This window comes from Pseudophryne corroboree, chromosome 10 (assembly GCF_028390025.1).
Source record: "Pseudophryne corroboree isolate aPseCor3 chromosome 10, aPseCor3.hap2, whole genome shotgun sequence".
Taxonomy (NCBI): Eukaryota; Metazoa; Chordata; class Amphibia; order Anura; family Myobatrachidae; genus Pseudophryne; species Pseudophryne corroboree.
This window is the reverse complement of record NC_086453.1, coordinates 9,641,315-9,887,186: the sequence shown is the minus strand read 5'-3', so window position 1 is coordinate 9,887,186 and position 245,872 is coordinate 9,641,315. Positions and strand designations below refer to the sequence as shown.

The 245,872-nt window shown below is 53.1% G+C and overlaps 2 protein-coding genes across 8 annotated transcripts; one reads left to right on the top strand and one right to left on the bottom strand.

Moving 5' to 3' along the window:
* Positions 1–28,971: 28,971 nt before the first annotated feature.
* MFAP2 (microfibril associated protein 2) lies at positions 28,972–60,245 on the top strand. The gene is given in 12 exon segments (XM_063943896.1): positions 28,972–29,055; positions 30,266–30,326; positions 30,329–30,346; positions 30,349–30,384; positions 41,146–41,205; positions 54,547–54,597; positions 54,752–54,778; positions 55,955–56,110; positions 58,061–58,099; positions 58,261–58,348; positions 58,570–58,643; positions 59,456–60,245. Coding segments are annotated over 12 exon segments (798 nt in total). The 3' UTR covers positions 59,560–60,245.
* Positions 60,246–66,269: 6,024 nt separating this feature from the next.
* On the bottom strand, positions 66,270–241,795 carry CROCC (ciliary rootlet coiled-coil, rootletin). 7 transcript variants are annotated; one of them, XM_063942095.1, is made up of 39 exons: positions 241,693–241,793; positions 222,248–222,389; positions 221,356–221,504; positions 149,085–149,165; positions 129,461–129,652; positions 127,810–127,893; positions 127,466–127,563; positions 126,644–126,809; positions 126,423–126,529; positions 125,914–126,141; positions 125,646–125,730; positions 116,755–116,859; positions 115,817–116,065; positions 115,450–115,649; positions 114,968–115,150; positions 113,532–113,676; positions 113,278–113,424; positions 109,258–109,488; positions 98,959–99,152; positions 86,445–86,572; positions 86,092–86,261; positions 85,765–85,944; positions 83,829–83,963; positions 83,208–83,351; positions 82,834–83,072; positions 81,879–82,038; positions 81,525–81,692; positions 81,054–81,438; positions 80,776–80,978; positions 80,500–80,620; positions 78,373–78,536; positions 77,956–78,171; positions 77,552–77,776; positions 77,315–77,464; positions 76,137–76,337; positions 75,879–76,010; positions 75,683–75,724; positions 69,619–69,798; positions 66,270–67,544 (listed from the first exon to the last, which is right to left on the bottom strand). In XM_063942095.1, the coding sequence occupies exons 1-39, from the start codon at positions 241,747–241,749 to the stop codon at positions 67,458–67,460; spliced, it is 6,273 nt and encodes a 2,090-aa protein (XP_063798165.1). In that variant the 5' UTR covers positions 241,750–241,793; the 3' UTR covers positions 66,270–67,457. The 7 variants fall into 7 exon arrangements, 6 of the variants coding, with proteins under 6 accessions (XP_063798165.1, XP_063798166.1, XP_063798169.1 ...); XM_063942096.1 differs by having other exon boundaries at positions 126,644–126,773; XM_063942099.1 differs by lacking the exon at positions 241,693–241,793 and adding an exon at positions 233,253–233,393.
* Positions 241,796–245,872: the final 4,077 nt, after the last annotated feature.

Here is a 245,872-nt window from a genome sequence, read left to right as displayed (position 1 = left end):
ACAGTTGCTGTAAGGGGGCAGCAACAACCGTAGCTAGGTGCATAACGCACACACACACACTGGTACTAGTAACACTGGCATACGTAGCAGAGCAAAGCCTAAATAATAGCATTGCAGATCAGTTACTGCCACCGAGACCTTAAGGTGTGTCCCTTCCTGGTAACCGGGCTGTGATCCCCTGCGCTTTGCTGTCTGCGTCCAATGGACGCACAATATAAGCTTCCTCTGCACACTTGAAGGCTGTGATCCCGGCCGAGGTACTTGATAACCATTTATTCCCAGAGGAGCTTAATCCTGTCACTCCGACCTCCTTGTGTTTTTTAATAATTGTCATTATAGCTCCCATGGCTATCCGCAAAGTTGGCACAAAGTTTACACTGAACGTGGGCGGAAGACTGCACTGGTAGATATCTTACTGCGCAGTAAGGCTACGTAGAGGCAGACTGTAATTGCAGCGTCCCATAGACTGCACAGATGGAGGTGAAATATTACTATTTTCGCTGTAGGTAAATGGTTGCACTCCGTCCTCTCTGTAGCCACAAATACACATTTTATTATTTTTCGCCCGGTGCTGGGCAGGCTCTGAAACCTCGCCTACAACGTGGGCAAAAAAGGTAATTTCTACATATAACCCTGAGTAGCGACACTGGAATTGTGTGTTTTTAGTTGTGATTATTTCTACGTTTTCTTCCTCGATGCAACGCGTTTAAGGACTGAAACCGTTGACGTCTCCGATATTTCTACGCCTGATAATGGTGACTGAGACCGCTGTACAATGCCGAGAAGTAAAATGTGGGTCTTTTTTTTTTTTTTTTTTGTAATGTAATTTCTTTTGTTTATATGTTAATGCTTTATATTTGTGTGGTCCTGCGGCAAATATGTGCATTTATTTGCACTTGGTGGGTTTAATTCCGCACAATCTCTCGCCTTAGTGAACCCGTGACCTGCACCCCCGTAGGAAGATCATCTTTATATGTTTTTTCTTAGACTTCTGCAGTAACCGGAGCAATCGGACACTTGGTCAGATTTACAACAGATCAGTGATAGGTTACTCTGTAGGTTACGGATCCTTTGCACTTATTGCTGTAGCATCTGTTACCAATGAACAATAGAAAGCACTTTACAGAGACGGTGCAGGTGTCTTAGTACCCAGAGCTGCAGAGATTAGTATCTCATTCAAACTACTGTATGTACTGCAATGTGAAAAGATATTTCTTGTAGTAAGTACTATTGGCCACTAGGTGGCGCTGTGTTGCGCGGTATAAACAGGGGCAAGTAATAGGTCTGTCCATAGTAAAGTGCACCCCTCTTCATTTATTTACCTGGCCGGATGCCTGTGTACTATTTGTATTACTTTTAGTTCTGGTTCTCTCTTTTTAATTAGTAATGAAACGCAAATTCAAGGGGAGGAGACAGATTCAGAAGCATTCTGGTAGTATAAAGATGGCCCAGTGACATTGTTACAGAGTGGATTTAGGAGGGAAATACTGTGAAATCTTTGTTGACAGTGTTTTTATATATATATATATATATATATATATATATATATATATATATATATATATATATATATGTTAGGGTGATTCAAAAGTTGCAGTACACCCTTTTGTTTCAAAAACTGTGCAGGAAATGGGAAAACTGAATACTCCAGTAAGGTATGGGTGAGGTGGGCTTTCTTTTAGGGTATGTACCGAACATGGGCGCCATCTTGAAATCGGCCATCTTGACTCAGAATTTGCTGAACAGTTTATTCGGTTTTCCCATTTCCTGCAGAGTTTTTGAAACAAAAGGGTGCACTGCGACTTTTGAATCGCCCTGTATATATGTGGGTGCTATAGGCCTAATCGGTGATTGGCCTGAGTAATGGAGAATGGGGTTTAGTGGGTGCCATCCTTCACAGCGCAGAAGATAATGGTGCTGTTACATAGACATCTCTACTATCGTCAAAGCAAGTGTCACAGTTTTATGGTGGGCTACGCCTCTTAGTACATGTGGCCCCCACCAGTGACCTCCATGATATAATAACGCCTGACGTATTGCTTTGCATGATAAAATACTAGATGAGCCTTTGTCACGAGGCGCAGAAAAACATTATTATGAAAATAATCTATGAAATGATTTCTAGTAAAGCTTCGGGGACTGACATGCCAAAGATGGGGCACCGGGGGATCGTGTCTCTCAATAAAATTATATTTTTACCTTGCATTTTCCTGTGTGGTGTTTTTGGAGCGACAATGCTGCGTGGCTGTCCGGCGCTGCGGACTTTGAGACGCCGTGTAAATAAATGATGGACTCTGTTGGTTATACTTATTGTGCAGCTTGTGTTAGCAATAGCTTTTATTAAATATATACAACGGACAGTCTGCTGGATGCTAGATGTTCATGATGCTGCAGTACATTCTCCTCGTCACTAGGTGGCACTGCGTCGCTTGTAGCTTCATTTATTGCAGGTGACTTCTATCTGCGCAGACAGTAACAGCCATGGACAGACTCTGCAAATATATTATACCCAGAATTTAGAATTTACTATGCACAGTGTGCTGGCCAGCTGAGCTTGCAATCTACAGCATTATTAGTTGGAGACAAATACTGTATGTCTCTATAATCGCCACCACCTCGGCTTGGTAAATATAATATATTTTGTATACCTTTGTATTCTGTTCTGATTTAGTGATCTGGTAATACTGCAGAACACCAACTATCAGAGCTGCAAGTAGCAGAACATGATGTAAAGGAACCAAATAAAAATGAGTTTCAGCCGTGTGATAAATACTTTATATTCTATTGTACAGTCCAGTGTTTTGTTTCCTTATTTCCGTGTTCATTAATCAGCGTTCTGCAGTATATTATAATGTGTGATACAATGTTTGTAGCCTCCTGCCTGGCCCGGTGTGTTGGGGCCAGGACATATTTGCAGAGCAGAGCTGGCAATGAAGCACAGTGAGTTCCCTCAAAACATGGGTGTAATTGGGCCTTGGCTTATTGTGTCCCGACGTGGCGTGATAATTGATGGGAGGTGTGATAGAATGTTGCAGTGAGGGACCTGGGAATCAGGGCAGAGAATACTTGATGCAGGATTAATAAGTATTTATGGGGGAGGGAGGGGGGGGGGGGGCGGGGGGGAACACTCTCGATTATCAGATGTGAAGGAGTGGGGTGACTGAATGTGGTCCTGGATGATTACTGGGGTTCTGCACCATGAAGAACATTTATACACTTGTGGCACCACTGTGTTGATGGAGCCACAAGTCCTGGATGGGCCATTATGTCTCTTACTAGGACCATATCTGAGCATGGTACTGCTGTACGTTAGACGTCCATGACTACAGAGTGTGAAACTCCATCCATGTTCTAGACGCCTGGACATCTATTCTTTACACGGTTTTTAGTACAGAATTGTAAATGATGACCATATATCGTCATTATACTCTAAATGGTGATAGAGTATATCTCTCGGTAGAACACTGGATAACCTCTTCTGGCCCATGGACCGTCACTTGGGCAACCTCTTCCCAGAGTGAATGTCTAAAGTCACAAAAAGATCTAAAAATACAAAGTTCAATAAAGGAAGAAAAAATAATAGAGGCAATACTGTTCTGCCACAATAGGCCGGGGCACCAGGCACATCCATTCAGGAGATCAGGGGCAAAAGGCCAGAAGATAAGTTGGAGGAGAAATGGACCAGACTGAACCCTGGAGAAACCCACCAGGTGCAAGAAGAGGACTGGCCAAGACCCCATGAAAAGCGTATGAGATATAGGTTCTTCGAGACCCCCCATAAGGGTTGTTCGGGGTTCTGGTCCATCTTCCGTCCACCGTAAACTTGTTCCCTCTCTCCGTCTAGGGTTTTCCCCGTGTTTGTTTCTCTCCGTATTGATTTGTTCCGAAGCGTTTCTGTAGGAACATTCTTCCTGTACCAGATTCTGAGAAGAGGTTCAGCGAGTCTAATATTGAAGGAATCCGATCAGTCAACAGACAACAGCAGAAGGTAAAGTTGGATTTTCAGGTCCCCTCATCTGGTGTGGAACGCGCTAATAAAAGATAGATTAAATAATTTTCTGCAACGGGGTACACTGGTATTCCACAGGGAATAACATCGGGGTGTAGAGTTGGATCTTGATCTGAGGCACCAACAGGCTAAAGCTTTGACTGTTCCCAGGATGCCTTGCACCGCCTCCTCTATAACCCCGCCTCCAGGCACTGGAGCTCAGTTTGTACGTTGGTGCCTGCAGTGCAGGCAGCTAACAGGGAGGGCTGCGCTAGGCAGCCCTAAAAAGAGCTTTTTTGAAGAAAGAAGACTACAAGGGCCGCAGCACAGGCACTAGATGCTATATGTCAGTCTGACATATCGTGCTGCGGCTCCCTCACCTCCCCTCGGCAGCGCTGTATACTCCCACGCCCTGGTTGCCGGGTACTTACAGCGGAGGCGCTCCGGCTTCGTCAGGCACACACCCGCCACTGCTCTCCAGGATCGCGTGGCGGCAAGTCCAGGGAGGAGGTAAGAGGGTCCCCCAGGCGGGACCCGCTGAAATCTCGATCCGGTGCGGTCCCCGGAGACGGACCGCGTTACTGGCGTGGACACTGTGGCCGTGCAGGGACCCCACTATATCCACCAGGGCAAGGGACACATGTCGGATTTACTAAAATCCGTTTATTACAGGCTCCATAGTACCCGGTGGTGAAGTCCAGCAATGGGATAAGGCGCTGACCTGTAGCCCCTCCCCCAGCCCCTGGGCGCCATTTAGAGTAAATGTTCCCGCCCTGGAGCTGAATCTCTCTCTCTCCCTCACTCCCTGTCAGCGTTTGGGCGCCATTACACACAGCTGCGCTGATTCTGGGACTGCTGGGCACGGTCTCTAAAGCCGCCTGCATGTCAGCGCTGTTTATTTACAGGACACTTACTGTAAGTATTCTACATGTCGTTTAGACAGCATTAGTTAAGAACAAGTGCATTACTACAGGGATATTTAGTACAAGTATCCTGTAATATACATCCAGTGTTACTGTGCATTGTTATATCTGTATACATATATAGCTTTTCTTAGTATTGCTGGTCCAGTGCAGTTTTATTGTTGTTTGACATAATTTCTGCATTGTGCATGTGACTGTGTGTGTTTATAGCTGCTGTGTGGTTCTTATTCCGTGTATCTCACACACATTGCTAACCCTATATTCTTTACCCTGAAGGGGCCAGGTGCGTCAGGGTTATATATATATATATATATATATATATATATATATATATATCTGTGTAACCCGGCACTCGCCCGCTCACCACTGGCATTAACTTGCTCCCGTGCCTGTCAAAAACCCGGGGTTTGAAGCCCGCAATACAGTATCGTAGATAGGCGGCACTTGAAGACTTTTAAACTTGCAAAACGTGCTTTTAATGCAGTGCTGTCAAAATCACATCAACAGTTTCGGGGTCGCAGCCCCTTCGTCAGGATAACAATACATACAAACAATTAGTGTTTAAATACCTTAATCCACACCAGTCCTCCTCGCTGCCTCCAATCACGCTGCCCGGTTTCTGGTCATGTCCACCAGGAAGTGACACACACCTTGGTCCGACCAGCACACGTGTTTGGGCTGAAACAAGAGGTTGCCATAGAAACCACTCTGTTAATATCAAACATGTACAATAAATACACTGTAAATAATGTATAATAAAAAATAATAAGTAGTAAGTATAGCACAACTGCATGTATCTAAACCACTAGAGATCATATAAAGCTTACGTAAATAAAAATAGTTTTTCTGAATTGTTTTTAAATATTTTGAATATTTTAAATAAACGTGGGACAATGTTAGATGCTAATTAATATGAGCTAAAAACGTTTATTTAAAATATTCAAAATATTTAAAAACAATTCAGAAAAACTATTTTTATTCACGCAAGCTTTATATGATCTCTAGTGGTAAATATACATGCAGTTGTGCTATACTTACTACTTATTATTTTTTATTTTTTATTATACATTATTTACAGTGTATTTATTGTACATGTTTGATATTAACAGAGTGGTTTCTATGGCAACCTCTTGTTTCAGCCCCAACACGTGTGCTGGTCGGGTGGTCTTCTGTTTGCCGGCGGTCGGGCTCCCGGCGCTCAGTATACCGGCGCCGGGAGCCCGACAGCCGGCATACTGACACTTATTTTCCCTCGTGGGGGTCCACGACCCCCATAGAGGGAGAATAAAATAGTGTGGCGCGCGTAGCGAGCCCGCAAGGGGCTCATTTGCGCTCGCCAAGCTGTCGGTAAGCCGGCGGTCGGGCTCCCGGCGCCGGGATGCTGGTCGCCGGGAGCCCGACCGCCGGCCAGCCGTAGTGAACCCGTGCTGGTCGGACCAAGGTGTGTGTCACTTCCTGGTGGACATGACCGGAAACCGGGCAGCGTGATTGGAGGCAGCGAGGAGGACTGGTGTGGATTAAGGTATTTAAACACTAATTGTTTGTATGTATTGTTATCCTGACGAAGGGGCTGCGACCCCGAAACTGTTGATGTGATTTTGACAGCACTGCATTAAAGCACGTTTTGCAAGTTTAAAAGTCTTCAAGTACCGCCTATCTTCGATAATATAAATATATATATATTATACATTCGGGGGAAAAACGGCGTCACTCCAGGTCTTAGAGTGCTAATGGTGTATTTCAAATTTTCATCACGGAAACCAACGTTTCGGGGCCCGTAGCCCCTTTGTCAAGGGCTACGGGCCCCGAAACGTTGGTTTCCGTGATGAAAATTTGAAATACACCATTAGCACCCTAAGACCTGGAGTGACGCCGTTTTTTTCCGAATGCGTATCCATGCCAGCCCGGAGGGCACCCAGGCAATTTAAAGCTGCAGGGCCAGGAGTGCCGGGCACCCTGCCAGATATTTATATATATATATATATATATATATATATATACATACACACTGCTCAAAAAAATAAAGGGAACACTAAAATAACACATCCTAGATCTGAATGAATGAAATATTCTTATTAAATACTTTGTTCTTTACATAGTTGAATGTGCTGACAACAAAGTCACACAAAAATTATCAATGGAAATCACATTTATTAACCCATGGAGGTCTGGATTTGGAGTCACCCTCAAAATTAAAAACACATTACAGGCTGATCCAACTTTGATGTAATGTCCTTAAAACTAGTCAAAATGAGGCTCAGTAGTGTGTGTGGCCTCCACGTGCCTGTATGACCTCCCTACAATGCCTGGGCTTGCTCCTGATGAGGTGGCGGATGGTCTCCTGAGGGATCTCCTCCCAGACCTGGACTAAAGCATCCGCCAACTCCTGGACAGTCTGTGGTGCAACGTGGCGTTGATGGATGGAGCGAGACATGATGTCCCAGATGTGCTCAATTGGATTCAGGTCTGCGGAACGGGCGGGCCAGTCCATAGCATCAATGCCTTCATCTAGCAGGAACTGCTGACACACTCCAGCCACATGAGGTCTAGCATTGTCTTGCATTAGGAGGAACCCAGGGCCAACCGCACCAGCATATGGTCTCACAACGGGTCTGAGGATCTCATCTCGGTACCTAATGGCAGTCAGGCTACCTCTGGCGAGCACATGGAGGGCTGTGCGGCCCCCCAAAGAAATGCTACCCCACACCATTACTGACCCACTGCCAAACCGGTCATGCTGGAGGATGTTGCAGTCAGCAGAACATTCTCCTTGGCGTCTCCAGACTCTGTCACTTCTGTCACATGTGCTCAGTGAGAACCTGCTTTCATCTGTGAAGAGCACAGGGCGCCAGTAGCGAATTTGGCAATCTTGGTGTTATCTGGCAAATGCCAAACGTCCTGCACGGTGTTGGGCTGTAAGCACAAGCCCCACCTGTGGACGTCGGGCCCTCATACCACCCTCATGGAGTCTGTTTCTGATCGTTTGAGTAGACACATGCACATTTGTGGCTTGCTGCAGGTCATTTTGCAGGGCTCTGGCAGTGTTCCTCCTGTTCCTCCTTGCACAAAGGCGGAGGTAGCGGTCCTGCTGCTGGGTTGTTGCCCTCCTACGGTCTCCTCCGTGTCTCCTGATGTACTGGCCTGTCTCCTGGTAGCGCCTCCATGCTCTGGACACTACGCTGACAGACACAGCAAACCTTCTTGCCACAGCTCGCATTGATGTGCCATCCTGGATGAGCTGCACTACCTGAGCCACTTGTGTGGGTTGTAGACTCCGTCTCATGCTACCAATAGAGTGAAAGCACCGCCAGCTTTCAAAAGTGACCAAAACATCAGCCAGAAAGCATAGGAGCTGAGAAGTGGTCTGTGGTCACCACCTGCAGAACAACTCCTTTATTGGGGGTGTCTTGCTAATTGCCTATAATTTACACCTGTTGTCTATGCCATTTGCACAACAGCATGTGACATTGATTGTCAATCAGTGTTGCTTCCTAAGTGGGCAGTTTGATTTCACAGAAGTGTGATTGACTTGGAGTTACATTGTGTTGTTTAAGTGTTCCCTTTATTTTTTTGAGCAGTGTGTGTATATATATATATATATATATATATATGTTTATGTTTCACAGGATGTACTACATTGGTATTTTTCTCTTTGTGCCTCAGTCACCATATACCACTTAAATCTTCTGTTTGTGTGCTGCATCCGCGGTCACACTCCTAAGGGGTTTTCTGTCCGGTACCGTGTCTGGCTATATTGTACTGTTACGCCTTAGGGCTACGTTTACATATAATGTCTGCTACTAAAGGCAGGAAATCCGTGGCTGATCCTGCATCATGCAGTGCGGACGCAGAGGATTTATCTGATGAAAATTCTCCAACTGAGGGACCAAGTACCGGGGGTTATATACCTCCCCAGTCAGCCTGTAGCACCGGTGGCACACCAAGAACCACCTTGGTCTGCTTTTTCTAATCTGCTGACTATGCTAGTAACGAGACTTGCGCCCCCTGTGGGACCTCCTGTGCCATTACAGCCACATGTTGTCCCTGCAGTGAATCCGCCATGGGCAGATACTCTCGACTCAGTTACAGCAGCTAAATCGGTCTTTGGTCAAACAAAACTCTAACCCTCGACCCGTAAAACCAAACTGTCATCTAAGCGGGCTATTACCTCCTCACAATCCACGCATGTTACAGACACTTCAGGATGAAGATGGCGTATACACTGACCCCACAGACACTGATGCAGATGCTTCTGATGGGGAATTGTTTCACAGGTGGATGTTCCTGACGTGTTGGAGGCTATCAGGCTGATTCTTCAAATTGAGGATGAATCCGTACCTCCGGATACGTCTAAGAAACCTGATAAAATCAAACGTCAGAAGGTCACTAAATTAGTTTTGCCACATTCTGATCTTTTAGTCGACATACGTCAGGAATCCTGGGAGTCTCCAGGAAAGAAATTTGCCCTGTCTAAAAAGATGCGAGCTCGTTATCCCCTCGCTGCAGAGATAAGTAAGAGTTGGGAAACGCCGCCACCGGTGGACTCGCATGTTGCGCGTCTGGTGGTGTCCTCTACTCTGCCTGTCACTACTGTCACCTCTCTGAACCGACGGATAAGCGTGTGGCAGGTTGCTTGAAGTCTATTTACACTCTCGCAGGTGCTGTGCATAGACCCACTATAGCGGCTTCTTGGGTTGCAAAGGCTTTTGAAGCCTGGGTTCAAGAAGTTGAAGCGGAGCTACCTTCTAATTTTTCTGATGATGCCAGAGAGTGTCTTTCATATATTATCACAGCCTCTCATTATATTCAGGAGGCGGCCTCTGATGCCGGTGTCTTGGCGGCCAAGGCGTCTACTACGTCTATTCTGGCTCGCCGGATTCTGTGGTTGCGGTCCTGGTCTGTGGATCTGGACTCTAAAAAGACCTTGGAGGTGATCCCCTTTAAGGGAGACATCCTTTTTGGGGAAGATTTGAACAAGATTGTTGCTGACTTCGCATCTGCTAAAACTGCCTGTCTGCCGAGTACTAACTCTTCGTTCTGGCCTTGGAGCCCATGGACTATATGGTATCCCTGGACATACAGGATGCTTACCTACATATCCCTATTGCCATTTAGCATCAGCAATACCTGCGGTTTGCTATTGGCAACCTACATTCTCAATTCCAGGCCTTGCCTTTTGGTCTGACCACGGCTCCGTAAATCTTCACCAAGGTCATGACGGTTATGACGGCCCTACTCCGCCGTCAGGGTATCAGGATCCTACCGTATGTGGACGATTTGTTGATCCTGGCGAACTCCCCAGAGGTTATCCTCCGTCATCTGGATCGGATTGTCCAATTCCTGCAATCCCACCGGTGGCTCATCAACTGGAAGAAGTCCTCGCTGGTCCCTGCTCAGAGCATGGTGCACCTGGGGGCATTGTTGGACACACTCTTGTCTCCAGAGAAGGTCCTGAAGCTTCAGGACAGGATAAGATGCTTCCTTTCTCGTCCACGAGTGTCGATACACTCAGCGATGCAAGTACTAGGCCTCATGGTGTCTGCTTTCGATAAGGTGGAGTATGCTCAGTTTCACTCTCGCCCTCTGCAGAAGCTAATCCTTGCCAAGTGGGACGGCCTGCCTCACCGAATCAGATCTCACATGATATCTTTGACTCCGGAGGTTCGTCTGTCACTGACCTGGTGGCTACAGGACCAACAATTAAGCAGGGGTCATCCCTTCTGGATCTCCAACTGGGTCCTTCTGACGACGGATGCCAATCTGCAGGGTTGGGGCGTGGTGTTGGAGCAACACTCTCTTCAGGGTCGGTGGACCTGGGAGGAATCGCTCCTCACGATAAATAATCTGGAGTTGCGGACAGTGTTCAATGCCCTGAAACTTGCTCTGCCTCTGTGTGACAGGACGATACCGTACGGAAGCACTCGCCGCTTGCCGCGTCCCGTTGACTGCGCACAGAATGGAAGGTCAAGCCGCACGAGGCCTGACCACATAGGGGATTCCCGCTTACCGTCAGTAACCGCCTGTTACTGACTCCACCCACTGCGCTGTGGGCGGGTTCTTGCTGCCACCACCAAACTCCTAACCTGCCGTGGCGTTTGGAACCACGGTTCTGCTCTGTATGTGCCGACGCACTGCTTTACCACACCTGTGTGGTGTCGACGAATCCCCACTAGCCACTTGCTAGGCCTCTACCGGTAGCTGGCGGAAGGCGGAGCTTGGAGACGTCAGGTGCTTCCCTGGACAGCCGGAGAACGGGGCTAGGTTTGGCCTAACCCTGTTGGTCACAAGATGAAGCAGTCTTCTTGAGGCAAAGGTGTTTTATTGCTCAAAAACCTTTAAAAGGGCTCCTCCCTATTGCTAGGGGCAACAGCATACAATTAAGATGTTTCAGCAGAAGATGTTACAATACACAACCTGGAGGCACGCAGGTCTCCTTTTTATGTCAGTTTTCCACACAGTACCACAGGGGGGTAAGCCCTCCCTGTCTTCTCCAACCAATCAGGTTATTTTACAAAATACCAATAAATTACATTTTACAAGGATATAAGTGCAATAAAACAATATCCTCCTTCCTGTCACCCAGACAACGTTTGGTATCAGATTAACATCACTGTTGATAAATTTATCACATATCTTCAAAATACAGATGTTTCTGGTCATTCACATCTCCAGGCAATCCCAGTGTTTAAGATTACAACAGGAATGGCTACAATACAAACAAACAGTCTTCCTTCCTACATCGGTCGTTCATATGTCAATTCCAAGCCCATAAACCCAATGATTAGCATCTCTCCTAAGGAACTTACACATCAAAAGGTATTGTCCTTCACACCTCTCTGATAGAACAGGGCCATTAGCATGCCACTTCCTATTTCCAGAGGATAAGAGATGCGTATTCAGACATCTATATTAACTGCATTTTTCCTTTAAATATACACCAAGCCTGTCTTGAATATAAAATAGATACAGTTAAACATGCATTCCTGCAATAGTGCACAGAGCACTACATATGACATGTTAAAAGTAAAACACATGATTCAACAAACTTTTAAACAGTCCGCAACATGGCGCTGGGCACGAGGGTTAACCCCTTCAGTGCCGCAGACGCCATTACACGTGTGGCTGGCTAGTCTCTCCGGCCACATTCCTTCCCCCCCATTCAAGCGGGTCAACCAGGGACCCATGTCCCAACGATTTGGGTCCTGGTCCCGCAGTCCCTTGTGTTGAAGGGGACGCTACCTAGGGTGTGTAGGCTCCGGCCTAGACAGTTCATCCATAGTGCAGTGGGCCTCTCTTCGTGGGTGCACAATGTTCAAATAGTCCACCTGAAGTCCAAGTTCAAGGCTCCACCACAAAAGTCTGTCCAATTCCCCCAAGGTAGGTTGCAGCCACCTAACAGGTAGGTGGTAAGTCACCACGGTGGGGGGCCGGTTACAAACAAGTGCCACCCACGGTGTCCCAACTGTGGCATACCCCACCTCCAACAATAGCAGTATACTGCTCAACCAGGCCACAGGGTGCTCCTGCCCATATGGCTCTTTCTGGCTCAGTACTGCTCCCAGTCCGTGCAGTGGCGCAATAGTTCGTAACACACAGTCCTGGTCAAAAATGTGCGCCATCAGCACTGGAGCGGGTACCCAAGCCTCCTTCAATGACTGGAATGCCAACTCGCAAGCGGGTGCAAAGTCCACTGACTTGGGAATGCCCTTCCTAGCCATCTCTGTCAAGGGGTTCACTACAGGACTAAAGTCAATGACAACATGTCCGTAGGGCCTTACAGGTTCTAAGGTCAGTACCGGTCTGGGTGATGTGGGTCGGGGACAGCCTCTGGTTGCCTCCACCCCCTCTGGGTTGGGCCTACCCCTGTCTCCTCCCACATGGTGCCCCAGGCACTGCACCTCCGTCATACCCATCTGGCAACTGTCTGCCCTAACTGTCAGACCTGCCCTCCCATCCTCCTCTGTCGACCTATGACTCGGGAAACCTACCCTGTCACCTAGGCCTACTCTTCCCTCCTCGTCCGCTACCTGTGCCACAGTGATGGCGGCCAGACCACCAGCCTCTGGATCCTGTGTGGCATCCACTACAGGGAGGCTGCGTGTCTTCCCCGATCTACGGTGCACAGGTAGGGGACCTGCTATGTCCACAGCAACTTGCTGCAAGGGTTCTCCTATGGGCAGAGGCCCAGAGACAACACAAACGCTGGAGTGCCCCGGCTGCCAACGCATGGCACCAGCCTTACAGTTGGTCTGGGCGTCATCCGACATTCCAGACCAGGGTAAGCTCTGTGTCAGGCACTTCAGGGTATGGTCTGTCTCCGGGTTACTGTCCAAAGGGGTTTCGCTGGCAACCGACACCGGTTGCGCAGGAACGTTCCCTGAGGGGACCAGTTGGACACATTCCCTATCTGGCCTATCCCCTCCCACTTTCCTGGCTACCCTGTACCTTAACCCTTCCCGCCAGGTCAACCTCCCCGCCCCAACCCTGTCAAGGCCGCTGCCAGAGTGGCGCCTCATGCCTTTCAGGGATGGGTCAGAGAGTTGAGCCTCCCTAAACTCCTGCCTGTGGCCCTCAATCTCTCCTAAATTGGGACACTCTACAGGGGGATCTAGGTGGGGACTACTAGGGTCAGTCTGGTAAGGGTCAGTCATGGAAAAGTCAGTGTGGTTTCTCATACTCACCGCCGGAGTTGGCAAACCACTTGGGTCAGGAGCATCATTGGGCACCCCCACAGGATCACACGAGCTGGAACCGACATCCTCTGCGTTGCTAGGGGACGTAGGCATACCAGAGGCAAAAGGCATGCGGGGTCGATGTACTAATCTAGCCGCTGTGATCTTTTCCTCTGGGCTGGTTGATGCTGTGGTTGGCTGTGCTGGCAGTTGTCTAGCAGCTGTAGTCTTTTCCTCTGGGCTGGGCTGTGCTGGAGTAGCTGATGTCAACGGTGGTTTTGGAACTTGACTCCGGGGAATGGCGCCAACAAACATAGTGACGATCCCACCACCCAGATCATTTCCTAGGACCACATCAGTTGGGAGACCATCCATGACGGCAACTTCTCGCAACTCTGGTCCAGCTCCCCAGTCCAGGTAGACTCTTGCCATGGGAACCGCTTTTTCTGTTCCTTCTGCCAGGGTGACCGTGGCAGTGCGACCCTGCAATACTGCAGCAGGATCTATGAGGTGGGGGCTCACCACAGTGATTGAGGCCCCAGAGTCTCTTAGGCCTTCTCCCTGCAGGGGTCCCACGTGGACTGGCTGCAGGTGCCTCCACATGTTGTGTAGGGGCTGTTTGGCCATGCAGGTGACTCTCTCCGCAGAGTGCACCTGTCTCTCGCCACACTCCATCGGACTGACTGGAGGGGGAACAGTCTCTGTAGGCTCATCTCCTCTCGTCAAACAAGCGAGCCGGGCTCCAGCACTCGGATTTGGGGCACGAGTCTGGGGTGCTTGGGATGCAGGACAGTTCATCCTCAGATGTCCGATTTTCCCACAGCCGTAGCACTTCTTCTCCAGTCGTGGCACCGATGATCTCTGATCAGTTGCAGGGACGCTGCGGTGCGGTTGCTGGCCAAGAGCACCCGGGTTGGAAGATGCTTGTCTTTGGGGGTGATGAGCTGAAGAGGGTGGTCCCCTTGGTGGTACAGTCTGTTGGAGCTGGCTGCTGGCGGGGCGCTTCTGCCCCCGTGGCCGAATTGCCACATATTTGTCGGCTAATTGGGCAGCCATTTTTAAGCTGGGTGGCTCCCGATCTAGCACCCACTCCTTCACTTCTTGGGCGCACCTGTGGTAGAACTGCTCCCTGCAGATCAGGTCAATCAGTGCGTCCCATGTAGTGGCTTCAGAATCCTTCACCCACTTCACCACGTACTGCCGCAGCTGGGTGGCGAACTGCTCATGGGTGCTGCTAGGATTCTTGGGCAAGTCTCTGAACTTCTTCCTGTAAGACTCTGGAGTGATGAAGAATCGCTGGAGGAGGGCCTTCGCGACTTCGTCGTAGTTCCCACAGTCCTCCGTCGCCACTCCTCGATAGGCCTCCAAGGCCTCTCCATGCAGAGTGGGCACAAGGTGTCTCACCCACTCTGACTTGGGTAGATCGTGTAGTTTACAAGTCCTTTCAAAAACTTGCAAATGTCCATCAATGTCCCCATCACTGTCTGCAAACTTGGCAAACTGAATACGTCCTGATCTGTGTACAACAGCTGACAACGGCTCCCGGGGTACCACGGCCTGTGGTGCCCGCTCCGCATGCCACATCCGAATGACAAGCATGCGTTCTTGCTCCGTTGCCCTTTCCCCCAATTCCGCTAGCCGATCTGCTAGGGTATCCGGGCCGCCCCCCCTGGGACGTTGGGATCCTGGCCCTGCTAGGGATTGCTGGGAAACATTGCTGCTGTGAGAGAGGGCGGGGCTTGTGGTTCTCACCGGTTCCTTACGAAGGTCCACCGTTGGGCCGTCCTCTGCGATGCTGACGCCGTCAGTGCTTTCCACCTCCGCCCGATGAGACTCCTCCGTGCTCCTGAGCGCCGCCTTCATGACGCTTCTGGACGCGTTGGAAGGGATATCCACACCCTTCTCCTGGCATACGATCTCCAGATCATCCTTGGACATTCCGCTGAATTCCGCCATCTTGTGCGTCCTCCTGCGCTGCAGTTACTCCTCTCCTGAGTAACTCGGCTTCTCCAATCGGGTGATGAAAAGCCGCCTGGGAATATCCCACCACTATGCCACCAATTTCTGTGACAGGACGATACCGTACGGAAGCACTCGCCGCTTGCCGCGTCCCGTTGACTGCGCACAGAATGGAAGGTCAAGCCGCACGAGGCCTGACCACATAGGGGATTCCCGCTTACCGTCAGTAACCGCCTGTTACTGACTCCACCCACTGCGCTGTGGGCGGGTTCTTGCTGCCACCACCAAACTCCTAACCTGCCGTGGCGTTTGGAACCACGGTTCTGCTCTGTATGTGCCGACGCACTGCTTTACCACACCTGTGTGGTGTCGACGAATCCCCACTAGCCACTTGCTAGGCCTCTACCGGTAGCTGGCGGAAGGCGGAGCTTGGAGACGTCAGGTGCTTCCCTGGACAGCCGGAGAACGGGGCTAGGTTTGGCCTAACCCTGTTGGTCACAAGATGAAGCAGTCTTCTTGAGGCAAAGGTGTTTTATTGCTCAAAAACCTTTAAAAGGGCTCCTCCCTATTGCTAGGGGCAACAGCATACAATTAAGATGTTTCAGCAGAAGATGTTACAATACACAACCTGGAGGCACGCAGGTCTCCTTTTTATGTCAGTTTTCCACACAGTACCACAGGGGGGTAAGCCCTCCCTGTCTTCTCCAACCAATCAGGTTATTTTACAAAATACCAATAAATTACATTTTACAAGGATATAAGTGCAATAAAACAATATCCTCCTTCCTGTCACCCAGACAACGTTTGGTATCAGATTAACATCACTGTTGATAAATTTATCACATATCTTCAAAATACAGATGTTTCTGGTCATTCACATCTCCAGGCAATCCCAGTGTTTAAGATTACAACAGGAATGGCTACAATACAAACAAACAGTCTTCCTTCCTACATCGGTCGTTCATATGTCAATTCCAAGCCCATAAACCCAATGATTAGCATCTCTCCTAAGGAACTTACACCTCAAAAGGTATTGTCCTTCACACCTCTCTGATAGAACAGGGCCATTAGCATGCCACTTCCTATTTCCAGAGGATAAGAGATGCGTATTCAGACATCTATATTAACTGCATTTTTCCTTTAAATATACACCAAGCCTGTCTTGAATATAAAATAGATACAGTTAAACATGCATTCCTGCAATAGTGCACAGAGCACTACATATGACATGTTAAAAGTAAAACACATGATTCAACAAACTTTTAAACAGTCCGCAACATGGCGCTGGGCACGAGGGTTAACCCCTTCAGTGCCGCAGACGCCATTACACGTGTGGCTGGCTAGTCTCTCCGGCCACACTCTGGTACAGAATAGGCCTGTTAAAGTACAGTCACACAACGCCACCACGGTAGCGTACATAAATCATCAAGGCGGCACGCGAAGCCACATGGCAATGATGGAAGTGTCAAAGATTCTTCGATGAGCGGAACGCCATCTGCCAGCCATATCGTCAGTGTTCATTCCGGGGGTTCTCAACTGGGAAACGGACTTCTTCAGTCGTCAGGACGTACACGCCGGAGAGTGGAGCCTTCATCCAGAAGTATTTCAACTCCTAGTGGACAAGTGGTGCCTACCAGATATAGACCTGATGGGGTCTCGGCACAATCACAAGGTTCCGGTCTTCGGAGCAAAAGCAAAGGATCCTCAAGCAGCTTTTGTGGACGCACTGGCAATTCCATGGATCTTTCGGCTGCCGTACGTGTTCCCTCTGGTGTCACTCCTGCCCAGGGTAATCGGGTAGTTCAAGCAAGAAGGAGGAATCCTATTTCTATTTGCTCCAGAGAGGCCCAGACGGCATTGGTTCTCAGACCTGCAGGGTCTCTCGATAGAGCTTCCCCTTCTACTTCCACAACGCCCAGACCTCCTAGTTCAGGGCCCCTGTGTCTACCAGTATTTGACTGACTGACTGGCTTTGATGGCGTGGCTCTTGAAGCTTCCGTCCTAAGGGCCAAAGGTTTTTCTGAGGCGGTCATTAAAACGATGTTGAAAAGCCATAAACAGGCTTCGGCTTGGATTTATTATAGAGTCTGGAATTCTTACTTCACCTGGTGTGCTGATAAGAATTATGATGCATACAAGTTCAGTACTGCCAAGCTTTTGGCGTTTCTGCAACAGGGCCTGGACTTAGGCCTCCGTCTGGCCTCCCTCAAGGTTCATATATCTGCCGTGGTGTGGTTTCAGAGAAAGATTGCGTCTCTGCCTGACGTTCATACCTTTATTCAGGGTGTTCTACGGATTCAACCTCCCTATGTCCCTCCTGTGGCTCCTTGGGATTTGTCGGTTGTTCTGGATGCCCTGCAAGAGTCTCCATTTGAACCTCTTGAGTCTGTGGACCTTAAATGGCTTACGCTTAAGGTCCTGTTTCTGCTGGCTATTGCCTCTGCTAGACGGGTTTCAGACTTGGGTGCCTTATCCTGTCAGTCACCGTTGTTATTTACCTAAGGTGGTGTCGTCTTTCTACCTTAACCAAGAGATTGTGGTTCCGGCCTTTATCTCTCATGGTTTGTACTCCAAAGAGGGGTCTTTGGATGTGGTACGGGCTCTCCGTATCTATGTGAAGAGAACCGCCTCCCTTGGGAGATCTGATTCTCTCTTTGTTCTCTTTGGTTTTCACAAACGTGGCTGGCCTGCGAATAAGACAGATGGATTAGAATGGTGATTGCACATGCTTATGTACAGGCTGGTCTTACAGCTCCTGCTACCATCAACGCCCATTCTACTCTGTCTGTTGGACCTTCTTGGGCTGCCCACCGTGGCGCGTCCCTAGAACAATTGTGCAAGGTGGCTACGTGGTCCTTAGTGAACACGTTCATTAGGTTCTATGCCTTCGATACTGCCGCTTCCCAGGATGCTTCCTTTGGACGCCGGGTTCTTGTACCCGCTACAGTGCGTCCGCTCCCATGAGGAACTGCTTTAGGACATCCCCGATGTTATTCCCTGTGGAGCCCAGTGTACCCCGCAGCAGAAAAGGAGATTTATGGTAAGAACTTACCTTTGTTAAATCTTTCTGCGAGGTACACTGGATTCCACAGGACGCCCACCCTGACGCACTTATCTTCTTTGGGTCTGTATGGCATTAGCCGCTGACACCTTCTCCTGTGGTGAGAGTGTGGTGTATGTGGCTACTAACCGTTGTCGTCTCTTTTCCTGCTACTGCATTGGGCTGGTTAACAAAACTGAGCTCCTGTGCACGGAGGTGGGGATATAGAGGAGGTGGTGCAAAGCATCCTGGGAACAGTCAAAGCTTTAGCCTGTTGGTGCTTCGGATCAAGATCCAACTCTACACCCCAATGTTATTCCCTGAAGAATCCAGTGTACCTCGCAGAAAGAGATTTAACAAAGGTAAGTTCTTACCATAAATCTCCTTTTATATAACCCTGCTAGGGCAGTAAGTGTCAAGACACGTTCTTATTAATATCAATTGAATATCCATTGTACAAAGCATACACAAGATAATAAATATATAATATGCATGTTCTTAAAAGATCATGTCACATATGTAGCCCTTAAGAATACTTCATCATGCTGAAAAAATACAGAAGATGTAGCCACACAGTATTGTCCATTTCAATGTTCTGATATGTTTCCTATAGAAAGTCCCAAATGTTATAATCTGTAGTGTGGAACTACAAGTCCCAGAAACACACCATCAGACCAGCAACTAAAAGAAGCCAGTCAATCCGGTTTAAATATAGGGTCCCAGGCCCGGCAGCCGGATTCTCTGGTAACTAAACTATTTACTTGCTGGTCTGATACATAGAAACCTAGGGGGTACATTTTCTAAGATGGGAGTTCTATTTAAGATGGGATGTTACCCATAGCAACCCATCACATTCCAGGTATTACCTTCTAGAAGGTGATAGGTAAATGAGAAGTAGAATGTGACTGGTTGCTATGGGTAACAGCCCATCTTAGTAAATTTACCCCCTAGAATCTGGCAGCAGGTGAGAACCACATGGCCCATCCATTCTGCCCCTTCGGGTACATTTAGGAGTTTGCATTTGGGTTATGAGGCCGGAGACCCAGCACACGTGGCCAAGATGGTGGCCACAGCACTCAAAAGGTCAATCCCCGTGCTGCAGCGCTGATGATTTGTTTCTGGGACTTTTAGTTCCATAATGCAGATTCTAACTTTCTGGACTCTCTGTATGAAACATATCAGAACTTTGAATTGTACAATCCTGTGAGGCTACATCTTCTATATTTTTTTTTTTCAGCATCATGAACTATTTTAAGGGCTACATATGTGAAATTATCTTTTAAGAACATGCATATTATACGTGTGTGTGTATATGTATATGTATATGTATATGTATATATATATATATATATATAGTTGGGATTGAAAGTTTGGGCACCCCAGGCAAAAATTCATTTTAATGTGCAAAAAGAAGCCAAGGAACGATGGAAAAATCTCCAAAAGGCATCAAATTACAGATTAGGCATTGTTATAACATGTCAAAAAAAGTTTGATTTTATTTCCATCATTTACACTTTCAAAAGAACAGAAAACAAAAAATGGTGTCTGCAAAAGTTTAGGCACCCTGCAGAGTTAATACCTTGTACTGCCCCCTTTGGACAGCTGAGACCAGGCAGTGTCATGGATTGTTCTCAATCATCGTCTGGAAAGACCAGGTGATGTCAATCTCAAAGGTTTTAAAAGCCCAGACTCATCTGACCTTACTCCAACAATCAGCACCATGGGTTCCTCTAAGCCAGGGGTGGGCAATTATTTCAGCTGAGGGGCCACTTGACACTTTCTTGTCACTTTCCGTGGGCCACGCATAAAATAGAAGCTTCCCCCCCCCCACGTGCCAAAAATATAGGGACGTGGCTTCGTGTGGAAGGGGCATGGCCAAAAAATAATACAGATTCATATTAGGCTACTCCATTATTCAAATTGCGCCACACAGTAGCGCCACTTACACACATTACACCGGGTAGAGCCCCTTTTACACACATTATGGCAGGTAGAGCCCCTTTTCCACACATTACAGCAGGCAGAGCCCCTTTTACACATTAACATTTTATTTGGGATAATCATTGCGCAGCAAGCAAATTATCCAGTGTCTTATGGCCCCTGGGGAAAGGTGTGACACAGTGATAGAACTCGGGGGGTGACACAGTGACAGAACACGGGGGGGTGACACAGTGACAGAACACGGGGGGAGGGGGGGTGACAGTGACAGAACACGGTGGGGGTGACACGGTGACAACACTGGGGTGACACAGTGACAAAACACGGGGGTGTGACAGTGACAGAACGCGGGGGGGTGACACAGTGACAGAACACTGGGGTGACACGGTGACAGAACACGGGGGGTGACAGAACACTGGGGTGTGACACAGTGACAGAACACGGGGGTGTGACACAGTGACAGAACACTGGGGTGTGACACAGTGACCGAACACGGTGGAGGTGACACAGTGACAGAAAACGGGGGGTGACAGAACACTGGGGTGACAGTGACAGAACACGGTGGGGGTGACACAGTGACAGAACACGGGGGGTGACACGGTGACAGAACACTGGGGTGACAGTGACAGAACACGGGGGGTGACAGAACACTGGGGTGTGACACAGTGACAGAACACGGTGGGGGTGACACAGTGACAGAACACGGGGGGTGACAGAACACGGGGGTGTGACACAGTGACAGAACACGGGGGGTGACACGGTGACAACACTGGGGTGACACAGTGACAGAACACGGTGGGGGTGACACAGTGACAGAACACGGGGGGTGACAGAACACTGGGGTGACGGTGACAGAACACTGGGGTGACGGTGACAGAACACGGGGGGTGACAGAACACTGGGGTGTGACACAGTGACAGAACACGGGGGGTGTGACACAGTGACAGAACACGGGGGGTGTGACAGTGACAGAAAACGGGGGGGGTGACACAGTGACAGAATACGGGGGGTGTGACACAGTGACAGAACACGGGGAGGTGACACAGTGACAGAACACGGGGAGGTGACAGTGACAGAACACGGGGGGTGTGACACAGTGACAGAACACGTGGGGTGACACGGTGACAGAACACGTGGGGTGACACGGTGAGAGAACACGGGGGTGACAGAACACTGGGGTGTGACACAGTGACAGAACACGGGGGTGTGACACAGTGACAACACTGGGGTGACAGTGACAGAACACGGTGGGGGTGACACAGTGACAGAACACGGTGGGGGTGACACAGTGACAGAACACGGGGGGTGACAGAACACTGGGGTGACGGTGACAGAACACGGGGGGTGACAGAACACTGGGGTGTGACACAGTGACAGAACACGGGGGGTGTGACACAGTGATAGAACATGGTGGAGGTGACACAGTGACAGAACACGGGGGGGGTGACACAGTGATAGAACATGGTGGAGGTGACACAGTGACAGAACACGGGGGGTGTGACACAGTGACAGAACACGGGGAGGTGACAGTGACAGAATACGGGGGGTGTGACACAGTGACAGAACACGGGGAGGTGACAGAACACGGGGGGTGTGACACGGTGACAGAACACGGGGGGTGTGACACGGTGACAGAACACGGGGGGTGTGACACGGTGACAGAACACGGGGGTGTGACACGGTGACAGAACACTGGGGTGACAGAACACGGGGGGGGGTGACACAGTGACAGAACACTGGGGTGACAGTGACAGAACACGGTGGGGGTGACACAGTGACAGAACACGGGGGGTGACAGAACACTGGGGTGACAGTGACAGAACACTGGGGTGACTGACAGAACACGGGGGGTGACAGAACACTGGGGTGACAGTGACAGAACACTGGGGTGACTGACAGAACACGGGGGGTGACAGAACACTGGGGTGACAGTGACAGAACACTGGGGTGACTGACAGAACACGGGGGGTGACAGAACACTGGGGTGACAGTGACAGAACACGGGGGGTGACAGAACACTGGGGTGACAGTGACAGAACACGGGGGGTGACAGAACACTGGGGTGACAGTGACAGAACACGGGGGGTGACAGAACACTGGGGTGACAGTGACAGAACACGGGGGGTGACAGAACACTGGGGTGACAGTGACAGAACACTGGGGGTGACAGAACACTGGGGTGACAGTGACAGAACACGGGGGGTGACAGAACACTGGGGTGACAGTGACAGAACACGGGGGGTGACAGAACACTGGGGTGACAGTGACAGAACACTGGGGGTGACAGAACACTGGGGTGACAGTGACAGAACACGGGGGGGTGACACGGTGACAGAACACTGGGGTGACAGTGACAGAACACGGGGGGGTGACAGAACACTGGGGTGACAGTGACAGAACACGGGGGGGGGGGGGTGACAGAACACTGGGGTGACAGTGACAGAACACGGGGGGGTGTCACTGTGACAGAACATGGGGGTGACACGGTGACAGTGACAGAACACAGGGGGGTGTCACTGTGACAGAACATGGGGGTGACATGGTGACAGAACACGGGAGGGTTTCTTTCACTCACTTTTCCCATGACTCACTGATCTGGCTGGCAGTGGCAGGAAGGATTGATCTGTAGTAGTCTGGCTCTTGTCCCGTGTAGCCCCGCCCCCTTAGGTCCCGTGTAACCACGCCCCCTCGTTGGCCCGTAGCTCCGCCCCTTTTTCGGCAGAACACAGCCGTTGTCACTGGGGACTCTGGAGGCGCCGTGCAGCAGCAGGGGAGATTGCATCGGCAGCTTGAAGGTACTGCAGAGCAATGACAAGCAGTCGGACCGCTTGTCATTGCTCGCTGGTGGGAGGCAGTGGGCCGGGCAGGATCGGTTTGCGGGCCGCATCCGGCCCGCGGGCCGTATTTTGCCCACCCCTACTCTAAGCAGTTGTGTAGAACACTGAAACTGAGAATAGTTGACGCTCACAAAGCAGGAGAAGGTTATAAGAAGATAGCAAAGCGTTATCAGATGCCCATATCCTCTGTTCGGAATGTAATTAAGAAATGGCAGTCATCCTGGACAGTCTGTGGTGCAACGTGGCGTTGGTGGATGGGGCGAGACATGATGTCCCAGATGTGCTCAATTGGATTCAGGTCTGGGGAACGGGCGGGCCAGTCCATAGCATCAATGCCTTCATCTTGCAGGAACTGCTGACACACTCCAGCCACATGAGGTCTAGCATTGTCTTGCATTAGGAGGAACCCAGGGCCAACCGCACCAGCATATGGTCTCACAAGAGGTCTGAGGATCTCATCTCGGTACCTAATGGCAGTCGGGCTACCTCTGGCGAGCACATGGAGGGCTGTGCGGCCCCCCAAAGAAATGCCACCCCACACCATTACTGACCCACTGCCAAACCGGTCATGCTGGAGGATGTTGCAGGCAGAACGTTCTCCTTGGCGTCTCCAGACTCTGTCACGTCTGTCACATGTGCTCAGTGAGAACCTGCTTTCATCTGTGAAGAGCACAGGGCTCCAGTGGCGAATTTGCCAATCTTGGTGTTCTCTGGCAAATGCCAAACGTCCTGCATGGTGTTGGGCTGTAAGCACAACCCCCACCTGTGGACGTCTGGCCCTCATACCACCCTCATGGAGTCTGTTTCTGATCATTTGAGTAGACACATGCACATTTGTAGCTTGCTGGAGGTCATTTTGCAGGGCTCTGGCAGTGCTCCTCCTGTTCCTCCTTGCACAAAGGCGGAGGTAGCGGTCCTGCTGCTGGGTTGTTGCCCTCCTACGGCCTCCTCCACGTCTCCTGATGTACTGGCCTGTCTCCTGGTAGCACCTCCATGCTCTGGACACTACGCTGACAGACACAGCAAACCTTGCCACAGCTCGCATTGATGTGCAATCCTGGATGAGCTGCACTACATGAGCCACTTGTGTGGGTTGTAGGGAGTAGGGAAGTCAATCCCGGGCAATTTTTTCAATCCCGGGTATCAGGATTGAAAAATGGTGAATCCCGGGATACCCGGGATTGGCTTTAGACTGTGTACGGCCGCCCCCCATGCCCCGCCCCTCCCGCCCTGCAGACATAAAAAAAACCTGTACCTGCACAGCCAGGTAGCGGGAGATGAGGAGCCGGCGGGTGAGTGTAGGGGAGCCGGGAGGAGGCAGCGGGTGAGTACAGGGTGAGCCGGGAGGAGGCGGCGGGTGAAGACCGCCGTACTTTCCGGCTTGGCGGCTGCTGAAAGCGCAGCGTGACCTCACAGTCACAGGTCACGCTGCGCAGGGGGAGACAGGAGGAGGGAGCCAGGCAGCGTCTGAGCGTCCTGAGGACGCTCAACGCTGATCCCTCAATCCCCGGTATTGGAGCCCGGCCGTTTTTGGGCCTAAATCCCGGGATCCCGCCGATCCTGATCCCGGGAATGGCCTCCCTAGTTGGGAGGTCATACAGGCACGTGGAGGCCACACACGCTACTGAGCCTCATTTTGACTTGTTTTAAGGACATTACATCAAAGTTGGATCAGCCCCATCAGTGGATCAGTGTGGATCAGTTGGATCAGTGTGTTTTTCCACTTTAATTTTGAGTGTGACTCCAAATCCAGACCTCCATGGGTTAATAAATTTGATTTCCATTGATCATTTTTGTGTGATTTTGTTGTTAGCACATTCAGCTATGTAAAGAACAAAGTATTTAATAAGAATATTTCATTCATTCAGATGTAGGATGTGTTATTTTAGTGTTCCCTTTAGGCTCCGGGCTCGGGAGCACACCGGGAGGATTCTGGGAGACGGAGAATTCCTCGCAGGGGACGCTGTAACTCAGGTATGTGAGAGGAAGGGGTGAGGGCGACTTTTCCCATCACCTGCCCGCCCGAAGGAAAATCCTGCTCCTGACAGCGCCACAGAAAGTCTCTGTGTCTCACAGTGACCTCGGCTGTCAATCAGGCAGAGGCGTTCGCGGCCAATGCAATCCGACGACATCGGCCGGACGCTCATGTGCAGGATGGGACCTGCAGCGTGTGCACTGGCGCTGTGAGCGGTTGTGAATGAGGCCTATTTCCCAGAATGCTATGGCGTAAAAAAATAAATCAAAATGCTTTTGCGCTAGTTTGGATTGTTTGCTGTTGCGGTTTTGTACGGTGCTTCTGCTTCTGGGTTGCATTTGATTTTAGCTTCATTCAGAGAGACGGTCTTGTAGCCGCTGACATGCTGAGACGTGTAACCGTGGATCAACACGTGCTCGCTGGATGACTGCGGCCCTCTATAGGAGATCACCCACGGTGCAAGGCTCGCCCACACACCCAACCTGGGGGCTCTCCATAGATCAGCCAGACAGCGGCTTCTGGGAGCCAGCAATCCACAACATGCAATGCCTTACTGGACCTAGTGACCCAGATCCCAAGTCATCAGTCACCAAAACCATGCCGCAAACCTGATCCCAGAGGACAATGATTGCAGAATTGTGTGTAAGCATCTCCCGCAGCATTGTACAGAGCAGTATAGCGACAACAGGTTTCCACAGGACTTAGAACTCCATGCAGAAGAGCTTGCAATCTAACTAATGCCTTCTGGAAGATTAGAGGACACTCGGATCGCATTCAGGTGGTCATTTCGAGCTGGTCGCTAGCTGCAGTTGTTCGCAGCGCAGCGATCAGGCTAAAAAACGGCTGTTATGCGCATGCGGCGCAATGCGCACGCGTGTCGTACGAGCACAACGAACAATGTAGTTTTGCACAGGGTCTAGCGATGCATTTCAGTCGCACTGGTGGCCGCAGCGTGATTGACATGAAGTGGGCGTTTCTGGGTGGCAACTGACCGTTTTCAGGGAGTGTTTGGAAAAACGCAGGCGTACCAGGAAAAACGCAGGCGTGGCTGCGCGAACGCTGGGTGGGTTTGTGACGTCAAATCCGGAACTGAACAGTCTGAAGTGATCGCAAGCGCTGAGTAGGTTTTGAGCTACTCTGAAACTGCACAAAAAAACTTTGTAGCCGCTCTGCACTTCTGCTAAGCTAAAATACACTCCCAGTGGGAGGCGGCATAGCGTTTGCACGGCTGCTAAAAACTGCTAGCGAGCGATCAACTCGGAATGACCACCTCAGTCATTTGTGATACTAGCGGATGTGGGTGATGGCCTCGGCGCATTGTCCAGCGCAATAGTGGTCGCCGCAGGGTGTTAAGATGATCTGAACGCGGGGTGCGCAGTCCTGCACATTGATTCCTATTTACAGCTATAGATTGGAACACGTGCACCCAAAATGTTTTGTCCGACGCCCTCATCTCATTTTACTTGATTGTTAGCAAGAATAGAATAAAAAGCAAATGCTGTAAAAATGAACAAACCTACACGGTGGAGTCACGTTATTATGACCAGCAGCTAATAGAGTAGCCGCCTGTTTTATACACACGTCTGGTAGCCCCCGGGATCATTGTGACGGAGGGCTGCTTCACTGTAGCGTGTCGGCCCTCACGCACCTTCATAGCCGACGTTCACCTCTCACATCACTGGCACGTGGTTCTCTGCAGTTTCCACGTCGGTTATTGGCAATGGCGCCATTTGTCCAGTCACGATACACCGTCACCGCAGCAGCACGTGGACAGGTCACACACTGCGCTGTGTCAGAGATACCGCCACCCTGTGCCCGAAAGCCAATAATCATCCCTTTCTACAACGCGGATAAATCGCCGCTTTTACCTATGACAGCAACGCGTGATATGTGTGCAGACGGCCTATCACCCACCTTATATATCCACCAAGCCAGCGCACGTCACGTGACGTACTTCATGGCCTGCGCGCTGCCGACGTCACGTGTAGGAGGTGGTCATAATAACGTGACTCCACCGTGTATATTTCACTGTTATTGCAGATCCTGGTATTAACGCCATCGTCCTCATTCTCTGTTTCACTGCCGATTACAGTATTTGGGTCAGATGTACTAAGCCTTGAAAAGTGATAAAGTGGAGAGTGATAAAGTAGCAGCCAATCAGCTCCTGTCTGACATGTTATAGGCTGCGTTTGAAAAATGACAGGAGCTGATTGGTTGGGCGTTTATCACTCTCCACGGCTTAGTACATCTGGCCCTTTGTGTCTCACTGTGGGTCCGGCCGCGGTACCTGAATGCAGTGTTTGCCCGGTTTTGGGTCATCCAGACGGGGCTCTGTCTCATTAATGCGTCTCTGTTTGTCTCGTAAGTTACCTGTGTCTGCTGGAGAGGGCGCCGCCTGTCAGACCACCTGCATCTACCTGCAGGACCCGACTTGTCTCCTCACCTTCCCCTGGGTAATCCTGCACGTTGCTGCAGGTCTGTGTTACCTGTGTCCCCTTCAAGTTTACTCAAGTTCATTGTAGTAAAAACATCCTTACACTCTGCCGGGGACTAAGCTGAGGGTTTCTACCTTCTGAGAGCGCTTCTGTCCCCGCAGTGTTGCTGTAGAAGGCCAATGAGACATTCCGCTACGTTTCACGATAATCTGGCCACTGGATGGCGCTGTGTATGGGAAGCCTGTGGTTGATATTTTGGTTGGCATTGACATAAGTTGATTATTAGCATCAGGTTCTTCTGCACCAGGGTAAATCACTTTTCAAACACAGCCTGTAACGTGACAGCTAGGAGCTGATTGGTGTGTACTTTATCTCTCTCTCCAAGGCTTAGTACATAAACCCGATAGAGTCTAGTTTGTTCCGCCATTTAATTAAGCCGCCTTATCGCTGTCTAGGGATGTTTCCTGTGTCTCGCTCCTGTTCCTATGGGCACAATGGGCCAACAATAGCTCAGACCATCGGATGATTTACAAATGATGGTGACATGCCTTTAAGTCATGTAACAATGGCGGCGATGCTGCAACAATTCATTGCTTCCTTCCGATGGTCATCCCTGTCTGCGTTAGTGGCGTGTGTTGGCGCAGTTGGAAGACGCCAGCGCATGTAACTCCCAATTTGCAGCTCTTTATAATCCGGAGATGACACAACTTTGAGAGGGGGTGTGGTCATGTTACAATGGGGGTGTGGTCATGGCACTTCATCCACAGTGAATGGGGCATTCATCTCCAGGGTTGACCAATGACTGCTCTGCCATCGATGATCAGTGGTTTAGAATAATCTGTTAGGGACCATCGATAACTGAGCCATTGGTGATTTAACCCTTCGCAGACTGTGGCCGGCATTAGCCTTAGGGACTCTGCCACCAAAGTACACTATAGTTGTTCTCCCACTGATAATAAAACTAGTTGCCATCGCTATCAGATCATCGATGGTTGATAATCATTGATGATCAATGGCCAACCCAATAATTGTCTCAACTCTCCGACGCGTGAGTGAAAGGTGGACGCAGGTCAGGATGGTGGAACAGAGCCCTTGCTTTGTGCCTGTCGCACCTCAGTAGGACATCATGCTGCGCCCAGGCCTATAGCGGTGATCTGTGGCCGGCGTACGTCCATGCTGAGACCGTAATTTCCTAATTGTATCCATGTTAATGCGTAGTCAGCGGCATAAGTGCTACATCCAGCAGCTTCTATCTGCACAGAGGATTGGGAGAGTTGAATCCAGGCAGGTCAGGTGACCTCACATCAGAGTCAGTACTTAGGGCTCCTCCGGGAGCAGGTACACTCCTGAGATTGCAGCAACTGCACTCTAATTACAGTAATGTGTTCTCTGAGCAATAATCTGCTCTCCGGGCAGAGATTGCCCCCTCGTCACAGTAAGTACAATGTAGGACTTGCTATGCAATGCGTCGGTAAGTACAATGTAATGTGTTGGTAAGTACAATGTAACAAGTCGGTAAGTACAATGTAATGCGTCGGTAAGTACAGTGTAACACGTCGGTAAGGGTTGGGTACAGAATCCCGACTGTCAGAATGCCGGCAGGGGGGCGAGCTCGCCACGTTGTGGCTTCGGTGGCTCACTTCGCTCACCACAGGTTCTATTCCCACTCCACGGGTGTCGTGGACACCCAGGCGTGGGAATAGCTGTGGCGGCGTTGCTGGCATTCTTCCGGCTGGGATTCCGGCGTCAGTATTTTGACCATCAGGATTCCGACTGCCAGGATTTCAACTACAGCCTGTCGGTAAGTACAGTGCAACGCGTCATGCAATGCGTCGGTAAGTACGGTGTAACGCGTTGGTAAGTAACATAGAAACCTAGAATTTGACGGCAGATAAGAACCACTTGGCCCATCTAGTCTGCCCATTTTTTTTTATCTTTAGGTAATCTCAACCCTTTTTGAACATTCATTCTTTGTAAGGATATTCATATGCCTATCCCAGTGTAGGTACAGTGTAGCGCGTCGGTAAGTACAGTGTAGCGCGTCGGTAAGTACAGTGTAGCGCGTCGGTAAGTACAGTGTAACGCGTCGGTAAGTACAGTGTAGCGCGTCGGTGAGTACAGTGTAATGCGTCGGTAAGTACGGTGTAGCGCATCGGTAAGTACGGTGTAACTCGTCGGTAAGTACAGTGTAACGCGTCGGTAAGTACAGTGTAATGCGTCAGTAAGTACAATGACTGAGTACATGACACTGTACATATTACACGCTTCTCCTCAGTTTATACCGGTTTATCTCCGGGGCTGTACACTGGGGGCCGCTGGAGTTGTGCAGAGGGGGAGATCCTGGTCCCTGTGTGTGTGCGGGGCGGGGCGGGGGGGGGGGGGTAATAGTTTGTGTGTATTCCCACTCCTCGTTCTCTCCCAGGGAATGAATAGTTAAATCCTCGGTGTGGGGCTGTGAGTGGCTGATGCCAGAGTGTAAGTGAAGCCTGTTTCTTTAGGACCCAGTGGAGCTGCTGAGCCTGGATGTAGGGATCTGTCCCCCTGTGAGAGCCTCAGACAGAGGACAGCAAGAGACTGCAAGACACATCCAGAGAGACAGCCGGGAGCCTGCATACTGGTGAGTGCAGGGTGCCCGCCGAGGAGCGCTGGGGGCCCTGTTACTGTATATATACTCTAGTTACTATATATATACTGTCCTGATTACACAGAACCTGTCTAATTCATTAGTGTCCTGTTTTAAAGGGATAGGGGGAGATGTACTAAGCCTCGGAGAGAGATAAAGTGGAGAGAGATAAAGTAGCAGCTGATCAGAGCCTTACTGTCATGTTACAGGCTGTGTGTCACAAGTGACAGGAGCTGATTGGCTGCTACTTTATCTCTCTCCCCCAGGCTTAGTACATCTGCCCCATAGCGTGTAACATGTGCCCATTATAGCCTATGGGGACTCTGCTATACATACTGTATATAGCAGCTGCTCTGTATATACCGCACTCCGGACACTTCTCCCTCATTTCTTCCTCTCTCTGGAAATTGTTCTAAGAATGAAAAATTACACAGCAAAGAAATGTTATCTACCCCGGGGGCCGCCACAAAGAAAGCGGAGTGTAGTACAGTGTGTGTGTGTGTGTGTGTGTGTGTGTGTGTGTGTAAATATATATAATGTGTGTGTGTGTGTATAAATATATATTTTGTGTGTGTGTGTAAATATATATAATGTGTGTGTGTGTGTGTGTGTGTGTGTGTGTGTATGTGTGTATGTATATATATATATATATATATATATTTGTATTGTAGAAATCTGCACTCCCAGCTATATCACAGTCACCCGTGGGGTGCTCCTCAAGGATGCCTATGTAGGTCATCCACATATACCAGGTTGTCTTCAAGACCCCAGTGAGGATCTCAAATAGAGGGCACTTACCAATTCATTTCCATAGAATAAAAGAATTTATTAGAACATTGAAGTCATCACATCCATGTCATGACATGTATGTGATGACTTCAATGTTCCAATAAATCCTTTTATTTTATGGAAATGAATTGGTGAGTGCCCTCTATTTGAGATCCTCACTGGAGTCTTGAAGACAACCTGGTGTGTGTATGTATATATGTATATATATGTATATATATATATATATATGTGTGTGTGTATGTGCTAACGTGTATGTATATATGTGTATTTGTAAATGTGAAAATATGTATGTCTATGTATGTGTATATACGTGTGTGTGTGTGTGTGTGTGTGTGTGTGTATATATATATATATATATATATATATATAATGTGTATATATGAGAGAGAGAGAGAGAGAGAGCAATAGATGTAGCTGGAGCACTGGCCATCCCAATGGGCACCTTCTCATTGCGGCTGCGCTTCCTGTAATTAGCGCCTCGGGCTGGCACAGTAGGTGGGTGTCCTGGCAGCAGATAGTGGGGTTTCTGGGACCCCTTCCCAGCAGTATTAGGGTAACCCTGTACCTGTATATATTTAGTATATTACACCCAGGCGATGAGGGGTTAATCTCCGCGTTACGCCTGTAATGTATGATGCGGTAGGTGCTCCTCTCTGATGTAATAACTGTATGAGGTAAGTGTGCGCGCAGACATTGGAATGGATCATTAGTCACACCCCCACTATATATTACATATATCCCTCTCCCGGTGCACCCCGTTTCTGTTGTGGCCCCTGAGCTTTGTGGGGCCCCTGGAGATGGAGCAGCGGGCTTTGTGTCTGCACAGCCGGCCGCAGGCTGGGAATGCAGACCTGGCTGAGGTAGGCACAGACAGAGGGAGGGGGGCCATACCCTGCACCCCTCCCGCCAGCCCATCAGTACCAGTAAGTAGATTGTAATTAGAGTGTTTGATTTTTGGCTGCAGCCCAGGACAAGAAACACAAACTTCTCCCAGATGGAAATGTATAAGAGGGGATTCAGGGGGGAGGATGGGAGTGGTGCCTGGAGGGGGGGCTGTCCTGTGCTTGGCTGGCTGTGGAGGAGTGGGTTAGAGGGGGGGGGGGGGGGGGGTATGCTGATGAATCCCAGATGTTTCCATACAGTATGAACAGAACAAAGGCATTCTTTATTTCATGAGTGTGCGGCTGTTCTGGGCTGATTGCTATCACAGCTGTACGTCACCTTTACCCTGGGAAACAGGGTGACAAACTGGCTTTATGGAGGGGCCCAAACAGCTGACAGGATTCCCAGCACCTAGCTATTTACCTCTGTGCAGCGCTCCCCTAATGGCATCCCTGTAACAGCTGGGGCAGGGGGTGTACACCCCGGGGGGGCTTCCTGGAGTGCGTGCCATGCAGACAGTTTATTATGGTAATACTTATAGTCCAGGTGATGGAATAATCACACTATGATGACATGTGAGGATAACTACACATCCCGCAGTGATCACAGTATGTACTATCATTGCACTATTAGCATTAAGTCTGTAAATATGGGAGATCTGCGCAGTACGTAGAATGTGACGGCAGATGAGAACCACTTGGCCCGTCTGGTCTGCCCTAAACACACGCACATGCAGACACTTTAGGGTTAATTTTTATCGGGAGACCATTAACCTACCAGTATATTTGTGGATTGTGGAAGGAAACCCACACAAGCACAGGGAGAATATACAAACTCCACACAGATAGGGCCGTGGTGGGAATGGAACCCGCAAGCTCAGTGCTGTGAGGCAGTAATGCTAACCATTACGCCATCCGTGCTGCCCCACAAAGCCAGACTCTACTGCGCTGGCAGAGAGGAGGAGGCCACACGGAGCCTGCACATGGGCCCTCTCCCCGGTTCCGGCCTACGTTCCCAGTGAAGCGATTGGTCCGGCGGCTGATGATGCAATGCACAGTGAATTATGTGATCGTGACAGTATACAGCGGGGGATTTGCTGTATACGAGGCTGTGTGCCGGGCCCAGAGGCCTCTAATGTTCCTATGAGTGATTTCTGTGTGGCCAGTGGGTCCATGCGTCATAGTGATGGGCGCTGCAGGGAGATATACGCTGAGCTGCCTCTGTGTGGATTGTTGGGGGAAATGGGGCGCTCATTGCTGACGACTGACCCCCAAAGGCTAAACAGGGCTACACTTGGCGGGACCACATAATCTGGTGCCCTGCTAGGGGTGGAGACTGCATTCAGGTGGGGTGCGATGCCAATGACACTTATTTGGATATGTGAAGCAAGCTGACATAAGCTGCCCTCTGGTGGGGCGAAGCTGAGGCCGGGGGGTCCTGAGCTCCGCTCTGACCAATCAGCACTTGCGTTAGACAAGACTTTGGTCATCTCTCGTACATACGTCACTGTACTCCTGGCTGCAACGTCCCATATAGACAAAGGCACGTAGGTGACAGACATGGCTGCACAGGTGTTGGACAATGGTCACCGCACATTTTTTGGGTCAACTAGGGGCATCATTGTGGCATGAGCGTAAGTTGTGGGTTCATTTTAATGTACAGTGATGGCGGGGACCGGTGGTGGGGAGTGCGCAGATCGCCGGGCCGCGACATTTGTCTCCCCAGTAGTCAATGGGGCGTAGAGGTGACTTTTCGCTCTTTGCACTAAGCGCAGTTTCAGGTGCATCCTCCAGCCTGGTGCAGATGGGTATTCCAGGGGTATCTCCGGGGAATGGGATGCGGCGGGCACCTGGATATACCCTGGGAAGGGCAACATGCCCCTTAGACATATAGAGAAGCGGGAAGGTTTGTGGCTCCTAATCTAGTTGTACATGAAGCCAATGGTGCTGCTGCAATTAGCATCTGGTATGCACAGCGCTGTGTACTATGCTGGGTCCCTACTGGACTGAATGTAACCGGATCTCGCTGTAACCGCGCTGTGTGTGGGGTGGGGGCTTTACTCCGCTGGCCGGATTATGGGGGCTGCGTACCAGAACTGGCCGATATCCAGCTCCCTCATAGTAACCCAAACTGCTGCATTCCTGCCTCATGTTATGTCTACTACCTGCTGACACGTGACCGGTAACAAGTCACACTGCTAGATTGTAAGCTCCTCTGTCTACACGCACTACTCGCTTATACCTCATCTCTCTATTCACTTATTACACCAGGCAGGAACAAAAGAATGGGTGTGGCCCCGCACCAGTCACATATGTTCAGAGTTGGAATAAAGAAAAAACCAGCGTTCGTGGGATAATGTGACTAGCTGTCCCTATTTGTGCTGCTGGCGGTGCACCATAAAGACAATGGCCCTCATTCCGAGTCGTTCGCTCGGTATATTTCATCGCATCGCAGTGAAATTCCGCTTAGTACGCATGCGCAATATTCGCACTGCGACTGCGCCAAGTAATTTAACAATGAAGATAGTATTTTTACTCACGGCTTTTTCTTCGCTCCGGCGATCGTAGTGTGATTGACAGGAAATGGGTGTTACTGGGCGGAAACACGGCGTTTCAGGGGCGTGTGGTTAAAAACGCTACCGTTTCCGGAAAAAACGCAGGAGTGGCCGGAGAAACGGAGGAGTGTCTGGGCGAACGCTGGGTGTGTTTATGACGTCAAACCAGGAACGACAAGCACTGAACTGATCGCAGATGCCGAGTAAGTCTGAAGCTACTCTGAAACTGCTAAGTAGTTTGTAATCGCAATATTGCGAATACATCGGTCGCAATTTTAAGAAGCTAAGATTCACTCCCAGTAGGCGGCGGCTTAGCGTGTGTAACTCTGCTAAAATCGCCTTGCGAGCGATCAACTCGGAATGAGGGCCAATGATCGTCATAGAGTACAAGCAAAGAGAAGAGAGAAGACTTTTTTGTTTGGCACACTCTTTAAAAAATAAATTAATATGTTGTGTTTACAAAGCATAAAACGTGGCGCTTAATAGGTTAATTTAAAATATAGTGCCTAATTCAGACCTGATCGCTCGCTAGCTATTTTTTGAAGCGCAGCGATCAGATAGTCGCCGCCCACAGGGTATTTTCGCTTTGCAAGTGTGCGATCGCATGTGCAGCCGAGTGGTACAAAAAAGTTTTGTGCAGTCTCTGCGCAGCCCAGGACTTACTCAGCCGCTGCGATCACTTCAGCCTGTCCGGGACCGCAATTGACCTCAGACACCCGCCCTGCAAACGCCTGGACACGCCTGCGTTTTTCCAACCACTCCATGAAAACGGTCAGTTGCCACCCACAGACGCCTTCTTCCTGTCAATCTCCTTGCGATCGGCTGTGCGAATGGATTCTTCGTTAAATACATCACTCAGTAACGATCCGCTTTATACCCGTACGACGCGCCTGCGCATTGCGGTGCATACATATGCGCAGTTCTGACCTGATCGCAGCGCAGCGAAAAAACCTAGCATGCGATCAGGTCTGAATGACCCCCCACAGTCTTCTTACAAATAATACGGGCTGATGAATATCAGTATGAGAGCGTACACGGCGGGTGGGGTGTAATGCATCTCTAAGGGTCTTAGCGTTAAATCTTGTAGGATCTTAACAATAGATTGAGCAATCTATTTCTCTTATTTAAATAATAGATGGCGGGAAAGTGATACAATAATTAAGGTCTTGCAGTACGTTAGACTGATAAGCGCAGCTGTGTTATGTGGTAAAGGTTAGAGTGTCCAGTACATGGATTTGCGATAACCAGCACATAAATCAAAGGAGTACCTTAAATAGATAAATAATAGCTCTGACCACGATCTCTGGATGGGAGGCAAGGTGGTGATCCTTTCCTACAGGTCAGTATTCAATGCCGCGTTCCCGACAATGCCAATCCAACTTACATTGTCAGAAACGGGGCAAAAACCTGTCTGGTTTGGCCGGGGTTCCGACAGCAAACGTGGATTCCGACAAACCACACGGTTTCCAGCAAGTCGGGAATTCCTGACTTGTCGGAAAAAAACAGCCGCCATTGAATAGGTCGGCACCCCTTCTGAACTAAACCTGTCGGAAACTGCCATCTTTCCGACAAGACGACAGCTTCCGACATTAATTGAATACACCCCTATATGTCTGTTGCCCAGAACTGGCTAAGGATGCAGAGAAGATAAAGATGAATCTGCCGTCAATGTTAGACTGGAGTGTCCAAAATGCTCCGACCTACTGCACCGGGTATTCCCAGATGGTCTTCCACCAGGTACTAGCTCGGCCCTTTACTGTATAGGGGGGTACACACGGAGAGATCTGACTAGATTGCTTAGAAGTTAAGCACGGATCTCTCCGTGTGTATGCCCCCCAGCGATATAGCGATGCGCGACCCTGCGCGTCACTATCGCCGGTGCTAGCTTGGCCTCAATCTAGCACATTGCTCATTTCACCGTTGGGTGAAATGAGCGCCCCCCCCCCCCCCCTTCCCTCCTCGCTCAGCACACATCTCTCCCCGTGTGTACTGGCCTTATGGCTACCAAGATCGGATGAGATTGGGCATATGCAGTATGACATGGTAGATCAGATGAGATTGGGCATATGCGGTATGGCGCGGTAGAAGATGGGATGAGATTGGGCGTATGCGGTATGGCGTGTTAGAAGATGGGATGAGATTGGGCGTATGCGGTATGTGGTGGTAGAAGATGGGATGAGATTGGGCGTATGCGGTATGGCGTGGTAGAAGATGGGATGAGATTGGGCATATGCGGTATGGGGTGCTAGAAGATGGGATGAGATTGGGCGTATGCAGTATGGCGTGGTAGAAGATGGGATGAGATTGGGCGTATGCGGTATGGCGTGGTAGAAGATGGGATGAGATTGGGCGTATGCGGTATGTGGTGGTAGAAGATGGGATGAGGTTGGGCGTATGCGGTATGGTGTGGTAGAAGATCAGATGAGATAGGGCGTATGCGGTATGGCGTGGTAGAAGATGGGATGAGATTGGGCGTATGTGGTATGGCGTGGTAGAAGATGGGATGAGATTGGGCGTATGCGGTATGGCGTGGTTAGAATGGGATGAGATTGGGCGTATGCGGTATGGCGTGGTAGAAGATGGGATGAGATTGGGCGTATGCGGTATGGCGTGGTAGAAGATGGGATGAGATTGGGCGTATGCGGTATGGGGTGGTAGAAGATGGGATGAGATTGGGCGTATGCGGTATGGTGTGGTAGAAGATGGGATGAGATTGGGCGTATGCGGTATGGCGTGGTAGAAGATGGGATGAGATTGGGCGTATGCGGTATGGCGCGGTAGAAGATCGGATGAGATCTGCTGTTGGTGTTAGGCAGTGAGTAGGAACCTAGCAGTTGGGTAACTGGCGTAGGTAAAGGAATTAGCTGGATCACCAATGAGAGTCCCAGAATTGGAGAAATTGTGGTGGGGAACCCCTATAGGTGTAATGAGTGGTTCCGGTTACAGCTCAAGGTAACAAGTACAGTGGGTTATGCTAACCAAAAACTGTATGATTGATAGTGTACCAGAATCTATGTAACACTACGGGTCAGTATACGGCAGGGCAGTCACTGTGTACCAGTACGGGTCAGTATACGGCAGGGCAGTCACTGTGTACCAGTACGGGTCAGTATACGGCAGGGCAGTCACTGTGTACCAGTACGGGTCAGTATACGGCAGTGCAGTCACTGTGTACCAGTACGGATCAGTATATGGCAGTGCAGTCACTATATACCAGTACGGGTCAGTATACAGTACCAGTACGGGTCAGTATATGGCAGTGCAGTCACTATGTACCAGTAAGGGTCAGTATACGGCAGTGCAGTCACTATGCACCAGTACGGGTCAGTATATGGCAGTGCAGTCACTATATACCAGTACGGGTCAGTATATGGCAGTGCAGTCACTATGTACCAGTAAGGGTCAGTATACGGCAGTGCAGTCACTATGCACCAGTACGGGTCAGTATATGGCAGTGCAGTCACTATATACCAGTACGGGTCAGTATACGGCAGTGCAGTCACTATGCACCAGTACGGGTCAGTATATGGCAGTGCAGTCACTATGTACCAGTACGGGTCAGTATACGGCAGTGCAGTCACTATGTACCAGTACGGGTCAGTATACGGCAGTGCAGTCACTATGTACCAGTATGGATCAGTATACGGCAGTGCTGTCACTGTGTACCAGTAGGGGTCACTATACGGCAGTGCAGTCATTGGGTAACAGTATATGGCAGTGCAGTCACTGTGTACCAGTACGGGTCAGTATACGGCAGAGCAGTCACTATATACCAGTACGGGTCGGTATATGGCAGTGCAGTCACTGTGTACCAGTACGGGTCAGTATACAGCAGAGCAGTCACTATATACCAGTACGAGTCAGTATATGGCAGCAGGGCTGCTGCAGAACCGGCTGCGCTCTCTCTGTATATCCAGCGGTCGCTGGGAGAGGCCGGGGATGCAGCCATGTGCACTGATTCTCCCCCACTGCCATTGGGCAACTTTCCCAGGTTCTCCGCACTTCAAAGAGAATTTGCCGGATTCTTTCCTTGAAATTAGAGAGCAATGTAAGGACAAGTGACGGGGATTATAATGTGTGAGACGATGGGGGGCATTGTGTGTAGCAGGGGGAATAGAAGACGCACTATAGCACCTCTCTGTGTTCCAGGCTGTGGGGGGCATTGTGTGTAGCAGGGGGAATAGAAGACGCACTATAGCACCTCTCTGTGTTCCAGGCTGTGGGGGGCATTGTGTGTAGCAGGGGGAATAGAAGACGCACTATAGCACCTCTCTGTGTTCCAGGCTGTGGGGGGCATTGTGTGCAGCAGGGGGAATAGAAGACGCACTATAGCACCTCTCTGTGTTCCAGGCTGTGGGGGGCATTGTGTGTAGCAGGGGGAATAGAAGACGCACTATTGCACCTCTCTGTGTTCCAGGCTGTGGGGAGCATTGTGTGTAGCAGGGGGAATAGAAGACGCACTATAGCACCTCTCTGTGTTCCAGGCTGTGGGGGGCATTGTGTGTAGCAGGGGGAATAGAAGACGCACTATAGCACCTCTCTGTGTTCCAGGCTGTGGGGGGCATTGTGTGTAGCAGGGGGAATAGAAGACGCACTATAGCACCTCTCTGTGTGCCAGGCTGTGGGGGGCATTGTGTGTAGCAGGGGGAATAGAAGACGCACTATAGCACCTCTCTGTGTTCCAGGCTGTGGGGGGCATTGTGTGTAGCAGGGGGAATAGAAGACGCACTATAGCACCTCTCTGTGTTCCAGGCTGTGGGGGGCATTGTGTGTAGCAGGGGGAATAGAAGACGCACTATAGCACCTCTCTGTGTTCCAGGCTGTGTAGTGGCCGCTTCGGCACTGAATGCAATGGTGGCTGCTGATATACCTTACATTACATGGTACACCGGATCAGCACGGGGGATAGGACATGGGGATCCGGTCTCTAAGTCGACAGGGTCTCTATGTCGACATGTTCTAGGTCAAAAGGTCAACGTGAGTTTTTTTCACAATTTTTTTTTTTGGTGAACTTTTTCATACTTAACGAAGCATGCACTAATTAGGGTTCCCGGTCACTGTACGGAGAAAACGACACCAAAAAACCCCATAAAAAACTCACGTCGACTTAGTTACTGTCGACCTAGTTACTGTCTACCTTACCATACCACACCCTAGGTGATGCCCCCCGTCTGAGGGGCGCAGAGGACGTCTGTGCGTCTTATAGTAGCGTGTCCTCTGCTGTCCCTCCGGTCACAGTGTTTTATTCCTATATAAAGAGTTTGGTGTAGAATTGTTTAGTTGCTCCGACACCCACTGCCAGTAACCTGTTGGGGTGTAGGGACGCCCGCGTCTGGGTGTAATCCGGATGGCGCCTCTCACTGTGTGGACGCAGGTAATTCTCTGCATCACGTGGGTTCTGAGGGATAAAGTGCGGCTGCAATAAACGAAGGGATCATCGATCCCTACATAGAGAGAGCTAAGTGCGTGCTGGTCTTACGCCTGTAGCGCGTGCTAGAACTTCAGCGCAAAAACGTCAGACGTATCGCTATATTATCTGGCAAGTCTTCTTACAGAGCAACTAGCGTACAATAACTGGGGTGTGAGGGGTGCGTATCCTGCAGGGACTCCCCGAAATATAGCCCCAGAGAGACATTTATTTCTGTGGTGCTGCACCAGTGACCCCAGGTAGTATAATGTGACTTACCCCGTCTGATTGCTGGCTCTGATCACTGTATCGGGATATAAACAGACTGGAGATCCAGATCAATCAGCGCAATCTGTGTAACTGGATGGGCCGCAGGGCTCTGTGTAACCGGACGGGCCGCAGGGCTCTGTGTAACCGGACGGGCCGCAGGGCTCTGTGTAACCGGACGGGCCGCAGGGCTCTGTGTAACCGGACGGGCCGCAGGGCTCTGTGTAACCGGACGGGCCGCAGGGCTCTGTGTAACCGGACGGGCCGCAGGGCTCTGTGTAACCGGACGGGCCGCAGGGCTCTGTGTAACCGGATGGGCCGCAGGGCTCTGTGTAACCGGATGGGCCGCAGGGCTCTGTGTAACCGGATGGGCCGCGGGGCTCTGTGTAACCGGATGGGCCGCGGGGCTCTGTGTAACCGGATGGGCCGCAGGGCTCTGTGTAACCGGATGGGCCGCAGGGCTCTGTGTAACCGGATGGGCCGCAAGGCTCTGTGTAACCGGATGGGCCGCGGGGCTCTGTGTAACCGGATGGGCCGCGGGGCTCTGTGTAACCGGATGGGCCGCGGGGCTCTGTGTAACCGGACGGGCCACGGGGCTCGGTGCAACCGGACGGGCCACGGGGCTCGGTGCAACCGGACGGGCCTTGGAGAGAGATAAAGTACCAACCAATCAGCTCCTAAATGTCATTTTTCACACACAGCCTGTGACAGGGAAGTTAGGAGCGGATTGGCAGTTGCTTTATCTCTCTCCAAGGCTCAGTACATAGGCCCTAATATGCAATGAATGAATGCTGAGGGTGAGCGCTACTCCTCGGTTGCGATTGTTGGTAATTATTGTGATGCTTGTGTATTGCAGGAACGGCCGGCACCTCACTAGCCATGCGCTCCGTGTGTTTCCTCATCTTCTGTGCCCATGGTAAGTACAGAATCACCCCCTTTCCTCACCCTCACCTATCATTGCGTTATATAGACATAACCTGTAACCTGCAGCCTCCAACATCTCACCCCAATCCACCAGCCAGGAGTGTCCGAACGGCCCAATGTATACCCTATTCTCTCCCTCACGTCTGACGCCATCCTCTCCCTCACCTTACACCTCTGTAGCTGCTCCTTACGTATGGCTCCTCATCCTCACATATTTCACCCTGACTCCTCGGCTCCATCCTCTCCCTGACTACTCCTCACCCCACCAGGACTCCCCTCACCCCCCGGGACTCCATATTCTCCCTGACTGCTCCTCATCCCACCTGGACTCCATCCTCTCTGACTGATCCTCGCCCCACCGGGACTCCATCCTCTGTCTGACTGCTCCTCGCCCCACCGGGACTCCATCCTCTGTCTGACTGCTCCTCACCCCCGGGACTCCATACTCTCCCTGACTGCTTCTCACCCCACCGGGACATCATCCTCTGTCTGACTGACTGCTCCTCAGTCCGGGACTCCATCCTCTCTCTGACTGCTCCTCAGCCCCAGGACTCCATCCTCTCTCTGACTGCTCCTCAGCCCCAGGACTCCATCCTCTCTCTGACTGCTCCTCAGCCCCAGGACTCCATCCTCTCTCTGACTGCTCCTCAGCCCCAGGACTCCATCCTCTCTCCGACTGCTCCTCAGCCCCAGGACTCCATCCTCTCTCTGACTGCTCCTCAGCCCCAGGACTCCATCCTCTCCCTGACTACTCCTCACCCCACCAGGACTCCCCCCTCTCCCTGACTGCCCCTCACCCCCCGGGACTCCATACTCTCCCTGACTGCTCCTCATCCCACCTGGACTCCATCCTCTCTGACTGATCCTCGCCCCACCGGGACTCCATCCTCTGTCTGACTGCTCCTCACCCCCGGGACTCCATACTCTCCCTGACTTCTCCTCACCCCACCTGGACTCCATCCTCTCTGATTGCTCCTCACCCCCGGGACTCCATACTCTCCCTGACTGCTTCTCAGCCCCAGGACTTCATCCTCTCCCTAACTGCTCCTCACCCCACCGGGACTCCATTCTCTGTCTGACTGCTTCTCACCCCACCAGGACTCCATCCTTTATATGACTGCTCCTCACCCTCAGGGCTCCATCCTCTCTCTGACAGCTCCTCACCCCCAGGGCTCCATCCTCTCTCTGACAGTGCCTCACCCCCGGGACTCCATCCTCTCCCTGACTGCTCCTCACCCCACTGGGACTACATCCTCTCTCTGACTGCTTCTCACCCCACCGGGACATCATCCTCTGTCTGACTCACTGCTCCTCAGTCCGGGACTCCATCCTCTCTCTGACTGCTCCTCAGCCCCGGGACTCCATCCTCTCCCTGACTGCTTCTCACCCCACCTGGACTCCATCCTCTCTCTGACTGCTCCTCAGCCCCAGGACTCCATCCTCTCTGACTGCTCCTCAGCCCCAGGACTCCATCCTCTCTCTGACTGCTCCTCAGCCCACCGGGACTCCATCCTCTCCCTGACTGCTCCTCACCCCACCGGGACTCCATCCTCTCTCTGACTGCTCCTCAGTCCTGGACTCCATCCTCTCTCTGACTGCTCCTCACCCCACCGGGACTCCATCCTCTCTCTGACTGCTCCTCACCCCATCGGGACTCCATTCTCTGTCTGACTGCTTCTCACCCCACCAGGACTCCATCCTTTATATGACTGCTCCTCACCCCCAGGGCTCCATCATCTCTCTGACAGTGCCTCACCCCCGGCACTCCATTCTCTCCCTGACTGCTCCTCACCCCACCGGGACTCCATTCTCTCCCTGACTGCTCCTCACCCCACCGGGACTCCATTCTCTCCCTGACTGCTCCACACCCCACCGGGACTCCATCCTCTCTCTGACTGCTCCTCACCCCCGGGACTCCATCCTCTCACTGACTGCTCCTCACCCCTGGGACTCCATTCTCTCTCTAACTGCTGCTCACCCCACCGGGACTCCATCCTCTTTCTGACTGCTCCTCAACCCACCTGGACTCCATCCTCTCTCTGACTGCTCCTCACCCCACCTGGACTCCATCCTCTCTCTGACTGCTCCTCACCCCACCGGGACTCCATCCTTTCTCTGACTGCTCCTCACCCCATCGGGACTCCATTCTCTGTCTGACTGCTTCTCACCCCACCAGGACTCCATCCTTTATATGACTGCTCCTCACCCCCAGGGCTCCATCATCTCTCTGACAGTGCCTCACCCCCGGCACTCCATTCTCTCCCTGACTGCTCCTCACCCCACCGGGACTCCATTCTCTCCCTGACTGCTCCTCACCCCACCGGGACTCCATTCTCTCCCTGACTGCTCCACACCCCACCGGGACTCCATCCTCTCTCTGACTGCTCCTCACCCCTGGGACTCCATCCTCTCACTGACTGCTCCTCACCCCCGGGACTCCATTCTCTCTCTAACTGCTGCTCACCCCACCGGGACTCCATCCTCTTTCTGACTGCTCCTCAACCCACCTGGACTCCATCCTCTCTCTGACTGCTCCTCACCCCACCTGGACTCCATCCTCTCTCTGACTGCTCCTCACCCCATCGGGACTCCATCCTCTCTCTGACTGCTCCTCACCCCACCGGGACTCCATCCTCTCTCTGACTGCTCCTCACCCCACCGGGACTCCATCCTCTCTCTGACTGCTCCTCACCCCACCGGGACTCCATCCTCTCTCTGACTGCTCCTCACCCCACCGGGACTCCATCCTCTCTCTGACTGCTCCTCACCCCACCGGGACTCCATCCTCTCTCTGACTGCTCCTCAGTCCTGGACTCCATCCTCTCTCTGACTGCTCCTCACCCCACCGGGACTCCATCCTCTCTCTGACTGCTCCTCACCCCATCGGGACTCCATTCTCTGTCTGACTGCTTCTCACCCCACCAGGACTCCATCCTTTATATGACTGCTCCTCACCCCCAGGGCTCCATCATCTCTCTGACAGTGCCTCACCCCCGGCACTCCATTCTCTCCCTGACTGCTCCTCACCCCACCGGGACTCCATTCTCTCCCTGACTGCTCCTCACCCCACCGGGACTCCATTCTCTCCCTGACTGCTCCACACCCCACCGGGACTCCATCCTCTCTCTGACTGCTCCTCACCCCCGGGACTCCATCCTCTCACTGACTGCTCCTCACCCCTGGGACTCCATTCTCTCTCTAACTGCTGCTCACCCCACCGGGACTCCATCCTCTTTCTGACTGCTCCTCAACCCACCTGGACTCCATCCTCTCTCTGACTGCTCCTCACCCCACCTGGACTCCATCCTCTCTCTGACTGCTCCTCACCCCACCGGGACTCCATCCTTTCTCTGACTGCTCCTCACCCCATCGGGACTCCATTCTCTGTCTGACTGCTTCTCACCCCACCAGGACTCCATCCTTTATATGACTGCTCCTCACCCCCAGGGCTCCATCATCTCTCTGACAGTGCCTCACCCCCGGCACTCCATTCTCTCCCTGACTGCTCCTCACCCCACCGGGACTCCATTCTCTCCCTGACTGCTCCTCACCCCACCGGGACTCCATTCTCTCCCTGACTGCTCCACACCCCACCGGGACTCCATCCTCTCTCTGACTGCTCCTCACCCCTGGGACTCCATCCTCTCACTGACTGCTCCTCACCCCCGGGACTCCATTCTCTCTCTAACTGCTGCTCACCCCACCGGGACTCCATCCTCTTTCTGACTGCTCCTCAACCCACCTGGACTCCATCCTCTCTCTGACTGCTCCTCACCCCACCTGGACTCCATCCTCTCTCTGACTGCTCCTCACCCCACCGGGACTCCATCCTCTCTCTGACTGCTCCTCACCCCATCGGGACTCCATTCTCTGTCTGACTGCTTCTCACCCCACCAGGACTCCATCCTTTATATGACTGCTCCTCACCCCCAGGGCTCCATCATCTCTCTGACAGTGCCTCACCCCCGGCACTCCATTCTCTCCCTGACTGCTCCTCACCCCACCGGGACTCCATTCTCTCCCTGACTGCTCCTCACCCCACCGGGACTCCATTCTCTCCCTGACTGCTCCACACCCCACCGGGACTCCATCCTCTCTCTGACTGCTCCTCACCCCCGGGACTCCATCCTCTCACTGACTGCTCCTCACCCCCGGGACTCCATTCTCTCTCTAACTGCTGCTCACCCCACCGGGACTCCATCCTCTTTCTGACTGCTCCTCAACCCACCTGGACTCCATCCTCTCTCTGACTGCTCCTCACCCCACCTGGACTCCATCCTCTCTCTGACTGCTCCTCACCCCACCGGGACTCCATCCTCTCTCTGACTGCTCCTCACCCCACCGGGACTCCATCCTCTCTCTGACTGCTCCTCACCCCACCGGGACTCCATCCTCTCTCTGACTGCTCCTCACCCCACCGGGACTCCATTCTCTGTCTGACTGCTTCTCACCCCACCAGGACTCCATCCTTTATATGACTGCTCCTCACCCCCAGGGCTCCATCATCTCTCTGACAGTGCCTCACCCCCGGGCCTCCATCCTCTCGCTGACTGCTCCTCACCCCACCAGGACTACATCCTCTCTCTGACTGCTCCTCACCCCCGGGACTCTATCCTCTCTCTGACTGCTCCTCACCCCCGGGACTCTATCCTCTCTCTGACTGCTCCTCACCCCCGGGACTCTATCCTCTCTCTGACTGCTCCTCACCCCCAGGACTCCATCCCCTTTCTGACTGCTCCTCACCCCCGGGACTCCATCCTCTCTCTAACTTCTCCTCACCCCACCGGGACTCCATCCTCTTTCTGACTGCTCCTCACCCCACCGGGGCTCCATCCTGTCTCTGACTGCTCCTCATCCCCGGGACTCCATCCTCTCCCTGACTGCTCCTCACCCCACCTGGACTCCATCCTCTCTCTGACTGCTCCTCATCCCACCGGGACTCCATCCTCTCTCTGACTGCTCCTCACCCCACGGGACATCATCCTCTCTCTGACTGCTCCTCAGTCCCGGACTCCATCCTCTCTGACTGCTCCTCACCCCCAGGACTCCATACTCTCCCTGACTGCTTCTCACCCCACCTGGACTCCATCCTCTATGACTGCTCCTCACCCTGGAACTTCATCCTCTCTGACTGCTCCTCACCCCCGGGACTCCATCCTCTCTCTGACTGCGCCTCACCCCACCGGGACTCCATCCTCTCTCTGACTGCTCCTCAGTCCCGGACACCATACTCTCCCTGACTGCTTCTCACCCCACCGGGACTACATTCTCTGTCTGACTGCCCGTCACCCCCAGGACTCCATCCCCTTTCTGACTGCTCCTCGCCCCCGGGACTCCATCCTCTCTCTAACTGCTCCTCACCCCACCAGGACTCCATCCTCTCTCTAACTGCTCCTCACCCCACCAGGACTCCATCCTCTCTCTAACTGCTCCTCACCCCACCAGGACTCCATCCTCTCTCTGACTGCTCCTCAGCCCCAGGACTCCATCCTCTCCCTGACTGCTTCTCACCCCCACCTGGACTCCATCCTCTCTCTGACTGCTCCTCACCCCACCGGGACTCCATCCTCTCTCTGACTGCTCCTCACCCCCGGGACTCCATTCTCTCTCTAACTGCTCCTCACCCCACCGGGACTCCATCCTCTTTCTGGCTGCTCCTCACCCCACTGGGGCTCCATCCTGTCTCTGACTGCTCCTCACCCCGGGACTCCATCCTCTCCCTGACTGCTCCTCACCCCACCGGGACTACATTCTCTGTCTGACTGCCCCTCACCCCCAGGGCTCCATCCCCTTTCTGACTGCTCCTCACCCCCGGGACTCCATCCTCTCTCTAACTGCTCCTCACCCCACCAGGACTCCATCCTCTCTCTGACAGCTCCTCAGCCCCAGGACTCTATCCTCTCCCTGACTGCTTCTCACCCCCGGGACTCCATTCTCTCTCTGACTGCTCCTCAGTCCCGGACTCCATCCTCTCTCTGACTGCTCCTCACCCCACCGGGACTCCGTCCTCTCTCTGACTGCTCCTCAGTCCCGGACTCCATCCTCTCTCTGACTGCTCCTCACCCCACCGGGACATCATCCTCTCTCTGACTGCTCCTCAGTCCCGGACTCCATCCTCTCTCTGACTGCTCCTCACCCCCAGGACTCCATACTCTCCCTGACTGCTCCTCACCCCACCGGGACTCCATTCTCTCTCTGACTGTTCCTCACCCCACGAATCTCCATCCTGTCTCTGACTACTCCTCACCCCACCAGGGCTCCATCCTCTCTCTGACTGCTCCTCAGCGCCGGGACTCCATCCTCTCTCTGACTGCTCCTCACCCCACCGAGACTCCATTCTATCTCTGACTACTCCTCAGTCTCGGGACTCCATCCTATCTCTTACTGCTCCTCAGCCCCGGGACTCCATCATCTATCTGACTGCTCCTCACCCCACCGAGACTCCATTCTATCTCTGACTGCTCCTCGGCCCCGGGACTCCATCCTGTCTCTGACTGTTCATTATTTCTAGATCTCCAGCCTCTCGTTTCTGTATTTGCTGTTATTAGTCTTTACATATTGTCCTCTTGCCCCATGTTATTGCATATTGATAAAAGTACATTGTGGCAGCCATATTGGTAAAGGACAAATAGTGATATATAAATAATAAAATCAATCAGCAGCATTTTTAGGAATAAGAGGTCAGTCATTCACAGAAGCAGCACCATGTAAGTGCCCTTGGGCCTGGATTTACCTCATGGGAGGTTATGTACCAAATCCTTAATACCATAAGATTCAAATCTATTTATTTTTCTCAAAAATCTTGACATTGGTATTGTGTGGAAAACTCTGTCGCCTCTCAGCCTACGCCGCCCCTGGGCGCAGGTCTTCTGTCTCTGACGCAGAGTCCAGCCCCGGCATATACCTCAGCCACCCCTGGGCGCAGGTCTCCTGTCTCTGACGCTGAATCCAGCCCCGGCATATACCTCAGCCACCCCTGGGCGCAGGTCTTCTGTCTCTGACGCTGAATCCAGCCCCGGCATATACCTCAGCCACCCCTGGGCGTAGGTCTCCTGTCTCTGACGCTGAATCCAGCCCCGGCATATACCTCAGCCGCCCCTGGGCGCAGGTCTCCTGTCTCTGACGCTGAATCCAGCCCGGGCATATACCTCAGCCACCCCTGGGCGTAGGTCTCCTGTCTCTGACGCTGAATCCAGCCCCGGCATATACCTCAGCCACCCCTGGGCGCAGGTCTCCTGTCTCTGACGCTGAATCCAGCCCCGGCATATACCTCAGCCACCCCTGGGCGCAGGTCTCCTGTCTCTGACGCTGAATCCAGCCCCGGCATATACCTCAGCCACCACTGGGCGCAGGTCTCCTGTCTCTGACGCAGAGTCCAGCCCCGGTATATACCTCAGCCACCCCTTGGCGCAGGTCTCCTGTCTCTGACGCAGAGTCCAGCCCCGACATATACCTCAGCCACCCCTTGGCGCAGGTCTCCTGTCTCTGACGCAGAGTCCAGCCCCGGCATATACCTCAGCCACCCCTGGGCGCAGGTCTCCCATCTCTGACGCAGAGTCCAGCCCCGGCATATACCTCAGCTACCCCTGGGCGCAGGTCTCCTGTCTCTGACGCTGAATCCAGCCCCGGCATATACCTCAGCCACCCCTGGGCGCAGGTCTCCTGTCTCTGACGCAGAGCCCAGCCCCGGCATATACCTCAGCCGCCCCTGGGCGCAGGTCCCCCGTCTCAGGACGCAGAGTCCAGCCCCAGCATATACCTCAGCCACCCCTGGGCGCAGGTCTCCTGTCTCTGACGCAGAGTCCAGCCCCGGTATATACCTCAGCCGCCCCTGGGCGCAGGTCTCCTGTCTCTGACGCTGAATCCAGCCCCGGTATATACCTCAGCCGCCCCTGGGCGCAGGTCTCCTGTCTCTGACGCAGAGTCCAGCCCCAGCATATACCTCAGCCACCCCTGGGCACAGGTCTCCTGTCTCTGACGCAGAGTCCAGCCCCGGCATATACCTCAGCCGCCCCTGGGCGCAGGTCCCCCGTCTCTGACGTAGAGTCCAGCCCCGGCATATACCTCAGCCACCCCTGGGCGCAGGTCTCCTGTCTCTGACGCTGAATCCAGCCCCGGCATATATCTCAGCCACCCCTGGGTGCAGTACTCCTGTCTCTGACGCTGAATCCAGCCCGGGCATATACCTCAGCCACCCCTGGGCGTAGGTCTCCTGTCTCTGACGCTGAATCCAGCCCCGGCATATACCTCAGCCGCCCCTGGGCGCAGGTCTCCTGTCTCTGACGCAGAGTCCAGCCCCGGCATATACCTCAGCCACCCCTGGGCGCAGGTCTCCTGTCTCTGATGCAGAGTCCAGCCCCGGCATATACCTCAGCCACCCCTGGGCACAGGTCTCCTGTCTCTGACGCTGAATCCAGCCCCGGCATATACCTCAGCCACCCCTGGGCGCAGATCTCCTGTCTCTGACGCAGAGTCCAGCCCCGGCATATACCTCAGCCACCCCTGGGCGCAGGTCTCCTGTCTCTGACGCAGAGTCCAGCCCCAGCATATACCTCAGCCGCCCCTGGGCGCAGGTCCCCGGTCTCTGACGCAGAGTCCAGCCCCAGCATATACCTCAGCCACCGCTGGTCGCAGGTCTCCTGTCTCTGACGCTGAATCCAGCCCCGGCATATACCTCAGCCACCCCTGGGCGCAGGTCTCCTGTCTCTGACGCAGAGTCCAGCCCCGGTATATACCTCAGCCGCCCCTGGGCGCAGGTCTCCTGTCTCTGACGCAGAGTCCAGCCCCGGCATATACCTCAGCCGCCCCTGGGCGCAGGTCTCCTGTCTCTGATGCAGAGTCCAGCCCCGGCATATACCTCAGCCACCCCTGGGCGCAGGTCTCCTGTCTCTGATGCAGAGTCCAGCCCCGGCATATACCTCAGCCACTCCTGGGCGCAGGTCTCCCATCTCTGACGCAGAGTCCAGCCCCGACATATACCTCAGCCACTCCTGGGCGCAGGTCTCCTGTCTCTGACGCTGAATCCAGCCCCGGCATATACCTCAGCCGCCCCTGGGCGCAGGTCCCCCGTCTCTGACGCAGAGTCCAGCCCCGGCATATACCTCAGCCACCCCTGGGCGCAGGTCTCCTGTCTCTGACGCAGAGTCCAGCCCCAGCATATACCTCAGCCACTCCTGGGCGCAGGTCTCCCATCTCTGACACAGAGTCCAGCCCCGACATATACCTCAGCCACCCCTGGGCACAGGTCTCCTGTCTCTGACGCTGAATCCAGCCCCGGCATATACCTCAGCCGCCCCTGGGCGCAGGTCTCCTGTCTCTGACGCTGAATCCAGCCCCGGCATATACCTCAGCCACCCCTGGGCGCAGGTCTCCTGTCTCTGACGCTGAATCCAGCCCCGGCATATACCTCAGCCACCCCTGGGCGCAGGTCTCCTGTCTCTGACGCTGAATCCAGCCCCGGCATATACCTCAGCCACCACTGGGCGCAGGTCTCCTGTCTCTGACGCAGAGTCCAGCCCCGGTATATACCTCAGCCACCCCTTGGCGCAGGTCTCCTGTCTCTGACGCAGAGTCCAGCCCCGACATATACCTCAGCCACCCCTTGGCGCAGGTCTCCTGTCTCTGACGCAGAGTCCAGCCCCGGCATATACCTCAGCCACCCCTGGGCGCAGGTCTCCCGTCTCTGACGCAGAGTCCAGCCCCGGCATATACCTCAGCTACCCCTGGGCGCAGGTCTCCTGTCTCTGACGCTGAATCCAGCCCCGGCATATACCTCAGCCACCCCTGGGCGCAGGTCTCCTGTCTCTGACGCAGAGCCCAGCCCCGGCATATACCTCAGCCGCCCCTGGGCGCAGGTCCCCCGTCTCAGGACGCAGAGTCCAGCCCCAGCATATACCTCAGCCACCCCTGGGCGCAGGTCTCCTGTCTCTGACGCAGAGTCCAGCCCCGGTATATACCTCAGCCGCCCCTGGGCGCAGGTCTCCTGTCTCTGACGCTGAATCCAGCCCCGGTATATACCTCAGCCGCCCCTGGGCGCAGGTCTCCTGTCTCTGACGCAGAGTCCAGCCCCAGCATATACCTCAGCCACCCCTGGGCACAGGTCTCCTGTCTCTGACGCAGAGTCCAGCCCCGGCATATACCTCAGCCGCCCCTGGGCGCAGGTCCCCCGTCTCTGACGTAGAGTCCAGCCCCAGCATATACCTCAGCCACCTCTGGGCGCAGGTCTCCTGTCTCTGACGCTGAATCCAGCCCGGGCATATACCTCAGCCACCCCTGGGCGTAGGTCTCCTGTCTCTGACGCTGAATCCAGCCCCGGCATATACCTCAGCCGCCCCTGGGCGCAGGTCTCCTGTCTCTGACGCAGAGTCCAGCCCCGGCATATACCTCAGCCACCCCTGGGCACAGGTCTCCTGTCTCTGACGCTGAATCCAGCCCCGGCATATACCTCAGCCACCCCTGGGCGCAGATCTCCTGTCTCTGACGCAGAGTCCAGCCCCGGCATATACCTCAGCCACCCCTGGGCGCAGGTCTCCTGTCTCTGACGCAGAGTCCAGCCCCGGCATATACCTCAGCCGCCCCTGGGCGCAGGTCCCCGGTCTCTGACGCAGAGTCCAGCCCCAGCATATACCTCAGCCACCGCTGGGCGCAGGTCTCCTGTCTCTGACGCTGAATCCAGCCCCGGCATATACCTCAGCCACCCCTGGGCGCAGGTCTCCTGTCTCTGACGCAGAGTCCAGCCCCGGTATATACCTCAGCCGCCCCTGGGCGCAGGTCTCCTGTCTCTGACGCAGAGTCCAGCCCCGGCATATACCTCAGCCACCCCTGGGCACAGGTCTCCTGTCTCTGACGCTGAATCCAGCCCCGGCATATACCTCAGCCACCCCTGGGCGCAGATCTCCTGTCTCTGACGCAGAGTCCAGCCCCGGCATATACCTCAGCCACCCCTGGGCGCAGGTCTCCTGTCTCTGACGCAGAGTCCAGCCCCAGCATATACCTCAGCCGCCCCTGGGCGCAGGTCCCCGGTCTCTGACGCAGAGTCCAGCCCCAGCATATACCTCAGCCACCGCTGGGCGCAGGTCTCCTGTCTCTGACGCTGAATCCAGCCCCGGCATATACCTCAGCCACCCCTGGGCGCAGGTCTCCTGTCTCTGACGCAGAGTCCAGCCCCGGTATATACCTCAGCCGCCCCTGGGCGCAGGTCTCCTGTCTCTGACGCAGAGTCCAGCCCCGGCATATACCTCAGCCGCCCCTGGGCACAGGTCTCCTGTCTCTGATGCAGAGTCCAGCCCCAGCATATACCTCAGCCACTCCTGGGCGCAGGTCTCCCATCTCTGACGCAGAGTCCAGCCCCGACATATACCTCAGCCACTCCTGGGCGCAGGTCTCCTGTCTCTGATGCTGAATCCAGCCCCGGCATATACCTCAGCCACCCCTGGGCGCAGGTCTCCTGTCTCTGACGCTGAATCCAGCCCCGGCATATACCTCAGCCGCCCCTGGGCGCAGGTCCCCCGTCTCTGACGCAGAGTCCAGCCCCGGCATATACCTCAGCCACCCCTGGGCGCAGGTCTCCTGTCTCTGACGCAGAGTCCAGCCCCAGCATATACCTCAGCCACTCCTGGGCGCAGGTCTCCCATCTCTGACACAGAGTCCAGCCCCGACATATACCTCAGCCACTCCTGGGCGCAGGTCTCCTGTCTCTGATGCTGAATCCAGCCCCGGCATATACCTCAGCCGCCCCTGGGCGCAGGTCTCCTGTCTCTGACGCTGAATCCAGCCCCGGCATATACCTCAGCCGCCCCTGGGCGCAGGTCTCCTGTCTCTGACGCTGAATCCAGCCCCGGCATATACCTCAGCCGCCCCTGGGCGCAGGTCTCCTGTCTCTGACGCAGAGTCCAGCCCCGGCATATACCTCAGCCACCCCTGGGCGCAGGTCTCCTGTCTCTGACGCTGAATCCAGCCCCGGCATATACCTCAGCCACCCCTGGGCGCAGGCCTCCTGTCTCTGACGCTGAATCCAGCCCCGGCATATACCTCAGCCACCCCTGGGCGTAGGTCTCCTGTCTCTGACGCAGAGTCCAGCCCCAGCATATACCTCAGCCACCCCTGGGCGCAGGTCTCCTGTCTCTGACGCTGAATGCAGCCCCGGCATATACCTCAGCCACCCCTGGGCGCAGGTCTCCTGTCTCTGACGCAGAGTCCAGCCCCGGCATATACCTCAGCCGCCCCTGGGCGCAGGTCTCCTGTCTCTGACGCTGAATCCAGCCCCGGCACATACCTCAGCCGCCCCTGGGCGCAGGTCCCCCATCTCTGACGCAGAGTCCAGCACCGGCATATACCTCAGCCACCCCTGGGCGCAGGTCTCCCATCTCTGACGCAGAGTCCAGCCCCGGCATATACCTCAGCCACCCCTGGGCGCAGGTCTCCTGTCTCTGACGCTGAATCCAGCCCCGGCATATACCTCAGCCACCCCTGGGCGCAGGTCTCCTGTCTCTGACGCAGAGTCCAGCCCCGGCATATACCTCAGCCACCCCTGGGCGCAGGTCTCCTGTCTCTGACGCTGAATCCAGCCCCGGCATATACCTCAGCCACCCCTGGGCGCAGGTCTTCTGTCTCTGACGCTGAGTCCAGCCCCAGCATATACCTCAGCCGCCCCTGGGCGCAGGTCTCCTGTCTCTGACGCAGAATCCAGCCCAGGCATATACCTCAGCCACCCCTGGGTGCAGGTCTCCTGTCTCTGACGCAGAATCCAGCCCAGGCATATACCTCAGCCACCCCTGGGTGCAGGTCTTCTGTCTCTGACGCTGAATCCAGCCCCGGCATATACCTCGGCCACCCCTGGGCGCAGGTCTCCTGTCTCTGACGCAGAGTCCAGCCCCGGCATATACCTCAGCCACCCCTGGGTGCAGGTCTCCTGTCTCTGACGCAGAGTCCAGCCCCGGCATATACCTCAGCCACCCCTGGGCGCAGGTCTCCTGTCTCTGACGCAGAGTCCAGCCCCGGCATATACCTCAGCCACCCCTGGGCGCAGGTCTCCTGTCTCGGACGCTGAATCCAGCCCCGGTATATACCTCAGCCACCCCTGGGCGCAGGTCTCCTGTCTCTGAATCCAGCCCCGGCATATACCTCAGCCACCCCTGGGCGCAGGTCTCCTGTCTCTGACGCAGAGTCCAGCCCCGGCATATACCTCAGCCACCCCTGGGCACAGGTCTCCTGTCTCTGATGCAGAGTCCAGCCCCGGCATATACCTCAGCCACCCCTGGGCGCAGGTCTCCTGTCTCTGAGTCCAAGGCTTCATATGTACTGTCCGATACTCACTTTTCTCTTTGTATTGTAGGACTCTTGGCCCAGCAGCAGCCGTATGACCCAGCGTATGACAACCCGACAGGTGAGACTACCCCCGAGCACGTCACAGAGACATTACAGGCATTTGTCGGACTTCCCTGCAATGAAGGAACCTTTGATCTCTGGATAAGAGAACGTGATCTCAGCGGATACGAGGATTCCTATTCTTACGCTGTTGTTTTCCCTTTGTCTTACAGATGCCCCATATTACTACGATTATGACGGTAAGGGACAGATGTATGCTCACTTTCAGCAAGACTCTGCCAGCGTACATCCCCCGTGCCAATGATACCCCCACCCAGCAGGACCCTTCTGTGCGTTGTGGCTCGTTTCATGTTCTCACCTCCCCAGTAACTTGTAAATGTCGAAAATTATCCCGTTAGGTGAACGGGCTTCTCACTCAATTAGGGTCTGATTCATGATCGTAAGTAAAGAAAATTATCAAGCAACTGGGCAAAACCATGTGCACTGCAGGTGGGGCAGATGTAACATGTGCAGAGAGAGTTAGATTTGGGTGGGTTATATTGTTTCTGTGCAGGGTAAATAGTGGCTGCTTTATTTTTACACTGCAGTTTAGATTTCAGTTTGAACACACCACACCCAAATCTAACTCTCTCTGCACATGTTACTTCCGCCCCACCTGCAGTGCACATGGTTTTGCCAAGTTGCTTGATAATTTGCTTTACTTACAAACATGAGTCAGACCATTAGAGCGTAAGCTCCACTGTCACGGGGTCTGGTGTGAATGAATAACCATTCTGACCTACGCTGTAGAGACGCTGGCACTATACAGATAAAGGGTAATAATAAAATATTGGTTTTAAGGTAATGGTAACATAAATCGTGGTTAGCGCCGCTTTGCCCCGTGATGGTCTGTGTTATGTCACATATTTCTACATTAATAATTGCAGTATCGCCCACTGGGCACGTACTATTTCGGGGTCCGCGAGGGTGTGGTATCAGTATTCAGTGAACACTGACAGTCTGAATGCCGACGTGGACATTATGTCGGCAGGGAAAATGTTAAGGCGACAGGTTCATAATGTAAAATGTCGACACCAGAATGCCGACATACTGTTTTGTGCATATTTTAGCTTATCTCTAAACCTAACCCTAAAAATAACACAAAAATATAGTCGACATTTTGGTGTATACAGTATGAAAATTTGGACCGTGTTGCCATTTTACATATTGACGTAATGTCCATGTCGGCATTCTGAGTGGGGTCTGGATTAGGGTGAATGAGAGCATTTGTGTGGGTAGGAACAGACTCCATACTGTGGATTCCGCGGAGACACCTGTTCTGTTTTCCCCGGACGTCCGGATACGTCTGTTGTGTCGGCATATGCTGCGTGTATCTAACACTTGCTGTGTATACTGAATACTGGGATTCTTTGCAGAGCAATCTCTGGGGCCACAGCAGCCGAATCAGCAGATCCAGACGGGGTTCCATGTCCTGACTCAGCCGGATGTTCACCAGTCGTTGGATCAGTTCCAGTACGTCCCCCAGCAGCAGCAGCAGACCCAGCAGGAGGTTATCCCAGTCCCGACATTCGGTGAGTCCCCTGGTAACCAACACCGCCGACGCATTTCACTTTCTGTAACTGAATGTGATGATGTATAATCGCTGCTGGAAACAGAGTAATACATGGCTGGATTTAGGTCTATACTGGTGCAGTGTCTGTATGGGAGTGTCACCAGGAATAACGCTTTACCTAATGTTTCTGCTGGTGCCTCATTCTCTGTAGTCACCAGGCCTATAACATACAGGATATTCTGCAGTACAGTATATGCCTGTAACGGTTCCGTTGCTTTCGCGGTATATGCCTGTAAGTGTTCCATCACGTTTTGCTTTATATATGTCTGTAATGGTTCCGCAGTATATGCCTGTAACCGTTCTGCTGCATTTCGCAGTATATGTCTGTAATGGTTCCGCAGTGTATGCCTGTAATGGTTCCGTTGCGTTCCGCAGTATATGCCTGTAATCGTTCCGCAGTATATGCCTGTAACAGGTCCGACGCGTTCCGCAGTATATGCCTGTAACGGTTCAGTTGCGTTCCGCAGTATATGCCTGTAACGGTTCAGTTGCGTTCCGCAGTATATGCCTGTAACTGTTCCGATGCGTTCCGCAGTATATGCCTGTAACGGTTCAGTTGCGTTCCGCAGTATATGCCTGTAACTGTTCAGTTGCGTTCCGCAGTATATGCCTGTAACTGTTCCGATGCGTTCCGCAGTGTATGCCTGTAATGGTTCCGTTGCGTTCCGCAGTATATGCCTGTAATCGTTCCGCAGTATATGCCTGTAACAGGTCCGACGCGTTCCGCAGTATATGCCTGTAACAGGTCCGACGCGTTCCGCAGTATATGCCTGTAACGGTTCAGTTGCGTTCCGCAGTATATGCCTGTAACTGTTCCGTTGCGTTCCGCAGTATATGCCTGTAACGGTTCAGTTGCGTTCCGCAGTATATGCCTGTAACTGTTCCGATGCGTTCCGCAGTATATGCCTGTAACTGTTCAGTTGCGTTCCGCAGTATATGCCTGTAACTGTTCCGTTGCGTTCCGCAGTGTATGCCTGTAATGGTTCCGTTGCGTTCCGCAGTATATGCCTGTAATCGTTCCGCAGTATATGCCTGTAACAGGTCCGACGCGTTCCGCAGTATATGCCTGTAACGGTTCAGTTGCGTTCCGCAGTATATGCCTGTAACTGTTCCGATGCGTTCCGCAGTATATGCCTGTAACGGTTCAGTTGCGTTCCGCAGTATATGCCTGTAACTGTTCCGATGCGTTCCGCAATATATGCCTGTAACGGTTCCGATGAGTTCCGCAGTATATGCCTGTAACGGTTCAGTTGCGTTCCGCAGTATATGCCTGTAACTGTTCCGATGCGTTCCGCAATATATGCCTGTAACGGTTCCGATGCGTTCCGCAATATATGCCTGTAACTGTTCCAATGCGTTCCACAATATATGCCTGTAACGGTTCCGATGCGTTCCGCAATATATGCCTGTAACTGTTCCGATGCGTTCCGCAATATATGCCTGTAACTGTTCCGTTGCGTTCCGCAGTATATGCCTGTAACGGTTCAGTTGCGTTCCGCAGTATATGCCTGTAACTGTTCCGATGCGTTCCGCAGTATATGCCTGTAACGGTTCAGTTGCGTTCCGCAGTATATGCCTGTAACTGTTCCGATGCGTTCCGCAATATATGCCTGTAACGGTTCCGATGAGTTCCGCAGTATATGCCTGTAACGGTTCAGTTGCGTTCCGCAGTATATGCCTGTAACTGTTCCGATGCGTTCCGCAATATATGCCTGTAACGGTTCCGATGAGTTCCGCAGTATATGCCTGTAACGGTTCAGTTGCGTTCCGCAGTATATGCCTGTAACTGTTCCGATGCGTTCCGCAGTATATGCCTGTAACAGTTCCACAGTATATACCTGTAACGGTTCCGATGAGTTCCGCTGTATATCCCGTCACGTTCTAGTAACCCTGTATTTTTCTCTTTCAGATACTTATCAAACTGAACCAACAGAGCCGGGGCCCCTGGGTAAGTACCAGGTAGCTGACTGTAACCAGCTGTAGGTCGTTCAGTGACGGATATATTACCCTGGCACTCCACTGGGGGGGGGGGTTTCTCTATTGTTTTTGTATAATGCCTGGTACAGTCATTGGCTGTACAGTGCTGAGTATGCCTGTGTTCCCGTACAGATTGCCGCGAGGAGCAGTACCCCTGCACCCGCCTATACTCCGTACACAAACCCTGCAAGCAGTGCCTGCAAGGGATCTGCCTGTACAGGTAGGTGGCGCTCTCGCACTGTGTCGTTAGCTGGCTCCTGTGACAAATGCTCCACTTCTCAGTCTTGGTTCCCAGTAGTAAAATGCGATATATAATGTATCCCCCTGATCAGCGGCAGAAAACGTTACATGTTCTGTGTTTTGTTACAACCAATAACATTTCCCTTTTACTGTGTCCTGCGTCACCCCCCAAACTCTGAGCGCTGTCCTTGTGTTTTCCAGCCTCCGCCGCATGTATGTGATAAACAAAGAAATCTGTGTGCGTATTGTATGTGCACACGAGGAACTCCTGAGAGGTGAGAACCTGTAATATGCATCCTATAATCCGTGTAACACGCTCTGAAACACGTGTCCTATTATCTATGGTACATACGTTCTATAATCTGTGTTACATACTCTAACCCGTGTCCTATTATCTATGTTACATACGCTATAACCTGTGTTACATGCGCTGTAACATGTATCCTATTATCTATGGTACACACGTCCTACGATCCGTGTAACATACTCTGAAACACGTGTCCTATTATCAATTTTACACACACGCTATAATCCGTGTAACATGCGCTGTAACACGTGTCCTTTGATCCAGTTTACTCCTACAACTATGATCTGTATAACACGCTCTGAAACACGTGTCCTTTACCTTTTTCAACATGTATGATGCTGTGTATCTGTGCACTTTGTCTGTATTCTGCACAATAGCTGCATTTGACTCGCACATGTTATATGACATGAGTAACTGGCATACGTGACTCGCACATGTATGACATGAGTAACTGGCACATGCCACTCGCACACGTTATGTGACATGAGTAACGGACACACAACACTAGCTCGTGTCCTCTGATCTGTAGAACACCCACACGTGGCTCACACATTTCCACGTTACATACATCATTGTATGTTTTCTAGCACATGAAGCCATGTCCTGTAGAGGCATGACGTGGTCTGCACAGAGAACACGTGACACACAGAGAGCTGACCTGCATGGCGTGTAATATGCGTGTGTGCAGCAGAGCCTGCGCCCTGGACACGAGTTGCAGCGTTCTTGGTCGGTGACCGCTGTATTGTGTGTAATGTAATCTCTTTCCCTTCTCCTCCCCAGCTGACCTCTGCAGGGACAAGTACCCGCGCTGCGGGGTGGTGGCATCCACTGGCATGTGCCATTCTGTGGCCTCTCAGTGCAGCAAGAGCTGTGGCGGCTGCTAGATGATCCCGGTGCCACCAGCAAGGAGCCCCCGCCACCTGGCGCCGCCCGCAGTCAGTGTGATTACTGGAGGGGTGGGAGGTGGTTAGTAGTATTTCCCCGTATCTTACTGTTTGTACTGTATGTGCCACACTGATGGGCACCGTCTGAGATATGATAGCCAGCCCAGCACACTGCACTTCACCGCCATGTCCTCCAAACTCTGCCTGGGACTGGTTTCCCCGGCGGCTGAGGGCTCCGATTACGTTGCGGTCAGTCGCCTGCCGCGATGTGAGAATCTGCGGGACGTCATTGTGTATGAAGTTGGGTGACAAAGACACCGCGCGATCACGGGTGCTTTCAGGAACTTTGCCAGGGGCCCCCCCGAGCTCCAGGCCCATTCATCATGTACTGTATTCCTGCCTGGCCACCCTCCTACTTACCCTGCTTCTTCATTACTGTCCCCTCTGCTCCATCGCACACTGGCCTCCATCTTCATCATGCCTCCGGCCTCCATCTCACTGCCCTCCCTGACCTCTATTGCTCAAGTCTTCTTCTGACTTCACATTCCAGCTTCCCAGAATCACCACCCGCTTCACACTCACATTATGGGATGTTGTGTTTTGTTTTTATTTGACTTTTTTTTTTACTTTTTGTAATTTTTTTGTATAAAAGATAAATAAAGTGCAGAATTTTATCTTGTGCTGTAGAGGGCGCCAGAGTGTAATTCTCATTCTCTGTGGGGCACATGACAACTGTGTGGGGCACAGAGCTGGGGGCGGCACTGGGTGCCAGTAACCGATTGGTACCATAGATTTGCTGGGTATAAACCGGGATTTCACGTACTGAGTGGGCAAGAAAGTATTTTACGACAAAGCACATATACCCCCATCTGCCTAACCCTGGCTGCTATACATAAACAATCCTATATAATAAAACGCTAACGCTGCCCCTTAGCTCTATAGGGGGAGGCAAGTGTTTTGCCCACCGGCGGCCGCTAGATGGCGCCTGACGGGGATATTAACGCGTTGCTCCGTTTGTTGTTGTGTCATTTTGACGGGCTGATAATTAGTATATTATATTTATTACAGAGTGAGAACGGATGAGCCCTAAATGAATTGAGGTGCGGGGACGGGTTTTATTCGCCGTGTGAGCGCTACAATTTCTGTCTGTAAAGTTCAGCTTAAATTATTTCATTTAAAGTGAAGTCTTCCCAGGATCTCTAGAAACCTGACATAAGAGAGAAGTACAGTACGTTTTCATACAAAGCCTTCACTAAGTCACGTGACACTGTAAAGACTGATGACATCATCAACCACCGCTTAATGTCACATATCCAGTTGAAGTTGCGTTATGTGGAAACCAATTTTCCATAAGATTTATGTAAATCACTGAATTATAAACATTTAGTGCGGAATTCAAATGTTTGTCCGCCAGCAGCCACTAGATGGCACCCAAACAGAGCTATTCAATTGTAGGTCCGTTTGGGTGTGATGGCTGCCGGAGTCTTCCTTTCAGCTTGTACCCTCCAAGGTGGGGGTGAAGGGGTTGGTGGCGAGCTGAAATGCGTGAAAAGTGACCCATGTGGGCACCCAAACAGCACTTTTCACGGTCGCATCTAAGACATTGGTCGGGTTTAGCGGCTTTACATGGCTAAACCCGATCTCTATGGTTCGCAAAAAACAGAAACAATGGAATATCGCCCTGCGCGATCTCCCGTCACTTGTATGTAAGTATTTATATGAGAAGCAATGAGGGTGTAATGAAGTGGTTAGTGCAGACTGGGGGCACAGTGTTATGGAAAACTGGTGGGCAGGGCGGCATGCGGGTGAGAAGCTAGAAAACGAGATAGGTGAGTGAAGCTTGTGGACAGAAGGCATGCGATTGAAAAGTTGACAAGAAGAGGGCATGAGAGGGAAGAGCTGGTGGGAAGGGGGCATGTGTGGAAAGAGCTGGTGGGAATGGGGCATGTGTGGAAAGAGCTGGTGGGAAGGGAGCATGTGTGAAAAAAAGCGGAAGGGAATGGGACATGTGAGGGAAGAGCTGGTGGGAAGGGGGCATGTGTGGATAAAGCAGAAAGGAAGGGGGCATGTGAGGTTAAAGCTGTGGGAAGGGGCATGTGAAGGAAGAGCTGGTGGGAAGGGGGCATGTGTAAAAAAGCGGTAGGGAATGGGACATGTGAAGGAAGAGCTGGTGGGAATGGGGCATGTGAAGGAAGAGCTGGGGGGAAGGGGGCATGTGTGAGAAAAGCGGAAGGGAATGGGGCATGTGAGGGAAGAGCTGGGGGGAAGGGGGCATGTGTGAGAAAAGCAGAAGGGAATGGGGCATGTGAAGAAAGAGCTGGGGGGAAGGGGGCATGTGTGAGAAAAGCGGAAGGGAATGGGGCATGTGAAGGAAGAGATGGTGGGAAGGGTGCATGTGTGAAAAAAGCGGAAGGGAATGGGACATGTGAGGGAAGAGCTGGTGGGAATGAGGCATGTGAGGGAAGAGCTGGTAGGAAGGGGACATGTGAGGGAAGAGCTGGTAGGAAGGGGACATGTGGGGGAAGAGCTGGTGGGAAGGGGGCATGTGTGAAAAAAGCGGAAGGGAATGGGACATGTGAGGGAAGAGCTGGTGGGAAGGGGACATGTGAAGGAAGTGCTGGTGGGAAGGGGGCGTGTGAGAAAAGAGCTGGTGGGAAGGGGGCGTGTGAGGGAAGAGCTGGTGGGAAGGGGGCGTGTGAGAAAAAGCTGGTGGGAAGGGGGCATGTGTGAGAAAAGCAGAAGGGAATGGGGCATGTGAGGGAAGAGCTGGTGGGAAGGGGGCATGTGTGAAAAAAGCGGAATGGAATGGGACATGTGAGGGAAGAGCTGGTGGGAAGGGGGCATGTGAAGGAAGAGCTGGTGGGAAGGGCGCATGTGTGAGAAAAGCAGGAGGGAAGGGGGCACGTGAGAAAAGAGCTGGTAGGAAGGGGGCATGTGTCAGAAAAGCGGAAGGGAATGGGGCATGTGTGGAAAGAGCTGGTGGGAAGGGAGCATGTGTGAAAAAAAGCGGAAGGGAATGGGACATGTGAGGGAAGAGCTGGTGGGAAGGGGGCATGTGAAGGAAGTGCTGGTGGGAAGGGGGCGTGTGAGAAAAGAGCTGGTGGGAAGGGGGCGTGTGAGAAAAGAGCTGGTGGGAAGGGGGCGTGTGAGGGAAGAGCTGGTGGGAAGGGGGCGTGTGAGAAAAAGCTGGTGGGAAGGGGGCATGTGTGAGAAAAGCAGAAGGGAATGGGGCATGTGAGGGAAGAGCTGGTGGGAAGGGGGCATGTGTGAAAAAAGCGGAATGGAATGGGACATGTGAGGGAAGAGCTGGTGGGAAGGGGGCATGTGAAGGAAGAGCTGGTGGGAAGGGCGCATGTGTGAGAAAAGCAGGAGGGAAGGGGGCACGTGAGAAAAGAGCTGGTAGGAAGGGGGCATGTGTCAGAAAAGCGGAAGGGAATGGGGCATGTGTGGAAAGAGCTGGTGGGAAGGGAGCATGTGTGAAAAAAAGCGGAAGGGAATGGGACATGTGAGGGAAGAGCTGGTGGGAATGAGGCATGTGAGGGAAGAGCTGGTAGGAAGGGGACATGTGAGGGAAGAGCTGGTGGGAAGGGGCATGTGTGGAAAAAGCGGAAGGGAATGGGGCATGTGAAGGAAGAGCTGGTGGGAAGGGGACATGTGTGAGAAAAGCAGAAGGGAATGGAGCATGCGAGGGAAGAGCTGGTGGGAAGGGGGCATGTGAAGGAAGAGCTGGGGGGAAGGGGGCATGTGTGAGAAAAGCAGAAGGGAATGGGGCATGTGAGGGAAGAGCTGGTGGGAAGGGGGCATGTGTGAGAAAAGCAGAAGGGAATGGGGCATGTGAGGGAAGAGCTGGTGGGAAGGGGGCATGTGTGAGAAAAGCAGAAGGGAATGGGGCATGTGAAGGAAGAGCTGGTGGGAAGGGGGCATGTGAAGGAAGAGCTGGTGGGAAGGGGGTATGTGTGAGAAAAGCAGAAGGGAAGGGGGCATGTGAGGGAAGAGCTGGTAGGAAGGGGACATGTGTGGAAAAAGCGGAAGGGAAGGGGGCATGTGAGGGAAGAGCTGGTGGGAAGGGGGCATGTGTGGAAAAAGCAGAAGGGAAGGGGGCATGTGAGGTTAGAGCTGTGGGAAGGGGCATGTGAAGGAAGAGCTGGTGGGAAGGGGGCATGTGTAAAAAAGCGGAAGGGAATGGGACATTTGAAGGAAGAGCTGGTGGGAATGGGGCATGTGAAGGAAGAGCTGGTGGGAAGGGGGCATGTGTGAAAAAAGCGGAAGGGAATGGGGCATGTAAAGAAAGAGCTGGGGGGAAGGGGGCATGTGTGAGAAAAGCAGAAGGGAATGGGGCATGTGAAGAAAGAGCTGGGGGGAAGGGGGCATGTGTGAGAAAAGCGGAAGGGAATGGGGCATGTGAAGGAAGAGATGGTGGGAAGGGTGCATGTGTGAAAAAAGCGGAAGGGAATGGGACATGTGAGGGAAGAGCTGGTGGGAATGAGGCATGTGAGGGAAGAGCTGGTAGGAAGGGGACATGTGAGGGAAGAGCTGGTGGGAAGGGGCATGTGAAGGAAGAGCTGGTGGGAAGGGGGCATGTGTGAGAAAAGCAGAAGGGAATGGGGCATGTGAGGGCAGAGCTGGTGGGAAGGGGACATGTGAAGGAAGAGCTGGGGGGAAGGGGGCATGTGTGAGAAAAGCAGAAGGGAATGGGGCATGTGAGGGAAGAGCTGGTGGGAAGGGGGCATGTGTGAGAAAAGCAGAAGGGAATGGGGCATGTGAAGGAAGAGCTGGTGGGAAGGGGGCATGTGAAGGAAGAGCTGGGGGGAAGGGGGCATGTGTGAGAAAAGCAGAAGGGAATGGGGCATGTGAGGGAAGAGCTGGTGGGAAGGGGGCATGTGTGAGAAAAGCAGAAGGGAAGGGGGCATGTGAAGGAAGAGCTGGTGGGAAGGGGGCATGTGTGAAAAAAGCGGAAGGGAATGGGGCATGTGAGGGAAGAGCTGGTGGGAAGGGGGCATGTGTGAGAAAAGCAGAAGGGAATGGGGCATGTGAAGGAAGAGCTGGTGGGAAGGGGGCGTGTGAAGGAAGAGCTGGGGGGAAGGGGGCATGTGTGAGAAAAGCAGAAGGGAATGGGGCATGTGAGGGAAGAGCTGGTGGGAAGGGGGCATGTGTGAGAAAAGCAGAAGGGAAGGGGGCATGTGAAGGAAGAGCTGGTGGGAAGGGGGCATGTGTGAAAAAAGCGGAAGGGAATGGGACATGTGAAGGAAGAGCTGGTGGGAAGGGGCATGTGTGGAAAAAGCGGAAGGGAATGGGGCATGTGAAGGAAGAGCTGGGAGGAAGGGGGCATGTGAAGGAAGAGCTGGTGGGAAGGGGGCATGAATGAAAAAAGCGGAAGGGAATGGGACATGTGAGGGAAGAGCTGGTAGGAAGGGGACATGTGAGGGAAGAGCTGGTGGGAAGGGGCATGTGTGGAAAAAGCGGAAGGGAATGGGGCATGTGAAGGAAGAGCTGGTGGGAAGGGGGCATGTGAGGGAAGAGCTGGTGGGAAGGGGGCATGAGAGGGAAGAGCTGGTGGGAAGGGGGCATGAGAGGGAAGAACTGGTGGGAAGGGGGCATGAGAGGGAAGAGCTGGTGGGAAGGAGGTATGCGAGGGAAGAGCTGGTGGGAAGGAGGTATGCGAGGGAAGAGATAGTGGGAAGGGGGCATGTGTGAAAAAAGCGGAAGGGAATGGGGCATGTGAGGGAAGAGCTGGGGGGAAGGGGGCATGTGAGGGAAGAGCTGGGGGGAAGGGGGCACGTGAGGGAAGTGCTGGGGGGAAGGGGGCACGAGAGGGAAGTGCTGGGGGGAAGGGGGCACGAGAGGGAAGTGCTGGGGGGAAGGGGGCATGTGAGGCAAGAGCTGGTGGGAAGGGGGCATGAGAGGCAAGAGCTGGTGGGAAGGCGGCATGAGAGGGAAGAGATAGTGGGAAGGGGGCATGTGTGAAAAAAGCGGAAGGGAATGGGGCATGTGAGGGAAGAGCTGGGGGGAAGGGGGCATGTGAGGGAAGAGCTGGGGGGGAAGGGGGCATGTGAGGGAAGAGCTGGGGGGGAAGGGGGCACGTGAGGGAAGTGCTGGGGGGAAGGGGGCACGTGAGGGAAGTGCTGGGGGGAAGGGGGCACGTGAGGGAAGTGCTGGGGGGAAGGGGGCACGTGAGGGAAGTGCTGGGGGGAAGGGGGCACGAGAGGGAAGTGCTGGGGGGAAGGGGGCACGAGAGGGAAGAGCTGGTGGGAAGGGGGCATGTGAGGCAAGAGCTGGTGGGAAGGGGGCATGTGTGAAAAAAGCGGAAGGGAATGGGGCATGTGAGGGAAGAGCTGGTGGGATGGGGCACGTGAGGGAAATGCTGGTGGGAAGGGGGCACGTGAGGGAAATGCTGAAATGCTGGTGGGAAGGGGGCACGTGAGGGAAATGCTGGTGGGCAAGGTGATGAATTATATGTAAGTGAAGCTGGAGGACATGCCAGTGAAAAGTTTGTGGACAGGTCATGAGAATGAAAAGGGAAGGGGGCATGTGAGAATCTGGAGGGCATATGTAAAGAGCAAGTGACATCATCATTAATCGCCTGTAGTAATAATAAGATATAATCACTGACACAGCTGGTAATCTCGCTCCGGAGCTTCCGGCAGAGTACGTTATTATATAAGCCGGTAACCGGTCATCGTCAGGGCGGGTAATGAGACACCGACTCCAGCTTTTACCATTGTATTTTATTACTAGTCACAGTAAGTCTGGCACGTTGTAGGGCTCGGAGTGGCGCGGCAGCCATGAGAAACTCTTCCCGTATGGTGGACACAGCGCTGTAATCAGGTCATGATATGAGTATAATGTACAGGAGGACCTGGGGGGAGTATATACGAGTCTCTGAGTGTAAGTTCTATCTCCTCACTGAGGAATGATCGCGTTCACTTCTCCATTAGTCGGTATTAGCGTCAGTCACTGTGGCTCCCACGGGGCACTTCCCAGCAATGGAGGGTCTCACAGAAACAACACGGCCCACTGCTCAGGAGTGCTTCAGGGCAAGTGGAAGATAGGAAAGGCATTATGGGTACGTGGGGTTCTAGAGAGCATATGGGTGTTTTATGGTCTCACTGATTGTATTGTTATCATTTATTACTGAGATTAAGGGTAACGAGTGGCCCTATTGAGTGACAGGGCCACCCTTGTGCCCCCGGAGTGCACCACACTGCCCAGCCCTAGACTAGCAGAAAGACTGATTAAATGGTCAGGTGGGATACTATCTATGCGAGCCTCTTATTGAATAACCGTAGCGCTGAAGATTTTATCACACATTCGTAGTAGTTGTGCTTCTGTCAGCGGCTCCCCATTGTTAGAGTACGACAAGGTCAGGGTGCGGTATGTGCGACAGAGAATTGCTTCCACCCAAGCTGCAGCGGTGTCACAGGACCGATCCGTTGTGGAAGAGAGGCTTAGGTCCATTATATCTGTATCCATCAACGTCGTGGGTCTACACCATCCCGAATGTCCGCAGGGTGGCACTAACCAGCAATGAGAGCTAGTCTCCGGCTGTGGTCTAGGTGGTCTTATATTCCCCCCCCCCCCGCACCAGCTTACTGCGATCAATCACAGTTGTGTTTCTAGGGCCCTCCCGGCTTGTGTTTCTCATGGATTTGTTACATTCAGTGCAAACACAGAGACGAGGACAGTGCACAAGTGTTCTAAAAAAAAAAAAGTGTAATATAAAAATACTGTAGATATAAAGGTCACGGGGCTTGGCGCCCTCGCGTGTCAGTAGCGGTGACTCCGCCCTGCGCTCACATTGGTCAGGGGGAGGGTACAATAAAAAACAGTGATACAAAAAGATCAGTCTGAGTGGTGGTAAAGCACCAGGAATGTGTGACCCGAGGGGCTACGCCCTCGCCCTATTTCCCTGAGAGGAGAGACGGCTGGGCGTAATGAGGCGGACCCCGGCGCAGTTCCTGCTGCAGCTGCTCCTTCAGCGTAGAGATCTGCGGAAGACAAAGACACCATGGTCATTTACTAACAGGCTATGAGGGTGTTGTGCACAGATGTAGGAGGAAATCGCCCTCGTACCCTGATGACGTGCTGCCGGCGCAATGAGAAGCATCGCTGCAAAGTGCCGACTTCTGTCAGTCATAAATTGCATTTCCTTATAAAATACTCCTCAGATCGGCTCCATTTGGGTCTTACATGAGGTGAGAGAGTGGGGATTGCATGGGTTACACTGTACGGCATTACTGCACTGGTACCTGGGCACCCGCCCACACGATCTCGGTCACTGCCGGTGGCTCTTGGGGAACCCGCTAATCTGAACAGATAATATCTGCAGGAACCTATATTGTTGCCCGTAACAGGCGCAAGTTGTCACAAACGTGCAATTTTTCTCTAGAATCCAATGGGGGGACACTGGAGACGGTGGGGTATAGAGCATGTCTTCCAGATAGCAGCACAGGGGTACTCGTCATGTAGCACACACCGCTGCCTTCATACATGGGGGAGAAACAGTATCAGCGCACATGACTATGCTGATGCCGCTTCTCCGCCATACGACTTATAATACATCTACCCTACTGTAAGATATCTCACAGTGTATGCTCACGATATCTGATGGGTGTCAGATAAAACATCTGCCGGTCTGACAGGCACTTTATGTGACCATTTATGTCCAGCATTAGATGCCTAAATATCAGTTCTCCGCTCCCCTTGGACAAGCTGCAGGAGACTTGGGCTGCTATGTGGCCATGTCCGAAGCCCTGTGACATGCAGTCGGCATGACACGTAGGCTGCTCTCCCGGGTTCTGGTCTGCAGCTTTCAGACCTCAGCTAAGTATTACAGATCTCATCCTGCTCCAGAGCGTTGGGTGGAGCAAATTCTTCCAGCCATCTCAGCAGTTTTTATCACCGAGCTAGAACACTGGATAGCAGGCTTCCTCAGCAAATAGTCCCTTCACCCTGGTCTACTGTCCCTTCATCTGGAGCTCTTTCAACAGCTTGTGGACAGACTAACAAACCAGATGTAGGCATGATGGCACATTGGTTTAACCATATGGAGGACTTTTCTTCTCAGATCCGCTATTGTTTCTGGAAAACGTCAGTTCCTTGGATTCCTGTTTCCAACGGTAGCGATGCTTCTGGTAGAACTACACTGACTAGGACGGTCTTGGTACCCAAATAATTTAATGACAGCAGCTGACCCAGCGTGTCACCAGCTTCCAAGACCTGAACTCTCAAGACAGGTCCCCATTCATCAGCAGTCACCTCGACTGGTTTTAATGGCATTGAAGGCAGGATCCTTAGAGTTAAGGGTTTTTCTGAAAGTGTGTTCAGAACATGCTCAAGGCTCTAAAACCTGTTTAGAACCAGAACAAGTATGCGGAAGCTCTACACTGCCTGGTGTGGGGCGAAGGAGCTTCCTACCTCTTCTTTCTGCCTGGACTGGTTGCTGCCAAGGACTGAGACTTGAACCTTCAAACAATTGAGTTTTGAACCCTCTGCCAGATTGTCTTGAAAAACCAGCTGTAATCAGTCAAAATGAAAAGAAGACTAATCCAGGCTTGAGCATGGTATGAAATCTTTTAGCTTGATGTATCATGGCTTCAACAGCTATGGCATATAAGCCAACACATGAAAGGGGCATGACTTATCAGATCGGGTTTGGGAGGCAGGCACCACGCCATGTCTAGAATGTCTGTGTACCAAGACCCCCTGTTACAGTCCAGTGCTACTATAATGACCCAGAATCCCAAGACAATATGGAAACTCCCAAGAAACCAAAATAGTGTCCAACAGCAATGCCCTTGTGGATTTCTAGCTCCAACCTTTCTGACCCCGCCAGCTGTTGAGTAACCTCAGGAGCGAGGAACCTTTGCCAAGGTGAAGGTTCTGCTGGTCTCTATCATTCCTATGGCACTCTTGGTGCTCCCTTGGTAATTTATAGCTTTATTTGATTGGATTTAGAGCATTGGAAATGACTCTGAGCTGCAGCAAATTTATCAGAAGCTTCATAAATGTGGAATTATATAAGAAACACAAGTGTAAGGGAAGGGCAGAGACCGGGCCTACCTGCTCCTCCAGCCCTTTAATACGCTGGCGGTGAGCTCGCTCTCTGGCATCCAGAGTCCGCTCTGCCTGGATCTGAGCATTGCGCAGCCTCTCTATCTCCATCTGAAGCTCCTGTCGATGACGAGCCGCTGTCTCCATCAGGCTCTGAGAGTGCGTCTGCTCCATGTCTGCTATCTGCGCCTGGGAAGGGGAGAGAAAGGCGGACATGTGGCCACAGCTAAAGCGTTCTACTATAAGCGACATGAGCAGGAGGCAGCAGGGACAGAGTGACAGGAGCAACATACAGCAGGAGCTAAACTGGGGGGGAGACGTGGGGAGCATGGAGGCAGCAAGAGAGGAGCAGGTTCCACCACAGCAGACTGGACGCAGCAAGCATTAGGCAGGAGGGAAGAGTCCTGCCTTGTTGGGGCAGCAGGTGGGATGTAGAGAGCATGGGGGCAGGACATGGTCACTGTGGGGGTCAAATGAAGCAAATATCTGTGGATGTAGAGAATGTGAAGATCAGATGCAGGAGCAGCACACCATGCGGAAGGAAGTGTGTGTGGCGTGATAGGGAGGAGATGGGAGACAGCGTGTACGGGGGGTGATAGAGAGGAGATGGGAGACAGTGTGTACGGGGGGTGATAGAGAGGAGATGGGAGACAGTGTGTACGGGGGGTGATAGAGAGGAGATGGGAGAGAGTGTGCGGCAGCACAGGGGAAGCATTGAGCATGGGGCCAGGAGCAGCAAGTAGTCAGTAATGTTGTACAGATGTCCTCACACATCATTGCTGCAGTCACGCTAAACACCCCCTCTCGGCGCGCCAGATCCTGGGAAACTCCGCTAGCATCAGGTGTATTTTTCCGTTATACTTAGCCAAAAATGTATCTTTGCTGCAATGCGATGCAGCTAGGACGCATCAGGAGACTGCGCTGATAAATGATATATGACACTTATATATTGTGTGCGACTGAGTCTCTTGAGTCTGTACACGAATTGACACACAGCAGCAGCTTCTCTCCAATACAAGTTCTGTTCCGTATACAGCCTCAGTCACACACAGTATACAGGTGTCACATATCACATTACTCAGCGCAGTCTCCTGGTGCGTCCTAGTCACATTGTGCTCCGTATACAGCCTCAATCACACATAGTATACAGGTGTCACATATCACATTACTCAGCGCAGTCTCCTGGTGCGTCCTAGTCACATTGTGCTCTGTATACAGCCTCAGTCACACACAGTATACAAGTGTCACATATCACATTACTCAGCGCAGTCTCCTGGTGCGTCCTAGTCACATTGTGCTCTGTATACAGCCTCAGTCACACACAGTATACAGGTGTCATATATCACATTACTCAGCGCAGTCTCCTGGTGCATCCTAGTCACATTGTGCCTCATATACAGCCTCAGTCACACACAGTATACAGGTGTCATACATCACATTACTCAGCGCAGTCTCCTGGTGCGTCCTAGTCACATTGTGCTCTGTATACAGCCTCAGTCACACACAGTATACAGGTGTCATATATCACATTACTCAGCGCAGTCTCCTGGTGCGTCCTAGTCACATTGTGCTCCGTATACAGCCTCAGTCACACACAGTATACAGGTGTCATATCACATTACTCAGCGCAGTCTCCCGGTGCGTCCTAGTCACATTGTACTCCGTATACAGCCTCAGTCACACACAGTATACAGGTGTCACATATCACATTACTCAGCGCAGTCTTCTGGTGCGTCCTAGTCACATTGTGCTCCGTATACAGCCTCAGTCACACAGTATACAGGTGTCATATATCACATTACTCAGCGCAGTCTCCTGGTGCGTCCTAGTCACATTGTGCTCCGTATACAGCCTCAGTCACACACAGTATACAGGTGTCATATCACATTACTCAGCGCAGTCTCCTGGTGCGTCCTAGTCACATTGTGCTCTGTATATAGCCTCAGTCACACACAGTATACAGGTGTCATATATCACATTACTCAGCGCAGTCTCCTGGTGCGTCCTAGTCACATTGTGCTCCGTATACAGCCTCAGTCACACACAGTATACAGGTGTCATATATCACATTACTCAGCGCAGTCTCCTGGTGCGTCCTAGTCACATTGTGCTCTGTATACAGCCTCAGTCACACACAGTATACAGGTGTCATATATCACATTACTCAGCGCAGTCTCCTGGTGCGTCATAGTCACAGTGTGCTCCGTATACAGCCTCAGTCACACACAGTATACAGGTGTCATATCACATTACTCAGCGCAGTCTCCTGGTGCGTCTTAGTCACAATGTGCTCCGTATACAGCCTCAGTCACACACACAGTATACAGGTGACCTATATCACATTACTCAGCGCAGTCTCCTGGTGCGTCCTAGTCACATTGTGCTCTGCATACAGCCTCAGTCACACACTGTATACAGGTGTTATATATTACATTACTCAGGGCAGTCTCCTGGTGCGTCCTAGTCACATTGTGCTCCGTATACAGCCTCAGTCACACACAGTATACAGGTGTCATATATCACATTACTCAGCGCAGTCTCCTGGGGTGTCCTAGTCACATTGTGCTCCGTATACAGCCTCAGTCACACACAGTATACAGGTGTCATACATCACATTACTCAGCGCAGTCTCCTGGTGCGTCCTAGTCACATTGTACTCCGTATACAGCCTCAGTCACACACAGTATACAGGTGTCATACATCACATTACTAAGCGCAGTCTCCTGGTGCGTCCTAGTCACATTGTGCTCCGTATACAGCCTCAGTCACACACAGTATACCGGTGTCACATATCACATTACTCAGCGCAGTCTACTGCTGCGTCCTACTCACATTGTGCTCTCTGTATACAGCCTCAGTCACACACAGTATACAGGTGTCATATATCACATTACTCAGCGCAGTCTCCTGGTGCGTCCTAGTCACATTGTGCTCTGTATACAGCCTCAGTCACACACAGTATACAGGTGTCATATATCACATTACTCAGCGCAGTCTCCTGGTGCGTCCTAGTCACATTGTGCTCCGTATACAGCCTCAGTCACACACAGTATACAGTTGTCATATATCACATTACTCAGCACAGTCTCCTGGTGCGTCCTAGTCACATTGTGCTCCGTATACAGCCTCAGTCACACACAGTATACAGGTGTCATATATCACATTACTCAGCGCAGTCTCCTGGTGCGTCCTAGTCACATTGTGCTCCGTATACAGCCTCAGTCACACACAGTATACAGGTGTCATATATCACATTACTCAGCGCAGTCTCCTGGTGCGTCCTAGTCACATTGTGCTCCGTATACAGCCTCAGTCACACACAGTATACAGGTGTCATATATCACATTACTCAGCGCAGTCTCCTGGTGCGTCCTAGTCACATTGTGCTCTGTATACAGCCTCAGTCACACACAGTATACAGGTGTCATATCACATTACTCAGCGCAGTCTCCTGGTGCGTCCTAGTCACATTGTGCTCCGTATACAGCCTCAGTCACACACAGTATACAGGTGTCATATATCACATTACTCAGCGCAGTCTCCTGGTGCGTCCTAGTCACATTGTACTCCGTATACAGCCTCAGTCACACAGTATACAGGTGTCACATAACACATTACTCAGTGCAGTCTCCTGGTGCGTCCTAGTCACATTGTGCTCCATATACACCTTCAGTCACACACAGTATACAGGTGTCATACATCACATTACTCAGTGCAGTCTCCTGGTGTGTCCTAGTCACATTGTGCTCCGTATACAGCCTCAGTCACACACAGTATACAGGTGTCATATATCAGATCACTCAGCGCAGTCTTCATGCATTGTGTTGCGACGAAGACGCATATTCGGCAAACAAAGACGCCCAGCGTTAGCAGAGTTGCACGGGACCTGGCGGCTCACTCGTGCTGCATGGCATATTGAGGCTGGATGTATGAGGCGTCTCGCTCTGCATGGTGTATTGAGGCTGGATGTATGAGGCATCTCCCAGTGCATGGCGTATTGAGGCTGGATGTATGAGGCATCTCTTGCTGCATGGCGTATTGAGGCTGGAAGTAGGAGGCACCTCGCGCTGCATGGCGTATTGAGGCTGGATGTAGGAGGCATCTCGCGCTGCATGGCGTATTGAGGCTGGATGTAGGAGGCACCTCGCGCTGCATGGCGTATTGAGGCTGGATGTAGGAGGCATCTCGCGCTGCATGGTGTATTGAGGCTGGATGTATGAGGCATCTCACACTGCATGGTGTATTGAAGCTGGATGTATGAGGCATCTCGCGCTGCATGGTGTATTGAGGCTGGATGTATGAGGCATCTCACGCTGCATGGTGTATTGAGGCTGGATGTATGAGGCATCTCACGCTGCATGGTGTATTGAGGCTGGATGTATGAGGCATCTCGCGCTGCATGGTGTATTGAGGCTGGATGTATGAGGCATATCACGCTGCATGGTGTATTGAGGCTGGATGTAGGAGGCACCTCGCGCTGCATGGCGTATTGAGGCTGGATGTAGGAGGCATCTCGCGCTGCATGGTGTATTGAGGCTGGATGTATGAGGCATCTCGCGCTGCATGCTGTATTGAGGCTGGATGTAGGAGGCATTTCGCGCTGCATGGTGTATTGAGGCTGGATGTAGGAGGCATCTCACGCTGCATGGTGTATTGAGGCTGGATGTAGGAGGCATCTCACGCTGCATGGTGTATTGAGGCTGGATGTAGGAGGCATCTCGCTCTGCGTGGTGTATTGAGGCTGGATGTATGAGGCATCTCTCTCTGCATGGCGTATTGAGGCTGGATGTAGGAGGCATCTCGCTCTGCGCGGTGTATTGAGGCTGGATGTAGGAGGCATCTCTCTCTGCATGGCGTATTGAGGCTGGATGTAGGAGGCATCTCGCTCTGCGTGGTGTATTGAGGCTGGATGTAGGAGGCATCTCGCTCTGCGTGGTGTATTGAGGCTGGATGTAGGAGGCATCTCGCTCTGCGTGGTGTATTGAGGCTGGATGTAGGAGGCATCTCGCTCTACGTGGTGTATTGAGGCTGGATGTATGAGGCATCTCGCTCTGCGTGGCGTATTGAGGCTGGATGTAGGAGGCATCTCGCTCTGCGTGGCGTATTGAGGCTTGATGTAGGAGGCATCTCTCTCTGCATGGCGTATTGAGGCTGGATGTAGGAGGCATCTCGCTCTGCATGGTGTATTGAGGCTGGATGTAGGAGGCATTTCGCTCTGCGTGGTGTATTGAGGCTGGATGTAGGAGGCATCTTGCTCTGCGTGGTGTATTGAGGCTGGATGTAGGAGGCATCTCTCTCTGCGTGGCGTATTGAAGCTGGATGTAGGAGGCATCTCGCTCTGCGTGGTGTATTGAGGCTGGATGTATGAGGCATCTCGCTCTGCATGGCGTATTGAGGCTGGATGTAGGAGGCATCTCGCTCTGCGTGGTGTATTGAGGCTGGATGTAGGAGGCATCTCGCGCTGCATGGCGTATTGAGCCTGGGTGTATGAGGCATCTCGCGCTGCATGGTGTATTGAGGCTGGATGTATGAGGCATCTCTTGCTGCATGGCGTATTGAGGCTGGATGTATGAGGCATCTCGCACTGCATGGCGTATTGAGGCTGGATGTAGGAGGCATCTCACGCTGCATGGTGTATTGAGGCTGGATGTAGGAGGCATCTCACGCTGCATGGTGTATTGAGGCTGGATGTATGAGGCATCTCGCGCTGCATGGCGTATTGAGGCTGGATGTATGAGGCATCTCGCGCTGCATGGCGTATTGAGGCTGGCTGTATGAGGCATCTCACGCTGCATGGTGTATTGAGGCTGGATGTATGAGGCACCTCGCACTTCATGGCATATTGAGGCTGGATGTAGGAGGCATCTCACGCTGCATGGTGTATTGAGGCTGGATGTACACATCTACAGAACAGAAAGCGCTTTGGGGTGAGAAGCGGCGAGGGGCACGGCGTTATGCAGGTGGGGGGCAGTAGAGGGCACACAGGGTTTGGGAGACACAGAAGGTTGGTGTGCAGCCTCAGGACGCTCCATAGCTCCAGGACGTCTGAGTATAATTACTGGGCCTCACTCACCAGGCTGAACGTGATCTTGCGCCTAACCCTGTATAACTGCACCTTCACAGGACAGCGGGGGTGGGGGAGAAAGAACGCCATGAACCAATCACAAGGAAGGCAGGCCCCATCCAACACCCAACCACACAAGCCCATCCCCCCGTCACCAACACTGGGGCTCTGACTGACTGCTGAGGTCTCTATAGTGTATGGCTACCTCCAGGAGCTGCACTTGTCTCTGGGCGTCCGCCAGCTCCTGCTCCACCGTAGTCAGTGACCGATCCAGCCTCCCCTTCTCCGCAGATAGACGCAACGTGTCCTCTGCGGTTTTCAGCTTCTCTCGCTCCACCTGCAGGAAGAGACAGCGGGTACATGGTGGTGACTTGGTGGATAAGATGACCAACAGCCAAACACCCCACAATGTCAATAGATACATCATTCGGGATCGGGGGTAGAGGAGAACCGGTGCTCTTACCTTATCAAGTGTCTTTTTCAGAGCATTTTTGTCCTTCTCGAGGCGGAGAGACGATCGCTCCATCTCTCGCTTCTCGGCCTCTAACTGAACCATAGCACGCTGCAGCCCGGCCAGGCGGTCCTGTAAGAGCTCTCTCTCTTCCTGCAGCTTCTGGAGGTTACGGAGTGAGACGCCCTCACTTTCCTGTCGCTGGTGCAAGAGCTGAAGGGCGAGAGATGTTAAAAATGAGGTCAACACACAGAATTCCAGACAGGCACATAACATAGGTGAACAGACATACACTAGATCGTTGTTACAAAGTCCCATGGGATCAGCGAGGAACATTGATAAAAGCCACAGAGTAGAGCACAGTGTCAGGGATGGACGCATACAATGGGCATGCACAAAAGCTTTTAGCTGCATCTGGGGTCAGCACAGGACTGGCGGTAGTGGAAAGGGAAGGGGCATCTGGGGTCAGCACAGGACTGGCGGTAGTGGAAAGGGAAGGGGCATCTGGGGTCAGCACAGGACTGGCGGTAGTGGAAAGGGAAGGTGTGTCTGGGGTCAGCACAGGACTGGTGGTAGTGGAAAGGGAAGGGGCATCTGGGGTCAGCACAGGACTGGCGGTAGTGGAAAGGGAAGGGGCATCTGGGGTCAGCACAGGACTGGCGGTAGTGGAAAGGGAAGGTGTGTCTGGGGTCAGCACAGGACTGGTGGTAGTGGAAAGGGAAGGGGCATCTGGGGTTAGCACAGGACTGGTAGTAGTGGAAAGGGACATCTGGGGTTAGCACAGGACTGGTAGTGGAAAGGGAAGAGGCATCTGGGGTTAGCACAGGACTGGTGGTAGTGGAAAGGGAAGATGCATCTGGGGTTAGCACAGGACTGGTGGTAGTGGAAAGGGAAGGTGCAACTGGGGTCAGCACAGGACTGGTGGTAGTGGAAAGGGAAGGTGTGTCTGGGGTCAGCACAGGACTGGTGGTAGTGGAAAGGGAAGGTGTGTCTGGGGTCAGCACAGGACTGGTGGTAGTGGAAAGGGAAGGTGCATCTGGGGTCAGCACAGGACTGGTAGTAGTGGAAAGGGAAGGTGTGTCTGGGGTCAGCACAGGACTGGTGGCAGTGGAAAAGGAAGGTGTGTCTGGTGTCAGCACAGGACTGGTGGTAGTGGAAAGGGAGGGTATCGGCAAGAGATGATAACTCGCCTCCTGTAGCTGCCGGATCTGCTCTTCCAGCTCCATGCGCCGCAATTCTCCCTCCGCCACCTCATCCCGCAGCTCCTGAATCTTCTCAATCAGCCCCGTACTCTGCTTCTTGCTCTCCGACGCAGCCAGTCGCGCAGCTTCCAGACGCTCCTGTGTATGGAGAAACCACTGTGACCTCGCCGTTGATCACTAACATGATACAACACCACTGGCGCCACGCTCTGCTGGAGGACTGACCTGGAGGATACGCCGCTCGTGCTCGCTGCTGGTCAGAGTCTTCTGCAGTTGTCCAATCTTCTCGTAGGAGGTGCTGGAACTGGAGTTACTCTCGGAGAGAGCGCTGGTAAGACTCTGCACTTTCTCCTTTAGGACGGTCTCATTCTCCTGCACCTTCCCGAGGGTCACATTCAGCCGATCTACGCAGATCTGGAGGGCGCTCACCTTCCCCTCACTGTCCGACAGCTGGGGAGAGGAGGACACGATTCATCCGACAACTACTCTAGGCCGCAAACCGTCAGTTCTGGACCTCAGCGAGATGTTGTCTGCTGAGCTCCCATCTGCTTCTGGGTAATGCGGCATTATGGTGTCTCTCCTGCCTGTATTAGGGCTAGGGGGTAATAATGCATTTCCCGGCTACTTACCTGTCTCTGTAGTCCTTCTATGCGTTGCTGCATCGCATGCATCTCTGTCTCCCGGTCATCCAGCACCAGTCGGACCCTCTGCAGCTCCCCCTCCAACCCTCGGCGGGACAGTTCCAGCTTGGTGTTGCGGTTCTCAGCGGCATCCAGCACTTCCTTCAGACGCCGCTTGTCGCTATCCAGCTTCGCTTCGTTGGCTTTCATTTTATTGACCTTGTCCTGACACAACATTGAGAGCACACAATCAGTCCATCAGTGGTGACTGCGCTTGTACTGACCATACAGAGTCACATGGAACAGGTCGCGGGCAGCGCAACAGAGAAGTGTCTGCATTTCCTCTACCAGCTGGCCAGTGCCTGTCGGCGACCAATGAATGCACTAATGGGTGGTTCCCAGGCCCCCCCGACCCTGTGCACTTACCTGGGCCGCCCTGTGCTCATTCTCCGCTGCTTGAAGACTGCGCTCCAGGCTGGAAGCTTTCTCTAACGCCATCTTGCGCTCCCTCTCATAGCGACGCAGGGTTTCCTCCTGCAGGATGAGCGTAGTCTGCGCATTGCTGAGTTTCCCGTCTGCGCTGCGCTTCCCTGAATGTGGAGAGACCGGCGTGAGACCGGCACCTGATGCGTGTTATCCCGACTACAGCCCCGCTCACCAATTATAACACTGCTCCCCCCCCATTACCCACCACTTGGTGTATCACCTACACAAGTGTATATCTATGTCTACTCCACTGTACACCAAACCCCCCCATAATGCTAGCTTTCTCTTCTGCTGTAGGAGGGAACACTATGTACGCTTCAGTTCAATGACAAGAGAAGTATATTTACAAGGGACAGCTGTGCCCCACAAACCTATAGATAGTAATATGTTACCTCCACCCCTTCTCCTCAGAGCCCCTACTTCTTCCAGCCCTGCCCCTTTCACCCCTTCTACTCAGAGCCACGCCCCTTTCACCCCTACTACTCCCAGCCCTGCCCCTTTCACCCCTACTACTCCCAGCCCTGCCCCTTTCACCCCTTCTACTCAGAGCCACGCCCCTTTCACCCCTACTACTCCCAGCCCTGCCCCTTTCACCCCTACTACTCCCAGCCCTGCCCCTTTCACCCCTACTACTCCCAGCCCTGCCCCTTTCACAGCTTCTACTCAGAACCACGCCCTTTTCACCCCTACTACCTCCCAGCCCTGCCGCTTTCACCCCTTCTACTCAGAGCCACGCCCCTTTCACCTCTACTACTCACAGCCCTGCCCCTTTCACCGCCTCTACTCAGAGCCACGCCCCTTTCACCCCTACTACTCCCAGCCCTGCCCCTTTCACCCCTTCTACTCAGAGCCACGCCCCTTTCACCCCTACTACTTCCAGCCCTGCCTCTTTCATCCCTTCTACTCAGAGCCACACCCCTTTCACCCCTACTACTTCCAGCCCTGCCCCTTTCATCCCTTCTACTCAGAGCCACGCCCCTTTCACCCCTACTACTTCCAGCCCTGCCTCTTTCACCCCTTCTACTCAGAGCCACGCCCCTTTCACCCCTACTACTCCCAGCCCTGCCCCTTTCACCCCTTCTACTCAGAGCCATGCCCCTTTCATCCCTACTACTCCCAGCCCTGCCCTTTTTACCTCTTCTACTCAGAGCCACGGCCCTTTCACCCCTACTACTCCCAGCCGTGCTCCTTTCACACCTACTACTCAGAGCCATGCCTCCTTTCACCCCTATATTCAGAGCAGAGCCTCCTTTCACACCTATACTCGGTGCAGTGCCTCCTTTCACCCCTATACACGGAACAGTGCCTCCTTTCACCCCTACTACTCCCAGCCGTGCCCCTTTCAGCCCTACTACTCCCAGCCTTGCCCCTTTCACACCTACTACTCAGAGCCATGCCTCCTTTCACCCCTATATTCAGAGCAGTGCCTCCTTTCACCCCTATACTCGGAGCAGTGCCTCCTTTCACCCCTATACTTGGAACAGTGCCTCCTTTCAGCCCTACTACTCCCAGCCGTGCCCCTTTTAGCCCTTCTGCTCCCAGCCGTGCCCCTTTCAGCCCTACTACTCAAAGCCATGCCTCCTTTCACCCCTATATTCAGATCAGTGCCTCCATTCACCCCTATACTCGTAGCAGTGCCTCCTTTCACCACTATACTTGGAGCCGTGCCTCCTTCCAACCCTATACTCTGGGCTGTGCCTCCTTCCAACCCTATACTCAGAGCTGTGCCTCATTTCACCCCTATGCTCAGAGCCATGCCTCCTGTCTTTCCTATACTCAGAGTGGTGCCTCCTTTCACCCCTATACTCAGAGCTGTGCCTCATTTCACCTCTATTCTCAGAGCCATGCCTCCTGTCTTTCCTATACTCAGAGCTGTGCCACCTTTCACCCCTATGCTCAGAGCCATACCTCCTTTCACCCTTATTCTCAGAGTTGTGCCTCCTTTCACCCCTATAATCAAAGCTGTGCCTCCTTTCACCCCCTACTACTCGGGGTAGTCTCACAACCTTCAGCCTCAAACTTGCTCCTTATTTTGAAAGCTGCTCCCCCTCACCCTCTCACTCTCACCCTCCTCCACCTCCGAGAGCACTTTCTGCAGCTGCTGCACCCGCGTTGCCGCTCCGTCTCGCTCAGCCTCCACCTCCACCAGCTGCCGGGATGCGGTTCCTAACTGGGTGCTCAGATCATCCTGGAGAAGGAAGGAAAGGAAGGGACAGCATCAATAATATGTGTATACAGGATTTACTGTAAGTCAGGACACATCAGCGGGACATTATATGCCAGTACAATCACTGAGGGCCTGGTGCCGGGCGCTGCCCCCCAGTCATACACAGCTCTCCGTACCCGCTCTCGCTGAGTGTCTCGCAGCTCCTGCAGGAAGTCACGTAAGGCTGTGCGGATCACCTCGGGGTCTATATCAGTGGATACCTGCTCCCCACGTGCGGGGGAAGCTGCGCGATCTGGGGTCTTACTGCGCTCCGGGCTGCCTGTACGCGGGATGGGGCTGCCACGCCCATCAGTGGTCGTGGTGTAAGTGTTGTCAAAGCCTAAGTGGGGAAAAGACAATTGACACAAAACCGTAATAAGGAATCCTTGTATGTCTCTGTGTGCTCTATACTCACCCTTCAGCGGGGAGAAAGTCCTCTTGGGTGAGCCGCTACGCCCTCTTATGGCGGGGCTTGGCGTGCGCCCAGCGCGACCAATCCCAAGCGTCCTTCGCAGGGCAGAGTGCAAGCTGCTGAGTTTAAATTCCATCTCTCTCTTCAGCCCCTCGAGGCGGGCCAGCTCTGCTTCCAGGCCGTGCACGCGCCCCTCGCTGGCGCTCAGTCTCAGCCCTAGCTGGGCCGCCTCCTCTTGTGATGCCAGAAGTTTCAGCTCCAGGTTGTGGGCATTATCCAGCAGCTTCTTCTCGTTGCCGCGGGTTTCCTCCAGGTTACCCTGCAGCTCCTTCTCCCGTAGGCCGAAGTCGCTCTCTAGCTCAGACAGTTTCCTCTGCAGCGTGCTCAGCTGTGGAAGGAGACCGGGGGAAGGGAAGTCAGCGAACCGGTCCGTGGCTCGGTCAGAGAGACGTATCTGTGTATACAGGAGCTCACCTCTTTCCTGGCAGCCTCTCGCCCGCTCTCTGACTCCATGAGCTTCTGTTTCAGGGCGAAGCTGTCCCGGCGGGTCTCCTCCTCTCGCTGCTCACACATGGACAGGCGAGTCTGCACCTCCGCCATCTCCCGGCTGTGCTTCGCACCCTCGTCATCCAGAACCTTCAGCTGTGATGGGTCAGAGAAATAAGGGAGATTGTGCGACCAGCTGTGGAAGTCCCAGGACCACTTGCTGTATAACCCTCCGTAAAACACAACATACGTTACCCAGGCAGTCACCGCTATCACAGGCACCCACATAAAGCGCCATTCCACCATCCTGGGCCTGCAGTATATCCAGCACCTCCTGCTCACCTGTCGACGCAGATCCTGCAGTTCTCTCCGTGCCTCCAGCCGCGACCTTTCCACCTCTCGCAGATTGCTGCGCAGGTCAGCCGCCTCCTTCTCCGTGACTGCCCGAGCCTCCTCCATGACAGACAGCCTCTGCTCCTTCTCCTCATTGCTGCGCTTCAAACTACAAGCGTGGAGGTGAAAGCGGCCGGTACAGAACAGACACAAGCTCAACAGATTGTAACGATGTCATGTGATGTAATGAAATAATATTTAAAAAATAAACAGATCAGTAGACGTGGAGATTGTTTGTCAAAAGTGTTATGTGTAGAAAGAGATAACCACTATAGCAGCTTTGTACGCTTACAATGACATCACTTATAAACGATAATCCCTTTACATATTAGTTTTCCAGTATTGCATTTTCCTTATGAGTAAGGGAAAGGAAAAGAATGGATCACAAAGAGTAACGGAAAGGGAAGGGAATGGATCAAAGAGAGGGAAGGAAAAGGAATGGATCACAGAGAAGTAAGGGAATGGATCACAGAGAGGGAAGGAAAGGAAAGGGATTACAGAGAGGAAAGTGAATGGATCACAGAGGAAAGGAAAGGGAATGGATTACAGAGAGGAAAAGGGAGGGATCAGAGATGAAAGGAAAGGGAATAGATCACAGATAGGAAAGGGAATGGATCACAGAGAGGAAAGGAAAGGGAATGAATCACAGAGAGGAAAAGGGAGGGATCAGAGATGAAAGGAAAGGGAATAGATCACAGATAGGAAAGGAAAGGGAATGGATCACAGAGAGGAAAGGGAATGGATCACAGAGAGGAAAGTAAAGGGAAGTAAGCGAGGAGAGTGTGGAATAGTGTGATTCATAGCATTAGGGAAAATCCAGCTAAACATGACAATTATTCCTTCTTTTCTCACTTAGACGAATATACAGGGAATTAATGTACAGAGATAAAAAAAGATGGAGTACCTAATGCGCTCGCTCTCAGCCCGGCGCACCGCCCCTCGCAGCTCCTCATTAGATTTCTGAAATGCTTCCTTCGCTTTGGATTCATCGCCATGGGATCTTCGTAGGTCCAGGATCTCCTTCTTGTGAACCTCCACCGACTCGTTGCCATCTCGTACACGCCTGTGAGCCTCTATCAGCTCACGCCGCAGCGCGTCCCTGGCGTCTTCCAGCACACACAGCTGAGTCTTTAGTTCCTCCACCTGGGAGTGCACACACAGGGCGCCGTACATTTACCTTTCACTTTATACACAATACGGAATACGTTCTTCAGCGCAAATCGTAACTTTTATTTCCCAGTGTATCAGTAACGGATTTATACTGTATAAAGCTCTCACCTCCCGCACAGCCGTCTCACGCTGCTTCCCCAGGTCTCGGATCTGCTCATGGAGACTCTTCAGCTCTCTCTCATGAGACTCCAGTGATTCTTCAAACTGCGTCCGGAGACTCTTCATCTCGGAGTTCAGAGAGAGGATTGTGCTCTGCGGAGACAGCGAGACACATTGTGACATAAGGGTCTGACGTTTTAGGACAGGTATTCTGGTAAGTACATTAGGAATCTGAAGGTCAACTCCCGATCCCACAATGCAGATTATTATTTGCTCCCATAGAGGCGAGCACAGATATCAGCGTTTTTCTGTGATGCCGGGGAACCGTGGCCTAGATCCCCAGGGTGGATACTGCATCACTGGAGACTGCGCTAACGTCTCTGGGGATAAGGTCAGGTTGTGCGGTGAAATGTAGGACTGAGTGCAGGCAAATCACAACCGCCGTATTCAGTCGGTACAGAGAAAAATTAGATTACGTCTAAACTCTGCATCTCGTGTTCGGAGTGCGATCAGACAAACAATCCGTACGAGGTCACCCCCATAGCCACTGCTCCTATGTTTTCTTCCCAGAACCGCTCTGCTTCCCGTCACATCCACTCCCCCATCAAGTACACAGGCCCAGGTGCTCACCCGGTCCTGCTCCTGTCTGGTCTGGTTCTCCCGCTTGTGACGCTCCATCTCCAGGCTCTGAGCGGCCAGCGTGTGCTGAAGGTTATTCAGTTTCTCACTCAGAGACGCTTTCTCGGATTCCTTCAGCGACAGAACCTGCGATATGGGGGCAAAAACAGTATTAACCTACTGTGTTATCAGCTCCTGACAGTGTCTTAGGGTGACTGACAGGAAGTCTGGTGAGCCTGGGACAGAACGTTTCCCCCGTGTAGTGTAACTGACAGGAAGTCTGGTGAGCCTGGGACAGAACGTTTCCCCCGTGTAGTGTAACTGACAGGAAGTCTGGTGATCCTATTACAGAACGTTTATCCCGTGTAGTGTAACTGACAGGAAGTCTGGTGAGCCTGGGACAGATCATTTCCCCCGTGTAGTGTAACTGACAGGAAGTCTGGTGAGCCTATTACAGATCGTTTCCCCCGTGTAGTGTAACTGACAGGAAGTCTGGTGAGCCTGGGACAGAACATTTCCCCCGTATAGTGTAACTGACAGGAAGTCTGGTGAGCCTGGGACAGAGCGTTTACCCCGTGTAGTATAAATGACAGGAAGTCTGGTGAGCCTGGGACAGAACGTTTCCCCCATGTAATGTAACTGACAGGAAGTCTGGTGAGCCTGGGACAGAACGTTTCCCCCATGTAATGTAACTGACAGGAAGTCTGGTGAGCCTGGGACAGAACGTTTCCCCCATGTAATATAACTGACAGGAAGTCTGGTGAGCCTGTGACAGAACTTTTCCTCCGTGTAGTGTAACGGACAGGAAGTCTGGTGAGCCTGGGACAGAACGTTTCCCCTGTGCAGTGTAACTGACAGGAAGTCTGGTGAGCCTGGGACAGAACGTTTCCCCTGTGCAGTGTAACTGACAGGAAGTCTGGTGAGCCTGGGACAGAACGTTTCCCCTGTGCAGTGTAACTGACAGGAAGTCTGGTGAGCCTGGGACAGAACGTTTCCCCTATGTAATGTAACTGACAGGAAGTCTGGTGAGCCTGGGACAGAACGTTTCCCCGTGTAGTGTAACTGACAGGAAGTCTGGTGAGCCTGGCACAGAACGTTTCCCCGTATAGTGTAACTGACAGGAAGTCTGGTGAGCCTGGGACAGAACATTTCCCCCATGTAGTGTTACTGACAGGAAGTATGGTGAGCCTGAGACAGAACGTTTCCCCCATGTAGTCTTACTGACAGGAAGTCTGGTGAGCCTGGGACAGAACATTTCCCCCATGTAGTGTTACTGACAGGAAGTATGGTGAGCCTGAGACAGAACGTTTCCCCCATGTAGTCTTACTGACAGGAAGTCTGGTGAGCCTGGGACAGAACGTTTCCCCCATGTAGTGTAACTGACAGGAAGTCTGGTGAGCCTGGGACAGAACATTTCCCCTGTGTAGTGTTACTGACAGAAAGTCTGGTGAGCCTGGGACAGAATGTTTCCCCCATGTAGTGTAACTGACAGGAAGTCTGGTGACCCTGGGACAGAATGTTTCCCCCATGTAGTGTAACTGACAGGAAGTCTGGTGAGCCTGGCACAGAACGTTTCCCCGTGTAGTGTAACTGACAGGAAGTCTGGTGAGCCTGGGACAGAACATTTCCCACATGTAGTGTTACTGACAGGAAGTATGGTGAGCCTGAGACAGAACGTTTCCCCCATGTAGTGTTACTGACAGGAAGTCTGGTGAGCCTGGGACAGAACATTTCCCCTGTGTAGTGTTACTGACAGGAAGTCTAGTGAGCCTGGGACAGAACATTTCCCCTGTGTAGTGTTACTGACAGGAAGTCTGGTGAGCCTGGGACAGAATGTTTCCCCCATGTAGTGTAACTGACAGGAAGTCTGGTGAGCCCGGGACAGAACGTTTCCCCCTGATGGTGGAATTAATGCTGATCTCAGCAGCATTTCGCTGACCGCTCTCACCTGCTGTTTCTCGCTTGCTGCCTGTAAGAGATGGTCATCTCGCTCCTGCTGTAGAGACGTTATTTCCTCGCTCATCTCTTCACGCTCCATCTCGTACCGTGCCAGCAGCTCCTCGCGCTCCTGGGTCATTTGGTGGACCAGGTCTTCTTTCTCAGACTCCAAATCCAGGCGCAAAGCGTCCTGCAACATATCACACTTCAGCGCACATCAGCCAGCCTTATATGTCCTGCCGGGCAGGTGTGATCTCTCCAGCTGCTGCAGAACGATAAGTGGGGTGGCAGGAAGGGAGTGTTGTGGTGCGCCAGGGACACATGGATAGTTTCATACCTTCTCCCTGAGTAGACGTTCCATGTCCTCCTCATGCGCTCTCTGCCCACTCTTTAGGGTGATCTGGGCTTCCTTCTCCGTGTGGATCAGCTGATGGTTTAGAGCCTCTCTGTCCCGCTCTAGTTTAGCGACCTCGGCCTCCATCTGTCTGCGCGCAGAGCTGATCTCCGCTGCAGGGACAGGACACAAACTCTGGGTTACGGATAATCAAAGTGCAATAAACTCATCATTATTATTGGAACCAATGCCGAACCGATGTTCCCATACAATTTGTGTAAATCACATTGTGCACATATATACATAATGAGTACCTGCACTGCAGTACCTATTACAGAAGAGCACTAGGTACCTACCTTGCAGGGTCTCCTTTGCCAGCCGCAGACCCTGGTGCTCTGCCTCCAGTTGCTCCTTGCGGGATGTGGTGTGTGTGAGCTGCTGCTGAACATCAAACATGGCCGTCTCCAGCGCCTCTTTCTCTGACCTGTGAAGAGGAAGAGTGACTGGAATCCATATTGTCTCTCCCACAGAGCTCCAGCAGTGCATCTACCATTCCCTATACATGAGCAGTGACCTGTGCACCGGTCTGTCTCTCCCACAGAGCTCCCGCAGTGCCTCTACCATTCCCTATACATGAGCAGTGACCTGTGCACCGGCCTGTCTCTCCCACAGAGCTCCCGCAGTGCATCTACCATTCCCTATACATGAGCAGTGACCTGTGCACCGGCCTGTCTCTCCCACAGAGCTCCCGCAGTGCCTCTACCATTCCCTATATATGAGCAGTAACCTGTGCACCGGCCTGTCTCTCCCACAGAGCTCCCGCAGTGCCTCTACCATTCCCTATACATGAGCAGTGACCTGTGCACCGGCCTGTCTCTCCCACAGAGCTCCCGCAGTGCCTCTACCATTCCCTATACATGAGCAGTAACCTGTGCACCGGCCTGTCTCTCCCACAGTGCTCCCGCAGTGCCTCTACCATTCCCTATACATGAGCAGTGACCTGTGCACCGGCCTGTCTCTCCCACAGAGCTCCCGCAGTGCCTCTACCATTCCCTATACATGAGCAGTGACCTGTGCACCGGCCTGTCTCTCCCACAGTGCTCCCGCAGTGCCTCTACCATTCCCTATACATGAGCAGTGACCTGTGCACTGGCCTGCCTCTCCACAGAGCTCCCGCAGTGCCTCTACCATTCCCTATACATGAGCAGTATCCTGTGCACCGGCCTGTCTCTCCCACAGAGCTCCCGCAGTGTCTCTACCATTCCCTATACATGAGCAGTGACCTGTGCACCGGCCTGTCTCTCCCACAGAGCTCCCGCAGTGTCTCTACCATTCCCTATACATGAGCAGTGACCTGTGCACCGTCCTGTCTCTCCCACAGAGCTCCCGCGGTGCCTCTACCATTCCCTATACATGAGCAGTGACCTGTGCACCGGCCTGTCTCTCCCACAGTGCTCCCGCAGTGCCTCTACCATTCCCTATACATGAGCAGTGACCTGTGCACCGGCCTGTCTCTCCCACAGTGCTCCCGCAGTGCCTCTACCATTCCCTATACATGAGCAGTAACCTGTGCACCGGCCTGTCTCTCCCACAGAGCTCCCGCAGTGCCTCTACCATTCCCTATACATGAGCAATATCCTGTGCACCGGCCTGTCTCTCCCACAGTGCTCCCGCAGTGCCTCTACCATTCCCTATACATGAGCAGTGACCTGTGCACCGGCCTGTCTCTCCCACAGTGCTCCCGCAGTGCCTCTACCATTCCCTATACATGAGCAGTAACCTGTGCACCGGCCTGTCTCTCCCACAGAGCTCCCGCAGTGCCTCTACCATTCCCTATACATGAGCAGTGACCTGTGCACCGGCCTGTCTCTCCCACAGAGCTCCCGCAGTGCCTCTACCATTCCCTATACATGAGCAGTGACCTGTGCACCGGCCTGTCTCTCCCACAGAGCTCCCGCAGTGCCTCTACCATTCCCTATACATGAGCAGTGACCTGTGCACCGGCCTGTCTCTCCACAGAGCTCCCACAGTGCCTCTACCATTCCCTATACATGAACAGTGACCTGTGCACCGGCCTGTCTCTCCCATAGAGCTCCCGCAGTGCCTCTACCATTCCCTATACATGAGCAGTGACCTGTGCACCGGCCTGTCTCTCCCACAGAGCTCCCGCAGTGCCTCTACCATTCCCTATACATGAGCAGTGACCTGTGCACCGGCCTGTCTCTCCCACAGAGCTCCCGCAGTGCCTCTACCATTCCCTATACATGAGCAGTGACCTGTGCACCGGCCTGTCTCTCCCACAGAGCTCCCGCAGTGCCTCTACCATTCCCTATACATGAGCAGTGACCTGTGCACCGGCCTGTCTCTCCCACAGAGCTCCCGCAGTGCCTCTACCATTCCCTATACATGAGCAGTAACCTGTGCACCGGCCTGTCTCTCCCACAGAGCTCCCGCAGTGCCTCTACCATTCCCTATACATGAGCAGTAACCTGTGCACCGGCCTGTCTCTCCCACAGAGCTCCCGCAGTGCCTCTACCATTCCCTATTCATGAGCAGTGACCTGTGCACCAGCCTATCTCTCCACAGAGCTCCCGCAGTGCCTCTACCATTCCCTATACATGAGCAGTAACCTGTGCAACGGCCTGTCTCTCCCACAGAGCTCCCGCAGTGCCTCTACCATTCCCTATACATGAGCAGTAAGCTGTGCACCGGCCTGTCTCTCCCACAGAGCTCCCGCAGTGCCTCTACCATTCCCAATACATGAGCAATGACCTGTGCACCAGCCTGTCTCTCCCACAGAGCTCCCGCAGTGCCTCTACCATTCCCTATACATGAGCAGTGACCTGTGCACCGGCCTGTCTCTCCCACAGAGCTCCCGCAGTACCTCTACCATTCCCTATACATGAGCAGTGACATGTGCACCGGCCTGTCTCTCCCACAGAGCTCCCGCAGTACCTCTACCATTCCCTATACATGAGCAGTGACATGTGCACCGGCCTGTCTCTCCCACAGAGCTCCCGCAGTGCCTCTACCATTCCCTATACATGAGCAGTGACCTGTGCACCGGCCTGTCTCTCCCACAGAGCTCCCGCAGTGCCTCTACCATTCCCTATACATGAGCAGTGACCTGTGCACCGGCCTGTCTCTCCCACAGAGCTCCCGCAGTGCCTCTACCATTCCCTATACATGAGCAGTGACCTGTGCACCGGCCTGTCTCTCCCACAGTGCTCCCGCAGTGCCTCTACCATTCCCTATACATGAGCAGTGACCTGTGCACCGGCCTGTCTCTCCCACAGAGCTCCCGCAGTGCCTCTACCATTCCCTATACATGAGCAGTGACCTGTGCACCGGCCTGTCTCTCCCACAGAGCTCCCGCAGTGCCTCTACCATTCCCTATACATGAGCAGTGACCTGTGCACCGGCCTGTCTCTCCCACAGAGCTCCCGCAGTGCCTCTACCATTCCCTATACATGAGCAGTGACCTGTGCACCGGCCTGTCTCTCCCACAGAGCTCCCGCAGTGCCTCTACCATTCCCTATACATGAGCAGTAACCTGTGCACCGGCCTGTCTCTCCCACAGAGCTCCCGCAGTGCCTCTACCATTCCCTATACATGAGCAGTGACCTGTGCACCGGCCTGTCTCTCCCACAGAGCTCCCGCAGTGCCTCTACCATTCCCTATACATGAGCAGTGACCTGTGCACCGGCCTGTCTCTCCCACAGAGCTCCCGCAGTGCCTCTACCATTCCCTATACATGAGCAGTGACCTGTGCACCGGCCTGTCTCTCTCACAGAGCTCCCGCAGTGCCTCTACCATTCCCTATACATGAGCAGTGACCTGTGCACCGGCCTGTCTCTCCCACAGAGCTCCCGCAGTGCCTCTACCATTCCCTATACATGAGCAGTGACATGTGCACCGGCCTGTCTCTCCCACAGAGCTCCCGCAGTGCCTCTACCATTCCCTATACATGAGCAGTAACCTGTGCACCGGCCTGTCTCTCCACAGAGCTCCCGCAGTGCCTCTACCATTCCCTATACATGAGCAGTGACCTGTGCACCGGCCTGTCTCTCCCACAGAGCTCCCGCAGTGCCTCTACCATTCCCTATACATGAGCAGTAACCTGTGCACCGGCCTGTCTCTCCACAGAGCTCCCGCAGTGCCTCTACCATTCCCTATACATGAGCACCGGCCTGTCTCTCCCACAGAGCTCCCGCAGTGCCTCTACCATTCCCTATACATGAGCAGTGACCTGTGCACCGGCCTGTCTCTCCCACAGAGCTCCCGCAGTGCCTCTACCATTCCCTATACATGAGCAGTGACCTGTGCACCGGCCTGTCTCTCCCACAGAGCTCCCGCAGTGCCTCTACCATTCCCTATACATGAGCAGTATCCTGTGCACCGGCCTGTCTCTCCCACAGTGCTCCCGCAGTGCCTCTACCATTCCCTATACATGAACAGTGACCTGTGCACCGGCCTGTCTCTCCCACAGAGCTCCCGCAGTGCCTCTACCATTCCCTATACATGAGCAGTGACCTGCGCACCGGCCTGTCTCTCCCACAGTGCTCCCGCAGTGCCTCTACCATTCCCTATACATGAGCAGTATCCTGTGCACCGGCCTGTCTCTCCCACAGTGCTCCCGCAGTGCCTCTACCATTCCCTATACATGAGCAGTGACCTGTGCACCGGCCTGTCTCTCCCACAGAGCTCCCGCAGTGCCTCTACCATTCCCTATACATGAGCAGTGACCTGTGCACCGGCCTGTCTCTCCCACAGAGCTCCCGCAGTGCCTCTACCATTCCCTATACATGAGCAGTATCCTGTGCACCGGCCTGTCTCTCCCACAGAGCTCCCGCAGTGCCTCTACCATTCCCTATACATGAGCAGTATCCTGTGCACCGGCCTGTCTCTCCCACAGTGCTCCCGCAGTGCCTCTACCATTCCCTATACATGAGCAGTGACATGTGCACCGGCCTGTCTCTCCCACAGAGCTCCCGCAGTGCCTCTACTATTCCCTATACATGAGCAGTAACCTGTGCACCGGCCTGTCTCTCCCACAGAGCTCCCGCAGTGCCTCTACCATTCCCTATACATGAACAGTGACCTGTGCACCGGCCTGTCTCTCCCACAGAGCTCCCGCAGTGCCTCTACCATTCCCTATACATGAGCAGTATCCTGTGCACCGGCCTGTCTCTCCACAGAGCTCCCGCAGTGCCTCTACCATTCCCTATACATGAACAGTGACCTGTGCACCGGCCTGTCTCTCCACAGAGCTCCCGCAGTGCCTCTACCATTCCCTATACATGAGCAGTGACCTGTGCACCGGCCTGTCTCTCCACAGAGCTCCCGCAGTGCCTCTACCATTCCCTATTCATGAGCAGTGACCTGTGCACCAGCCTATCTCTCCACAGAGCTCCCGCAGTGCCTCTACCATTCCCTATACATGAGCAGTGACCTGTGCACCAGCCTATCTCTCCACAGAGCTCCCGCAGTGCCTCTACCATTCCCTATACATGAGCACCGGCCTGTCTCTCCCACAGAGCTCCCGCAGTGCCTCTACCATTCCCTATACATGAGCCGTGACCTGTGCACCGGCCTGTCTCTCCCACAGAGCTCCCGCAGTGCCTCTACCATTCCCTATACATGAGCAGTGACCTGTGCACCGGCCTGTCTCTCCCACAGAGCTCCCGCAGTGCCTCTACCATTCCCTATACATGAGCAGTGACCTGTGCACCGGCCTGTCTCTCCCACAGAGCTCCCGCAGTGCCTCTACCATTCCCTATACATGAGCAGTATCCTGTGCACCGGCCTGTCTCTCCCATAGTGCTCCCGCAGTGCCTCTACCATTGCCTATATATGAGCAGTGACCTGTGCACCGGCCTGTCTCTCCCACAGTGCTCCCGCAGTGCCTCTACCATTCCCTATACATGAGCAGTGACCTGTGCACCGGCCTGTCTCTCCCACAGTGCTCCCGCAGTGCCTCTACCATTCCCTATACATGAGCAGTAACCTGTGCACCGGCCTATCTCTCCCACAGAGCTCCCGCAGTGCCTCTACCATTCCCTATACATGAGCAGTGACCTGTGCACCGGCCTGTCTCTCCCACAGAGCTCCCGCAGTGCCTCTACCATTCCCTATACAGGAGCAGTATCCTGTGCACCGGCCTGTCTCTCCCACAGAGCTCCCGCAGTGCCTCTACCATTCCCTATATATGAGCAGTAAGCTGTGCACCGGCCTGTCTCTCCCACAGTGCTCCCGCAGTGCCTCTACCATTCCCTATACATGAGCAGTAACCTGTGCACCGGCCTATCTCTCCACAGAGCTCCCGCAGTGCCTCTACCATTCCCTATACATGAGCAGTGACCTGTGCACCGGCCTATCTCTCCCACAGAGCTCCCGCAGTGCCTCTACCATTCCCTATACATGAGCAGTGACCTGTGCACCGGCCTGTCTCTCCCACAGAGCTCCCGCAGTGCCTCTACCATTCCCTATACATGAGCAGTGACCTGTGCACCGGCCTGTCTCTCCCACAGAGCTCCCGCAGTGCCTCTACCATTCCCTATACATGAGCAGTGACCTGTGCACCGGCCTGTCTCTCCCACAGAGCTCCCGCAGTGCCTCTACCATTCCCTATACATGAGCAGTAACCTGTGCACCGGCCTATCTCTCCACAGAGCTCCCGCAGTGCCTCTACCATTCCCTATACATGAGCAGTAACCTGTGCACCGGCCTATCTCTCGCACAGAGCTCCCGCAGTGCCTCTACCATTCCCTATACATGAGCAGTGACCTGTGCACCGGCCTGTCTCTCCCACAGAGCTCCCGCAGTGCCTCTACCATTCCCTATACATGAGCAGTGACCTGTGCACCGGCCTGTCTCTCCCACAGAGCTCCCGCAGTGCCTCTACCATTCCCTATACATGAGCAGTAACCTGTGCACCGGCCTGTCTCTCCCACAGAGCTCCCGCAGTGCCTCTACCATTCCCTATACATGAGCAGTGACCTGTGCACCGGCCTGTCTCTCCCACAGAGCTCCCGCAGTGCCTCTACCATTCCCTATACATGAGCAGTAACCTGTGCACCGGCCTGTCTCTCCCACAGAGCTCCCGCAGTGCCTCTACCATTCCCTATACATGAGCAGTATCCTGTGCACCGGCCTGTCTCTCCCACAGAGCTCCCGCAGTGCCTCTACCATTCCCTATACATGAGCAGTGACCTGTGCACCGGCCAGCCTCTCCCACAGAGCTCCCGCAGTGCCTCTACCATTCCCTATACATGAGCAGTGACCTGTGCACCGGCCTGTCTCTCCCACAGAGCTCCCGCAGTGCCTCTACCATTCCCTATACATGAGCAGTGACCTGTGCACCGGCCTGTCTCTCCCACAGAGCTCCCGCAGTGCCTCTACCATTCCCTATACATGAGCAGTGACCTGTGCACCGGCCTGTCTCTCCACAGAGCTCCCACAGTGCCTCTACCATTCCCTATACATGTACAGTGACCTGTGCACCGGCCTGTCTCTCCCATAGAGCTCCCGCAGTGCCTCTACCATTCCCTATACATGAGCAGTGACCTGTGCACCGGCCTGTCTCTCCCACAGAGCTCCCGCAGTGCCTCTACCATTCCCTATACATGAGCACCGGCCTGTCTCTCCCACAGAGCTCCCGCAGTGCCTCTACCATTCCCTATACATGAGCCGTGACCTGTGCACCGGCCTGTCTCTCCCACAGAGCTCCCGCAGTGCCTCTACCATTCCCTATACATGAGCAGTGACCTGTGCACCGTCCTGTCTCTCCCACAGAGCTCCCGCAGTGCCTCTACCATTCCCTATACATGAGCAGTGACCTGTGCACCGGCCTGTCTCTCCCACAGAGCTCCCGCAGTGCCTCTACCATTCCCTATACATGAGCAGTATCCTGTGCACCGGCCTGTCTCTCCCATAGTGCTCCCGCAGTGCCTCTACCATTGCCTATATATGAGCAGTGACCTGTGCACCGGCCTGTCTCTCCCACAGTGCTCCCGCAGTGCCTCTACCATTCCCTATACATGAGCAGTGACCTGTGCACCGGCCTGTCTCTCCCACAGTGCTCCCGCAGTGCCTCTACCATTCCCTATACATGAGCAGTAACCTGTGCACCGGCCTATCTCTCCCACAGAGCTCCCGCAGTGCCTCTACCATTCCCTATACATGAGCAGTGACCTGTGCACCGGCCTGTCTCTCCCACAGAGCTCCCGCAGTGCCTCTACCATTCCCTATACAGGAGCAGTATCCTGTGCACCGGCCTGTCTCTCCCACAGAGCTCCCGCAGTGCCTCTACCATTCCCTATATATGAGCAGTAAGCTGTGCACCGGCCTGTCTCTCCCACAGTGCTCCCGCAGTGCCTCTACCATTCCCTATACATGAGCAGTAACCTGTGCACCGGCCTATCTCTCCACAGAGCTCCCGCAGTGCCTCTACCATTCCCTATACATGAGCAGTGACCTGTGCACCGGCCTATCTCTCCCACAGAGCTCCCGCAGTGCCTCTACCATTCCCTATACATGAGCAGTGACCTGTGCACCGGCCTGTCTCTCCCACAGAGCTCCCGCAGTGCCTCTACCATTCCCTATACATGAGCAGTGACCTGTGCACCGGCCTGTCTCTCCCACAGAGCTCCCGCAGTGCCTCTACCATTCCCTATACATGAGCAGTGACCTGTGCACCGGCCTGTCTCTCCCACAGAGCTCCCGCAGTGCCTCTACCATTCCCTATACATGAGCAGTAACCTGTGCACCGGCCTATCTCTCCACAGAGCTCCCGCAGTGCCTCTACCATTCCCTATACATGAGCAGTAACCTGTGCACCGGCCTATCTCTCCCACAGAGCTCCCGCAGTGCCTCTACCATTCCCTATACATGAGCAGTGACCTGTGCACCGGCCTGTCTCTCCCACAGAGCTCCCGCAGTGCCTCTACCATTCCCTATACATGAGCAGTGACCTGTGCACCGGCCTGTCTCTCCCACAGAGCTCCCGCAGTGCCTCTACCATTCCCTATACATGAGCAGTGACCTGTGCACCGGCCTGTCTCTCCCACAGAGCTCCCGCAGTGCCTCTACCATTCCCTATACATGAGCAGTGACCTGTGCACCGGCCTGTCTCTCCCACAGAGCTCCCGCAGTGCCTCTACCATTCCCTATACATGAGCAGTGACCTGTGCACCGGCCTGTCTCTCCACAGAGCTCCCACAGTGCCTCTACCATTCCCTATACATGTACAGTGACCTGTGCACCGGCCTGTCTCTCCCATAGAGCTCCCGCAGTGCCTCTACCATTCCCTATACATGAGCAGTGACCTGTGCACCGGCCTGTCTCTCCCACAGAGCTCCCGCAGTGCCTCTACCATTCGCTATACATGAGCAGTGACCTGTGCACCGGCCTGTCTCTCCCACAGAGCTCCCGCAGTGCCTCTACCATTCCCTATACATGAACAGTGACCTGTGCACCGGCCTGTCTCTCCCACAGAGCTCCCGCAGTGCCTCTACCATTCCCTATACATGAGCAGTAACCTGTGCACCGGCCTGTCTCTCCCACAGAGCTCCCGCAGTGCCTCTACCATTCCCTATACATGAGCAGTGACCTGTGCATCGGCCTGTCTCTCCCACAGAGCTCCCGCAGTGCCTCTACCATTCCCTATACATGAGCAGTGACCTGTGCACCGGCCTGTCTCTCCCACAGAGATCCCGCAGTGCCTCTACCATTCCCTATACATGAGCAGTAACCTGTGCACCGGCCTGTCTCACCCACAGAGCTCCCGCAGTGCCTCTACCATTCCCTATACATGAGCAGTGACCTGTGCACCGGCCTGTCTCTCCCACAGAGATCCCGCAGTGCCTCTACCATTCCCTATACATGAGCAGTAACCTGTGCACCGGCCTGTCTCACCCACAGAGCTCCCGCAGTGCCTCTACCATTCCCTATACATGAGCAGTATCCTGTGCACCGGCCTGTCTCTCCCACAGAGCTCCCGCAGTGCCTCTACCATTCCCTATACATGAGCAGTGACCTGTGCACCGGCCTGTCTCTCCCACAGAGCTCCCGCAGTGCCTCTACCATTCCCTATACATGAGCAGTGACCTGTGCACCGGCCTGTCTCTCCCACAGAGCTCCCGCAGTGCCTCTACCATTCCCTATACATGAGCAGTGACCTGTGCACCGGCCTGTCTCTCCCACAGAGCTCCCGCAGTGCCTCTACCATTCCCTATACATGAGCAGTGACCTGTGCACCGGCCTGTCTCTCCCACAGAGCTCCCGCAGTGCCTCTACCATTCCCTATACATGAGCAGTAACCTGTGCACCGGCCTGTCTCTCCCACAGAGCTCCCGCAGTGCCTCTACCATTCCCTATACATGAGCAGTAACCTGTGCACCGGCCTGTCTCTCCCACAGAGCTCCCGCAGTGCCTCTACCATTCCCTATACATGAGCAGTGACCTGTGCATCGGCCTGTCTCTCCCACAGAGCTCCCGCAGTGCCTCTACCATTCCCTATACATGAGCAGTGACCTGTGCACCGGCCTGTCTCTCCCACAGAGATCCCGCAGTGCCTCTACCATTCCCTATACATGAGCAGTAACCTGTGCACCGGCCTGTCTCTCCCACAGAGCTCCCGCAGTGCCTCTACCATTCCCTATACATGAGCAGTGACCTGTGCACCGGCCTGTCTCTCCCACAGAGCTCCCGCAGTGCCTCTACCATTCCCTATACATGAGCAGTAAGCTGTGCACCGGCCTGTCTCTCCCACAGTGCTCCCGCAGTGCCTCTACCATTCCCTATACATGAGCAATGACCTGTGCACCGGCCTGTCTCTCCCACAGAGCTCCCGCAGTGCCTCTACCATTCCCTATACATGAGCAATGACCTGTGCACCGGCCTGTCTCTCCACAGAGCTCCCGCAGTGCCTCTACCATTCCCTATACATGAGCAGTAACCTGTGCACTGGCCTGTCTCTCCACAGAGCTCCCGCAGTGCCTCTACCATTCCCTATACATGAGCAGTGACCTGTGCACCGGCCTGTCTCTCCCACAGAGCTCCCGCAGTGCCTCTACCATTCCCTATACATGAGCAGTGACCTGTGCACCGGCCTGTCTCTCCCACAGAGCTCCCGCAGTGCCTCTACCATTCCCTATACATGAGCAGTGACCTGTGCACCGGCCTGTCTCTCCCACAGAGATCCCGCAGTGCCTCTACCATTCCCTATACATGAGCAGTGACCTGTGCACCGGCCTGTCTCTCCCACAGAGCTCCCGCAGTGCCTCTACCATTCCCTATACATGAGCAGTGACCTGTGCACCGGCCTGTCTCTCCCACAGAGCTCCCGCAGTGCCTCTACCATTCCCTATACATGAGCAGTGACCTGTGCACCGGCCTGTCTCTCCCACAGAGCTCCCGCAGTGCCTCTACCATTCCCTATACATGAGCAGTGACCTGTGCACCGGCCTGTCTCTCCCACAGAGATCCCGCAGTGCCTCTACCATTCCCTATACATGAGCAGTGACCTGTGCACCGGCCTGTCTCTCCCACAGAGCTCCCGCAGTGCCTCTACCATTCCCTATACATGAGCAGTAACCTGTGCACTGGCCTGTCTCTCCACAGAGCTCCCGCAGTGCCTCTACCATTCCCTATACATGAGCAGTGACCTGTGCACCGGCCTGTCTCTCCCACAGAGCTCCCGCAGTGCCTCTACCATTCCCTATACATGAGCAGTGACCTGTGCACCGGCCTGTCTCTCCCACAGAGCTCCCGCAGTGCCTCTACCATTCCCTATACATGAGCAGTGACCTGTGCACCGGCCTGTCTCTCCCACAGAGATCCCGCAGTGCCTCTACCATTCCCTATACATGAGCAGTGACCTGTGCACCGGCCTGTCTCTCCCACAGAGCTCCCGCAGTGCCTCTACCATTCCCTATACATGAGCAGTGACCTGTGCACCGGCCTGTCTCTCCCACAGAGCTCCCGCAGTGCCTCTACCATTCCCTATACATGAGCAGTGACCTGTGCACCGGCCTGTCTCTCCCACAGAGCTCCCGCAGTGCCTCTACCATTCCCTATACATGAGCAGTGACCTGTGCACCGGCCTGTCTCTCCCACAGAGATCCCGCAGTGCCTCTACCATTCCCTATACATGAGCAGTGACCTGTGCACCGGCCTGTCTCTCCCACAGAGCTCCCGCAGTGCCTCTACCATTCCCTATACATGAGCAGTAACCTGTGCACCGGCCTGTCCCTCCACAGAGCTCCCGCAGTGCCTCTACCATTCCCTATACATGAGCAGTGACCTGTGCACCGGCCTGTCTCTCCCACAGAGCTCCCGCAGTGCCTCTACCATTCCCTATACATGAGCAGTAACCTGTGCACCGGCCTGTCCCTCCACAGAGCTCCCGCAGTGCCTCTACCATTCCCTATACATGAGCAGTGACCTGTGTTTAGTCTCCCGGCTGCCTAGTTACATGCTGTGTGCACCCAGCCCATTATCAGCAGAGCACGAGATGTCTGTGACACTGCCCCCTGCTGGCAAGACATGTCTGAGACACTGCACTGACAACATGATACTGCCCCCTGCAGGCCAGGCATGTCTATGACACTGCACTGACCACATGATACTGTCCCCAGGCATGTCTATGACACTGCACTGACCACATGATACTGCCCCCTGCTGGCCAGGCAGGTCTGCTATCCCAGAGGACAGCTAGAATCCTCATCTTCCTAAAGGTGGCTCTCTGCAAAGTGATATAATGAGATCTCCCTGTATATAATGCGTTAGGGGAATAAGAGTCTCTTGTTTATTCCCTCAGAAAGGCCAATATAATAATTCTGAGGCTCGGGCAGCCTCCAATCTCCGTACCTGAGTGCGGCTATTTCTTCAGACTGCGCTCTGTTCTCTCGCTCGCAGGCGGTGAGCTGTACCACCAAGCTGCCCTTATCTTTCATCAGAGCCTCCTTCTCTCTGGATGCCCGTAGCAGGCTCTCACTCTGCTGCTCCACCTCCTTGCGGCTCTGCACGAGGTCTTCACTCAGGGAATTCCTCTGTCGTGTCACCTGCCAGACGGAGAAATGAGAATGAGCCCCAGCGTCTGCACGCAATGTAACCGGTTTATTCCCGGATCCTCCTCTCAGGTATAGAAGGAAAACAGGACGTTTTGCTGGCCAATCTCTGCTACTGTGGATTCTCTCCCCTGTACTCTGTCTCCCCACAATTCTCTGCTCCCGAGCCTCCTCTCACCTGTCCTCCTGCCCTGTATCCTGGCTCCCCACAACCCCCTGCTCCCGAGCCTCCTCTCACCTGTCCTCCTCCCCAGTATCCCGTCTCCCCACAATTCTCTGCTCCCGAGCCTCCTCTCACCTGTCCTCCTGCCCTGTATCCTGGCTCCCCACAACCCCCTGCTCCCGAGCCTCCTCTCACCTGTCCTCCTCCCCTGTATCCTGGCTCCCCACAATCCCCTGCTCCCGAGCCTCCTCTCACCTGTCCTCCTCCCCTGTATCCTGTCTCCCCACAATCCCCTGCTCCCGAGCCTCCTCTCACCTGTCCTCCTCCCCTGTATCCTGTCTCCCCACAATCCCCTGCTCCCGAGCCTCCTCTCACCTGTCCTCCTCCCCTGTATCCTGGCTCCCCACAATCCTCTGCTCCCGAGCCTCCTCTCACCCTGTATCCTGTCTCCCCACAATCCTCTGCTCCCGAGCCTCCTCTCACCTGTCCTCCTCCCCTGTATCCTGTCTCCCCACAATTCTCTGCTCCCGAGCCTCCTCTCACCTGTCCTCCTGCCCTGTATCCTGTCTCCCCACAACCCCCTGCTCCCGAGCCTCCTCTCACCTGTCCTCCTCCCCTGTATCCTGTCTCCCCACAATCCTCTGCTCCCGAGCCTCCTCTCACCTGTCCTCCTCCCCTGTATCCTGTCTCCCCACAATCCTCTGCTCCCGAGCCTCCTCTCACCTGTCCTCCTCCCCTGTATCCTGTCTCCCCACAACCCCCTGCTCCCGAGCCTCCTCTCACCTGTCCTCCTCCCCTGTATCCCGTCTCCCCACAATCCTCTGCTCCCGAGCCTCCTCTCACCTGTCCTCCTCCCCTGTATCCTGTCTCCCCACAACCCCCTGCTCCCGAGCCTCCTCTCACCTGTCCTCCTCACCTGTATCCTGGCTCCCCACAATTCTCTGCTCCCGAGCCTCCTCTCACCCTGTATCCTGTCTCCCCACAACCCCCTGCTCCCGAGCCTCCTCTCACCTGTCCTCCTCCCCTGTATCCTGTCTCCCCACAACCCCCTGCTCCCGAGCCTCCTCTCACCTGTCCTCCTCCCCTGTATCCTGTCTCCCCACAACCCCCTGCTCCCGAGCCTCCTCTCACCTGTCCTCCTCCCCTGTATCCTGTCTCCCCACAATCCCCTGCTCCCGAGCCTCCTCTCACCTGTCCTCCTCCCCTGTATCCTGTCTCCCCACAATCCTCTGCTCCCGAGCCTCCTCTCACCCTGTATCCTGGCTCCCCACAACCCCCTGCTCCCGAGCCTCCTCTCACCTGTCCTCCTCCCCTGTACCCTGGCTCCCCACAACCCCCTGCTCCCGAGCCTCCTCTCACCTGTCCTCCTCCCCTGTATCCTGGCTCCCCACAACCCCCTGCTCCCGAGCCTCCTCTCACCTGTCCTCCTCCCCTGTATCCTGTCTCCCCACAACCCCCTGCTCCCGAGCCTCCTCTCACCTGTCCTCCTCACCTGTAACCTGTCTCCCCACAATCCCCTGCTCCCGAGCCTCCTCTCACCTGTCCTCCTCCCCTGTACCCTGTCTCCCCACAATCCCCTGCTCCCGAGCCTCCTCTCACCTGTCCTCCTCCCCTGTATCCTGTCTCCCCACAACCCCCTGCTCCCGAGCCTCCTCTCACCTGTCCTCCTCCCCTGTACCCTGTCTCCCCACAATCCCCTGCTCCCGAGCCTCCTCTCACCTGTCCTCCTCACCTGTAACCTGTCTCCCCACAATCCCCTGCTCCCGAGCCTCCTCTCACCTGTCCTCCTCCCCTGTACCCTGTCTCCCCACAATCCCCTGCTCCCGAGCCTCCTCTCACCTGTCCTCCTCCCCTGTATCCTGTCGCCCCACAACCACCTGCTCCCAAGCCTCCTCTCACCCTGTATCCTGTCTTCCCACAATGCCCTGCTCCCGAGCCTCCTCTCACCTGTCCTCCTCCCCTGTACCCTGTCTCCCCACAATCCCCTGCTCCCGAGCCTCCTCTCACCTGTCCTCCTCCCCTGTACCCTATCTCCCCACAATCCCCTGCTCCCGAGCCTCCTCTCACCTGTCCTCCTCACCTGTAACCTGTCTCCCCACAATCCCCTGCGCCCGAGCCTCCTCTCACCTGTCCTCCTCCCCTGTACCCTGTCTCCCCACAATCCCCTGCTCCCGAGCCTCCTCTCACCTGTCCTCCTCACCTGTAACCTGTCTCCCCACAATCCCCTTCTCCCGAGCCTCCTCTCACCTGTCCTCCTCCCCTGTACCCTGTCTCCCCACAATCCCCTGCTCCCGAGCCTCCTCTCACCTGTCCTCCTCCCCTGTATCCTGTCGCCCCACAACCCCCTGCTCCCAAGCCTCCTCTCACCCTGTATCCTGTCTTCCCACAATGCCCTGCTCCCGAGCCTCCTTTCACCTGTCCTCCTCCCCTGTACTGTCTCCCCACAATCCCCTGCTCCCGAGCCTCCTCTCACCTGTCCTCCTCACCTGTAACCTGTCTCCCCACAATCCCCTTCTCCCGAGCCTCCTCTCACCTGTCCTCCTCCCCTGTACCCTGTCTCCCCACAATCCCCTGCTCCCGAGCCTCCTCTCACCTGTCCTCCTCCCCTGTACCCTGTCTCCCCACAATCCCCTGCTCCCGAGCCTCCTCTCACCTGTCCTCCTGCCCTGTATCCTGTCTCCCCACAATCCCCTGCTCCCGAGCCTCCTCTCACCCTGTATCCTGTCTTCCCACAATCCCCTGCTCCCGAGCCTCCTCTCACCCTGTATCCTGTCTCCCCACAATCCCCTGCTCCCGAGCCTCCTCTCACCTGTCCTCCTCACCTGTAACCTGTCTCCCCACAATCCCCTGCTCCCGAGCCTCCTCTCACCTGTCCTCCTCCCATGTACCCTGTGTCTCCCCACAATCCCCTGCTCCCGAGCCTCCTCTCACCTGTCCTCCTCACCTGTAACCTGTCTCCCCACAATCCCCTGCTCCCGAGCCTCCTCTCACCTGTCCTCCTCCCCTGTACTGTCTCCCCACAATCCCCTGCTCCCGAGCCTCCTCTCACCTGTCCTCCTCACCTGTAACCTGTCTCCCCACAATCCCCTGCTCCCGAGCCTCCTCTCACCTGTCATCCTCCCCTGTATCCAGTCTCCCCACAATGCCCTGCTCCCGAACCCCCTCTCACCTGTCATCCTCCCCTGTACCCTGTCTCCCCACAATCCCCTGCTCCCGAGCCTCCTCTCACCTGTTCTCCTCACCTGTAACCTGTCTCCCCACAACCCCCTGCTCCCGAGCCTCCTCTCACCCTGTATCCTGTCTTCCCACAATGCCCTGCTCCCGAGCCTCCTCTCACCTGTCCTCCTCCCCTGTACTGTCTCCCCACAATCCCCTGCTCCCGAGCCTCCTCTCACCTGTCCTCCTCACCTGTAACCTGTCTCCCCACAATCCCCTGCTCCCGAGCCTCCTCTCACCCTGTATCCTGTCTTCCCACAATCCCCTGCTCCCGAGCCTCCTCTCACCTGTCCTCCTCACCTGTAAGCTGTCTCCCCACAATCCCCTGCTCCCGAGCCTCCTCTCACCCTGTATCCTGTCTCCCCACAATCCCCTGCTCCCGAGCCTCCTCTCACCTGTCCTCCTCCCCTGTATCCTGTCTTCCCACAATGCCCTGCTCCCGAGCCTCCTCTCACCTGTCCTCCTCACCTGTAACCTGTCTCCCCACAATCCCCTGCTCCCGAGCCTCCTCTCACCCTGTATCCTGTCTTCCCACAATCCCCTGCTCCCGAGCCTCCTCTCACCTGTCCTCCTCACCTGTAAGCTGTCTCCCCACAATCCCCTGCTCCCGAGCCTCCTCTCACCCTGTATCCTGTCTCCCCACAATCCCCTGCTCCCGAGCCTCCTCTCACCTGTCCTCCTCCCCTGTATCCTGTCTTCCCACAATGCCCTGCTCCCGAGCCTCCTCTCACCTGTCCTCCTCACCTGTAACCTGTCTCCCCACAATCCCCTGCTCCCGAGCCTCCTCTCACCTGTCCTCCTCCCCTGTATCCAGTCTCCCCACAATCCCCTGCTCCCGAGCCTCCTCTCACCCTGTATCCTGTCTCCCCACAATCCCCTGCTCCCGAACCCCCTCTCACCTGTCCTCCTCCCCTGTATCCTGTCTCCCCACAACCCCCTGCTCCAGAGCCTCTTCTCACCCTGTATCCTGTCTTCCCACAATGCCCTGCTCCCGAGCCTCCTCTCACCCGTCCTCCTCCCCTGTCTCCCCACAATCCCCTGCTCCCGAGCCTCCTCTCACCTTCCTCCTCACCTGTAACCTGTCTCCCCACAATCCCCTGCTCCCGAGCCTCCTCTCACCTGTATCCTGTCTCCCCACAATCCCCTGCTCCCGAGCCTCCTCTCACCTGTCCTCCTCCTCTGTACCCTGTCTCCCCACAATCCCCTACTCCCGAGCCTCCTCTCACCTGTCCTCCACCCCTGTACCCTGTCTCCCCACAATCCCCTGCTCCCGAGCCTCCTCTCACCTGTCCTCCTCACCTGTAACCTGTCTCCCCACAATCCCCTGCTCACGAGCCTCCTCTCACCTGTCCTCCTCACCTGTAACCTGTCTCCCCACAATCCCCTGCTCCCGAGCCTCCTCTCACCTGTCCTCCTCCCCTGTACCCTGTCCCCCCACAATCCCCTGCTCCCGAGCCTCCTCTCACCTGTCCTCCTCACCTGTAACCTGTCTCCCCACAATCCCCTGCTCCCGAGCCTCCTCTCACCTGTCCTCCTCCCCTGTACCCTGTCTCCCCACAATCCCCTGCTCCCGAGCCTCCTCTCACCTGTCCTCCTCCCCTGTATCCTGTCTCCCCACAACCCCCTGCTCCCGAGCCTCCTCTCACCCTGTATCCTGTCTTCCCACAATGCCCTGCTCCCGAGCCTCCTCTCACCTGTCCTCCTCCCCTGTACTGTCTCACCACAATCCCCTGCTCCCGAGCCTCCTCTCACCTGTCCTCCTCACCTGTAACCTGTCTCCCCACAATCCCCTGCTCCCGAGCCTCCTCTCACCTGTCCTCCTCCCCTGTACCCTGTCTCCCCACAATCCCCTGCTCCCGAGCCTTCTCTCACCTGTCCTCCTCACCTGTAACCTGTCTCCCCACAACCCCCTGCTCCCGAGCCTCCTCTCACCCTGTATCCTGTCTTCCCACAATGCCCTGCTCCCGAGCCTCCTCTCACCTGTCCTCCTCCCCTGTACTGTCTCCCCACAATCCCCTGCTCCCGAGCCTCCTCTCACCTGTCCTCCTCACCTGTAACCTGTCTCCCCACAATCCCCTGCTCCCGAGCCTCCTCTCACCCTGTATCCTGTCTTCCCACAATCCCCTGCTCCCGAGCCTCCTCTCACCTGTCCTCCTCACCTGTAACCTGTCTCCCCACAATCCCCTGCTCCCGAGCCTCCTCTCACCCTGTATCCTGTCTCCCCACAATCCCCTGCTCCCGAGCCTCCTCTCACCTGTCCTCCTCCCCTGTATCCTGTCTTCCCACAATGCCCTGCTCCCGAGCCTCCTCTCACCTGTCCTCACCTGTAACCTGTCTCCCCACAATCCCCTGCTCCCGAGGCTCCTCTCACCTGTCCTCCTCCCCTGTATCCAGTCTCCCCACAATGCCTTGCTCCCGAACCCCCTCTCACCTGTCATCCTCCCCTGTACCCTGTCTCCCCAAAATCCCCTGCTCCCGAGCCTCCTCTCACCTGTCCTCCTCCCCTGTATCCTGTCTTCCCACAATGCCCTGCTCCCGAGCCTCCTCTCACCTGTCCTCCTCACCTGTAACCTGTCTCCCCACAATCCCCTGCTCCCGAGCCTCCTCTCACCTGTCCTCCTCCCCTGTACTGTCTCCCCACAATCCCCTGCTCCCGAGCCTCCTCTCACCTGTCCTCCTCACCTGTAACCTGTCTCCCGACAATCCCCTGCTCCCGAGCCTCCTCTCACCCTGTATCCTGTCTTCCCACAATCCCCTGCTCCCGAGCCTCCTCTCACCTGTCCTCCTCACCTGTAACCTGTCTCCCCACAATCCCCTGCTCCCGAGCCTCCTCTCACCCTGTATCCTGTCTCCCCACAATCCCCTGCTCCCGAGCCTCCTCTCACCTGTCCTCCTCCTCTGTATCCTGTCTCCCCACAACCCCCTGCTCCAGAGCCTCTTCTCACCCTGTATCCTGTCTTCCCACAATGCCCTGCTCCCGAGCCTCCTCTCACCTGTCCTCCTCCCCTGTCTCCCCACAATCCCCTGCTCCCGAGCCTCCTCTCACCTTCCTCCTCACCTGTAACCTGTCTCCCCACAATCCCCTGCTCCCGAGCCTCCTCTCACCTGTCCTCCTCCCCTGTATCCTGTCTCCCCACAACCCCCTGCTCCCGAGCCTCCTCTCACCCTGTATCTTGTCTCCCCACAACCCCCTGCTCCCGAGCCTTCTCTCACCCTGTATCCTGTCTTCCCACAATGCCCTGCTCCCGAGCCTCCTCTCACCTGTTCTCCTCACCTGTAACCTGTCTCCCCACAATCCCCTGCTCCCGAGCCTCCTCTCACCTGTCCTCCTCACCTGTAACCTGTCTCGCCACAATCCCCTGCTCCCGAGCCTCCTCTCACCTGTCCTCCTCCCCTGTATCCTGTCTTCCCACAATGCCCTGCTCCCGAGCCTCCTCTCACCTGTCCTCCTCACCTGTAACCTGTCTCCCCACAATGCCCTGCTCCCGAGCCTCCTCTCACCTGTCCTCCTCCCCTGTACTGTCTCCCCACAATCCCCTGCTCCCGAGCCTCCTCTCACCTGTCCTCCTCACCTGTAACCTGTCTCCCCACAATCCCCTGCTCCCGAGCCTCCTCTCACCCTGTATCCTGTCTTCCCACAATCCCCTGCTCCCGAGCCTCCTCTCACCTGTCCTCCTCACCTGTAACCTGTCTCCCCACAATCCCCTGCTCCCGAGCCTCCTCTCACCCTGTATCCTGTCTCCCCACAATCCCCTGCTCCCGAGCCTCCTCTCACCTGTCCTCCTCCCCTGTATCCTGTCTTCCCACAATGCCCTGCTCCCGAGCCTCCTCTCACCTGTCCTCCTCACCTGTAACCTGTCTCCCCACAATCCCCTGCTCCCGAGCCTCCTCTCACCTGTACTCCTCCCCTGTATCCAGTCTCCCCACAATGCCTTGCTCCCGAACCCCCTCTCACCTGTCATCCTCCCCTGTACCCTGTCTCCCCAAAATCCCCTGCTCCCGAGCCTCCTCTCACCTGTCCTCCTCCTCTGTATCCTGTCTCCCCACAACCCCCTGCTCCAGAGCCTCTTCTCACCCTGTATCCTGTCTTCCCACAATGCCCTGCTCCCGAGCCTCCTCTCACCTGTCCTCCTCCCCTGTCTCCCCACAATCCCCTGCTCCCGAGCCTCCTCTCACCTTCCTCCTCACCTGTAACCTGTCTCCCCACAATCCCCTGCTCCCGAGCCTCCTCTCACCTGTCCTCCTCCCCTGTATCCTGTCTCCCCACAACCCCCTGCTCCCGAGCCTCCTCTTACCCTGTATCTTGTCTCCCCACAACCCCCTGCTCCCGAGCCTTCTCTCACCCTGTATCCTGTCTTCCCACAATGCCCTGCTCCCGAGCCTCCTCTCACCTGTCCTCCTCCCCTGTACCGTCTCCCCACAATCCCTTGCTCCCGAGCCTCCTTTCACCTGTCCTCCTCCCCTGTACCCTGTCTCCCCACAATCCCCTGCTCCCGAGCCTCCTCTCACCTGTCCTCCTCCCCTGTACCCTGTCTCCCCACAATCCCCTGCTCCCGAGCCTCCTCTCACCTGTCCTCCTCCCCTGTAACCTGTCTCCCCACAATCCCCTGTTCCCGAGCCTCCTCTCACCTGTCCTCCTCCCCTGTACCCTGTCTCCCCACAATCCCCTGCTCCCGAGCCTCCTCTCACCTGTCCTCCTCCCCTGTATCCTGTCTCCCCACAACCCCCTGCTCCCGAGCCTCCTCTCACCCTGTATCTTGTCTTCCCACAATGCCCTGCTCCCGAGCCTCCTCTCACCTGTCCTCCTCCCCTGTACCGTCTCCCCACAATCCCCTGCTCCCGAGCCTCATCTCACCTGTCCTCCTCACCTGTAACCTGTCTCCCCACAATCCCCTGCTCCCGAGCCTCCTCTCACCTGTCCTCCTCCCCTGTACCCTGTCTCCCCACAATCCCCTGCTCCCGAGCCTCCTCTCACCTGTCCTCCTCACCTGCATCCTGTCTCCCCACAATCCCCTGCTCCCGAGCCTCCTCTCACCTGTCCTCCTCACCTGTAACCTGTCTCCCCACAATCCCCTGCTCCCGAGCCTCCTCTCACCTGTCCTCCTCACCTGTAACCTGTCTCGCCACAATCCCCTGCTCCCGAGCCTCCTCTCACCTGTCCTCCTCCCCTGTACCCTGTCTCCCCACAATCCCCTGCTTCCGAGCCTCCTCTCACCTGTCCTTCTCCCCTGTATCCTGTCTCCCCACAACCCCCTGCTCCCGAGCCTCCTCTCACCCTGTATCTTGTCTTCCCACAATGCCCTGCTCCCGAGCCTCCTCTCACCTGTCCTCCTCCCCTGTACCGTCTCCCCACAATCCCCTGCTCCCGAGCCTCCTCTCACCTGTCCTCCTCACCTGTAACCTGTCTCCCCACAATCCCCTGCTCCCGAGCCTCCTCTCACCTGTCCTCCTCCCCTGTACCCTGTCTCCCCACAATCCCCTGCTCCCGAGCCTCCTCTCACCTGTCCTCCTCACCTGCATCCTGTCTCCCCACAATCCCCTGCTCCGGAGCCTCCTCTCACCTGTCCTCATCACCTGTAACCTGTCTCCCCACAATCCCCTGCTCCCGAGCCTCCTCTCACCTGTCCTCCTCACCTGTAACCTGTGTCGCCACAATCCCCTGCTCCCGAGCCTTCTCTCACCTGTCCTCCTCCCCTGTACCCTGTCTCCCCACAATCCTCTGCTCCCGAACCTCCTCTCACCTGTCCTTCTCCCCTGTATCCTGTCTTCCCACAATCCCCTGCTCCCGAGCCTCCTCTCACCTGTCCTCCTCACCTGTAACCTGTCTCCCCACAATCTCCTGCTCCCGAGCCTCCTCTCACCTGTCATCCTCCCCTGTATCCTGTCTCCCCACAATGCCCTGCTCCCGAACCCCCTCTCACCTGTCATCCTCCCCTGTACCGTCTTCCCCACAATCCCCTGCTCCCGAGCCTCCTCTCACCTGTCCTCCTCCCCTGTATCCTGTCTCCCCACAACCCCCTGCTCCAGAGCCTCTTCTCACCCTGTATCCTGTCTTCCCACAATGCCCTGCTCCCGAGCCTCCTCTCACCTGTCCTCCTCCCGTCTCCCCACAATCCCCTGCTCCCGAGCATCCTCTCACCTGTCCTCCTCCCCTGTACCCTGTCTCCCCACAATCCCCTGCTCCCGAGCCTCCTCTCACCTGTCCTCCTCCCCTGTATCCTGTCTCCCCACAATCCCCTGCTCCCGAGCCTCCTCTCACCTGTCCTCCTCCCCTGTACCCTGTCTCCCCACAATCCCCTGCTCCCGAGCCTCCTCTCACCTGTCCTCCTCCCCTGTATCCTGTCTCCCCACAATCCCCTGCTCCCGAGCCTCCTCTCACCTGTCCTCCTCCCCTGTATCCTGTCTTCCCACAATGCCCTGCTCCCGAGCCTCCTCTCACCTGTCCTCCTCACCTGTATCCTGTCTTCCCACAATGCCCTGCTCCCGAGCCTCCTCTCACCTGTCCTCCTCACCTGTATCCTGTCTCCCCTGCTCCCGAGCCTCCTCTCACCTGTATCCTGTCTCCCCACAATCCCCTGCTCCGGAGCCTCCTCTCACCTGTATCCTGTCTACCCACAATCCCCTGCTCAAGAGCCTCCTCTCACCTGTATCCTGTCTCCCCTGCTCCCGCGCCTCCTCTCACCTGTATCCTGTCTCCCCTGCTCCTGAGCCTCCTCTCACCTGTCCCAGCTGTTCCTGTAGATGTGCTTTCTCCTTGCGCAGAGATTGAAGTTCCTGCAGAAGCTTTTCCCGGCTCTGCTCCATGGCCTGCAGGGAGTTATCTAGCCCAAAGCGCTCTGTGTCCAGCTCTAGCTTTTCCTGTTCCAGGCGAACCAGCTCATCGCGAATTGAGGTCTTCTCCTGCTCCACCTCATGCTTCTGTCCCTGCAAGGAGGATCTTTCCTCCTCCAACTGCAAGATTACAGGGAATATTACATATAGTTACAGCCTGCGTATCCCTACACCATCATGGGTTCCTGCAAAATCACTGCAGCGCTCTCCTTCTCCTCCCTGCTTCCTATGAGGCCCTCTCTCCTCCTCCTCCTCCCTGCTTACCATGGGGCCCTCTCTCCTCCTCCTCCCTGCTTACCATGGGGCCCTCTCTCCTCCTCCTCCCTGCTTACCATGGGGACCTCTCTCCTCCTCCCTGCTTCCCATGAGGCTCTCTCTCCTCCTCCTCCCTGCTTACCATGGGGACCTCTCTCCTCCTCCCTGCTTCCCATGAGGCTCTCTCCTCCTCCTCCTCCCTGCTTACCATGGGGCCCTCTCTCCTCCTCCCTGCTTACCATGAGGCCCTCTCTCCTCCTCCCTGCTTACCATGGGGCCCTCTCTCCTCCTCCTCCCTGCTTACCATGGGGCCCTCTCTCCTCCTCCTCCCTGCTTACCATGGGGCCCTCTCTCCTCCTCCTCCCTGCTTACCATGGGGCCCTCTCTCCTCCTCCTCCCTGCTTCCCATGGGGCCCTCTCTTCTCCTCCCTGCTTCCCATGGGGCCCTCTCTCCTCCTCCCTGCTTCCCATGGGGCCCTCTCTCCTCCTCCTCTTCCCTGCTTACCATGGGGCCCTCTCTCCTCCTCCTCTTCCCTGCTTACCATGGGGCCCTCTCTCCTCCTTCCTGCTTACCATGAAGCCCTCTCTCCTCCTCCTCCTCCCTGCTTACCATGGGGCCCTCTCTCCTCCTCCTCCCTGCTTACCAATGGGCCCTCTCTCCTCCTCCTTGCTTACCATGGGGCCCTCTCTCCTCCTCCCTGCTTCCCATGGGGCCCTGTCTCCTCCTCCCTGCTTCCCATGGGGCCCTCTCTTCTCCTCCCTGCTTCCCATGGGGCCCTCTCTCCTCCTCCTCCTCTTCCCTGCTTACCATGGGGGCCCTCTCTCTTCCTCCTTCCCATGGGGACTTCTGTGCTCCTCGAATCCCGCAGGGCCCACTCTCCTCCTCCTCCCTGTTTCCCATGGGGCCCTCTCTCCTCCTCCTCCCTGCATCCCAGGGGGCCCTCTCTCCTCCTCCCTGCTTACCACGGGGTCCTCTCTCCTCCTCCCTGCTTCCCATGGGGCCCTCTCTCCTCCTCCCTGCTTCCCATGGGGCCCTGTCTCCTCCTCCCTGCTTCCCATGGGGCCCTCTCTCCTTCTCCTTCTCCCTGCTTCCCATGGGGCCCTCTCTCCTCCTCCCTGCTTCCCATGGGGCCCTCTCTCCTCCTCCTCTTCCCTGCTTACCATGGGGGCCCTCTCTCTTCCTCCTTCCCATGGGGACTTCTGTGCTCCTCGAAATCCCGCAGGGCCCTCTCTCCTCCCTGCTTACCATGGGGCCCTCTCTCCTCCTTCTCCCTGCTTACCATGGGGCCCTCTCTCCTCCTCCTCCCTGCTTACCATGGGGACCTCTCTCCTCCTCCCTGCTTCCCATGAGGCTCTCTCTCCTCCTCCTCCCTGCTTACCATGGGGCCCTCTCTCCTCCTCCCTGCTTACCATGAGGCCCTCTCTCCTTCTCCTCCCTGCTTACCATGGGGCCCTCTCTCCTCCTCCTCCCTGCTTACCATGGGGCCCTCTCTCCTCCTCCTCCCTGCTTACCATGGGGCCCTCTCTCCTCCTCCTCCCTGCTTCCCATGGGGCCCTCTCTTCTCCTCCCTGCTTACCATGGGGCCCTCTCTCCTCCTCCCTGCTTACCATGGGGCCCTCTCTCCTCCTCCCTGCTTACCATGGGGCCCTCTCTCCTCCTCCCTGCTTCCCATGGGGCCCTGTCTCCTCCTCCCTGCTTCCCATGGGGCCCTCTCTCCTTCTCCCTGCTTCCCATGGGGCCCTCTCTCCTCCTCCCTGCTTCCCATGAGGCTCTCTCTCCTCCTCCTCCCTGCTTACCATGGGGCCCTCTCTCCTCCTCCCTGCTTACCATGAGGCCCTCTCTCCTCCTCCCTGCTTACCATGGGGCCCTCTCTCCTCCTCCTCCCTGCCTACCATGGGGCCCTCTCTCCTCCTCCTCCCTGCTTACCATGGGGCCCTCTCTCCTCCTCCTCCCTGCTTCCCATGGGGCCCTCTCTTCTCCTCCCTGCTTACCATGGGGCCCTCTCTCCTCCTCCCTGCTTACCATGGGGCCCTCTCTCCTCCTCCCTGCTTACCATGAGGCCCACTCTCCTCCTCCTCCCTGCTTACCATGGGGCCCTCTCTCCTCCTCCCTGCTTACCATGGGGCCCTCTCTCCTCCTCCTTGCTTACCATGGGGCCCTCTCTCCTCCTCCCTGCTTCCCATGGGGCCCTGTCTCCTCCTCCCTGCTTCCCATGGGGCCCTCTCTTCTCCTCCCTGCTTCCCATGGGGCCCTCTCTCCTCCTCCTCTTCCCTGCTTACCATGGGGGCCCTCTCTCTTCCTCCTTCCCATGGGGACTTCTGTGCTCCTCGAATCCCGCAGGGCCCTCTCTCCTCCTCCTCCCTGTTTCCCATGGGGCCCTCTCTCCTCCTCCTCCCTGCATCCCAGGGGGCCCTCTCTCCTCCTCCCTGCTTACCATGGGGCCCTCTCTCCTCCTCCCTGCTTCCCATGGGGCCCTCTCTCCTCCTCCCTGCTTCCCATGGGGCCCTGTCTCCTCCTCCCTGCTTCCCATGGGGCCCTCTCTCCTTCTCCTTCTCCCTGCTTCCCATGGGGCCCTCTCTCCTCCTCCCTGCTTCCCATGGGGCCCTCTCTCCTCCTCCTCTTCCCTGCTTACCATGGGGGCCCTCTCTCTTCCTCCTTCCCATGGGGACTTCTGTGCTCCTCGAAATCCCGCAGGGCCCTCTCTCCTCCTTGCTTCCCATGGGGCCCTCTCTCCTCCTCCTCCCTGCTTACCGTGGGGACTTCTCTCCTCCCTGCTTCCCGCAAGGCACTATCTCTTCCTCCTTCCCATGGGGACTTCTCTGCTCCTCGAATCCCGCGGGGCCCTCTCTCCTCCTCCTCCTCCCTGCATCCCAGGGGGCCCTCTCTCCTCCTCCTCGCTTCCCATGGGGTCCTCACTCCTCCCTGCATCCCGGGGGGCCCTCTCTCCGCCTCCTCGCTTCCCGCAGGGCCCTCTATCCTCAGTCTCCCTGATTCCCATGGGATCCTCTCTCCTCCTCGCTTCCCGCGGGGCCCTCTCTCCTCCTCGCTTCCCACGGGGCCCATCTCTCCTCCCCTCTGCTTCCCACAGAGGCCCTCTTCTCCTCCTCCCTGCTTACCACAGAGGCCCTCTTCTCCTCCTCCCTGCTTACCACAGAGGCCCTCTTCTCCTCCTCTCTGCTTACCACAGAGGCCCTCTTCTCCTCCTCTCTGCTTACCACAGAGGCCCTCTTCTCCTCCTCTCTGCTTACCACAGAGGCCCTCTTCTCCTCCTCTCTGCAGGTCTCTTACTTCTCCTGTCCACAAAGTACCTATGAGCACTCACTATCCACCCCACCAAGTGCCAATGGGCTCTCTCTGCTCTCCATGATGATCTCTCCTCCCCGACCACAGGGCTCTTGCTCTAATCCTAACTCCCCATAGGGCTCTCTCTGCTCCTCAAGGCCACGTCTCCACACTGCGGACCTTTCTACAGCTTCCTAGTGGACTCTCTCCTCTGCTCAGCTGCCCACAAGGCTCCCGCTCTTAACTGCCATCTCCTTACTGTCTCACCACTGGGCTCCCTCTGAGATCCTACAGCCAGGTACAGCATGAACCCCTACACCTGGCACAGGCCACACAGAGCTCAGGTCACACTGCAACAAGATGACAGATACCTGGGCAATGACTCTATGGAGCTCGGTCTTGTCCTGGGCCAGACTCTCGTTCAGTGCACTCATCTTGGATAGAGTGTCTCGCAGCGATGCCTCTTCCGTCCTCTGTCTGTTCTGAGCCAGCTCCAGCTCTGCCCGGATGGTTTCCGCCTGACGAGAGAGAGAGAGGGAGGGAGAGAGAGAGAGGTTTATACCTTTCCTGACTGAACAGCCAATGTAACATAACACAGGAGGATCCTATAATAATTCCATCTGACCTTGGACAGAGCCTGGGAGACGTCGGCCTTCTCTGCCTCTAAGACCTCCTTATCCAGGGTGGATTGCTGCAGAGACTCCTTCACCATGACCAGCTCCTTCCTGAGGACGGAGAGCTTCCCCTCCAGCTGCTCCTGGGCTTTGTGCCTGAGGATAGGTAGGGCCGCATCATTACATACTGGCCCCGGAGAGACTGCTCTGTGCCACACTACGGCCCGAACCCTCCACTGATAGCCCGAGTCTCTCCCTGACCCACCCAGCAGTCTCTCTCCCCCTCTGTGCTATGCTGAGCAGTCTCTCTCCCCCTCTGTGCTATGCTGAGCAGTCTCTCTCCCCCCTCTGTGCTATGCTGAGCAGTCTCTCTCCCCCTCTGTGCTATGCTGAGCAGTCTCTCTCCCCCCTCTGTGCTATGCTGAGCAGTCCCTCTCCCCCCTCTGTGCTATGCTGAGCAGTCCCTCTCCCCCCTCTGTGCTATGCTGAGCAGTCTCTCTCCCCCTCTGTGCTATGCTGAGCAGTCCCTCTCCCCCCTCTGTGCTATGCCTAGCAGTCTCTCTCCCCCTCTGTGCTATGCTGAGCAGTCCCTCTCCCCCCTCTGTGCTATGCTGAGCAGTCTCTCTCCCCCTCTGTGCTATGCTGAGCAGTCCCTCTCCCCCCTCTGTGCTATGCTGAGCAGTCCCTCTCCCCCCTCTGTGCTATGCTGAGCAGTCTCTCTCCCCCTCTGTGCTATGCTGAGCAGTCTCTTTCCCCCTCTGTGCTATGCTGAGCAGTCTCTCTCCCCCCCTCTGTGCTATGCTGAGCAGTCCCTCTCCCCCCTGTGCTATGCTGAGCAGTGCCGCTCCCCCTCTGTATCCCTGTGCCATGCTGAGCAGTCTCTCTCCCCCTCTGTGCTATGCTGAGCAGTCTCTCTCCCCCCTCTGTATCCCTGTGCCATGCTGAGCAGTCTCTTTCCCCCTCTGTGCTATGCTGAGCAGTCTCACTCCCCCTCTGTCTCCCTGTGCCATGCTGAGCAGTCTCTTTCCCCCTCTGTGCTATGCTGAGCAGTCTCACTCCCCCTCGGTCTCCCTGTGCCATGCTGAGCAGTCTCTTTCCCCCTCTGTGCTATGCTGAGCAGTCTCACTCCCCCTCTGTCTCCCTGTGCCATGCTGAGCAGTCTCTTTCCCCCTCTGTGCTATGCTGAGCAGTCTCTCTCCCCCTCTGTGCTATGCTGAGCAGTCTCTCTCCCCCTCTGTATCCCTGTGCCATGCTGAGCAGTCTCTTTCCCCCTCTGTGCTATGCTGAGCAGTCTCACTCCCCCTCTGTCTCCCTGTGCTATGCTGAGCAGTCTCTCACCCCCTCTGTCCTAGTGTGCTATGCTGAGCAGTCTCTCTCCCCCTCTGTGCTATGCTGAGCAGTCTCTCTCCCCCTCTGTCTCAGTGTGTAATGCCTAGCAGTCTCTCACCCTCTCTCCACCTCTCGCAGGGCCCGGTCACGATCCTGACATACGTCCTCCTTCTCCTCCTGTAGGATGTCTCTCTGACGCTGCAGGTCGCCGTTCGCTACTTGTAGTTTTTCTGCCTCCTGACGCTGCGCTTCCAGCTGTTGCTGTAGATTCTGAAGGTTCCGCTCCAGAACATCCCGCTCACTGCAACACAGAGACCCCAAACGTTTAGAACTGTTAGACAGACGGACACTGGGATAACGCTCTGTTTATATCGGGGGGAGTACATTTGATAATGCTCAGATTTAAAGGGAACGTTTGCTGTGGAGTAATAATGTAATAGCTGCAGTACTATATTCCAGCACTAGGTGGTGCCATATGATACAGGCTGCTGCACAGCACAAGCACCTCGTGCATACTATGAAACTCAGCTATATGTATGGGGTTGTTGCAATGCTTGAACCTGGACAACCCCCTTGCACAGTCCATCTGTCAGTCTTTACCTGTTGAGGTGTTCTAGGCTGCTGCGCAGTCTGGAGATACTGTGTTCTGCATCATCTCTAGCGATGGCGGAAGTGTCCAAATCTTGCTGTAGCTTCGCAATCTTCTGCTCCAGGACCCTGCGGTCATTCTCACCGTCGTTGAGCTGCTTGCGCAGAGTGCCGACTGTTTCCTGCCCGGCCTCCAGCCGCCCTCGCAGTTCCTGCAAATCATTCAATGCAGCGCACGTTACACGCCAGGCAAATTACCGGGTGCAGGTCAGCTGATGTAAACCCTCCAATAGGGAGACAGAAGGTAATGCCGACATGATTTCATTGTCTAGCTGCTGGGAGAGGCGGTGCTATGTATTCAGACACAACATATGGTTACCTGCACTTGTATATGTCTCCTCTGAAGGGCAGAATGCACGGCAGAGAGGGCGGAGTCCCGGAAGGCTGGGGACAGGCTACGCCGCGGGGAGCTGCTTCGGTGAGGAGAGGAGCGGCGAATGGGAGAGGAAGTGCGCAGGCTGCTGGAAAGACCTCGGACGCTGAGTCCCGGACCCTCACTCTCTATAAGCTCTAGGGTCCGGTCACTGGTGGACATCTGGAGACCGCTGTCTGTGTCACTCAGCACAGCCTAGAGGATCGGGGTCAGAGAAAGGGTTACTTATATGATGGACGGAAGAGTAGATGATGGGTACAACACGGAGAGAAGCTTCAAAACCTGCTGCAGATACTACAGGACAAACTACTCAATTACACAGCAATTCTGGAGCCAGATCATCACTATATCATCTATACCAGTGATGGGGAACCTTAGGCACTCCAGCTGTTGTTGAACTACACATCCCAGCATGCAGAGTACAAGCAGAGACCTTTATATCTGCACTCAAAGCAATAGAGCCGACACTAAGTATTGTATACAGGGAGGCTGTACTGTAACATCACCAACTACATTATATCCCAAATACACATAGGTAGAAGCTAGTATCAATATACAGTAAGTATGGCCACTAGGGGCGCTGTTCTGTTGCAGGATGAAGCCGACTAACCTCAGCCAGTGGAGCAGAGTGACTTATAGCGGTTATTAGTATTTATAGAGCAATAAAAACCCATTTATCTAGAAACAATGTTTTATAAAAAGAAAGAGGAGAGCATTCAATGATCACCCTGGCAGGTTATGGAGACAAGTATGGGAAGATGACCAATAGGAGAAACGTTGCCTCCAATCACACAGATTCATCTATACTAGTCATTTGGATTCTTCTTGCTTAAATAATTAAGCTCCAGCCATAGATTAGATTGTTCTGTTCTCAGGATACAGACCTGTGTGAGTTCTCGGAGGGTCTCCTCTAGGACCTCTTTCTCGGACTTCAGTACTTCCAACTCCTCTCCGACCAAAGCCACCTGTTCCTCCATCAGATTCTTCTCCTGCAAGAACCAAAACATCTCTCAACTCTACAATAGACACTAAGTATCTCAGAACCCTACAGTAACCAGAGACTGGACAACCCCATTTGGCCCCTCGTATCCCACTCACACCCCTTAGGACTCTACAGCAAGCAGAGACCGGACAACCCCATGTGGCCACTCATATTCCACTCACACATCTCAGAACCCTACAGTAACCAGAGACCAGACAACCCCATGTGGCCACTCATATTCCACTCACACACCTCAGGACTCTACAGTAACCAGAGACCGGACAACCCCATGTGGCCCCTCACATCCCACTCACACACCTCAGGACTCTACAGTAACCAGAAACCGGACAACCCCATGTGGCCCCTCACATCCCACTCACACATCTCAGGACCCTACAGTAACCAGAGACCGGACAATCCCATGTGGCCCCTCATATCCCACTCACACATCTCAGGACCCTACAGTAACCAGAGACCGGACAACCCCATGTGGCCCCTCATATCCCACTCACACATCTCAGGACCCTACAGTAACTAGAGAAAGGACCACCCCATGTGGCCCCTCATATCTCACTCACACACCTCAGGACTCAACAGTAACCAGAGACCGGACAACCCCATGTGGCCCCTCATATCCCACTCACACATCTCTGGACCCTACAGTAACCAGAGACCGGACAACCCCATGTGGCCCCTCATATCCCACTCACACATCTCTGGACCCTACAGTAACCAGAGACCGGACAACCCCATGTGGCCCCTCATATCTCACTCACACACCTCAGGACTCTACAGTAACCAGAGACCGGACAACCCCATGTGGCCCCTCACATCCCACTCACACACCTCAGGACTCTACAGTAACCAGAGACCGGACAACCCCATATGGCCCCTCATATCCCACTCACACATCTCAGGACCCTACAGTAACTAGAGAAAGGACCACCCCATGTGGCCCCTCACATCTCTCTCACACATCTCAGGACCCTACAGTAACCAGAGACCGGACAACCCCATGTGGCGCCTCATATCCCACTCACACATCTCAGGACCCTACAGTAACCAGAGACCGGACAACCCCATGTGGCCCCTCACATCCCACTCACACATCTCTGGACCCTACAGTAACCAGAGACCGGACAACCCCATGTGGCCCCTCACATCCCATTCACACATCTCAGGACTCTACAGTAACCAGAGACCAGACAACCCCATGTGGCCCCTCACATCCCACTCACACACCTCAGGACTCTACAGTAACCAGAGACCGGACAACCCCATGTGGCCCCTCACATCCCACTCACACATCTCTGGACCCTACAGTAACCAGAGACCAGACAACCCCATGTGGCCCCTCACATCCCACTCACACATCTCTGGACCCTACAGTAACCAGAGACCAGACAACCCCATGTGGCCACTCATATCCCACTCACACACCTCAGGACTCTACAGTAACCAGAGACCGGACAACCCCATGTGGCCACTCATATCCCACTCACACACCTCAGGACTCTACAGTAACCAGAGACCGGACAACCCCATGTGGCCACTCATATCCCACTCACACATCTCTGGACCCTACAGTAATCTGAGACTGGACAACCCCATGTGGCCACTCATATCCCACTCACACATCTCTGGACCCTACAGTAACCAGAGACCGGACAACCCCATGTGGCCCCTCATATCCAACTCACACATATCTGGACCCTACAGTAATCTGAGACTGAACAACCCCATGTGGCCCCTCATATCCCACTCACACACCTCAGGACTCTACAGTAACCAGAGACCGGACAACCCCATGTGGCCCCTCATATCCCACTCACACATCTCTGGACCCTTCAGTAACCAGAGACCGGACAACCCCATGTGGCCACTCATATCCCACTCACACATCTCTGGACCCTACAGTAACCAGAGACCGGACAACCCCATGTGGCCCCTCATATCCCACTCACACACCTCAGGACTCTACAGTAACCAGAGACCGGACAACCCCATGTGGCCACTCATATCCCACTCACACACCTCAGGACTCTACCGTAACCAGAGACCGGACAACCCCATGTGGCCCCTCATATCCCACTCACACATCTCAGGACCCTACAGTAACTAGAGAAAGGACCACCCCATGTGGCCCCTCACATCTCTCTCACACATCTCAGGACCCTACAGTAACCAGAGACCAGACAACCCCATGTGGCCCCTCATATCCCACTCACACACCTCAGGACTCTACAGTAACCAGAGACCGGACAACCCCATGTGGCCCCTCATATCCCACTCACACACCTCAGGACTCTACAGTAACCAGAGACCGGACAACCCCATGTGGCCCCTCATATCCCACTCACACACCTCAGGACTCTACAGTAACCAGAGACCGGACAACCCCATGTGGCCCCTCACATCCCACTCACACATCTCTGGACCCTACAGTAACCAGAGACCGGACAACCCCATGTGGCCCCTCACATCCCATTCACACATCTCAGGACTCTACAGTAACCAGAGACCAGACAACCCCATGTGGCCCCTCACATCCCACTCACACACCTCAGGACTCTACAGTAACCAGAGACCGGACAACCCCATGTGGCCCCTCATATCCCACTCACACACCTCAGGACTCTACAGTAACCAGAGACCAGACAACCCCATGTGGCCCCTCACATCCCACTCACACACCTCAGGACCCTACAGTAACCAGAGACCAGACAACCCCATGTGGCCCCTCACATCCCACTCACACATCTCTGGACCCTACAGTAACCAGAGACCAGACAACCCCATGTGGCCACTCATATCCCACTCACACACCTCAGGACCCTACAGTAACCAGAGACCAGACAACCCCATGTGGCCACTCATATCCCACTCACACACCTCAGGACTCTACAGTAACCAGAGACCGGACAACCCCATGTGGCCACTCATATCCCACTCACACATCTCAGGACCCTACAGTAACCAGAGACCAGACAACCCCATGTGGCCACTCATATCCCACTCACACACCTCAGGACTCTACAGTAACCAGAGACCGGACAACCCCATGTGGCCACTCATATCCCACTCACACACCTCAGGACTCTACAGTAACCAGAGACCGGACAACCCCATGTGGCCACTCATATCCCACTCACACACCTCAGGACCCTACAGTAACCAGAGACCGGACAACCCCATGTGGCCACTCATATCCCACTCACACACTTCAGGACCCTACAGTAACCAGAGACCAGACAACCCCATGTGGCCACTCATATCCCACTCACACATCTCAGGACCCTACAGTAACCAGAGACCAGACAACCCCATGTGGCCCCTCACATCCAACTCACACACCTCAGGACTCCACAGTAAGCAGAGACCGGACAACCCCATGTGGCCCCTCACATCCCACTCACACACCTCAGGACTCTACAGTAACCAGAGACCGGACAACCCCATGTGGCCCCTCACATCCCACTCACACACCTCAGGACTCTACAGTAACCAGAGACCGGACAACCCCATGTGGCCCCTCACATCCCACTCACACACCTCAGGACTCTACAGTAACCAGAGACCGGACAACCCCATGTGGCCCCTCATATCCCACTCACACATCTCAGGACTCTACAGTAACCAGAGACCAGACAACCCCATGTGGCCCCTCACATCCCACTCACACATCTCTGGACCCTACAGTAACCAGAGACCAGACAACCCCATGTGGCCCCTCATATCCCACTCACACACCTCAGGACTCTACAGTAACCAGAGACCGGACAACCCCATGTGGCCCCTCATATCCCACTCACACATCTCTGGACCCTTCAGTAACCAGAGACCGGACAACCCCATGTGGCCACTCATATCCCACTCACACATCTCTGGACCCTACAGTAACCAGAGACCGGACAACCCCATGTGGCCCCTCATATCCCACTCACACACCTCAGGACTCTACAGTAACCAGAGACCGGACAACCCCATGTGGCCCCTCATATCCCATTCACACATCTCTGGACCCTACAGTAACCAGAGACCGGACAACCCCATGTGGCCCCTCACATCCCACTCACACATCTCAGGACTCTACTCACACATCTCAGGACTCTACAGTAACCAGAGACCAGACAACCCCATGTGGCCCCTCACATCCCACTCACACATCTCTGGACCCTACAGTAACCAGAGACCAGACAACCCCATGTGGCCCCTCATATCCCACTCACACACCTCAGGACTCTACAGTAACCAGAGACCGGACAACCCCATGTGGCCCCTCATATCCCACTCACACATCTCTGGACCCTTCAGTAACCAGAGACCGGACAACCCCATGTGGCCACTCATATCCCACTCACACATCTCTGGACCCTACAGTAACCAGAGACCGGACAACCCCATGTGGCCCCTCATATCCCACTCACACACCTCAGGACTCTACAGTAACCAGAGACCGGACAACCCCATGTGGCCCCTCATATCCCATTCACACATCTCTGGACCCTACAGTAACCAGAGACCGGACAACCCCATGTGGCCCCTCACATCCCACTCACACATCTCAGGACTCTACAGTAACCAGAGACCAGACAACCCCATGTGGCCCCTCACATCCCACTCACACACCTCAGGACTCTACAGTAACCAGAGACCGGACAACCCCATGTGGCCCCTCACATCCAACTCACACATCTCAGGACTCTACAGTAACCAGAGACCAGACAACCCCATGTGGCCCCTCACATCCCACCCAGACATCTCAGGACCCTATAGTATCCTGAGACCGGACAACCCCATGTGGCCCCTCATATCCCACTCACACACCTCAGGACTCTACAGTAACCAGAGACCGGACAACCCCATGTGGCCACTCATATCCCACTCACACACCTCAGGACCCTACAGTAACCAGAGACCAGACAACCCCATGTGGCCACTCATATCCCACTCACACACCTCAGGACTCTACAGTAACCAGAGACCGGACAACCCCATGTGGCCACTCATATCCCACTCACACATCTCAGGACCCTACAGTAACCAGAGACCAGACAACCCCATGTGGCCACTCATATCCCACTCACACACCTCAGGACTCTACAGTAACCAGAGACCGGACAACCCCATGTGGCCACTCATATCCCACTCACACACCTCAGGACTCTACAGTAACCAGAGACCGGACAACCCCATGTGGCCACTCATATCCCACTCACACACCTCAGGACCCTACAGTAACCAGAGACCGGACAACCCCATGTGGCCACTCATATCCCACTCACACACTTCAGGACCCTACAGTAACCAGAGACCAGACAACCCCATGTGGCCACTCATATCCCACTCACACATCTCAGGACCCTACAGTAACCAGAGACCAGACAACCCCATGTGGCCCCTCACATCCAACTCACACACCTCAGGACTCTACAGTAAGCAGAGACCGGACAACCCCATGTGGCCACTCATATCCCACTCACACACTTCAGGACTCTACAGTAAGCAGAGACCGGACAACCCCATGTGGCCACTCATATCCCACTCACACATCTCTGGACCCTACAGTAATCTGAGACTGGACAACCCCATGTGGCCACTCATATCTCACTCACACATCTCTGGACCCTACAGTAAGCAGAGACCGGACAACCCAATGTGGCCCCTCATATCCCACTCACACACTTCAGGACTCTACAGTAAGCAGAGACCGGACAACCCCATGTGGCCACTCATATCCCACTCACACATCTCTGGACCCTACAGTAATCTGAGACTGGACAACCCCATGTGGCCACTCATATCTCACTCACACATCTCTGGACCCTACAGTAATCTGAGACTGGACAACCCCAAGTGGCCCCTCACATCCCACCCAGACATCTCAGGACCCTATAGTATCCTGAGACCAGACAACCCCATGTGGTCCCTCATGTCCTTCCCAGACATCTCAGGACCCTACAGTAACCTGAGATCAGACAACACCATGTGGCCCCTCATATCTCACTCACACATCTCAGGACCCTACAGTAACCAGAGACCAGACAACCCCATGTGGTCACTCATATCCCACTCACACATCTCAGGACTCTACAGTAACCAGAGACCAGACAACCCCATGTGGCCACTCACATCCCACTCACACACCTCAGGACTCTACAGTAACCAGAGACCGGACAACCCCATGTGGCCCCTCATATCCCACTCACACACCTCAGGACTCTACAGTAACCAGAGACCGGACAACCCCAAGTGGCCCCTCACATCCCACCCAGACATCTCAGGACCCTATAGTATCCTGAGACCGGACAACCCCATGTGGCCCCTCACATCCCACTCACACATCTCAGGACTCTACAGTAACCAGAGACCAGACAACCCCATGTGGCCACTCATATCCCACTCACACACTTCAGGACTCTACAGTAACCAGAGACCGGACAACCCCATGTGGCCCCTCACATCCAACTCACACATCTCAGGACTCTACAGTAACCAGAGACCAGACAACCCCATGTGGCCCCTCACATCCCACTCACACATCTCAGGACTCTACAGTAACCAGAGACCGGACAACCCCATGTGGCCCCTCATATCCCACTCACACACCTCAGGACTCTACAGTAACCAGAGACCGGACAACCCCATGTGGCCCCTCACATCCCACTCACACATCTCTGGACCCTACAGTAACCAGAGACCGGACAACCCCATGTGGCCCCTCACATCCCACTCACACATCTCAGGACTCTACAGTAACCAGAGACCAGACAACCCCATGTGGCCCCTCACATCCCACTCACACACCTCAGGACTCTACAGTAACCAGAGACCAGACAACCCCATGTGGCCCCTCACATCCCACTCACACACCTCAGGACTCTACAGTAACCAGAGACCGGACAACCCCATGTGGCCCCTCATATCCCACTCACACACCTCAGGACCCTACAGTAACCAGAGACCGGACAACCCCATGTGGCCCCTCACATCCCACTCACACATCTCTGGACCCTACAGTAACCAGAGACCGGACAACCCCATGTGGCCCCTCATATCCAACTCACACATCTCTGGACCCTACAGTAATCTGAGACTGGACAACCCCAAGTGGCCCCTCACATCCCACCCAGACATCTCAGGACCCTATAGTATCCTGAGACCGGACAACCCCATGTGGCCCCTCATATCCCACTCACACACCTCAGGACTCTACAGTAACCAGAGACCGGACAACCCCATGTGGCCACTCATATCCCACTCACACACCTCAGGACCCTACAGTAACCAGAGACCAGACAACCCCATGTGGCCACTCATATCCCACTCACACACCTCAGGACTCTACAGTAACCAGAGACCGGACAACCCCATGTGGCCACTCATATCCCACTCACACATCTCAGGACCCTACAGTAACCAGAGACCAGACAACCCCATGTGGCCACTCATATCCCACTCACACACCTCAGGACTCTACAGTAACCAGAGACCGGACAACCCCATGTGGCCACTCATATCCCACTCACACACCTCAGGACTCTACAGTAACCAGAGACCGGACAACCCCATGTGGCCACTCATATCCCACTCACACATCTCAGGACCCTACAGTAACCAGAGACCAGACAACCCCATGTGGCCCCTCACATCCAACTCACACACCTCACGACTCTACAGTAAGCAGAGACCGGACAACCCCATGTGGCCACTCATATCCCACTCACACACTTCAGGACTCTACAGTAAGCAGAGACCGGACAACCCCATGTGGCCACTCATATCCCACTCACACATCTCTGGACCCTACAGTAATCTGAGACTGGACAACCCCATGTGGCCACTCATATCTCACTCACACATCTCTGGACCCTACAGTAATCTGAGACTGGACAACCCCAAGTGGCCCCTCACATCCCACCCAGACATCTCAGGACCCTATAGTATCCTGAGACCGGACAGCCCCATGTGGTCCCTCATGTCCTTCCCAGACATCTCAGGACCCTACAGTAACCTGAGATCAGACAACACCATGTGGCCCCTCACATCCTACCCAGATATCTCAGAACTATACAGTAACCTGAGATCAGACAATCCCATGCTAACATTCAGATATTTCATACAGCCCCTGACAAATCTATCCTACAATAATCTAAGGAGCCTTCCACTTCTCTTAGGGGTACATATACTTAGCCTTGGAGAGTGATAATGTAGGAGAGAGATAAACTACCAGTCAATCAGCTCCTAACTGTCATTTGTCAAATACAGCCTGTAACATGGCAGTTAGGAGCCAACTGGCTGGTACTTTCTCTCTCTCCACTTTATCTCTTAGGGGTCTATTCATGAAGCAGTGACAAGAGTGGAGAAGTGAGCCTGTGGAGAAATTGCCCATGGCAACCAATCAGCTGCTCCGTACAATTGTATAGTATGCAAATTATAAATGTTACTTCAATGCTGATTGGTTGCCATGGGCAACTTCTCCACTCTTTTCACTGCTTCATGAATAGACCCCTAAGTACATCTCCCACTAAGAGTGATTTGAGGTCCCTCAGACTACCACCTTCACTGACACAGGGTCCTGCTCACATTGGGAGAGATGTATTAAGCCTGGAGAAGGATTAAAGCAGTGATAAGTGCAAGGTGATAACGCACCAGCCAATCAGCTCCTAACTGTCATTTTTCAAATCCGTAATGATTGGCTGATGCGTTATCACCTTGCACGTATCCCTTCTCCAGGTTAATACATCTGTCCCAATATCAGCGCTCCCCGATATCTGGTCTAACCCCCTGTACCTGCTTCTGCAGCTGCTTCATCTGCTGGTCTTTTTCCTTGTTCTCACATTGCAGGCGCTTAACAGTCCTATGCAGTTCTGCTGACCTGTAAGATACAGAACAGGGCTACAGGCTGGTGCTGGAATCGGTATCTTAGTCTACGGCACAAAGATAAAGGTCAGATCAGTGCTACAGTCCCGGGCAGCTGGTGGCACCAGGCCCACATTCCGGGAGAAGCAGGCGGCACCATGCCCACAGTCGCTGTCTAGTACCCATGCTCGGCACTTACCTAGCACTGAGTTCCGCTTTATCAGCATCGTACGCAGCCTGTAACCGGATCATTTCTCGCACTTTATCCTTTAGCTGCTCATCCATTTGGGCCAGTTGTAGACCCTGCCTCTCCAGTACAACCACCCCGCTGTTCTCTGCCAGTCGCTGGGAACCGCTGACGCTCATGCAGGAGGCATGAAGGGAGCGGCAGGAGTGGGATAGATCCTTCTGCATCAGCGAGAGGTCCCTGTACATAGGAGCAGGAGGGGACACGTGCAGCTGTGTATAACAATGGCGCAATACTAGATTTCTCTCCAACCCCGTGAATTAAAGCTGACAGTCTGCACATCCATTGCATCTGCATTCTTCCATCTCACACCCATTGTACAGAGCCCAAATCAGGGATATTGTGTCATTGCCCAAATATACACGGACCTAACTGTATATATACTTTATATCTCCAACTCCGGCTTTACAGTGTGACAACGCACATCTATACGGACGCATCACACGAGGATTCCCACCCACCTCTCCGTCATGGTCTTCATCTCGCTGAACTGTCTCCGGAATCCCACCACCCGTCTCCAGAGAGAGAGCAGCCGGCTGTGCTCGTTGCTGAAGTACGTGTTGAAGGACTGTAGGGGGCGATAAAGGCACTAAATACAATATATCCCTAATAAAATTATTAATAATATTATTATTCTAAACGATCCCCCCCCCCCATCCCGCCACCAGCGCTCGCCCCTCACCTCCTCCTCTCGCCTCCACTCGCTCTCCCTCTGCTCCAGCTCATCTCGAGCTTTGGTCCAATCAGCCGTCAGCTTGCGCAGGTCCTCGCTTAGGGCCTGGTTGGCGGAGTTGGCCTGGTCCAGCTGCTCCCTGAGCATGGCATTGACCTGGGTCAGACTGGCACTTCTGTGTGCAGAGGATGGGGGGACGGGGGACATACTGTGGTCACTGCATCCTGACAGTCCCAGTCTAATGTCACTCAGGGCAACTTACCAGGAGTACGGTGCTAATGAGGGGCGCTGTAGGGCCAAGAGACCAGAGCCCCCCTATACAGACAATGGTGGGAATTCAGACCTCATAGTAGCAGCAAATTTGTTGGCAGATGGGCAAAAGCATGTGCACTGCAGGTGGGGCATATGTAACATGTGCAGAGAGAGTTAGATTTGGGTGGGGCGTGTTCAAACTGAAATCTAAATTGCAATGTAAAAATAAAGCAGCCAGTATTTACCCTGCACAGAAACAATATAACCCACCCCAAATCTAACTCTCTCTACACATGTTACATCTGCCCCACCTGCACTGCACATGGTTTTGCTCAACTGCTAACAAATTTGCTGCTGCGATCAACTCTGAATTACCCCCAATGACCACACATGCTTACGTCTACATAAGAACTACTGACATTATTCACAAATATATACTGTATACACAACTATTTCCATCATTTGATATAGTTGAGATTGTACTAGTATTTGCTTTGCAGCACATTGCTCTCTGTCGTCAGCTATTCTATGTGAATGGTGTCTTATGAGAGGCTGGTTGAGGTGTTCGGATGCCCCTACCTCTGCTGTTCCTCCTCCAGGCGGATCAGCGCGTTCTCCAGCTCATTGCTGTTCTCTTCCTCCTGCCGCAGCCGCGAGTCCGTCAGCTCCAGGCGGCTCTGTCCAGGGAGAAACCGAACACGGTTATTCCGCAGCACAGACCTCTACACAGGGCGTAAATCTGGGTCATCAATCATTGAGCTACTTTACTGCAATCACTGATGTCTCTGAGTAATGTTTGTGCTACAGTGGCCTCTGCCCGGGCGCTGGCCGGCAGCCTTCAGGGGACCACCCACGTGACGTAACGTGCCGACAGATCAGAGATCTTTGGGGAAATGTACCTGAATTAAACACATAAGACTCACACTGAGGCGTTCGTGTTCCAGCTCCGTGGAGCGCTCCAGAAGCTGCTGCTCCACCTCTCCGCACCTCTTCTTATACTGCAGGACCTAGAAGAAGACAAGGTCAGACCGCGGCCGGAGAAGACAAGGTCAGACAGCGGCAGAAGACGACAAGGTCAGACAGCGGCAGAAGAAGACAAGGTCAGACAGCGGCAGAAGACGACAAGGTCAGACAGCGGTAGAGACGACAAGGTCAGACAGCGGCAGAAGAAGACAAGGTCAGACAGCGGCAGAAGAAGACAAGGTCACACAGCGGCAGAAGAAGACATGGTCAGACAGCGGCAGAAGAAGACAAGGTCAGACAGCGGCAGAAGAAGACAAGGTCACACAGCGTCAGAAGAAGACAAGGTCAGACAGCGGCAGAAGAAGACAAGCTCACACAGCGGTAGAAGAAGACAAGGTCACACAGCGGCAGAAGTAGACAAGGTCAGACAGCGGCAGAAGAAGACAAGGTCAGACAGCGGCAGAAGAAGACAAGGTCAGACAGCGGCAGAAGAAGACAAGGTCAGACAGCGGCAGAAGAAGACAAGATCAGACAGCGGCAGAAGAAGACAAGCTCACACAGCGGCAGAAGAAGACAAGCTCACACAGCGGTAGAAGAAGACAAGGTCACACAGCTGCAGAAGAAGACAAGGTCAGACAGCGGCAGAAGAAGAAAAGGTCAGACAGCGGCAGAAGAAGACAAGCTCACACAGCGGCAGAAGAAGACAAGGTCACACAGCGGCAGAAGAAGACAAGGTCACACAGCGGCAGAAGAAGACAAGGTAAGACAGCGGCAGAAGTAGACAAGCTCACACAGCGGCAGAAGAAGACAAGGTCACACAGCGGCAGAAGAAGACAAGGTCACACAGCGGCAGAAGACAAGCTCACACAGCGGCAGAAGAAGACAAGCTCACACAGCGGCTGCCTCTCTGGTTATTCGCACATTCAGGATCTCCCACTGTCGCTCTCTTACACTCCTATCTAACACCCAGAAACGTCCAGTGCAGTCGCTGGCGGCCATTGTGCGCTGGATCTACCACCGCCAGTATTTGCACATTATTTGTAGGCCACGGAAAGTGGGCTCTAGAGCGTTTCCGTAAGGGCCACTTGCTCAGCGTTTCATTGGATTAGCCCTAAGCCAGGGTTTAAGAACCGATGCTGCGTATTGTACGGTCACGGAGTCACCCAGCGTTATTTTCTGTTCATTTACACAGGGACCATTTGTTCTGCTTACAGCGCAAGGCGTAACGTAATAAAGCTATATAATAACACTAGCAGAGTCGTGGCCGTTCCACTGTAATGTACTAAGCCTTGGAGAGAGATAAAGCAGATGGAGATAAAGTCGCAGCCAATCAGCTCCTAACACACAGCCTGTAACGTGGCAGTTAGGAGCTGATTGGCTGGTAGTTTATCTCTCTCCACTTTATCACTCTGCCCCTGGGACTGAGATAGTGGACTGTGGTTAAGGAACCCGAGGCAATAGTGGTTAAAGTAAATTGGGGACCAGTACGGAGCCAGTCTGTGAAACCGAGGAGACAGCAGCATCCTGTAATCAGCCGGGACGCGAGAAACGTGTGTAACTGTCCCCATTGTGTGAGCCCCCATGTGCCTGGCAAATGCCCAGCTCACCCACCTTAGCTTGCAGTTTCTGCACGAGTTGGGCTTGGCGCTGCTGTCCCTCCTGGTAGGCCTGCAGCTTGCGCTTGTAGGCGGCCTGCTCTTCCTCCAGCCGTCGCCTGAGCTCCACATTCTGCTGCGCCAGGCTCCGCGTCTCCAGGGAATCTCTTTCTCGCTCACCAGTCTCCAGGCGCAGGGTCTGCTCAAGCTGCAAGGAGCAGGAGGTGGTCAGTGATCTACTGTACTGTCCTACCATACACTCTGACTATATCACTGTACTACCATACGCTCTGACTATATCACTGTACTACCATACACTCTGACTATATCAATGTACCATACACTCTGACTATATCACTGTACTACCATACACTCTGACTATATCACTGTCCTACCATACACTCTGACTATATCACTGTACTACCATACACTCTGACTATATCACTGTACTACCATACACTCTGACTATATCACTGTACTACCATACACTCTGACTATATCACTGTACTACCATACACTCTGACTATATCACTGTACTACCATACACTCTGACTATATCACTGTACTACCATACACTCTGACTATATCACTGTACTACCATACACTCTGACTATATCACTGTACTACCATACACTCTGACTATATCACTGTACTACCATACACTCTGACTATATCACTGTACTACCATACACTCTGACTATATCACTGTACTACCATACACTCTGACTATATCACTGTACTACCATACACTCTGACTATATCACTGTACTACCATACACTCTGACTATATCACTGTACTACCATACACTCTGACTATATCACTGTACTACCATACACTCTGACTATATCACTGTACTACCATACACTCTGACTATATCACTGTACTACCATACACTCTGACTATATCACTGTACTACCATACACTCTGACTATATCACTGTACTACCATACACTCTGACTATATCACTGTCCTACCATACACTCTGACTATATCACTGTCCTACCATACACTCTGACTATATCACTGTACTACCATACACTCTGACTATATCACTGTACTACCATACACTCTGACTATATCACTGTCCTACCATACACTCTGACTATATCACTGTCCTACCATACACTCTGACTATATCACTGTTCCATACACTCTGACTATATCACTGTACCATACACTCTGACTATATCACTGTACTACCATACACTCTGACTATATCAATGTACCATACACTCTGACTATATCACTGTACTACCATACACTCTGACTATATCACTGTACCATACACTCTGACTATATCACTGTACCATACACTCTGACTATATCACTGTACTACCATACACTCTGACTATATCACTGTACCATACACTCTGACTATATCACTGTACCATACACTCTGACTATATCAATGTACCATACACTCTGACTATATCACTGTACTACCATACACTCTGACTATATCACTGTACCATACACTCTGACTATATCACTGTACTACCATACACTCTGACTATATCACTGTACCATACACTCTGACTATATCACTGTACTACCATACACTCTGACTATATCAATGTACCATACACTCTGACTATATCACTGTACTACCATACACTCTGACTATATCACTGTACTACCATACACTCTGACTATATCACTGTACTACCATACACTCTGACTATATCACTATACTACCATACACTCTGACTATATCACTGTACTACCATACACTCTGACTATATCAATGTACCATACACTCTGACTATATCACTGTACTACCATACACTCTGACTATATCACTGTACCATACACTCTGATTACATCACTGTACTACCATACACTCTGACTATATCACTGTACTACCATACACTCTGACTATATCACTGTACTACCATACACTCTGACTATATCACTGTACTACCATACACTCTGACTATATCACTGTACTACCATACACTCTGACTATATCACTGTAATACCATACACTCTGACTATATCACTGTACTACCATACACTCTGACTATATCACTGTACTACCATACACTCTGACTATATCACTGTACTACCATACACTCTGACTATATCACTGTATTATCCTTACACTCTGACTATATCACTGTACTACCATACACTCTGACTATATCACTGTACTACCATACACTCTGACTATATCAATGTACCATACACTCTGACTATATCACTGTACTACCATACACTCTGACTATATCACTGTACTACCATACACTCTGACTATATCACTGTACTACCATACACTCTGACTATATCACTGTCCTACCATACACTCTGACTATATCACTGTCCTACCATACACTCTGACTATATCACTGTACTACCATACACTCTGACTATATCACTGTACTACCATACACTCTGACTATATCACTGTCCTACCATACACTCTGACTATATCACTGTACTACCATACACTCTGACTATATCACTGTACTACCATGTACTCTGACTATATCACTGTACTATACACTCTGACTATATCACTGTACTACCATACACTCTGACTATATCACTGTACTACCATACACTCTGACTATATCACTGTACTACCATACACTCTGACTATATCACTGTACTACCATACACTCTGATTATATCACTGTACTACCATATACTCTGACTATATCACTGTACTACCATACACTCTGACTATATCACTGTACTACCATACACTCTGACTATATCACTGTACTATACACTCTGACTATATCACTGTACTACCATACACTCTCACTATATCACTGTACTACCATACACTCTGACTATATCACTATACTACCATACACTCTGACTATATCACTGTACTACCATACACTCTGACTATATCACTGTACTACCATACACTCTGACTATATCACTGTACTACCATACACTCTGACTATATCACTGTACTACCATACACTCTGACTATATCACTGTACTACCATACACTGACTATATCACTGTACTACCATACACTCTGACTATATCACTGTACTACCATACACTCTGACTATATCACTGTACTACCATACACTCTGACTATATCACTGTACCATACACTCTGACTATATCACTGTACCATACACTCTGACTATATCACTGTACTACCATACACTCTGACTATATCACTGTACTACCATACACTCTGACTATATCACTGTACTACCATACACTCTGACTATATCACTATACTACCATACACTCTGACTATATCACTGTACTACCATACACTCTGACTATATCACTGTACTACCATACACTCTGACTATATCACTGTACTACCATACACTCTGACTATATCACTGTACTACCATACACTCTGACTATATCACTGTACTACCATACACTCTGACTATATCACTGTACCATACACTCTGACTATATCACTGTACTACCATACACTCTGACTATATCACTGTACTACCATACACTCTGACTATATCACTGTACTACCATACACTCTGACTATATCACTATACTACCATACACTCTGACTATATCACTGTACTACCATACACTCAGACTATATCACTGTACTACCATACACTCTGACTATATCACTGTACCATACACTCTGACTATATCACTGTACTACCATACACTCTGACTATATCAATGTACTACCATACACTCTGACTATATCACTGTACTACCATACACTCTGACTATATCACTGTACTACCATACACTCTGACTATATCACTGTACTACCATACACTCTGACTATATCACTGTATTATCCTTACACTCTGACTATATCACTGTACTACCATACACTCTGACTATATCACTGTACTACCATACACTCTGACTATATCAATGTACTACCATACACTCTGACTATATCACTGTACTACCATACACTCTGACTATATCACTGTACTACCATACACTCTGACTATATCACTGTACTACCATACACTCTGACTATACCACTGTACTACCATACACTCTGACTATATCACTGTACTACAATACACTCTGACTATATCACTGTACTACCATACACTCTGACTATATCACTGTACTACCATACACTCTGACTATATCACTGTACTACCATACACTCTGACTATATCACTGTACTACCATACACTCTGACTATATCACTGTACTACAATACACTCTGACTATATCACTGTACTACTATACACTCTGACTATATCACTGTACTACCATACACTCTGACTATATCACTGTACTACCATACACTCTGACTATATCACTGTCCTACCATACACTCTGACTATATCACTGTACTACCATACACTCTCACTATATCACTGTACTACCATACACTCTGACTATATCACTGTACTACCATACACTCTGACTATATCACTGTACTACCATACACTCTGACTATATCACTGTCCTACCATACACTCTGACTATATCACTGTACCATACACTCTGACTATATCACTGTACTACTATACACTCTGACTATATCACTGTACTACCATACACTCTGACTATATCACTGTACTACCATACACTCTGACTATATCACTGTACTACCATACACTCTGACTATATCACTGTACTACCATACACTCTGACTATATCACTGTACTACCATACACTCTGACTATATCACTGTCCTACCATACACTCTGACTATATCACTGTCCTACCATACACTCTGACTATATCACTGTACTACCATACACTCTGACTATATCACTGTACTACCATACACTCTGACTATATCACTGTCCTACCATACACTCTGACTATATCACTGTCCTACCATACACTCTGACTATATCACTGTTCCATACACTCTGACTATATCACTGTACCATACACTCTGACTATATCACTGTACTACCATACACTCTGACTATATCAATGTACCATACACTCTGACTATATCACTGTACTACCATACACTCTGACTATATCACTGTACTACCATACACTCTGACTATATCACTGTACTACCCTACACTCTGACTATATCAATGTACCATACACTCTGACTATATCACTGTACTACCATACACTCTGACTATATCACTGTACTACCATACACTCTGACTATATCACTGTACTACCATACACTCTGACTATATCACTGTACTACCATACACTCTGACTATATCACTATACTACTATACACTCTGACTATATCACTGTACTACCATACACTCTGACTATATCACTGTACTACCATACACTCTGACTATATCACTGTACCATACACTCTGACTATATCACTATACTACCATACACTCTGACTATATCACTGTACTACCATACACTCAGACTATATCACTGTACTACCATACACTCTGACTATATCACTGTACCATACACTCTGACTATATCACTGTACTACCATACACTCTGACTATATCAATGTACTACCATACACTCTGACTATATCACTGTACTACCATACACTCTGACTATATCACTGTACTACCATACACTCTGACTATACCACTGTACTACCATACACTCTGACTATATCACTGTACTACCATACACTCTGACTATATCACTGTACTACCATACACTCTGACTATATCACTGTACTACCATACACTCTGACTATATCACTGTACTACCATACACTCTGACTATATCACTGTACTACCATACACTCTGACTATATCACTGTACTACAATACACTCTGACTATATCACTGTACTACTATACACTCTGACTATATCACTGTACTACCATACACTCTGACTATATCACTGTACTACCATACACTCTGACTATATCACTGTCCTACCATACACTCTGACTATATCACTGTACTACCATACACTCTGACTATATCACTGTACTACCATACACTCTGACTATATCACTGTACTACCATACACTCTGACTATATCACTGTACCATACACTCTGACTATATCACTGTACTACCATACACTCTGACTATATCACTGTACTACCATACACTCTGACTATATCACTGTACTACCATACACTCTGACTATATCACTGTACTACCATACACTCTGACTATATCACTGTACTACCATACACTCTGACTATATCACTGTACTACCATACACTCTGACTATATCACTGTACTACCATACACTCTCACTATATCACTGTACTACCATACACTCTCACTATATCACTGTACTACCATACACTCTGACTATATCACTGTACTACCATACACTCTGACTATATCACTGTCCTACCATACACTCTGACTATATCACTGTACCATACACTCTGACTATATCACTGTACTACTATACACTTTGACTATATCACTGTACTACCATACACTCTGACTATATCACTGTACTACCATACACTCTGACTATATCACTGTACTACCATACACTCTGACTATATCACTGTACTACCATACACTCTGACTATATCACTGTACTACCATACACTCTGACTATATCACTGTCCTACCATACACTCTGACTATATCACTGTCCTACCATACACTCTGACTATATCACTGTACTACCATACACTCTGACTATATCACTGTACTACCATACACTCTGACTATATCACTGTCCTACCATACACTCTGACTATATCACTGTACTACCATACACTCTGACTATATCACTGTCCTACCATACACTCTGACTATATCACTGTCCTACCATACACTCTGACTATATCACTGTACTACCATACACTCTGACTATATCACTGTACTACCATACACTCTGACTATATCACTGTACCATACACTCTGATTACATCACTGTACTACCATACACTCTGACTATATCACTGTACTACCATACACTCTGACTATATCACTGTACTACCATACACTCTGACTATATCACTGTACTACCATACACTCTGACTATATCACTGTACTACCATACACTCTGACTATATCACTGTAATACCATACACTCTGACTATATCACTGTACTACCATACACTCTGACTATATCACTGTACTACCATACACTCTGACTATATCACTGTACTACCATACACTCTGACTATATCACTGTATTATCCTTACACTCTGACTATATCACTGTACTACCATACACTCTGACTATATCACTGTACTACCATACACTCTGACTATATCAATGTACCATACACTCTGACTATATCACTGTACTACCATACACTCTGACTATATCACTGTACTACCATACACTCTGACTATATCACTGTACTACCATACACTCTGACTATATCACTGTCCTACCATACACTCTGACTATATCACTGTCCTACCATACACTCTGACTATATCACTGTACTACCATACACTCTGACTATATCACTGTACTACCATACACTCTGACTATATCACTGTCCTACCATACACTCTGACTATATCACTGTCCTACCATACACTCTGACTATATCACTGTACTACCATACACTCTGACTATATCACTGTACTACCATACACTCTGACTATATCACTGTACTACCATGTACTCTGACTATATCACTGTACTATACACTCTGACTATATCACTGTACTACCATACACTCTGACTATATCACTGTACTACCATACACTCTGACTATATCACTGTACTACCATACACTCTGATTATATCACTGTACTACCATATACTCTGACTATATCACTGTACTACCATACACTCTGACTATATCACTGTACTACCATACACTCTGACTATATCACTGTACTATACACTCTGACTATATCACTGTACTACCATACACTCTCACTATATCACTGTACTACCATACACTCTGACTATATCACTATACTACCATACACTCTGACTATATCACTGTACTACCATACACTCTGACTATATCACTGTACTACCATACACTCTGACTATATCACTGTACTACCATACACTCTGACTATATCACTGTACTACCATACACTCTGACTATATCACTGTACTACCATACACTGACTATATCACTGTACTACCATACACTCTGACTATATCACTGTACTACCATACACTCTGACTATATCACTGTACTACCATACACTCTGACTATATCACTGTACCATACACTCTGACTATATCACTGTACCATACACTCTGACTATATCACTGTACTACCATACACTCTGACTATATCACTGTACTACCATACACTCTGACTATATCACTATACTACCATACACTCTGACTATATCACTGTACTACCATACACTCTGACTATATCACTGTACTACCATACACTCTGACTATATCACTGTACTACCATACACTCTGACTATATCAATGTACCATACACTCTGACTATATCACTGTACTACCATACACTCTGACTATATCACTGTACCATACACTCTGACTATATCACTGTACTACCATACACTCTGACTATATCACTGTACTACCATACACTCTGACTATATCACTGTACTACCATACACTCTGACTATATCACTGTACTACCATACACTCTGACTATATCACTGTACTACCATACACTCTGATTATATCACTGTACTACCATATACTCTGACTATATCACTGTACTACCATACACTCTGACTATATCACTGTACTACCATACACTCTGACTATATCACTGTACTACCATACACTGACTATATCACTGTACTACCATACACTCTGACTATATCACTGTACTACCATACACTCTGACTATATCACTGTACTACCATACACTCTGACTATATCACTGTACCATACACTCTGACTATATCACTGTACCATACACTCTGACTATATCACTGTACTACCATACACTCTGACTATATCACTGTACTACCATACACTCTGACTATATCACTGTACTACCATACACTCTGACTATATCACTATACTACCATACACTCTGACTATATCACTGTACTACCATACACTCTGACTATATCACTGTACTACCATACACTCTGACTATATCACTGTACTACCATACACTCTGACTATATCACTGTACTACCATACACTCTGACTATATCACTGTACTACCATACACTCTGACTATATCACTGTACCATACACTCTGACTATATCACTGTACTACCATACACTCTGACTATATCACTGTACTACCATACACTCTGACTATATCACTGTACTACCATACACTCTGACTATATCACTATACTACCATACACTCTGACTATATCACTGTACTACCATACACTCAGACTATATCACTGTACTACCATACACTCTGACTATATCACTGTACCATACACTCTGACTATATCACTGTACTACCATACACTCTGACTATATCAATGTACTACCATACACTCTGACTATATCACTGTACTACCATACACTCTGACTATATCACTGTACTACCATACACTCTGACTATACCACTGTACTACCATACACTCTGACTATATCACTGTACTACAATACACTCTGACTATATCACTGTACTACCATACACTCTGACTATATCACTGTACTACCATACACTCTGACTATATCACTGTACTACCATACACTCTGACTATATCACTGTACTACCATACACTCTGACTATATCACTGTACTACAATACACTCTGACTATATCACTGTACTACTATACACTCTGACTATATCACTGTACTACCATACACTCTGACTATATCACTGTACTACCATACACTCTGACTATATCACTGTCCTACCATACACTCTGACTATATCACTGTACTACCATACACTCTGACTATATCACTGTACTACCATACACTCTGACTATATCACTGTACTACCATACACTCTGACTATATCACTGTACCATACACTCTGACTATATCACTGTACTACCATACACTCTGACTATATCACTGTACTACCATACACTCTGACTATATCACTGTACTACCATACACTCTGACTATATCACTGTACTACCATACACTCTGACTATATCACTGTACTACCATACACTCTGACTATATCACTGTACTACCATACACTCTGACTATATCACTGTACTACCATACACTCTCACTATATCACTGTACTACCATACACTCTCACTATATCACTGTACTACCATACACTCTGACTATATCACTGTACTACCATACACTCTGACTATATCACTGTCCTACCATACACTCTGACTATATCACTGTACCATACACTCTGACTATATCACTGTACTACTATACACTCTGACTATATCACTGTACTACCATACACTCTGACTATATCACTGTACTACCATACACTCTGACTATATCACTGTACTACCATACACTCTGACTATATCACTGTACTACCATACACTCTGACTATATCACTGTACTACCATACACTCTGACTATATCACTGTCCTACCATACACTCTGACTATATCACTGTCCTACCATACACTCTGACTATATCACTGTACCATACACTCTGACTATATCACTATACTACCATACACTCTGACTATATCACTGTACTACCATACACTCAGACTATATCACTGTACTACCATACACTCTGACTATATCACTGTACCATACACTCTGACTATATCACTGTACTACCATACACTCTGACTATATCAATGTACTACCATACACTCTGACTATATCACTGTACTACCATACACTCTGACTATATCAATGTACCATACACTCTGACTATATCACTGTACTACCATACACTCTGACTATATCACTGTACTACCATACACTCTGACTATATCACTGTACTACCATACACTCTGACTATATCACTGTACTACCCTACACTCTGACTATATCAATGTACCATACACTCTGACTATATCACTGTACTACCATACACTCTGACTATATCACTGTACTACCATACACTCTGACTATATCACTGTACTACCATACACTCTGACTATATCACTGTACTACCATACACTCTGACTATATCACTATACTACTATACACTCTGACTATATCACTGTACTACCATACACTCTGACTATATCACTGTACTACCATACACTCTGACTATATCACTGTACCATACACTCTGACTATATCACTATACTACCATACACTCTGACTATATCACTGTACTACCATACACTCAGACTATATCACTGTACTACCATACACTCTGACTATATCACTGTACCATACACTCTGACTATATCACTGTACTACCATACACTCTGACTATATCAATGTACTACCATACACTCTGACTATATCACTGTACTACCATACACTCTGACTATATCACTGTACTACCATACACTCTGACTATACCACTGTACTACCATACACTCTGACTATATCACTGTACTACCATACACTCTGACTATATCACTGTACTACCATACACTCTGACTATATCACTGTACTACCATACACTCTGACTATATCACTGTACTACCATACACTCTGACTATATCACTGTACTACCATACACTCTGACTATATCACTGTACTACAATACACTCTGACTATATCACTGTACTACTATACACTCTGACTATATCACTGTACTACCATACACTCTGACTATATCACTGTACTACCATACACTCTGACTATATCACTGTCCTACCATACACTCTGACTATATCACTGTACTACCATACACTCTGACTATATCACTGTACTACCATACACTCTGACTATATCACTGTACTACCATACACTCTGACTATATCACTGTACCATACACTCTGACTATATCACTGTACTACCATACACTCTGACTATATCACTGTACTACCATACACTCTGACTATATCACTGTACTACCATACACTCTGACTATATCACTGTACTACCATACACTCTGACTATATCACTGTACTACCATACACTCTGACTATATCACTGTACTACCATACACTCTCACTATATCACTGTACTACCATACACTCTCACTATATCACTGTACTACCATACACTCTGACTATATCACTGTACTACCATACACTCTGACTATATCACTGTACTACCATACACTCTCACTATATCACTGTACTACCATACACTCTCACTATATCACTGTACTACCATACACTCTGACTATATCACTGTACTACCATACACTCTGACTATATCACTGTCCTACCATACACTCTGACTATATCACTGTACCATACACTCTGACTATATCACTGTACTACTATACACTCTGACTATATCACTGTACTACCATACACTCTGACTATATCACTGTACTACCATACACTCTGACTATATCACTGTACTACCATACACTCTGACTATATCACTGTCCTACCATACACTCTGACTATATCACTGTACTACCATACACTCTGACTATATCACTGTACTACCATACACTCTGACTATATCACTGTACTACCATACACTCTGACTATATCACTGTACCATACACTCTGACTATATCACTGTACTACCATACACTCTGACTATATCACTGTACTACCATACACTCTGACTATATCACTGTACTACCATACACTCTGACTATATCACTGTACTACCATACACTCTGACTATATCACTGTACTACCATACACTCTGACTATATCACTGTACTACCATACACTCTCACTATATCACTGTACTACCATACACTCTGACTATATCACTGTACTACCATACACTCTGACTATATCACTGTACTACCATACACTCTGACTATATCACTGTACTACCATACACTCTCACTATATCACTGTACTACCATACACTCTCACTATATCACTGTACTACCATACACTCTGACTATATCACTGTACTACCATACACTCTGACTATATCACTGTCCTACCATACACTCTGACTATATCACTGTACCATACACTCTGACTATATCACTGTACTACTATACACTCTGACTATATCACTGTACTACCATACACTCTGACTATATCACTGTACTACCATACACTCTGACTATATCACTGTACTACCATACACTCTGACTATATCACTGTACTACCATACACTCTGACTATATCACTGTACTACCATACACTCTGACTATATCACTGTCCTACCATACACTCTGACTATATCACTGTCCTACCATACACTCTGACTATATCACTGTACTACCATACACTCTGACTATATCACTGTACTACCATACACTCTGACTATATCACTGTCCTACCATACACTCTGACTATATCACTGTACTACCATACACTCTGACTATATCACTGTCCTACCATACACTCTGACTATATCACTGTCCTACCATACACTCTGACTATATCACTGTACTACCATACACTCTGACTATATCACTGTACTACCATACACTCTGACTATATCACTGTACCATACACTCTGATTACATCACTGTACTACCATACACTCTGACTATATCACTGTACTACCATACACTCTGACTATATCACTGTACTACCATACACTCTGACTATATCACTGTACTACCATACACTCTGACTATATCACTGTACTACCATACACTCTGACTATATCACTGTAATACCATACACTCTGACTATATCACTGTACTACCATACACTCTGACTATATCACTGTACTACCATACACTCTGACTATATCACTGTACTACCATACACTCTGACTATATCACTGTATTATCCTTACACTCTGACTATATCACTGTACTACCATACACTCTGACTATATCACTGTACTACCATACACTCTGACTATATCAATGTACCATACACTCTGACTATATCACTGTACTACCATACACTCTGACTATATCACTGTACTACCATACACTCTGACTATATCACTGTACTACCATACACTCTGACTATATCACTGTCCTACCATACACTCTGACTATATCACTGTCCTACCATACACTCTGACTATATCACTGTACTACCATACACTCTGACTATATCACTGTACTACCATACACTCTGACTATATCACTGTCCTACCATACACTCTGACTATATCACTGTCCTACCATACACTCTGACTATATCACTGTACTACCATACACTCTGACTATATCACTGTACTACCATACACTCTGACTATATCACTGTACTACCATGTACTCTGACTATATCACTGTACTATACACTCTGACTATATCACTGTACTACCATACACTCTGACTATATCACTGTACTACCATACACTCTGACTATATCACTGTACTACCATACACTCTGATTATATCACTGTACTACCATATACTCTGACTATATCACTGTACTACCATACACTCTGACTATATCACTGTACTACCATACACTCTGACTATATCACTGTACTATACACTCTGACTATATCACTGTACTACCATACACTCTCACTATATCACTGTACTACCATACACTCTGACTATATCACTATACTACCATACACTCTGACTATATCACTGTACTACCATACACTCTGACTATATCACTGTACTACCATACACTCTGACTATATCACTGTACTACCATACACTCTGACTATATCACTGTACTACCATACACTCTGACTATATCACTGTACTACCATACACTGACTATATCACTGTACTACCATACACTCTGACTATATCACTGTACTACCATACACTCTGACTATATCACTGTACTACCATACACTCTGACTATATCACTGTACCATACACTCTGACTATATCACTGTACCATACACTCTGACTATATCACTGTACTACCATACACTCTGACTATATCACTGTACTACCATACACTCTGACTATATCACTGTACTACCATACACTCTGACTATATCACTATACTACCATACACTCTGACTATATCACTGTACTACCATACACTCTGACTATATCACTGTACTACCATACACTCTGACTATATCACTGTACTACCATACACTCTGACTATATCAATGTACCATACACTCTGACTATATCACTGTACTACCATACACTCTGACTATATCACTGTACTACCATACACTCTGACTATATCACTGTACTACCCTACACTCTGACTATATCAATGTACCATACACTCTGACTATATCACTGTACTACCATACACTCTGACTATATCACTGTACTACCATACACTCTGACTATATCACTGTACTACCATACACTCTGACTATATCACTGTACTACCATACACTCTGACTATATCACTGTACTACCATACACTCTGACTATATCACTATACTACTATACACTCTGACTATATCACTGTACTACCATACACTCTGACTATATCACTGTACTACCATACACTCTGACTATATCACTGTACCATACACTCTGACTATATCACTATACTACCATACACTCTGACTATATCACTGTACTACCATACACTCAGACTATATCACTGTACTACCATACACTCTGACTATATCACTGTACCATACACTCTGACTATATCACTGTACTACCATACACTCTGACTATATCAATGTACTACCATACACTCTGACTATATCACTGTACTACCATACACTCTGACTATATCACTGTACTACCATACACTCTGACTATACCACTGTACTACCATACACTCTGACTATATCACTGTACTACAATACACTCTGACTATATCACTGTACTACCATACACTCTGACTATATCACTGTACTACCATACACTCTGACTATATCACTGTACTACCATACACTCTGACTATATCACTGTACTACCATACACTCTGACTATATCACTGTACTACAATACACTCTGACTATATCACTGTACTACTATACACTCTGACTATATCACTGTACTACCATACACTCTGACTATATCACTGTACTACCATACACTCTGACTATATCACTGTCCTACCATACACTCTGACTATATCACTGTACTACCATACACTCTGACTATATCACTGTACTACCATACACTCTGACTATATCACTGTACTACCATACACTCTGACTATATCACTGTACCATACACTCTGACTATATCACTGTACTACCATACACTCTGACTATATCACTGTACTACCATACACTCTGACTATATCACTGTACTACCATACACTCTGACTATATCACTGTACTACCATACACTCTGACTATATCACTGTACTACCATACACTCTGACTATATCACTGTACTACATACACTCTCACTATATCACTGTACTACCATACACTCTCACTATATCACTGTACTACCATACACTCTCACTATATCACTGTACTACCATACACTCTGACTATATCACTGTACTACCATACACTCTGACTATATCACTGTCCTACCATACACTCTGACTATATCACTGTACCATACACTCTGACTATATCACTGTACTACTATACACTCTGACTATATCACTGTACTACCATACACTCTGACTATATCACTGTACTACCATAACACTCTGACTATATCACTGTACTACCATACACTCTGACTATATCACTGTACTACCATACACTCTGACTATATCACTGTACTACCATACACTCTGACTATATCACTGTCCTACCATACACTCTGACTATATCACTGTCCTACCATACACTCTGACTATATCACTGTACTACATACACTCTGACTATATCACTGTACTACCATACACTCTGACTATATCACTGTCCTACCATACACTCTGACTATATCACTGTCCTACCATACACTCTGACTATATCACTGTTCCATACACTCTGACTATATCACTGTACCATACACTCTGACTATATCACTGTACTACCATACACTCTGACTATATCAATGTACCATACACTCTGACTATATCACTGTACTACCATACACTCTGACTATATCACTGTACTACCATACACTCTGACTATATCACTGTACTACCCTACACTCTGACTATATCAATGTACCATACACTCTGACTATATCACTGTACTACCATACACTCTGACTATATCACTGTACTACCATACACTCTGACTATATCACTGTACTACCATACACTCTGACTATATCACTGTACTACCATACACTCTGACTATATCACTGTACTACCATACACTCTGACTATATCACTATACTACTATACACTCTGACTATATCACTGTACTACCATACACTCTGACTATATCACTGTACTACCATACACTCTGACTATATCACTGTACCATACACTCTGACTATATCACTGTACTACCATACACTCTGACTATATCACTGTACTACCATACACTCTGACTATATCACTGTACTACCATACACTCTGACTATATCAATGTACCATACACTCTGACTATATCACTGTACTACCATACACTCTGACTATATCACTGTACTACCATACACTCTGACTATATCACTGTACCATACACTCTGACTATATCACTGTACTACCATACACTCTGACTATATCACTGTCCTACCATACACTCTGACTATATCACTGTACTACCATACACTCTGACTATATCACTGTACTACCATACACTCTGACTATATCACTGTACTACCATACACTCTGACTATATCACTGTACTACCATACACTCTGACTATATCACTGTACTACCATACACTCTGACTATATCACTGTACTACCATACACTCTGACTATATCACTGTACTACCATACACTCTGACTATATCACTGTACTACCATACACTCTGACTATATCACTGTACCATACACTCTGACTATATCACTGTACTACCATACACTCTGACTATATCACTGTACTACCATACACTCTGACTATATCACTGTACCATACACTCTGACTATATCACTGTACTACCATACACTCTGACTATATCACTGTACTACCATACACTCTGACTATATCACTGTCCTACCATACACTCTGACTATATCACTGTACTACCATACACTCTGACTATATCACTGTACTACCATACACTCTGACTATATCACTGTACCATACACTCTGACTATACCACTGTACTACCATACACTCTGACTATATCAATGTACCATACACTCTGACTATATCACTGTACTACCATACACTCTGACTATATCACTGTACTACCATACACTCTGACTATATCACTATACTACTATACACTCTGACTATATCACTGTACTACCATACACTCTGACTATATCACTGTACTACCATACACTCTGACTATATCACTGTACCATACACTCTGACTATATCACTGTACTACCATACACTCTGACTATATCACTGTACTACCATACACTCTGACTATATCACTGTACTACCATACACTCTGACTATATCAATGTACCATACACTCTGACTATATCACTGTACTACCATACACTCTGACTATATCACTGTACTACCATACACTCTGACTATATCACTGTACCATACACTCTGACTATACCACTGTACTACCATACACTCTGACTATATCAATGTACTACCATACACTCTGACTATATCACTGTACTACCATACACTCTGACCATATCACTGTACCATACACTCTGACTATATCACTGTACTACCATATACTCTCACTATATCACTGTACTACCATATACTCTCACTATACCACTGTACTACCATACACTCTGACTATATCACTGTACTACCATACACTCTGACTATACCACTGTACTACCATACACTCTGACTATATCACTGTACTACCATACACTCTGACTATATCACTGTACTACCATACACTCTGACTATATCACTGTACTACCATACACTCTGACTATATCACTGTACTACCATACACTCTGACTATATCACTGTACTACCATACACTCTGACTATATCACTGTACTACCATACACTCTGACTATATCACTGTACTACCATACACTCCGACTATATCACTGTACTACCATACTCTCTGACTATATCACTTTACTACCATACGCTCTGACTATATCACTGTACTACCATACGCTCTGACTATATCACTGTACTACCATACACTCTGACTATATCACTGTACTACCATACACTCTGACTATATCACTGTACTACCATACACTCTGACTATATCACTGTACTACCATACACTCTGACTATATCACTGTACTACCATACACTCTCACTATATCACTGTACTACCATACACTCTCACTATATCACTGTACTACCATACACTCTGACTATATCACTGTACTACCATACACTCTGACTATATCACTGTACTACCATACACTCTGACTATATCACTGTCCTACCATACACTCTGACTATATCACTGTACTACCATACACTCTGACTATATCAATGTACCATACACTCTGACTATATCAATGTACCATACACTCTGACTATATCACTGTACTACCATACACTCTGACTATATCACTGTACTACCATACACTCTCACTATATCACTGTACTACCATACACTCTGACTATATCACTGTACTACCATATACTCTGACTATATCAATGGGTGATCACTTATCACTGTAACAGGACAGGCCGACAGTCATCATTTATCAGCAATAACAGGACAGGCCGACAGTCATCATTTATCAGCAATAACAGGACAGGCCGACATTCATCATTTATCAGCAATAACAGGACAGGCCGACAGTCATCATTTATCAGCAATAACAGGACAGGCCGACAGTTATTATTTATCAGCATAATAACAAAGCAGACAATCGGACATAAAATTCTCTGCCTGAAATGAAAATCTTCATGAATTAGGTATCAGGAATAACATCTAGTAAACTCTCCAATATGAATGTACATGAATGGTCTCTGCAGCTGGCAGACAGCAGGGCCATAGTGGTTTTAGTAGGACACATGTACCCTGAATGTTGTATTCTCAGGATTTATTGCTGTGATATGGAAGATATTTCGTTCAGACATTTGCAGGTATGTAGGATACTCACCTCGTTCCGCTCGCTCCAACCTATAGCATTGGGCGCAGGTCTACCAGGCTCCTCCCACGACCAGCGGAGGGGCTGGTCCAACTTGTACAATAAAAAAAGAGGTGCTGAGTCAGCTGACTGAAACATGGAACCCGGCAAACAGACAGCACACAGTACAGCACCGGCCTGCCAGGCACACTAACAGACACTATATAGCATGCTGTACGCCACACGGCGTCATTACAAGGTACGCACATCCGCATTAGTGACAGAATCCAGCCCCCTCCGGTGCAGACAGTCCTCCAGCTGCAGTAGATAGACAGATTGTGAGGCTAACAGTCCGTGACGAGATGAACAACTGCACCCCAGTACCAGACGGACCCTATTACCACCTCCTGCACCCCAGTACCAGGCGGACCCCTATTACCACCTCCTGCACCCCAGTACCAGGCGGACCCCTATTACCACCTCCTGCACCCCAGTACCAGGCTGACCCCTATTACCACCTCCTGCACCCCAGTACCAGGCGGACCCCTATTACCACCTCCTGCACCCCAGTACCAGGCGGACCCCTATTACCACCTCCTGCACCCCAGTACCAGGCGGACCCCTATTACCACCTCCTGCACCCCAGTACCAGGCGGACCCCTATTACCACCTCCTGCACCCCAGTACCAGGCGGACCCCTATTACCACCTCCTGCACCCCAATGACCAGCCGTTCCCACCTCCTGCGACCCAGTGACCTGCTATTCCCACCTCTTACGTCCCACTGACCTGCCGTTCCCACCTCCTGCGCCCCAGTGACCAGCCGTTCCCACCTCCTGCGCCCCAGTGACCAGCCGTTCCCACCTCCTGCGCCCCAGTGGCCAGACGTACCCGCCTCCTGCGCCCCAGTGACCAGCCGTTCCCACCTCCTGCACCCCAATGACCAGCCCGTTCCCACCTCCTGCACCCCAATGACCTGCCATTCCCACCTCCTGCACCCCAATGACCAGCCCGTTTCCACCTCCTGCACCCCAATGACCAGCCCGTTTCCACCTCCTGCACCCCAATGACCAGCCCGTTCCCACCTCCTGCACCCCAATGACATGTCATTTCCACCTCCTGCACCCCAGTAGCCAGCCGTTCCCACCTCCTGCACCCCAGTGACGAGCCGTTCCCACCTGCTGCGCCCCAGTGACCAGCCGTTCCCACTTCCAGCGCCCCAGTGACCAGCCGTTCCCACCTCCAGCGCCCCAGTGACCAGCCGTTCCCACCTCCTACTCCCCAGTTCTGCGCCCCAGTGACCAGCCGTTCCCACCTCCTGCGCCCCAGTGACCAGCCGTTCCCACCTCCTGCGCCCCAGTGACCAGCCGTTCCCACCTCCTGCGCCCCAGTGACCAGCCGTTCCCACCTCCTGCGCCCCAGTGACCAGCCGTTCCCACCTCCAGCGCCCCAGTGACAAGCCGTTCCCACCTCCAGCGCCCCAGTGACCAGCCGTTCCCACCTCCAGCGCCACAGTGACCAGCCGTTCCCACCTCCTACTCCCCAGTGACCAGCCGTTCCCACCTCCTACTCCCCAGTGACCAGCCGTTCCCACCTCCTGCGCCCCAGTGACCAGCCGTTCCCACCTCCTGCGCCCCAGTGAACAGCCGTTCCCACCTCCAGCGCCCCAGTGACCAGCCGTTCCCACCTCCAGCGCCCCAGTGACCAGCCGTACCCACCTCCTACTCCCCAGTGACCAGCCGTTCCCACCTCCTGCGCCCCAGTGACCAGCCGTTCCCACCTCCTGCGCCCCAGTGACCAGCCGTTCCCACCTCCTGCGCCCCAGTGACCAGCCGATCCCACCTCCTGCGCCCTAGTGACCAGCCGTTCCCACCTCCAGCGCCCCAGTGACCAGCCGTTCCCACCTCCAGCGCCCCAATGACCAGCCGTACCCACCTCCTACTCCCCAGTGACCAGCCGTTCCCACCTCCTGCGCCCCAGTGACCAGCCGTTCCCACCTCCTGCGCCCCAGTGACCAGCCGTTCCCACCTCCTGCGCCCCAGTGACCAGCCGTTCCCACCTCCTGCGCCCCAGTGACCAGCCGTTCCCACCTCCTGCGCCCCAGTGACCAGCCGTTCCCACCTCCAGCGCCCCAGTGACCAGCCGTTCCCACCTCCAGCGCCCCAGTGACCAGCCGTTCCCACCTCCTACTCCCCAGTGACCAGCCGTTCCCACCTCCTGCGCCCCAGTGACCAGCCGTTCCCACCTCCTGCGCCCCAGTGACCAGCCGTTCCCACCTCCAGCGCCCCAATGACCAGCCGTTCCCACCTCCAGCGCCCCAGTGACCAGCCGTTCCCACCTCCAGCGCCCCAGTGACCAGCCGTACCCACCTCCTACTCCCCAGTGACCAGCCGTTCCCACCTCCTGCGCCCCAGTGACCAGTCAATCCCCACTAATGTGACCCAGTAACCAGCCACTCTCACCTCTGGTGCCCCCATGGCCAGCCTCTGCCTACATCCCCCCCCCCAGTGACCAGCCCGTACATTCATGCGCCCTAGTGGCCAGCGCCACCCTTCATGCGCCCCAGTGGCCTGCGCCACCCTTCATGCGCCCCAGTGGCCAGCGCCACCCTTCATGCGCCCCAGTGGCCAGCGCCACCCTTCATGCGCCCCAGTGGCCAGCGCCACCATTCATGCGCCCCAGTGGCCAGCGCCACCATTCATGCGCCCCAGTGGCCAGCGCCACCCTTCATGCACCCCAGTGGCCAGCACTACCCTTCATGCGCCCCAGTGGCCAGCGCCACCCTTCATGCACCCCAGTGGCCAGCGCCACCATTCATGCGCCCCAGTGGCCATCGCCACCCTTCATGCACCCCAGTGGCCAGCGCCACCCTTCATGCACCCCAGTGGCCAGCGCCACCATTCATGCGCCCCAGTGGCCAGCGCCACCCTTCATGCACCCCAGTGGCCAGCGCCACCCTTCATGCACCCCAGTATCATAATCCAAATCCATTTATGAGAATGTTAATACAGTAGTAGAAAGCCTGCCCAGGCTGGAGATATCCCATAACTCTTTGGTGCTACACGTTGCTAGGGGACACAGTGCACTACAATAGAAACACACGCTGGACGCTCGGGACCCTGCATTGTCCAGCCTCCCTGTGAAGTGGCTCAGGATACAATACACAGGCATTTGTTCTGCAGGAAACTGCCGGATGTTTCCATGGCAGCCTCCGGTCTCCTGTCTGCTCCAGTATTATATCTCTGTGCAGCATGTGCCTACTTGCCCGACGGACTCTCCTCCTGACATAGGCCCCGGCTTTCTCCTCAGGGGCAGCTGGGAGCTCGGCCTGGTCCTCCATCCCTACCAGTGCTCAGGAGAACAGTAGCTCTGTGGTGTGCGTCTTATACACAGCCCCTTCTCTGGGAATTACAGCAGCTTCCCGGATCTGCAGCGACTCCTCTTCATTCATCTCCACAGGGAGGAATAATACCATTATACAGGAGCATTCCCCCATACAGGCCGAGAACACTGCTTCATCATATACCTGTGCCCAGTGCTGCACACTGAAGTCCCCCCTTGATGTGTACAGGTGGTACGTCCCTCTATATATGTCACCAGTACAGCCAGAAACAGTACAGAGAAGAGGAGAGAGACGAGGGGATTACAGCGCAGGACTGGGGGCAGAATACAAGGAGACAATACAAGGCACAGGAACAGTACAGAGAAGAGGAGAGAGACGAGGGGATGACAGCGCAGGACTGGGAGCAGAATACAAGGAGACAATACAAGGCACAGGAACAGTACAGAGAAGAGGAGAGAGACGAGGGGATGACAGCGCAGGACTGGGGGCAGAATACAAGGAGACAATACAAGGCACAGGAACAGTACAGAGAAGAGGAGAGACGAGGGGATGACAGCGCAGGACTGGGGGCAGAATACAAGGAGACAATACAAGGCACAGGAACAGTACAGAGAAGAGGAGAGAGACGAGGGGATGACAGCGCAGGACTGGGAGCAGAATACAAGGAGACAGTACAAGGCACAGGAACAGTACAGAGAAGAGGAGAGAGATGAGGGGATGACAGCGCAGGACTGGGGGCAGAATACAAGGAGACAGTACAAGGCACAGGAACAGTACAGAGAAGAGGAGAGAGACGAGGGGATGACAGCGCAGGACTGGGAGCAGAATACAAGGAGACAATACAAGGCACAGGAACAGTACAGAGAAGAGGAGAGAGACGAGGGGATGACAGCGCAGGACTGGGGGCAGAATACAAGGAGACAATACAAGGCACAGGAACAGTACAGAGAATAGGAGAGAGACGAGGGGATGACAGTGCAGGACTGGGAGCAGAATACAAGGAGACAATACAGGGCACAGGAACAGTACAGAGAAGAGGAGAGACGAGGGGATGACAGCGCAGGGCTGGGAGCAGAATACAAGGAGACAATACAAGGCACAGGAACAGTACAGAGGAGAGAGACGAGGGGATGACAGCGCAGGACTGGGGGCAGAATACAAGGAGACAATACAAGGCACAGGAACAGTACAGAGAAGAGGAGAGACAAGGGGATGACAGCGCAGGACTGGGGGCAGAATACAAGGAGACAATACAAGGCACAGGAACAGTACAGAGAAGAGGAGAGAGACGAGGGGATGACAGCGCAGGACTGGGAGCAGAATACAAGGAGACAATACAAGGCACAGGAACAGTACAGAGAAGAGGAGAGAGACGAGGGGATGACAGCGCAGGACTGGGAGCAGAATACAAGGAGACAATACAAGGCACAGGAACAGTACAGAGAAGAGGAGAAAGACGAGGGGATGACAGCGCAGGACTGGGAGCAGAATACAAGGAGACAATACAAGGCACAGGAACAGTACAGAGAAGAGGAGAGAGACGAGGGGATGACAGCGCAGGACTGGGAGCAGAATACAAGGAGACAGTACAAGGCACAGGAACAGTACAGAGAAGAGGAGAGAGACGAGGGGATGACAGCGCAGGACTGGGAGCAGAATACAAGGAGACAATACAAGGCACAGGAACAGTACAGAGAAGAGGAGAGAGACGAGGGGATGACAGTGCAGGACTGGGAGCAGAATACAAGGAGACAGTACAAGGCACAGGAACAGTACAGAGAATAGGAGAGAGACGAGGGGATGACAGCGCAGGACTGGGAGCAGAATACAAGGAGACAGTACAAGGCACAGGAACAGTACAGAGGAGAGAGACGAGGGGATGACAGCGCAGGACTGGGAGCAGAATACAAGGAGACAATACAAGGCACAGGAACAGTACAGAGGAGAGAGACGAGGGGATGACAGTGCAGGACTGGGGGCAGAATACAAGGAGACAAAACAAGGCACAGGAACAGTACAGAGAAGAGGAGAGACGAAGAGATGACAGCGCAGGACTGGGAGCAGAATACAAGGAGACAATACAAGGCACAGGAACAGTACAGAGAAGAGGAGAGAGACGAGGGGATGACAGCGCAGGACTGGGAGCAGAATACAAGGAGACAATACAAGGCACAGGAACAGTACAGAGAAGAGGAGAGAGACGAGGGGATGACAGCGCAGGACTGGGAGCAGAATACAAGGAGACAATACAAGGCACAGGAACAGTACAGAGAATAGGAGAGAGACGAGGGGATGACAGCGCAGGACTGGGAGCAGAATACAAGGAGACAATACAAGGCACAGGAACAGTACAGAGAAGAGGAGAGAGACGAGGGGATGACAGCGCAGGACTGGGAGCAGAATACAAGGAGACAATACAAGGCAAAGGAACAGTACAGAGAAGAGAGACGAGGGGATGACAGCGCAGGACTGGGGGCAGAATACAAGGAGACAATACAAGGCACAGGAACAGTACAGAGAAGAGGAGAGAGACGAGGGGATGACAGCGCAGGACTGGGGGCAGAATACAAGGAGACAATACAAGGCACAGGAACAGTACAGAGAAGAGGAGAGAGACGAGGGGATGACAGCGCAGGACTGGGGGCAGAATACAAGGAGACAATACAAGGCACAGGAACAGTACAGAGGAGAGGAGAGAGACGAGGGGATGACAGCGCAGGACTGGGAGCAGAATACAAGGAGACAATACAAGGCACAGGAACAGTACAGAGAAGAGGAGAGAGACGAGGGGATGACAGCGCAGGACTGGGGGCAGAATACAAGGAGACAATACAAGGCACAGGAACAGTACAGAGAAGAGGAGAGACGAGGGGATGACAGCGCAGGACTGGGAGCAGAATACAAGGAGACAATACAAGGCACAGGAACAGTACATAGAAGAGGAGAGAGACGAGGGGATGACAGCGCAGGACTGGGGGCAGAATACAAGGAGACAATACAAGGCACAGGAACAGTACAGAGAAGAGGAGAGACGAGGGGATGACAGCGCAGGACTGGGAGCAGAATACAAGGAGACAATACAAGGCACAGGAACAGTACAGAGAAGAGGAGAGAGACGAGGGGATGACAGCGCAGGACTGGGAGCAGAATACAAGGAGACAGTACAAGGCACGGAACAGTACAGAGAATAGGAGAGAGACGAGGGGATGACAGCGCAGGACTGGGAGCAGAATACAAGGAGACAATACAAGGCACAGGAACAGTACAGAGAATAGGAGAGAGACGAGGGGATGACAGCGCAGGACTGGGAGCAGAATACAAGGAGACAGTACAAGGCGCAGGAACAGTACAGAGAAGAGAGACGAGGGGATGACAGCGCAGGACTGGGGGCAGAATACAAGGAGACAATACAAGGCACAGGAACAGTACAGAGAATAGGAGAGAGACGAGGGGATGATAGCGCAGGACTGGGGGCAGAATACAAGGAGACAATACAAGGCGCAGGAACAGTACAGAGAAGAGAGACGAGGGGATGACAGCGCAGGACTGGGGGCAGAATACAAGGAGACAATACAAGGCACAGGAACAGTACAGAGAATAGGAGAGAGACGAGGGGATGACAGCGCAGGACTGGGGGCAGAATACAAGGAGACAATACAAGGCACAGGAACAGTATAGAGAAGAGGAGAGAGACGAGGGGATGACAGCGCAGGACTGGGAGCAGAATACAAGGAGACAGTACAAGGCACAGGAACAGTACAGAGAATAGGAGAGAGACGAGGGGATGACAGCGCAGGACTGGGGGCAGAATACAAGGAGACAATACAAGGCACAGGAACAGTACAGAGAAGAGGAGAGAGACGAGGGGATGACAGCGCAGGACTGGGGGCAGAATACAAGGAGACAATACAAGGCACAGGAACAGTACAGAGAATAGGAGAGAGACGAGGGGATGACAGTGCAGGACTGGGAGCAGAATACAAGGAGACAATACAGGGCACAGGAACAGTACAGAGAAGAGGAGAGATGAGGGGATGACAGTGCAGGACTGGGGGCAGAATACAAGGAGACAATACAAGGCACAGGAACAGTACAGAGAAGAGGAGAGAGACGAGGGGATGACAGCGCAGGACTGGGGGCAGAATACAAGGAGACAATACAAGGCACAGGAACAGTACAGAGAAGAGGAGAGAGACGAGGGGATGACAGCGCAGGACTGGGAGCAGAATACAAGGAGACAGTACAAGGCACAGGAACAGTACAGAGAATAGGAGAGAGACGAGGGGATGACAGCGCAGGACTGGGAGCAGAATACAAGGAGACAATACAAGGCACAGGAACAGTACAGAGAAGAGGAGAGAGACGAGGGGATGACAGCGCAGGACTGGGGGCAGAATACAAGGAGACAATACAAGGCACAGGAACAGTACAGAGGAGAGAGACGAGGGGATGACAGCGCAGGACTGGGGGCAGAATACAAGGAGACAATACAAGGCACAGGAACAGTACAGAGAAGAGGAGAGAGACGAGGGGATGACAGCGCAGGACTGGGAGCAGAATACAAGGAGACAATACAAGGCACAGGAACAGTACAGAGAAGAGGAGAGAGACGAGGGGATGACAGTGCAGGACTGGGAGCAGAATACAAGGAGACAGTACAAGGCACAGGAACAGTACAGAGAATAGGAGAGAGACGAGGGGATGACAGCGCAGGACTGGGAGCAGAATACAAGGAGACAATACAAGGCACAGGAACAGTACAGAGGAGAGAGACGAGGGGATGACAGCGCAGGACTGGGGGCAGAATACAAGGAGACAATACAAGGCACAGGAACAGTACAGAGAAGAGGAGAGACGAGGGGATGACAGCGCAGGACTGGGAGCAGAATACAAGGAGACAATACAAGGCACAGAAACAGTACAGAGAAGAGGAGAGAGACGAGGGGATGACAGCGCAGGACTGGGAGCAGAATACAAGGAGACAATACAAGGCACAGGAACAGTACAGAGAATAGGAGAGAGACGAGGGGATGACAGCGCAGGACTGGGAGCAGAATACAAGGAGACAATACAAGGCACAGGAACAGTACAGAGAAGAGGAGAGAGACGAGGGGATGACAGCGCAGGACTGGGAGCAGAATACAAGGAGACAATACAAGGCACAGGAACAGTACAGAGAAGAGAGACGAGGGGATGACAGCGCAGGACTGGGGGCAGAATACAAGGAGACAATACAAGGCACAGGAACAGTACAGAGAAGAGGAGAGAGACGAGGGGATGACAGCGCAGGACTGGGGGCAGAATACAAGGAGACAATACAAGGCACAGGAACAGTACAGAGAAGAGGAGAGAGACGAGGGGATGACAGTGCAGGACTGGGGGCAGAATACAAGGAGACAATACAAGGCACAGGAACAGTACAGAGAAGAGGAGAGAGACGAGGGGATGACAGCGCAGGACTGGGGGCAGAATACAAGGAGACAATACAGGGCACAGGAACAGTACAGAGAAGAGGAGAGAGACGAGGGGATGACAGCGCAGGACTGGGGGCAGAATACAAGGAGACAATACAAGGCACAGGAACAGTACAGAGAAGAGGAGAGAGATGAGGGGATGACAGCGCAGGACTGGGGGCAGAATACAAGGAGACAATACAAGGCACAGGAACAGTACAGAGAATAGGAGAGACAAGGGGATGACAGCGCAGGACTGGGAGCAGAATACAAGGAGACAATACAAGGCACAGGAACAGTACAGAGAATAGGAGAGAGACGAGGGGATGACAGCGCAGGACTGGGAGCAGAATACAAGGAGACAATACAAGGCACAGGAACAGTACAGAGAAGAGGAGAGAGACGAGGGGATGACAGCGCAGGACTGGGAGCAGAATACAAGGAGACAATACAAGGCACAGGAACAGTACAGAGAAGAGAGACGAGGGGATGACAGCGCAGGACTGGGGGCAGAATACAAGGAGACAATACAAGGCACAGGAACAGTACAGAGAAGAGGAGAGAGACGAGGGGATGACAGCGCAGGACTGGGGGCAGAATACAAGGAGACAATACAAGGCACAGGAACAGTACAGAGAAGAGGAGAGAGACGAGGGGATGACAGCGCAGGACTGGGGGCAGAATACAAGGAGACAATACAGGGCACAGGAACAGTACAGAGAAGAGGAGAGAGACGAGGGGATGACAGCGCAGGACTGGGGGCAGAATACAAGGAGACAATACAAGGCACAGGAACAGTACAGAGAAGAGGAGAGAGATGAGGGGATGACAGCGCAGGACTGGGGGCAGAATACAAGGAGACAATACAAGGCACAGGAACAGTACAGAGAATAGGAGAGACAAGGGGATGACAGCGCAGGACTGGGGGCAGAATACAAGGAGACAATACAAGGCACAGGAACAGTACAGAGAATAGGAGAGAGACGAGGGGATGACAGCGCAGGACTGGGAGCAGAATACAAGGAGACAGTACAAGGCACAGGAACAGTACAGAGAATAGGAGAGAGACGAGGGGATGACAGCGCAGGACTGGGGGCAGAATACAAGGAGACAATACAAGGCACAGGAACAGTACAGAGAAGAGAGACGAGGGGATGACAGCGCAGGACTGGGGGCAGAATACAAGGAGACAATACAAGGCACAGGAACAGTACAGAGAAGAGGAGAGAGACGAGGGGATGACAGTGCAGGACTGGGAGCAGAATACAAGGAGACAATACAGGGCACAGGAACAGTACAGAGAAGAGGAGAGATGAGGGGATGACAGTGCAGGACTGGGGGCAGAATACAAGGAGACAATACAAGGCACAGGAACAGTACAGAGAAGAGGAGAGAGACGAGGGGATGACAGCGCAGGACTGGGGGCAGAATACAAGGAGACAATACAAGGCACAGGAACAGTACAGAGAAGAGGAGAGAGACGAGGGGATGACAGCGCAGGACTGGGAGCAGAATACAAGGAGACAGTACAAGGCACAGGAACAGTACAGAGAATAGGAGAGAGACGAGGGGATGACAGCGCAGGACTGGGAGCAGAATACAAGGAGACAATACAAGGCACAGGAACAGTACAGAGAAGAGGAGAGAGACGAGGGGATGACAGCGCAGGACTGGGGGCAGAATACAAGGAGACAATACAAGGCACAGGAACAGTACAGAGGAGAGAGACGAGGGGATGACAGCGCAGGACTGGGGGCAGAATACAAGGAGACAATACAAGGCACAGGAACAGTACAGAGAAGAGGAGAGAGACGAGGGGATAACAGCGCAGGACTGGGAGCAGAATACAAGGAGACAATACAAGGCACAGGAACAGTACAGAGAAGAGGAGAGAGACGAGGGGATGACAGCGCAGGACTGGGAGCAGAATACAAGGAGACAATACAAGGCACAGGAACAGTACAGAGAAGAGAGACGAGGGGATGACAGCGCAGGACTGGGGGCAGAATACAAGGAGACAATACAAGGCACAGGAACAGTACAGAGAAGAGGAGAGAGACGAGGGGATGACAGCGCAGGACTGGGGGCAGAATACAAGGAGACAATACAAGGCACAGGAACAGTACAGAGGAGAGAGACGAGGGGATGACAGCGCAGGACTGGGGGCAGAATACAAGGAGACCATACAAGGCACAGGAACAGTACAGAGGAGAGGAGAGAGACGAGGGGATGACAGCGCAGGACTGGGAGCAGAATACAAGGAGACAATACAAGGCACAGGAACAGTACAGAGAAGAGGAGAGAGACGAGGGGATGACAGCGCAGGACTGGGGGCAGAATACAAGGAGACAATACAAGGCACAGGAACAGTACAGAGAAGAGGAGAGACGAGGGGATGACAGCGCAGGACTGGGAGCAGAATACAAGGAGACAATACAAGGCACAGGAACAGTACAGAGAAGAGGAGAGAGACGAGGGGATGACAGCGCAGGACTGGGGGCAGAATACAAGGAGACAATACAAGGCACAGGAACAGTACAGAGAAGAGGAGAGACGAGGGGATGACAGCGCAGGACTGGGAGCAGAATACAAGGAGACAATACAAGGCACAGGAACAGTACAGAGAAGAGGAGAGAGACGAGGGGATGACAGCGCAGGACTGGGAGCAGAATACAAGGAGACAATACAAGGCACAGGAACAGTACAGAGAATAGGAGAGAGACGAGGGGATGACAGCGCAGGACTGGGAGCAGAATACAAGGAGACAATACAAGGCACAGGAACAGTACAGAGAATAGGAGAGAGACGAGGGGATGACAGCGCAGGACTGGGAGCAGAATACAAGGAGACAGTACAAGGCACAGGAACAGTACAGAGAATAGGAGAGAGACGAGGGGATGACAGCGCAGGACTGGGAGCAGAATACAAGGAGACAATACAAGGCACAGGAACAGTACAGAGAATAGGAGAGAGACGAGGGGATGACAGCGCAGGACTGGGAGCAGAATACAAGGAGACAGTACAAGGCGCAGGAACAGTACAGAGAAGAGAGACGAGGGGATGACAGCGCAGGACTGGGGGCAGAATACAAGGAGACAATACAAGGCACAGGAACAGTACAGAGAATAGGAGAGAGACGAGGGGATGACAGCGCAGGACTGGGAGCAGAATACAAGGAGACAATACAAGGCACAGGAACAGTACAGAGAATAGGAGAGAGACGAGGGGAAGACAGCGCAGGACTGGGAGCAGAATACAAGGAGACAGTACAAGGCGCAGGAACAGTACAGAGAAGAGAGACGAGGGGATGACAGCGCAGGACTGGGAGCAGAATACAAGGAGACAATACAAGGCGCAGGAACAGTACAGAGAAGAGAGACGAGGGGATGACAGCGCAGGACTGGGGGCAGAATACAAGGAGACAATACAAGGCACAGTAACAGTACAGAGAAGAGGAGAGACGAGGGGATGACAGCGCAGGACTGGGAGCAGAATACAAGGAGACAGTACAAGGCACAGGAACAGTACAGAGAAGAGGAGAGAGACGAGGGGATGACAGCGCAGGACTGGGGGCAGAATACAAGGAGACAATACAAGGCACAGGAACAGTACAGAGAAGAGGAGAGAGACGAGGGGATGACAGCGCAGGACTGGGGGCAGAATACAAGGAGACAGTACAAGGCACAGGAACAGTACAGAGAATAGGAGAGAGACGAGGGGATGACAGCGCAGGACAGGGGGCAGAATACAAGGAGACAGTACAAGGCACAGGAACAGTACAGAGAATAGGAGAGAGACGAGGGGATGACAGCGCAGGACTGGGGGCAGAATACAAGGAGACAATACAAGGCACAGGAACAGTATAGAGAAGAGGAGAGAGACGAGGGGATGACAGCGCAGGACTGGGAGCAGAATACAAGGAGACAGTACAAGGCACAGGAACAGTACAGAGAATAGGAGAGAGACGAGGGGATGACAGCGCAGGACTGGGGGCAGAATACAAGGAGACAATACAAGGCACAGGAACAGTACAGAGAAGAGGAGAGAGACGAGGGGATGACAGCGCAGGACTGGGGGCAGAATACAAGGAGACAGTACAAGGCACAGGAACAGTACAGAGAATAGGAGAGAGACGAGGGGATGACAGCGCAGGACTGGGAGCAGAATACAAGGAGACAATACAAGGCACAGGAACAGTACAGAGAATAGGAGAGAGACGAGGGGATGACAGCGCAGGACTGGGGGCAGAATACAAGGAGACAATACAAGGCACAGGAACAGTACAGAGAATAGGAGAGAGACGAGGGGATGACAGCGCAGGACTGGGAGCAGAATACAAGGAGACAATACAAGGCACAGGAACAGTACAGAGAATAGGAGAGAGACGAGGGGATGACAGCGCAGGACTGGGAGCAGAATACAAGGAGACAGTACAAGGCGCAGGAACAGTACAGAGAAGAGAGACGAGGGGATGACAGCGCAGGACTGGGGGCAGAATACAAGGAGACAATACAAGGCGCAGGAACAGTACAGAGAAGAGAGACGAGGGGATGACAGCGCAGGACTGGGGGCAGAATACAAGGAGACAATACAAGGCACAGGAACAGTACAGAGAAGAGGAGAGAGGCGAGGGGATGACAGCGCAGGACTGGGGGCAGAATACAAGGAGACAATACAAGGCACAGGAACAGTACAGAGAAGAGGAGAGAGACGAGGGGATGACAGCGCAGGACTGAGAGCAGAATACAAGGAGACAATACAAGGCACAGGAACAGTACAGAGAAGAGGAGAGAGACGAGGGGATGACAGCGCAGGACTGGGGGCAGAATACAAGGAGACAGTACAAGGCACAGGAACAGTACAAAGAATAGGAGAGAGACGAGGGGATGACAGCGCAGGACTGGGGGCAGAATACAAGGAGACAGTACAAGGCACAGGAACAGTACAAAGAATAGGAGAGAGACGAGGGGATGACAGCGCAGGACTGGGGGCAGAATACAAGGAGACAGTACAAGGCACAGGAACAGTACAGAGAAGAGAGACGAGGGGATGACAGCGCAGGACTGGGGGCAGAATACAAGGAGACAATACAAGGCACAGGAACAGTACAGAGAATAGGAGAGAGACGAGGGGATGACAGCGCAGGACTGGGGGCAGAATACAAGGAGACAATACAAGGCACAGGAACAGTATAGAGAAGAGGAGAGAGACGAGGGGATGACAGCGCAGGACTGGGAGCAGAATACAAGGAGACAGTACAAGGCACAGGAACAGTACAGAGAATAGGAGAGAGACGAGGGGATGACAGCGCAGGACTGGGGGCAGAATACAAGGAGACAATACAAGGCACAGGAACAGTACAGAGAAGAGGAGAGAGACGAGGGGATGACAGCGCAGGACTGGGGGCAGAATACAAGGAGACAATACAAGGCACAGGAACAGTACAGAGAATAGGAGAGAGACGAGGGGATGACAGTGCAGGACTGGGAGCAGAATACAAGGAGACAATACAGGGCACAGGAACAGTACAGAGAAGAGGAGAGATGAGGGGATGACAGTGCAGGACTGGGGGCAGAATACAAGGAGACAATACAAGGCACAGGAACAGTACAGAGAAGAGGAGAGAGACGAGGGGATGACAGCGCAGGACTGGGGGCAGAATACAAGGAGACAATACAAGGCACAGGAACAGTACAGAGAAGAGGAGAGAGACGAGGGGATGACAGCGCAGGACTGGGAGCAGAATACAAGGAGACAGTACAAGGCACAGGAACAGTACAGAGAATAGGAGAGAGACGAGGGGATGACAGCGCAGGACTGGGAGCAGAATACAAGGAGACAATACAAGGCACAGGAACAGTACAGAGAAGAGGAGAGAGACGAGGGGATGACAGCGCAGGACTGGGGGCAGAATACAAGGAGACAATACAAGGCACAGGAACAGTACAGAGGAGAGAGACGAGGGGATAACAGCGCAGGACTGGGGGCAGAATACAAGGAGACAATACAAGGCACAGGAACAGTACAGAGAAGAGGAGAGAGACGAGGGGATGACAGCGCAGGACTGGGAGCAGAATACAAGGAGACAATACAAGGCACAGGAACAGTACAGAGAAGAGGAGAGAGACGAGGGGATGACAGTGCAGGACTGGGAGCAGAATACAAGGAGACAGTACAAGGCACAGGAACAGTACACAGAATAGGAGAGAGACGAGGGGATGACAGCGCAGGACTGGGAGCAGAATACAAGGAGACAATACAAGGCACAGGAACAGTACAGAGGAGAGAGACGAGGGGATGACAGCGCAGGACTGGGGGCAGAATACAAGGAGACAATACAAGGCACAGGAACAGTACAGAGAAGAGGAGAGACGAGGGGATGACAGCGCAGGACTGGGAGCAGAATACAAGGAGACAATACAAGGCACAGGAACAGTACAGAGAATAGGAGAGAGACGAGGGGATGACAGCGCAGGACTGGGAGCAGAATACAAGGAGACAATACAAGGCACAGGAACAGTACAGAGAAGAGGAGAGAGACGAGGGGATGACAGCGCAGGACTGGGAGCAGAATACAAGGAGACAATACAAGGCACAGGAACAGTACAGAGAAGAGAGACGAGGGGATGACAGCGCAGGACTGGGGGCAGAATACAAGGAGACAATACAAGGCACAGGAACAGTACAGAGAAGAGGAGAGAGACGAGGGGATGACAGCGCAGGACTGGGGGCAGAATACAAGGAGACAATACAAGGCACAGGAACAGTACAGAGAAGAGGAGAGAGACGAGGGGATGACAGCGCAGGACTGGGGGCAGAATACAAGGAGACAATACAAGGCACAGGAACAGTACAGAGAAGAGAGACGAGGGGATGACAGCGCAGGACTGGGGGCAGAATACAAGGAGACAATACAAGGCACAGGAACAGTACAGAGAATAGGAGAGACAAGGGGATGACAGCGCAGGACTGGGAGCAGAATACAAGGAGACAATACAAGGCACAGGAACAGTACAGAGAATAGGAGAGAGACGAGGGGATGACAGCGCAGGACTGGGAGCAGAATACAAGGAGACAGTACAAGGCGCAGGAACAGTACAGAGAAGAGAGACGAGGGGATGACAGCGCAGGACTGGGGGCAGAATACAAGGAGACAATACAAGGCACAGGAACAGTACAGAGAATAGGAGAGAGACGAGGGGATGACAGCGCAGGACTGGGGGCAGAATACAAGGAGACAATACAAGGCACAGGAACAGTATAGAGAAGAGGAGAGAGACGAGGGGATGACAGCGCAGGACTGGGAGCAGAATACAAGGAGACAGTACAAGGCACAGGAACAGTACAGAGAATAGGAGAGAGACGAGGGGATGACAGCGCAGGACTGGGGGCAGAATACAAGGAGACAATACAAGGCACAGGAACAGTACAGAGAAGAGGAGAGAGACGAGGGGATGACAGCGCAGGACTGGGGGCAGAATACAAGGAGACAATACAAGGCACAGGAACAGTACAGAGAATAGGAGAGAGACGAGGGGATGACAGTGCAGGACTGGGGGCAGAATACAAGGAGACAATACAAGGCACAGGAACAGTACAGAGAATAGGAGAGAGACGAGGGGATGACAGCGCAGGACTGGGGGCAGAATACAAGGAGACAATACAGGGCACAGGAACAGTACAGAGAAGAGGAGAGATGAGGGGATGACAGTGCAGGACTGGGGGCAGAATACAAGGAGACAATACAAGGCACAGGAACAGTACAGAGAAGAGGAGAGAGACGAGGGGATGACAGCGCAGGACTGGGGGCAGAATACAAGGAGACAATACAAGGCACAGGAACAGTACAGAGAATAGGAGAGAGACGAGGGGATGACAGCGCAGGACTGGGGGCAGAATACAAGGAGACAATACAAGGCACAGGAACAGTATAGAGAAGAGGAGAGAGACGAGGGGATGACAGCGCAGGACTGGGAGCAGAATACAAGGAGACAGTACAAGGCACAGGAACAGTACAGAGAATAGGAGAGAGACGAGGGGATGACAGCGCAGGACTGGGGGCAGAATACAAGGAGACAATACAAGGCACAGGAACAGTACAGAGAAGAGGAGAGAGACGAGGGGATGACAGCGCAGGACTGGGGGCAGAATACAAGGAGACAATACAAGGCACAGGAACAGTACAGAGAATAGGAGAGAGACGAGGGGATGACAGTGCAGGACTGGGAGCAGAATACAAGGAGACAATACAAGGCACAGGAACAGTACAGAGAAGAGGAGAGAGACGAGGGGATGACAGCGCAGGACTGGGGGCAGAATACAAGGAGACAATACAAGGCACAGGAACAGTACAGAGGAGAGAGACGAGGGGATGACAGCGCAGGACTGGGGGCAGAATACAAGGAGACAATACAAGGCACAGGAACAGTACAGAGAAGAGGAGAGAGACGAGGGGATGACAGCGCAGGACTGGGAGCAGAATACAAGGAGACAATACAAGGCACAGGAACAGTACAGAGAAGAGGAGAGAGACGAGGGGATGACAGTGCAGGACTGGGAGCAGAATACAAGGAGACAGTACAAGGCACAGGAACAGTACACAGAATAGGAGAGAGACGAGGGGATGACAGCGCAGGACTGGGAGCAGAATACAAGGAGACAATACAAGGCACAGGAACAGTACAGAGGAGAGAGACGAGGGGATGACAGCGCAGGACTGGGGGCAGAATACAAGGAGACAATACAAGGCACAGGAACAGTACAGAGAAGAGGAGAGACGAGGGGATGACAGCGCAGGACTGGGAGCAGAATACAAGGAGACAATACAAGGCACAGAAACAGTACAGAGAAGAGGAGAGAGACGAGGGGATGACAGCGCAGGACTGGGAGCAGAATACAAGGAGACAATACAAGGCACAGGAACAGTACAGAGAATAGGAGAGAGACGAGGGGATGACAGCGCAGGACTGGGAGCAGAATACAAGGAGACAATACAAGGCACAGGAACAGTACAGAGAAGAGGAGAGAGACGAGGGGATGACAGCGCAGGACTGGGAGCAGAATACAAGGAGACAATACAAGGCACAGGAACAGTACAGAGAAGAGAGACGAGGGGATGACAGCGCAGGACTGGGGGCAGAATACAAGGAGACAATACAAGGCACAGGAACAGTACAGAGAAGAGGAGAGAGACGAGGGGATGACAGCGCAGGACTGGGGGCAGAATACAAGGAGACAATACAAGGCACAGGAACAGTACAGAGAAGAGGAGAGAGACGAGGGGATGACAGCGCAGGACTGGGGGCAGAATACAAGGAGACAATACAAGGCACAGGAACAGTACAGAGAAGAGAGACGAGGGGATGACAGCGCAGGACTGGGGGCAGAATACAAGGAGACAATACAAGGCACAGGAACAGTACAGAGAATAGGAGAGACAAGGGGATGACAGCGCAGGACTGGGAGCAGAATACAAGGAGACAATACAAGGCACAGGAACAGTACAGAGAATAGGAGAGAGACGAGGGGATGACAGCGCAGGACTGGGAGCAGAATACAAGGAGACAGTACAAGGCGCAGGAACAGTACAGAGAAGAGAGACGAGGGGATGACAGCGCAGGACTGGGGGCAGAATACAAGGAGACAATACAAGGCACAGGAACAGTACAGAGAATAGGAGAGAGACGAGGGGATGACAGCGCAGGACTGGGGGCAGAATACAAGGAGACAATACAAGGCACAGGAACAGTATAGAGAAGAGGAGAGAGACGAGGGGATGACAGCGCAGGACTGGGAGCAGAATACAAGGAGACAGTACAAGGCACAGGAACAGTACAGAGAATAGGAGAGAGACGAGGGGATGACAGCGCAGGACTGGGGGCAGAATACAAGGAGACAATACAAGGCACAGGAACAGTACAGAGAAGAGGAGAGAGACGAGGGGATGACAGCGCAGGACTGGGGGCAGAATACAAGGAGACAATACAAGGCACAGGAACAGTACAGAGAATAGGAGAGAGACGAGGGGATGACAGTGCAGGACTGGGGGCAGAATACAAGGAGACAATACAAGGCACAGGAACAGTACAGAGAATAGGAGAGAGACGAGGGGATGACAGCGCAGGACTGGGGGCAGAATACAAGGAGACAATACAGGGCACAGGAACAGTACAGAGAAGAGGAGAGATGAGGGGATGACAGTGCAGGACTGGGGGCAGAATACAAGGAGACAATACAAGGCACAGGAACAGTACAGAGAAGAGGAGAGAGACGAGGGGATGACAGCGCAGGACTGGGGGCAGAATACAAGGAGACAATACAAGGCACAGGAACAGTACAGAGAAGAGGAGAGAGACGAGGGGATGACAGCGCAGGACTGGGAGCAGAATACAAGGAGACAGTACAAGGCACAGGAACAGTACAGAGAATAGGAGAGAGACGAGGGGATGACAGCGCAGGACTGGGAGCAGAATACAAGGAGACAATACAAGGCACAGGAACAGTACAGAGAAGAGGAGAGAGACGAGGGGATGACAGCGCAGGACTGGGGGCAGAATACAAGGAGACAATACAAGGCACAGGAACAGTACAGAGGAGAGAGACGAGGGGATGACAGCGCAGGACTGGGGGCAGAATACAAGGAGACAATACAAGGCACAGGAACAGTACAGAGAAGAGGAGAGAGACGAGGGGATAACAGCGCAGGACTGGGAGCAGAATACAAGGAGACAATACAAGGCACAGGAACAGTACAGAGAAGAGGAGAGAGACGAGGGGATGACAGCGCAGGACTGGGAGCAGAATACAAGGAGACAATACAAGGCACAGGAACAGTACAGAGAAGAGAGACGAGGGGATGACAGCGCAGGACTGGGGGCAGAATACAAGGAGACAATACAAGGCACAGGAACAGTACAGAGAAGAGGAGAGAGACGAGGGGATGACAGCGCAGGACTGGGGGCAGAATACAAGGAGACAATACAAGGCACAGGAACAGTACAGAGGAGAGAGACGAGGGGATGACAGCGCAGGACTGGGGGCAGAATACAAGGAGACCATACAAGGCACAGGAACAGTACAGAGGAGAGGAGAGAGACGAGGGGATGACAGCGCAGGACTGGGAGCAGAATACAAGGAGACAATACAAGGCACAGGAACAGTACAGAGAAGAGGAGAGAGACGAGGGGATGACAGCGCAGGACTGGGGGCAGAATACAAGGAGACAATACAAGGCACAGGAACAGTACAGAGAAGAGGAGAGACGAGGGGATGACAGCGCAGGACTGGGAGCAGAATACAAGGAGACAATACAAGGCACAGGAACAGTACAGAGAAGAGGAGAGACGAGGGGATGACAGCGCAGGACTGGGAGCAGAATACAAGGAGACAGTACAAGGCACAGGAACAGTACAGAGAATAGAAGAGAGACGAGGGGATGACAGCGCAGTACTGGGAGCAGAATACAAGGAGACAATACAAGGCACAGGAACAGTACAGAGAAGAGGAGAGAGACGAGGGGATGACAGCGCAGGACTGGGGGCAGAATACAAGGAGACAATACAAGGCACAGGAACAGTACAGAGGAGAGAGACGAGGGGATGACAGCGCAGGACTGGGGGCAGAATACAAGGAGACAATACAAGGCACAGGAACAGTACAGAGAAGAGGAGAGAGACGAGGGGATAACAGCGCAGGACTGGGAGCAGAATACAAGGAGACAATACAAGGCACAGGAACAGTACAGAGAAGAGGAGAGAGACGAGGGGATGACAGCGCAGGACTGGGAGCAGAATACAAGGAGACAATACAAGGCACAGGAACAGTACAGAGAAGAGAGACGAGGGGATGACAGCGCAGGACTGGGGGCAGAATACAAGGAGACAATACAAGGCACAGGAACAGTACAGAGAAGAGGAGAGAGACGAGGGGATGACAGCGCAGGACTGGGGGCAGAATACAAGGAGACAATACAAGGCACAGGAACAGTACAGAGGAGAGAGACGAGGGGATGACAGCGCAGGACTGGGGGCAGAATACAAGGAGACCATACAAGGCACAGGAACAGTACAGAGGAGAGGAGAGAGACGAGGGGATGACAGCGCAGGACTGGGAGCAGAATACAAGGAGACAATACAAGGCACAGGAACAGTACAGAGAAGAGGAGAGAGACGAGGGGATGACAGCGCAGGACTGGGGGCAGAATACAAGGAGACAATACAAGGCACAGGAACAGTACAGAGAAGAGGAGAGAGACGAGGGGATGACAGCGCAGGACTGGGGGCAGAATACAAGGAGACAATACAAGGCACAGGAACAGTACAGAGAAGAGGAGAGACGAGGGGATGACAGCGCAGGACTGGGAGCAGAATACAAGGAGACAATACAAGGCACAGGAACAGTACAGAGAAGAGGAGAGACGAGGGGATGACAGCGCAGGACTGGGAGCAGAATACAAGGAGACAATACAAGGCACAGGAACAGTACAGAGAAGAGGAGAGAGACGAGGGGATGACAGCGCAGGACTGGGGGCAGAATACAAGGAGACAATACAAGGCACAGGAACAGTACAGAGAAGAGGAGAGACGAGGGGATGACAGCGCAGGACTGGGAGCAGAATACAAGGAGACAATACAAGGCACAGGAACAGTACAGAGAAGAGGAGAGAGACGAGGGGATGACAGCGCAGGACTGGGAGCAGAATACAAGGAGACAGTACAAGGCACAGGAACAGTACAGAGAATAGGAGACGAGGGGATGACAGCGCAGGACTGGGGGCAGAAAACAAGGAGACAGTACAAGGCACAGGAACAGTACAGAGAATAGGAGAGAGACGAGGGGATGACAGCGCAGGACTGGGAGCAGAATACAAGGAGACAATACAAGGCACAGGAACAGTACAAAGAATAGGAGAGAGACGAGGGGATGACAGCGCAGGACTGGGAGCAGAATACAAGGAGACAGTACAAGGCGCAGGAACAGTACAGAGAAGAGAGACGAGGGGATGACAGCGCAGGACTGGGGGCAGAATACAAGGAGACAATACAAGGCACAGGAACAGTACAGAGAATAGGAGAGAGACGAGGGGATGACAGCGCAGGACTAAGAGCAGAATACAAGGAGACAGTACAAGGCGCAGGAACAGTACAGAGAAGAGAGACGAGGGGATGACAGCGCAGGACTGGGAGCAGAATACAAGGAGACAATACAAGGCGCAGGAACAGTACAGAGAAGAGAGACGAGGGGATGACAGCGCAGGACTGGGGGCAGAATACAAGGAGACAATACAAGGCACAGGAACAGTACAGAGAAGAGGAGAGAGACGAGGGGATGACAGCGCAGGACTGGGGGCAGAATACAAGGAGACAATACAAGGCACAGGAACAGTACAGAGAAGAGGAGAGAGACGAGGGGATGACAGCGCAGGACTGGGAGCAGAATACAAGGAGACAATACAAGGCACAGGAACAGTACAGAGAAGAGGAGAGAGACGAGGGGATGACAGCGCAGGACTGGGGGCAGAATACAAGGAGACAGTACAAGGCACAGGAACAGTACAGAGAATAGGAGAGAGACGAGGGGATGACAGCGCAGGACAGGGGGCAGAATACAAGGAGACAGTACAAGGCACAGGAACAGTACAGAGAATAGGAGAGAGACGAGGGGATGACAGCGCAGGACTGGGGGCAGAATACAAGGAGACAATACAAGGCACAGGAACAGTATAGAGAAGAGGAGAGAGACGAGGGGATGACAGCGCAGGACTGGGAGCAGAATACAAGGAGACAGTACAAGGCACAGGAACAGTACAGAGAATAGGAGAGAGACGAGGGGATGACAGCGCAGGACTGGGGGCAGAATACAAGGAGACAATACAAGGCACAGGAACAGTACAGAGAAGAGGAGAGAGACGAGGGGATGACAGCGCAGGACTGGGGGCAGAATACAAGGAGACAGTACAAGGCACAGGAACAGTACAGAGAATAGGAGAGAGACGAGGGGATGACAGCGCAGGACTGGGAGCAGAATACAAGGAGACAATACAAGGCACAGGAACAGTACAGAGAATAGGAGAGAGACGAGGGGATGACAGCGCAGGACTGGGAGCAGAATACAAGGAGACAGTACAAGGCGCAGGAACAGTACAGAGAAGAGAGACGAGGGGATGACAGCGCAGGACTGGGGGCAGAATACAAGGAGACAATACAAGGCACAGGAACAGTACAGAGAATAGGAGAGAGACGAGGGGATGACAGCGCAGGACTGGGGGCAGAATACAAGGAGACAATACAAGGCACAGGAACAGTACAGAGAATAGGAGAGAGACGAGGGGATGACAGCGCAGGACTGGGAGCAGAATACAAGGAGACAATACAAGGCACAGGAACAGTACAGAGAATAGGAGAGAGACGAGGGGATGACAGCGCAGGACTGGGAGCAGAATACAAGGAGACAGTACAAGGCGCAGGAACAGTACAGAGAAGAGAGACGAGGGGATGACAGCGCAGGACTGGGGGCAGAATACAAGGAGACAATACAAGGCGCAGGAACAGTACAGAGAAGAGAGACGAGGGGATGACAGCGCAGGACTGGGGGCAGAATACAAGGAGACAATACAAGGCACAGGAACAGTACAGAGAAGAGGAGAGAGACGAGGGGATGACAGCGCAGGACTGGGGGCAGAATACAAGGAGACAATACAAGGCACAGGAACAGTACAGAGAAGAGGAGAGAGACGAGGGGATGACAGCGCAGGACTGGGAGCAGAATACAAGGAGACAATACAAGGCACAGGAACAGTACAGAGAAGAGGAGAGAGACGAGGGGATGACAGCGCAGGACTGGGGGCAGAATACAAGGAGACAGTACAAGGCACAGGAACAGTACAAAGAATAGGAGAGAGACGAGGGGATGACAGCGCAGGACTGGGGGCAGAATACAAGGAGACAGTACAAGGCACAGGAACAGTACAGAGAATAGGAGAGAGACGAGGGGATGACAGCGCAGGACTGGGGGCAGAATACAAGGAGACAATACAAGGCACAGGAACAGTATAGAGAAGAGGAGAGAGACGAGGGGATGACAGCGCAGGACTGGGAGCAGAATACAAGGAGACAGTACAAGGCACAGGAACAGTACAGAGAATAGGAGAGAGACGAGGGGATGACAGCGCAGGACTGGGGGCAGAATACAAGGAGACAATACAAGGCACAGGAACAGTACAGAGAAGAGGAGAGAGACGAGGGGATGACAGCGCAGGACTGGGGGCAGAATACAAGGAGACAATACAAGGCACAGGAACAGTACAGAGAATAGGAGAGAGACGAGGGGATGACAGTGCAGGACTGGGAGCAGAATACAAGGAGACAATACAGGGCACAGGAACAGTACAGAGAAGAGGAGAGATGAGGGGATGACAGCGCAGGACTGGGGGCAGAATACAAGGAGACAATACAAGGCACAGGAACAGTACAGAGAAGAGGAGAGAGACGAGGGGATGACAGCGCAGGACTGGGGGCAGAATACAAGGAGACAATACAAGGCACAGGAACAGTACAGAGAAGAGGAGAGAGACGAGGGGATGACAGCGCAGGACTGGGAGCAGAATACAAGGAGACAGTACAAGGCACAGGAACAGTACAGAGAATAGGAGAGAGAAGAGGGGATGACAGCGCAGGACTGGGAGCAGAATACAAGGAGACAATACAAGGCACAGGAACAGTACAGAGAAGAGGAGAGAGACGAGGGGATGACAGCGCAGGACTGGGAGCAGAATACAAGGAGACAATACAAGGCACAGGAACAGTACAGAGGAGAGAGACGAGGGGATGACAGCGCAGGACTGGGGGCAGAATACAAGGAGACAATACAAGGCACAGGAACAGTACAGAGAAGAAGAGAGAGACGAGGGGATGACAGCGCAGGACTGGGGGCAGAATACATTGAGACAATACAAGGCACAGGAACAGTACAGAGAAGAGGAGAGAGACGGGGGGATGACAGCGCAGGACTGGGAGCAGAATACAAGGAGACAATACAAGGCACAGTAACAGTACAGAGAATAGGAGAGAGACGAGGGGATGACAGCGCAGGACTGGGAGCAGAATACAAGGAGACAATACAAGGCACAGGAACAGTACAGAGAAGAGGAGAGAGACGAGGGGATGACAGCGCAGGACTGGGAGCAGAATACAAGGAGACAGTACAAGGCACAGGAACAGTACAGAGGAGAGAGACGAGGGGATGACAGCGCAGGACTGGGGGCAGAATACAAGGAGACAATACAAGGCACAGGAACAGTATAGAGAAGAGGAGAGAGACGAGGGGATGACAGCGCAGGACTGGGAGCAGAATACAAGGAGACAGTACAAGGCACAGGAACAGTACAGAGAATAGGAGAGAGACGAGGGGATGACAGCGCAGGACTGGGGGCAGAATACAAGGAGACAATACAAGGCACAGGAACAGTACAGAGAAGAGGAGAGAGACGAGGGGATGACAGCGCAGGACTGGGGGCAGAATACAAGGAGACAATACAAGGCACAGGAACAGTACAGAGAATAGGAGAGAGACGAGGGGATGACAGTGCAGGACTGGGAGCAGAATACAAGGAGACAATACAGGGCACAGGAACAGTACAGAGAAGAGGAGAGATGAGGGGATGACAGTGCAGGACTGGGGGCAGAATACAAGGAGACAATACAAGGCACAGGAACAGTACAGAGAAGAGGAGAGAGACGAGGGGATGACAGCGCAGGACTGGGGGCAGAATACAAGGAGACAATACAAGGCACAGGAACAGTACAGAGAAGAGGAGAGAGACGAGGGGATGACAGCGCAGGACTGGGAGCAGAATACAAGGAGACAGTACAAGGCACAGGAACAGTACAGAGAATAGGAGAGAGACGAGGGGATGACAGCGCAGGACTGGGAGCAGAATACAAGGAGACAATACAAGGCACAGGAACAGTACAGAGAAGAGGAGAGAGACGAGGGGATGACAGCGCAGGACTGGGGGCAGAATACAAGGAGACAATACAAGGCACAGGAACAGTACAGAGGAGAGAGACGAGGGGATGACAGCGCAGGACTGGGGGCAGAATACAAGGAGACAATACAAGGCACAGGAACAGTACAGAGAAGAGGAGAGAGACGAGGGGATGACAGCGCAGGACTGGGAGCAGAATACAAGGAGACAATACAAGGCACAGGAACAGTACAGAGAAGAGGAGAGAGACGAGGGGATGACAGCGCAGGACTGGGAGCAGAATACAAGGAGACAATACAAGGCACAGGAACAGTACAGAGAAGAGAGACGAGGGGATGACAGCGCAGGACTGGGGGCAGAATACAAGGAGACAATACAAGGCACAGGAACAGTATAGAGAAGAGGAGAGAGACGAGGGGATGACAGCGCAGGACTGGGAGCAGAATACAAGGAGACAGTACAAGGCACAGGAACAGTACAGAGAATAGGAGAGAGACGAGGGGATGACAGCGCAGGACTGGGGGCAGAATACAAGGAGACAATACAAGGCACAGGAACAGTACAGAGAATAGGAGAGAGACGAGGGGATGACAGCGCAGGACTGGGGGCAGAATACAAGGAGACAATACAAGGCACAGGAACAGTACAGAGAATAGGAGAGAGACGAGGGAATGACAGTGCAGGACTGGGAGCAGAATACAAGGAGACAATACAGGGCACAGGAACAGTACAGAGAAGAGGAGAGATGAGGGGATGACAGTGCAGGACTGGGGGCAGAATACAAGGAGACAATACAAGGCACAGGAACAGTACAGAGAAGAGGAGAGAGACGAGGGGATGACAGCGCAGGACTGGGGGCAGAATACAAGGAGACAATACAAGGCACAGGAACAGTACAGAGAAGAGGAGAGAGACGAGGGGATGACAGCGCAGGACTGGGAGCAGAATACAAGGAGACAGTACAAGGCACAGGAACAGTACAGAGAATAGGAGAGAGACGAGGGGATGACAGCGCAGGACTGGGAGCAGAATACAAGGAGACAATACAAGGCACAGGAACAGTACAGAGAAGAGGAGAGAGACGAGGGGATGACAGCGCAGGACTGGGGGCAGAATACAAGGAGACAATACAAGGCACAGGAACAGTACAGAGGAGAGAGACGAGGGGATGACAGCGCAGGACTGGGGGCAGAATACAAGGAGACAATACAAGGCACAGGAACAGTACAGAGAAGAGGAGAGAGACGAGGGGATAACAGCGCAGGACTGGGAGCAGAATACAAGGAGACAATACAAGGCACAGGAACAGTACAGAGAAGAGGAGAGAGACGAGGGGATGACAGCGCAGGACTGGGAGCAGAATACAAGGAGACAATACAAGGCACAGGAACAGTACAGAGAAGAGAGACGAGGGGATGACAGCGCAGGACTGGGGGCAGAATACAAGGAGACAATACAAGGCACAGGAACAGTACAGAGAAGAGGAGAGAGACGAGGGGATGACAGCGCAGGACTGGGGGCAGAATACAAGGAGACAATACAAGGCACAGGAACAGTACAGAGGAGAGAGACGAGGGGATGACAGCGCAGGACTGGGGGCAGAATACAAGGAGACCATACAAGGCACAGGAACAGTACAGAGGAGAGGAGAGAGACGAGGGGATGACAGCGCAGGACTGGGAGCAGAATACAAGGAGACAATACAAGGCACAGGAACAGTACAGAGAATAGGAGAGAGACGAGGGGATGACAGTGCAGGACTGGGAGCAGAATACAAGGAGACAATACAGGGCACAGGAACAGTACAGAGAAGAGGAGAGATGAGGGGATGACAGTGCAGGACTGGGGGCAGAATACAAGGAGACAATACAAGGCACAGGAACAGTACAGAGAAGAGGAGAGAGACGAGGGGATGACAGCGCAGGACTGGGAGCAGAATACAAGGAGACAGTACAAGGCACAGGAACAGTACAGAGAATAGGAGAGAGACGAGGGGATGACAGCGCAGGACTGGGAGCAGAATACAAGGAGACAATACAAGGCACAGGAACAGTACAGAGAAGAGGAGAGAGACGAGGGGATGACAGCGCAGGACTGGGGGCAGAATACAAGGAGACAATACAAGGCACAGGAACAGTACAGAGGAGAGAGACGAGGGGATGACAGCGCAGGACTGGGGGCAGAATACAAGGAGACAATACAAGGCACAGGAACAGTACAGAGAAGAGGAGAGAGACGAGGGGATGACAGCGCAGGACTGGGAGCAGAATACAAGGAGACAATACAAGGCACAGGAACAGTACAGAGAAGAGGAGAGAGACGAGGGGATGACAGCGCAGGACTGGGAGCAGAATACAAGGAGACAATACAAGGCACAGGAACAGTACAGAGAAGAGAGACGAGGGGATGACAGCGCAGGACTGGGGGCAGAATACAAGGAGACAATACAAGGCACAGGAACAGTATAGAGAAGAGGAGAGAGACGAGGGGATGACAGCGCAGGACTGGGAGCAGAATACAAGGAGACAGTACAAGGCACAGGAACAGTACAGAGAATAGGAGAGAGACGAGGGGATGACAGCGCAGGACTGGGGGCAGAATACAAGGAGACAATACAAGGCACAGGAACAGTACAGAGAATAGGAGAGAGACGAGGGGATGACAGCGCAGGACTGGGGGCAGAATACAAGGAGACAATACAAGGCACAGGAACAGTACAGAGAATAGGAGAGAGACGAGGGAATGACAGTGCAGGACTGGGAGCAGAATACAAGGAGACAATACAGGGCACAGGAACAGTACAGAGAAGAGGAGAGATGAGGGGATGACAGTGCAGGACTGGGGGCAGAATACAAGGAGACAATACAAGGCACAGGAACAGTACAGAGAAGAGGAGAGAGACGAGGGGATGACAGCGCAGGACTGGGGGCAGAATACAAGGAGACAATACAAGGCACAGGAACAGTACAGAGAAGAGGAGAGAGACGAGGGGATGACAGCGCAGGACTGGGAGCAGAATACAAGGAGACAGTACAAGGCACAGGAACAGTACAGAGAATAGGAGAGAGACGAGGGGATGACAGCGCAGGACTGGGAGCAGAATACAAGGAGACAATACAAGGCACAGGAACAGTACAGAGAAGAGGAGAGAGACGAGGGGATGACAGCGCAGGACTGGGGGCAGAATACAAGGAGACAATACAAGGCACAGGAACAGTACAGAGGAGAGAGACGAGGGGATGACAGCGCAGGACTGGGGGCAGAATACAAGGAGACAATACAAGGCACAGGAACAGTACAGAGAAGAGGAGAGAGACGAGGGGATAACAGCGCAGGACTGGGAGCAGAATACAAGGAGACAATACAAGGCACAGGAACAGTACAGAGAAGAGGAGAGAGACGAGGGGATGACAGCGCAGGACTGGGAGCAGAATACAAGGAGACAATACAAGGCACAGGAACAGTACAGAGAAGAGAGACGAGGGGATGACAGCGCAGGACTGGGGGCAGAATACAAGGAGACAATACAAGGCACAGGAACAGTACAGAGAAGAGGAGAGAGACGAGGGGATGACAGCGCAGGACTGGGGGCAGAATACAAGGAGACAATACAAGGCACAGGAACAGTACAGAGGAGAGAGACGAGGGGATGACAGCGCAGGACTGGGGGCAGAATACAAGGAGACCATACAAGGCACAGGAACAGTACAGAGGAGAGGAGAGAGACGAGGGGATGACAGCGCAGGACTGGGAGCAGAATACAAGGAGACAATACAAGGCACAGGAACAGTACAGAGAAGAGGAGAGAGACGAGGGGATGACAGCGCAGGACTGGGGGCAGAATACAAGGAGACAATACAAGGCACAGGAACAGTACAGAGAAGAGGAGAGACGAGGGGATGACAGCGCAGGACTGGGAGCAGAATACAAGAAGACAGTACAAGGCACAGGAACAGTACAGAGAATAGGAGAGAGACGAGGGGATGACAGTGCCGGACTGGGAGCAGAATACAAGGAGACAATACAGGGCACAGGAACAGTACAGAGAAGAGGAGAGATGAGGGGATGACAGTGCAGGACTGGGGGCAGAATACAAGGAGACAATACAAGGCACAGGAACAGTACAGAGAAGAGGAGAGAGACGAGGGGATGACAGCGCAGGACTGGGGGCAGAATACAAGGAGACAATACAAGGCACAGGAACAGTACAGAGAAGAGGAGAGAGACGAGGGGATGACAGTGCAGGACTGGGAGCAGAATACAAGGAGACAGTACAAGGCACAGGAACAGTACAGAGAATAGGAGACGAGGGGATGACAGCGCAGGACTGGGGGCAGAATACAAGGAGACAGTACAAGGCACAGGAACAGTACAGAGAATAGGAGAGAGACGAGGGGATGACAGCGCAGGACTGGGAGCAGAATACAAGGAGACAATACAAGGCACAGGAACAGTACAGAGAATAGGAGAGAGACGAGGGGATGACAGCGCAGGACTGGGAGCAGAATACAAGGAGACAGTACAAGGCGCAGGAACAGTACAGAGAAGAGAGACGAGGGGATGACAGCGCAGGACTGGGGGCAGAATACAAGGAGACAATACAAGGCACAGGAACAGTACAGAGAATAGGAGAGAGACGAGGGGATGACAGCGCAGGACTGGGAGCAGAATACAAGGAGACAATACAAGGCACAGGAACAGTACAGAGAATAGGAGAGAGACGAGGGGATGACAGCGCAGGACTGGGAGCAGAATACAAGGAGACAGTACAAGGCGCAGGAACAGTACAGAGAAGAGAGACGAGGGGATGACAGCGCAGGACTGGGGGAAGAATACAAGGAGACAATACAAGGCGCAGGAACAGTACAGAGAAGAGAGACGAGGGGATGACAGCGCAGGACTGGGGGCAGAATACAAGGAGACAATACAAGGCACAGGAACAGTACAGAGAAGAGGAAAGAGACGAGGGGATGACAGCGCAGGACTGGGGGCAGAATACAAGGAGACAATACAAGGCACAGGAACAGTACAGAGAAGAGGAGAGAGACGAGGGGATGACAGCGCAGGACTGGGAGCAGAATACAAGGAGACAATACAAGGCACAGGAACAGTACAGAGAAGAGGAGAGAGACGAGGGGATGACAGCGCAGGACTGGGGGCAGAATACAAGGAGACAGTACAAGGCACAGGAACAGTACAGAGAATAGGAGAGAGACGAGGGGATGACAGCGCAGGACAGGGGGCAGAATACAAGGAGACAGTACAAGGCACAGGAACAGTACAGAGAATAGGAGAGAGACGAGGGGATGACAGCGCAGGACTGGGGGCAGAATACAAGGAGACAATACAAGGCACAGGAACAGTACAGAGAAGAGGAGAGAGACGAGGGGATGACAGCGCAGGACTGGGGGCAGAATACAAGGAGACAGTACAAGGCACAGGAACAGTACAGAGAATAGGAGAGAGACGAGGGGATGACAGCGCAGGACTGGGAGCAGAATACAAGGAGACAATACAAGGCACAGGAACAGTACAGAGAAGAGGAGAGACGAGGGGATGACAGCGCAGGACTGGGAGCAGAATACAAGGAGACAGTACAAGGCGCAGGAACAGTACAGAGAAGAGAGACGAGGGGATGACAGCGCAGGACTGGGGGCAGAATACAAGGAGACAATACAAGGCACAGGAACAGTACAGAGAAGAGGAGAGACGAGGCGATGACAGCGCAGGACTGGGAGCAGAATACAAGGAGACAATACAAGGCACAGGAACAGTACAGAGAAGAGGAGAGACGAGGGGATGACAGCGCAGGACTGGGAGCAGAATACAAGGAGACAGTACAAGGCACAGGAACAGTACAGAGAAGAGAGACGAGGGGATGACAGCGCAGGACTGGGGGCAGAATACAAGGAGACAATACAAGGCACAGGAACAGTACAGAGAATAGGAGAGAGACGAGGGGATGACAGCGCAGGACTGGGAGCAGAATACAAGGAGACAATACAAGGCACAGGAACAGTACAGAGAATAGGAGAGAGACGAGGGGATGACAGCGCAGGACTGGGAGCAGAATACAAGGAGACAGTACAAGGCGCAGGAACAGTACAGAGAAGAGAGACGAGGGGATGACAGCGCAGGACTGGGGGCAGAATACAAGGAGACAATACAAGGCGCAGGAACAGTACAGAGAAGAGAGACGAGGGGATGACAGCGCAGGACTGGGGGCAGAATACAAGGAGACAATACAAGGCACAGGAACAGTACAGAGAATAGGAGAGAGACGAGGGGATGAAAGCGCAGGACTGGGGGCAGAATACAAGGAGACAATACAAGGCACAGGAACAGTACAGAGAAGAGGAGAGAGACGAGGGGATGACAGCGCAGGACTGGGGGCAGAATACAAGGAGACAATACAAGGCACAGGAACAGTACAGAGGAGAGAGACGAGGGGATGACAGCGCAGGACTGGGGGCAGAATACAAGGAGACCATACAAGGCACAGGAACAGTACACAGGAGAGGAGAGAGACGAGGGGATGACAGCGCAGGACTGGGAGCAGAATACAAGGAGACAATACAAGGCACAGGAACAGTACAGAGAAGAGGAGAGAGACGAGGGGATGACAGCGCAGGACTGGGGGCAGAATACAAGGAGACAATACAAGGCACAGGAACAGTACAGAGAAGAGGAGAGACGAGGGGATGACAGCGCAGGACTGGGAGCAGAATACAAGGAGACAATACAAGGCACAGGAACAGTACAGAGAAGAGGAGAGAGACGAGGGGATGACAGCGCAGGACTGGGGGCAGAATACAAGGAGACAATACAAGGCACAGGAACAGTACAGAGAAGAGGAGAGACGAGGGGATGACAGCGCAGGACTGGGAGCAGAATACAAGGAGACAATACAAGGCACAGGAACAGTACAGAGAAGAGGAGAGAGACGAGGGGATGACAGCGCAGGACTGGGAGCAGAATACAAGGAGACAGTACAAGGCACAGGAACAGTACAGAGGAGAGAGACGAGGGGATGACAGCGCAGGACTGGGAGCAGAATACAAGGAGACAGTACAAGGCACAGGAACAGTACAGAGAATAGGAGACGAGGGGATGACAGCGCAGGACTGGGGGCAGAATACAAGGAGACAGTACAAGGCACAGGAACAGTACAGAGAATAGGAGAGAGACGAGGGGATGACAGCGCAGGACTGGGAGCAGAATACAAGGAGACAATACAAGGCACAGGAACAGTACAGAGAATAGGAGAGAGACGAGGGGATGACAGCGCAGGACTGGGGGCAGAATACAAGGAGACAGTACAAGGCGCAGGAACAGTACAGAGAAGAGAGACGAGGGGATGACAGCGCAGGACTGGGGGCAGAATACAAGGAGACAATACAAGGCACAGGAACAGTACAGAGAAGAGGAGAGAGACGAGGGGATGACAGCGCAGGACTATGAGCAGAATACAAGGAGACAGTACAAGGCACAGGAACAGTACAGAGAATAGGAGAGAGACGAGGGGATGACAGCGCAGGACTGGGAGCAGAATACAAGGAGACAATACAAGGCACAGGAACAGTACAGAGAATAGGAGAGAGACGAGGGGATGACAGCGCAGGACTGGGAGCAGAATACAAGGAGACAGTACAAGGCGCAGGAACAGTACAGAGAAGAGAGACGAGGGGATGACAGCGCAGGACTGGGGGAAGAATACAAGGAGACAATACAAGGCGCAGGAACAGTACAGAGAAGAGAGACGAGGGGATGACAGCGCAGGACTGGGGGCAGAATACAAGGAGACAATACAAGGCACAGGAACAGTACAGAGAAGAGGAGAGAGACGAGGGGATGACAGCGCAGGACTGGGGGCAGAATACAAGGAGACAATACAAGGCACAGGAACAGTACAGAGAAGAGGAGAGAGACGAGGGGATGACAGCGCAGGACTGGGAGCAGAATACAAGGAGACAATACAAGGCACAGGAACAGTACAGAGAAGAGGAGAGAGACGAGGGGATGACAGCGCAGGACTGGGGGCAGAATACAAGGAGACAGTACAAGGCACAGGAACAGTACAGAGAATAGGAGAGAGACGAGGGGATGACAGCGCAGGACAGGGGGCAGAATACAAGGAGACAGTACAAGGCACAGGAACAGTACAGAGAATAGGAGAGAGACGAGGGGATGACAGCGCAGGACTGGGGGCAGAATACAAGGAGACAATACAAGGCACAGGAACAGTATAGAGAATAGGAGAGAGACGAGGGGATGACAGCGCAGGACTGGGGGCAGAATACAAGGAGACAATACAAGGCACAGGAACAGTACAGAGAATAGGAGAGAGACGAGGGGATGACAGCGCAGGACTGGGAGCAGAATACAAGGAGACAATACAAGGCACAGGAACAGTACAGAGAATAGGAGAGAGACGAGGGGATGACAGCGCAGGACTGGGGGCAGAATACAAGGAGACAATACAAGGCACAGGAACAGTACAGAGAAGAGGAGAGAGACGAGGGGATGACAGCGCAGGACTGGGGGCAGAATACAAGGAGACAGTACAAGGCACAGGAACAGTACAGAGAATAGGAGAGAGACGAGGGGATGACAGCGCAGGACTGGGAGCAGAATACAAGGAGACAATACAAGGCACAGGAACAGTACAGAGAATAGGAGAGAGACGAGGGGATGACAGCGCAGGACTGGGAGCAGAATACAAGGAGACAGTACAAGGCGCAGGAACAGTACAGAGAAGAGAGACGAGGGGATGACAGCGCAGGACTGGGGGCAGAATACAAGGAGACAATACAAGGCACAGGAACAGTACAGAGAATAGGAGAGAGACGAGGGGATGACAGCGCAGGACTGGGAGCAGAATACAAGGAGACAATACAAGGCACAGGAACAGTACAGAGAATAGGAGAGAGACGAGGGGATGACAGCGCAGGACTGGGAGCAGAATACAAGGAGACAGTACAAGGCGCAGGAACAGTACAGAGAAGAGAGACGAGGAGATGACAGCGCAGGACTGGGGGCAGAATACAAGGAGACAATACAAGGCGCAGGAACAGTACAGAGAAGAGAGACGAGGGGATGACAGCGCAGGACTGGGGGCAGAATACAAGGAGACAATACAAGGCACAGGAACAGTACAGAGAAGAGGAGAGAGACGAGGGGATGACAGCGCAGGACTGGGGGCAGAATACAAGGAGACAATACAAGGCACAGGAACAGTACAGAGAAGAGGAGAGAGACGAGGGGATGACAGCGCAGGACTGGGAGCAGAATACAAGGAGACAATACAAGGCACAGGAACAGTACAGAGAAGAGGAGAGAGACGAGGGGATGACAGCGCAGGACTGGGGGCAGAATACAAGGAGACAGTACAAGGCACAGGAACAGTACAGAGAATAGGAGAGAGACGAGGGGATGACAGCGCAGGACTGGGGGCAGAATACAAGGAGACAGTACAAGGCACAGGAACAGTACAGAGAATAGGAGAGAGACGAGGGGATGACAGCGCAGGACTGGGGGCAGAATACAAGGAGACAGTACAAGGCACAGGAACAGTACAGAGAATAGGAGAGAGACGAGGGGATGACAGCGCAGGACTGGGGGCAGAATACAAGGAGACAATACAAGACACAGGAACAGTACAAAGAATAGGAGAGAGACGAGGGGATGACAGCGCAGGACTGGGGGCAGAATACAAGGAGACAGTACAAGGCACAGGAACAGTACAGAGAATAGGAGAGAGACGAGGGGATGACAGCGCAGGACTGGGGGCAGAATACAAGGAGACAATACAAGGCACAGGAACAGTATAGAGAAGAGGAGAGAGACGAGGGGATGACATCGCAGGACTGGGAGCAGAATACAAGGAGACAGTACAAGGCACAGGAACAGTACAGAGAATAGGAGAGAGACGAGGGGATGACAGCGCAGGACTGGGGGCAGAATACAAGGAGACAATACAAGGCACAGGAACAGTACAGAGAAGAGGAGAGAGACGAGGGGATGACAGCGCAGGACTGGGGGCAGAATACAAGGAGACAATACAAGGCACAGGAACAGTACAGAGAATAGGAGAGAGAAGAGGGGATGACAGCGCAGGACTGGGAGCAGAATACAAGGAGACAATACAAGGCACAGGAACAGTACAGAGAAGAGGAGAGAGACGAGGGGATGACAGCGCAGGACTGGGAGCAGAATACAAGGAGACAATACAAGGCACAGGAACAGTACAGAGGAGAGAGACGAGGGGATGACAGCGCAGGACTGGGGGCAGAATACAAGGAGACAATACAAGGCACAGGAACAGTACAGAGAAGAAGAGAGAGACGAGGGGATGACAGCGCAGGACTGGGGGCAGAATACATTGAGACAATACAAGGCACAGGAACAGTACAGAGAAGAGGAGAGAGACGGGGGGATGACAGCGCAGGACTGGGAGCAGAATACAAGGAGACAATACAAGGCACAGTAACAGTACAGAGAATAGGAGAGAGACGAGGGGATGACAGCGCAGGACTGGGAGCAGAATACAAGGAGACAATACAAGGCACAGGAACAGTACAGAGAAGAGGAGAGAGACGAGGGGATGACAGCGCAGGACTGGGAGCAGAATACAAGGAGACAGTACAAGGCACAGGAACAGTACAGAGGAGAGAGACGAGGGGATGACAGCGCAGGACTGGGAGCAGAATACAAGGAGACAATACAAGGCACAGTAACAGTACAGAGAATAGGAGAGAGACGAGGGGATGACAGCGCAGGACTGGGGGCAGAATACAAGGAGACAATACAAGGCACAGGAACAGTACAGAGAAGAGGAGAGAGACGAGGGGATGACAGTGCAGGACTGGGAGCAGAATACAAGGAGACAATACAAGGCACAGGAACAGTACAGAGAAGAGGAGAGAGAAGAGGGGATGACAGCGCAGGACTGGGAGCAGAATACAAGGAGACAATACAAGGCACAGGAACAGTACAGAGAAGAGGAGAGAGACGAGGGGATGACAGTGCAGGACTGGGAGCAGAATACAAGGAGACAATACAAGGCACAGGAACAGTACAGAGAAGAGGAGAGAGACGAGGGGATGACAGCGCAGGACTGGGGGCAGCATACAAGGAGACAATACAAGGCACAGGAACAGTACAGAGGAGAGGAGAGAGACGAGGGGATGACAGCGCAGGACTGGGAGCAGAATACAAGGAGACAATACAAGGCACAGGAACAGTACAGAGAAGAGGAGAGAGACGAGGGGATGACAGTGCAGGACTGGGAGCAGAATACAAGGAGACAATACAAGGCACAGGAACAGTACAGAGAAGAGGAGAGAGACGAGGGGATGACAGCGCAGGACTGGGGGCAGCATACAAGGAGACAATACAAGGCACAGGAACAGTACAGAGGAGAGGAGAGAGACGAGGGGATGACAGCGCAGGACTGGGAGCAGAATACAAGGAGACAATACAAGGCACAGGAACAGTACAGAGAAGAGAGACGAGGGGATGACAGCGCAGGACTGGGAGCAGAATACAAGGAGACAGTACAAGGCACAGGAACAGTACAGAGAAGAGGAGAGAGACGAGGGGATGACAGCGCAGGACTGGGGGCAGAATACAAGGAGACAATACAAGGCACAGGAACAGTACAGAGAAGAGAGACGAGGGGATGACAGCGCAGGACTGGGAGCAGAATACAAGGAGACAATACAAGGCACAGTAACAGTACAGAGAAGAGGAGAGAGACGAGGGGATGACAGCGCAGGACTGGGGGCAGAATACAAGGAGACAATACAAGGCACAGGAACAGTACAGAGGAGAGGAGAGAGACGAGGGGATGACAGCGCAGGACTGGGGGCAGAATACAAGGAGACAATACAAGGCACAGTAACAGTACAGAGAAGAGGAGAGACGAGGGGATGACAGCGCAGGACTGGGGGCAGAATACAAGAAGACAGTACAAGGCACAGGAACAGTACAGAGAAGAGGAGAGAGACGAGGGGATGACAGCGCAGGACTGGGAGCAGAATACAAGAAGACAGTACAAGGCACAGGAACAGTACAGAGAAGAGGAGAGAGACGAGGGGATGACAGCGCAGGACTGGGAGCAGAATACAAGGAGACAGTACAAGGCACAGGAACAGTACAGAGAAGAGGAGAGACGAGGGGATGACAGCGCAGGACTGGGAGCAGAATACAAGGAGACAATACAAGGCACAGGAACAGTACAGAGAAGAGAGACGAGGGGATGACAGCGCAGGACTGGGGGCAGAATACAAGGAGACAATACAAGGCACAGGAACAGTACAGAGAAGAGGAGAGAGACGAGGGGATGACAGCGCAGGACTGGGGGCAGAATACAAGGAGACAATACAAGGCACAGGAACAGTACAGAGGAGAGAGACGAGGGGATGACAGCGCAGGACTGGGGGCAGAATACAAGGAGACAATACAAGGCACAGGAACAGTACAGAGGAGAGGAGAGAGACGAGGGGATGACAGCGCAGGACTGGGAGCAGAATACAAGGAGACAATACAAGGCACAGGAACAGTACAGAGAAGAGGAGAGAGACGAGGGGATGACCGCGCAGGACTGGGGGCAGAATACAAGGAGACAATACAAGGCACAGGAACAGTACAGAGAAGAGGAGAGACGAGGGGATGACAGCGCAGGACTGGGAGCAGAATACAAGGAGACAATACAAGGCACAGGAACAGTACAGAGAATAGGAGAGAGACGAGGGGATGACAGCGCAGGACTGGGAGCAGAATACAAGGAGACAGTACAAGGCGCAGGAACAGTACAGAGAAGAGAGACGAGGGGATGACAGCGCAGGACTGGGGGCAGAATACAAGGAGACAATACAAGGCACAGGAACAGTACAGAGAAGAGAAGAGAGACGAGGGGATGACAGCGCAGGACAGGGGGCAGAATACAAGGAGACAATACAAGGCACAGGAACAGTACAGAGAAGAGGAGAGAGACGAGGGGATGACAGCGCAGGACTGGGGGCAGAATACAAGGAGACAATACAAGGCACAGGAACAGTACAGAGAAGAGGAGAGAGACGAGGGGATGACAGCGCAGGACTGGGAGCAGAATACAAGGAGACAATACAAGGCACAGGAACAGTACAGAGAAGAGGAGAGAGACGAGGGGATGACAGCGCAGGACTGGGGGCAGAATACAAGGAGACAGTACAAGGCACAGGAACAGTACAGAGAATAGGAGAGAGACGAGGGGATGACAGCGCAGGACTGGGGGCAGAATACAAGGAGACAGTACAAGGCACAGGAACAGTACAGAGAATAGGAGAGAGACGAGGGGATGACAGCGCAGGACTGGGGGCAGAATACAAGGAGACAATACAAGGCACAGGAACAGTATAGAGAAGAGGAGAGAGACGAGGGGATGACAGCGCAGGACTGGGAGCAGAATACAAGGAGACAGTACAAGGCACAGGAACAGTACAGAGAATAGGAGAGAGACGAGGGGATGACAGCGCAGGACTGGGGGCAGAATACAAGGAGACAATACAAGGCACAGGAACAGTACAGAGAAGAGGAGAGAGACGAGGGGATGACAGCGCAGGACTGGGGGCAGAATACAAGGAGACAATACAAGGCACAGGAACAGTACAGAGAATAGGAGAGAGACGAGGGGATGACAGTGCAGGACTGGGAGCAGAATACAAGGAGACAATACAGGGCACAGGAACAGTACAGAGAAGAGGAGAGATGAGGGGATGACAGCGCAGGACTGGGGGCAGAATACAAGGAGACAATACAAGGCACAGGAACAGTACAGAGAAGAGGAGAGAGACGAGGGGATGACAGCGCAGGACTGGGGGCAGAATACAAGGAGACAATACAAGGCACAGGAACAGTACAGAGAAGAGGAGAGAGACGAGGGGATGACAGCGCAGGACTGGGAGCAGAATACAAGGAGACAGTACAAGGCACAGGAACAGTACAGAGAATAGGAGAGAGACGAGGGGATGACAGCGCAGGACTGGGAGCAGAATACAAGGAGACAATACAAGGCACAGGAACAGTACAGAGAAGAGGAGAGAGACGAGGGGATGACAGCGCAGGACTGGGGGCAGAATACAAGGAGACAATACAAGGCACAGGAACAGTACAGAGGAGAGAGACGAGGGGATGACAGCGCAGGACTGGGGGCAGAATACAAGGAGACAATACAAGGCACAGGAACAGTACAGAGAAGAAGAGAGAGACGAGGGGATGACAGCGCAGGACTGGGGGCAGAATACAAGGAGACAATACAAGGCACAGGAACAGTACAGAGAAGAGGAGAGAGACGAGGGGATGACAGCGCAGGACTGGGAGCAGAATACAAGGAGACAATACAAGGCACAGGAACAGTACAGAGAAGAGAGACGAGGGGATGACAGCGCAGGACTGGGAGCAGAATACAAGGAGACAATACAAGGCACAGTAACAGTACAGAGAATAGGAGAGAGACGAGGGGATGACAGCGCAGGACTGGGAGCAGAATACAAGGAGACAATACAAGGCACAGGAACAGTACAGAGAAGAGGAGAGAGACGAGGGGATGACAGCGCAGGACTGGGAGCAGAATACAAGGAGACAATACAAGGTACAGGAACAGTACAGAGAATAGGAGAGAGACGAGGGGATGACAGCGCAGTACTGGGGGCAGAATACAAGGAGACAATACAAGGTACAGGAACAGTACAGAGAAGAGGAGAGAGACGAGGGGATGACAGTGCAGGACTGGGAGCAGAATACAAGGAGACAATACAAGGCACAGGAACAGTACAGAGAAGAGGAGAGAGACGAGGGGATGACAGCGCAGGACTGGGGGCAGAATACAAGGAGACAATACAAGGCACAGGAACAGTACAGAGAAGAGGAGAGAGACGAGGGGATGACAGCGCAGGACTGGGAGCAGAATACAAGGAGACAATACAAGGCATAGGAACAGTACAGAGAAGAGGAGAGAGACGAGGGGATGACAGTGCAGGACTGGGAGCAGAATACAAGGAGACAATACAAGGCACAGGAACAGTACAGAGAAGAGGAGAGAGACGAGGGGATGACAGCGCAGGACTGGGGGCAGCATACAAGGAGACAATACAAGGCACAGGAACAGTACAGAGGAGAGGAGAGAGACGAGGGGATGACAGCGCAGGACTGGGAGCAGAATACAAGGAGACAATACAAGGCACAGGAACAGTACAGAGAAGAGAGACGAGGGGATGACAGCGCAGGACTGGGAGCAGAATACAAGGAGACAGTACAAGGCACAGGAACAGTACAGAGAAGAGGAGAGAGACGAGGGGATGACAGCGCAGGACTGGGGGCAGAATACAAGGAGACAATACAAGGCACAGGAACAGTACAGAGAAGAGAGACGAGGGGATGACAGCGCAGGACTGGGAGCAGAATACAAGGAGACAATACAAGGCACAGTAACAGTACAGAGAAGAGGAGAGAGACGAGGGGATGACAGCGCAGGACTGGGGGCAGAATACAAGGAGACAATACAAGGCACAGGAACAGTACAGAGGAGAGGAGAGAGACGAGGGGATGACAGCGCAGGACTGGGGGCAGAATACAAGGAGACAATACAAGGCACAGGAACAGTACAGAGAAGAGGAGAGAGACGAGGGGATGACAGCGCAGGACTGGGGGCAGAATACAAGGAGACAATACAAGGCACAGTAACAGTACAGAGAAGAGGAGAGACGAGGGGATGACAGCGCAGGACTGGGGGCAGAATACAAGACAGTACAAGGCACAGGAACAGTACAGAGAAGAGGAGAGAGACGAGGGGATGACAGCGCAGGACTGGGAGCAGAATACAAGAAGACAGTACAAGGCACAGGAACAGTACAGAGGAGAGGAGAGAGACGAGGGGATGACAGCGCAGGACTGGGAGCAGAATACAAGGAGACAGTACAAGGCACAGGAACAGTACAGAGGAGAGGAGAGAGACGAGGGGATGACAGCGCAGGACTGGGGGCAGAATACAAGGAGACAATACAAGGCACAGGAACAGTACAGAGAAGAGGAGAGACGAGGGGATGACAGCGCAGGACTGGGGGCAGAATACAAGGAGACAATACAAGGCACAGTAACAGTACAGAGAAGAGGAGAGACGAGGGGATGACAGCGCAGGACTGGGAGCAGAATACAAGAAGACAGTACAAGGCACAGGAACAGTACAGAGGAGAGGAGAGAGACGAGGGGATGACAGCGCAGGACTGGGGGCAGAATACAAGGAGACAATACAAGGCACAGTACAGAGAAGAGGAGAGAGACGAGGGGATGACAGCGCAGGACTGGGGGCAGAATACAAGGAGACAATACAAGGCACAGGAACAGTACAGAGAAGAGGAGAGAGACGAGGGGATGACAGCGCAGGACTGGGAGCAGAATACAAGGAGACAGTACAAGGCACAGGAACAGTACAGAGAAGAGGAGAGAGACGAGGGGATGACAGCGCAGGACTGGGAGCAGAATACAAGGAGACAATACAAGGCACAGGAACAGTACAGAGGAGAGAGACGAGGGGATGACAGCGCAGGACTGGGGGCAGAATACAAGGAGACAATACAAGGCACAGGAACAGTACAGAGAAGAGGAGAGAGACGAGGGGATGACAGCGCAAGACTGGGAGCAGAATACAAGGAGACAATACAAGGCACAGGAACAGTACAGAGAAGAGGAGAGAGACGAGGGGATGACAGCGCAGGACTGGGGGCAGAATACAAGGAGACAATACAAGGCACAGGAACAGTACAGAGAAGAGGAGAGAGACGAGGGGATGACAGCGCAGGACTGGGAGCAGAATACAAGGAGACAATACAAGGCACAGGAACAGTACAGAGAAGAGGAGACGAGGGGATGACAGCGCAGGACTGGGAGCAGAATACAAGGAGACAATACAAGGGGCAGAAAGAGTGGCATTGGATGGGAGATGGCTCGCTGGGGGAAGGCCTGGCAGGATGTGAGGGGAACTGCACAGTAGGCCTGGATGCAGTGTGTGCAGGATGTCTGAGTGGCCCCATCACCAAAATTAGAGGGGTGCGGCTCCTGATGTCTGGTTACAATAGCATGCCTCCTAGCATTTACATATGCAAAACTGGGACAAAATAAATGAATTCCCACCTTTAGGCAAAACTCCACCCACGTGAGTGCAAGCTCCACCCCTATGCAAATCAGGATTGTCACCCTAAAGTTGGGAGGCATGTAGTCACACCAAGACACCCGCGGTACAAGAACAATGGCGCCTGGATACTTGGGGTTCAAAGACAATAGCTCTGTGACACCTGGGATCTAAGGACAATGGCGCCCTGACACCGGTGGTCCGAGGACAATGGCGCCCTGACACTGGCGGTACGAGGACAATGGTGCCCTCACATTGGAGGCCCGAGGATAATGACGCCCTGACACTGGGAATCTGAGGACAATGGCGTCCTGACACCGGTGGTCAGAGGACAATGTCGCCCTCACACTGGTGGTACGAGGACAATGACGCCCTGACACTGGGGGCACGAGGACAAAGACGCCCTGACACCGGGGGTACGAGGACAATGATGCCCTGACACCGGGGGTACGAGGACAATGGCGCCCTCACACTGGGGGTACGAGGACAATGACGCCCTGACACCGGGGGTACGAGGACAATGACGTCCTGACACCGGGGGTACGAGGACAATGACGTCCTGACACCGGGGGTAGGAGGACAATGACGCCCTGACACCGGGGGTACGAGGACAATGACGCCCTGACACCGGGGGTACGAGGACAATGACGCCCTGACACCGGGGGTACGAGGACAATGACGCCCTGACACCAGTGGTCAGAGGAGAATGGGATCCCGACACCAGGGGTCCTAGGAAAATGGCGCCCTGACACCGGGAGTCCCATGACAATGGCGCCCTGACACCGGGGGGTCCGAGGACAATGGTGCCCTGACACCGGGGGATCCGAGGACAATGACGCCCTGACACCGGGGGTACGAGGACAATGACGCCCTGACACCGGGGGTACGAGGACAATGACGCCCTGACACCAGTGGTCAGAGGAGAATGGGATCCCGACACCAGGGGTCCTAGGAAAATGGCGCCCTGACACCGGGAGTCCCATGACAATGGCGCCCTGACACCGGGGGGTACGAGGACAATGGTGCCCTGACACCGGCGGTACGAGGACAATGGTGCCCTGACACCGTGGGTCCCAAGACAATGGCGCCCTGCCTGATACCGGGGGTCTGACGACAATGGTGCCCAGACACCGGGGGTCCGGGGACAATGGAGTCCTGACACCGGGGGTCTGACGACAATTGCGCCCTGACACCGGGGGGTCAGAGGACAACGGCGCCCTGACAACGGGGGGTCCGAGGACAATGGCGCCCTGACACCGGGGGATCCGAGGACAATGGCACCCTGACACCGGGGGTAGAAGGACAATGACACCCTTACACTGGTGGTACGAGGACAATGACGCCCTGACACTGGGGGTACGAGGACAATGGCGCCCTGACACCGGGGGTACGAGGACAATGGCGCCCTGACACCGGGGGTACGGGGACAATGACGCCCTGACAATGGGTGTACGAGGACAATGGTGCCCTGACACCGGGGGTAGGAGGACAATGACGCCCTCACACTGCCGGTACAAGGACAATGGTGCCCTGACACCGGGGGTACGAGGACAATGATGCCCTGACACCGGGGGTACGAGGACAATGACGCCCTGACACCGGGGATCTGAGAACAATGACGCCCTGACACCGGGGGTATGAGGACAATGACGTCCTGACACTGGGGGTACGAGGACAATGACGTCCTGACACCGGGGGTACGAGGACAATGATGTCCTGACACCGGGGGTACGAGGACAATGACGTCCTGACACCGGGGGTACGAGGACAACGACGCCCTGACACCGAGGGTACGAGGACAATGACGCCCTGACACTGGGGGTATGAGGACAATGACGCCCTGACACTGGGGGTACGAGGACAATGACGCCCTGACACTGGGGGTATGAGGACAATGACGCCCTGACACCGAGGGTACGAGGACAATGACGCCCTGACACCGAGGGTACGAGGACAATGACGCCCTGACACTGGGGGTATGAGGACAATGACGCCCTGACACTGGGGGTACGAGGACAATGACGCCCTGACACCGGGGGTACGAGGACAATGATGTCCTGACACCGGGGGTACGAGGACAATGACGTCCTGACACCGGGGGTACGAGGACAATGACGCCCTGACACCGAGGGTACGAGGACAATGACGCCCTGACACTGGGGGTATGAGGACAATGACGCCCTGACACTGGGGGTACGAGGACAATGACGCCCTGACACTGGGGGTATGAGGACAATGACGTCCTGACACCGGGGGTACGAGGACAATGACGCCCTGACACCGAGGGTACGAGGACAATGACGCCCTGACACTGGGGGTATGAGGACAATGACGCCCTGACACTGGGGGTACGAGGACAATGACGCCCTGACACCGGGGGTACGAGGACAATGACGCCCTGACACCAGCGGTACGAGGACAATGATGCCCTGACACTGGGGGTACGAGGACAATGACGCCCTGACACCGGGGGTACGAGGACAATGGCGCCCTGACACCAGCGGTACGAGGACAATGATGCCCTGACACTGGGGGTACGAGGACAATGACGCCCTGACACCGGGGGTAGAGGACAATGACGCCCTGACACCAGCGGTACGAGGACAATGATGCCCTGACACTGGGGGTACGAGGACAATGACGTCCTGACACCGGGGGTACGAGGACAATGACGCCCTGACACCGGGGGTACGAGGACAATGACGCCCTGACACCAGTGGTCAGAGGAGAATGGGATCCCGACACCAGGGGACCTAGGAAAATGGCGCCCTGACACCGGGAGTCCCATGACAATGGTGCCCTGACACCGGGGAGTCCGAGGACAATGGTGCCCTGACACCGGGGGTATGAGGACAATGGTGCCCTGACACCGGGGGTACGAGGACAATGGTGCCCTGACACCGGGGGTATGAGGACAATGGTGCCCTGACACCGGGGGTACGAGGACAATGGTGCCCTGACACCGGGGGTACGAGGACAATGGTGCCCTGACACCGTGGGTCCCAAGACAATGGCGCCCTGATACCGGGGGTCTGACGACAATGGTGCCCAGACACCGGGGGTACGAGGACAATGGTGCCCTGACACCGGGGGTACGAGGACAATGGTGCCCTGACACCGGGGGTATGAGGACAATGGTGCCCTGACACCGGGGGTACGAGGACAATGGTGCCCTGACACCGGGGGTACGAGGACAATGGTGCCCTGACACCGTGGGTCCCAAGACAATGGCGCCCTGATACCGGGGGTCTGACGACAATGGTGCCCAGACACCGGGGGTCCGGGGACAATGGCGCCCTGACACCGGGGGGTCCGAGGACAATGGCGCCCTGACACCGGGGGGTCCGAGGACAATGGCGCCCTGACACCGGGGGGTCCGAGGACAATGGCGCCCTGACACCGGGGGATCCGAGGACAATGGCACCCTGACACCGGGGGTAGGAGGACAATGACGCCCTCACACTGGTGGTACGAGGACAATGACGCCCTGACACTGGGGGTACGAGGACAATGGCGCCCTGACACCGGGGGTATGAGGACAATGGCGCCCTGACACTGGTGGTACGGGGACAATGACGCCCTGACAATGGGGGTACGAGGACAATGGTGCCCTGACACCGGGGGTAGGAGGACAATGACGCCCTGACACCGGGGGTACGAGGACAATGGCGCCCTGACACCGGGGGTAGGACGACAATGACGCCCTCACACTGCCGGAACGAGGACAATGGTGCCCTGACACCGGGGGTACGAGGACAATGATGCCCTGACACCGGGGGTACGAGGACAATGATGCCCTGACATTGGGGGTACGAGGACAATGACGCCCTGACACCGGGGATCTGAGAACAATGACGCCCTGACACCGGAGGTACGAGGACAATGACGCCATCACACTGGGGGTATGAGGACAATGACGTCCTGACACTGGGGGTACAAGGACAATGACGTCCTGACACCGGGGGTACGAGGACAATGACGCCCTGACACTGGGGGCACGAGGACAAAGACGCCCTGACACCGGGGGTACGAGGACAATGATGCCCTGACACTGCGGGTACGAGGACAATGACGCCCTGACACTGCGGGTACGAGGACAATGACGCCCTGACACCGGGGGTACGAGGACAATGGCGCCCTCACACTGGGGGTACGAGGACAATGACGCCCTGACACTGGGGGTACGAGGACAATGACGCCCTGACACCGGGGGTACGAGGACAATGACGCCCTGACACCAGTGATCAGAGGAGAATGGGATCCCGACACCAGGGGTCCTAGGAAAATGGCGCCCTGACACCGGGAGTCCCATGACAATGGCGCCCTGACACCGGGGGGTCCGAGGACAATGGTGCCCTGACACCGGGGGGTACGAGGACAATGGTGCCCTGACACCGGGGGTACGAGGACAATGGTGCCCTGACACCGGGGGTCCCAAGACAATGGCGCCCTGATACCGGGGGTCTGACGACAAGGGTGCCCAGACACCGGGGGTCCGGGGACAATGGAGTCCTGACACCAGGGGTCTGACGACAATGGCGCCCTGACACCGGGGGGTCCGAGGACAATGGCGCCCTGACACCGGGGGGTCCGAGGACAATGGCGCCCTGACACCGGGAGGTCCGAGGACAATGGCGCCCTGACACCGGGGGATCCGAGGACAATGGCACCCTGACACCGGGGGTAGAAGGACAATGACACCCTTACACTGGTGGTACGAGGACAATGACGCCCTGACACTGGGGGTACGAGGACAATGGCGCCCTGACACCGGGGGTACGAGGACAATGGCGCCCTGACACCGGGGGTACGAGGACAATGACGCCCTGACAATGGGGGTACGAGGACAATGGTGCCCTGACACCGGGGGTAGGAGGACAATGACGCCCTCACACTGCCGGTACGAGGACAATGACGCCCTCACACTGCCGGTACGAGGACAATGGTGCCCTGACACCGGGGTACGAGGACAATGATGCCCTGACACCGGGGGTACGAGGACAATGATGCCCTGACACTGGGGGTACGAGGACAATGACGCCCTGACACCGGGGATCTGAGAACAATGACGCCCTGACACCGGGGGTACAAGGACAATGACGCCATCACACTGGGGGTATGAGGACAATGACGTCCTGACACTGGGGGTACAAGGACAATTACGCCCTGACACCGGGGGTACGAGGACAATGACGCCCTGACACCGAGGGTACGAGGACAATGACGCCCTGACACCGGGGGTATGAGGACAATAACGTCCTGACACTGGGGGTACAAGGACAATGAGGTCCTGACACTGGGGGTACAAGGACAATGACGCCCTGACACCGGGGGTACGAGGACAATGATGCCCTGACACCGGGGGTACGAGGACAATGATGCCCTGACACTGGGGGTACGAGGACAATGACGTCCTGACACCGGGGTACGAGGACAATGACGCCCTGACACCGGGGGTACGAGGACAATGTAGCCCTGACACTGGGGGTACGAGGACAATGACGCCCTGACACTGGGGGTACGAGGACAATGTAGCCCTGACACTGGGGGTACGAGGACAATGACGTCCTGACACCGGGGGTACGAGGACAATGACGCCCTGACACCGGGGGTACGAGGACAATGATGCCCTGACACCAGTGGTCAGAGGAGAATGGGATCCCGACACCAGGGGTCCTAGGAAAATGGCGCCCTGACACCGGGAGTCCCATGACAATGGTGCCCTGACACCGGGGGGTCCGAGGACAATGGTGCCCTGACACCGGAGATACGAGGACAATGGTGCCCTGACATCGGGGGTACGAGGACAATGGTGCCCTGACACCGGGGGTACGAGGACAATGGTGCCCTGACACCGGGGGTACGAGGACAATGGTGCCCTGACACCGGGGGTACGAGGACAATGGTGCCCTGACACAGGGGGTACGAGGACAATGGTGCCCTGACACCGGGGGTACGAGGACAATGGTGCCCTGACACCGGGGGTACGAGGACAATGGTGCCCTGACACCGGGGGTACGAGGACAATGGTGCCCTGACACCGGGGGTACGAGGACAATGGTGCCCTGACACCGGGGGTACGAGGACAATGGTGCCCTGACACCGGGGGTACGAGGACAATGGTGCCCTGACACCGTGGGTCCAAAGACAATGGCGCCCTGATACCGGGGGGTCTGACGACAATGGTGCCCAGACACCGGGGGTCCGGGGACAATGGAGTCCTGACACCGGAGGTCTGACGACAATGGAGCCCTGACACCGGGGGGTTCAAGGACAATGGCGCCCTGACACCGGGGGGTCCGAGGACAATGGCGCCCTAACACCGGGGGGTCCGAGGACAATGGCGCCCTGACACCGGGGGGTTCCGAGGACAATGGCACCCTGACACCGGGGGTAGGAGGACAATGACACCCTCACACTGGTGGTACGAGGACAATGACGCCCTGACACTGGGGGTACGAGAACAATGGCGCCCTGACACCGGGGGTACGAGGACAATGGCGCCCTGACACTGGTGGTACGGGGACAAGGACGCCCTGACAATGGGGGTATGAGGACAATGGTGCCCTGACACCGGGTGTAGGAGGACAATGACGCCCTGACACCGGGGGTACGAGTACAATGGCGCCGTGACACCGGGGGTAGTAGGACAATGACGCCCTCACACTGCCGGTACGAGGACAATGATGCCCTGACACCGGGGGTACGAGGACAATGATGCCCTGACACCGGGGGTACGAGGACAATGATGCCCTGACACTGGGGGTACGAGGACAATGACGCCCTGACACCGGGGATCTGAGAACAATGACGCCCTGACACCGAGGGTACGAGGACAATGGCGCCCTCACACTGGTGGTACGGGGACAATAACGCCCTGACAATGGGGGTACGAGGACAATGGTGCCCTGACACCGGGGGTAGGAGGACAATGATGCCCTGACACTGGGGGTACGAGGACAATGATGCCCTGACACTGGGGGTACGAGGACAATGACGTCCTGACACTGGGGGTACAAGGACAATGACGTCCTGACACCGGGGATACGAGGACAATGGCGCCCTCACACTGGTGGTACGGGGACAATAACGCCCTGACAATGAGGGTACGAGGACAATGGTGCCCTGACACCGGGGGTAGGAGGACAATGATGCCCTGACACTGGGGGTACGAGGACAATGATGCCCTGACACTGGGGGTACGAGGACAATGACGTCCTGACACTGGGGGTACGAGGACAATGACGCCCTGACACCGGGGGTACAAGGACAATGTAGCCCTGACACTGGGGGTACGAGGACAATGTAGCCCTGACACTGGGGGTACGAGGACAATGACGCCCTGACACCGGGGGTACGAGGACAATGTAGCCCTGACACTGGGGGTACGAGGACAATGACGTCCTGACACCGGGGGTACGAGGACAATGTAGCCCTGACGCTGGGGGTACGAGGACAATGACGCCCTGACACCGGGGGTACGAGGACAATGATGCCCTGACACCAGTGGTCAGAGGAGAATGGGATCCCGACACCAGGGGTCCTAGGAAAATGGCGCCCTGACACCGGGAGTCCCATGACAATGGTGCCCTGACACCGGGGGGTCCGAGGACAATGGCGCCCTGACACCGGGGGTAGGAGGACAATGACACCCTCACACTGGTGGTACGAGGACAATGACGCCCTGACACTGGGGGTACGAGGACAATGGCGCCCTGACACCGGGGGTACGAGGACAATGGCGCCCTCACACTGGTGGTACGGGGACAATAACGCCCTGACAATGGGGGTACGAGGACAATGGTGCCCTGACACCGGGGGTAGGAGGACAACGATGCCCTGACACCGGGGGTACGAGGACAATGGTGCCCTGACACCGGGGGTACGAGGACAATGGTGCCCTGACACTGGGGGTACGAGGACAATGACGTCCTGACACCGGGGTACGAGGACAATGATGCCCTGACACCGGGGGTACGAGGACAATGTAGCCCTGACACTGGGGGTACGAGGACAATGATGCCCTGACACTGGGGGTACGAGGACAATGACGTCCTGACACCGGGGGTACAAGGACAATGACGCCCTGACACCGGGGGTACGAGGACAATGTAGCCCTGACACTGGGGGTACGAGGACAATGACGTCCTGACACCGGGGGTACGAGGACAATGTAGCCCTGACACGGGGGGTACGAGGACAATGACGCCCTGACACCGGGGGTACGAGGACAATGTAGCCCTGACACTGGGGGTACGAGGACAATGACGTCCTGACACCGGGGGTACGAGGACAATGTAGCCCTGACACTGGGGGTACGAGGACAATGACGTCCTGACACCGGGGGTACGAGGACAATGACGCCCTGACACCGGGGGTACGAGGACAATGATGCCCTGACACCGGGGGGTCCGAGGACAATGGTGCCCTGACACCGGAGATACGAGGACAATAGTGCCCTGACACCGGGGGCACGAGGACAATGGTGCCCTGACACCGGGGGTACGAGGACAATGGTGCCCTGACACCGGGGGTACGAGGACAATGGTGCCCTGACACCGGGGGTACGAGGACAATGGTGCCCTGACACCGGGGGTACGAGGACAATGGTGCCCTGACACCGGCGGTACGAGGACAATGGTGCCCTGACACCGTGGGTCCAAAGACAATGGCGCCCTGATACCGGGGGGTCTGACGACAATGGTGCCCAGACAACGGGGGTCCGGGGACAATGGAGTCCTGACACCGGAGGTCTGACGACAATGGAGCCCTGACACCGGGGGGTCCAAGGACAATGGCGCCCTGACACCGGGGGGTCCGAGGACAATGGCGCCCTGACACCGGGGGGTCCGAGGACAATGGCGCCCTGACACCGGGGGATCCGAGGACAATGGCACCCTGACACCGGGGGTAGGAGGACAATGACACCCTCACACTGGTGGTACGAGGACAATGACGCCCTGACACAGGGGGTACGAGAACAATGGCGCCCTGACACCGGGGGTACTAGGACAATGGCGCCCTGACACTGGTGGTACGGGGACAATGACGCCCTGACAATGGGGGGTATGAGGACAATGGTGCCCTGACACCGGGGGTAGTAGGACAATGACGCCCTCACACTGCCGGTACGAGGACAATGATGCCCTGACACCGGGGATACGAGGACAATGATGCCCTGACACCGGGGGTACGAGGACAATGATGCCCTGACACTGGGGGTACGAGGACAATGACGCCCTGACACCGGGGATCTGAGAACAATGACGCCCTGACACCGGGGGTACGAGGACAATGACGCCATCACACTGGGGGTACGAGGACAATGACGTCCTGACACCGGGGGTACGAGGACAATGACGCCCTGACACCGGGGGTACGAGGACAATGATGCCCTGACACCAGTGGTCAGAGGAGAATGGGATCCCGACACCAGGGGTCCTAGGAAAATGGCGCCCTGACACCGGGAGTCCCATGACAATGGTGCCCTGACACCGGGGGGTCCGAGGACAATGGTGCCCTGACACCGGAGATACGAGGACAATGGTGCCCTGACATCGGGGGTACGAGGACAATGGTGCCCTGACACCGGGGGTACGAGGACAATGGTGCCCTGACACCGGGGGTACGAGGACAATGGTGCCCTGACACCGGGGGTACGAGGACAATGGTGCCCTGACACAGGGGGTACGAGGACAATGGTGCCCTGACACCGGGGGTACGAGGACAATGGTGCCCTGACACCGGGGGTACGAGGACAATGGTGCCCTGACACCGGGGGTACGAGGACAATGGTGCCCTGACACCGGGGGTACGAGGACAATGGTGCCCTGACACCGGGGGTACGAGGACAATGGTGCCCTGACACCGGGGGTACGAGGACAATGGTGCCCTGACACCGTGGGTCCAAAGACAATGGCGCCCTGATACCGGGGGGTCTGACGACAATGGTGCCCAGACACCGGGGGTCCGGGGACAATGGAGTCCTGACACCGGAGGTCTGACGACAATGGAGCCCTGACACCGGGGGGTTCAAGGACAATGGCGCCCTGACACCGGGGGGTCCGAGGACAATGGCGCCCTAACACCGGGGGGTCCGAGGACAATGGCGCCCTGACACCGGGGGGTTCCGAGGACAATGGCACCCTGACACCGGGGGTAGGAGGACAATGACACCCTCACACTGGTGGTACGAGGACAATGACGCCCTGACACTGGGGGTACGAGAACAATGGCGCCCTGACACCGGGGGTACGAGGACAATGGCGCCCTGACACTGGTGGTACGGGGACAAGGACGCCCTGACAATGGGGGTATGAGGACAATGGTGCCCTGACACCGGGTGTAGGAGGACAATGACGCCCTGACACCGGGGGTACGAGTACAATGGCGCCGTGACACCGGGGGTAGTAGGACAATGACGCCCTCACACTGCCGGTACGAGGACAATGATGCCCTGACACCGGGGGTACGAGGACAATGATGCCCTGACACCGGGGGTACGAGGACAATGATGCCCTGACACTGGGGGTACGAGGACAATGACGCCCTGACACCGGGGATCTGAGAACAATGACGCCCTGACACCGAGGGTACGAGGACAATGGCGCCCTCACACTGGTGGTACGGGGACAATAACGCCCTGACAATGGGGGTACGAGGACAATGGTGCCCTGACACCGGGGGTAGGAGGACAATGATGCCCTGACACTGGGGGTACGAGGACAATGATGCCCTGACACTGGGGGTACGAGGACAATGACGTCCTGACACTGGGGGTACAAGGACAATGACGTCCTGACACCGGGGATACGAGGACAATGGCGCCCTCACACTGGTGGTACGGGGACAATAACGCCCTGACAATGAGGGTACGAGGACAATGGTGCCCTGACACCGGGGGTAGGAGGACAATGATGCCCTGACACTGGGGGTACGAGGACAATGATGCCCTGACACTGGGGGTACGAGGACAATGACGTCCTGACACTGGGGGTACGAGGACAATGACGCCCTGACACCGGGGGTACGAGGACAATGTAGCCCTGACACTGGGGGTACGAGGACAATGTAGCCCTGACACTGGGGGTACGAGGACAATGACGCCCTGACACCGGGGGTACGAGGACAATGTAGCCCTGACACTGGGGGTACGAGGACAATGACGTCCTGACACCGGGGGTACGAGGACAATGTAGCCCTGACGCTGGGGGTACGAGGACAATGACGCCCTGACACCGGGGGTACGAGGACAATGATGCCCTGACACCAGTGGTCAGAGGAGAATGGGATCCCGACACCAGGGGTCCTAGGAAAATGGCGCCCTGACACCGGGAGTCCCATGACAATGGTGCCCTGACACCGGGGGGTCCGAGGACAATGGTGCCCTGACACCGGAGATACGAGGACAGTGGTGCCCTGACACCGGAGATACGAGGACAATGGTGCCCTGACACCGGGGGTACGAGGACAATGGTGCCCTGACACCGGGGGTACGAGGACAATGGTGCCCTGACACCGGGGGTACGAGGACAATGGTGCCCTGACACCGGGGGTACGAGGACAATGGTGCCCTGACACCGGGGGTACGAGGACAATGGTGCCCTGACACCGGGGGTACGAGGACAATGGTGCCCTGACACCGGGGGTACGAGGACAATGGTGCCCTGACACCGGCGGTACGAGGACAATGGTGCCCTGACACCGTGGGTCCAAAGACAATGGCGCCCTGATACCGGGGGGTCTGACGACAATGGTGCCCAGACACCGGGGGTCCGGGGACAATGGAGTCCTGACACCGGAGGTCTGACGACAATGGAGCCCTGACACCGGTGGTACGAGGACAATGGCGCCCTCACACTGGTGGTACGGGGACAATGACGCCCTGACAATGGGGGTACGAGGACAATGGTGCCCTGACACCAGGGGTACGAGGACAATGGTGCCCTGACACCGTGGGTCCCAAGACAATGGCGCCCTGACACCGGGGGGTCCGAGGACAATGGCGCCCTGACACCGAGGGGTCCGAGGACAATGGCGCCCTGACACCGGGGGATCCGAGGACAATGGCGCCCTGACACCGGGGGTAGGAGGACAATGACACCCTCACACTGGTGGTACGAGGACAATGACGCCCTGACACTGGGGGTACGAGGACAATGGCGCCCTGACACCGGGGGTACGAGGACAATGGCGCCCTCACACTGGTGGTACGGGGACAATAACGCCCTGACAATGGGGGTACGAGGACAATGGTGCCCTGACACCGGGGGTAGGAGGACAACGATGCCCTGACACCGGGGGTACGAGGACAATGGTGCCCTGACACCGGGGGTACGAGGACAATGGTGCCCTGACACTGGGGGTACGAGGACAATGACGTCCTGACACCGGGGTACGAGGACAATGATGCCCTGACACCGGGGGTACGAGGACAATGTAGCCCTGACACTGGGGGTACGAGGACAATGATGCCCTGACACTGGGGGTACGAGGACAATGACGTCCTGACACCGGGGGTACAAGGACAATGACGCCCTGACACCGGGGGTACGAGGACAATGTAGCCCTGACACTGGGGGTACGAGGACAATGACGTCCTGACACCGGGGGTACGAGGACAATGTAGCCCTGACACGGGGGGTACGAGGACAATGACGCCCTGACACCGGGGGTACGAGGACAATGTAGCCCTGACACTGGGGGTACGAGGACAATGACGTCCTGACACCGGGGGTACGAGGACAATGTAGCCCTGACACTGGGGGTACGAGGACAATGACGTCCTGACACCGGGGGTACGAGGACAATGACGCCCTGACACCGGGGGTACGAGGACAATGATGCCCTGACACCAGTGGTCAGAGGAGAATGGGATCCCGACACCAGGGGTCCTAGGAAAATGGCGCCCTGACACCGGGAGTCCCATGACAATGGTGCCCTGACACCGGGGGGTCCGAGGACAATGGTGCCCTGACACCGGAGATACGAGGACAATAGTGCCCTGACACCGGGGGCACGAGGACAATGGTGCCCTGACACCGGGGGTACGAGGACAATGGTGCCCTGACACCGGGGGTACGAGGACAATGGTGCCCTGACACCGGGGGTACGAGGACAATGGTGCCCTGACACCGGGGGTACGAGGACAATGGTGCCCTGACACCGGCGGTACGAGGACAATGGTGCCCTGACACCGTGGGTCCAAAGACAATGGCGCCCTGATACCGGGGGGTCTGACGACAATGGTGCCCAGACAACGGGGGTCCGGGGACAATGGAGTCCTGACACCGGAGGTCTGACGACAATGGAGCCCTGACACCGGGGGGTCCAAGGACAATGGCGCCCTGACACCGGGGGGTCCGAGGACAATGGCGCCCTGACACCGGGGGGTCCGAGGACAATGGCGCCCTGACACCGGGGGATCCGAGGACAATGGCACCCTGACACCGGGGGTAGGAGGACAATGACACCCTCACACTGGTGGTACGAGGACAATGACGCCCTGACACAGGGGGTACGAGAACAATGGCGCCCTGACACCGGGGGTACTAGGACAATGGCGCCCTGACACTGGTGGTACGGGGACAATGACGCCCTGACAATGGGGGGTATGAGGACAATGGTGCCCTGACACCGGGGGTAGTAGGACAATGACGCCCTCACACTGCCGGTACGAGGACAATGATGCCCTGACACCGGGGATACGAGGACAATGATGCCCTGACACCGGGGGTACGAGGACAATGATGCCCTGACACTGGGGGTACGAGGACAATGACGCCCTGACACCGGGGATCTGAGAACAATGACGCCCTGACACCGGGGGTACGAGGACAATGACGCCATCACACTGGGGGTATGAGGACAATGACGTCCTGACACTGGGGGTACAAGGACAATGACGTCCTGACACCGGGGGTACGAGGACAATGACGCCCTGACACCGGGGATACGAGGACAATGACGCCCTGACACCGGGATACGAGGACAATGACGCCCTGACACCGGGGGTATGAGGACAATGACGTCCTGACACTGGGGGTACAAGGACAATGACGTCCTGACACCGGGGGTACAAGGACAATGACGCCCTGACACCAGGGGTACGAGGACAATGACGCCCTGACACCAGCGGTCAGAGGAGAATGGCGCCCTGACACCAGGAGTCCCATGACATGGCGCCCTGACACCGGGGGTACGAGGACAATGGCGCCCTCACACTGGTGGTACGGGGACAATGACGCCCTGACAATGGGGGTACGAGGACAATGGTGCCCTGACACCGGGGGTACGAGGACAATGGTGCCCTGACACCGTGGGTCCAAAGACAATGGCGCACTGACACCGGGGGGTCCGAGGACAATGGCGCCCTGACACCGAGGGGTCCGAGGACAATGGCGCCCTGACACCGGGGGATCCGAGGACAATGGCGCCCTGACACCGGGGGTAGGAGGACAATGACACCCTCACACTGGTGGTACGAGGACAATGACGCCCTGACACTGGGGGTACGAGGACAATGGCGCCCTGACACCGGGGGTACGAGGACAATGGCGCCCTCACACTGGTGGTACGGGGACAATAATGCCCTGACAATGGGGGTACGAGGACAATGGTGCACTGATACCGGGGGTACGAGGACAATGGTGCCCTGACACCGGGGGTACGAGGACAATGATGCCCTGACACCGGGGGTACGAGGACAATGGTGCCCTGACACCGGGGGTACGAGGACAATGATGCCCTGACACTGGGGGTACGAGGACAATGACGCCCTGACACCGGGGATCTGAAAACAATGACGCCCTGACACCGGGGGTACGAGGACAATGACGTCCTGACACTGCGGGTACAAGGACAATGACGTCCTGACACCGGGGGTACAAGGACAATGACGCCCTGACACCGGGGGTACGAGGACAATGACGCCCTGACACCGGGGGTACGAGGACAATGACGCCCTGACACCGAGGGTACGAGGACAATGACGCCCTGACACTGGGGGTATGAGGACAATGACGTCCTGACACTGGGGGTACAAGGACAATGAGGTCCTGACACTGGGGGTACAAGGACAATGACGCCCTGACACCGGGGGTACAAGGACAATGACGCCCTGACACCAGCGGTACGAGGACAATGACGCCCTGACACCGGGGGTACGAGGACAATGGCGCCCTGACACCAGCGGTACGAGGACAATGATGCCCTGACACCGGGGGTACGAGAACAATGACGACCTGACACCAGCGGTACGAGGACAATGATGCCCTGACACTGGGGGTACGAGGACAATGACGCCCTGACACCGGGGGTACGAGGACAATGACGCCCTGACACCGGGGGTACGAGGACAATGTAGCCCTGACATTGGGGGTACGAGGACAATGGTGCCCTGACACTGGGGGTACGAGGACAATGACGCCCTGACACTGGGGGTATGAGGACAATGACGTCCTGACACTGGGGGTACAAGGACAATGACGTCCTGACACCGGGGGTACAAGGACAATGACGCCCTGACACCGGGGGTACGAGGACAATGACGCCCTGACACCAGCGGTCAGAGGAGAATGGCGCCCTGACACCAGGAGTCCCATGACAATGGCGCCCTGACACCGGGGGTACGAGGACAATGGCGCCCTCACACTGGTGGTACGGGGACAATGACGCCCTGACAATGGGGGTACGAGGACAATGGTGCCCTGACACCGGGGGTCCCAAGACAATGGCTCCCTGACACCGGGGGGTCCGAGGACAATGGCGCCCTGACACCGGGGGATCCGAGGACAATGGCACCCTGACACCGGGGGATCCGAGGACAATGGCACCCGGACACCGGGGGTAGGAGGACAATGGCGCCCTCACACTGGGGGTACGAGGACAATGGCGCCCTGACACTGGGGGTACGAGGACAATGGCGCCCTGACACCGGGGGTACGAGGACAATGGCGCCCTCACACTGGTGGTACGGGGACAATAACGCCCTGACAATGGGGTACGAGGACAATGGTGCCCTGACACCGGGGGTAGGAGGACAATGACGCCCTGACACCGGGGGTACGAGGACAATGACCCCCTCACACTGCCGGTACAAGGACAATGGTGCCCTGACACCGGGGGTACGAGGACAATGATGCCCTGACACCGGGGGTACGAGGACAATGATGCCCTGACACCGGGGGTACGAGGACAATGATGCCCTGACACCGGGGGTACGAGGACAATGACGCCCTGACACCGGTGGTACGAGGACAATGACGCCCTGACACCGGGGGTACGAGGACAATGACGCCCTCACACTGGGGGTACGAGGACAATGACGTCCTGACACTGGGGTACAAGGACAATGACGTCCTGACACCGGGGGTACGAGGACAATGACGCCCTGACACCGGGGGTACGAGGACAATGACGCCCTGACACTGGGGGTACGAGGACAATGACGCCCTGACACTGGGGGTACGAGGACAATGACGTCCTGACACTGGGGGTACGAGGACAATGACGTCCTGACACCGGGGGTACGAGGACAATGACGCCCTGACACCGGGGGTACGAGGACAATGACGCCCTGACACCGGGGGTACGAGGACAATGACGCCCTGACACCGGGGGTACGAGGACAATGACGCCCTGACACCGGGGGTACGAGGACAATGATGTCCTGACACTGGGGGTACGAGGACAATGACGCCCTGATACCGGGGGTACGAGGACAATGACGCCCTGACACCAGCGGTCAGAGGAGAATGGGATCCCAACCCCAGGGGTCCGAGGAAAATGGCGCCCTGACACCAGGAGTCCCATGACAATGGCGCCCTGACACCGGGGGTACGAGGACAATGACGCCCTGACACCGGGGGTACGAGGACAATGACGTCCTGACACCGGGGGTACGGGGACAATGACGCCCTGACACCGGGGGTACGGGGACAATGACTCCCTGACACCGGGGGTACGAGGACAATGGCGCCCTGACTCCGGGGGTCCAATGACAATGGTGCCCTGACACCGGGGGTAGGAGGGCAATGACGCCCTCACACTGGGGGTACGAGGACAATGGTGCCCTGACACCGGGGGTAGGAGGGCAATGACGCCCTCACACTGGGGGTACGAGGACAATGGTGCCCTGACACCGGGGGTAGGAGGGCAATGACGCCCTCACACTGGGGGTACGAGGACAATGGGGCCCTGACACCTGGGGTCCCACGACAATGGCGCCCTGACTCCGGGGGTCTGATGACAATGGTGCCCTGACAGCAGGGGTAGGAGGACAATGACGCCCTCACACTGGTGGTACGAGGACAATGACGCCCTGACACTGGGGGTACGAGGACAATGGCGCCCTGACACCGGGGGTACGAGGACAATGGCGCCCTCACACTGGTGGTACGAGGACAATGACGCCCTGACACCAGCGGTCAGAGGAGAATGGGATCCCAACCCCAGGGGTCCGAGGAAAATGGCGCCCTGACCCCAGGAGTCCTATGGCAATGGCGCCCTGACACCGGGGGTACGAGGACAATGGCGCCCTCACACTGGTGGTACGGGGACAATGACGCCCTGTCAATGGGGGTACGAGGACAATGGTGCCCTGACACCGGGGGTACGAGGACAATGACGCCCTGACACCGGGGGTACGGGGACAATGACGTCCTGACACCGGGGGTACGGGGACAATGAGGTCCTGACACCGGGGGTACGAGGACAATGACGCCCTGACACCGGGGGTACGAGGACAATGGCGCCCTGACTCTGGGGGTCCAATGACAATGGTGCCCTGACACCGGGGGTAGGAGGGCAATGACGCCCTCACACTGGGGGTACGAGGACAATGGTGCCCAGACACCGGGGGTAGGAGGACAATGACGCCCTCACACTGGGGGTACGAGGACAATGGTGCCCTGACACCGGGGGTAGGAGGGCAATGACGCCCACACACTGGGGGTACGAGGACAATGGTGCCCTGACACCTGGGGTCCCACGACAATGGCGCCCTGACTCCGGGGGTCTGATTACAATGGTGCCCTGACACCGGGGGTAGGAGGACAATGACGCCCTCACACTGGTGGTACGAGGACAATGACGCCCTGACACTGGGGGTACGAGGACAATGGCGCCCTGACACCGGGGGTACGAGGACAATGGCGCCCTCACACTGGTGGTACGAGGACAATGGCGCCCTCACACTGGTGGTACGAGGACAATGACGCCCTGACAATGGGGGTACGAGGACAATGGTGCCCTGACACCGGGGGGTAGGAGGACAATGACGCCCTGACACCGGGGGTACGAGGACAATGGTGCCCTGACACCGGGGGTACGAGGACAATGGTGCCCTGACACCGGGGGTCTGATGACAATAGTGCCCTGACACCGTGGGTATGAGGACAATGGTGCCCTGACACCGGGGGTACGAGGACAATGGCGCCCTCACACTGGCGGTACGAGGACAATGGTGCTCTGACACCGGGGGTACGAGGACAATGATGCCCTGACACCGGGGGTACGAGGACAATGATGCCCTGACACCGGGGGTACGAGCACAATGATGCCCTGACACTGGGGGTACAAGGACAATGACGCCCTGACACTGGGGATCTGAGAACAATGACGCCCTGACACCGGGGGTACGAGGACAATGACACCCTGACACTGGGGGTACGAGGACAATGACGTCCTGACACCGGGGGTACGAGGACAATGACGTCCTGACACCGGGGGTACGAGGACAATGACGCCCTGACACCGGGGGTACGAGGACAATGACGCCCTGACACTGGGGGTACGAGGACAATGACGCCCTGACACCGGGGGTACGAGGACAATGACGCCCTGGCACCAGCGGTCAGAGGAGAATGGGATCCCAACCCCAGGGGTCCGAGGAAAATGGCGCCCTGACACCAGGAGTCCCATGACAATGGCGCCCTGACACCGGGGGTACGAGGACAATGGCGCCCTCACACTGGTGGTACGGGTACAATGACGCCCTGACAATGGTGGTACGAGGACAATGGTGCCCTGACACCGGGGGTACGAGGACAATGACGCCCTGACACCGGGGGTACGAGGACAATGACGTCCTGACACCGGGGGTACGGGGACAATGACGCCCTGACACTGGGGGTACGAGGACAATGGTGCCCTGACTCCGGGGGTCCAATGACAATGGTGCCCTGACACCGGGGGTAGGAGGGCAATGACGCCCTCTCACTGGGGGTACGAGGACAATGGTGCCCTGACACCGGGGGTAGAAGGGCAATGACGCCCTCACACTGGGGGTACGAGGACAATGGTGCCCTGACACCTGGGGTCTCACGACAATGGCGCCCTGACTCCGGGGGTCTGATGACAATGGTGCCCTGACACCGGGGGTAGGAGGACAATGACGCCCTCACATTGGTGGTACTAGGACAATGACGCCCTGACACTGGGGGTACGAGGACAATGGCGCCCTGACACCGGGGGAACGAGGACAATGGCGCCCTCACACTGGTGGTACGAGGACAATGACGCCCTGACAATGGGGGTACGAGGACAATGGTGCCCTGACACCGGGGGGTAGGAGGACAATGACGCCCTGACACCGGGGGTACGAGGACAATGGCACCCTGACACCGGGGGGTACGAGGACAATGGTGCCCTGACACCGGGGGTCTGATGACAATGGTGCCCTGACACCGGGGGGTAGTAGGACAATGACGCCCTGACACCGGGGGTACGAGGACAATGACGCCCTGACTCCGGGGGTCCAATGACAATGGTGCCCTGACACCGGGGGTAGGAGGGCAATGACGCCCTCTCACTGGGGGTACGAGGACAATGGTGCCCTGACACCGGGGGTAGGAGGGCAATGACGCCCTCACACTGGGGGTACGAGGACAATGGTGCCCTGACACCTGGGGTCCCACGACAATGGCGCCCTGACTCCGGGGGTCTGATGACAATGGTGCCCTGACACCGGGGGTAGGAGGACAATGACGCCCTCACATTGGTGGTACGAGGACAATGACGCCCTGACAATGGGGGTACGAGGACAATGGTGCCCTGACACCGGGGGGTAGAAGGACAATGACGCCCTGACACCGGGGGTACGAGGACAATGGCACCCTGACACCGGGGGTACGAGGACAATGGCACCCTGACACCTGGGGTCTCACGACAATGGCGCCCTGACTCCGGGGGTCTGATGACAATGGTGCCCTGACACCGGGGGTAGGAGGACAATGACGCCCTCACATTGGTGGTACTAGGACAATGACGCCCTGACACTGGGGGTACGAGGACAATGGCGCCCTGACACCGGGGGAACGAGGACAATGGCGCCCTCACACTGGTGGTACGAGGACAATGACGCCCTGACAATGGGGGTACGAGGACAATGGTGCCCTGACACCGGGGGGTAGGAGGACAATGACGCCCTGACACCGGGGGTACGAGGACAATGGCACCCTGACACCGGGGGGTACGAGGACAATGGTGCCCTGACACCGGGGGTCTGATGACAATGGTGCCCTGACACCGGGGGGTAGTAGGACAATGACGCCCTGACACCGGGGGTACGAGGACAATGACGCCCTGACTCCGGGGGTCCAATGACAATGGTGCCCTGACACCGGGGGTAGGAGGGCAATGACGCCCTCTCACTGGGGGTACGAGGACAATGGTGCCCTGACACCGGGGGTAGGAGGGCAATGACGCCCTCACACTGGGGGTACGAGGACAATGGTGCCCTGACACCTGGGGTCCCACGACAATGGCGCCCTGACTCCGGGGGTCTGATGACAATGGTGCCCTGACACCGGGGGTAGGAGGACAATGACGCCCTCACATTGGTGGTACGAGGACAATGACGCCCTGACAATGGGGGTACGAGGACAATGGTGCCCTGACACCGGGGGGTAGAAGGACAATGACGCCCTGACACCGGGGGTACGAGGACAATGGCACCCTGACACCGGGGGTACGAGGACAATGGCACCCTGACACCGGGGGTACGAGGACAATGGTGCCCTGACACCGGGGGTACGAGGACAATGGTGCCCTGACACTGGGGGGGTAGGAGGACAATGACGCCCTGACACCGGGGGTACGAGGACAATGACGCCCTGACACCAGGGGTCCGGGGACAATGGCGCCCTGACACCGGGGGTCCGGGGACAATGGCGCCCTGACACCGGGGGTACGAGGACAATGGTGCCCTGACACCGGGGGTAGGAGGGCAATGACGCCCTCACACTGGGGGTACGAGGACAATGGTGCCCTGACACCTGGGGTCTCACGACAATGGCGCCCTGACTCCGGGGGTCTGATGACAATGGTGCCCTGACACCGGGGGTAGGAGGATAATGACGCCCTCACATTGGTGGTACTAGGACAATGACGCCCTGACACTGGGGGTACGAGGACAATGGCGCCCTGACACCGGGGGAACGAGGACAATGGCGCCCTCACACTGGTGGTACGAGGACAATGACGCCCTGACAATGGGGGTACGAGGACAATGGTGCCCTGACACCGGGGGGTAGGAGGACAATGACGCCCTGACACCGGGGGTACGAGGACAATGGCACCCTGACACCGGGGGGTACGAGGACAATGGTGCCCTGACACCGGGGGGTAGTAGGACAATGACGCCCTGACACCGGGGGTACGAGGACAATGACGCCCTGACTCCGGGGGTCCAATGACAATGGTGCCCTGACACCGGGGGTAGGAGGGCAATGACGCCCTCACACTGGGGGTACGAGGACAATGGTGCCCTGACACCTGGGGTCCCACGACAATGGCGCCCTGACTCCGGGGGTCTGATGACAATGGTGCCCTGACACCGGGGGTAGGAGGACAATGACGCCCTCACATTGGTGGTACGAGGACAATGACGCCCTGACAATGGGGGTACGAGGACAATGGTGCCCTGACACCGGGGGGTAGAAGGACAATGACGCCCTGACACCGGGGGTACGAGGACAATGGCACCCTGACACCGGGGGTACGAGGACAATGGCACCCTGACACCGGGGGTACGAGGACAATGGTGCCCTGACACCGGGGGTCTGATGACAATGGTGCCCTGACACTGGGGGGGTAGGAGGACAATGACACCCTGACACCGGGGGTACGAGGACAATGACGCCCTGACACCAGGGGTCCGGGGACAATGGCGCCCTGACACCGGGGGTCCGGGGACAATGGCGCCCTGACACCGGGGGTACGAGGACAATGGCGCCCTGACACCGGGGGTCCGGGGACAATGGAGTCCTGACACCTGTGGACCCTGCTACACAAAAAAAAGAAGGGATCCCAGTGACAGTAGGCGGGGCCATCTTTTGGACATGTGGAGATATTGCTGGTGCAGGAGAACCTGTGAGGAGAGCAGGGACCACTAATGACAGAGGAGATCTGGTGACCACGTGCACAGCACACAGAGTGTGGCAGGATATAGAGAGATAGTAACACAGACTGGATAAGATGATACATACGGAAATGACAAGTTCTTCAGCGGTCTGTGTGAACCAATGAGGCATGTTCATTTATACACACCACCAAACACACAACGCAATAACAATACACAAATTGCTGTATATAAAATATCTGCGCACTACGTCAGGATGAGGGTGTCTCCTCTGTACAGCGCAGAATCTGTGGTCTGGGGGTCCTGGCACAGGTGCCCCCCCCCTCCCCCCGCCCCAATGGGATACCATTGTAGTTAGAATCAGGGGTCTGATGGGTGCGACGTGAAGAGCCTAAAAGCCAGTAAAAGCAATGACTGATGAGTCTTCTATCCGGTGCCTATTATGAGAAGAGACCGCAGTAATCATCAGGATTCTGTAGGTGGCACTCTAACACACAGAGACATCTGGGGGTCTCCAGGAGCCAGGGAAGCAGCGCAGTGGACAGTGGGACAGTCAGGAAGAACGTCTCTGTCACTCACCATTAGCCACACATTGTGCCGCATGCAGCAAGTGTACTGCCTCCTAGGTAACGGTCTCCGCAGCGACCACCCATTCAAGTCATTCTGCGGGTCACCAGCACAAAGACTGTGATGGGGCAGGGACACTGCTATTGTGCTACAGAAAGTGTAAGCTCTGCGTACTAGGGACAGCAGCCACACGGGGAGGGCGTCCTATCTATACACTTAGCACCCCAGCTGTGCGGCACGTTACCCATGGACAAATTCATACAGTCACACGGATACAACCCCCCCATAACACACACACACATACACACACACACACACACACACACACACACACACACATATACACATACACAAATCATCAGTAATTATTACAGGTGCTAGAATTAAACACACATTTCCATAATATCAGCCAAACCTCCGGATCATTATAGCAAGAAAGAAAAGGACGGTTTCCATTTAACAAAATGACCAAATTCCCTCCTCTGGGCGGGAGTGAAACCTTCTCTATCCCATGTAAATGATATTTTCCTGCGCTGCATCCGAGGGATGACATGACATGATCAGAAGCAAGTGAGGGTCTGACGGCCGCCAGGTCCTGCTGCTCATGTCATAATCATATTAGCATCATGTTTGTTATTATATATTGTGTAACATTAAATCCCAGCCCTGCAGAACAAGATCAGACCCCCGGGTGTAACCGAACCCTCGTACTGCAGCCATGTTGTTACAGCCGGCGATACAGAGGCCACAATGATAATCTGTCGGGAGCGGGTGCTCCTTACCCCCACATCCCCAACCCCTGGCTAGCAACGCAGCATTCCATTCATTCTGTAGGTATCAGAGAAACCACTAAACGTCACCAAGAGGATCAGATCTAATGGTGCAGCACTGGTGGCAATGGGCAGCTCCAGTAAGCGTGGCCGGTAGGTGACACGTATGTCGTCTATTGCAGGTTCACGGCTTACACCGGACTGTACCACAATATACATCATTATTGTCATGGTGACAGCATGTGACCTGTACATTTATATCAGGGATGAACACAATCTGTTCTTCATTATCGAGGAGAACATTAAGCTCTGTCATCTCACTAGGTTCCTCCTCTGGCATTACAATTTATCCCTCTGCTTCGTGACCCTGCTCACTTCCCATAGTTTCCAAAAGTATAAAGTGATTTCTCCGGTAACAGCGCAACGTCAGAGATACACAGCGCTGGGGGTCTGGACTGTGTTGTGGGAATATCAGGGACAATGAGGATAGAATCAATGCATCATTGAGAGAAGGCCACCCCACTAGCAAACACCGGGCAAGTCCCAGCCTGCCCGTCGCCAATCACTGCTCACCGCCTGCCCAGGCACGATGTACTACAGACCCAGAGAGCCGAGACCCCCCCTCCCCCCCCAGTGACGCATGAGAGACAGGCAGCTCTGGAGATGGACAAGGAATAAATTGTGAAGAGCACGGGATTAGAACGATCTCGTCTATCTGTTACAGGAGGCCCGGGGAAATCTCCCAACATGGCAGGCAAAGAGATGTCTGTCACCAAAAGCCTCACTACCCCAGCCAGGACACACATAAGTCACTATCCCAGGACACGCATAAGTCACTATCCCAGCCAGGAAACACATAAGTCACTATCCCAGCCAGGAAACACATATGTCACTATCCCAGCCAGGAAACACATAAGTCACTATCCCAGGACACACATAGGTCACTATCCCAGGACACACATAGGTCACTATCCCAGGACACACATAGGTCACTATCCCAGGAAACACATAAATCACTATCCCAGGAAACACATAAGTCACTATCCCAGGAAACACATAAGTCACTATCCCAGCCAGGAAACACATAAGTCACTATCCCAGCCAGGAAACACATAAGTCACTATCCCAGCCAGGAAACACATAAGTCACTATCCCAGCCAGGAAACACATAAGTCACTATCCCAGCAAGGAAACACATAAGTCACTATCCCAGCCAGGAAACACATAAGTCACTATCCCAGCCAGGAAACACATAAGTCACTATCCCAGCAAGGAAACACATAAGTCACTATCCCAGCCAGGAAACACATAAGTCACTATCCCAGCCAGGACACACATAAGTCACTATCCCAGGAAACACATAAGTCACTATCCCAGGAAACACATAAGTCACTATCCCAGCCAGGACACGCATAAGTCACTATCCCAGCCAGGAAACACATAAGTCACTATCCCAGGACACACATAGGTCACTATCCCAGGACACACATAAGTCACTATCCCAGGAAACACATAGGTCACTATCCCAGGAAACACATAAGTCACTATCCCAGGAAACACACAAGTCACTATCCCAGGAAACACATAAGTCACTATCCCAGGACACACATAAGTCACTACCCCAGCCAGGAAACACATAAGTCACTATCCCAGGAAACACATAGGTCACTATCCCAGGAAACACATAAGTCACTATCCCAGGACACACATAGGTCACTATCCCAGGACACACATAAGTCACTATCCCAGGAAACACATAGGTCACTATCCCAGGAAACACATAAGTCACTATCCCAGGAAACACACAAGTCACTATCCCAGGACACACATAGGTCACTATCCCAGGACACACATAAGTCACTATCCCAGGACACACATAGGTCACTATCCCAGGAAACACATAAGTCACTATCCCAGGAAACACACAAGTCACTATCCCAGGAAACACATAAGTCACTATCCCAGGACACACATAAGTCACTACCCCAGCCAGGAAACACATAAGGTGGGTAGTATAGGGAAAGCTAGGTCTTGACTTTTTCATACCGGGACACACATATATATATATATATATATATATATATATATATATATATAAACAACGGCGATATTGGAACCCTACAGGACCACAAAATAAGCAAAAGGGCTGTTAAACATTAACTAATCCCCCTTTTTTTCCCACAGGTATTGCATTGCAGCATTGGCAACATTCATTTGTTGCAAAACACTCAATACATTGTTACAAGCGCCTTGTTATAATTCATTGTCAGTTTCTATCTATTTCCACTCAGGGCAGCTCAAACACATAAATCCCGGCCACAGTGCGGTTTTTCTCCTTTTTTTAAAAAACATAAGTCACTATCCCAGCCAGGACACACATAAGGCACTATCCCAGGAAACACATAAGTCACTATCCCAGCCAGGAAACACATAAGTCACTATCCCAGGAAACACATAAGTCACTATCCCAGCCAGGACACACATAAGGCACTATCCCAGGAAACACATAAGTCACTATCCCAGCCAGGAAACACATAAGTCACTATCCCAGGAAACACATAAGTCACTATCCCAGCCAGGAAACACATAAGTCACTATCCCAGCCAGGAAACACATAAGTCACTATCCCAGGAAACACATAACTCACTATCCCAGCCAGGAAACACATAAGTCACTATCCCAGGAAACACATAAGTCACTATCCCAGGAAACACATAAGTCACTATCCCAGGAAACACATAATTCACTATCCCAGCCAGGAAACACATAAGTCACTATCCCAGCCAGGAAACACATAAGTCACTAACCCAGCCAGGAAACACATAAGTCCCTACGCCAGCCAGGAAACACATAAGTCACTATCCCAGCCAGGAAACACATAAGTCACTATCCCAGCCAGGAAACACGTAATTCACTATCCCAGGAAACACATAAGTCACTATCCCAGCCAGGAAACACATAAGTCACTATCCCAGGAAACACATAAGTCACTATCCCAGGAAACACATAAGTCACTATCCCAGGACACACATAAGTCACTATCCCAGGAAACACATAAGTCACTATCCCAGGACACACATAAGTCACTATCCCAGGAAACACATAAGTCACTATCCCAGCCAGGACACACATAAGTCACTATCCCAGGAAACACATAAGTCACTATCCCAGCCAGGACACACATAAGTCACTATCCCAGGAAACACATAAGTCACTATCCCAGGAAACACATAAGTCACTATCCCAGGAAACACATAAGTCACTATCCCAGGAAACACATAAGTCACTATCCCAGCCAGGAAACACATAAGTCACTATCCCAGCCAGGAAACACGTAATTCACTATCCCAGGAAACACATAAGTCACTATCCCAGGAAACACATAAGTCACTATCCCAGCCAGGAAACACATAAGTCACTATCCCAGGAAACACATAAGTCACTATCCCAGCCAGGAAACACATAAGTCACTATCCCAGCCAGGAAACACATAAGTCACTATCCCAGCCAGGAAACACATAAGTCACTACGCCAGCCAGGAAACACATAAGTCACTATCCCAGCCAGGAAACACATAAGTCACTATCCCAGGAAACACATAAGTCACTATCCCAGGAAACACATAAGTCACTATCCCCGGAAACACATGTCACTATCCAAGCCAGGAAACACATAAGTAACTATCCCAGCCAGGAAACACATAAGTCACTATCCCAGCCAGGAAACACATAAGTCACTATACTATCCCAGCCAGGAAACACATAAGTCACTATCCCAGGACACACAAGTCACTATCCCAGGAAACACATAAGTCACTATCCCAGCCAGGAAACACATAAGTCACTATCCCAGCCAGGAAACACATAAGTCACTATCCCAGCCAGGAAACACATAAGTCACTATCACAGCCAGGAAACACATAAGTCACTATCCCAGGAAACACATAAGTCACTATCCCAGGAAACACATAAGTCACTATCACAGCCAGGAAACACATAAGTCACTATCCCAGCCAGGACACACATAAGTCACTATCCCAGGCAGGAAACGCATAAGTTACTATCCCAGGAAACACATAAGACACTATTCCAACCAGGAAACACATAAGTCACTATCACAGGAAACACATAAGTCACTATCCCAGAAACAACATAAGACACTATACAAAACAGGAAACACATAAGTCACTATCCCAGGAAACACATAAGTCACTATACAAACCAGGAAACACATAAGTCACTATCCCAGGAAACACATTAGGTCACTATCCCAGCCAGGAAACACATAAGTCACTATCCCAGGAAACACATAAGTCACTATCCCAGCCAGGAAACACATAAGTCACTATCCCAGCCAGGACACACATAAGTCACTATCCCAGCCAGGACACACATAAGTCACTATCCCAGCCAGGAAACACATAAGTCACTATACTATCCCAGCCAGGAAACACATAAGTCACTATCCAAGGAAACACATAAGTCACTATCCCAGGAAACACATAAGTCACTATCCCAGCCAGGAAACACATAAGTCACTATCTCAGGACACACATAAGTCACTATCCCAGCCAGGAAACACATAAGTCACTATCCCAGCCAGGAAACACATAAGTCACTATACTATACCAGCCAGGAAACACATCACTATCCCAGGAAACACATAAGTCACTATCCCAGGAAACACATAAGTCACTATCCCAGCCAGGAAACACATAAGTCACTATCCCAGGAAACACATAAGTCACTATCCCAGCCAGGAAACACATAAGTCACTATCCCAGCCAGGAAACACATAAGTCACTATCCCAGGAAACACATAAGTCACTATCCCAGCCAGGAAACACATAAGTCACTATCCCAGCCAGGAAACACATAAGTCACTATCCCAGCCAGGAAACACATAAGTCACTATCCCAGCAAGGAAACACATAAGTCACTATCCCAGCCAGGAAACACATAAGTCACTATCACAGGAAACACATACGTTTTGTTTTTTTCATGGCACCCCTAGGTCAAAGTTTTTTATTTAGAAATTCAGAAAAAAAATATGAAATAAAACTGTGTTTATATGCCATCCTTAGGGTCAGTTGTGAGGTGGGGGACAGGAGTCACTTCTGTATGTCCAGATATTATATAACTGTCAGTCACCAGGACTGGTTTTGCCTATTACACTGACCATAAATAATTTCAACTGGTCCTGGACCACCAGCCTAGGGCACCCCCGCAGTGTCCCGAGGCGCCCAGCTAGGGAGCCACTGACATAAGTGATTATACTTTATAAATGCCATGTGTAGCGCCGTCACGTGAATATATTGAGAGGACTGAAGTGTATGTTTACACCACACTAACACAAAGCCACATTATCATAAAGAAGTATTACGGGATAATCAGAAAATAGATATATACTGGGAATGCATATACTATGGAGCAGTACAACAGATCTCATTAGTACAAAATGCTCATTCATCATGTAGGCGCCTGTAGGGGTCACCGTTTCTATTGACGTCTGCAGAGGTTTAGTCAGCGACTAATACAGTATCGTTCAGAATGAATGGAGCAACACAAAACAACATTTCTGACCGAGCAGGTTTAATGTATCCATGGGAGAATAAGAATGCTTGCAGTAATGGTTTTCTGGAGTAGAAGCGGCGCATCTTACCCTCTCGCTAATTGCGTTGTACTTAATGGCCAGCTCATCCCTCTCTGCGCGACTCTGCGCCAGCAGATCTTCCACCCGGGACAGCTCTTGCTGCAAGATGCGGTTCTCCTCTTGCAGGGACAGGAGAGATGACATGTCTGCGGAGGGGCCTGCACGAAAGAAATCAGCGATCACATATATATATAGGAGATGCACAGACAGGAACGCCGAGGCTTGTGGGCTCTCACATGCCAATTATTATCATCTTTTATTTATATGGTGCCACAAGGGTTCCACAGCGCCAACCAAAGTACATTTGGGGTGGGCGCAGAAGTGGACATAGCCTGACAACACAACCACTCACCTTTCAGGTAAGGGAAATATAAAAAAAAAAAAAAAAAGGTATCAGGTTAAACCAGACAGTGAGCGCCAATACTAACCTCGCTGAGCGATGCCTCATTCAAACATCAGTGGCAGGTAGGAAAATAAGTTGTGCAGTATTACTTTATAGCCTGCGGGTGGCACTGTGGTATATATATTTTCTTCTCTCCCCATTTACAGAGTTCCATGAAATCCTTAGTCTCATGCCCCGTCCGTCAGAGATATCGCATCACCCTATGCCCCCAGGGGTCCCATACCGCTATCCTGTACGCAGCTGCAGCTCACCTGTACAGGTATCAGTAATGACCCCACCCCTACGCTCTGTACTAGGAAGTGCATGCAAATAGGACGTATGGAGAATGGCGCATCATAAGCAGGTAACCCTCAGGACTATTCCTGCATCAGTACAGGAGGGACAAAGGCAGCCAACCAACCAGGACTCCCCCCAATAAACCTGTAAGACACCAGGGTTTTGTGCTGCAGCGTTGGGACAATGCTGGAAGGGGCACAGAAAACAGCCCAGTGTACCCACCAGGGACTGGCGGCGGCGTGAGGTTCCTGGTAACGATCTCTCGGATGCGAGCCGGCAGCCGGGCAGGGAGGGAGTTTGTGGGGTCTCCACGAAGAGTCAGACACTTCTCTTCTTCGCAGCCTAGCACCCGGAGAGACAGTTCCTGCACGGGAGGAGAAACAGCGGATTAGCAGAGAAATCACAGCAGAGAACCGGGGGACGGGACAGGAGGGGCGAAACGAGGGAACACAGGGAGAGATTAACAGAGAGAAGCAAGATCAAAAAATGCAATAACCCACTGTAATGATTGGATAATGTCTGCCAGGTGACACAGCCTGACTGTACCAGGAGATCCCCTATGGTGCTCTGAATTCATCTGCACTGAATGTATCAATGTGAGTGAGTGAGTGAGTGAGTGAGTGAGTGAGTGAGTGAGTGTGAGAGTGTGAGAGTGTGAGAGTGTGAGAGTGAGTGAGTGAGTGAGTGAGTGAGTGAGTGAGTGACTGAGTGAGTGAGTGAGTGCGAGTCTTTATCCATCAGGGAGAACACAGTCCTCACACAGCTACACTGAATGAATGAATGAATGAATGAATGAATGAATGAATGAATGAATGAATGAATGGTGAGTGAGTGTATACTGTATATATTAGAGGAGATCCTATTCCATGTAAGGTGAATGTAAGAACAGGAATATACCTATTATCAGTAATTCATACAGCGCACACATATTCCACAGCACTCTATAGAGAATACCTCAGTCACTCACATCATTCCCTGCACCAATGGAGCTTACAATCTATGGAGGTAATTCAGATCTGATCGTAGATGTGCTACATTTAGCACATCTACAATCAGTTTCTCTGACATGCGGGGGGACGCCCAGCTCAGGACTACTCTGCCCGCATGTCAGGCCCTACTTCACCCCCCCCCCCCCACAAGGGTGCAAAAGCAGCGCACGGGGGCGATGCTTTCGCAACCGGCAAGTATCTCCCTGCCTGCGCAGCTCAACCGCACTGGCAGGCGGCTACCCACCGCGTCCCGAGTTGCAGCGGTTGCGTGTGACACCACGTATCCGCCTCGGCCCGCCCGCGCAGCGGTCCGGACATGCCTGCGTTGTCCGAACCGTGCCCCGCCAACGGCGTTCTAATGCCGTTGGCATGCCACGCGACCGCCTCTGGCTTTCAATCAGGCAGAGGTGATTGCCGCCCTGAGATGCTGTTAGCATCTTATTTGGCTCCTGGGGTGCGCACGCGCAGTACTGAGATCACTGCGGCGATCCAGGCGATCAGGCCCTATATTCTCTATACGGGGTCCCAGCGGCTGTATATCAGACAGAACCTATAATATACACCCTGACAGGTCAGACACCAGGACTCGGTATATAGGGGCCGGGGGGGCAGCGGCTGTATATCAGACAGAACCTATAATATACACCCTGACAGGTCAGACACCAGGACTCGGTATATAGGGGCCGGGGGGGCAGCGGCTGTATATCAGACAGAACCTATAATATACACCCTGACAGGTCAGACACCAGGACTCAGTATATAGGGGCCGGGGTCCCAGCGGCTGTATATTAGACAGAACCTATAATCTACACCCTGACAGGTCAGACACCAGGACTCAGTATATAGGGGCCGGGGTCCCAGCGGCTGTATATCAGACAGAACCTATAATATACACCCTGACAGGTCAGACACCAGGACTCAGTATATAGGGGCCGGGGGGGCAGCGGCTGTATATCAGCCAGAACCTATAATATACACCCTGACAGGTCAGACACCAGGACTCAGTATATAGGGGCCGGGGGGGCAGCGGCTGTATATCAGACAGAACCTATAATATACACCCTGACAGGTCAGACACCAGGACTCAGTATATAGGGGCCGGGGTCCCAGCGGCTGTATATCAGACAGAACCTATAATATACACCCTGACAGGTCAGACACCAGGACTCAGTATATAGGGGCCGGGGGGGCAGCGGCTGTATATCAGCCAGAACCTATAATATACACCCTGACAGGTCAGACACCAGGACTCAGTATATAGGGGCCGGGGGGGCAGCGGCTGTATATCAGACAGAACCTATAATATACACCCTGACAGGTCAGACACCAGGACTCAGTATATAGGGGCCGGGTCCCAGCGGCTGTATATTAGACAGAACCTATAATATACACCCTGACAGGTCAGACACCAGGACTCAGTATATAGGGGCCGGGGTCCCAGCGGCTGTATATTAGACAGAACCTATAATATACACCCTGACAGGTCAGACACCAGGACTCAGTATATAGGGGCCGGGGGGGCAGCGGCTGTATATCAGCCAGAACCTATAATATACACCCTGACAGGTCAGACACCAGGACTCAGTATATAGGGGCCGGGGGGGCAGCGGCTGTATATCAGACAGAACCTATAATATACACCCTGACAGGTCAGACACCAGGACTCAGTATATAGGGGCAGGAGTCCCAGCGGCTGTATATCAGACAGAACCTATAATATACACCCTGACAGGTCAGACACCAGGACTCAGTATATAGGGGCCGGGTCCCAGCGGCTGTATATCAGACAGAACCTATAATATACACCCTGACAGGTCAGACACCAGGACTCAGTATATAGGGGCCGGGGGGGCAGCGGCTGTATATCAGCCAGAACCTATAATATACACCCTGACAGGTCAGACACCAGGACTCAGTATATAGGGGCCGGGGTCCCAGCGGCTGTATATCAGCCAGAACCTATAATATACACCCTGACAGGTCAGACACCAGGACTCAGTATATAGGGGCAGGAGTCCCAGCGGCTGTATATCAGACAGAACCTATAATATACACCCTGACAGGTCAGACACCAGGACTCGGTATATAGGAGCCGGGGTCCCAGCGGCTGTATATCAGACAGAACCTATAATATACACCCTGACAGGTCAGACACCAGGACTCAGTATATAGGGGCCGGGGTCCCAGCGGCTGTATATCAGACAGAACCTATAATATACACCCTGACAGGTCAGACACCAGGACTCAGTATATAGGGGCCGGGGTCCCAGCGGCTGTATATCAGACAGAACCTATAATATACACCCTGACAGGTCAGACACCAGGACTCAGTATATAGGGGCCGGGGTCCCAGCGGCTGTATATCAGACAGAACCTATAATATACACCCTGACAGGTCAGACACCAGGACTCAGTATATAGGGGCCGGGGGGGCAGCGGCTGTATATCAGACAGAACCTATAATATACACCCTGACAGGTCAGACACCAGGACTCAGTATATAGGGGCCAGGGTCCCAGCGGCTGTATATCAGACAGAACCTATAATCTACACCCTGACAGGTCAGACACCAGGACTCAGTATATAGGGGCCGGGGTCCCAGCGGCTGTATATCAGACAGAACCTATAATATACACCCTGACAGGTCAGACACCAGGACTCAGTATATAGGGGCCGGGGGGGCAGCGGCTGTATATCAGACAGAACCTATAATATACACCCTGACAGGTCAGACACCAGGACTCAGTATATAGGGGCCAGGGTCCCAGCGGCTGTATAACAGACAGAACCTATAATCTACACCCTGACAGGTCAGACACCAGGACTCAGTATATAGGGGCCGGGTCCCAGCGGCTGTATAACAGACAGAACCTATAATATACACCCTGACAGGTCAGACACCAGGACTCAGTATATAGGGGCCGGGGTCCCAGCGGCTGTATATCAGACAGAACCTATAATATACACCCTGACAGGTCAGACACCAGGACTCAGTATATAGGGGCAGGAGTCCCAGCGGCTGTATATCAGACAGAACCTATAATATACACCCTGACAGGTCAGACACCAGGACTCGGTATATAGGAGCCGGGGTCCCAGCGGCTGTATATCAGACAGAACCTATAATATACACCCTGACAGGTCAGACACCAGGACTCAGTATATAGGGGCCGGGGTCCCAGCGGCTGTATATCAGACAGAACCTATAATATACACCCTGACAGGTCAGACACCAGGACTCAGTATATAGGGGCCGGGGGCCCAGCGGCTGTATATCAGACAGAACCTATAATATACACCCTGACAGGTCAGACACCAGGACTCAGTATATAGGGGCCGGGGGCCCAGCGGCTGTATATCAGACAGAACCTATAATATACACCCTGACAGGTCAGACACCAGGACTCAGTATATAGGGGCCGGGGGGGCAGCGGCTGTATATCAGACAGAACCTATAATATACACCCTGACAGGTCAGACACCAGGACTCAGTATATAGGGGCCAGGGTCCCAGCGGCTGTATATCAGACAGAACCTATAATCTACACCCTGACAGGTCAGACACCAGGACTCAGTATATAGGGGCCGGGGTCCCAGCGGCTGTATATCAGACAGAACCTATAATATACACCCTGACAGGTCAGACACCAGGACTCAGTATATAGGGGCCGGGGGGGCAGCGGCTGTATATCAGACAGAACCTATAATATACACCCTGACAGGTCAGACACCAGGACTCAGTATATAGGGGCCAGGGTCCCAGCGGCTGTATAACAGACAGAACCTATAATCTACACCCTGACAGGTCAGACACCAGGACTCAGTATATAGGGGCCGGGTCCCAGCGGCTGTATAACAGACAGAACCTATAATATACACCCTGACAGGTCAGACACCAGGACTCAGTATATAGGGGCCAGGGTCCCAGCGGCTGTATATCAGACAGAACCTATAATATACACCCTGACAGGTCAGACACCAGGACTCAGTATATAGGGGCAGGAGTCCCAGCGGCTGTATATCAGACAGAACCTATAATATACACCCTGACAGGTCAGACACCAGGACTCGGTATATAGGAGCCGGGGTCCCAGCGGCTGTATATCAGACAGAACCTATAATATACACCCTGACAGGTCAGACACCAGGACTCAGTATATAGGGGCCGGGGTCCCAGCGGCTGTATATCAGACAGAACCTATAATATACACCCTGACAGGTCAGACACCAGGACTCAGTATATAGGGGCCGGGGGCCCAGCGGCTGTATATCAGACAGAACCTATAATATACACCCTGACAGGTCAGAGACCAGGACTCAGTATATAGGGGCCGGGGGCCCAGCGGCTGTATATCAGACAGAACCTATAATATACACCCTGACAGGTCAGACACCAGGACTCAGTATATAGGGGCCGGGGGGGCAGCGGCTGTATATCAGACAGAACCTATAATATACACCCTGACAGGTCAGACACCAGGACTCAGTATATAGGGGCCAGGGTCCCAGCGGCTGTATATCAGACAGAACCTATAATCTACACCCTGACAGGTCAGACACCAGGACTCAGTATATAGGGGCCGGGGTCCCAGCGGCTGTATATCAGACAGAACCTATAATATACACCCTGACAGGTCAGACACCAGGACTCAGTATATAGGGGCCGGGGGGGCAGCGGCTGTATATCAGACAGAACCTATAATATACACCCTGACAGGTCAGACACCAGGACTCAGTATATAGGGGCCAGGGTCCCAGCGGCTGTATAACAGACAGAACCTATAATCTACACCCTGACAGGTCAGACACCAGGACTCAGTATATAGGGGCCGGGTCCCAGCGGCTGTATAACAGACAGAACCTATAATATACACCCTGACAGGTCAGACACCAGGACTCAGTATATAGGGGCCAGGGTCCCAGCGGCTGTATATCAGACAGAACCTATAATATACACCCTGACAGGTCAGACACCAGGACTCGGTATATAGGAGCCGGGGTCCCAGCGGCTGTATATCAGACAGAACCTATAATATACACCCTGACAGGTCAGACACCAGGACTCAGTATATAGGGGCCGGGGGGGCAGCGGCTGTATATCAGACAGAACCTATAATATACACCCTGACAGGTCAGACACCAGGACTCAGTATATAGGGGCCGGGGGCCCAGCGGCTGTATATCAGACAGAACCTATAATATACACCCTGACAGGTCAGACACCAGGACTCAGTATATAGGGGCCGGGGGGGGCAGCGGCTGTATATCAGACAGAACCTATAATATACACCCTGACAGGTCAGACACCAGGACTCAGTATATAGGGGCCAGGGTCCCAGCGGCTGTATAACAGACAGAACCTATAATCTACACCCTGACAGGTCAGACACCAGGACTCAGTATATAGGGGCCGGGTCCCAGCGGCTGTATAACAGACAGAACCTATAATATACACCCTGACAGGTCAGACACCAGGACTCAGTATATAGGGGCCAGGGTCCCAGCGGCTGTATATCAGACAGAACCTATAATCTACACCCTGACAGGTCAGACACCAGGACTCAGTATATAGGGGCCGGGGTCCCAGCGGCTGTATATCAGACAGAACCTATAATATACACCCTGACAGGTCAGACACCAGGACTCAGTATATAGGGGCAGGAGTCCCAGCGGCTGTATATCAGACAGAACCTATAATATACACCCTGACAGGTCAGACACCAGGACTCGGTATATAGGAGCCGGGGTCCCAGCGGCTGTATATCAGACAGAACCTATAATATACACCCTGACAGGTCAGACACCAGGACTCAGTATATAGGGGCCGGGGTCCCAGCGGCTGTATATCAGACAGAACCTATAATATACACCCTGACAGGTCAGACACCAGGACTCAGTATATAGGGGCCGGGGGCCCAGCGGCTGTATATCAGACAGAACCTATAATATACACCCTGACAGGTCAGACACCAGGACTCAGTATATAGGGGCCGGGGGCCCAGCGGCTGTATATCAGACAGAACCTATAATATACACCCTGACAGGTCAGACACCAGGACTCAGTATATAGGGGCCGGGGGGGCAGCGGCTGTATATCAGACAGAACCTATAATATACACCCTGACAGGTCAGACACCAGGACTCAGTATATAGGGGCCAGGGTCCCAGCGGCTGTATATCAGACAGAACCTATAATCTACACCCTGACAGGTCAGACACCAGGACTCAGTATATAGGGGCCGGGGTCCCAGCGGCTGTATATCAGACAGAACCTATAATATACACCCTGACAGGTCAGACACCAGGACTCAGTATATAGGGGCAGGAGTCCCAGCGGCTGTATATCAGACAGAACCTATAATATACACCCTGACAGGTCAGACACCAGGACTCGGTATATAGGAGCCGGGGTCCCAGCGGCTGTATATCAGACAGAACCTATAATATACACCCTGACAGGTCAGACACCAGGACACAGTATATAGGGGCCAGGGTCCCAGCGGCTGTATATCAGACAGAACCTATAATATACACCCTGACAGGTCAGACACCAGCACTCAGTATATAGGAGCCGGGGTCCCAGCGGCTGTATATCAGCCAGAACCTATAATATACACCCTGACAGGTCAGACACCAGGACTCAGTATATAGGGGCCGGGGGGGCAGCGGCTGTATATCAGACAGAACCTATAATATACACCCTGACAGGTCAGACACCAGCACTCAGTATATAGGGGCCGGGGTCCCAGCGGCTGTATATTAGACAGAACCTATAATATACACCCTGACAGGTCAGACACCAGGACTCAGTATATAGGGGCCGGGGGCCCAGCGGCTGTATATCAGACAGAACCTATAATATACACCCTGACAGGTCAGACACCAGGACTCAGTATATAGGGGCCGGGGGCCCAGCGGCTGTATATCAGACAGAACCTATAATATACACCCTGACAGGTCAGACACCAGCACTCAGTATATAGGGGCCGGGGTCCCAGCGGCTGTATATTAGACAGAACCTATAATCTACACCCTGACAGGTCAGACACCAGGACTCGGTATATAGGGGCCGGGGTCCCAGCGGCTGTATATTAGACAGAACCTATAATCTACACCCTGACAGGTCAGACACCAGGACTCGGTATATAGGGGCCGGGGGGGCAGCGGCTGTATATCAGACAGAACCTATAATATACACCCTGACAGGTCAGACACCAGGACTCAGTATATAGGGGCCAGGGTCCCAGCGGCTGTATATCAGACAGAACCTATAATATACACCCTGACAGGTCAGACACCAGGACTCAGTATATAGGGGCCGGGGTCCCAGCGGCTGTATATCAGCCAGAACCTATAATATACACCCTGACAGGTCAGACACCAGGACTCAGTATATAGGGGCCGGGGTCCCAGCGGCTGTATATCAGACAGAACCTATAATATACACCCTGACAGGTCAGACACCAGGACTCAGTATATAGGGGCCAGGGTCCCAGCGGCTGTATATCAGACAGAACCTATAATATACACCCTGACAGGTCAGACACCAGGACTCAGTATATAGGGGCCGGGGTCCCAGCGGCTGTATATCAGACAGAACCTATAATATACACCCTGACAGGTCAGACACCAGGACTCAGTATATAGGGGCCGGGTCCCAGCGGCTGTATATCAGACAGAACCTATAATATACACCCTGACAGGTCAGACACCAGGACTCAGTATATAGGGGCCGGGGGCCCAGCGGCTGTATATCAGACAGAACCTATAATATACACCCTGACAGGTCAGACACCAGGACTCAGTATATAGGGGCCGGGGGCCCAGCGGCTGTATATCAGACAGAACCTATAATATACACCCTGACAGGTCAGACACCAGGACTCAGTATATAGGGGCCGGGGGCCCAGCGGCTGTATATCAGACAGAACCTATAATATACACCCTGACAGGTCAGACACCAGGACTCAGTATATAGGGGCCGGGGGGGCAGCGGCTGTATATCAGACAGAACCTATAATCTATACCCTGACAGGTCAGACACCAGGACACAGTATATAGGGGCCAGGGTCCCAGCGGCTGTATATCAGACAGAACCTATAATATACACCCTGACAGGTCAGACACCAGCACTCAGTATATAGGGGCCGGGGTCCCAGCGGCTGTATATTAGACAGAACCTATAATCTACACCCTGACAGGTCAGACACCAGGACTCGGTATATAGGGGCCGGGGTCCCAGCGGCTGTATATTAGACAGAACCTATAATCTACACCCTGACAGGTCAGACACCAGGACTCGGTATATAGGAGCCGGGGTCCCAGCGGCTGTATATTAGACAGAACCTATAATATACACCCTGACAGGTCAGACACCAGCACTCAGTATATAGGGGCCGGGGTCCCAGCGGCTGTATATCAGACAGAACCTATAATATACACCCTGACAGGTCAGACATCAGGACTCAGTATATAGGGGCCGGGGTCCCAGCGGCTGTATATCAGACAGAGCCTATAATATACACCCTGACAGGTCAGACATCAGGACTCAGTATATAGGGGCCGGGGTCCCAGCGGCTGTATAACAGACAGAACCTATAATATACACCCTGACAGGTCAGACACCAGGACTCGGTATATAGGGGCCGGGGTCCCAGCGGCTGTATATCAGACAGAACCTATAATATACACCCTGACAGGTCAGACATCAGGACTCAGTATATAGGGGCCGGGGTCCCAGCGGCTGTATATCAGACAGAGCCTATAATATACACCCTGACAGGTCAGACATCAGGACTCAGTATATAGGGGCCGGGGTCCCAGCGGCTGTATAACAGACAGAACCTATAATATACACCCTGACAGGTCAGACACCAGGACTCAGTATATAGGGGCCGGGGTCCCAGCGGCTGTATATCAGACAGAACCTATAATATACACCCTGACAGGTCAGACACCAGGACTCAGTATATAGGGGCCGGGGTCCCAGCGGCTGTATATCAGACAGAACCTATAATATACACCCTGACAGGTCAGACACCAGGACTCAGTATATAGGGGCCGGGGTCCCAGCGGCTGTATATCAGACAGAACCTATAATATACACCCTGACAGGTCAGACACCAGGACTCAGTATATAGGGACCGGGGTCCCAGCGGCTGTATATCAGACAGAACCTATAATATACACCCTGACAGGTCAGACACCAGGACTCAGTATATAGGGGCCGGGGTCCCAGCGGCTGTATATCAGACAGAACCTATAATATACACCCTGACAGGTCAGACACCAGGACTCAGTATATAGGGGCCGGGGTCCCAGCGGCTGTATATCAGACAGAACCTATAATATACACCCTGACAGGTCAGACACCAGGACTCAGTATATAGGGGCCGGGGTCCCAGCGGCTGTATATCAGACAGAACCTATAATATACACCCTGACAGGTCAGACACCAGGACTCAGTATATAGGGGCCGGGGTCCCAGCGGCTGTATATCAGACAGAGCCTATAATATACACCCTGACAGGTCAGACACCAGGACTCAGTATATAGGGGCCGGGTCCCAGTGGCTGTATATCAGACAGAACCTATAATATACACCCTGACAGGTCAGACACCAGGACTCAGTATATAGGGGCCGGGGTCCCAGCGGCTGTATAACAGACAGAACCTATAATATACACCCTGACAGGTCAGACATCAGGACTCAGTATATAGGGGCCGGGGTCCCAGCGGCTGTATATCAGACAGAACCTATAATATACACCCTGACAGGTCAGACACCAGGACTCAGTATATAGGGGCCGGGTCCCAGCGGCTGTATAACAGACAGAACCTATAATATACACCCTGACAGGTCAGACACCAGGACTCAGTATATAGGGGCCGGGTCCCAGCGGCTGTATATCAGACAGAACCTATAATATACACCCTGACAGGTCAGACACCAGGACTCAGTATATAGGGGCCGGGGTCCCAGCGGCTGTATATCAGACAGAACCTATAATATGCACCCTGACAGGTCAGACACCAGGACTCAGTATATAGGGGCCGGGGTCACAGCTATCATCGACTAATACAATAGGGAGAGCAAGAAGAAACACAAAGAAGTGTAAGCTCTGATGGCAAGCCACACAGTGCACACTGCACATACATCACTGCAGACACATTACGCGGGACACTGGCCATTACTCCCATTGTGAGATAACAGAGTATCACCGCCTTCACTAACCAACCTCTATCACAGCCTCCAGTTTCAGCTCAGCGTGGTCCTGGCTCTCCCCCACCGCAGTCATCGATGCCGCGGCCCCTCATGAGCCTCAGAGGACGCCTGCAGAGAACCCTGGAGCTCTGTGATCCCAGGAGCCGTGTCTGCCAGACCCCATGGGGGTAACGCACCTCCCCCTCTAATTGCACACCACTGAGACTGAGCTTAGAATTAAATCTGTTTAGCTCCCCCCTCTATCATCCCTCTGACCAGGCTACAAGTGTCCCTGTGATTGTCAGGAGAGACCCTCCCACTCCCAACACTTCCAATCCAGACCTGAGATCCTGACCGGTCCTAGAGCCCCCCGGCTCCCATCCTCCAGGCAGAATCTGCTCCCAGTGCTGCTGCTGCTGCAAAGTGAATGGAGAAACAGTGGGCACTAGGACCCTGCGGATGTAGACTCCCACAGAAGTTACTGTATCCATGGAAATCCCAAACTTTTAAGATCACATGCATTCCTATATGTTCCTGGACGGAAATAGAGGGGTAGTAAAGTGTCGGGAACCCAACATACCTATGCCCCGGGGGCCTGGGAGCCTGAGAGGGGCCCGGGGAGCAGTTTATGCAGAAGCCGGCTCCTGCGCTCTGAATATATAATACAATATAATATATATAATACAGAACAGATAAGCAGACACAAAGTAATCCCAATAAGAAGGCGCAGAGAAGGTAACAGAGAAAGGGGGGGGGGCACTTGCCCCTAGGAGGGGGGGGAAGGGGGGGGCGGATAGAAAACAAATCTGAAGTGCATTCTGCTAGTGTGGGGGCAAAAACGAGTATGGAGCTCAGGGTCGACAGTGTGTTGGTCAGCACACAATAGGTCGACACATCAGTCAACAGTGAGTAGGTTGACACAGGAAAAAGGTCGACGCGGCCAATAGGTCGACTTGAAAATGGTCGACATGAGTTTTTCATGGGGGGTTTTGTGTCGTTTTCTTCGGAAAGTGACCGGGAACCCCAATTAGTGCACCGTGTTCACTCGCCATGATTCGGCCAATGTGCGCCGCTGCGCTCGGCGCAGGTTACCGTTTCCAATTGTAGTCCACGTGTATCGTAGAGAATGAAAAAGTTAAAATAAAATGGGAAAAGAAACGTGAAAAACTCATATCGACATAATAGCAGTGTCGAACTAGTTCCTGTGTCGACCAATAGGTGTCGACCTAGACACTGTTGACCCAGAGTCCGGATACCGGCAAAAACACCTCCCCAGCCAATACAGGAGTGCCACATATTACATCGCAGCATCACGTTGCAGGAGATATATACTGGGCGCATACTGTACAGGGCAGCAACTGGACACCATGGGGGTCATTCAGGGCGGATGTTCTTCCCACTCCTGTTGCAATGGATTGCCGTATGCAACTGTGATTATACGCTAATATGAGCAGAAGCTTACCCGTGCTAAAGGACGCACACTGCGATCGCATCTTTTGCGCGCGGTGTATAATTGCAGAAACATCGGTAACATCGCTGTACATCGGATCGCCACGCAGAGCCTGAGTGCCTCTGTAGACGCGCAGCACAGGCCGCTGCAGTGGCAAGTGTGATCGCAGCTGAACGGCCATGACGCGCCTGCGTTCACATGACCACTCCCCGTTCCCACCCCCAAACGCTGACATCCTGTCATTAACTTTGCGGCTGTGACCGCACTCACGAATCACTCAATGCGCATCCTCACTGCGGCTTATACGAATGCGCAGTGCAAAAACATCGATCGGTATGCGTGCAACCGCCATTTTGCATCCGCACCTGAATGACCCCCCTTATGTCACTTCTGCGGGGTGTGGATCATAGGGTCGACAGTGAGTAGGTCATTAGGTCAACGTGGAAAAAGGCCGACATGGGTTTTTCATGGTTTTTTGGTGTCGTTTTCTTCGTAGAGTGACCGGGAACCCCAATTAGTGCACCGTGTCCCCGCTCGCCACAGGTTACTGTGACCAATTGTAGTCCACGTAGATCGTAAAGTATGGGGAAAAAAATGTGAAAAAGTCATGTCGACCTAATGACCGGCTACCGCTACCAGTGTGTGTGATTTATTGCACTGAGCTGGCAGGAGAGCGCCATCTGCTGGTGGAACATGGGAATCGCTCACTTCTCAATCACCTGTGCAGTGCATTATTACTACTGTACATTTACACTGCAAGGATGAGGTACATACTGACAGAGGCATGAGGCACTGTCACAGGGTGTACATATGGAGATGTGACTTAGTGGTGGTGTATATATTATGGGGATGGGGTACACTGTACTGGGGTGTATGTGTAATGGGTTTGGGGTACACTGTGTGGGGTATAATGGGGTTGGGGTACACTGTGTGGGGGGTCATGTAATGGGGTTGGGGTACACTGTTAGGGGGTATATATAATGAGCTTGGGGTACACTGTGTGGGGGTATATATAATGTGGGTGGGGTACACTGTGGGGGTTAAAATGGGGATGGGTACACTGTGGGGGTATATATAATAGGGATGGGGTACACTGTGTGGGGGGTATATATATAATAGGGATGGGGTACACTGTGGGTAGTATAATGAGGCTGGGGTAAACTGTGGGGGGTATATTAAATGGGGTACACTGGGGGGTATATATAATAGGGATGAAGTACACTGTGTGGGGGTATATATATAATGGGGATGGGGTACACTGTGTGGGGGGTGTATATATATATATAATGGGCATGGGGTGCACTGTGGGGGGTATAATGGGGATAGGGTACACTGTGGGGGGGTATAATGGGGATGGGGTACACTGTGGGGGGTATATATAAATATAATGGGGATGGGGTGCACTGTGGGGGGTATATATATAACGGGGATGGGGTGCCCTGTGAGGGGGTATAATGGGGATGGGGTACACTGTGGGGGGGTATATATAATGGGGATGGGTACACTGTGTGGGGGTATATATATATATATATAATGGGGATGGGGTACGCTGTGGGGGGGTATATATATTATGGGCATGGGGTGCACTGTGGGGGGGTATAATGGGGATAGGGTACACTGTGGGGGGGTATAATGGGAATGGGGTACACTGTGGGGGGTATATATATATAATGGGGATGGGGTGCACTGTGGGGGGTATATATATAACGGGGATGGGGTGCACTGTGAGGGGGTATAATGGGGATGGGGTACACTGTGGGGGGGTATATATAATGGGGATGGGTACACTGTGGGGGAGAATATATATGGGTGGGGGTATATATGATGGGGATGGGATACACTGTGGGGAGAATATATAATGTGTATGGGGGGCATATATGATGGGGATGGGAAACACTGTGTGGGGGGTTATAATAAGATTTTACTTACCGATAAATCTATTTCTCGTAGTCCGTAGTGGATGCTGGGGACTCCGTCAGGACCATGGGGATATAGCGGCTCCGCAGGAGACAGGGCACAATAATAAAAGCTTTAGGATCAGGTGGTGTGCACTGGCTCCTCCCCCTATGACCCTCCTCCAAGCCTCAGTTAGGATACTGTGCCCGGACGAGCGTGCATAATAAGGAAGGATATTGAATCCCGGGTAAGACTCATACCAGCCACACCAATCACACCGTACAACCTGTGATCTGAACCCAGTTAACAGTATGATAACAACGAAGGAGCCTCTGAAAAGATGGCTCACAACAAGAATAACCCGATTTTTGTAACAATAACTATGTACAAGTATTGCAGACAATCCGCACTTGGGATGGGCGCCCAGCATCCACTACGGACTACGAGAAATAGATTTATCGGTAAGTAAAATCTTATTTTCTCTGACGTCCTAGTGGATGCTGGGGACTCCGTCAGGACCATGGGGATTATACCAAAGCTCCCAAACGGGCGGGAGAGTGCGGATGACCCTGCAGCACCGAATGAGAGAACTCCATGTCCTCCTCAGCCAGGGTATCAAATTTGTAGAATTTAGCAAACGTGTTTGCCCCTGACCAAGTAACTGCTCGGCAAAGTTGTAAAGCCGAGACCCCTCGGGCAGTCGCCCAAGATGAGCCCCCTTCCTTTTGGAATGGGCTTTTACCGATTTTGGCTGTGGCAGGCCTGCCACAGAATGTGTAAACTGAATTGTATTACAAATCCAGCGAGCAATCGTCTGCTTAGAAGCAGGAGCACCCATCTTGTTGGGTGCATACAGGCTAAACAGCGAGTCAGATTTTCTGACTCCAGCCTTCCTGGAAACATATTTTTCAGGGCCCTGACAACGTCAAGTAACTTGGAGTCCTCCAAGTCCCTAGTACCCGCAGGTACCACAATAGGTTGGTTCATGTGAAAAACAGAAAACACCTTAAGGAGAAATTGAGGACGAGTCCTCAATTCTGCCCTGTCAGAATGAAAAATTAAGTAAGGGCTTTATATATGATAAAGCCGCCAATTCTGACACACGCCTGGCTGAAGCCAGGGCTAATAGCATCGTCACCTTCCATGTGAGATATTTTAAGTCCACAGTGGTGAGTGGTTCAAACCAATGTGACTTTAGGAAACTCAAAACAACATTGAGATCCCAAGGTGCCACTGGGGCACAAAAGGAGGCTGTATATGCAGTACCCCTTTTACAAACATCTGAACGTCAGGCACTAAAGCCAGTTCTTTCTGGAAGAAATTCGACAGGGCCGAAATTTGAACCTTAATGGACCCTAATTTTAGGCCCATAGACAATCCTGTTTTCAGGAAATGTAGGAAACGACCCAGTTGGAATTCCTCTGTAGGGGCCTTCTTGGCCTCACACCACGCAACATATCTTCGCCAAATGCGGTGAAAATGTTTTGCGGTTACATCCTTCCTGTCTTCGACCAGGGTAGGGATGACTTCATCTGGAATGCCCTTTCAGGATCCGGCGTTCAACCGCCATGCCGTCAAACGCGGCCGCGGTAAGTCTTGGAACAGACAAGGCCCCTGCTGGAGCAGGTCCTTTCTTAAAGGTAGAGGCCACGGGTCTTCCGTGAACATCTCTTGAAGTTTCGGGTACCAAGTCCTTCTTGGCCAATCCGGAACCACGAGTATCATTTTTACTCATCTCCCTCTTATGATACTCAGTACTTTTTGTATGAGAGGCATAGGAGGGAACACATACTCTGACTGGTACATCCACAGTGTTACCAGAGCGTCCACCGCTATTGCCTGAGGGTCCCTTGACCTGGCGCAATATCTAGTTTTTTTTTTCAGGCGGGACGCCATCATGTCCACCTTTGGTTTTTCACAACGGTTTACAATCATGTGGAAGACTTCCCGATGAAGTCCCCACTCTCCCGGGTGGAGGTCATGCCTGCTGAGGAAGTCTGCTTCCCAGTTTTCCACTCCCGGAATGAACACTGCTGAGAGTGTTATCACATGATTTTTCGCCCAGCGAAGAATCCTTGCAGTTTCTGCCATTTCCCTCCTGCTTCTTGTGCCGCCCTGTCTGTTTACGTGGGCGACTGCCGTGATGTTGTCCCACTGGATCAATACCGGCTGACCTTGAAGCAGAGGTCTTGCTAAGCTTAGAGCATTGTAAATTGCCCTTAGCTCCAGTATATTTATGTGGAGAGAAGTCTCCAGACTCGATCACACTCTCTGGAAATTTTTTCCTTGTGTGACTGCTCCCCAGCCACTCAGGCTGGCATCCGTGGTCACCAGGACCCAGTCCTGAATGCCGAATCTGCGGCCCTTTCATAGATGAGCACTCTGCAGCCACCGCAGAAGAAACACCCTTGTCCTTGGAGACAGGGTTATCCGCTGATGCATCTGAAGATGCGATCCGGACCATTTTTCCAGCAGATCCCACGTAAAGGTTCTTGCGTGAAATCTACCGAATGGGATCGCTTTGTAAGAAACCACCATTTTTCACAGGATCCTTGTGCAATGATGCACTGATACTTTTCCTGGTTTTAGGAGGTTCCTGACTAGCTCGGATAACTCCCTGGCTTTCTTCTCCGGGAGAAAACATCCTTTTCTGGACTGTGACCAGAATCATCCCTAGGAACAGTAGACGTGTCGTCGGAAAAAAATGCGATTTTGGAATATTTAGAATCCACTCGTGCTGTCGTAGAACTACTTAAGATAGTGCTACTCCGACCTCCAACTGTTCTCTGGACCTTGCCCTTATCAGGAAAGCGTCCATATTTCTTTTAAGAAGAATCATCATTTCGGCCATTACCTTGGTAAAGACCCGGGGTGCCGTGGACAATCCAAACGGCAGCGTCTGAACTGATAGTGACAGTTCTGTACCACGAACCTGAGGTACCCTTGGTGAGAAGGGCAAATTTGGACATGTAGGTAAGCGTCCCTGATATCCAGTGACACCATATCGTCCCCTTCTTCCTGGTTCGCTATCACTGCTCTGAGTGACTCCATCTTGATTTGAACGCTTGTATGTAAGTGTTCAAATATTTCAGATCTCACCTAGCCGTCTGGCTTCAGTACCACAATATAGTGTGGAATAATACCCCTTCCCTTGTTGTAGAAGGGGTACTTTGATTATCACCTGCTGGGAATACAGCCTGTGAATTGTTCCCAATACTGCCTCCCTGTCGGAGGGAGACGTTGGTAAAGCAGACTTCAGGAACTTGTGAGGGGGAGACGTCTCGAATTTCCAATGTACACCTGGGATACTACGTGTAGGATCCAGGAGTCCACTTGTGAGTGAGCCCACTGCGTGCTGAAACTCTTGAGATGACCCCCTACCGCACCTGAGTCCGCTTGTACGGCCCCAGCGTCATGCTGCGGACTTGGCAGAAGCTGTGGAGGACTTCTGTTCCTGGTGATGGGCTGCCTGCTGCAGTCTTCTTCCCTTTCCTCTACCCCTGGGCAGATATGACTGGCCCTTTTGCCCGCCTGCCCTTATGGGGACGAAAGGACTGAGACTGAAAAGACTGTGTCCTTTTCTGCTGAGATGTGACTTGGGGTAACAAAAGGTGGATTTTTCAGCTGTTGCCATGGCCACCAGGTCCGATGGACCGCCCCTTTATACGGCAATACTTCCATGTGCCGTCTGGAATCTGCATCACCTGACCACTGTCGTCTGGCAGATATGGACATCACATTTACTCTTGATGCCAGAATGCAAATATCCCTCTGCGCATCTCGCATATATAGAAATGCATCCTTAAAATGCTCTATAGTCAATAAAATCTTGTCCCTGTCAAGGGTATCAATATTTTCAGTCAGGAAATCCGACCAAGCCCCCTCAGCGCTGCACATCCAGGCTGAGGCGATTGCTGGTCGTAGTATAACACCAGTATATGTGTATATACTTTTAGGATATTTTTCAGCTTCCTATCAGCTGGCTCCTTGAGGGCTGCCGTATCTGGAGACGGTAACGCCACTTGTTTTTATAAGCGTGTGAGCGCCTTATTCACCCTAAGGTGTGTTTCCCAACTCGCCCTAACTTCTGGCGGGAAAGGGTATACCGCCAATAATTTTCTATCGGAGGAAACCCACGTATCATCACACACTTCATTTAATTTATCTGATTCAGGAAAAACTACAAGTAGTTTATTCACACCCTACATAATACCCTTATTTGTGGTACTTGTAGTATCAGAAATATGTAACACCTCCTTCATTGCCCTTAACATGAAACGTGTGGCCCTAAAGGAAAATACGTTTGTTTCTTCACCGTCGACACTGGAGTCAGTGTCCGTGTCTGTGTCGACCGACTGAGGTAAATGGGCGTTTTTACAAGCCCCTGACGGTGTCTGAGACGCCTGGACAGGTACTAATTTGTTTGCCGGCCGTCTCATGTCGTCAACCGACCTTGCAGCGTGTTGACATTATCACGTAATTCCTAAATAAGCCATCCATTCCAGTGTCGACTCCCTAGAGAGTGACATCACCAATACAGGCAATTTGCTCCGCCTCCTCACCAACATCGTCCTCCTACATGTCGACACACACGTACCGACACACAGCACACACACAGGGAATGCTCTGACAGAGGACAGGACCCCACTAGCCCTTTGGGGAGACAGAGGGAGAGTTTGCCAGCACACACCAAAAACGCTATAATTATACAGGGACAACCCCTTATACAAGTGTTTTCCCTTATAGCATTTTTATATATGTAATCATATCGCCAAATAAGTGCCCCCCCTCTCTGTTTTAACCCTGTTTCTGTAGTGCAGTGCAGGGGAGAGCCTGGGAGCCTTCCTCACAGCAGAGCTGAGCAGGAAAATGGCGCCGTGTGCTGAGGAGAATAGGCCCCGCCCCCTTTTCGGCGGGCTCTTCTCCCGGAGTTTGTGAGATCTGGCAGGGGTTAAATACATCCATATAGCCTCAAGGGCTATATGTGATGTATTTTAGCCATAAAAAGGTATTATACATTGCTGCCCAGGGCGCCCCCCCCCAGCGCCCTGCACCCTCAGTGACAGTTGGTGACTGTTGGTGAAGTGTGCTGACAACAATGGCGCACAGCTGCAGTGCTGTGCGCTACCTTATGAAGACTGAAAGTCTTCTGCCGCCTGTTTCTGGACCTCTTCAACTTCGGCATCTGTAAGGGGGGTCGGCGGCACGGCTCCGGGACGAACCCCAGGGTGAGACCTGTGTTCCGACTCCCTCTGGAGCTAATGGTGTCCAGTAGCCTAAGAAGCAAATCCATCCTGCACGCAGGTGAGTTTTCTTCTCTCCCCTAAGTCCCTCGTAGCAGTGAGCCTGTTGCCAGCAGGACTCACTGAAAATAAAAAACCTAACTTAAACTTTTATTCTAAGCAGCTCAGGAGAGCCACCTAGATTGCACCCTTCTCGTCGGGCACAAAAATCTAACTGAGGCTTGGAGGAGGGTCATAGGGGGAGGAGCCAGTGCACACCACCTGATCCTAAAGCTTTTATTATTGTGCCCTGTCTCCTGCGGAGCCGCTATATCCCCATGGTCCTGACGGAGTCCCCAGCATCCACTAGGACGTCAGAGAAATATATATAATGGGCATGGGGTGCACTGTGGGGAGTATATATAATGTGTATGGGGGGCATATATGATGGGGATGGGAAACACTGTGTGGGGGGTTATATATATAATGGGCATGGGGTGCACTGTGGGGAGTATATATAATGTGTATGGGGGGCATATATGATGGGGATGGGAAACATTGTGTGGGGGGTTATATATATAATGGGCATGGGGTGCACTGTGGGGAGTATATATAATGTGTATGGGGGGCATATATAATGGGGATGGGAAACACTGTGTGGGGGGTTATATATATAATGGGCATGGGGTGCACTGTGGGGAGTATATATAATGTGTATGGGGGGCATATATGATGGGGATGGGAAACACTGTGTGGGGGGTTATATATATATAATGGGCATGGGGTGCACTGTGGGGAGTATATATAATGTGTATGGGGGGCATATATAATGGGGATGGGAAACAGTGTGGGGGGTTATATATATAATGGGCATGGGGTGCACTGTGGGGAGTATATATAATGTGTATGGGGGGGTATATATGATGGGGATGGGAAACACTGTGTGTGGGGTTATATATATAATGGGCATGGGGTGCACTGTGGGGAGTATATATAATGTGTATGGGGGGCATATATAATGGGGATGGGAAACACTGTGTGGGGGGTTATATATATAATGGGCATGGGGTGCACTGTGGGGAGTATATATAATGTGTATGGGGGGTATATATGATGGGGATGGGAAACACTGTGTGGGGGGTTATATATATAATGGGCATGGGGTGCACTGTGGGGAGTATATATAATGTGTATGGGGGGCATATATGATGGGGATGGGAAACACTGTGTGGGGGTTTATATATATAATGGGCATGGGGTGCACTGTGGGGAGTATATATAATGTGTATGGGGGGCATATATGATGGGGATGGGAAACACTGTGTGGGGGGTTATATATATAATGGGCATGGGGTGCACTGTGGGGAGTATATATAATGTGTATGGGGGGGGGTGGGGGTATATATAATGGGATCGGGGAGACTCCCGCGGCGGGTCCCTCACCTTCCCTGGCCAGCTCGCCTCTCTCCATCCCGCTGTCCGGAGCTTCTCCTCCTCGGCCCCGCAGGACACAGGCAGGTGGCGCCGGAGCTGTCACTGGGTCAGTCCGGGGACCGGCATGAGGCCTTCACCGCCGCCCAGCCTGTAGTCAGAGGATGCGGCCGGGGGAGCGGGAAACACGGAGCGGAGGGGGCGGCCGCCTGGGCTGCGAGAGGAGGGGAGTCAGCGGGGAGAGCGGTATCCAGCAGCCGGGGCACAGGCACCACAGAACTGCCCCCACCCGGGGTATATACAGGGGGCGTCCTACACATCGCCCCGCACCACACACTGGGCTGGGGGTTATACTACCGCTAGTCCAGCACACTGGGGGTTATTTTACCGATAGTCCCGCACGATGGGGGTTATATTAGCGCTAGTCCCACACGCTGGGGGTTATACTACCGCTAGTCCCGCGCACTGGGGGTTATACTACCGCTAGTCCCGCACGCTGGGGGTTATACTACCGCTAGTCCCGCGCGCTGGGGGTTATACTACCGCTAGTCCCGCGCGCTGGGGGTTATACTACCGCTAGTCCCGCGCACTGGGGCTTATACTACCGCTAGTCCCGCGCGCTGGGGGTTATACTACCGCTAGTCCTGCACGCTGGGGGTTATACTACCGCTAGTCCCGCACACTCGGGGTTATACTACCGCTAGTCCCGCATGCTGGGGGTTATACTACCGCTAGTCCCGCACCACACACTGGGAGTTATACTACCGCTAGTCCCGCACACTGGGGTTTATACTACCGCTAGTCCTGCATCCTGGGGGTTATACTACCGCTAGTCCCGCACACTGGGAGTTATACTACCGCTAGTCCCGCACACTGGGGGTTATACTACCGCTAGTCCCGCACCACACACTGGGGGTTATACTACCTCTAGTCCTGCATCCTGGGGTTATACTACCGCTAGTCCCGCACCACACACTGGGGGTTATACTACCTCTAGTCCTGCATCCTGGGGTTATACTACCGCTAGTCCCGCACCCTGGGGGTTATACTACCGCTAGTCCCGCACACTGGGGGTTTTACTACCGCTAGTCCCGCACACTGGGGGTTATATTACCGCTAGTCCCGCACCGGACACTGGGAGTTATATATATTAGCGCTAGTCCCGCACACTGGGGGTTATACTACCGCTAGTCCCACACACTGGGGGTTATACTACCACTAGTCCTGCACACTGGTGGTTATACTACCGCTAGTCCCGCACACTGGGGTTTATATTCCCGCTAGTCCCGCACCCTGGGGGTTATACTACCGCTAGTCCCGCACGCTGGGGGTTATACTACCGCTAGTCCCGCACGCTGGGGGTTATATTAGCGCTAGTCCCGCACGCTGGGGGTTATATTAGCGCTAGTCCCGCACCACACACTGGGGGTTATACTACCGCTAGTCCCGCACCCTGGGGGTTATACTACCGCTAGTACCGCGCACTGGTGGTTATACTACCGCTAGTCCCGCACACTGGGGTTATATTACCGCTAGTCCCGCACCACACACTGGGGGTTATACTACCGCTAGTCCCGCACCCTGCGAGTTATACTACCGCTAGTCCCGTACGCTGGGGGTTATACTACCGCTTGTCCCGCACGCTGGGGGTTATACTACCGCTAGTCCCGCATGCTGGGGGATATACTACCGCTAGTCCAGCACCACACACTGGGGGTTACACTACCGCTAGTCCCGCACACTGGGTGTTATACTACCGCTAGTCCCGCACCTGGGGGTTATACTACCGCTAGTCCCGCACGCTGGGGGTTATATTAGCGCTAGTCCCGCACGCTGGGGGTTATATTAGCGCTAGTCCCGCACCACACACTGGGGGTTATACTACCGCTAGTCCCGCACACTGGGGGTTATATTACCGCTAGTCCCGCACCACACACTGGGGGTTATACTACCGCTAGTCCCGCACCCTGGGAGTTATACTACCGCTAGTCCCGCACGCTGGGGGTTATACTACCGCTTGTCCCGCACGCTGGGGGTTATACTACCGCTAGTCCCACATGCTGGGGGTTATACTACCGCTAGTCCCGCACCACACACTGGGGGTTACACTACCGCTAGTCCCGCACACTGGGGGTTATACTACCGCTAGTCCCGCACACTGGGGGTTATATTACCGCTAGTCCCGCACGCTGGGGGTTGTATTACCGCTAGTCCCGCACGCTGGGGGTTGTATTACCGCTAGTCCCGCACGCCGGGGGTTATATTACCGCTAGTCCTGCACGCTGGGGGTTATATTACCGCTAGTCCCAGACGCTGGGCATTATACTACCGCTAGTCCTGCACGCTGGGGGTTATATTACCGCTAACCCCGCACGCTGGGAGTTATATTACCGTTAGTACCGCACGCTGGGCGTTATACTACCGCTAGTCCCGCATGCTGGGTGTTATACTACTGCTTGTCCCGCACGCCGAGTTATACTACCGCTAGTCCCGCACGCTGGGGGTTATATTACCGCTAGTCCCGCACGCTGGGGGTTATATTACCGCTAGTCCCGCACGCTGGGGGTTATATTACCGCTTGTCCCGCACGCTGGGGGTTATACTACCGCTTGTCCCGCACGCTGGGGGTTATACTACCGCTAGTCCCGCACGCTG

Coding starts and splice junctions, on each gene's coding strand:
- CROCC (XM_063942099.1), bottom strand. CDS start 233,312: ATGACTGCGGTGGGGGAGAGCCAGGACCACGCTGAGCTGAAACTGGAG. Junction 115,650..115,816: donor GGAGACATATACAAGTGCAG/GTAACCATATGT, acceptor AATGATTTGCAG/GAACTGCGAGGGCGGCTGGA. Junction 113,425..113,531: donor TCTCCCAGGCTCTGTCCAAG/GTCAGATGGAAT, acceptor CTCTCTCGTCAG/GCGGAAACCATCCGGGCAGA.